We start from the raw sequence: 255,091 nt of genomic DNA on the forward strand, positions 1-255,091 counted from the left end.
ACGAGCGGAAAGTGAAGAAAAGAGCAAGGAGACGTACTACTCTAGGTAATAATACCCTTTTAACTGTACAGGAAGGTCAGGATCGTCTTCAGCAGCTGGAACCACAAGTTGAGGGGGGGGTTCAAGAACAGGTTTATCTACCTTCCCAGCGTGCTCCTCCACGCTGCAGTGGCTGCAGGACTATAGGACATACTATTAGAGGCTGTATTAATAAGTAGCTTTATAAATATGATAGATATTAAAGGAAATATTTAGATTTAAGAGTGTTATTAGCTGAAAAGTTTTAAAGAGTGGTGAAAAGGCGCGGTTCGCCCGTAAGCGCGGTTCGCCCGTGGATTACGTTATCTAAGATAACTAGCTTACTAATAGATGACTAAGCGAGGTCGAATCCCTAGGGGCAGGCGGTACCGGAGGGCAGTATGCTCCGACATATGCATATAGTCATGTGATATGGCTTCCGACAGTTATAACCATCGCTTGCATAGAGATTGATAAGGCAACTGTCGGTCGCGTACGACCGCAAGTCGTATGTGAGACTTGCCTGTCTAGGATATCGGAACTACGACTTCTGTTCACTGAGGCTGATGCAGAATTTTTCTGCTATTTCCACGGTTCAGAAAGTTATGTCTCTCCTAGTTGCTGTATCAGGCTAGATTGCTTATTATTATATGTGTATTTAGACTGCGGCAACATCCGCGATATATCCAAATCCGCATATCTAAATCCGCATATCCGCGGATATGGATGTAATATGATATCCAAATATCCGCAACGATACGATATGGATAGTATATAAGGGCGCTTATTACCTGTATATAGTTTTGCTCTCCATGTCTTATTCTTCGGAGCAACTAACATAGGCAGATTATCAACCAAGCTATGTTGCATTTCCAAACTACTCTTGTCTTCTTCTCTTGATCTCAGAATACCTTAAGACCTTTCGAGGACCTTAAGGACTCCCTGGCCTTATCTGACAGGTGAGTGCAGGTGAGATGGGTGATATTTGGTGAGAAGCAAGATTTTACGCTAGTCCACTGCTACCCTATGACTTTGCCAAGTTTAACAGGGCTTTTCTCACTTTCATTCAACACTTTTCACCTATACATGAGATACCTTTACCTTTATTTATTTATATATTTTTAACTACATTGCCCACGTGGTTAAATGGCCCTACCTAAAGAAGCTGAGACCAACATGTCCCATCATCCCGTCAGCAATTTTCCTCGACTCTGCCGATTAGTTATTCAGTTGGCTCGAATTTGCTTCTCCCAATGGGTGTTTTCGGTTTTTTTTTTTTTTTTTTTTTTTTTTTTTTTTTTTTTTTGCATGTTCTTGGCGCGGGTGGTTCTTCAGCGGCGGAAGAGACCGAGGGTTCCGGATAGTCAAATTGAGATGGCGGAGATTGATGATGCGAAGGATCAGTGAAACACTCCGTCGCTACTCGGTATAATTGCAATTTTCAAGTTACCTATATCAGACAGGTATACCACAGTTAGGAAGACTATATGAAGACTATAACAGAGAAAGATCAGCATGCCTTCAAAGTAACAGTCAACCCCAACCGCCCCCGCCCAAGCTTGCAGGATATATTCCCTTGAATGGGTATAAAAATCTATATCTAAGACATGATCCTAAAGATGGGGTACTCATCTCCCTCCTCCACCGGCACAATATTGAATGAAACATACGAGTCAATATTCTCCGGCTCCAGCGCCACCATCGCCAGCGCGGCATTCTTTTGTCTCGTGCTTACGCGGAAGCTACCCTTCGGTAGGCGAAGCTCGCGCTCACTGCTCTCCGCCGTCGCCGTCACGCGAAACACGCCCTCGTAGTAGGAGGCGTCGATCTCGACGGATGTGATAGTCAGCGCCTCGACGGCCCCCTCAAACGACTTATCCAGCGTTTCGACTTCACAGCCAGCGACTCGAAGGCGCTCGGCGAGGTCAGCCCAGGCCACGGGGATCAGATAGGCCTCCGGACGGGAGCGCGTGAGATTAGCGAAGGAGGGGGTCGTGGATGCGAAGCGGACGGACGGGTGGACGACACTACCATTCTCCCTGTCGACCATCGTGAAGGGACGAATTTCCATATCACTGTAGTCCGTGACGACGATATCGTCGGCCGATTCGATGAACTCCTCAATGCCGTCCTCGACGGTCTTGAAAACCTTCTCGGCATTATCGGCAGCAGTCTGAACAATACTACCCAGCATGGTGAGACCGGCGGCAGTGCGACGCTGGAACTCTTGATCGGCAATCCCAATGCCGCGCATCTCCAGAAGGAAGACGATAGCTTGAGTCAGGCCCATCGCATTGCGACCAATCTTGGCGTCCGTGCCCGCCTCGGCGAAGTCGGCGACGATTGAGGAATTAGATACAGAAGAGCCGGTCACGTATGGCTCGGCGCGGAGGCCAGCGGCTTTCATATCGTCGGCAATGTTCTTGGCGAAGAGCTCCTCGGAGAGCTTGCGGATCCCCTCGTTGATATTGAGGTTCTTGGCCGCCGAGAACAGTCCGTCCGAACCGTGGACATACTTACCCCCGCCATAGGGCGTATAGGCAGAGTACTCGTGCATATCGACAATAACATGCGGGTTGAAAGTGTTCATGAGCTGTTTGATATTACGCGTCTGCTGGCGAGCAAGCTTGATATGGTCGCGGTTAGGGTCGAGGTTGGTCGCGAGAGTGCGCTGGAAGTAGAAAACGCCGTCGGGGTTATACCGCGGTAGAACGACGAGCTCCAGTTTGTCGAGAATTGAGGCAGCCCACTCGGGGTCGTCGTCGAATTTGCCCAGGAGGGCTTGTGTGGCCTCGTCGCCGGCGGGCTCATTGCCATGCACAGCGCCCTGTATCCACACGCGCACCTTACATGACGAGTCGCCGCGGCGGATGGAACTGCTGTGACTGGCGGAGAGGTGGATGTAGGGGAACGAGCGGTGCTCTTCCGAGGTGAAGTTGGCGGTGCCATAGGTCATGTAATCGTTGCGTCCGGCTAGTTGCTCGAGGAATGTCTCTAATCATGTCTCAGTCAGTCTCAATTACCCAGTGCACATCCTCAATGCTAGACCCACCCACATCGCCTTGAGAAGACGGTCCCTGAGTGCCATTGGTGAATCCAGGAAGTCGGACATCGGGTGTCAAGAAAGCTGGAGACAGGAGCTGAATACCGTCGACGTTCTCGAAAGCACCGGCAACGGTTTCAGAGTCCCTCATGACAGGAACATGGTTGTATCCATACGTATCAGCGCTCGCCATAGAGGCAAGTCCGAGAAAGAGACTTGTGGAGGTAATTGCTCCCATCTTGACGTGAATAGGAACCATTTCTGCGGACCCTTTTCATGCAAGACAGGCAGGGATGTAGGAGAAGAGAGAGGACAAGATTCACAGCAGATCTTCCCTCCCTTTTGTACTCCTGCCCGCCTACCGTTACATTGGAGTTCCAGTCACTCTCCAAATTTACTTTACATTTCCTTCCGCTCCCCCTCATCTTATTTCTTGGCCTCCCCGCTGCGTTTCTACTTAAAGTAAGTACCTGGATTGCGCCAGCCACTCATATCCATACAATCGGCTTATCTCCTCCCAGCCAAGCTTCGAGCTCCCCACTTACTATAGCACAACGTAGCTGTCCGACCACCATAGCAAATGCATTGCACTCCAATCTTGGCCTTTCCCATCGCGTTGACGAACAATCGAATGGTGCTATGTTCAGAGACTACTCCCTCATTCGGTAAATGCTCACAATTGCACCGATCAGGAGTTGAAAAGGGAAAGCTTTCGGCCTCGCCTTAGAGAGCTGTGCAGGGTTAGTGGTTACTACTAGTAACCAGGAGGCGACATTATATGCCTGGAACAGCTCATTATGTGTAGGTTGATGGTAGATGTCATATTTCAGTGCAGAACTTCTGTCTATCGACAACTTGATCGCTTCACTCGTTCAATCGTATCAACACAGACAACCCAGCTCGGAGTAAACACACTCGAGCATCCTGGCCTTGATACCGGTTTCATAACCAGGGCCCCCAAGGACCCGGACAGTAAGCGTGCCATCAGCACCAGGAATCGCAGAAAACTCCAAGAAGTCCGCCGCGACGGGAATCTCCCACATCTCCTTACTTCTCAGTGCGCCAACCGCGCTCGGGATATCAAGCCTGGGCTGCTCATCTACATTCTGGTATTGGATCCAACAGCCAAAGCGCTTCATGTCGCGAGCCCAGTCAGTGCAATGCGCCACGATGTCGTGAAGTCCAACCGTCTCATGCGCCAAGCTCTCCGCCTGCTGCCGCTGAAGGGTTGCCAGACGCTCTGTTCTGGTTTGGTCGGCAGTGAATTGAGCACGTACCGGTACGCGATTGAGACATGGACCAACAGCGTCTCGTAGAGCGCCAGGAACCCCAGCGCGGCCGGACACAACGCGGCCCAAGACAACGTCCAGGGAGCCAGTCATCTGACTAAGGGCAGATGCACAAGCCAAGGTGAACAGGGTAGCATGTGTGATGCCAAGGGGGGCGGTAGGCATCGGAATCGTGCGTACATGCACAGTAGGGGGCCCATCCTGAAGCGCCCCGGCCTACGTGCCTGGTATCCGAGTGATGGAGGAACCCCGAAGAGTCCCCTGCCAGTAGGGGTAACTGTTTTCCTTGGAGTGCTGAATGTGGCCGAGATACCGGCTGAAGCTTCCGGTGTTCCGTCTGGGAGCGTCGTTGTAAATCTCGGACAAGATCTCGAGAGTTTTGCGAAAGCTGATCGCGTCGTAGACGGCATGGGACATGCTAAAGACGAGACTTACTTGTGCATCATGACGGCGAATGATCTTAAAATGCACCAGAGGTGCATTCAGGGACGCAGGTGACTTGACGCCGTCGTCCACGAGCTGATGGAATGCCTTCTCAATGCATTCGACGCCGTCAACTATATCGATTGTGGGTTCTCACGCCTCAAAAATGACTTGCAAGTACGAATCAGAAAAGTCAACAAAGGCAGTGCGATAGATCTCGCAGTGCGCAACTAGTTGGTCGCAGCTCCAGGCGAGGCGTTTCTCATCCACCTCGGAAAAGTCAATGTAACTGTAGAACCAGGACCGTCGAGGCTCGCAAATGTTGTCCCGGAGGTAGGCCGCTTGCAGGGCTGTTTTGCAGCTACTGTCCCAAAGATTTCGTGGATTGTTTCGCGCGATTCCTCTAGAATGATGTCGTTCCAACTCCAAACCCGCTGTTGATCCCTCAAGCTGCTTGTATCAAGGAGCGCAAGTGGCCTCAGGACCTCTGGGGACGAAATCTGTCTCATGACGTTCTCGAATCGAACCATGAGCCGGGAGAAGTGGGTTAGAGGCATGACAGCAGAGTCAAAACTGGCCTGAAGACGAATGCTGTTCGGTTCAAGCACGAATTCGAGACAGATAGCGTAGAGTTTGAAAGGATCTAGGTCACTCGCCATTGCCACAGCGGCTGATTCGAACAGTTGATCCTTCACATCTTGCGGGCCTCCACGCTGAATGACCATATGAGACCCGAACTGGCAGCCGTGACCACAATCTTCGCTGAGACGCCGAATCTGTTGGATGTCAATTTGTTCGAATGGCATCATCTCGGCTGCTTGCAATTGCACTTGCTGAAGCAGGTCATCAACTGTCTTGGTGCGGTCGGTCGCCACTCTCAATGGCACAGTGGCCATGGTAGGTCCAGTCATCTTCTCTATGCCATGTACATCTGCTTGTCTACCAGACACGGTTGCGCCGAATGATGCATCTGAAGAGTTTGTGATAGTCGATAGGAGTATTGCCCATGCGGCCCTAATCCTGGTTGATGTCGTGCAATCTCCGTCGGGGGAAATGTCCTTGATTTCAAGCTCTAAGTGCTCATCGCATTTTGGCTTGTAGGTCTTTGAAGGACGGGGAAATTCTGTGCACTGAAGGTAGCAAATTGAGCCCTCCAGAAGTTTTCAGCCTCCACCTGGCTGCGACAGTCGATGTATTTTATAAAAGCCTGGAAGGGAGGAGCATCGGAAATGGCTCCTGACTCGTAGCTCTCGGAAAGGGCGTTGAATATAAGTGGCATAGACCATCCGTCATAAAGGGCGTGATGGATATTCCATGAGAAGCAAGTCTCGGAGATCTCATACAAGAGGAGAGGCGTTCCAAGGCCAAATCGTGCCTCCGATACAGCGTACTCGATTTCCTGGGACCCATACCCAGAGCGGAAAACAACCTGGACAAGGCCTTGCTTACCCATATCGACGATTCTGGTCCGTAGGATAGGGTGAGCTTGGATCACCCTCTGCCATGCGGAACGAAGACGGCACGGATCAATATCCTTTTTGAGTACCCATGTCTCTATAAAAACATTGCTTCCGGAGCGTCTAACAGTCTCAGCTAGAAGCCCAGCCTGTAATGGCGTATAAGGGGAATATGTCCTCGATAGCTACGGGGTTCCAAGCTACAGAAACGTGCAGCTTGTTCTATAGCTTTGTCTTGTGCGAGTTTCCCCTCGACCAGCGAGAAAGGCTCCCGCGAGGAGTCAGTAGCCTCCAGGGATAGTTGTTCCAATTCAATGAGTCTCGCAAGAGCCCTGAGCTTGGGGCTGCTGGAAAATATCAGTGAAGATAAGACCGAAGCCTCGTGTTCGCAGCGCCCCGACAAGCCGCATTGCTCCTAATGAATCACCTCCAACTCGGAGAAAGCTATCCTCGGCTGATATGGCTTCTGGACCAATGCCCGAAATCTCGGCCAACAGCTCCTGCAGGAGCCTTTCGGAGGCACTGGTCGGAGCTCGATGGCAAGACATATGAAGTACGTCAAATGCAATCAGCTGCTCTAACGTCTTCTCCGCGTAGGTCTCGCGAAGACACATGCGGTGTATCTTTCCGGTAGTAGTCACAAGGAACTCGTCAATCGAGATGTAGGCCATCGGAATCATATACTCGGGGATCAGGTTTGCGAGCCGCTCATTTATGCCAGCAAGCTTGTGCCACAATTCGTCTCTGTCCGCTTTCAAGAATGCGACCAGAATTGCATTGTCACTTTTCTGGGGTTTGAACACTTCCGCCACGACTTGAGTGCGAAGATCGCCCCCCGGGAGGGCTTTCTGAATGTAGTACTCGACTTCTCCGAGCTCCGTGCGCTGCCCACGGATCTTAACTTGTGAGTCCCTGCGGCCGACAAAAAAACCAAGCCTCCGCTGGGCTCGTACCGAACTAGATCTCCAGTCCGGTAAACCTGCATGGCTGGCAACTAGGCTGCGTCCACCTTGGCCTTGTCACGAACGAAGCCGCGCTCCGTGCCTCATCTGCGATATACCCACGAGCCACCTGCGGCCCTTCAAGCCGAAGCTCGCCAACAGAGCCTACTGGCGCAAGGAGATCGCTGCCATCAGTCCTCACCACCCACGTGTTAAGCCCTAATCCCACGCCAATGGTGTTAGGGGCCATGCCCCGTACAACGCGAACAAGGCTGGCCTTTACGGTACACTCCTGTGGGCCATAGCTGTTCATCACCTTCTTCTTATCAATCCAATTCCCAAAGTCCTCTTCGGACCAAGGCTCTCCGCTCATAATGACATGCTCCAAGTCAGGGAGCTTCTCGGGGTCGAGATGGCGTAGGACGGAAGGAGTCGCATCGAGCAAAGTAGCCTTACTCTCCCGAAGAGAGTCCTCGAGCGTATTTCGTCTTTGATACTCCGAGGAAATACACAGACAGCCGCCTGAGGTAAGTTGGAACAGGTTGGACCAGCCAACGTCGAACGCGTAGGAGGCAAAGTCGAAGACTCTCTGACCGGGTCTGAAGCTATGAGATGATTGTTGGTGCCGGATAGCGGATGCAAAGCACGAATGCGTGACCAAAAGCACCTTTCGGTTTTTCGGTGCTGCCTGAAGAAAAGGACACGTAGACGATGTTCGAAGGCTGAACTGCGTTTTGTAGAGAAATGGCTGCCTCGAAGTCTGGTAAGGCGTCTACAGATGCCTGATCCACAACAAGGTGTTTGACCCCTTCGAAATGGGTGGCGTGGTGTGCATTATCTCTCAAGACAAGAATAACATTCGCGTCCACTTGGCTAATCATGCTGCGAACTCGCTCGATCGGCTGTGTGCTGTCGATCATCACACCTGCGCCGCCAGCCTTCATCACCGCTACGACGGAGACTGGCATCCACATGGGCTTTCCGAAGTAGAGAGGCACAATGACATCCGGTCTGATGCCAATTTCGACCAACTGGTAGGCCAAACGATATGGTAGCTGATCAAGCTGGCGGTATGTAAGATCTCCGCCCCAGGCGGATATAGCAGGGGAGTCTGGTCGTTCCCGAGCTCTTTGAGGAGTCATCTCGTGAACTAGAGCTTGGACACTTTCATCACTCGCTTGATCCCAAGCGGAGATTGTTCTGCGTCCTTCTCTACTAACGACATCAATGACCGTCGGTGCTGAGGTTTAGTTGACTATTGAAGTATGCATCATATAATTAGCCAGAGAGGGCTGCGGCGCCAGATGGCCCGTAACTGTTCTGCGTTGAGCCGAGAAAATCGATGGCACTTCGCAAAGCATCTTGAATATCTTGGGCATTCTCCAAGCTTACGAAATCCGTGCGATACTGGATGCTCACTTCAGTGTCGGCATTGTTGATGGTGGCAGCCAAGACGATATCATACTATTTCAATCAGACACCGATGGTCTTCTCGGGATATCTGGTGAACAAAAACCTACCTCATGACGGTCCTCCTCTAGTAATTCGACAAGCTGCATACCCCCATCAACTACAGTGGACCTGCGGCGGGCTTCTCGCACAGTTATGTTTGTGTTGAACAACTGCTTGGTGGATGTCTCGTGTTGAAGGTCTGCGAGGGAGACGTGCTGGTTCTCGAGATGCTCGATGTGGTAACTGTTGATGTTTTCCATTGTCGTAGGCAGCGGCTGGCCTAGATCAACTCGTGCAACAAGCATATTGATTAATGGTCCAACAATTTCCCCGATGCCGTCAATCGGATAGTCACGGCCAGACGAAATATAGCCAAAGTAGACCTGTCGCTTCCCGGTGAAATACGCGAGAACAAGCGACCAGGTCATATGGAGAAATGCGGAACGAGTCAGTCCCTTTCCTCGACACATTTCGGCAATCGGAGCTGTCGCAGCAGCCGGGAGGATGACCCATGCGTACTGCGCATTGTACTCGGATGTTGAATGCTTTAATGGCATATCGCCCGGCATGAGGCAAGGCTCGACGTTCGCGAGGTATCCTTTCCAGTAGCGCATTCGGTCCGAAGCTAATGTGCGTTGGAGGTGCTCAACATAGTCTCGGAACGGTGTGCGCAATGTCGTAACCTGTCTGATGTACGCCTGCTCAAGATCCCGTACTATGACGGGCAGGGACAGGGCATCCATAAGCGCATGCGTTATATCAAGCCGACATGCAACTTCACCTTTGTCATCCTTACATATTGTGAAGAAGCATTCAGGTTGCGAAGGCAAACCTTTAATGCTCGGCATCTGCTGTAAACTGTCGACAGCAGTTTCGAATTTGGAAGCATGATGAACATAGGCCTTGTTATGTTGGTTTAGCACGACCTGTATTAAATCGACCGGTCTCGGGATTGATGGCAAAAACCGTGGAGAAAACTGGATGCATACGTGCCACTGTCTCCCAGGCTGCTGCGAGGCGGGAGGTACTTACTGAGGGTGCCACTCACCAGAGAGATGGGCTCTGCCAGGGCAGTCGCTTGCGGCAATACAATCATAATGACAGATGAGCGTCCTCTGGTCTTGCTATCTGGTACAATGGAGACTTTTCTGCCAAATGCTTAGTGCGAAGAGCACTTGCTATATAGAATTCGCCCAAAAGCGGTTACTGGCGCCATCCGCCACCCCGTCTCTCCCGACAAAAATATTGGCCCTACTTTGGTTTGACGCGACTCTTCCATGGCGGCTTCTTCCGTTGCACCAGACCTGCTCCGTAGCCACTTGCCTCGTATGCATCTGTGTGCGGCCAAACGAAAGGGCCCAGTATCCGGCACGATATCCACCAGAACGAAGAGATCCTAGACGTTGGGGGTACCCATCATCCTTGAAACACGCCAGCTTCCTCGGTTTTTAACTGTCAACATCGATTGGCCAGAAATATGGAGACTGGGGCATCTCCAAAGTCACCAGCAAGCGGTAGTTCAGCCAGTTATCGCTCTGGTTCGGGGCAGCGTGCTGGTTCCTCGAGCATCCAGGGACTTACTCCGGCGTAAGCTGAGGAGTATAACACGATGGTGTACGTACAGCGGACTAGCACGAGAGACACTGCGGACCGAGCTCTGTCCAGTACACGCTAAGAGGTCCACATAGGACGGTAGCAATGGGCTGGAAGGGTCTTGAAGCTCTCGTGCTTGCGCGAAAGGATGACCTGTCAGGGCCCTGACGGGCCGCGCCGCACCGCTTTGGGGGCATCTTTCCGCTGACTAGATGTATGGGTCCGGACAGCTCCAATGAAATATCGTGATACCTAGCGGCGTTGGCCGCGTAGCTGGAGAGACAGCCGATGCACTAGATCTGAGACAATCATATGCCAAGTGTCTAGGTACAGAAGCTTGGCCTAATCTACCTACTCCGAATATAACTCCAGAATCTTTCGGGGACTAAAGTCTGACCGACAGTCCTTGTGAGCCTAGGGCGATGTGCGTAGTATGGCATGGCGTCGCTACCATGGAAAGATGTCATACTGAAGGCCATGTCTCTAGGCTTCTAGTTTTTCCTCCGGTCCCCTCCAGCTTTCTCTCCCTCTATCCTTCTGATCCGGCAAAATCAAACTGATCAAGACCGTCATGACATCCAGCCAGCACTCTAGTGGCATCACTAACACACTGCCGCCGACAATGGCCGTCGAGGCCACCCCGCAGGCGTCACAAAGGAAGCAAGCCCGGTGACTCAAGATATGGAAGTCACCGATCCCTCGCTGCCGCAGAACTGGACAAAGACGCGGAAATGGCTTATTCTGATTGTTCTGTCCTTGATGTCCCTGATGGTGTACGTTCCTGCGTCCTGTACCTGGAAGAGCAAGTGATATTGATGTCAAGCTCCCAGGAACATGTCGCTGGTCATCTGCTCTCCAGCCAGCTCTGCAATTGCCCAAGAGTTCAACAATTACGACGACTTTCTGTCGGTGTTCTTCATTACCGTGCCCAACCTCGGGGAAATCATCGCTCCTCTCTATATTGGACCGCTTTCCGAGCATCTGGGGCGCATGTCCGTCTGCCATTTCTTCAACCTCTCGTTCCTCATCTTCACCATGATTGCCGGCTTCAGTAACAGCTCCGCCATGGTCATCATGGCCGCCGTCCTGAAGGAATCCTACGTGCCCGTCATCCGCCGAAAGGTAGTCGGGAAGACGAGCTCGGACCAGGAAGCAGTCAGACCGTGGCAAAGGTACCTTCAAGGGTGGAGCATGGCAACGGTCAAGGCGCTGGTCCTCCTCGCGGTACGCCCCTTTGTCATACTGAGCCAATCCCAAATCGCCGTGCTGATGGGATTGTACCTGGCCCTCCTCTTTGCCTACATTTCCCTTCTCGCGGCGACGCTGGCCACCGTCTTCCAAGACGCCTACGGCTTCTCGGAGAGCCAGCAGGGCCTGATCTACATCGCCATGAGTAAGTCATGTCCCTCTCAAGTGTTCCACTCCAATTGGCCACCGTCTGACCTCCCAGCGATCGGCACCCTGAGTGGTGCACTCATGTGCCGATTCACGCTCGACTACTTCCTGTTTCGCGGGCTCTCCTTCAAACAGCCGGACCATGGAGCCCCACAGCGCCCTGAAAACCGGCTGATTCCCATCCTTCCGGCGATGATTGCCTTTCCCGTCGGCCTCTTCCTGTACGGGTGGTGCTGGAGAAGCAGTTGCATTGGATCGTACCGGCTCTCGCAACCTTGCTGTGTGGATTCTCCCTCTCCAGTAGTACCACCCCGATCATGGACTACCTCGTGGACATCTTTGGTGACCGTGGGGTACGGCTGGGGCAACTCCCTGCTGGGGTTTGTGCTGCTGGTTGCGTTGCCCGCGCCGTTCCTGGCGATTGTTCAGCCGCGGCGGATGCGGGCGCTGACGGCTGTTATAGAGAGCTGATTTACAGCAACACAGTATCTTTGATAGTTGTCAGTCGTGGTATACAACCGCTAGAATATCTACAATACTTACCGAACAGGGTCCATACATTCTGTGTCACCCAGGAGAATATTAGGGACAAAATGTAGCCTCCAGAGTGGGATTCTGAGCGATCCATTTTCAGCAGCAAATCGCAAAAGAGGAACACCCTTGAGACATGAGAGGTACTTGGTCTTGATGACGTGGCCTGAGCCCTGTGAATTTGACGCGTCTACTGGTGAAACTACAGGGGAATGTAATTGATCTCTCTCTCACTGGACGTTGGTGGCGGGCAATACTAATGCTACTCCATCCGACTCTCCTCCGTCCATCGCACTGCCAAATGAGACTGCATTCTTCCACAGGGATCTAGCCTCGACCGTGCGTGGTGGAGCAGCGCCGGGCATCCCCGAAACGCCTCAAATCGCTAGGGGCATCCCTACAGTGCCCTAATGGCGCCACGAGTGAAGGCTTTATTCTCAGCAAGGCAAATGGCGGGTTCTCCCGCCATCCCTGATCTACTCAGAGTACGCTATCTAGGCGTCCGTCCAATAATGTTGCGCCATCGTGGCCTACTTTCACAACAATATTGCCAGCACACGGCTACTGTCAGAGACTTTCTATTGACCAAATGGTCCAGAGATCAAGTGCATACGGAGAAGGCCTGCACAGCAGTGGCCACGTGATCCTCCTTTGTTGACAACCAGAGGAGATGACTCCAGTGGAGGATCAGTGGTTCTAACTTGCTAACACACATTCAGCACCTTGTTTGACGCCTTTTAACAGTGATCTCCACCAACTATTGACTGGAGGATTAACATGTTAAGTTAGATAAGGCTTTATATGTTCCGAAAGAAAAAGGAGTCTTAAAGCTACAAGGACTCCTAAATAAACTTTAAATAAGAGATTAAGCCTTTGCCCAAGAAAATCTCGATCATTGGTAAGCCAAAACAGCACAGTAGCCCTTACTTGCCCTGAAGTCGGCGAAACATTCATTTATCATCATCATTAACCCTCGCGGCTCCTTGTCGACCAGGAGCCAGCAATATCATGACCTCGATGGAGGGTGTCGGTATCGACAACGCCTCCGAATCCACCCCACTCCTTTCCAATCATGCTCAGAACGGGCGCGTTTCGTCCAGGCTGCAGCGGCGCGTCACGCTCCTCCTCTGCGTCTTTGCGTTCACAATGATGCTGGGTAACAACTTACAGCCCCCAGCGCTGACGCAAGTCACGGAGAACGCGATCTGCGATGACTACGACGCGACACACTCCTCTCCGGCCGGGGTTGCCGCGTCGACGACGGATCCGTGCAAGGCGCACGCGGTGCAGAAAGAGCTGGCGCAGGTGCGCGGCTACCAGCAGCTGGTGCCTGTCTTTGCCGCGCTGGTGTGCACGGTGCCGTACGGCCTCCTGGCAGAGCGCATCGGGCGCAAGCGCGTGCTCGTCCTGAGCGGCGCGGGCGTCTGCGCCGCGCTGGGCTGGGTGCTGGCGGTGTGTTTCTGGCGCTTCGCGAGCGTGCGCAGATCTTCCTGTTCCTCCATGCGGCCGACGTGCTCGCCGGCTTCTGCGGGCCCGCCATCAGCGCCGCGTTGATGGAGAAGGGACACACCTGGACGGTGCTGCTGCTGGCTGCGGCCGCGCTCTTTGCGGGCACCTTCCTGCTGACGCCGTTCATCCCCGAAACCCTAGGCTTGAGGGCCGACGGCGGTCCCTCGTTCGGTCCAGCAGCAGATCCCGCAACCCCGATCGCATCGCCACTGCATCCATCCTCCGAACCCGCCAAAACCACCTCCCCCTTCTGGGGCCGCATCTCCCGCGCGGGTGGACGCCCTGGGCGCGCGACCGCCGGTACGCCATCCTGTCTGTTGCCCTGACCGCCTCCGGACTGATGGTGGTCGCGGCGGCGCCGGGGCTGGCGGTCGAGGCTGCCGGGCTGCTGCTGGTGGCGTGTGGGAGCTGCACGACGGGGCTGTTGATGAGCTTGCTCGGTGGCGCCGTGCAGCCGCGCCAGGTGAGTACCGTGTATAGCGCCGCGCTCATGTTGAGCATTGTGGTCTCGAGCGTAGCAGGCCCGGTGGCGAACACACTGCTGGTGGAGGGTCTTGTGCTCGGTTGGATGTGGATGGGGCTACCGTTTGCTGTAGCGGCGGTGGTGATGGCAGGGGTGACGGTTGCAAGTGTGGCTATCAGCGCGGAGAAGCCTGAGAATTTTGAGGATGGTGAGGATGAGTGATGCTTTGAGATCGAGAGGTGTGGGTTCCACTCATGATTGCGTATACGCTGTTTCTACGAACTAGAACGTCTTGGTACTTTGTACGCTGACTTTGTGAACCTCTGTATGTATGATTGGTCTCGGGTCTTGCTTGGGCGAGTCGTGTATTCTTCACAATGCCTTCTATCCGGGGCCAGAGCTGATTTGTCGGCTCAATAGGCCTGTAAATATGCAATGTACTACACGCCTATTTAGCTTAGTAATAGAATATATTCTAAGTAGGTGATTTTTTGAAACCTTCTCAAGTCTAAACCACTTACTCTAGTATTTTTATAGTAATATGCCTTTAGGGGCCGCCATATCCGGAAAGGGCTTCGCCCGACCCCTCGCCGCTATATAGGCCACGACCTCCCGCCCTCCGTAACGGTATCGTTCTGTCTCCTCTTTTTAATCATACACCGTCTCTTGCTGGGCCCCCCCAGCGACACAGGCCTCGCTGCGGCATTTTGGGATGATAGCGCGCCCACTCGTTGGGGCGGGATTTTCCAGTTTAACTTGGGTGTTCTTGTCTTCTTTGTTGACTAGTCGGTGCTGCCTTGAATCCATTTGCACGGTTTCTAACTTGTCGGCAGGGTAGAATCTCCAAACACTCCAGCATCCTTCGCCAACCAAACACACCCGAAGCGGTCCATTCTGGTGGCCATTATCCGCCTATTCTGGTGCCTCTGGAATTGCTGTTGAGTGGCGCTCCCCGAGGATTGCGATCACCTTCTGTTACGTTCGGCCGGACTCGCCGGGACCATGACACCTTGTCTATTGTTAGGAGGGTTAACTCGGCCATTGTTTTCGTCGGCTAGTTATTCCTCCGGCGTCTCGGCGGAACCATGATATGATTGGTTTTGACTCAGGTAGACTCGACTTCAAACTGGGAGGCAGTGCGGTTTCCAAGTACCATGGGAACTATTGCCTGCAATCTGAGTGACGGGTTCTGTGCTTTGACTTTTTTAGGTGGCTCAGAGGCACTGGAATCTTCAAACACTATCCCTATGTAGTGAAAACCGCGGAAAGACCTCTTCGCTCGAGTGGATTATCATCGGGGTATTGGTTCAGGATCACCCACATACGGCCTTGTTGATTTAGCTTGCCCGGCTGAGTGTTTTGGATTTTGAAGGTCGAGCGCCGGTTTCCGGCAAAGCTCTTGCTATAGGACGATGCATCTTAACAACCTGGATTCAAGTGGAGCATCCTATCCGTGTGATGATTCTATATAACCTGGATGTGATCACACGTACAGGAATCATACTTTGGAATGCGGGGTGGAGCTGACTGGGTATTGCCTAATTAGGCGATATTTGGCTTCGTCAGGCAAACGCAACTGCTGGTCCCTTCCCACGCAGTCCTTTTCGGTGCTTTTCCGGCCCTAGTCAATTCAAAAAACCGCTGCGACTGCTAAAACTAGGCCTATGGTTACAACAACTCCGACAGACATTCCAATCAACACCTACCTAGGAAGGGGTGATTAGGCCTGGAGGGCTTGATAACACAGCCGCATTACGCTTCCCTCTCACCCCTCACCTTCCCTGTTGGTTACCAAAATGCCCCACAATGAGCTAACTAAGGTGACGCCGAATCAAGAAAGATGGCGTGGTCCAAATCCAATTTGCGTAGAGGAGTGTGCCCGGATGCTGTAGTCCGGTGGTTCTCAAATCCTGCTATATAAAGAGGGGGACATCCAAAAAAAAAGGCACCCATTGTCACGAGCAGCTGCTCACGTGCCAACAACTCAGGCATCTACGGCCGCGGACCTTACTTCTATTCTCAAGCCTCACCTCTGCCTAATTGGGCAATGGAACTGAATCCCGCGGAGGCTTCCTCCGCCAGAACTGGCTTCCACGGAGGTCCCTTTCGGCTCGACACCGAATCACCACCTATATAACTCATCGCGAAACCCCCCGGTCTTCAGCGATTCATTCCTGTATTCCTGTACTACCTGCAAATGAATACTGGTCTCCTATTGGCCTAATCAGAGTCTCTATTGACCTGGCGTCTTACTCAGTAATCGCTAGAACCTCAGGCAATGACGGTGTCTTACACATAAGCTGCGCTGTTTGTGTATTTTTCTGGAGATGTTTATTAGCTTATGGTATATGACTGCTTCTAGATTATGTGTGAATAGTCCTTGAAGGATATAATATAAATAATCACTACCTGTACAGAGGTGTTTAGACTGATTATTTATATTTTTTCCGTTATCAGCGTTGAAAGAAAAAAAAAAAAAAAAAAAAAAAAAAAAAACAAAAAAAAAAAAAAAAAAAAAAAAAAAGAAAAAAAAAAAAAAAAAAAAAAAAAAGAGTGCTCTCTTCTCCTAGCACCTTTCTACGACCTCTACCTCCGTAAAAAGCTCTAGGTAATTCAGCAGCCTCTCTGGCGAACCCTGACAAAACCTATCCTCCAGAAACCCCTCAATCACACCTCGGACAACTTCCAACGCCCTCTCCCCACTCAAAGAACCAATCATACCCTTTACCGCAGGCACCTGTCTCCCATCCAAGCCCAAAAGATCCAGTAAAGACGGCAAATCCGAAAACGCATAATGCTCCGCCTTTTCCAGCTCCAGCTCCACCACCCCGCCACGTCCCCAACTATTGATAAACTCTACCCACGAAGGATCCGTGACATGCGTCTTATTCTCATGACCGAAGAGCAAGAAAGGCCTTTCATCATCCCCAGGTCCCTGGCGGACTACAGGCCCATACATTGACCCGTCGAGATTAATCCCCGCACGGAACCGAGAATCCTGCCGCATCGCTTCGGCTGCTGCGGCACCACCGAGTGAGTGGCCGAGTACAGCGACATCCGCAGTCCTCCTTACCCGAACACCCATAGCGCCTAGGCGCAGCTGGTCGAGTACAAAGCTCATGTCGCGCGCACGAGTGTCAACATCCAGTGGAACAAGGTCATCTGTGATATTTGCGGCGGTCACGACGGTTCTGTCCGGGAACTCGAGGAACTCCGTATCATAGGGATGATCGATGGAGATGACGATATATCCCGTGCTTGCCAGGGATTGCGCGAGGATGGCGTAGAAGAGGCGGGTTGTGCCAAGGCCGGGGGAGAAGATAATTATAGGGAACTTGCTGGGCTGGGTCCTTGAATCTGGGCCTGGGGGATCTGGGCAGGTTTGCAGCTGCAGTGAGGTTAATGCGCCGTCGGGGATGGTGAGGCCGTATGTGGTGAAGAGATCCGTGTAGAATTTTGCTGTTGCGGCGGGAATGTAGGGCCTTGGTTTAAGGGGGGTGGAGCAGATTGTTGGGGTGAAGATTGTGGTTAGGACTGCGCGGTATTCTTGGTTAGGGGAGAAGGGATCGGTTCGGCTGGTGTCGACTAGTTTTGTGGTTTTGCGGTAGACGTCGTAGGGGCCTAGAGGTTTAGGGAAGAGGATCGAAGAGACTGATGCTGCCATAAAAGACAGAAGGTAGGGGAGTTTGAGCATGGTGGTTCTTCGATAGACTCCGTATTCTGGAAGAATAGGCGGTCGCGAGGCTTAATGGTAAGGGCAACCAGTGGCAACCATGGCTTTATATACGCATCCAGAACAGTGGCTGGATAGCGGGGAAGGATCCAAGGTCCACGGGTTAGATTTAGTATTACTCGAAATAGAACTTATCAGGCGGAGGATGAATTCTGAATCTCTTGGTAGGGACTTGCAGATTGTCTGCGCTGACGGGTCTAACCCCAAAATGGAAATTGCGTTCTATTGTATCCTAATACGGTCTAGCGCCAGCATAGGAGGCTGACAGGTTGACCTCTTTTAAGTTGAGTGTCTTTGCGATTGACATCCACCTCCAGTTCGCACGAAAATATCCGTTTCGGGTACGAACCAGGTAGCAATGTCTCCAACAAGAGCCGTCGGACCCCTGGATAAACGGAGGAAGGTGAAGCGGTGCCTCGCCTGTGCTCATCGGCGCATCAAGGTGTGTTAGTCCCAATAATTCTTGAGAAATCCTCCCAAGAAGTACTGCTGCTAAAAGCTTTAGTGTGAAGGAGGCAGTCCATGCGTATACTGTACCCGAAAGAAGACGGCATGTGTTCAGCAACAGCAGACCAATAAAAATGTTGTATTTGTCCAACAGAGCCGCCTGCCCGGGAAGCCAGACACCGGAATTTGTCTGACGAATGTTGTCAAGAGGGATCAGGACACCTGCTTTCTTGATGCATTTGTTGACTTTATTCAACAGAATGCGTTTACTATGGGGTTTCCATTCATAATCTCGGACCTGCTCCCTCTAATCTCGACGTCCCCAGTCTTGCATCAGGCAGTGATGGCGGTTGGTGCGCTGCACGCAAATCGGAATAATGTTGAGCGTGCATCCATTAAGGAAAAAGTGGCTGCCATGAGATCCTACCATATGTCTATGGTGGTGTTGCAGGAGTGTTTAGGGGACAAGAACGTGGTGCAAAGAGATGACGTGCTTTGGGCCACCTTTTTCTTAGGGCTTTTCGAGGTATGGGAGCTGCGAGATATTATCCCTGTTCTCATATAGGCCCATTAATTTGATTGCAGCTACTATCGGATCATTCCGGCGAGGGTTGGGTGAAGCATATGCTCTACGGAACATCGAAGATGCTACAACTCGTTGGACCAAGCGGCTGCAAGTCATCGCTTCGCCGGGTATTTTATGATTTGTTTCGTGTTCTCGAAGCCAATCGGTCATTGTTGTATAACGAAGAGACTATCCTTTCCCAACAATGCTGGCTTCAATTACATGTATGCAGTGGCTCTGACATTACTACGCGCTGGGAGCCTATGGAGGAGATCACTATCCTAATGATCCAGACATCGGCCTTCAGCTTGCGGTAAGCTTCCTTGAAATTTCCAAAATAATCTTTTCGTTGTTAACATTAGGGTTAGAGCCCGTTTTCTTGTTGAAAGCGTTCCTGAACTAGACCGCTACACGGACGCTTCAATAACTATCCTTGCAACAGAGGGACTCGAGATCCAAGCAACAATATACAATTGGCACACAGAGGCGCTGCTACATCTATCGCAAGGCTGTTTCGATGGATACATTGATCTATCTCTGCTATACTACCACGCTCTGCTTATCTTTCTCTCGGGAAACTTTGACTACTTTCCCTACTGGAACAACATTCCAGCGCCAGTACTTTGCCCTATGGACGTTTCCGATCATCTCGGTGCAATCCTAGAACTGGCGGAGCAAATACTGTCCCAGTGCAAGATACCGGGGGTGATGCTGTTCTTCCCGCTTACAGTTGCAGGGTCCCGGGCTCGAGATCCCGCCCAACGGTCTCAAATAGTCTCTTTGCTGGACCGCGTGTTTCGCACGGGGTTTGTGGTTGCCAACAGGGTGAAGATTGGAATACTAGATCGCTGGGTTAAGAGAGATGAAGTGTTGCTTCCTGACCCGTTGGTGGACACCATTGCAGTCGAGGCCGAGATGGTATACAATTGAAACCGCTCTTAGAACTTCAGTCCAAATCTCAATGCTCATCAGTAAAGACAGGTACCGTCCTTCGGACTAAAGCCCGGCAGTCTGGAAACCTCCCAACTCCGCGGCGCCGAGCCTCTAAAACGCCATTCCACGAGCAGACTTGTGAATCTAGCGGTAATCTGAGTATATTTGTGTGGCTGTTGAATGTGTCTCTTTTATCTTAGTTTAGGATCGAATATCGTAACTTGGTGGTTGCTGAAGGTGTGGTCGTAGCACCTTGGAACGAGCATCTGCAGGAGCTAATTATTTTATGATTATCCAAATAAAGAAGCAATAAGGAAAAGACCCTTTAGAGCAATATTAAAGTTGCCAAAATGCCCCCTCGAGTACGCCCAGCTTGAAGAGGCGTTATGAGAGCGGTCTTGGTAGCCAAGACGAGGTGACTTTGAGTGAAGTAGTCAGGCGCTTCGACGAGGCGGCGAGAAGCTGACCCCTGCATGAGCCGATTATTTCGTTATCACACAGGCCGAACATTGATTCATTGGTGGACATCGATCTGCCTCTCAGAGAAACGAAGATGTGTTGGAAGGCTGAACTCTGAAGCACTAGCGCCTTCAGCGCGGCGCTGGTTTCATATTACGAATCTCTACTGAATAACATATGACGCCCCACTTCAGCGCTTCAGCACCCGTCAGACAGGCCTTCAGCATCAGAAGGCCTACAATCAAGTCTCGGGGATAAGATGAATGAGGAGCTGACCTCAGCATGAGCCGCCGAACCTCTTAGTATCTCAATCGTAAGCTCTCGGGCCATGGTGGGCTGCAAGCGTCGGGCTCAATGGCCAGAGAACCTCCAAAACAAGCCAGATTGGAGAAAAGTCTTCCACGTATGATGCCCGATCTGGTTCGGAATCTGGCTCGGAATCTGGCTGATCACCGCCAAACAGCCCAGAGGAGGGTTGCCACAGACGCGACAAGCTGCCGGGTCACCACAAGGTCCCTTCCAAAACTCATCAGGACGGTGAAACTACCATCGTCAATCGCGGCACGAATGCACTCATCGACCGCGGCTTTGCGGAGTTGGCCATCGTAGAAACGCGCATTCTGGTTGGGGTTCCCGTGCGTATCCGTCGGCGACAATCTGCGCCTCAGCAAGGTGATCATGGCTCACAGACACCATATCCGTATTTCTCCATTTACTTCGCTCGTAGACCTGGAATGTGGTCGTGACCCGCCGCTGGGGCTCTTCCATCTCCTGGTAATCCGTTCCCCTCCACCGGATGTGGAGAGTCAAACAGGAGATCCCTCCTCCTCCTGTGGGAGTTTGACGCGCTATTCTTTCTGCCTTGTCTTTTGCTGACTTTCGTGTTTTTACACTGTCGAGACCGGACAACATTTAAGAACGACGAAGCGCAACTTCTCTAGTACTGTAGCTCAGCGATAGAGAGTTCACGTCAGAGGAGAATCCAGACTTTTCCCTCATCCTCCTCCCATAGTAGCCAGCGCAGTTCCGATCAACGGAGTTGTACCACTGTTCGAGGCTCCTGCCACAGCTTGGCTGGCAAACCAAGTCTGTCAAGGTATCATTGTCGAGTGAGCCATGGTACCCAAGTCCCGTCATGGATCTCATAGCAGGATCGCATTTGATCCGCTCTGTGAGCGACGTCACACATGCGGTTGGAAGATCGAGATTTTCCAAGCTCGAGGTGCTGTATATGGGAAAACCAGGAAAGTCTCGCTCTCCCGCAGTACCCTCTGCGCAATGCGCCTGGGGGGAGTTGCCCAAGTGTGACGATGGTTCCTGCTGCAGTGGGACGACATTGGTTGCCAACTCCAGTACCGGCAGTGGCGCTGACTACTGCCGTTATCGAGGCGCGTGGATGGACTGGAAGGGCAATTATGTCACCTACCAAGAAAGGGTATACTGCTGTGACCAAGAAGACAACACAAAGTGGGACGACTGTGAGTGAGAGGACAGCTATGGGGATCTGCTGTACGTCGAGGAGGGCCAGGACCTGGAGAACTACTGTTGGAGTAACTGCCCCGACTCGTCTGTCCGGGTAGCCATGGAGACAAGGAACGACTGTGATGCAGCGGATGGCGGCCGGGTCCAATGCTGCAAGCCAAAGTACATCACCGTCACCAAGAGGCCTGAACAGTACAACGATGAGGAGAAACGCCTAGACCACGCGCTAAAGGAGTTCATGGAGGATCCAACTTGTGGGATCACCGATCAGCTGCTCCCAAAGCGCAGCCTGTGGGGTGACGATTATGCACCCAGTAATGTTTCCTTTGATTAGCCAGCTCTCCTCCCCCATACCCATCCGACGGACCTCTCGTACTAACGTACACTGAAGATCTGGTTGAGGGCTCGCCCCCCTCACTGATTCGCCGCGCCGACTCAGGATGTGGTGTTCTTGATAGCGTATCGATTGATTTTCACGGTCCCAGTGGCCTTCGAAGAGCTAGAGGCCCCTACTCCGTCGCAGATGATGCTGATGTGGAATCTGCGCGTTCTTGTCGAATTCCGAAATCTTACCCCCGTGAACCTTTACAGGAACTTTCTGAATTGGGCAGGGGGGGGGGGGGGGGTTGTTGAAGGATTTATTGGGTTTGCGAATTTCTATCGCCAGTTTATACCAGATTTCTCGTCCCTTACACGACCGCTGGTTGAGCTCACAAAGAAAGACGTGCCATTTCAATAGACAAAGGAATGCCAACAGAGCTTCGTACGTTTAAAGGAATGCTTTATGACAGAGCCTGTCCTAGCTCCTTTTAACCCAGAACGGGAGACAGTAGTCGAGACCGACTCATCGGGCTATACAACTGGGGGAACACTATCCCAGTATGATTCTGAAGGGAAGCTCCACCCCTGTGCCTATTTCTCTAAACGCCATTCCCCTGCAGAGAGCAACTACGAAATCTACAATAGAGAATTACTAGCCGTCGTACGATGCCTGGAGGCTTGGGATGCTGAACTACGCTCAGTGCCTAAGTTTGAAGTGATTACCGACCACAAGAATCTCACCCTGTCTATGTGCACTCACCCTAATCTCACCCGGCTGGTTAGTAGTATGGTGTTTAAGTAACAGCTGTTGTATGTTTCTGCTGCGAGTATATCTGTTGTGCTTTTATTTTATTGTGTGGGTTACCTGGAATGAACTTGACTTCGGACGAGAAGAGTTGGTCCGAGCCGTGGGTGCGTTAGGGGCTTTTGAGACAGAAGCGGGGTTTATTTTAAGAGGGGACTGTACGTTCGTGGACTTCAATTTCCTGCGCGACAGACAGCCAACGTTCGGAAGTGAGATAGTTGAGCTGCAAGAGAGCTGGGCATGCGGTTCGAAGACGGTTAAAGTGACGTCGAAGAATACGAGTCATGATCTTGTAGGGCAAGCAAGGTCAGGCTAATATACGTGACCAGACCTGTACATTGTCAGTATCCTTGATGCACAACTGCAGAGCCCCTAATGCTATCGCACGGTGGGATAGCGTATAGATTTAATGTATTATGAATCATGGCCATGGTTCTATGCAATACTTGTCTATGCAACATATCTAGAACTCAGCCAGAAACTGTAACCAGCTGACCAGGAGAAAACAAAGCGAACAAGGCAAAAGCCACCTTTAGGTCGTATATCAACAGCAAGTATCCGACAAAACCGCATACTCCATAAACTCGTCATCCGCCAACAACATTTTCAACTCCTCTGCATGCGTCCCAAGGACAAGCTCAACACCACCGTCAGCTTTAAGCGGAAAGACGACGAGGAACCGGAACCGTCCATTCCCGCGCTCCAGCTGTGGGCGCAACGACTCAGGCACGCCACCATTGCCGAACAGTTGTTCCCCGAACCGGATCTCGTCGAACGGGAAGAGCATCATATTTGAGATCATGGCGTGCATGTGCTCAAGCCCCATATTTGCCGTGGAGAAGCGGCTGTGGTCAGGGAGAGATTGCAGGATTGTGAATGCGTCGTGGACGAGGCGCGGCGTGATGCGCGAGGCCGAGTGGTGCAGGAATTGGGCGACATCAGCGAGGCTTGTCTTTGGTGAGAGGAGAGTGGATAGGTTCATGGTGCAGCGGCTCATGATGAGCATGCTGCCCATGTAGGATTCTGGTAGGAGGGAGGAAAAGTAGGGGCGGCCGTCTGTGGGAAGTTCGAGGATGGAGAGCTCGTCAGGAGGGAAAGTCTGTTTGCGGATTTCCGAGGCGACGCGGTGGCGGGCGCGGATGGCAGCGCGCCAGAAGAGAGCTTGCACGATGTCGCTGGTGGAGGATTTCGTTTCGTTGGGTGAATTAGGGCTGGAGGCGAGAACATCTTCATGGAGCTGGGAGAGCTTCGCTGGGCTAATGGTGAACAGAGTCGTTCTTAGCGGTCTTTTAGCCTTGGGGAGAGGCCATGTGGAGTGGAGAGGGAAGATAGGTCGAGGGGGGAGACCGGTTTCTTTTGTAGTGGTAGGATGGTCGGATGTTGTGGCTGGAGTCGGTGATGGACTGCTGTGAGTCTCGTCGTCAGGCGGGAAGAAGGGCAGGAAGCCCCATGTACCGGGATCAATCTCATTAAGCGGTCGACTCCAGCCTTCCTGCTCGTGGATGATCTCTGGAAGGCTGTGGTTGAAGCTCTCGGGGTCATACCAACTGCATGTCGCCGACTCATCACCCTGCAAGTATCTGCAGTTCTCCGCCCACGCCTTGAGAGCGACCATTGCCCCAAGGCCATCGAGACAGCAATGGTTCAGGTCCACCGCGAGAATGCAGCCACCAGAGACAAAGTTGGCCTGCCCTACTACGATCTCAGCGGGGAACGCTGGGAAAGGATCATCTCGCAGGGCAAGACTATCCTTGAAGGCGGAGGGGGGGAAGCTCGCTTCGCGCAACTCTTGGAATGAAGGTAGCACACGCGAAAGATCTTTGTAGACGAGGCGATTGTGAGCGGAGGCAGCCTTAGACAGAGGGGGAATCGTGACGCAGAGATCCCCGGTGGTGTAGCCGATCATCTGCTCCGAGCAGTGCATCATCTTGCCGCTGAGGGCTGGAATTAGATCAAATGTCCGGTTCAGACCCTCTTGCAGATTGGCAAATGCCTGCTGGAACGTAATGCCTTCACCTAGTGGGATATAGAGCATCAATCCCATCCCATGATTGGGGTTGACGTAGTCGAAGGCGTTCAAGGTGAATGATGTGCGAGCCTGATGCTGGGCAATCATTCGCTTCATTCTCGCTACCTCATCGTTAACAGGCTCGTTGGAAGATACGGCTGCGTTAGCCTTCTCTCTTTCCCCTGCCAAAACAGCGATCGTTGAGCTAAGCTTTGCGATAGTCGGATTTGCGTAGACGTGGCGTGGCCCGATGCAACCGCCCAGTCCCGTTGCTACGCGGATTGCCTTGACAGCTGCAAATACGCCAAGCGAGTCCAGTCCAAGGCTGAACAGATCCGCATCAGGAGCGAGCTGCTGGGGATCAGAAACAGAGGTAGCCAGTATCCTGCGGACGTGGTGCTGGATGTTTTTCGTGGAACCGACGTCGATTAGGGCTATGCTCTCATCGATGGAATCGTCATTGCGGGAGCTATAGAATCGCTCAATATAATCGGCGTAGAGCTTCAACGTAGCAGGTCGCTTTACAGTGCCCTTGTCCGTGCGGAAAAACGGCTTATCGGGCTGTGCAAAGGTGACAAAGTCTTTTAGCAGCTGATTTTTGTGTCGAGACATGGAGTTGGCCTGTTTGATTGTTTCCCAAATGCTGTCAAGAAGCTCTTCAGTCTTGGGCAACGACGAGTCTTTTAGCTCAATGAGCAATCCGGCCTGTGGCTTGCCAGTTCCAAAGACAAGGCATCCTGCGATGGCGGGATGGGTGGTGATGAATGCCTCGGTCTCTAGGGGCGATATCTTGTATCCGTTAGATAGCACCACGAGATCATCACTTCTCCCCTTGAAGGCCCAAAAGTTAGGCTTCGTCGGATGCCTCATGTACAGGTCCTTGAAGTTGATCTCCTCTTTCTCCGGGAAAGTATGGAAGATCCCCTGGAAAAGGGGCCAGTGCTCGGTTCGACGCACCCAGTGTTCATAGGTGTCCGCCTCAACCTCTTTAAATTCAAACCCAGAGTACGGGTGGAAGCAGAACCAGAACCAGTCTTCTCTAGGGACCACAAGGTTACCAATGAAAAGGCCTTCCGTTGTACCAGTCAAGTTCAGCACTCTGATGACCTCATTCACCTTGCCAGCACTGACTGGGCTGACAGGGCCACCAGATGCACAGATGAATTTCGACGATCTGAGCTTGGATAGCACCTCGGGCGTCTCTCCCAATTCATCAACTAGAGACGGTACCATGCTCCAGATATCAATTCGGGCGTTCCCCGCAAGAGCTTCCACGAGGTGTATACTAGGAAGGATCCCTGCCGGTCCTAGGAAGCAGTGTAAATCAAAGAGAGCTGGCATCAGAATATCCATAATAATACCGGCGCCCTATTGCATGCAGTCAGCAACTCCATCTGCCTCCCAAGAAATAGGACAAACGTACATGGCTCATTGGGAAAGAGGAGTAGATCTTGTCGCCTGGCTTCCAGTCATTTGTCCAGGGGAGCAAACCGCTGTCACCGTCGACAGGCGGCAAGAGGCGCACCGCATCCATGGTACCAATCAGTCCATGGGACCAGGGAATGGGTTTTGGTACGCCCGTCGTTCCAGATGTATGTAGGAAGCAGAATGGGTCATTGGCTGCGTCGCTGAAGGTCTTTGTATACGGAAAGGCCTTGGTGGACTCGACATCGAGAAGATCGTCGAGTGGAGGAAGCTGTAGCAGACTCATGGGCCGTTTCTGCAGGACCTCCTTGACCAGGGCAACTGGTTGCGTGTCGCACGCGTTGACCCAGATATTACATCTCGTTGCCTCGAGTACTGCGAGTGCACCTTGCGTGTTGTTTTTCGGCGATAGGAACAAGGCCTGGGAAGCAAAGTTGTAAGTAGGTTGAGGACCACAGATAGGGCAGACGCTCTTACCGCGTAACCAGCCTTGACACATGCATAGGTTAGGAGAACGTGTCGAAGGTCATCTGGCCAACACATAGTCAGTAAGAGCCTACCAGTTCATGTCCGAAAAGACCGGAGGGCTCGGTAGGCTTACGGGGTCCAATGTAGCCCACAGGCTGGACTGAATCAGGCTTGCCAACTTGGTTGTGAAGCCACCAGGTGGTCTTATCGACAGCCTTAGTGAATTGGCGAGCTGAGATGTGCCTGAACTCGAGTGTGTTGTCGGCCAATAATGTCGTCAATGAGAAAACAATACGCCCAGGGTCGGCAATAGCCAAGCTGTCCATAATCTGAGGGATAAGCCTCCTGCCGTATGGTACTGAATCAGGGTCAGAGGCGGGTTCCGGCAATGAAGCACTGCTCAGGCTGCCCCCCGGATTAATACCCAGCCCCTTCAATGCCGGACTGGTGCGTGGCTGTGAATCTGGCGTAGTTCCAATGCTGCCGTCCTCGCTCGGACTGGGCGAGAAAACAGAGGGCCTGCCGGGTGACGGCACCCCCAAGGATGAACTGCTTGGGGTAAGAGCTCTTTCGACATACTCCCTCGCATTGATGGCTTTAGCTTGCCGGAGGTAACTCGCCGTTATCTCGCTCACGCCGGAGGCATCCTCGTCTCGAGACTTCTCCCTGAAATACGAGGGTCGGCCATCCGTGTACACAAGCTCCATCCTGCCGTCCTTGCTGAATTCTCCCATGGGAGCGCTGATCCATCTTCTATTCGCCAGCTGAGCGACGCTGCAGTGCCAGGGAGTGGTGAATCCGGTCTCGGAGTCTAGCAGTGAAATTGACACTTTCTGACCGCTCATGGATTCGTGAATCGAAAGCCGCAAATGATTAGGGAAAGCATTTTTGATCGCCGCTGCAAAGGCCTGTCCAAGACACATTCATCGTCAGAGAATGCAACATACAACGACTCAGTACTTGATTCACTTACATAGCCTCTGGTCAGCATCTGCTTAGCAAGATACTTGCAATCGCGCTTATAGCTATGGGAGGATCTATCTCGTCCTCGGGGAAAGATGTATTTCAAATCAGACTCCAGGAACCTCTTGTAGCCAAGGTAGGTTAACTTGGTATCCGCATTCGAGCTGATCTCCCAGTCGATGTCCAGGTCCGGCTTTCCATACTTATTCAAGAGCAAGCGGCGGAACTCGGTGCAATTGGCAACATACACAATCTCGCTCAGTTTCTCTGGCAGAGGGAGGTCCAGCAGGTCTCTGATTCTGGAGAAGGCAATACATGTGAACTTCTTCTCAATGGCCATCTTGCGTAGTGCCTCTCCATACGCCCAAGTATCCTGATCCGATATACACAGCAAGTCTGGCCGAGTCTATTAGCACATGTATAGCAAATGGTACCGCGTGTTTTGCTCACGGACCATTGTATGTAATGCCATCTGAGATGATGGTGACTTGCGCGCCGGGCGAGTATACTTCCCGAACACGCATACACATGGCGTTTAGACGACCCAGTGCCAACTCTTCAGCCTTATCGGGCAGGCTACCGAGAACCTTATAGACTTTGTTGGCCGACTTGAACGGGAATGCAGGGAGACAGGCCTCGATCCGCATCCCTGCAGCAACGAAGCGGTCAATCACAGGTAGGGCGTTCGCCGCAATTGTCTCCAGCCGGTCTCCAGCATTATCAAATTTGCCGAGTGCATATTCGGTCAAGATCTCAAGGACCAGACGGGAAACTTGCCTGATAGCCTGGTGGTTCTGGATTGGGCTCCCCTGGGCGGGGCAGTTGACGGCATGCAGAGCTGTCTCGTGAGACATGCTGTCCGGCGAGTTCATTGTAATGTGGATGTTGTATGCAATGATAATTAAATCTTCGTCAATATGGAACGAGAAGCTTCTCTTTTTAATTTGACTCCCTCTATATTCCAAGGTGGTCAGAAATGAGACAAGGAAGTTTGGTTATATCAGAAGTGTATTCGGGTCACCAGGGTATACGCACAGTGGGATTATGAGCAGATTTGAGTGACCTTTATTCCCCTTCAGCCGTTGGGCCACGTGGAGTGGTGGGAGGCCGAGGCTGAGAGTCCAGGAATAGATCAGTCGAGCTGAGTGTGATTGAGAGCTGACCTGTCCGAAACAGAAAAAAAAACCTATATATATTGCTTCCTGAAACTAACGACGCTGTCCAGAGAGCTAATCTCTAGGGTATAATCTGACTACGGCCATGGACACTGCATCTCAGCTCGAGCTGTTGCGGCCATTAGGTAGGGCTCTTCCATTCTCCGTGCACGCTCTCTAATGCTTCCTCCAAGGCAAACTCGAGCAAATTGCGGCATCTTGCCATCATCTCGGATTCTTCAACAATGTCGGTCTCTCAGCGAGCTACAAGCTGCTGACAGCCTCGCCTTGGAAGGTATCCAATCTGCGTGGCCTGATATATGCTGCGGTAGGAGACGTGGCCCGTCAGCACCGGATATTATTCGCCATACCTGTCAATGAAGACACTCCAAGTCCCGAATTTGCCTTGCTGCCGTCAATCGACCTCAACAAAACCATCCTTTTTCTGGAACGATCTAAGCCCCTGGCGGTTGCTAGCGGGGAGGATGCTGAACTTGATGCAACCCTCCAGGACCAGCACAACATCGACTTCAAATCTGACTACGGTACAAGGCCGTCCTGGCGCCTGATCATCCTTCAGAGCCCTGAGGTAGAGACCGAATTTACAGCCTCATTCATTTATCACCATGCCATTGGCGATGGCATGGCTGGCCTGGCGTTCCACAACGCCTTCCGCGTGGCCCTGGACGCCGCATCTTCCTCTTCCACTCCCCCCAATCAGGCTAAGACAACTACCATCATGCCGGATGAAACGATCCAGCTTCTCCCGTCTCTAGAGGAATTGCATGAACTTCCGATCAATCCGAGTCCACCCCAACCCCCTCCAGTGAAATTGAATGGATGGACGGGAAACCCCATCCGGCTGCCTTGCAAGTCCGGCTGGGCGTCCCTCTACCTCTCGCCAAGCACGTCTAGAAGGTTTGTCCAAGAGTGCAAGGAAAAGGGCCAATCGGTCACGTCGGCCCTGTCCTCAGTCATTGCTGCGGTCTTGTTCAGAAACCTTGCACCCACCGTGGAGAGCCTCACCTGCATCGTTCCCGTTAACCTACGCCCATGGCTTAACCTCCCTCCTAATGCCATCGGGACTTATTTTGACGCCACAACCGTACACTTCACACGGCCTGATGGTTACATCGGCCAAGACATTCTCTCGGCTGATGAGATTTGGGCTGGAGCCTCGCAAGCCTCGAAAGCGATAAACGACTACCTCTCCAACGTCTCGCCTACTGGTCAGCCTTACACATCCGTTGCGCACTTCAAATCTATCCCTGATATCGGCGCTGCCTTTACCTCGCTGCTGGGAAACCCTCGCGATGCCGCCTTTGAAGTGACAAATGTGGGCGTTGTCCGGTCTGCCACTATATCCAAGTCCGGGGAGGGTGCCTCTGGTTGGCAGGTTGATAGAGTGCTGCTCAGCCGGAGTGCTGCAGTCTCTGGAGCCGCGATTACCGTCAGCGTCGCAACCGGCGGGCCTGACTCTGAGTCTGGGGTCATGGCGCTTGGGTTCAGCTGGCAAGAGGGCGTGGTTGACGATTCCTTCGCCGACGGTGTTCGAATGGGGGTCAAGAAATTCTTTGATATCTATGGATAGCAGTCTAGAAGCAATCTACTCCAGTCTCCGAAGTAAGCATGCCAAGCCACACTAGATATATATTAGTACCCTCGTGGGCTGATAAGACGCCATTAGCCCTATATTAGTGCCGAATATTGACTCAAAAGGCCGCACCGGCGCACTTGGTGGCCCTAAAAGTCATGGCAGTTGGCCTGAAAAGGCGCCTGCATTTCAACGTCGAAATGTCTCGTACCTTCATTCCACAATAATCCTGTAGGAAGAAACGAAATGTACGCGTTTCCCTATTCTGAAGCTGCACGACTGGACTCTCGGATCAGAACTCCAAGGCCAGCCATTGATCCGGCGCTCGCACCGGTTCTCGATTCTTGTCAGCTCCCCGAAGACTTGGACCTCAACTTCATGCGCGGCATCGCGTCCGGTGGAGACAACGATAATCATGATACCTCCGCGTTTGTTTGCAATGCCGACACCGTCCTCCGCAGCGCATTACACCTGAAGCACTCGGAATATTCTATCTCTGGGCCCGATGGCAACCATATTACCCTGTCTGTCTTTACACCCAAAAATCCGCACTGCGCCTCACTGCCAGCCCTATATCACATTCATGGAGGCGGGATGGTCGCCGGGGACCGATTCAGCGGCGTCAGCGAGCTCTTGGCTGTCATCGGCGATGAGATCCAATGCGTCTTCGTCTCAGTGGAGTATCGCCTAGCACCGGAGACTCGTGCGCCTGGTGCCGCCGGGGACTGCTACGCCGGACTCGTTTGGATGTCCGAGCATGCAGCTGCGCTCGGTATTGACCCAGCAGGGATTACTGTCTATGGCGTCTCGGGCGGCGCAGCATTGGCGGCAGCAACGTGTCTGACGGCGCGAGACAGGGGGATCCCTGCAATTCCGATCCGCGCCCAGATGTTAGTCTCGCCCATGCTGGACGATCGGTGTGAGAGCGTTTCAGACAAACAGTTTGAATATGGGAGTCCGTGGTGTGGGGTGTCGAATCGCATGGCTTGGGATCTTGTCCTGGGTCCTGATCGGGGCTCCGATAGGGTGACGCCCTCTCAGGCTCCGGCGCGCGCTGAGGATCTATCTAGGCTGCCGCCGACTTATATTGATGCGGCTGAGTGTGAGGTCTTTCGCGATCCGGCTGTGCTCTTCGCGATGAACATGTGGCGCTGTGGTTCCACGTGTGAATTGCATGTTTGGCCCGGGGCGTTTCATCTGTTTGACGGGATCGATGACCCTCTTGTGCCGTTGATTCATGCCGCGGTTGTCGCAAAGCAGAATTGGCTTCGGAGGATGATGATGCCTGTGGGTAAGCAGGATCCTTAGACCTTGGCAGTCAGCAGGAGAGCGAGTTTGAGCACATTCTTCTTATTCTGACTCAATCTGACTGTGTGGAGAAGACATGGCTCGGCGCTTATGTACATACATACCTGATAATGCAACGCCCGTTAGCTCATCGAGAGTGAGGCAGCGGAAACAAAAAGAAGCTGGCTATGAAAGACAGAGGACCCGGTGACATGCGCGATATGCTCTTTCTCTCCTAGCAGACCATGGGGCTCCTAGCAAGCACCCCCTCTCCCCATCCCTCGTATACTCCTCTGAATGACGACGAAGACTGTCATCACCACCAGCATGCCGACAATAATGTCGACCCGGAACGCGGTGTTGTGTCTACCATTGCCTTGCTCTCCCCTTATCTCATGATGTGGCTCATTCACCTAGTCGAGGGCCTCCTCTCCGCCGCTGGGGGCATCCTGGCGCCCTATGTCTCCTCTGCCTTTGCCCTCCATTCACTGACACCCACCGTCGGCATCATGAGCAGTGCCGTGGGCGGCGTCACCAATCTCACGTTGGCCAAAATCCTAGATGCGGTTGGTCGCCCTCACGGCTTCCTCTTCTGCATTCTGCTGGCCACCCTTGGACTGGTCATGATGACTGCGTGCAACAGCATCCAGGCCTACGCATCTGCCCAGGTCTTGCAGACAGTCGGCAACAATGGCATTCTGTATACCCTCACCGTCCTTGTTGCTGAAAGCTCCTCGCTACGTAATCGCGGTCTGATCCAAGCCTTGGTGAGCTCGCCAAATCTATTCACATTCTTTTTAGCAGGTCCAGTAACCGCAGCCTTCCTCAATGGCCCTGGCTGGCGTTGGCTGTTTGGTCTCTTTACCGTCTTGGTTCCTTGCGTTACCGCCCCCCTGTTCGCTCTCATGTTAAACAACCACCGCAAAGCCCAGAAATCGGGCTTCGTCTCGAGCAACCTTGACGACGACGACGACGAGGATGACGACGGTGAGCCTCGCCCCAGCGCCACGCGGCCCATCCTCGACTACATCCGTCAGTTCGATGCGGTGGGCCTCATTCTGCTCTCTGCTGGCGTTGCCCTGTTCCTCCTCCCATTCAACTTATACGCCTCTCAGGGCTGGTCTTCAATCCCCGTCTCCGGAATGCTGGTCATGGGGATAGCTCTCCTCACGAGCTTTGCCATCTGGGAAAAGCAATACGCACATACCATGTTCCTACCATACTCGCTCCTCTTCGATCGTACTGCCCTAGGCGCCTGCATCCTATCCGCAGTCCTCTTTACCAGCTTCTGGTCCTGGAACAGCTTTTTCAGCTCGTACCTCCAAGTCGTCCATGACTTATCTGTTAAGAGTGCCAGCTATATCGTACAATTATACACGGTGTGTTCGGTGTTCGGCTCCATCGCTGTCGGCGCCCTCATCCACTACACTGGGCGCTTCAAGCCAGTCTGTCTCTACGCCGGGATCCCCGTGTCCTTTTTCGGTTCTGCCTTGATGCTGTACCACTGTCATAGACAGAGCAGTATCAGCGGCAGTGCGAGCGGCAGTAGTCATGCGCTGCTCCCCATCATCGCAGCTCAAATCCTCATCTCGCTCGCCGCCGGCGCCATCATGGTAGCAGATGAAGTCGCCATGCTCGCCGCCATTGCCATAGCCACACCATCACAATGCTTATCCGCATCCGCACCCCAGCACGGAACCGGCATCGCCATCTCCTTTGCTGTCCTCGGTGTCTTCGGCAACGTCGGCACGGCAGTCGGATTGACGATTGCCTCTGCACTCTGGCAGCGCATCTTCCCTACGAGCCTGGCGGTGTATCTCCGTGACGGTAGTAACGGCGGCGGTAGTCATGGTGTAGATGTGGATCTCGATGCGATTTACGGCAATATCTCAATGCAGCTTTCGTTTCCCGTGGGGTCCGCCATACGGACAGCAATTGCAAGGGCGTATGGCGATGCGCTGTGTTGGATGCTAGCTGTTGGGACGGGACTCTGGGTTGTAGGGTTCCTAGCGGCTTTTTGGTGTGAAGATGTTGATATTACTAGCTTGAAGACAGAGGAAGGGGAGTGATGGTGTATCACCTCGTACTCACTCTATACACCGGCCATATACATAGATGAATAGACGAAATCTGGCCACCACCGCAGTGAGAACTATGAACAGATGTTTTCCGAGTCAACTACTACTGGACTATGAATTCTCAATCAAAGAAAGCGGCAATTGCCAAGTATAAAAAGACGCTAAACGCAGCAATAATGAAACTCCTGGTCCAGGCTAGAGTGGGATTGAGCTAATTATGATTGGTACATGTATATGCAGTGGCTCCATGCTTGCTCCCAATCGACATCTGAGCCCATCGTGGTGTTGCACTGACTGTCTTTAATATAAACCAATCTTCGTCTCAGTAATTGGTTTTCTTTCGGATGCCTGTCACAATCTTCTTCGGTTGTTTTCTTCTTCTTCCTGTCTGTTGAAATCCACGCCATGGATAGCAAAATCGAACCCTCAGCAATGCTGCAGCCAGATTATCACGACAGAGAAGGCAAGGATGCCAAAGAGGCCGGGGTCCGTGAAGTGTGTGATCGCTCCAACTCAACCCAGGATGAGGCGACTCAGACCGGTGTCAAAGAGGTCGAGGCGATTGCCACCGTCTGGAACAAACCCGCTCGCTTTGTCGCCTATATCTTGATCTGGATTGTCTATTTCGCGATGCTCATGCAGCAGAACGCCTCGGCTTCGTTGATTCCTTATGTCACGTCGGCCTTTATGTTGCATTCTCTCACACCTACCGTCACGATCCTCAGCAGCGTCATTGGAGGAGTCTGTAACTTGACTATTGCAAAGATACTTGATATCTTTGGACGACCTCACGGCTATGCCCTATCCCTTCTTATCGCTACTATCGGCCTTATTATGATGGCAGCAACGGATAGCGTGGAAATGTACGCTGCTGCCCAGGTGTTCTGGACGGTTGGGAACAACGCCCTTTTATATACTGTGGGCATCTTCATTGCAGACACAACAGCCCTGCAGAATCGTGCCCTCATGACGGCATTGGCGTCCTCTCCCACGATTGCGACGATCTGGCTGGGTGGTCCGATCTCAGAAGCCTTCCTTGACGGGCCTGGCTGGGAATGGTGCTACGGATTTTTCTGTATCGCCATCCCGATCCTGTGTCTCCCCTTATTTGGATTGTTAGTTTGGAACTCCCACAAGGCCAAGAAAGATGGTGTCTTTGTCGTTGAGAGGAGCTCCAGGACGCCGCTGCAGTCGTTCCTGCACCACTGCCGCGAGTTTGATGCAATCGGCCTCTTACTGCTGACAGCTGGTCTTGCGCTCTTCCTTCTACCATTCAACCTTTATACTTTACAAGCTGATGGCTGGCGATCACCGCTGATTACCTGTCTGCTTGTTTTTGGAGTGGTCCTGATCACCCTTTTCGCTATATGGGAGAGGTTCTTCGCGCCTGTTACCTTCATGCCCTTTTCACTCCTGGTCGACCGTAACATAGTCGGCGCATGCCTGCTAGGCGCCGTCCTCTTCATCAGCTACTACTGCTGGTTCTCCATGTTCACCTCCTACCTCCAGGTAGTCAACAACCTAAGCGTGACCAAGGCCAGCTATGTGTCCAACACCTACAGCGTCGGAGGCAGTGTAGCTGGGATCTGCGGCGGGCTGGTCATTCGGTATACAGGTCGCTACAAGGCCATGACGCTCTACTTCGCCATCCCGATCTACGTCCTCTTCATGGGCCTCCTAATCCACTTCCGAACGCCCGACAAGGACATCGGATATATGATCATGTGCCTCGTCTTCCTCTCTATTGCCGGCGGAATCCTCACCATCACGCCCCAAATCGCCGCCATGTCCTCCGCCACCCATCAGCATATTGCAGCTGTGGTGGCTGTCCTGTCCATGTTCTCCAGCATCGGGGGTGCAATCGGGGCTACCGTTGCCGGTGTCATCTGGCAGGATATCTTCCCGTCCAGGCTTGCCGAGTACCTCCCGGTAGAGGAGCAGGCCAACTTCCTGAACATTTATGGCGCAATTGATGTTCAAATTAGTTATCCTGTTGGGAGCCCCGCCCGGATCGCTATCCAGCATGCTTACGCCGACGCGCAAGAGATGATGTTAACGGCTGGCACGGCGATTTGGGCGCTTGGATTCGTTGGCGTTGCGATGTGGAAGAATACCGATGTTCGGACCTTGAATCAGGTTAGGGGCAATGTTATTTAGATAGACCTATCTATGTAATACAAGCGGTGGTTCTCTACGGTCTCCCCTTCTTGACAGAATATATTTTCTGCCATGTCCTCATTGCCGAGTCTTCGGTCTCTAGACTTATAGGTCGTTGAACAGTAACTCTTCTCCAATCTGTTTTTCAACCGCCTGCCTTTGGAATCGTCCAGATCTAGTCCTCGATATTGAATATTTCTTTTAGAGCCCGATTCAGCAGCTCTAGATGATGAGAGAGCATTTCGAGTAACTGAGCAACAACATCGACTGATGGCCTAGACTTCCGAGCAAACCAATAATGTCCGGTGTCCTGGAGGAAGAGCCAAGTTCCCAGCCTCCTCATGGACGCCCCAATCATGTGCAGACGATGATGATGATGATGATGGTCTCATTTACCCTGACCCCTCGCCAAAGCGATATGCAGGCTACCACAACTATATATCCGAGTATGTACATGTAAAGTCTTCCACTTCCTGAAAACGAACTTAGAGCCTCGTCAAGGCCTGTCGTGGCCTGATTGCCGCTCCCGTTGTTAGGCTGCCCCCGTGGCACACGGCTGCGAAACCGTTGTGACGCCTCGGCGAAGTCCAGCACGGCGATAACCGTCTTGGATCGCGAGACGGTGTCTGGATTACCTTTCTCACCTTCGTTTGAGCCTCCCAGCAGACTCGACACGCTATTAAACGCGTCCCCGGCCTGTCTTCTTAGTTCCCTGCGCTGCTCTCGTAGCTTTGGGCAGTCCACCAGCATGTGGACGACTGTCTCCCGCGCGCCGCACGCGCACTGATCATCGTCGCGGAAGCCAAAATCTTATTGCAAAGGTGGATAACCAGTTATGGCCCGTGCGGAACTGCGTGAGTTGGTATGCTCGATTCCTGGGCAAGTTTCCGTATAGTTTTCTGGTACGCTTTGCAGGCAGAATGCTGTCAATCTTATATAGATAGTCGCCTTTGGTGCTAGACCGCCACTCTTGTTCCCACTGAGCATGGATTGTGCCGCGAATAAACGCCATCCCCCTTGTCAGTAGTGGCCGGAAGATATGGGTTCTACCCGGGCACGCGGCGGCTTTGGCTAACCGGTCCGCTGTATCATTGCCAGGGCTTTCACAATGTCCTGGTATCCACTGGAGACGGAGCGTGACATTCTTTGCTTGTACCTTGGTAACTACTCAAAAGACCGCGTGGATGATTCATTGTCCTGATTGATTTTTCGCGTCCTGGATTGCTTGCAGGGCTAATTTACTATCACACAGGATTATTGCAGTTGCTGGTCTTCTGCCTATTATTACTTGAGCGCTGGTAGGACATCTTGAATACTAAACCAATAGCGTGAAAAATGCCTATAAGCTCCGCAACGTGGACTGACCAGCGGTCCATTGGTCCCATCTGTACTTGTCGGGATTCGACAATCTCTTAGTTGTCATCAAGCACGACGGCAGCGGCCCCCCGGTGGCCCTCGCGTCCGGAGGCATTAGAGTAAACAACAATGTTAAGACATGAGCCGCGCGGTCTCTGCCTTTTCCACAGCTGCTTCACAATCTGGCTCAATGTCAATACCTGCGGAGGCCTCGGTTCACCATGGTGGCAGCGGTCGTGGATCAATCATTTCCAGTTTGTTCAGTCGGTCTAAGTTTATGGTCTTCAGCGTTTCGGCCAGTGGGAAGCGCGCGTATAACCTAACATTGTCTCCCCGTTTCTTGGCTTGAAACAATGTATTCCAGATTGGATGATCGCGAGGTAGCGTGTGTGTAGTCTGGCAAGACGGAGGTGAGTGGGAAGCACATAGGCCTCTACTTCCAGTGTTGTGGTCGCTACCGTCGTGAATGCAGATAGAATGCGGATCAGTGAGGTCCTCTGTACAGTATTCAGGTGTCGCAGGTGCGTCTTGTCCCTTGGCAGGTCATGCTAGACTGTCGATACGTAGTCCACGACGGGTATGACACACGCTTGATAGAGTTATCGCATCTGCTCTGGGCGCAGATATCGTAGTCTGCGTAGGGCGATGGTTGTTTTGGTTGCGCGTTTGATAACCTGTTGCACCTGTTCCTTCAACCGTAGTTTTCGATCAAACAGAACCCCCAGCAGTTTCGCCGTGGGCGACGATAGGACTGCCGTACCATTGAGGACTACCTGTCCCTCCAGGGGTTCTCTTTTCTTTCGGGTAAAGTAGATGGGCTCGGTTTTCTCGGCTGCGAAGCAGGACCCAGTCCGCCGCGCCCACGCCTTAATTCGAGGGATATTCTCGGACTGTATCCTGGCTATGTTATCCTCGGCGGAGCGGCCTACTCGCCATCGAAAGTAATTGTCAATGAAGGCCGATGCTCCAACCGTGGATGTTAACAGGCTGGTCAACTAGGTCCGCGATGAAGAATGCAAACAAAATAGAGGAGAGTAACCCTTGTACTAGCCCTGCGTTTGTTAATGCTTCCACCCTTGTACGGAAGTCGTCGAATCCAATGCTAGCCTGACGGTTACTCATAAAACTCGCGATCCGCGGTATAAGGCATGGTTGAATAGCCTACACGGGCTTTTATGGATTAAGGGGAATCCTGGTACTGGTAAATCTGTTCTCATGAAATTTGCTGTCCAGTCAATTGCCGACAGAGGTACGGGAGAGCTTGTTGTGTCCTTCTTTATGCACGGTCAAGGGACAAATTTGCAGAGAACACCACTAGGGCTCTTTAGAGCATTATTGAACGGCTTGCTTGCCTCCTTTCCGGACTACCTTTCACAGCTCGCAGAGTTATTTGGGGACCGGGAGAAGCGATTTGGCTCCTACGAGGAGGGTAGATGGGCCTGGGCAGAAGAGGAACTCCGGGGGCTTATGTCGAAACTCCTAACCAGGGGAACGAAGAGCCGACCTGTCGTCCTTATTATTGACGCACTTGATGAATGCGGCAAAGATTCTGCCAGAACCTTGTTGACTTACTTCAAAACTCTTACGGAAGAAGTCAAGCGCAGTGGAGGTCAGGTAAAAATATGTATTTCTTCCAGACACTACCCAATCCTTGGTCATCTTACGATCTCCTCCATTCATGTGGAAGCGCAAAATGCCCAGGACATTCGATTGGTTGTTCAAGATTTACTGAACGAAGTTGGGCCAGCGGAAGATCGAACCCATTTTGAACATGAAATTTTGTTGAAAGCTCAAGGAGGCTTTCAATGGGCAGTCCTTGTTTGTAACATGGTTGCTGAAGAGAACATGACTGGCACCAACAGGGAATACTTACACAAAAAGATTGCAACTCTCCCAGAAGCCCTTGATGGGCTGTACACCAATATTCTACGCCATGTGCGTGAAAGTGAGAAACAGCAGATGGTCAAGTTGTTCCAATGGGTTCTATTTGCTGAGCGACCCTTGTCCGCCCACGAACTTCGGGATGCACTCTCTATTGATAAAGACATGGATTCTGGGACACAGCTCAGAAGCCACAGCAGTTACTGCGCCTTTGGATGTTGCCAGGGAGAACCCGGGCGTTGAGCGAAGGTCTTCTTTATCAGTATGTCCCGGGCGTATTATGGCGTCGCAGGAGTCCTTCAGGTCCGCGACGGCTTGACGGGCGAAGATCAAAAAGCGCGAGGAGCAGTGGCTCAGATTGAACGATGAAAGATCGAACGGGAGGTCCTCCCAGTACTGATCCTCGTGCAGATATAGCACCATCGGCCGCATGCGGCTGGCCTTCAGGGCAGGCCACTGATCTCGGACCACGGTCGAGACCCCTAGGATTAGATGTAGCCAGTCTACATGAAGTCTGTAAGCCGTGCGAGAGGGCTGTTGGTCTTGATCTGAGACCGTAGGCGACGGATACGGATACGGATTCAGCTGAGGAATATTGGTGTGAGGCATACGCGAATGCGACGAGTAACGAACCGGCATAACAGCCTCGGCATCCGAGTCGGACATCCTGCCCACCTCTTTCCTGAATTCGCGCAGTCCGCGCTGATGATGACCCTTGCTCATGAGCAGATCGACCGCACCCAAGGCAGCGTCGCCGTCTGGATTCCCGGGCCCTGGCACCTACCCTGGTCCTGGCCCTGGCCGGCATCACTGCGTGGTCAATGGATGCCGCCCAGGGCAAGGAGCAAGTGCATGGGGCAACAGTGCCTTGCGGCGAGCTGGGGAATGACGCTCTGCCAGACCATGCTGCACTTTAGATTCCAAGCCATTTCTTGGGCCGTGTGCGGGTGGAAAAACTGCATGGAGAGGAGGTCGTCCATGTTCATTAAGTGGTCATTTTCGGTTTCATTTACTGGAGTGGCAATACCAATATTATATCCCGCAGAGCGGGGCGGATACATCTCCAGTGGTCTTAAGAGGGTCATGGGCATGGGCACTTCTACTAGAGCTGGAGTCGAACCCTTGATTCCGAGTCCGAGGAGACCGAACCACACTTTAAGGTTCATCCAGGTTACTTTGAACTAGCCTAGGGCTGTAAGTATGCACGGGTCATTATAACAAACTGTGCCAATGAATGGATGGCCTCACTCCACCAGACCTCTGACGGCAGCAATGGCGATAATATCGCCTTTCCCTGTCCTGAGATGGTACCCTCCATTCTCATGATAAAGGCCTCCTTCCGAGTTCGCCCTAGCCGGATCGTTGAGGGTTTATCTATTGTGCATGATGATGACATTGCGCGGGCCAGGTGACATATCGGGTGAGATTTGGAGTTTTGGCCATGGTTGATACAGTTTTCATTGGAAGTGGAGTATACAATCGGCATTGGAGTGATGAGTTTCTGCCTAGGGTTGTCCAGCTCTTGCGATCCCAATTGCTTCATCAGCGAAGTACGGGTTTGAGCCCTATATAGAAAATAGTCTACCCGAGGACAAGCGCAACGAAGGTCAAAGAGCTACATCTTCATCCACCATCCACCATTCAGCTTCCCTCGCCTGCTCAGCTTTGAGGCAAAGATAAGCACTGCACCGAGTACAAATCTAACACCCATAAACCCCTACTGTCCATCCGTAGAGCTGCCCTGGTGTCTACACGACTATACACGAAAACAGCACGGTGTCCGCTAATAGAAAGGTCGGCATCGTCGTATTGACAGGTCCTACGGTGTCGGCGATGTGGTTGGGATCATGCGGCCTACTAGACCTACACCGTTGAAGATCAGGAACATATTCAGCAAGTTAATATAGGATAGGTGAGACATGATTGCATCCTGGATGTAAGAGGCTAGGTACTAAACCGTGAAGAAAATGGTCTGGAATACCTTCGCTAAACTTAATCACTGGAACTAATTGTAAGATGCGGCATACAGGAACATGCCGGCTGTGAACAAGGCATACTCTGGCTATTTGACGAAAATACATTCTACACGCCTGCCCGCCCTCCGTGGCAACTGTGGTTTCATGGAGACATAACCTCTGTCGACCGCAGAGAACACGAGTCTCCTGATCTGCAGGATACGCTTGAACCGTGGAAAAGTGAACCCGGTAGAAAGGGTCCATGGTGCCTACCATCTCCTCATCTTGCAGATATCTTGCCTGTCCTCAATGGAAGCCGGAAAGATAGCTGCTCTTTCGTCCACTTGAAGTCTCCCTCGAACAGCGTGTCGGCCTTGAATGTGGCGTAGAGGCCAGCCCCTGCATATCTCCAGCTAGACGACATTAGCGGTTGTTATTACCCATTGGGCGCAGCTGCTTCCTCCCCTGCCCCTCGCATCATATTGTCCAAGAAGGCCAAGTCCATGTCCTGGAATGACTCGTCCTCGCCGCCAGCCATGCCAGGGTATTCGAACAGTTGCATGGGATCGTCGGAGAGGACCTCGGAGACCAGGGGCTTGAAGAGGCCGTGGACGTTGTTACTCGGCACTGGGTCTGCCGCAGCAGCGACCGGTTGTGTTTGGGTTGGTGCTTCGCGTCCGGAGGGGTGTGCTGCGGCGGCTGAGACGATCTCCCCGGCGGCTTGGATGAGACCAAAGTATGGGATATAGATGTGTTTGTCATCCTCCGTTCTGGTATCCGGATTCTGCACGCGAACGGCCTGGGCGCTGTGCAGATCTCCGTCGGCAGCCTTGGCCTCGATATCGAGGAGGCGGCGCAAGAGGCGCGCACTCCGTGCACTGAGCGGGTCGGCATTGAGCCGGTCGAGCTCCTCCATGTGCTCCTGCGCCTGTTCAATCATAGCCCGGTCGCCCAGCGCTTGGGCGGCCAGGAAATGGTCGACCTGCGGGGCACGATACCGCTCGAGATGGGCGAGGAGCAGGGTCATGGCGGCCATCAGGGCCGTGAAATCGATAGTGCGGCAGCTGAAGGCGACTCGGTTCCAGCGACGCAGCATGATGAAGCGGGAGAGGATCTCGCGCGAGGCGTTGACACAGGTGATCTGGGAGTAGGAGTAATCGTGTTTTCGCTCGTCCGAGTGGCGTAGCAGGTAGGGCAGATGGAGCTGGTTGAGCAGGTTGTAATGGCAGAGCTGCGCGGACAAGCGTCGCATCTCCCAGAACGAGACATCATTTTTCTGCTCCCCGTTGAGGTTCGGGATCAGCCACCATCGGCTGGGCAGTCCACGCGTCACTCGATGCAGCTCCCGATCAAGCTCCTGGGTTAGGGCGTAGTCGGCGCATCTCGGGTCGGCATGATTGCGCTCCAGGAGACGCGACATGATGACACAATGCTGGCGCTCCAGGCGACCGGCAGGGGAATCCTGATCCAGCATGGCGTCGGAGCACATGGTCCGATCGAGACTGCCTTCAGGCATGCCGAGCAGGAGACACATCTGGCGATCGTAGAAGACGATGCGGAACCACATAAAGTGCGGATAGGCCTTGGTGTCCGGGTGGAGGACCTGGTACTGCAGGCGCGCGCCCGACTGGTGAAAGCCCATGGACTGCGCGATGGCCATGGCGCGGCGGGCAGTCATCCAGCTGCGGCGCAGATGTCCGCAGTTGGCCTCGTATAGGCTCTGGATCATGATGCACTCCAGAAATTCAACGCTGCCCACGAACTGGTCGCGCGTGGTCACCAGACGGATGGCCGTCTCGGCCAGTCGGTCACGCAGCACGGCCGCGGGCTCGGAGAGACCGCGGATTTCGTCATGGAGATTGGGATGCAGGTGCTGCAGGAAGCTGGCCAGATGCAACATGTGTCGGGCAATCAACACGGGATGAACGCTGGGGCCCACGATGGATGGTAGGAGGCTGTGCGCGCGCAGGCCATCACGATCGAGAATGCTGTATGGGGTAGTCAAAATCTCGTGAAAGGGGATGGAATGGTGACTGCTGGCTGTGGCGATGCGGGCGATATCTTGCGGGGGAGGCAAAGCGCTATACAGGGCGTGCGATATGTCTTCAGTAGACTGATGTATGGCCGTCTCCGCGACGTAGCTATAGTTCTCCTTCCAAGATGGATGAGAACGAGCATGAGGATGTTGATCAATACTGGAAGCCGGCGTCGAGAGGACCTGCTCGAGTCGCGCCTCCACCTGGCGCAGACGATCGCGCAGCCGGCGATTGCTGTCGATGGGAGCAGACACTTGCTCGGGAAACTCCTGGCTCACACACTGCGTCCATCGTCGGTGGCAGCCAACGCAGACGGCATCATCGGGACGCTCAAAGACGCATTTCATCTTGCGGCGCTTGCATTCCCAACAGCTGCGGGTGCCCCGGCGCACCTTCGTGCGCTTGAGGGGCGGTGCTTCAGAGTGCGCATCATTTAGGGGTGCTCTGCGATCCATGGAGATGCGGTTCGTTGAATGGGGGTGTGTTGAATGGGGATATGGCAGAGGGACGGGGGTCTCCCTATCAGCCTTTGTTAAGGACCGTTTCGACCTCCGCAGCGCGGCGGGGGTTGGTATTTGTAATTGGCTGATTCCGGGAAGATCCGGGCGATCTAAGTAGTACTCAAGACTACTTGGCTAGATTACCATTCCAAAAGCCCTAAGACCAGGGCAGCTCCGCCGCGTTTCCTCCGCCGCACCGGCGGTCGAAGTCGAACAACATCAGCACATTATGAGTCTGCTCGTTCCCTGAAAGACTGTCAGCGCACATATATACTGCCCGATTGCACTCGGTCTGCCCGCCACCCATTCATTCCGATTGTACTGTGAGACACCCACCATCACCATGTCGGCTTTCACGCCTGAGACCAAGAACGACACAGACCATGGCGACGAGCTGCCATCCTCCATCTCCTCTGCCAGTGGACCTGACAGAGAGCAGGGAGACGACGACGGAAACCTGGCCTACGCGACGCCCCTGCGCCTGTTCATGATCATGTGCACGTTGGGTCTCAGCACCCTGATCGCCGCCTTGGACCTGGTCAGTCTCCTAATATTCATAACGCCAGGCATATAAGAATGCATACTAACCGTGAGTCACAGGGTATCGTTGCTACCGCGATTCCCCAGATCACTAGCGATTTCCACGCTCTGGACCATATCGGGTGGTACAGCGGGGCCTGTTTCCTGCTCGTCGGCACGACCTCCGCTCCCTGGGGCAAGATGTACAAGTACTTCTCGGCCACCTACACCTACATGACGGCGCTGGCTCTGTACTTGGTGGGCAGTGTCGTTGCGGCTGCCGCTCCCAACAGCATTGCTCTGATCATTGGGCGAGCCCTGCAGGGCTGGGGCTGTGCCGGCACTCTTGGAGGCTCCGTGTTGATCATCAACTTCACGGCTGAGCCCAAGATCCGTCCGCTGCTCATCGGTTTGTGGATGGGAATCTTCATGATTGCCACTACCATTGGGCCCCTCATTGGCGGCGTGTTCACCAGCGAGGTCAACTGGCGCTGGTGTTTCTGGGTCAACCTCCCCGTCGGCGGCACCGCCATTGTCCTGCAGTTCCTCTTCCTGAGCATGCCCAAGCACGTCAAACCCACCCCGGCAACCTGGACGGAGATCCTCCGCCATCTCGACCTCCCCGGCTGGACTCTGCTGTTGACCTCGGTCATCTGCTTCCTCTTGGCCATGGAGTGGGGTGGACTGGCGAAAGCATGGAGCGACGGCGCTGTCATCGCCACCTTGACTCTGTGGTTGGCCTTGTCCATTGTCTTTGTCGTCGTCGAGTGGTTCCAGGGCGACTACGCCATCATGCCGCTGCGCATGCTGAAGGCGCGCACCTCCTGGTCGCATCTCCTATACGCGTGGATGTAAGTACAACACCTTAAAGAGGGCCGTCCACTGGCTGAACTCTCGCAGTGCCAATCTAGGCAACTTCCAAATCCTCTTCTACCTCCCCATCTACTTCCAGTCCGTGCATGGCTCGTCCGCCATTATGAGCGGCGTCTACAGTCTACCCTTCATGGCCTTCTACACCTTCGGCGCCATCGTCAGTGGCATTCTCGTCGGTAAAACCCGCCTGCTGCAGCCCATTGAACTTGTCAGCGGGTTGGTCGTCGTGCTCGGCGCCGCCCTGATCTACTGCATCGACATAGGCACTTCAAAGGCCTGGTGGATTGGCGCCCAGATCCCGTTTGGGCTGGGAATTGGCCTGGGAAACCAGGTGCCCATAACGGCATTGCAAGGCTTCGCCACACCGGAAACCGTGGCTGCCACCATGGGGGTGGCCTTTAGTGAGTTGGACAGAGTCCTTTGAAAGCAGTTCTTGCCAATAACTAACACGTCATATCTCAGTGGCCCAATCCATCAGCGGCGCGTATTTCGTCTCAGCCGGCAACTCTATCTTCAACAACTACCTGACGAAGACTCTATCCGTCACTGCTCCGCATCTCAGTACCTCTGAGATCTTGTACATTGGTGTGGCGGAGCTGAAGAATGTCTTCCACGGGGAAGAGCTGGCCTTGATTCGACAGGCATATATGGTAGGTATTAAGGATGTCTTTGCCTTTGCTCTGGCCGGAGCTTGCCTTACTGTCGTTCTGGCCTTGATCGTTCCCTTCAAAAGGCTGCCAGATCATGAGACCAAGAAGGCGGAGGATAAGGAGGCGGCTGGCAAGGCCTCTTGAATGAGGTAGGTAGAAGCTGAGAGTAACGTGAGACAGTGCCATGGACAAGGCCAGAAGGATTACTACGGAGTAGACAAAGAGTTATTAGTTTCAGTTAGGCCGAGGTCGGTTGTAATTGGTGGGGATAGGAGATTCGTTGCATGCTGCTTTATTTGTTGACTTCATGTTCTTGCTTTTCTACGACGCGCTGCATACCACATGTCAAGCTAGATCAAGTATGAACTTGAATTGGATCTTAAGTATCCCCGGCTACACCCCCTCTACTACCCTTAGTATGGTTGGTATCTGTTAAGGCGAGAGGGGGGGTCATGTAATCAGCTTCGAACAACAGATCAATTCATCCTTCACCAATTGCCTACCTTTATCAATAACTACACTATCATTGAATATTCCTGCACACTACAAAATGCCACAAGCTCAAGACGGATCCATGAAGGGTATTGCCGACATTTTTCCCACAGCCTGGCATGCACTTGACTGCTCGGGGTTCGAGCAAGTAGATACAGTTGCAGTCTTTGGGGCCGATCCAACATGCCTGCTATGTACCTACACAGCACTCCTACGTGGAGCAACTACGGTCTTCTCAATTGACCATGTTCCTTCTCGACTCGAGAAAGCAGCCTCGATAGGCGCGATCCCTATTGATTTCACCAAGGATGATCCCGTAGAGCAGATTCTCAAACACGAGCCGCGTGGTTTCCGCCGATGCTGCGACTGCGTTTGGTTCGAGTGCGTGAAGGACAAGCTCGAGCCGGAAGCGAACATAGTCTTGGACAACTGTATCAAGCCCACGGAGCCAACAGGCGGGATTGGCCTCACGGGTGTATAGCCTCCATCCACAGGTCCCACTCCAGGAGAGCCTCTAGTCTCGGAGAAGAATGGAGTATTCCCCGTGCTGATGGGGCTTTTCTGGGGGAAGGGCCTTTCAATGCAAGGAGGCGTGACCGAGCACAAGGGCTTCAGCCTATGCTGCAGAGGCTGATTGAGAGCGGCAAGGCAAAGCCAGGCGTCATTACTGGAAAGGTTCTGCATGGTCTCGAGGAGGTACCCGGCGCGTATGCAAGATTCGCCAGTCACAAAGTTGGGAACCCCTTATCCAGTTTAATTCTGAATACAATCGCATGGAGTGAGGTGAGTCTATATATGGGACTCTGCGTGCAAGGATTGGAAACCCAGTTTGGGTACCGCCAACTTTGTAAACCAGGGTCAGAAAGATGCAAAGCCCCTTCTATTCCATTTTTATGCTATCGTTAGCTAGCCGTTAGCAGAATCGACAAGAGTCCGTCATGGATGTCATGAAGTATACCAACTGAACATAGCGAGACCTTATAGAGCCAGAAAGCTGAGTCCTCGCGTCTAGTCAGGTGGAACTGGAACTTCCAGCCAAGTGAAGAGACTAAATGCCTCGGTTGCGGGTGTTCCTCCGATGTTTCTGGACTCGACAGTTCGGTCTGATTGCAGTGGGCTCGGAGTCGAGCCCTAACATCATGCATGGCTCCGTCCCGCTTGGACACTGCTCAGGGATGCTGTGAGGGTCTCCGCCTATTCGGCCAGAAGCTTGGCGAACAGCTGCTATTGCTTGTTCTCACTCCGCAGTATTAATATTCAATGACAGGTGTGCCCGTCTCCGTTGTAGGTCAGGTTGAGATATTCTAACGCGGTTTAGTTTGGTGAAGAGGGATGTCGGGGTAAGTATAATCTGGTCGATGCTGCAGGTATAGAATGTCCGGGTCAGTTGGGTTACGGGTTGCACACACTCGATTCTATTTCTTTCGGTTCTTGGTGATCGTCGGCCATACTCGGTGTCTTCAATATACAACGATCGAATGACGTCGCGGAGCTGCTAGAGTCGAACAAACGAGCATCTGACCGTTAAGTGCATTAAGATCCTCTATAATCTAGCCCTACATCTCAAACAACCTGCTCCAGGATCTCCAAAACCTGCGCCTTCTCTTTCAACGACACCGGATTAGACACACACCACCGATCCTTGAGCGAGTTCTCCGCCAATCCATCCAGTTTATCTCGCCCAATACCAAGGTCACCCAGGGACCGCGGCATACCGAGCTCTCGGAACAGAGCGTCCAGTACATCGCCCAGATCAACGCTTTCCTTGTTCAGACCGCGCGACTCGGCCACCTTGTCGACTATGGGCAGTTTGAGGAGGAAGTCGCGGAGTTGTCTTTGACGCTCGTTGTTGGCGTTGTGTTTGGCGTTGTACTTGCATACGGCTGGTAGGAGGATACAGCTTGTCTCGCCGTGGCCGACGCCGAGAGGGCCGAGCTGTTGTCTCATCAGGATTGTCATCGATGTTGAGGTGGATGAGAGCATACCTGATGTCCAATGCCATGGCTAGCACCTAGCTGAACCCTCCCACTTGTGCAAGCTGCCATGGCATCGACGGATCCGAGTTGGCACGTCAAGCGAGCATCAAGGTCCTCGCCCTTCTGATCATGACGGCATCTTACAAGTCCCGGGACAAGGTTCCCTAACGCCTTGAGCGCCAACTGATCTGAATCGTCCGTCGTTCCTTTGATCGCGCAGTACGTCTCGACGCAGTGGTCAACGGCGCGCACACCGGTGCTCAGCCAGACGGATTCCGGCGTTGTGAATGCGACGAGCTGGGGATCAAGGACGACCAGTTGTGGTCCGCGGAGGGGCGCTTGAAACGAGTGTTTGCGGTGGGTGTTGTCGTTGGTGGCTCCGGCGAAGTTGGAGTATTCTCCGGCTGAGAGAGTTGTGGGAATGGATACAATGGGGACGGCCGAGGGGCGAGGGTTGGAAGCGGAGGGAGGTTCTTGGTTCGGGCCCATACAGAGGGTTTCGAGGTCTTCGAAGGTTTTGGCGTCGTTCGCGAGCGCCTGCCCTGTTAGTACTTCTGAAATAACGGTACGAAGGATGAGCGCATACAAATGAAATCACTTTCGCCCCGTCCGTCAAGGTCCCTCCGCCGAGGGTGAGAATGAGATCTGCTTCGCAGGCTCTCGCATCGGCTGTGATCTCAAGGACTTCTGACCAGAGAGTATGACTCTTCATGCCAATCCGTCGACCGACAATTGATACTTTAACTCTCTCCAGTGTCTGCGCGATTCGGTCCAGGGCATCTGTGTTCTTGGCCAGCGACCCGGAACAAATGATGTAGACGCGCTGGGCGTTGAAGGTGTCGACCACATGGCGGGAGACGGCTTCGGGGAAGGGAATACCGTAGGAGAGGAGAGGACGGGGACGGTCGACAAAGGCAGGGCGGAATGTCTCCATGGTTGAGGTGATGGTGAAGTCGGTTGGTGAAGCTTAATGTGAAGAATCATAATGAGATGGTGACTTCATCTTAAGTATGCAGGATGTGGAGATGTGGGGCTAGGCTGGTGGAGAGTCTGAGAGTTTCTTTTTTTTTAAAGGACTCAACAGCAAATAGGTATCGTACGGATGAAGTTGTATGTGTTGGGCCCTGGGCAGGGTGTATAGAAGGCTCGCGAGCAGATTGTTGCTGTCGTGGTGCTGTGGTGTTGTGATTGTCGTCCAGAATGCGGGGAAGAGGGATGAAGCTATCCGGGAGTCCGTATACCCCGGACGGCTCCTAGACTGTTGTGTCTATCACATCGCAATAAGGACAAAGGAGGACTTCAAGAGAAGTCCCGAATATGAAGAGCCTAATTGGCATGGATGAATATACCGTTTGGTCACAGCAGCACTCAACTCCAAGAAGAAAGCCGAGAAAGACACCGCGAGAGTAAATATTTACCCGCCCGTCACCTGACCCCGCATCGCATCACTGACAACAATTCCTCCTTCTCCTCCTCCTATCCTCTTCTACACACTCAATGAACCTGAAAGCCTCCCTCTGGCCCTTCCAAATCATCAGACCCTTCACCGCAACCCACACCGCCAAAATGCGCCTCCCCTACGCCCCCTCCTCACCACCCACCGAACCCTCCGACGCCAACACAACCGAAATCTATGCGCGCATCGCCGCCCGCCGGCGCCCCCGCCCCCTCATCCCCCTGGACCTAACCCTCCTACACTCCCCACCCGTCGCAGACGGCTGGAACAGCTTTCTCGGGGCGATCCGCACCCAGACCGTCATCGACCAGGGCCTCCTCGAGCTCGCCGTCTCCCGCGTCGCAGTGATAACGGATGCCGTGTATGAGTGGAATGCGCATGCGCCGCTGGCGCTGAAGGGGGGGATCAAGGCTGAGGAATTACACGCCATCCGGACGGTACTCTCGACGGCGGCAGGTGATGTTGATAAAGCTGCTGCTATTGCGGAGCTTGAAGAGAGTGTCCTTACGAGTCGGCAGCGGGCGATTGTGCGGTATGCGGATGAGATGACGGTGAGCGTAAAGGTGCGGGATGAGACGTTTGCACAGTTGCAGCGGGAGGGGTTTTCGGATCGGGAGATTGTCGAGTTGACTACGGGGATTGCGTGCTATAATTGTGTGAGTCGGGTGTTGGTTGCGCTGGATGTCGGGGAGAATAATGCGCGGGAGATGAAGAGCGTTGAGGAGTTGGTGGAGGGTTTGAAGTGAGGTTATTCTTGTTCAATTCATGTATATATGCAATGAAGTAATGTGTCCAAAATGGTAGACTTTCCAACAATGAGAGTCAACTACTGCAGCGTAATGGACTTTGCCTTTGGAGCCCCGCCACATTCATACGTCGCCAGCAACGTCCGGTCATCCAATGTAAAGATCCCCGGCCAATGGCTCATATGGGGACAGATAACCGACGGCCGCGTCCACTGAATGTGGCCGTTGTTCACCGGGCTCCCAAAAACAACCTTGATAGACGCATTCTTGGTCCACTGCACCTGGGGATGGTCCTCATCGCACATAAAGATAACGGCCAGCGACCCATCCCCGAAGGACGCAATCTGCGGCGAGCCCGCATTATGTCCACGCGGTGGGACATAGACCCGATGCCGATTTCCCCACGTATAACCGTCGTCATACGAGATGAGCGCCTCCAGGTCAAAGGTCCCAAACGTAGTCGTCTCAAACACCATGACCAGCGCCTCCCGCCCATTATCATACGTCTTCGCGATCCCATTCATCCCATCCCTGAACGGGTCCTTCTCCCCCTCCAAACACTGAGGCGCGCTCCACGTCGCCCCTCCATCCATCGATCGCACAAGCATCGTACACTGATTATTATGCGCAAACTCTTGCGAATACGTCAACATAACCTCCCCCCTCAACCCCAGCCGCATAAACGGCTCCCAAATCCCCAAGGGCGGCCTCTTCTCCGCCGCCTGCGACAGGAACCGCCACGACCTCCCTCCATCTTCAGACCGACAGACAGTAATTCGGAAATGCGTGGGGCCGTGCGGACCCAGATCGTGGTTGCGGAATGCCGCGAGGACCACGTTCGGCGCCACCTCGAGCAGGTACATGTTGTCGACGTCGCCGGTGCCGCGGCTCACCTCGGCAAAGTCCTCGAAGCGGAACCCGCCATCTGTGCTGCGTCCGATGCGCAGGATCCGCGTGTCGCCGTCGCGGCGCGTGAATGCGGAGAGGATCGTGCCGTCGGAGAGCTTCGCGAGGCGCGGGTATGTTCCGCGCGGGTGGGAGGAGAGGAGCCGTTCGTCGTCGTTGATGACGCGGGAGCCGTGGAGGGGGGCACCATCGGATGGTGCGTGGTGGCCCCGACCGTGACCGTGACTGTGACCTCTAGGGTCCTCGATGCCGAGCTTTCCTAGGATTTTCTGGCCGAGGTGTGAAGGCATGGTGATGGGATGTCCAATTGACGATAGTTGAAGGGGGATAAGGTAGAGTATGTAGTGAGGAAGGATTTAGGACTGTTGCTGCCTATTGCTTTGTCCCTGGGGCTGGACCGCCATGATGTCATTGCGGCTATCTTCAGTGTCCATGTGGAGGCTGCGGCCCAGGAAACGTAAGAGAGGTACGTGGACGTTTTGGGTTGTCGTTGTTGTCATCATGAGAGAAGTAGGAGACGCCACAAATGAGCCTAGTAGTGCCATGAGTGGTGGTACTAGGGTGGTCAGAGTACTTGTTGCTTATCGGGCATGGGACCTCGACAACGCTGGCGGACACTGCCCCACACAACATGATACCCCGTATAATAGAAAGAATGGTAATGATTATCTAGTCTTCCGTTCAAGAAGATTATTGTAGTCTAGGAAGCCGTAAGGACTGCGAGTTGTGAACTGCGAAAGTTGTCACCATTATGATTCATGGTGGTGGTAGTGGAGTACCGATATATATTTCTGGCCGAGACTCCCCAGCCGTGCTTTTGTGAAGCAGTATGATACACAACGCCGGCTTTCTGTATTCCAACCAAATTCAAACGCCAAAATAGTAATACATAACAAGCCGACAATCACTTCGTCATCCAATTGCCCACCGTCTCCCCAAACCAGCTGACAAGCTTCTCCCGTCTCTTTTCCTTCCCCTCGTCATGAGTCTGAATGACTGATGAGTACCCCTGCACAAAGGCTTTCTGATCCTCCAACCGTTGGTAGTATGACCGGACTTCCAACTCTCGCTCGTGGGGACTGAGACTTTCTAAGGGCTTCGACGGAGTGAAGCCTTCTGGGATGGGCTCTCCACCGGGAATCACCAATTTCGCTGCCCCGACGGTCACCGGCTCAGTGGGCTTCGCTTGCGGGTTGAAGAGGGAAGTAAGAGGCGGTGGTTCCAGACCAGCCTCTTTGGCTTCCTCAACCCGCTTCTCGTAGTCGATCATCTCATGGTAAAGTTTATCGGCGTGGACTTGAATTCGTTCCTCCCTCTCGTCATCCCATTGCGTTGCAGATGCGTATCCTAGTGCCTGCAGGAATTTCTGCGAAAGTTAGCAAACAGAGTAACGAAAGAGCTCATCGGGCGAGGATAATTCACAGTCTGAGTGCCATAACAGCGAGTGAAAACTCTGCTTTTGTCTTGACAGGCTGTAAGCCGTTCCGTCTTCGTAGGATTCTTCAAGCACAAGTGGTATGTCTCATTCTCTATCGAACAGTTCTCCATTGCTGCGCGTTTCACCATAGTCTTGCGCTGTTTGGCGTGTGCATTGAGTGACGGTATCGCTTTCGAATCGGGCCCAGCCTCGTCGGCCTCAGGAGGCTTGTAGGTTTTCCATAAGTCGGCGTAACGACCGTCGGGGTATAGAGATGCGGAGGGAACGGCGTGCGGAGGAGGCGAGGCGGAGGGTGCGGACGAGGCGTGATTCGACGGCAACGGTTGCTGTTCTACTGTGGAAGCGCTTTGCGAACCTGGGACGTATTTCTTTGGCGCTTCATTCTCGAGGTATGCGCGGAGACCGGGGTCAAGCTTCTTGACGGGGTCCTCGTCTTTTGATCCCCAGAACCAGCCCATTGGTGCAGTCGGAGGCGAGAACGCGATTGATAGTGCGATGTGAGCGAGACGATGCTGATTGCAGTTGGCAGCGAGTGTCCGAGTATCGTTGATAGCTTGAGCTGGGGTTGATTGAACAAAAGATCCGATGTGCTGCGGAAGTGGCGCCAAACCCGATTGGGATGGCTCCGCGTGTCTGAAGTGACGAAGTAAACGCTGCTCCTCCTCCACCACAACACCCGCCGTCCATCCCTGCTCTCTTTCTTTCGCGTCCGATTGACGCGTCGCTGGACGATGGCTTCCAGTATGTGCTTTCCCCATGCTCTCAAGCCGATGCTCGTCGATACTAACCGTGTGCTCGACAGATCGAGTAGAGCGGCTGCAGATGCGGCAGCGCGGAGCAGGGTATGCGCTTGCCTTGTCCAGGATTGATGGGAGCTGACTTTACGACTGACATTTAGGACGCGCAAGATCAAGGAAGTCGACTTCGGTTTCTCACTAGGCTTCGGTCCGTCGGCCGAAGAATCATCTCAGCCGGCATCTCAGCCCGCGTCGCAGCCCACCAACAATGAGCTCCAACAAGCACCAGTGTCCCAGCCCCTTTCGCTCGAACCCCCTGCTCCTGTGCCCAAACCTACGACTACCGAACCACCTCAGACACAACCCAGCCTGTCTCCTATCCGGTCCAATGCCAATGCCGTTGCGCTGAATCAGTCCGTCCAGCGGACTCCGGGAAGCGCGCGCAACAAGCTTCCGCCGCGTCCCTCCACCTTCGACATACCCGCAGAAGATGAGCCAGAGCTGGAAAGAAGCAGCAAGCGAAGGAGAATTGGTGGGTTTGATGGATTGACTACAGGCCTCGTGCTAATAATATCAGGACCTCCTGGGGATATTTCACCATTGATTGACGCGCAATCCGAACCTCATGCAACCGGCGCCTCACAGAATGGTACTGTTGAGGAGCAAATAACACCGCTACAACGTGAAGGCAAAGCGATACCTATTCGAACCTCTTCGTCGAACCAAGTACCGACACCAGACCAAGAACCTCCAACTGGACCTCCCGCTGAACCTCCCGCTAAACCTCCCTCAATCCCTATCAATGAAACAAACAATAGCACGGTTGAAGCTCCTGAAGCGGTCGAAAGCCTGGAAACGGGGCCCACCGATCAATCTGCCGTGCAGCTTCCACGCGCGAACGGTACGGCACCAGCCTCAGACACAACCGCTGGCAAGGGCAAAGGGAGAAGGAAGGGCCGACCATCTCCCTCACAGAGTGACCGCTCGAACGAGGGGTCCAACGAGCCAGTTGAGGCTCAGCCCACGGAAACCGCACAACCTCCAGATTCTATCGAAGCCCCGCACGAGCCAAAGTCTGTTGAGCCTGAGCTTACGGAAACTCGAGAGAAACGATCACGAGGCCGGACTCCGGCGTCAGTACCGCCTTCCGACAAGCCACTTCCGACTGATCAAGCACGAACCGATAAAGCTGGCTCTGAACCTGTATCTGGTGCTACGTCAGGCAAAGGCGTTCGTGGACGAAAGAAGAAGGATTCAAAGCTTCCCGAAGTCATCGCAACGAGGGAGCAAATCTCGGAGTCAAACGCGGAATTGGTGGAAGCAGATGTTGCATCGGATGACATTGCGGCCCATGAGGACTCAAACCTGTCTCAAGAACAACCAAGCGATATAGACAAAGGCAAGAAACGCACAGGGAGACACAAGAAACAAGCCAGTAGGTCTCCGGAAGACTCAGAAGAGCCTGATCTTGGTAAGCGGAAGAAGCAGCGCGATGAACAGGTGGAAGCAAATGCGGAGCAGGGTCAGGTAGAAACGGATGGCCCTCGCACTGCCAAAAGGAGGAAGCAGCGCGCCGAACGGGAACCAAGTCCCAGGCCGGACGAGCAAGCTGTACTGGAACCGGAACTTGAGCGACGACGCGCCGGGAGGAAACGTGGTGAAGAACCAGAACCAATGCTGCAAGATCAGCATCAGCCGGAAACAGAAACGCAAACGTCTCGCGCCGGTAGGAGAAAACTGGGTGAACAACAACAGACCACAGAGCTAAAGGAGCAATTCGAGCTTCGGCCTAATGTCGAAGAAACCCGCACCAAAAGAGGACAGAAGCGACGAGAACGGCCACCGTCTGCAAAGCAAGACGAACAACCGGAGCAACACGAGCCTCAGCCAGATGTCGAAGAAGTCCGCACCAAGAGAGGGAGGAAGCGACGGGAGGAACAGCCACCGACAGCAGAGCGGGACGAGCAACCGGAGCAACTGGAGCAACTGGAACAACCGAGGCAACGAGAGCCTCATCCAGAGGTCGGAGAAGCCCGCACCAAGAGAGGGAGAAAGCGACGAGAGGAACGGCCACCAACTCCAGAGCAGGATAAGAAACCAGAGCGAGAAGCAGAGACAGAACTGGAACTTCAACCAGAATCTCAACCCGAGCGTGAACGGGCCAAGACCACCGAGCGCGGCCAAGGCAAGCGTTCAACAACACAAGCCGACGAAACTGCACAAGACGACACTGCAGAAAGCCAGCCTCGACCTGCGAAGCGAAAGCGGCAACCACGAGGGGAGACCGTACCGATCACGGTCCATCGACTTGCCAACGCTGCTTCTCTTGGCGGCGAGCTTCAACAATCCGACAGCGAAGATGAAGACGAGTCACCAGAAGAGATATCCAGCAAGCAAACAACCAAACTGCCCAGCCGCGGTGGCGTCAACGCAGCAGACGTACTGGCACAGATTTGCCGCGAGACTCTCGAGAAGACATTAACGACATTAAAGAACGGCATTGCCAACGAGGCCAACACGGCACGACGCGCCGAATGGACACTCCGCAGGAAAGCCGTCGAGGCTTTTGGCTCGGAGCTAGAAGGGCGCCTATTCGACCTGAGCGAGATCTTAGATAGCAACTTTATGCTCAGCCACAAGGTAAAAAAGGCGAAGCGCAACATGATGGATCTACGGACGCGACTGGACCGCGTGCGCAAAGAGCGCGAGGCCGTAGCCTTGAAGATGGATGCTGTACGGAGGGAGCACGCGAAGGAGGAGCAAGCCGGAATGGTCAGTCTTATACCATATTATATTATTGAAACTAAACTAACAAACCAGGCCCGCTCCACGATCAACCACTCCCTGCACAACCTCGATCTTGCCCTCGAACGCGGCCAGGGCCGCGCATCAGAAGACGAACGACTCACAGCCGGTCTGGAGTTTCGTCTTCGCAATGCCGCACGGAATGTCAGCTCAATGGCATCGGGTGCTCAGGGTGGTCTTTTGGACCAGATCAAGGCCTTCAATGCACAGCTCGAGCGGCAATTGAAGGAGTGACGTGCAAGTTCGCTGCTGGGCCCTGGACTATCACGGACACTATTACTGTCAGGATAGATGCAATACGAGAACAGCCAACCCCTCGCTCGTCGTCGGAGTATAAGTTGTACAGGCTAGTTGTCTGGCTGTTGATACCCAATTGTTGTGGCACAACTACTCCCGTATTTCCGCATTTCCGCACTGTCGAGATTTTTTGCCTCAGGCTCGCCACCGGAGACTTTCCCATTGTTCATCCGAGGCCTGGCCGACCTCTCGCGACCAAAACCCCGACTGAGATTTCGGCACTGGTGGGCCTGACTGAGTAATTGTCTTCACGGCTCGATCTTGCTAAGCACGCGTTGCCGTTGCCGTTGGCAATGGAAGGTTCTGTAGATTCATGTGGTACGGCCACGGGTCGGTCTACTGTAGTATAAAAACATCACGCTCCCAACAATCTTGAATTGAATTGAATCCAGTCTACACCACAGTCCAATTCATATTTTACTACCTACCTACCTACCTACCTACCTACCTTTCTACAAGCCACCTCCCTATCTTCAAAATGGCCACGACTTCAAAACTCTTCACCCCACTGAAAGTCGGCTCCCTGACCCTCTCCCACCGCATAACCCTCCCCCCCATGACGCGCTTCCGCGTCGAAGCAGGCCACATCCCGCAGGAGATGGTGGCCGAGTACTACGCGCAGCGCGCCAGCGAACCCGGCACATTGCTTATAACCGAAGCAATCCTCATCTCGACCCGACCAGGTGTGTACGAGCACGTCCCCGGGATTTGGAACGAGGACCAGATTAAGCGGTGGAGGACTGTTACGGATGCGGTTCATGCGAAGGGGTCGTACATCTTTGCGCAGCTTTGGGCTTTGGGTCGAGTCGCGGATCCGGCTGCTACGAAGGCCGACGCGGGCCCAGACGCACAGGTTATCTCATCAAGCGCTGTGCCCTTTGGCGAGGGCGGCGTCGTCCCCAAAGAAATGACCGAAGACGACATCCAAGCCGTCATCGCTGACTACGCAACCGCCGCGAAAAACGCCATAGCCGCAGGCTTCGACGGCGTCGAGATCCACGGCGCAAACGGGTACCTCGTCGACCAATTCATCCAGCGCGCCGTGAACAAACGCACAGATGCCTGGGGCGGGAGCGTCGAGAACCGCGCGCGGTTCCCGCTCTCGGTGATAAAGGCCGTCGTCGACGCTATTGGCGCCGAGCGCACGGCGATCAGGTATAGCCCCTGGGGTCTCTTCCAGGGGATGGGTGTTGATCCGGCCGACGAACTAATCGAGCAATTCGGGTACGTTGCGCGCAAGACGGCGGAGTTTGGGCTTGCGTTTGTGCATCTTGTTGAGGCGCGGATTGCGGGGAATACGGAGACCGAGGAGACGGGGGGTAAGGATCTGGGGTTCTTCTTCGAGGCGTATGGGAAGGCCAGTCCGATTATGGTTGCGGGCGGGTATGTAGGCGAGACCGCGCGGGAGGCAGCGGACGAGCAATATAAGGGGTACGATGTGCTTGTTGCAATTGGGAGGCCATGGATTGCGAATCCGGATTTGCCGTTCCGGGTAAAGAGGGGCATTCCGTTGAGGCCGTATGAGAGGGAGCACTTTTATACCGTGCGCAGTCCCGTGGGGTATATTGATTATGAGTTTAGTGAGGAGTTTAAGGCTGCAGCAGCAGCGGCTTGAGCTTAATTGGCTTGATTGAGCTTCGTGTTTTGCATAGCGTGTTGTATTTGGTTTGATATATTGGTAATAATCCACTTCTTGCCTTCAACATGTTGCCGCGTTGTGCTGTCTCAATTGCAAGAGGGCCTCATTGCTTGCTGCAACAGGCCTGACTTCGTACTTGAACGAGTCCCGTCGGTGATTTAGGTCTCATGCGAGACGGTGCGGTGCATCATTGCCTCGAGACTGCGCATGTTGACTCCCAGCTATGGAGCGCCTACAGACTCTTGAGTAACGTAACCTTCTTAGATGCTTACCTTCTTTCCAACGTAGGCGCAAGCGTCTTGCAAGATGCAGCTGTTGCAGGATCTTAGCTAGCCGTTGAATGACTATGTAGACAATGAAAGCGCAATATGGCGGACGACAGAAAACAAGCCTGATTTGAGCTCATCGCGTTGTTGTTCAGTATACTTCATAGTGCGGTAGCGTCCAGGCTTCAGGCGCTTTACACTAACACCCAAGGACGGAGAGCTGTGTTGCTAGATTCGGCCGTCGTTCAGCTACAGAGACGCGAATTCGCCTAGGAGAAGCATGTCTGCTACCGGACCGAGCTCTGAACGGCCTGTGAGGTGCAGCGACGATGCGTTGGTACGTACGGAGCCTAGATGCAGCAGATCGGTCATCTTGTAGGCAGGTACCCCGCATCGCCGGCAAATGCGGTAAACAGTCCGAGTAAAATAATGTACCATGTAGTCAATATCACTGACCATTCCCAACAACCGGTGGCGGTGAGCGAATTCTTGACGAAAGTCGTCCCCGGACTGAAGATCGCCACATGAGCTCCCCGCCGCAAGAGCGCGTGGAGGTGAGGATCAGAGGTGAACATCGTCATGATCGTCGGAGATACTGAGTTAGACTCGGGTTAGCTGCATAGCTGCAGTCGCGCGGATCATATGATGCAGATGCAGAGAGCTGTGAGCTCCTCAACAACTTTTTACTTTGACGGAACCCCCGCAGCTTGACATCGTATAATGGCGCCTCGCTAATCGACAAGGTTGGGCCTAGCGAAGACAAAGTTGGAGGCGGCAGTCGGGCGTGGTTTCCTTGATGCCGAGACCGATGTGGGTTCCCAAGGCTCTTGGACATCAATAGACGCAGGCAATAATTGTGCTTTCTGCACGTTGCGAATGTAAGCCTGCTAACAATGGCTTGGTTGAAGGCCGAAATAATTGGCCTATCGCGACATTTCTGCTTGTTCGAACTTGGCAGCCGCCCTTGAGCATGAGTAAAACTCGGGTGTCCGCTCCGCCGAACCGATGCAGAGCCGCGAGTCTTCCATACGGCAGTCTGGGAGATTGCACGTACCACACGCTCGGGCGGGTGCAATTTCCCCAGAGCCCGCATTCCAAGAACCAGGTTCGTCACGGCGGAGGTTCCTGGCCTCTGGGATTATGAAGGAGCTCTGACTTGTTGGAAGTAGAAGCGCGTTTGTGCGGACTCGATGAATTGCGTCTCGGCAGTGGGGCTGCAGCCTTCGGTACTGGTCTAGTCCGGGGGTCCCGGTTGGCCCGGATGGATGGATGGCGAAGCGAAGGCGTTAATGCACGTTGCAATGACGTCTTTCCATGGTTGATGAAGAAAATCCTGCTCACAGAGTAGGAATCGTCAGGTCGGTGCCAAATGTACCAGCAATCGGGTGCTCTTCTTGAGGTGCAAAGGTGACAACGAACAATTAGCTCCGAGTCGACTGTCGATCCCCCCCCCCACCCCGTGACCTTCAAGGCGCAAAACCTGGAAGTGCATCCTAGCACTTCGTAGACTATCTGCTGATAGCACTGGACAAATGCTCAGACGAGGGCAAAGCTCCTGCTGTTCTCGGTCACGTCGAGGATGCACGGCGTACTTCCGAGTCGCCTAGCTCGCCGTTGCTCTTGGCCAAAGGTTAAAAGTACCATAGCTGTGTCCAATCATCCGTTGGTACAGAGTCAGCTCTTCGCTGTTGTTGTTTTATTGTTATTCGCTGGCGGTGACGCTGCAGTCCTACTCCAGAGTTGTAGATCACCGACAGCGAGAAACTCATCACTTCAAGTCGTCATGATCGCCTGGAGGCTGATCCTGGATGGAGCTCTCTCCACAATCGTGGTTGCCCACTTCTTCCCCATACCGATGACTCGGATCCAAAGCAGACAGTACGAGATGCTGTTGCGGGTCTGAGGCGCGCGCAAGTCCACGTGGAGTATACCGAGCCGGGGGAAAGGAAGACTCTGTATACGGACAGCCGACAACCGAAAATAATTCGTTTGCCCAGACAATACATTGGGGCCAGCTCGGTTTGGAATCCGGAGGGACGAATATCGGCGTGCCATTCTGACAAACTCACAGATTGATAACCTCAATTGGTAAGCATGCCGGGACTCCGAGCCGTCTCAGCGCCTGGCGCCATGAGGAAGAGTGAGACAACCCATGCCGAGAGGCATAGTGTGCCACAAGTCGATCGACAGGGTATAGCCCGTAGTCAGCTGCTGATGAGGTTGATTGAGAGCTTGAGAGACAGACGGTGCGAACGGGCTCGGTCCTGGCTGTAACAGTTCACCAGTCGGTCGACACTCAGCAATCGTAGTTTCGCACTGAGACCAAGTCCATGAGAAACGTAGGGGCCATGCCGGATATCAGTCCCGCTTCGTTGCAAACACGGCGACGCCTTTGAGACAAGCATTCCGCCCAGGAGTTGGGATATTAATAACCCGAGAGGCAACCGATGGCTGCAGTGACACGGTGAGGCCGGCCCAGCTACAGACAATTCCCACCAATGAGATGGTAGAAAAGCGAGAAGAAGCCAGCCCAGGCCCTAGATTAGTCTCGATAATCAAAACACGATAGCTTGCAGCAGGGTGAAGTCAGCCAAGGGAGAGCTTCAGTTGACACAACTTGGCACAAGCGTATGACTATCGAGACCACTGCAGTCTGCGAGAACTCGAGGGAGGGGGGAGGGTGGCTTTTTTCTCGATTCGAAGCGGAAGATACCGCTCAACAAAGACCAGGAGGTCGTCGACTCGTTGTCAATGCGCGTACTGTTTCAGCTTGAGAAGGAGCTGGACGGTGTCTTTCAGGCAAGGCCCGTCCCCGGTCGTGCTGAAGTCGTCGTTTCACAAAACAATAGTCGACTCAAAGTCGTACACAAGTGCAAGGGGCAGCGGCCCAGTAGTATTAAATAGTGTGAGAGGACTGACAGGGGTCAAGATAGATTACTCTTCTGCATACTGTCGCCATGCTGCTAATTCGAAGAAATCGTGGCGAGATGTCTTTTGTACAGCGCCGGTCGGTGACCGAGTCGCTCGCAGTATCTACTCACGACGACTAAATCTGGACTCCTGTCAAGCTGTCACGGTTTCATGCTAATCGAGATAGCCAGGCTTAGCCTACAATAGAGTGAGACAGCGACAGCGGAAAGATTGTGGAAAGCCCTTGCAAGGTGAAACCGTAATCTTATTTTGCGGCAAACTGGCGTTTGATCGACCAGGATGAGATTGCCTGCGCCATGGGCCGCCAGGGAACCAGAACCAGATTTACAGACTGGAAGCGAAATTTTTATCTTGAGCGCAAAGCACTGGCCGCGGATACGAGGGCAGCGCTCCGGTCGGCGACTAATTTCTGCAACCGGGGGCGATGGCCGATGGAGCCTCGCTGCGGCTGGATTCTGGAAAGTGGGCAGCGGGTTCATTCAAGTCTCACGCTCGAGCACCGTCGCGCAGAAATCAAATTGTGGTGGGCGATCTCTCGGGAGAATGGACGCGCAAGACAGCTCTGATCGAGCGGGAGACGGCAGTATCCATCTGCCGAGGTGATAGCGCGCGAGAAAAACCCTCAACTGCCATTCATCTCAAGCTTTTCAGTTAGCAGCGACTAGCGAAAAGTAGACCGAGGCAGAAAGAGGACCCACGTAGGTACCATTGGTGTTGAGCCCACCAACAGTTTGCTTCCCAAATTAGCCGAATCTCCGGCCGCCCGTGTCATCAGAAATTGGCTACTTGTTGTTCCAGAGAGCTGCTCATAGATTGTAGTGCAGGTATTCCCGTTCCCAACAAAGACTCGGCTCGGAGAGGGTCCAGCATCAGCATCTGCAGTTGAGCACAAGGGATGCAGGACAGCTGGTGGATCGGCGGTGCGGAGAGCTGTGTTGACCGCGAAGTCGATCGTAGACTCAAGTGGTGACGGCACTGACGGGTCACGGGAAGCTGACTAAACAGATCCGGCTCCCATTGTCTCTTGAAAGTTGAGTGAGACTCGATCATGAGACTGGACATTATAGCTACTTGAATATACTCTGTATATTATGGTACGTAATAAAATAAGCCTGTTGCCCAGAAAAAGGATCCCTATCCAGGCACAATAAGTGCAGTGCATGGCGGTCGAAGGCGTAGCTAGTTGGCATTGGCAGTCGTATGTATTACGGTTCTGGAACGCTGCCCCACTTACAAGGCCAGTCCAAGAGCCAACCATAAATCCTGCCAGGGAATCCCAGCGCTTGTTATTGGCCAAGCCCCGGATATCCCCCACCGAGCTTGCTCCGCTTTTATTTCCGGGGTTCGCGCATTTCGTCACACTCGGTAATTTTGGGACTGTTCCTTTAGTCCTCACTCTGGTATACCACCAAGAGACCAGACCAATGCACTCAACCAGACCTGCCGCTTCCAGTAACCGGTAAGCTAGCATTGGCCCCAGCTCACCCTCAGGGTCGCAGTGCTTCCCTTCATCCTTGGTCCAACTCCCAAATCCCCAGCTGCATTCTCCGCACTCTGCGTCTTGGGGTTGCCCACGGTTCCGGGGAGTTCCCTCTCTGCGCAGCTACTTATATCTCCCCGCTGCTGCTCTTGTGCAACTCTTCTGTCACAGCAATTGAGTTGAGTCACTCACCCGCTGTCTACCAGAGTCCCTGCCGAGTCTACTGCTCTAGCACCGTCTATCGATCGCAAGGTTCAGCTAAACGAGCCCGCGCTCCTTTTGTGGATAGAACCAGGCCCATCGCAACGCACATCATCTCGCTCGCAGACCCTCGCCTCCACTCCGCGCAGCCACTGGGGAAGTCAATCTGACTGCTGCAATATCCGCACTTTTTTTCCACCGGGGAAATCAAATCAACACAAAACGGAAGGCGAGCTAGCTGATCAACTAACGGTGCTTCCTCCCTGTTTCGGTAAGTTGCTTGCCAGTCTGCGTTCGTCCGGCCTGTCCATCGCATACTTATTCCTCCTCCTCCCTGTTCTTGCTCCTCACCTTCTCCTCCCCATCTCCCTTGATCATTTTTTCTCCTCTCCAGATCATCTAGGCGACCAGTTCCCTTGCTTGATCCACCTCAGCTGTGCTGTGCGCAACTTTTTTTCCCCCTTACCTTAATTCTTGCTTGAGGCGAGCCTCATACCTTTCCCCATAGCCAGCTAGCTGGTCTTACCCCAACAACTAAATATCCGAACCAAACAAAAAAAAATTTAAAAACCTCAAAACTGATATCATCTCTCGAAGTTCGATCGCATCAACTTCTCAACCAACAACCTCATCATGTCTGCCGAACAGAACCACGGTCTTGAGAAGGACGTCGGCGGTGCCCCTGCTGCCCCGGCTCCTGCTGCTCCTGCTGCTCCTGCGGGCCCCAATGGCACCTCTGCTATGTCTGTCGAGGAGCAACAGTCGCGCTTCGGTTACGGACCTCTGTCGCACGTCAACACCAAGGAGGCTGTTCTCCGCCCCTTCGGTGGTGAGTTCCAGCCCGGTCTGTACAAGTCGGTCGAGTCGCGCAAGATCGCCAACCCAGCTCCTCTGGGCCTGAGCGCTTTCGCCCTCACCACTTTCGTCCTAAGTGCTATCAACATGGGGGCGCGTGATATCACCGAGCCCAACATTGTCATCGCCCTCGCTTTCGGTTACGGTGGTCTGGTTCAGCTGCTTGCTGGCATGTGGTAAGTGATGTCGTTCGCGCCGTTCGCGCCGCTTCAATGCTAATCATGACGTAGGGAAATGGCTGTCGGAAACACTTTCGGTGCCACTGCTCTGTCTTCTTATGGTGGTTTCTGGATTTCCTTCGCGATTGTTCTCACTCCTGGTGGCTTCAACATCGAAAACGCCCTCTCGGAAAATGGTCAGGATGAGACCATGTTCTATAACTCCTTTGGTCTGTTCCTCATGGTAAGCTTCCTCTCCGCTAGCCTTCCGGAACGTCGGCGCTGACAACATTCCCAGGGTTGGTTCATCTTCACCACCATCATGCTCTTCTGCACCCTGAGATCCACCGTGGCCTTCTTCCTGCTGTTCCTCTTCCTCGACCTGGCCTTCCTGATGCTCGGTGTCGGTTACATTCAGCGTAACGACCAGAACAAGCCCAACCCTCCCGTCATCAAGGCCGGTGGTATGTTCGGTCTCTTGGCCGCGTTTGCTGCTTGGTACAACGCCCTCGCCGGTATTGCCGATAGCAGCAACAGCTTCTTTGTCATCCCGGTCGCCCACTTCCCCTGGTCGCCTACCGGCCGCGCCCGTCGCGAGAAGACGGAGCGCGAGACTGTCTAGACTCCTTCACCATCCCAAGCGAATGAACCGAATAGCGCAGAGGCTTATTCGTGCGTGGGAGGAACAGTCGAACAACAAGTATATGCAGATTCACGGTACACTCTGCAATAATATCTCCAGATACCCAATGTGTGTGTAAGACCATCGTTGTCTTTGGAGAGCCTCGACGTTTTGGAATAATGCGTATCGACCGATTCGGATTCGGGGCTCGGCAGCGAGGTATATGGTCTTGCGATATATGTTAACGTTTTTCCTTTTTGTGGTTTCCTATCGCGGTGCCTTAATTATTTTGATTAGTCTAGTTCAGTTATAATGTGATGTGATGATTCAAGAATTCAAACCTGGTGTAGTCTTCTGGTCGCAACGAATAACCCTTCCTGACGTAGGCAGGTAGCGAGCGTCGATGGCGTAGAGTCTTCCGATCCAAGCCCTTGACAATGTTCATCCATCCCAATCGCTCATCCAAGACAGTGACCTCGCATCGAGTTCCAACAGCCCAAGCCACGTCGTCCATCTACCCATGAAGAACAGCCATTGTAGCCCTGGTCCTGGGAAAAGCCAGGTCGAGTTGGTAGCAGCGCTAGACCAGTCGGTCGGTCACTGATAGTCGGTCTTAAGAGTCGTTCATGGAGTCAAGTGAGGTGACGTGACGTGAAGTATGAACTCCTGCAGAGGGGAAGCGAAGTTAAGTGAAGTGTAACCGTTGTCTGGAGGTTAACACTGTCCGCGAGTCCCTGGGACCAGGGTATGTTGATATATATACTGAATGCCTTGGTATATCAGTATATACTAGGTAGAAGCAGGTAAGCACCAGCGCAAAGATGAGTTCAAAAGTCCAAAGTCAGAGTGAGAGTGAGAAGTCACGCAAAAGACGGACAACCGCCTGAGAAACACTAGACACTAACTGCCGGACCCTGGGTCCTGCAGGAGAGCAAGCTCTCGTTTATATGAAATTTAAAACGGCCCAAGAGTGGGGATACGTCGGCGGAAACTCGGGGCTTCATTTCTTGCTTGCTGTGGACGGGACGGTACGGGCGGGGGAAACTCGGGCGGCGGAAGCTCGGATGCATGGAAGGGATGGGCCGTCTGTCATTTTTACTAGACTAGGTTCACGGTGGATCTTTTATTGACTATACTAGAACTGTCTACTCTGTATCGTTGTAGCACATACGTAGACGGGAGTGGGCTCATACATGAATATTAAGCGGGTGTTCGGCGTGTAGAGTGGACAGAAGAATCTTCAGACGAAACACGTCTCTGGGCTGCCAGACTACAAGATCTGGATGAATTTGTTTTACTTGAGTATACTCTGTTCAGTATCTATAGACTTGGCCTGACGGGGTGGAGCGAGTCTGACAGCGACTGATGCCTTCCTCCGTGAAATCTCCGAGGCATTGAGACTTGGAAGCTGCAGGGTCTTTCTTGGCTGGAGGCTGGCTCGATGACGAGTTGGTAGGCATAGACCAATTATTGATTGAGTGATATTCCGGAGTCTGGACTAAATTCTGGGCTTGACCCATCCTACGCGTTCTACATAACTACCAAGTACGAACCGATACTACTCTGTATGAAGATGTCATTGCAGCTGGTATTGATTCATCACGGCATGGCTCATCTATGCACCATGCCTCATTAATTAGTTACATATCTGTATAGTAAGGTAAAATATTGAGTCGAAGTAACTATATATGCACATAATCATCAAGTACTGTTTATACAATGCTGCGCCGGCGCGGTGTGGAGCTCCTCCCACAGCGCCCTCAGCGGGGCCAGATAGCACCTGTCGACGTAAAAGTAGCCGAACAGGATGGCGCGGAGCTGCTGCCACGACTGGACGTTTTGCAGGCGGGTTACGGAGGCGAGCTCGTTGACGAAGAAGGAACGCTGGCTTGGAATGTGTGTGCTGCAGGCGCCGACGAAGAGGAGCCAGATGAGCAGGTCGCGGCAGAGGTGGTAGCAACCGGCGCGGATGGTGGATTCGAGGGCGACTTGTAGGGCGATGATGGGTTTGGGGAAGACGGGGGCGATCTGCGGGTAGAAGTCCCAGATGGCAGTGTTGTGGAAGAGGAGGCAGGCGAGGCGGACGCAGCCCTCGATTGTTGCGTCGCCTTTGACTTCGCCTGAGGAGGTGTAGCGGTCGCTGTGGAGGGTGTATTCGACGTAGAGTACTTCGGTGTTGTAGTAGCACTCGGTCTCTTCGTCGAATTCTTGCTCCTGCGGGCCGTTCTTGATCCAGTCTGCGTACCAGACAAGCTCGACCAGGTCGTAGATGATTTTGGACATGACGTCCCCGAAGACGCCGGGTATTTGAATTAAGGAAGTCAGGCCAGAGGCGGTCGATTCCAGCTCTTTGGAGGGTGGTGTGATGGTGAGGTTCTTTGGGCGGGCGTAGCGAACGAAGGGGAAGATCGGTTTGGTCAAGGACATGCACGCAACACGAATGTCGGTCCTGTTTCGTCAGTATGTTTCGCAAAAAAGGAGCAGGAAACTAACCATGAAATCTGGAATCGAACATCGTCAGCAACATCTGCAAAACTGATCCTCATCCCAACCATCTGCCTCAGCCCTGCCAGGTGGATCTTGAGGTAGTCTGGATCGCCAGTTGCAATCTGCCAATGTCAGCAACAGCCGCGTGAATTGTCCGAGAATCGTACCTCGACCGTCAACAAGACAGACACCGCTGCAATCAGCTCATCGCTAGCTGCCTTGATAGGATCTGACAGACCCTCGTTGACCAGCCGAATGGTCTCACCGCGGTGGTGGAATGTATCAAGAAGTAGCGCGCTCGATCCTTTCTTCTCATCCGTCAATGGAAACTCGCCGGACTCGAGTGCGGAGTTCGTTGCGGCGACGCAGATACAAGCGTGAAGCGAGGCGGGATCGTGTGAGACGAGAGAAGCCCAGTGTGCTTCTAGCTTAGCACCGTAGCGACGTTGTAACGGATATGCGAGTCGCGTTAATTTGCATAAGACTGGGAGTGTTAGCATGTGTTCGGAGATCATTGCAGTCTCAGATTGCAGCTTACAGTGTTGCAGATGCTGGTACATGCGCTCCGAAAGCGGAGTATGCATCGTGTTGAAAGGGTCACTCGTTCCTTGACCGACATATGTGTATGGTGTTGCATCTTGGACAACGCTGAGTGCCTGATTCTCAGTCTTGACCCCATAGTTATCAATAGGCTCTTCCGAGACCATAGGATACTCGTCGCCGATATCGGCATCCCCCGTATCAGGTCCTTCATTGATGGCCGGATGCTCAGGCGACGGCGACTTCGAAGTGGACGAGGAAGATGAAGGAGACGGTTTCGCGGGGCTTGACGTTCTTCGAGATGTCTTCCGCGAAGTCTGACCTGCCGACGCGGCGGTCGAGGCAGCAGTCGCCGAGCTGGAAGCGGTGGTTTCCACAGGCTGAAAGGCGAGGTGCTTCCAGGTCTTGCTCTTATACCGCTTGTCCGTCTCGAGTCTTTTCTTGCGGTTATGCTCGGACATAACATGGGAACGGATGAGCTTCAGCGTCTCCTCTCGAGTCCCTTCAGCGACCGACTGCGGGTCGTTATGGACCCAGAACAGGGTCGAGCGGCCTTGCGATGCATTGCCCTGTTTCCGAGGCTTGCGGACCTTCGTCACGGATGTCTTTCCTGAGACTTGACGGGTCGAGTCACTAGCAATTGGTTGCGGTACAACATTGGGCTCTTCAAGGGCCTCGGAGACCATGGAAGAGGAAGGGGGAGCATGGGCGGACACTGGCTGCGGCGTGACGGATGGAGGGGAGACTGAGGAAGGCGGCGGCGGGTGGTGATGGTGAGGTTGAGGATGAGAATGGTGGTGATGGTAGTGACTGTTAATGTTATTGTCGTGAGTCCATTGAGCTGGCCGCGTCACAACAGGGAGAATAGGGAGCGAATGTTGAGGGTGGTGAGGGTGATGAGAGAGGTGACTGTGAGCGTGGTCGGCGACCGTCGGATGAGCCGTGGAGGGAGGAAGGGAGTTCTTGGCGTCCATCGCACAGGCACAGGCGCAGGCGCAGGTCTCGCAAATCGCAGTTCACAGATCTCGCGGTCGATCTTCATGGGCACTCATTATTTTCCTGGAAGGGCAAGATGGCGAGGACAAGGCGAGCGGAGAACTAAGGGTAGAGACGAGGAGGCAGCGGGAGGAAAAGCTGAATGGTCAGCGCACTGCCCCTATCAGGAAAAGCCCATCTCTTGCGACACTTGGGGCGGCGAGGCAACACTCTGAGCGTGGCAGTGGGCACGGTGACTGGAGGGACGAGGGAGCTGGGAGGATGAAAGAAAATGAGAGCAATATGGAGGAGAGACGATGGTCTAGTGCAGCAGCTCGGCAGCCTGAGGCTGAGCGGAGAGCATTGAGCCGTCGTGCAGAATGATAAGAATATCAGCTCTGAATCTTGCTCTTCTCGCTTTCTCTCGCCTTCTCTCGCTCTCATTCTCCTCTTCTTCACCCTCGATTCCCTCCGAGGCCCCCAGTGGCAGCCAATCAGGGCGTCCACCGCGCGGTTCTGGATCTCGGATGCTGCGGCTGCCGGCGTCCGGGTGGAGTCGCTGCCCAGACGGTTAAACGATACGGTATATGGATAAACACTTCCATGAGAATAATGATGAGTTGGATAGGCTCATTGTCTACTAATCAATAATGCATTGTCGTTGTTATTACTACATGGCGCCCGCGCTGCGAGCCGTATGCAACTCAAGGGTAACATAACAATAGCAGAAGGTTAGGAATGAATGAAACTAGAGATAACAACGCATGTAAGAATAACAAGCCCGGATCGTCATGAGAATCCCGGCCGCGGGAACACGGAGATCGTATCCAACTGCTCCAATCCGCCCATCGTGCCATGCTGGCCGTTGGTAGTCTGCCACCCCGGTCCGGGTTGCTGAACGAACGTGCTCTGTCGGAATGGATTTGTACTCCCTGTCGGTGTGGGGCGCAGAGGTGCGGCGGCTGGCTGCAGCCCCTGCGACTGCTGCGGCGGTACAGAAGAGCTCCGCGCGAATGGGTTTGTTCCTGTTCGCTGCGGTTGGAGAGCTGCTGGTTGCTGAGGCTGAGGTTGTTGGAATGCCTGCGGAAACGGGTCGGGTGCGCCAGGGGTTAATGACGGGTTCGCTGTCGATAATCGCTTCGCGAATGGGTTCGTGCTCTGGCGATTCATGGGAGATGCAGGCGCCGGCCCCCCGGTTGGCGTGCTCATCAGCATTGATTGCCTGAAGGGGTTGGTTGTCTGGGGTTGGAGGGTGTTTGGCGGCTGCTGCTGCTGTTGAGGGAATGCAGCGATATTGTTCTGCGGGATTGGGGGGAGCTGAGACTGGAACCCTTGCGTCTGTGACTGCGGTGTGTAACCGCCGAATCCGGCACCAGTCGGTGCAGATTGAAGGGGAACTGGCACTTGCTGTTGGCCAAGCTGAGTGTTATTCTGCGGAGCGAACGGTCCTCCAAAAGGCGCTGTCGGCTGATTGAATCCTGTGGGTTGAGGTTGGCCAAACCCGGTGGGCTGAGGTTGCTGCTGGAATCCTGTCTGTTGCGGGAAGAATGCGGCTTGTTGTCCGGGGAAGCCAGTCTGTTGAAACTGCATGGCTTGTTGCGATTGTTGCTGCGCTTGAGCTGGCTGGCTCGGCTCAATGCTGTCAAAGAAGTCGATGAGATTAGATGAGGGTGGCGCCGCCTTGGGTTGCGGACTCGGCGCCGTCTTTGGTCGAGCGGGTGTAGGGTTCGGGTTGCTGGCAGGCTTATCACCTGTTGTGGAGGTTGCTGCGAATGCACTTTTATTTGGATCTTTGCCTTGTCGGGCGAGATATTCTCTGCGGCGCTGGTTGAAATCCGGGTCGTTCAGGTCATCTTCGAGAAGACGCGTCAGATCCGTGGAGGCGTGTTTCAGCTTGGGTATTTCGAGTCTCGTGGCCGATTGAAAGTGCCGAGCAACTCCCAAGAACTTGACAACCTCCTCAGTTTGCGCGGCGAATGTTTTGTAAATATCCAATGCGCGTTCACTATCGGGGCGTGACATTTCAAAGTAGTGTTCTAGTAGCGGTTAGCTGTAGTTTATATGGGGAACACAATGCGATGCTCGCCTAAGACGTTGATTGTGCCCTCGTTCATGACCGAGTAAAGAGTCAAGAGGTCCAGAGTAAGCAGACGGAAGGCCGTCAGAGTGATTTCGTTCTCGACTTCATCTGTCAGGAGCTGATACTGGTCAGTCGCAGCCTAATGGCAGTTCCTTGGCACTCACGTCACATCGTAGCAGCTCCTTGATCTGTTTCTGAACGACTTCAGTTTCTCGCAACAACCCCTTTTCGACTGTGAGCCGCTTCATCCGGCCTTGTCCGCTTCGTACATAGTCGGTCTTGGTCTGCTCGAATGCTTTTGCGCGGGCGAGGAGGTAGTGGGAGTATCGTCGGATATTACGACCTTGCGGTTGAACTGTCCCGCCGAGTAATTAGTACGGTAACTTCAATGTCTCTCAGCCAGCTCACCCTCAGACAGCCCATGAACAGCAATTTTTCTCGGGTTCTCCGCCATGTATTGCAGCGTGGCGTCCAGCTGGCCCTCCCTTATCATGAAGTGAATCACAATAAGAGCTTTGAAAGCAATTGTCCATGTTGTGTCGCGTACTCGAAGGTGCAATGTTCGAAAGATCTCTGCCACCCCGGCTTCGCCCGTATGTGTCGCGACTAGGATGTGTTCGATGTATTTGGACTTGGGGGCCGCAAGCTACAGTGAGAACGAAGCATCAGCATTGTGCAAGGGAAGTCGCGGCCGCAGGTTATGACGCGACTGACCTTGACCTTGGTGGCCCCTTTGACCGACTTCTCGAAGTTTTGAGCCATTCTCCTGACCGACCGGGTTCACCGTGTCCTTGCGATAATACCAGGAGTGACGGAGTGCGCGGGGTCGACTGTTGTCCCGGGCTCGAGGGAACAGTTGTGGGGATGAATGAGAGTCTCGAAAATGACTACCGTAGATTGTGAATTGTTTGGTCCACGGGAGTCCGAATGAGCGTCATGATGGTTTAGGCCATCTCGAGAAGCGTGTCTCAGGAGAGGAGGGAACGAATCGGGAGTAGGCGAAGTTGAATCGGTCCAGCCGAGAGTCGAGTATGGTCAGGGTGAACTATTAGCAGGCCTGTCCGGAACGCAGGGCAGTGGAATTGGCGAAGCTCACGGCGGAGGAGGTTGTGGGGGAGAAGAGGAGAGCAAGCGGACATGATCACCGAATCGATGCCGCCTTCTTTCGGGCCCGGAGCTTGCTTGGCTGCCTAAGCTGCTTTGGTCAACCGCCTTATCCAAAAGCTCTACAGATTACTGACAAGATACACAAGCAAATGCTGAACAGCTCGAAATGATGAGTTTCAGTTCTCATAGTCGATTCAGGTCCATGGCCGCCTTGAAAGAAGTTGGTCTGTCTCTTCCAGTCAGAATAGGCCATAGCGTACAGCAGATGTATATATTTAACTGGACCGAGCTTCGGAAGCCCTCACTTCTCATCTATCTCTATCAACAACCGACACGACTACGTCTACATCGTCATTGATCTCGATGCCGTTAAAGGATTGTCATTGAGAAATTGCAGCTCTGATTCTTTCCAATCCCTTTGCTTACTTGGTTCACATATCAAATGCTGTCGATGACCATCATGACCCAACATGGGACAAAAATAGAGAGAAGCCATCGTTCGCCACCTCTGGTTCGGGATAAGAGCAAACGAGCTCGATTAAATAATAACCCTCAGCTCTCAGGGCCATGGCCATGGCCTGCTCAGCGCTGGCTGAGCACTTGTGTTGCTCGCTCGACCAGCCTGCTACTCGTTCTATTTCAATCTCATACGAAAGAACACATCTTGCTCCCAGCAGCATACTTTTCAGTGCAGACTTGTTGCTGCGACCATGTCTCCGCTTGGCGACTCCTCTCTCGACCTGCTCGAGAAGTCACCACGGATACGATGGTCCAAAGAGATGAGAATCATCGTCTGTTGCTTGAAAAAGTACTTTGAGGAGAACCAAGACTTCTTTCAAGCTATTTTCAACAAGCAGTTCGAGAAGGAGCTTGCCGAGTGTGGGTTTAAAGGTGGTTGTCATGTCAAGTGGCCAGCTCTTCACTCCCAATGGACTTGGATGAAAAGCCGCAAAGATCGTATTTGGACGGATGTACACCTAACGCCAAATTCCGACCCTGGACGGCAGCAACCTTTCATTGAGATGATTGAAGAGACTGCGGCTTCTCTTGATTTGCGGCTTGCTAGGAAGGACCAAAACACTGGGAACTCATCAGGCTCTACCTATCAAACCCCGGTGTCCTTCCACCGGTCAGAAGTGGTAAGGCATGCAAACACCTCGAATAGATGGTTAACTAAGCGATGTAGGCGTTGTCGTCCCCAAAGACACCATTGCGGAACCACCTTGAACCACCACAACAGCCGTTGGCTGCACCGCGGGATGAGACTTTCGAATTGGAACAGACGCCCTCAAAAGCCTCCCTCTGCACTGCGGGAGGCAAGACCTGTTTCTGGTGTTACACGGAGGGGCTCAACAAAGTGAGTACTGAACCCTGATGACGCATGGTGACTGAATTACCTGGCTGACGAAACCAGAAACCAGAAGACACGCCCTCCTTGTTGCACCGTTGGTATAATGTCGATTCTCAGGGTGTGAACTCCAAGGCGATGTTTGTGGCCGGATTTTTCACGGACGCGTTCCAGAGCTACTTCGAACCCGACACGATTACCGAAGAGGAGTTCCGTCGCGCTTTCGAGAACCATATTCGTCCAATCCGCCCAGAAACCATTCCTCCTCCATCTCCATTCATATCGACATTCCAGTCAGCCCTTGCGCCAGTACATAGAAGCTTACAGAAGCAGGAAGGAGCCTCTGTAGCAATTATCGAAACGGCGAAACTCAAGTCGAGGGTCTATTCCGCAATGGAATTCGTTCGGAAACACAAGCTCAAGGTTACTCGTACCTACAATGGCGCGGGCGAATGGCTGGTCTGGGGCTATATTAACAGCGAGGCCTTGGTCTGTACATTCAAAGTCACAGATCTTCAGCGAATCGCGAGAGAGAATCCCGATATCGGCCGATTCCTACAACTTGACACTATTGCCGCGGATAAGCAAAACAGGTGGCGTCTAAAACGAACCATGGCGGAGGCCGCAGTGCCTCTGGATAAAAGAGCAGGCGTAACTGTTGGCAAGCTTCTATCCTTACTTCGACTTCCAGAAAGATACTGCAGAGAGGTCAGCGAGGGAATGGCTTACTCCTGGAGGGTGAAAACAAGACAGCTGCCATGAGGAGAATTCTTCGATGGTGTTGACCTTGGCTATAGAGGTGAACCGGTCATGGGCCCGCTGACACCTGGGCCCTCACCTCTCCACGGCGTTGACCTGGACGTTGACTCTGACAATTCAGACACCTATTCACTCAGCAATACGTCAGACAATGAGAATGATGGTATCGACCACCAAGCAATTGACAACGTTGCTGCTGATGAAGACGATGATGTATCACCCATGAACGACGCCATTTTGAATGACACCCCAACACCTGCTCCCCGTAACCGGAGACATCTCAGATCTCCTATCCACATTGAAGCACTGGAGACACAGCATGCCAACACCAATCGTTCGATTGTCATCTCCGATAGCTCGGACGAAGATATGGACGATGTTGCTGAAGAAACCGATCGTTTCGGCGAGGACATGCTTGCTGGAGAGCAGATGAATCCGGCCCAAGAGCATATGCCGCGTGACACATTCGCTGATGAAAGAGCGCGCGCAAGGGCTGCACTTCGTCAGTCTTATTGCCGCCCACCGTATCGGGGAACTGTATTTGAGTTTGCTTGATTTGAGACGGATGAAGATGGTACCCAAGGTGCAAAGCGGGTACCGTTGAAGATTGATTGTATCGGCAGAGTTTCGTTTGTGTTGGATGGATTGTTCTGCGTGGTCTGACGCTCGAGTGCTCATACCTAGGTAATGTGCTATGCCGATTTTCGTTCGCCACTGCAAGGCCGTGTTCTGGCTGGCGAATCGATCTGTTGAGGATTGTAAGGCGAAGAGTGCTTGCGTCCTGATCGCATTGTTCTGGGGAACTTTCATTTTGTGATAATTCTATCATGGCGTTGTCATTGTGATCATGGGCGTGGACATATCGTCGAGCGTGTCAGGACCCAGTTGATCAGAGTTGCAGTCTCAAGGTTACAAAATCTACGTTTCAATTCGATAAGAGAAGAAAAGAACGCAACCCAGTCGTCAAAAATCCCATTCCCAAGCCGAACAATCAAGCAAACGATTTGATCCCGTATGGCAGCTCTAAACAAGGACAGAATGGAAGAGAAGAACAGATCGAATTTTTTTCATTGGATATATCCTTCGCATGGGTACCGGGACATGTATGAAGTCGTGAAACAATCCCAACCCATAAAGCTGTTTCGCTCGAATCCTTTCGCGCCGCTGCCCCAGATTTTCACTCAACCTTCCATCTCGTCCTCGTGACACGCTTAGAACTTGGAGAAAGCCTTGACGGCCTTGCCGGTGCGGGGGAGGACACGGAGGACGTTGAAGCGGACCTGTGAGAAAAAAAAGTACAAATTAGATCAACTTCGTAAGAAAAGAAATGATGTAGATCGAAAGGGCCGTTTGAACGGAATATGCAGGGAATGCTGTGCACATACAGTCTTGGAGAGAGGACGGCACTGGCCGACGGTAACCCAGTCACCCTCCTCAACACGGAAAGCGGGAGAGACGTGGGCAGCGAGGTTCTTGTGGCGCTTCTCGTAACGGTTGTACTTGGGAACGTAGTGGAGGTATTCACGGCGGATGACGATGGTACGGTGCATCTTGGTGGAGACAACACGGCCGGTGAGGATACGGCCACGGATGGAGACGAGACCGGTGAAGGGGCACTTCTTGTCTGGAGTTCATGTCAGTAAAGAAACAAGATGTAGACCTGGCGATGCGATGGACGAGCCTGATGCTCTTCCCCCGGAGTCTTTTGAGTTTGAGAATTGAAGATTGACGAATTCGTCGACTGCGTCGGAAAACCACATTCAAGCACATGTTCCTCGCCATCGGCCAAAAAGTGTCGTCTCTAGACAGAACCGCAGTGGCTTATCCTCAAAATCCGCGCACATTCTCGTCTCAAGACTCCAGGAAGAAAACCAAGCTCCGCCCGCAAAATCGCAATCGTAAAGTCGAGGAAAATTCATGACAGGTCGTGCGTACCGATGTAGCTGCCCTCAATGGCGGTCTTGGGGGTACGGAAACCAAGACCGACGTCCTTGTACCATCGTCGAGCCTGGCCAACCTTCTTGCTCTTCGCCTTGGTCTTGGAGTTGAGGAAGATGTGAGGCTGCTTCTGGAACGCACGCTCCGACTGGACGGTCAACTCGGTCGCCATTTTTGCGAGATTGCAGTCCGACGAGGAAACAAGGTCGAGCTGGGTGGGATATTCGTCGCGAAGGGGGGTTGTCGGATTATTCGGTTGTCGACGTCGGACTTTGAGGAAGACAAATTTAGCGATGGTGGATATTACTGTGGGAGTTGTGCGGTGGCTGCGCTAGTCCGCTTCGGGAACCCTGCGGAATCGGCTAGGGCTGTTATGTAAGCCGCTATTTGTTTACATCGAGAGTCACATGACCTCCCGCCGGGGTGACGCGCTTCAGGGACTATGGAGTACGACGGTGTTCAAGGTCATTATTGCTGCAATTCAATACTCCTTGGTCTTCGATAATCCCCTGCCCTTCTGGGCACCCACCGCGGACGAAATACACGACACTCGTCTACGAGTGCCACCATCCCCATGGCGTCCAGAGCCGACTCCGCGGGGTCGCTCCGTCCGCGATCGCGCCGCTCTATTGCGCATGTATCCCGATCACGGTTGACTTCACAAGGGGATAAGGAAAATGAGACAACGGAGATCAGTGCGGCTCGTCCGCTGGCTGGCCGTCAATCAATGGCAGGGAAAGAGAAGAAGTCTCGTAGCAAAAGCTTGGGTCCTGGAGGTTTGGATGCGCTCCAAAACACAAACGGAAACCGACGCAAGGTAATTACCTCTCTGCCGGAAACCGTTTCTACGTCCCTGAGGCTAATCTTTTTCATCTGCGCAGTCTGCTGCAGTCATCCCGCTCAAGTCGATCCTCAAACCGACAGCTCCTGTTTCCCCCGTACGAAACATTCCTACCTTCGAAGAAACGCGCCGCAAGACACCAGCTCGCGGAGCAAGTGTACAAGAGAGCAGTAACAATTCAGGACAAGAAGGTCTCTTGATCGACTTTGACACTCCCGCCCAAAAATCCGCGAATAAACCCCACGACCAAACCAACCCTTTCGACACCTTCAACACTTCGAACCTCCGTGATGAAATGGCCGCCGCGCGAGAGCAGGAAGAGCGAGAGAGACGCGAGAGGGAAAGAAAAGCGGCATTTGAACATCGAGAGGCCCGGCGGAAGTCAATGGGTATGCCAATTACCTCATCTGAGCTCTTGCTGCATCGTACTGACTGTTTCAAGCCAATCGCCGGGTATCCTTTGCTCCCGAGGCGACATTGCATACTTGGAATGTGGTCGAGATACCAGACGACTCAACATCATCATCTGCCTCTAATTCTACCCGACGTGCGTCAACGTTAACGAACAGTCACAACCAGCAGCCCGCGCCTGCACCGCAACACAGCGAGCCTTCAAGTTCTCCAGAAAAGGATGCGGAATTCGACGACATTGCATTCTCGCCAGTACATTACCCGGACCTTGAGCAGTATAAGAACCGATCCGCTGGTGGTGGTTACGATAAGATTGGGTCCTCTCAGGAGATGTCCTCGAGTCCTTTCAGTGGAAGCGAACAAAGCGAGGATACTGGTATGCATTCTGTGGCCAGGGATGACGATGACAACGATGATGGTTCGTCTGACTCAGGCTTTGATGGAGAAAGCACCGCTATGAGCTTGGACAACATGTCGGTCCACTCCGGGGTGACCGCACAAACAGATGGGACCGAATCCACCACCGGCACTAGCCGTCTGAACGACGCCTTGCGGCAAGCAGCCCGAGAGGCCGGAACTAGAAGCTTTGACGACGAGGATGATGAGGAAGTCTCAATGGAAATCGCTGACCAGGAAATCACCGGCGCCTTCCGGCCTTGGATTGCGAAGGGACAGAGACAAAGTTTCGACTGGGAGGACATCAGCGCACGGCATGACCAGGAAAACGTTGATCCTTCCAAGCAATCAACTTCCGCTGTCTCACAAACGGCAAGCGACGATGGCAATGAGGATCTGAGCATGGAAGTGACGAATGCCATCGGTGGCATCATTTCCAACAACCGTCAAAGCCTAGGCCGTCGCAAGTCAAGCGGGCAGGAAACCAACTATGATGAACAGACCATGGAGTTCACCAACGTCGTGGGAGGTATTGCCCAGTCGGTTTCGCCCGCGAAGTCTACAGGTGCCGACAGCGAAGCAGACAACGAGGAGATGACAATGGAATTCACATCGGTAGTTGGTGGTGTTCTGAACAGAGCCACCGCCCCTCGAATAACTGACGAGGTCAATGAAATGCCAGGCCAAGACCCAGATCATTCCGCGTGGGACAATCAAGAAGACGACATGGATGACGGAGCTGACATGGAGATTACAGGAGCAGTTGGCGGCATACTTCCAGCTGCCCAAGGAGAAACTGAATCTGTGGATGGGGACCAGACTGCGGGGATGGATTTTACTGCTCCCATGGGCAAGATCTTGACGCCAGAACGCGCGAGTCCAGACAAGGCGGACTCGCAGCTGGGAAGCTCTCCTTTCCAGGAGCAAGTGCAAGCATCGCCAGCCAAGTCGCCAGCAAATTCACCAACCAAGTCACCGGTGTCATTCCACGTCGCGGCTGTCGCCTCGGAAAGTGGCAGCCCCAGCCTGGCCAATGTCCGGTCCAGACCCACGAGGCAGAGCCTGAGCCGTACAACCCCTTCGACGCCAACATCGATGACGCCTCAAGAATCGCCGGTTAAGAAGCCCTTGGCTCTTCCGACGCAACTGACCCAAGCGGATCGACCGTCTACTCCGGGACAGACGCCGCCGTCTAGGAGCGAGGAGGCTCGCAATGCGTCACCCCAGAAACTCTTTCAGAATGAGGTTCATGTGTCCAACAGCCGGCGCAAGTCTCCAGGTCGCAGGAGTCTTTTTGGCCAAAACGCGGCCGGAGAGTCTGCCCCTCTGTTTGTCCTGCGGCCTCCGGGTGCGAGGCGTTCTTCTGGTCTTGGTATTGACCGGGAAGGACTCGGGTCTCCGAAAGTTGCGGCCATGCTTGACAAGCGACGGTCCATTGGGGAAGAGGCCGGCAATTTCGTTCCGCAGGAGAAGAGATCACAGGGCGTGCGTTTTGAAGATCCCTTGAAACTTCAAGAAGAAGTTGATCGAGAGCGCGAAGAAGAGGAGAGCCGAGAGGACGGACATATTCAACCTTCTCTTGAGCCCCCTGCAAGTCTGCGCGATATGATCTCAAGTCTTACGCCGAAGAAGGATAAGATTCGTGGCCGCAAGAGTCTTCACGTCGGTGCTGCACGGGGGATCCTCGGCAAACGCCCAGCAGAGCTTGACTTGGATGATGAAGACGCTGAGGCCACTCCGAAGCGGCTCAGACGTCCTGAGGATGCAAGTCCTGTTAAGAACGTGCGGCTTCCGCCTCCTCCGACCAAAGAGGAAACAGTCGGGCGTGCAGCTCGCTCTCCGGCTCGCAAGACGGTCGAGGCTTCTCCGTTAAAAGTTAGCACAACTCCCACCCATGAGCCAAGGGGTGTTTCAGTTTTGCAAAATGAATCTGCTCAGTCATCTACTTCACCTGAGGCCGAGATGATGGGCACTGAAGATGGCGCAGAAGAGGTCACTGAGCCAGAATTCGAGCCCATCCAACTGCAAGACTTCCTGAATATGACCAACATTCACTTCATGGAACTTACGACCACTAAGCGACGACATACTACCGCACCGGACAGCGTTACCAAACGGACAGCGAGACTGTCCCTTGAAGGCGACGGCAAATCAAGTGCTTCCAAGTTTGATGACTGCGTGGCTGCCGGTTTCTGTACCGTCCCGATGTTGGAATTATATCAGCATGTGAGTAGCAAACCTTTCGAAGCGCGTCCTCTACTAACATTTTCTAGTCTTGCCGAGAGTTGAAGTCCTATATTTCAGAAGGCCGCCAGATCATTCGATCCATCGAGACCGAAACATATTCCGACAATCCGCCTCTCTTCCGAGAGTACGTGACCGCAGCGCCTGACATCCGTCTATTGATGGACAACCAGTTCCGAAATGTCAAGACACATACTAGACTTCTGAGCAAAGCTACGTGGTACGAATGGCGCATGAAGCTTCTTGAGGGTCTGAAGGAAGGGTTAGATCGACACATGGAGGAAATGAAAGGCGATGACGATGTTCTGTCAAAACATGAGAAACTTCTCAATGACGCCGTACCCGCGCTTGCCACGAAGCATTCCTCTCTCGAGCAGGAAGCTACGAACCTCCAGCACTTGGCGGATGAACTCGAGAACTGCGACCAGGATGAACTGTGGAATGCACGAGGCAAGCTCTCGGACATTGAAGAGGAGATTGTCTCCCAGAAGAAGATGCTGGAAGAGTTGCAGACCGCGGTGCAGGAAAAGACAGACACCATAGAGACGGGAGCGGAGCTCAAGGCGGAGTATACGGCTCAAATTCAGGAAGCGGAACGGGTCAAGGAAGAGTGCCGTGGATGGAGCGCCAAGGAGATTCGCGAGCTGAAGGGTATGTTTGCTGCCACTGAGGACGACGAACCTATCGCTGACTTTATATAGACTCCGTTCATCGCATTGAGCAACAGACTGGATGGTCGATTAGCTCGGCATCTTCCTCGGAATCGGAGGCAGGTCCCGTGGTGACGATGTCTTATCGCCGTCAACTGCAACTCAAGTTTCATCCCCGGTTGTTCCGCATCGGCAGCAACAAGGATTCAATGCCTACATCAAAGGCGAATACTTCGATCGAAGTCAGCTACAGTCCTGAAAGCGAGACGAGATCGACCCAACATGCCCGTCCGCTGTCATCCATCGCGTTGCTCATCCTCAAGTCCCTGCAAGCCCACGTGACCGCAATCAACCAATCAAGTGTCTCGCCCAAGCAGCTTCTACGCTTCGTATCGGAGGCCTGGGATCTTGCTTCGAAGGTGGAGGAGGAAGCTCGCATGCTCGGCTTCCACGGCGTGACTAACACCCGACTCACAGAAGTCGAAGGTAAGCCCTCTCTTCGAGCAAGGTGCACTCTACTTGGGACCCTCCCTTCCGCGGACTCTGCCTCACCGAGCAAGAGCCGAGTTGACATCGACTTTGCCGTAACAACACGCATCCTCGAGAAGAAACACGAGCCTGAGCTCGGCACCCTCGACATCCAAACAGAGGTCCTAGCAAGCAAAGTCTACGGCTTCGGAACGGACAACGAAACCGGACTATCTGAGAAAGAAATGCGGAGTATCCTGAACAAGGAATTGAAGGGGCATAACAAGACTGGCGTCAAACTGGGCAGTGGGGTCTGGAGTAGGGCGGTGCAGATGCTTTCTGGGAGAGTCTTTTAGCATAGCGACTGCTTTTCTCACTTGATCATTTGTCTTATGGCTTCATCATTATGGTTCTGCTTTGATATTCAGCGGGCGTTTGGGGGTTATTGCAGGCTTTTACAATTACTTCCTTTACTCTAACGGCCATACTTTATGTCTTTTACTTCGCATTATCAGGCATGCAAATACAACCGTATACCATACCACAGTTCTTACTTCCCACTCAACTCAACTCAACACAGTCCTATACCCTACAGTAACTCAATGATTCATAACTGGTGGCATTCAACTAAATTTGATTCAGTTTCCAGCACGCACGACGATGTTGACATTGTCTCGCCTCATCTCATCTCAAATGCTGTGCTCTCTTCTCAGTGAGTGACGACATTGCCAACAGGATAAGTGCTAGGTAGCACTTTCTAGGCAGGTAGGCAGGTATGTATCCGGTCTGCCGATGTTAGCTATGCTTAGCATGGGCATAGGGGAAGAGATGAGGACGCATAAGACGGACAGTTGGAACATGATTGCTTTCCTGGATGGGTCAAAGACACGCCAGCTACGTGGAGCTGGCACGACCTATATGTATCGCCCCGGCACCAGTGGTAAGTTCCGGACAGAATGTAAGCATTAGGTGCTGCATCGGGGCTGACTATTACCTACTTACTACAACAAGAGGACAAGGCCGGCGTAAGCGGTACTGCAGTGCTCTGTGATAAAGGTATAGGAGTACATCGAGTGATGAGATATGGGATGAACCAATGAAATCAATAGCTGTAGAAGCATGTTTACAAACAAGTCAAAGCTTATTCTGGTTAGCCAGAACATCAATGTCTGTCCCGCGCAATACAGCATTATCCTAGTATAAGTACAACAGTCAGCCGAGAAGTACATATGATACCATAGCAGCAGCTGGAGAATGGATCGAAACCCACAAGCAAAGAACCCGGCATCAAAGCGGCCCCAAAGCGCATGAACCCCGCGCCAGCTCCGCACCAAAACGTCGACGAGGTGCCGGTCGTAATCTCACGGACCACCTTCCTGCTATACACCATCAAGTCCTCGCGCGGATTTCCATCGCCCCTCTGGGCACGGGTCGCCATTGTCTGTTCGATGGGCCTGTAGAGGGAGCCCTGCAGAATCTGGAAGTCGGTGAAGTACGTCTGCCCCATTGTTTTGACGGCGCCGGGGACGATGGAGAGAACGCGCACGTGGAAGCGGGTGAGTTCGAGACGGAGCGTTTCGGCGATGATCTCGAGGGTGCGCTTGGAGGCGACGTAGGTGCCTGACATGAATGGCATTAACATTCGTTCATCCATCTGCAGGAACGGAACGGCAGTAAGCGCCATACGTACCCATGTACGCAACATTGAGGTGTCCCGCTATCGACGTGATGAAGGTGACAGTGCCGCGAGCACGGATGACTAACGGAGTAAAGGCCTGCGTCACGGCAATAGGGCCCCAGACGTTAGTCTCGTATAGCTTCTTGGTGGTCTCCAAGTCTTCATCAAGGATTGGCATGAAGTGGTTACGGGCCTCGTTGACAGGGTAGTCGAGCTTGCCGCCGGTATGCTCTGTAACAGCCTCAACGGCTGCAGTGTTATGACCCTTATTGTAGACGGCTAGAGATAGCAGAGTAACATTGGGAAGATCACGGAGCTTGGCCATTTTTTTTTGCGGATAGCGAGCGGCTGCAAAGACGTGGTAGTCTTGCCGCTGGAAGGTCAGGGCTAGGCCGGAGCCGATGCCGTCGTCGCTGCAGCCCGTGATGAGCACTGTCTTTCTGGACGCCATTTCGGATTCTAAGTAGATTGAGGTGACTGGGGGACTGTAAATTGCGGCAAGAATCAGACCAGGAGGTGAAATGGATGGCGGTTCAAATCCTTTGTTTGCATGGTCACTATCTGCTTAAGCTGCTCACCTACTAGAACAAGAAGCGCAATAGTCTTGCCCTAGCGCCCGTAGGTTTTTGCTCGGTGGGCATCTCAATTTACCTCACTATGAGTGTTTATCAGCTTGCTGCCTTGCATTGTTGCGATATGTACCGTGCGCCTGTCAGGCCTACAGGACTCCGTGGTCTTTGTGGGATGCACGTGGGATAGGGTTAGCTCAGTCTTTCTCACGAGCCACGGTTCGGTCTACATTTACCTCCTCGTAGCTCACGTGGCTCTCAGGTATTCTGTTGGAACAAAGGACCGACACTGAACGAAAATAGAGAGAGAGAGAGAGAGAAACGTTAAGACCGGGGACGGCTGTTGGCAGATTTGACAGGGGAGGCAGCACTGGGCTGGAGGATACGCGATGTGCTCGGTGAGCAGGCAAAATAATCCCGGCGCTCTTATTCCAAATTCCTCTGTTCGCTTCTTGTCGGATGTTTTATATGCAGGCTGGATTTGGGTCCAGACGTAGGAGCAAAGCTGCGAAATTGGGAGTAAAATAAAAGACCAGAGACCGGTACATGTCTGTTGGATCGTTATCTTCAGGATCCAGATTGCCCAAGCGGGTCTTGGTTCGTTCGGTGACGGAAGGTCTTCGCGGGATATCGTATGCAGGGCGCGTCGTGTGGATGTGAGTCTGGATGTGGATGTCTGTTCCTCGGTCCAACGTCGCTGTCGTAGCGCTCTTTCAAGCATCGATCGCGGAGCAATGTATGTCGTTGAGTAAGGGGAGATAGAATAGTTGTAATTGTAGACGTAGTCGGGGATGACGGGCAGAGTTGGACCCAATGAGTTGGTTCCGTTCTTATTCTTGAAGGTTACGATTTAGCTGTTCGTACGCACTACTAGTCATTATAGCAATTCCTGTCAGTATCGATTATTAACAATGATACGAACCAAAGGGGACAATATCATAGCGCTAGGGTAGATAGTGGAGTTGAAGTACTCACTTTGCACTCGAACTTGAACTTGGACTTGGGTAAGCCTGCCAGGTTTTCGTGAGTATATTGGATGTGTCTCCGTTTCACGAGGGAACGAAAGCCATTTTGGGAGCTCAGCATTGGCTAGCTCGAGGCCGACTTGAGATTGACGACAACCAACTGTCAGTATGATAGGCAAGTATCGGAGGACCTGATGTATAGTCCCGGTGTCTGGGGCGCTGCCCTGCTGAAATGTGTTATCCGTGCATTTCGACGGCCTTTTGATGGTGTTTCTAGGCCATCTCCCTATCCACAGCCAAGGAATGGGAATTGAATACTGCTAAAAGCAATCTCAGACACCGATATACAGTCTCGCTATACGTCGATAGCCAGATAACCTGGACCAATCCCACTTCTTGTCCTTTCTCATCTTGTCTTGTCGCAAGAACCTCACACTTCAAGAACCAAAAGCTAGCTCAAAGGTATATTTTCCGTGCTTTGTAAAACCACGTCTAAGTAGGATGTTGTCTAGCATACGTTGGATATCGGACGTTGTTCGGGTATGTACGGCACGCGAGGACGTGGGTTCGAGCCGAGTCGAGTCGTAGCCAACCTAGAGATATGATTCAAATATCAGCAAACAAACTCTTAGGTGAACAATGACTTATTTGAGTGGACTTTGCCCTCTTGAAATCGACAGGACTACGCCACGATGGGCTCACATAACAGCGCATAGGCAGATAAGAGCTCCGAAGTAGCATAACAAGACCGTCGATGTAAAGAAAGAGAAATGAGGTGGCAGGCCACTCACTCATGCAGACGCGAGTCCCTCTTTCATCGACTGTAGACTTGAATGCTCTCCACGCGATAAGAGGGGGACAGAGAGAGGGAGAAGCGCGTCGGTGTCGAGTTTCAAAAGCAGTACTCTGTGCTGGGCATGAGAAGCTGAGAAAGCTAGAGGGTGACGAGAGCGCGTTGTGTTGCAAACGAGGTCGAGGCAATCTGTAGGCACGAATGTTCGCAGCGAAGAGTGAGTCTTGATTGAGAGAGATTGGGTGAGAGTAGGTAGGAGGTGTCTGCAGTGGCCCGATTCTGAAGATAGCAGGGACGGGACTGAGATGGGTTGTCCTGCCATCTCTTCTACAAACTAATCAGTTACTCGGCTCTACAGTCAGTCCCATCCAAATCAGCCCTCCATCCAGCCCACTCAGTCCAGCGACGGCACAATCCGACACCCTCACTCAACTCATGCACGGATACCCTCGCTCAGGACCACCGCATCACGATCAGAATCACGAAAGATCTCCATGACTCCATCGGGGCCCTGTATTATGTGATTCGGCGAGGCACATGCGAGACATGCATACATATCTGGCACTCTACTAGTGTACTCTGGCGGTCATTGATATCGATATTTCTCATTGTTAGTCTGGATGGCGCAATGGGATCCAGTCTTGGCGACATCGAACTCGGTGGTTCTGGCACGGGCACGGCACTGTCAGAGGGCAGTAGTGCACCTGGATGAGTCGAGTTGCACATATGACAGCCTTGGGGTAGCATGATAACGCTCCTTTAAGGTGAGGTGAGCTGATGCTACTGGGCCTTAGGTAGTCCGCTGACCGGTAGATAGATATACTGTAAGCGTCAGATCGAATGAGTCTGTAGATTGCTGCTAGCCAGACCAAAGCAAGACAACCCCAACCGAATACTCCGAAGTAGAAGCAGAGGCATAACGAGCTATATACCACATAATGAGAGAGTGGGATGGTCCGACCCTGACCATGCCCCCCATACATTCCCAGCCTCCCCCAGCTCGTAGTTGCCAAGATGACTCGAGACCAACGAAACAAACCCAGCCCAGTACATGAACAAAAGAATGAATCAATATAAAACAGCAATCGCAGCAATCAGAGAAGAGAGCATAAAACAGAAAGGTCAATGTCAATGTCATTACATCGTCAGATTCTTCCATCCTGATCCTCAGATGGATGATGGCTCGTCGAGCCCACTATAATGAGGGGTATCAAGTATCAGATAATGATTGATGATCCCAAATAACAGACAGATAGATAGATATCGCCGCAGTGCCCAGAAGTACTCAGAGAAGAATGTCGCAGGAATCAAACAACAAAAGCAGCAAAATAGAGCAAGAACTTCATTTTAGCGCTTAGTTGTCTGTGCCGACGCCCTTCTTTTTTGGCTGAATATGTTTTTGCCCGCTGCCGGCCACGGTGGTATTTTTGTGGCTCAGTGCTTCTGTAGGAGGCGGAGGCATCCGACTGGAGTTGGCTTCGTGCTTCTCGGTCAAGAGGTTCTTGAGCCATCGGTTCTCCATCTCGAGCTGCGCGACGCGGGCTTCAAGGGTGGCGTTCTTCTCGGTCGTTTCACGGACGGTGCGTTCGAGGACTTGTTCGCGCTGTTTCTTCTTCATGCGAAATCGGGCGCTGGCTGCGGTGTTGCGGCGTCGTCGGTCCTCTTCTGCTGCTCGGCGGGAGTGCTCTTCCTGGCCGAGGGCGGTAGCAATGTGGTCGCCGGAGATCTGGGTGCTGTATTTGTTGTTGCCGATTTGGCCGTTAGGAGGCGAAATCGAGGACGATACATCCGAGGGCGTCATGGCCCCTGGTGCATGGCCAATCTCATCAGGACCATATGAGATTGGAGGGTAGAGAGGATAGGCTGAATGTGAGAGCATGTGGTCGGGTACCGAGTAGTTGATGGTCTTGTCGCCGGCTGTTCAGGAGAGAATAAGTAACCGAATCAACGGGAGGGAGACGAATCCAGAGGCAAATGGGATAAGAAAGAGATAAGGCACAAGAAAAGAACAATCGTTATCATAAGGGATAATCAAGAAAGGGACATGAAGGGCATGCAACCCCAGGAAGATGAGCATGAGCCAGGGTATGGAAGCTTGGTGAGGGTCCGGCACTGACAGGCTGCCGACGATGTCATCTGTGTGAGCGATTGCGTGCTCACATCGTCTTGACCAAAGTGGGATTGGGGAACAGAACATAAAAGGGAACAATTAGACGGCGAAAATATAAGAGGAAAAAGAAAACAAGTAACCCAGTCAGTGCAAATAAAAAGGCAGCAGTGGTTGGCTCTGGCAGGGGCTTGGGGGATTTAACCACGTCTCCAACCAAGTGACCCAGACACAAGCCCAAGGTCACGATGGCCGGATCGGGGCCCCAGAGGGTGCAGCACAGGAACCGCGAGCACAGAGCTGCTTCCCCAGAAAAGCAGAGGAACGCCCAGCTCGGGGAGAGGACAGATGCAACGCGAGAAGCAGTAGCTCTTGCACCATCGGACGTTGGATGAGCAAAGCATGCAAGGGAAACGAACCAGGCAGCACCAAAATGGCGCAAAGAGTGCAATTTGCGGCGTCATTCGAGCTCAGACTCACCATGATACGGGTATCCTCGCACATCGATCGGGCTATGGTCATCGTCGAGGCTCTCGTACGAACTGACGGACAGGCCGCCCATGCCCTCTGTTGGGTCGTAGGCCATGTTTAGGTTGGGGACGTGGGCAGCTAGGCCAGCAGCGTCCGCGTCAAAGGAGTATTGGCGACTTTTAGCAATGGCCGGGTCGTGTCGAGAGAGGAGAAAGTTGAAATTTTCCAGTTTGGCCAAGCTCGAGGCCGTCTGATGAGCGATTTGTTCATCTGACATATTGCCTGCAGCTGCTTTTTGAACAAAGCTCTGTCCAACTCTCCGCTTTTTTGTTTATCGCGGCGCCCGAGAAATCTGATTGGAATAATTGATCTGATTTACCAGGAAGTAGATAGTAATCCAATAATTCAAGGACCAGAGTGGCTAGGCAGAGGCGCCAGTGGCAGTCTTGGAAGACGGGGAATCGATGGTGACAGAAGCACGCAAATGTCGCCAGCCGATCAGCTGGGGTAGGGGCGAAGAATCCTTGACCAGTCGAAGGAGAATAACAAAACTTTGCCCGCAGTCGACAGAACTTGGACGATTTGGCTCCAAGATAACTGTTTCTGTGAAGCTGAAGTTGCACACCCGCATACCGCGGAATACTAGCAGCAGCCACGTACGCACAAGCCGAGAGGCGGACGAAGACCGAGCCTGGACCACCAACACAGTCAACGTGGAAAATAAAATAATCAAGTGTTTATTGACCGGTGAAGAGTCGAGGGGCGGCCCTTGGACGGTGGCAGTCGGACACAGCAGGCGCGATCGTCTCACGGCAGGTGCTAGTTGATGATCTGATATGATGGAGAAATGTCGTGATCGGTCGCTGTGATTCGTCGGAGCTGGCAGCAGCAAAACCAGGGCAGGTTTAGTACAGAGCAGCGTTAGAGGGGGAAATTGGCAGAAAGTCGGGAAGAGAAGTTTGGATCTGGGAGTCTAATATTTGGTCCGAGTTCAGGAGTCAAGTAGAGATAGATATGCTGATAGTCGTGATAAACATCATTAGAGACAAGATGGGAGTGGAAGTGCAGTCGACAGGGGGGTGTGGCTGCCGTAAATACAGTACCGCCCGCCATACATTAATTACCCCGGACTTAACATTTCATTACGAGGTTAGAGTGGGCTGTTTAGGAAACATTTGTATCAACTCTGTATTATCCCAACGGCCAGGGTAACAATACCGAATAGCACTCCTTCCCGTTTCAACTGCGAACAAATCACAGCGGCCCAGACGCGCGTTAAGCTGCAGTGGAATCCAACACGGCTCGTTTTCTTTTCTAAGCTTCGTCTCCCCGCCTCAAACTGCTGCCCTCGGAGAAAGAGTTGATTCAAGCTGCTGCTTATATTTCCCGTACTTTTGTCACTGGCAGCCTTCCGCGCCGGATCTCGATCTGAGGTGCCGCCATGGCCCTGGCGAATGAAGCATTCGCCTGTCAGCAAAGTTCAGCCTTTCGAGGCTACGAAGTCGAAGTTGAACCCGAGTCATGACTATCCGAGGTCTATCAGTTGGAGTTAGGAGAGCCAGAGCTCTTCCCCAGATCAGAGTCTCTTGCATGGGCCATTTGTCCATCAGGTATTATTGATAGACGCTCTGCCTTCGATCTCCGGTCGATTCCGTTCTCCAGATGCTCGACCGACGATGATTGTCCGAGTCTGCGTCTGTTTTTTTCGCTGCCCGTACCCACTCACACTTTCCGCTCCTCCATATCCAATGCATGGCTGTGGTCGATATTGTCAACTCCATCCCAGAACCCGAAGCTTGGAACTGCTTCGCATCTTCTCCACTCCCTCGATGTTGTCATGTTCCAGGATAAGGCGTGAGAGTCCGAAACTGCTCGGATGCGTGAGACCAGATGCGAAACGAATGTCCTCCGTATAGTACTCAGAAGTAGCCTCACTCATACGCACTCGGAAACGAATCGCTGCTGTTCTGGCCGTTGAAATTCGTCTTGCACTGTTGATTCTAGTTTCCTTTGCCGGACTGACGTGGGGAGGTCAATTTTATTCTTCAATGAAAGCGTAGAAATAATAGCAATATATTTCCGCGACGACGGCGGAGTGGTGGCCGGCGTTCCAGGCTTACCGTCAGCCGAGTGATCAGAGGACAGAGACTCATAATCGATAACTCAGACGCAGCTATATAAAGTGGCGCGGGGATCCTGAGGCGGATTCAAAATGCCCGAGCCAACGTGGCTAAGGTCCCACGAGTGCTGTGGGTAACCGAAGCAAGGGACCCCTTTCACGAGATTGTCCTTTTACTAAATACGGACGGTTTCTTCAGGACATCTTCAGGTTCCAGCCAGCATCTCCATGCCCTGAAGCTTCGAACGAACTGGACAATGCGCCCAGCCGATATGTTTGGAGCTCAAAACCGGCATCGGTGATACTTGATAGAGCTATGCAGCACTGGTAGTGTCTAGTGAGTCGTGACCGCTACCTTGGGGATTCCCCGCACACAGGCAAATGCTCCTCACTCCTCGTCTTGTCTGAAGCTGGAGTAAGATCGTTGGCCAAGGCTCAAGCGGTCTGTCACTGGGACAGTGTCTGTTCCACTGTTCTCCAGGATGGGTAGATACGGCCTGCTGATCGAACTGGCAACTGGCGTATATCGTGCTCCGCCATACTCTGGTCATATACCGACTTCACCTTTAGATACAAGCAATAAACACAGAGTATTGCTGACTCGGGAGATAAACTGAAATCAAGCTAACGGAAACGTTACTGCCGACTTCCGAACTCGAGTCTGCGGAGGCCATGACTAAGCGCCTCTTCCGCCACAGCCTTCCTTCCGTGGCTCTGCTCACTCTCTCTGTCAAAGTCTCGTTAAGCGTCGAGTCTGCCTTGTCGCGCTATTCTTCCATCTGGTGGCTGCTTTTTACGTCTGCAGCGCTAGAAAACCCTGAAGTTCCGTGGTGCAGCGGCTCGCCGGTCTCAGCTATAATCTCGCGCCGTCACCGACAATAGCCCATCGGACTCCATCCATCTCACCGATTCCTGGAGGAGCCAGTCTCGGCCCGGTTGGACGCCTTCAATTCGGTTTCATATTGCATCACATTTCGCATCAGGCGCGATTGGCTAATTCTATCTCCGCATTTTACTGCTTCAACGTTCCCCACGGGCCAAGCGCAGCCCGAGTCCACTTATGGTACCATCAGTCTTTTTTCGGTTTCAGGTGGAGTTATGCAACACTCGGTGCCGGGTGCGAGAGTGATGCCTGCCTGGAGAATGCGGGATACCAAGTCTCACATACGCGAGAATCCAACGACTGGCATTGGCCATGTTTCTAGATCGCGTCAACGTAAACCACTGGTAAGCGGCCTCCTCGTCTGTTCTGCAGAGGCGGCATAGTAAACTTGTTTCATTAGGCTTGCGAGGCGTGCCATCAGAGGAAGACCAAGTGCGAATATGGCCGTTCTAGCGATACTTGCATCCGATGTATGCGCCGTAATCTGAACTGCAAGACCTTGTCGGGGAAGGGGACGAGGGACAGCCAAAAGAGGTATGGTCCTTGAAATGGCCTTTGCTGCTTTCCATTCGAAAATTTCACTTGCTGAATTTACCTAGGTCTCGTTATGTGAAGTCTCTAGAGGAGCGCCTGAGAAAGACCGAGTCATTACTCAGAGCCGCTGGGATCTCGGTTGAACCCGCAGATCTGGACACCAGCGGAACCTCTGACGAGGCTGAAGACGACAGTACCGCGGAGGATGATCATGATGTCTCAGGTTGTCGTCCGGGCCCCGGCCGGCGAAGCACAAACCCCCCTAGTGCTTCCGACGGAAGAGATTCCCCTATGCGGAGAGACTCCAAGCAATCATTCTGTTTCAACGATCCATCTGCTCTTTTCGAGTGCAAACGTTCGACAACGCAGAAGAGCAGTGAACCACCGACATACAAAGCGGAGAAAGAGAACTCGTTGTATATTGGTATGCCTGCCGCGAGCTTTTGCCATCCTTTCGAGGTTGCTGACCTTTCCTAGGACGGTCCACGCCTCTTTCAATACTGACCCGGGAAGGAGTGGAATGGATCAAGAGCAGATCCGGAGAAGAGAACTCCCTCAATACCTTATTATCGAACTCCAAATTTGATAGCCCTTGGGCACATTGGCGACCAGATGTGTTCTACGACGTGTTCTCGTCGCAGGTCTTTAAGCCGCTGCCGCCGAGGGCGGAGGTGTTTTCTCTCCTGCGAGACTTTTTCCAAACCGTGAACTTCATCTTCCCTCTCTATCATGAGGAAACTTTCATGCAGCTGGTCGAATGGCAGTACACTCAGCAGACGTGCGACGATGCTGCTCGGTGGGCTAGCATCAATGTCATCATCGCCCTCGCCTACGAATACCGATTCTCAAACAGCCAAAAATCCGACAAGGACAGAGAAAAGGCGTGGCTTTATTACAAGAACGCTCTTTCAGTCTTCCCGGAACTGGTACTGCGACGAACCGACCTGCTAAGTGTGCAAGCCCTCCTAGGCATGGCCATCTTTCTCCGGGGAAATTCTGGCTCCCAGTCAACAGTCCCTATTATCACCGCAGCTATTCGAGCGTCTCACCGTATGGGGCTCCATCGCGAGATTCCAAGGCCACACCTCTCCCTGGTCGAACAGCAGCAGAGAAGAAACGTATTCTGGATTGCATACGTTCTTGATCAAAGGTAAAGCCCTCTGCCATTGTTGAAAGCACGTTCTGACGTTGCGTAGTATCTCTATCCGTCTAGGAACTGCGCCAACGCAGCATTTTGATGACTTTGACGTTGAGATCCCTTCCGACGAAACCGTCCATGGACTTATGATGGCCGACAACAAGGCATTCTTCCCGCAAGTCTGCCGCATTGCAGTGATCAGAAGTCGGATATATCGTCACTTTTACTCGGCTAGGGCTCTAGAGAACAAGTCCACAGCTGACATCTGCGAAATGGTCCACAATCTACATGCGGAACTCCAGGAGTGGAAGAAAACTAGTCAGTTCGAGACTTTGATCAAGCAGAGAGGAACCGACGAAGATTATCTCGCAGGCTTTGCCTCTGCCGGTTTATTCCTGATGTACTACAACTCGCTCATCATGATTCACCGCCTCCCGTTGATGCTCAATTTCGTCTATCAGTCGCGCGCAGACAGTATACCGGAGATTGAGCTGAGATTGATGTTGAAGCAATCAACGTCGTCAGCGGCAGTTTGCGTCCAGGCGGCGAGGGATACCCTGAAGCTGGTGAATAATTTGCCGTGGGGAGATATTGCATGGATATGGTGAGATTTGACAAACATACCAGCTCAGTCCGACTACTAACAGAACACACTCAGGTCTTTGTTATACTACGTCTTCTTGGCCGTAATGACCCTCTTTGCCTACATCCTCCGCAACAGTCATCAACCGACCGCTAAAGATGACCTGCAGTCGCTCAACATGGCTGCGACGTTCTTCGCCACCCTTGAACCAGCCGATGGACCATGCAACTATGCGCGCTGGATGACTCGCATGAGCACATCGTTTGAGCGCATCGCCCGCGCCGTCTTTGAACGAGACCAAAAGGCATTGAGCGTGAGACCAGCGACGGTCTCGAAAAGCAAACACTCAAAGCCCCGCGGTGCTCAGGCACCTCCGCCACATTCTCACTCGCATTCCGAACCCACATCTACATCTACCTCTCCACCCACGTCAACAAGCATCAACATTCCTAATCTCGAGGGCTTACCCCCAATAAACTCATCCGGCTACGTCGTCCCCGAAAGTCCCAGCGCCAGTTCAACTCCAGCTCAAACAAGCCCCAACGAGCTCGATCACAAAAACACCTCTCATCAAAGTACTCACGCTATCAAACCGGAACACCGCCACTCAACATCGAATTCCAAAAATATTCAATACCAGCAACCTCTTTCCTACGCAGCTACAACGATGCCCACTCCGACAGACCCAACCGCGAACCCAAACATAGACCTCTCTTTCCCCCTCCCCGCCCTTGAAGAAGGCGGTCCCTTCGCCTTTTCCTTCCCGCAGCCGGAGCTCTGGCAGATTCCGCTGACAGCAGACTGGGAGTTTGGTCTTGGGAGCCAATTTCTGAGTAATATGCTCGGACATCCGGGGAACATGGATCCCAACCTCAACGTCAATCCTCATGTCAACAGCAATGGCATGGGCACTCCCAGCACTGGTGCAGGAGTAGGAGCTGGGCCCGGTCCCAGCCACGACCACAATCAGACCCAGAGCTATGTCTTTCACGGCGGCGGCGGCAGTGGCGGCGGCACTGCTTTTGACGGAAGCGCAATGCCTGCTTGTACTGTGCCTGCGCCAATGACAGCCGTACCCATCTCCCATCCTTCAGTACAGACGTCCAACCCGAACCACCCTATGACCGGCACAAGCTCTGTAGGATTCGGCTACGGAGGCGGAGTCCCGGGCAATCCTACTGCTCATGCGGTCCACAGCGCGGTGCCATCTCCCCGTCCGCCTAATATGTGGATGGGTGGGGGCTGCGGGGGGAGTGCTTATTAACGTTGGCAGTGCCTTCCTTCAGCATCTGTGCTCTCATATCATACATATCATGTCGTCACGTCAAAGCTTAGCCTATGAATATACCAATAACATACCATACATACTCTGTAAATACAAGGAAGTATAGGCGCCGTACTCATTCAACTCAACGTACTTCGTAATGCGCGTAACTTACCCGAGTATTCTGTAGGCACTAATGCAGTATCAATTGACCTGGCACTGACCCGACCCTTCGCCATGAGATCTGGAGTCCCCCCCCTTCTAGATAGATAGTTATCAGAATCAAAGTCGGAGTCAAATTCGAAGCCGCAGGCCCAAACTATGTAGATTAAGTAAATAATAAGACACAAGACTAAATCGTTAGCAGTATCCGCCGCCAAGAGCAGGTTCAAGCAGCAGACATAGAGCGCCATCATCTGCAGCAATGCCCACCAGCAGGCCAAGGATCAAGTATAGTAGACAGACGGGTCAGAAGCCGTCACTGTCACCATCAGCATCGCACAATGACACCTCAACGACAACAACCCCTTACAGCCAAAACTTTGAACAGAACCTAATCGACCACTAGATCTACCTGCCTCTATACCAAGACCAGGACACCAGCGACGACGAAAATGAACCCCAATAACATCGACGAAATCAGAAGACGACTAGCAGCGCCCCGACGCTCCCTAGACCCAACAACCTTCCCCAAAGCTGAATACCGCTAGTTCAGAAAGGCACAATGGGCCGCTAAAAAGGAGGCAGACGTTACAGCCCCCGTGTCCCCCTTCATTGAGGGGAACTCTACCCGGCAACAATATGTCAGTCGCGACACCCGCTTCACAAACTTCAGCTCCCTAACGGACGGGGCCATCTCCCAGGCAAAGCCAGATATTACCTATGGCGCGCGTCCAGAGCAGCTAGACCGCGAGATCCGCAACCAGCTTGACGAGCACATTGTCCCCTCTGCAGACGACAGTCTCCCGGTAGCACCAATCTTCAGCGAGCAGTCAATTTCAGCGCTAAATACCCCTGACATCATTAGCTGGAGCTGTTCATTAGTCTCGTCTTCCTTTTTACTGCCTTGCTGGTTCTTTTCCACAATCGCCTTTAGCGTTTTTCCTCGTCGAGCATCGGTTTCGATTATCTTGCGAATCTTGGCTTCAATGCTTGCAGCCGGGGTCCATCCCTTCGGACGTTTTGATGTCGCGCCCAGATACCAGCAGTCAACATAGAGATGTTTCCTGCCACATACACAATAGGGCTTTGTGTTCGGCCGTTCTTTGTTCTTGCTGGTTGAACTGGATGTGTTCGATGTATTTGATACATGGCCGTTGAAGGTCGCAAATGCCAAGTTGGACGTGGTCGTTTTGAAGCCTTCGATGTTAGCTAGGTATGTGCGGTATCGACCTAGTAGCTTGTCGAAGTTCTCGTTCTCGAATGAGGGATCGTTCATTGCTTTTGCCTGCCTGTCTGCAAAGGAATATGATACTGATGATATGGCTGCTAGAAACTGGCGTTTAACATGTTGGTCGTTTCTTTCGGGGAGATTATGACGCTTGATAGCAAGGTAAGCGTTGTCGAAGTCGTTGAGCCATGTGGATATCCTCTCTTGTTGTATGGTGCGTGATCTAACATTGTTGTAGTTCTTTAGCGCTTTTAGAGACGCTTCTTGCGTGCTTGGAGCGTATTGCTGCTTCAGTTCCTTGAGCATCTCATGCGTTTCTTTGTCGGCGATTAGTTCTCTGATCTGCAGAGCCACTGAGCTGCGGATAGCTTCATTCGTCGAGCGTATCGCCTTGCGGGTGTCCTTCCACTCTTGCAGATTCATTTGATAGTATCGGTAAGCGTTCTCTGAAGCTTCCGATAGGTTTGGGATACTCGGCTTTGCTGGAGGCTTAGGTCGAGTGTCGTCGTCAGCGTCGGGATTGAAATATTCCCATACGCCTCGTTCGTTTGCGTGGTCTTTGATGACCTGATACCATTCACGCCAGTCGTCCCGTGAGCTGAGGACCGCTATCACCTTCGTGGCGCTTCCGGTGTCGAATTCGGATGTCATTTCGTCGTCAGTATATTCAGATTCGACGTATGTGTCGATTGTTGTTTCGCAATCGGTAACCTCGCCGGGAGTTCGCTGGCAACCCGAGGTTAGAATTGTACACTTCCTAGCTCGTCTGTGTAGCCTAGTGAGGGCCGTGAATAGTTTCAGAATGACAAAAGAGGTAAGATATCCCTATTCAAGCCCTTAAGAGCGACTCCGGGCTCATAACTATGAGCTACGGAGGTGACTAATGGGGTAGAACCCGGGTCGGGTGACCAAGGTGACTATGGGATGGATTGAATTGAAGGTGATGATCTTCTAACTACAGTCCGTATAACGATTTAAATAGGTGGCCAGAGGCCTCATTAGATCCTGCATAGGATGTGATGTATCCAATATCCTCCATCGCTTCGTCACTAGTGTATGCAGAAACCGAACTAGGCGCTGTACTATCGGCTTGGCTGAGTAGTCTCAAATATGAGACCGTCACCGCTGACAGACGTCTTATACATCATTGATATACGCTCAGCTGATAAGATACGATTTATATTCCTTGTTTCTCCCTGAAGACGCAGACTCCCATGCCGAACAACCCATTGCCCCCTGCATGTCACTGCAGCAAGGTTAAATATGACTCTTCAAGAACGACAATCTTCAAATTGGTCAAGAGTGACACAGTGCGAGAATTTGTGACTGGGGACAAACCTCAGCCGAGCAAAGATCCTCTGTCTCTCCGATATCCTTGAACTTTTCCTTCAACGTTGGCAGAATGACATCCAAGCCAAAGCCCACATTTTCTTCAGCCCGTATCGTATTCGTACCATTTTCCCAACTGGCGCTTTCCTCCGGTCGTGTTCGTGCAGATGGCTCGACTTGTCGATCCGCATGGCCAATCAACCAACCTCGTCCCACAATATCCCCGCGTTTCGCACCGCGGGGGTTTGCCGTTTACGAGGGTCAATAGGTATTAGAACAGCCTCGCTCCCGCACTTTACCGAGCGCCGCCGAGTGGGTTGAAGGATCTTTCAACAAGCGCACATTTCCTGCCGTGGATGAATATGGGATCTCTTGCATTTGCCCAGATTAGGAGAGCGGGACTGGCCCGTATACGCTGCAGGATTAAGCGTACCCCGAGAATCCCACGAACTCTTGTTTCAAAGGAGCGGAGAAGCGTCTATTGGTATTACCTGCGGTCTATCTACCACCGACCACACGCCCAAGCCATTACCGCATGTGTATACCCTGCATATTGTCATGGAACAACGACATGGTAGGTAGTCGGATGTAACATAATGTAGACCGAGTTCAGAACAAGTACTCGAGGCAAAAGCATGATTGGCCGCATCGTCTATACTAGAATACATTCCCATAGGTGCCTTGGATTTCAACTAGGAAAAACATGACATTTCCTTGGGTAGCATGGGCCCTTCCCAGATTCATTCATTCATTTCCCCACACTTCTCGCGTCAGTATCCACCGAAAGTAGAAACCTGGGGTAGTTGTTGTCGCTCAGCCTGGAGGGCTCCGCCAAAAAAGGTTATGCTAGCTACGCGGCACAGAATATAAGTTGAGGGCGCCTCTTTATCGTCAGACGTCAAGGAACTTCCAGCTTAGCCCATCTTTATTGCATCATGAGGCGACTCTTGCTCGCGGCCTTGACCTTGACCGCACCTCGGCTATCCTTCGCGAAATTGAGGGACCCAGGCACATTCTCCAATCCGGCTGCTAACGTTCGCCCACGCTTCCGATACTGGCTGCCGGATGGAAGCGTCGATGGAGATGTCGTTGCCTTGGATGTTGCCTCTGTAGCCGAAGTTGGGGGCGGTGGGATGGAGTTTCTTCCGTTCTTCGAGTACGGCGGCATGCTCAATCCCAACCCACCGGTGAATCGGTCTACCTACGGTTTTGGAACACCTCCGTTCGTAGACCTTTTCAAGACCGCTTTGGAAGCCCACTCACAGCATGGGCTTGTCATGGACTTTTCACTGGGGCCCAACCAAGTGCAAGGGGTTCCTGCAGAGCCCGACAATGAGGGATTGCAGTGGGATTTGGTAGGTTTCAGCCAAGCATTACATGTATCTAGAACTCTTTTTAGACAGCACTGAATGGTGACCCTTAGATTCCTTTTACCATGGAGATACCCACGACCGGAGAGTTCAAGGGCGAGATTCCTGGTTGGGGAACAGGCGATCTCATCTCGTTCGTTACAGCGCGAGTGAAATCGAACCGCACAGTATCATACGAAGTACCCTTCTACACCGGCCAGCCCCTGATAATCTCATATGATGAGTTTGCGCTGGATCACCGATCGCTGGCTCAGCGCACCAGCCAGGTGGATCAATCTGGTCATGTTCGGTTATCGCTCCCAAAGGCTTCCGAGGGTTCGCACTACAGGATGTTTGCCTTTTACGAAGGACTAGCTGGGTACAAAAACCTTCGATTTCCTTCCGACAGCCACGCCACCATCTTCGATAACGGTTCTTATGCGGTGGACCACTTCGACGCAAAGGGTGCTCATGTGGTCGCTCAGTTCTGGAACAAGTATATCTTAACTGAGGACGTAACGAGTCTACTTGGCGAGGTTGGTAACTACGGTAAGATGGCCAGTCCACTGTCACTTCTCATCATAACATGCTGATCATCATCCAAAGCATGGGAAGATAGCCTCGAAATGGAATTCAACATAACTTGGTCACGGTCACTTCCCCAGAGATTCCGAAAGCTTTATGGATACGATATCGAGCTGTATCTCCCACTCATTACGTTTCGGCAGAACACTATAGTTCCCCAGCAGTACACCCCAGGCTCGTTCAGAAGTTACCTTGACACTGAGGACGAGGGCGTTGGATATATCAATGACTTCCGTGGGGCACTCGTGGACGGATATAAAGAGTACCTCGCTAATCTGCGCAATTGGGCACATACGCTTGGAGCTGAATTATCTGTCCAGCCTGCTTACGGTTCTGTCATGGATGCACTAGCAGTTGTCCCGTCAGTGGATGCTCCTGAATGCGAGAGCCTATCCTTCATTGATAATGTTGATGTCTATCGCGCATTTTCAGGCCCCGCGCGCCTTTCTGGCAAGCGCATCATTTCCAACGAGATGGGAGCTGTTAGCGGCGCGGCCTATAATTATCATTTCTCTGTCTTGATTAAATCTGTTAATCGTGCTTTTCTAGGGGGCATCAACCAGATGGTTCTCCATGGGCAGGCATATTCCGGGCCATATCCGAATACCACCTGGCCTGGGCATACGGCGTTTCGATATCTTTTCTCAGAACTGTTTTCGCCGAAATTGCCATCGTGAGGTAAGGGGATGAGGGAGATAATGGACTATATCAGCAGAGTACAGTACCTTCTGCAAACCAGTGTGGCCAAGGCGGATGTAGTGATGTACCATAAGGAATCGGCGACCTCGATCAAGACCATTTATCAAGGGACGGATTTGGCTGATGAAGGTGAGATTAAGTCTATCCATATATGATTCCCCCCCAAAAAAGAAAGAAAGAATCCCAGCACTAATTTGCTCTTGTGTGGAATAAAGGATGGTCATGGAATTATATTTCGTCGGATAACCTCTTCCTGAAACAAGCCAAGGTACAGAAGAGAGTCCTTGCGCATGACGGCCCAGCCTGGAAGGCGTTTATCGTCGACGCTGCTCAGAACCTGACTCTGGATGCTCTTGAAGCATTCGATCACTTCTCACGAAATGGGCTGCCAGTAATCTTCAGTGGTGGATTACCAGGGTATTATCCCTCGGAGGACGGGGGTGACCGCACAAAATTCGAACGGAAACTTGCACGGCTGCTTACCGGTAAATCCAAAAACATCCATATGGTCGCGCATGGGGAGGTCACGAAAAAGCTGAGAACCCTCGGCCTCCGCCCCCAGGTCGAGGTTGACACCAACGGGACGTGCTACACGGCTTGGAACGAAGCAGACGGACGCAGCTACGCGGTGATATTTTCCGACTCAGTCAAGTCCACCGGTACTATTACTGTTCAGAGTACCAAGACGCCTTATTTACTGAACCCCTGGACTGGGGAAATCACCCCAGTACTAGTTTACCAACGCACAGAGACTACCACCACTATTCCGATAGATCTAGGTGTGAACCAGGCTCTCTATTTTGCATTTGAGAACGCACCCAGCAAGAGCGCAGCCGTTCCTAGTTATTCCGTCCAGGAGGTACCCTCTTATGTTCTCGGCTACGCATATATCCCGCCGCGCGGCATTGCTCTACACGTTGCACGGTCAGATGAGCCATCGTATGCGGTACTCAGCACTGGGAAAAGGGTGTTGCTAGAAACTGCATCTGTGCCACCCGCATTTCTACTATCCCGCTGGAATCTGACTGCAGAACATTGGGAAGCTCCCGAAGATCTCTACAATAGTGAGGCGACAGTCAAATACAACACCACACACCAGCTGGATGGTCCAACTTCCTGGAGCGACATTCCACAACTCACCAATGCTTCAGGGGTGGGCTATTACAACACAAACTTTCAGTGGCCATCGGATGTTGCTTGTCGTCCGCAGGAATGCCTAGGAGGGTACTTGAAGTTCTCTCATGTTATTGACACGCTTACTGTGACTGTAAATGGCCACTTGGTTCCCCAGCTCGATATCACAAACGCGGCTGCAGATATCAGCGACTATCTGCATCCAGGAGAGAACACAATTACAGTAACAGTTCCCACTACGCTCTGGAATTATATCCGGACAATCCTGGACGATTTACTCACAGCAGGAGCATCAGGGCGAGTTCTGGGAGACACTCCGGCGCGCAGCGAGGCTGGTATGATTGGAACAGTCACTATTGTGCCATATAAGCGTTTATTTGTATAGGCTACGCCGGGATAGTAGACACCGTGCTTCAATGTTCAGGACTTTATATTTCACAGTGCGCAGCACAAGCGAATATTCATGATTGGGTTTTATTGCTTTTATCTCTTTTTGTAGTTTGTTTTTCCTTTTTCTTTTTTCAACAGTTTACACCTCAAATCAAAGAAAGAATAAAAGGAGTCCGGACACTGGCTCCTGTAAGCGGATCAAGGAGCTCATCAATTTTCTGAGTAGATGTTTCTTCACTGCTGACCATACGACGAGTCTCGGAGTTGTTCAGAAAGTAGCCGCCTGTTGAATCAAATGAAGTGTGGCACGAAGAAAGGCGAGATTAATCACGGAATATCTTGATAAAAAGTGGGTATAATTTGAGGAAGATTACAACCATCTTCTACAAGCGAGATAGCAGACAACAAAAATTTAAAGATAGAATGTGAGGACCTGTGAATTTGATGCTGAAAATTAACCACTATTCTGCATTTCCACCTGTGCCTCTTAGTGTAAAAAAAGTTGTTGTTTTTGCTTCCCATCACATACTTCACACCACTATCCTGCACCTGCCAGGCACTGTTAGTCACCTTGCTGAGGTGCGGCGTAGTCTCTTATTCTGTACTTCATAGTGTCAGCGATGTGCTCCGCTGGGTGAACCAGCTTATATCCACTTCCGAGCTTGTTTCCAGAGTAACAGATGCCTTCACCCACTGTTGTAAGATCTGTCGGCCTGACCTTGTTGAGTGATCCGCAGGATGCGGATGCTGAGTGAGTCTCGGCCTCTTGAACCACGGTCAGATTGCCCCGTGCGCTACTGACCCACGCTGCTCGCAGCATCGTCTTCGTCCATGGCCTCCAAGGGCATCCCCGTAATACTTGGACCTTCTACCCAGACTCGTCGTCTACGCCAGATTCCATAACGCCACCTGGAGCCACCAAGAAGACCAAGTCCAGAGGACTGAGCCGACTCGTTGGCCGTGCTCGCAGGCAACAGGAGCCTGACACCAAAGCCGCAGGCTCAGACACAGGGGAGGATATAGATAAGGCGGCGCTGGCAAGCAGTGTATTCTGGCCCGAGGACCTGCTCAAGGAGGACTTTCCTAAAGCCAGGATAATGACCTTTGGCTATAACACAACCATTCAGCAAGGCTACCGCCCCGTTAACCAGGGAAACATTTTCTCTCATGCAAGGAATCTGTTATATGAATTAGAGGCGAAGAGGAGGAAAGTACCAGGTCGTACTTTGATCTTCTTGGAGGAATCCTGGTGAAAGAGGCCCTTCGGCGATCTGAGCATGACCCTGATGGAGATATCCGGAGGCTCTACGCCTCGACTACAGGGATTTTCTTCTCTGGAACTCCTCATCGAGGGAGTCGCGACTGGGCCTCCTTAGGAGAAGGTGTTGCTCACATTGCAAGCCGCCTTCTAGGGATGGATGTTAATTCTGAGGTCATCCATGCATTATTGCCTACTGGGCCCGAGCTCGAGCTCTGTCGGGAGTCGTTCACTGTCCAGTGGGAGCAGCGCCGAACGACTCTTACTGTTCGGACTTTTCAGGAGTCCAAGGGGATTTCTGGCATCCGGTGGGGAGGCCTCAATCTACTTGTGCGTGTCATAACCACCGTCTATTTTATCTCCAGATATTGACCCAAGATAAGATTGTTCCGCCCGACTCTTTGACTCTTGATCATCCCAGCCAGCGTGCGAGAACCCTAGACGGAGATCATAGGACAATCGTAAAGTTCAGTGGGAGGAGTGGCAAAGGGTACGAGATGGTTAAGGATGACCTTGAGGAGCTCATGACAAGGAATATAGACGTGGACGGCATTCAGATCTTTGGTACGCATTCAAGTCTCCCAGTAGATAGCAAACTTCTTAACCTATACTAGAAGAAATCCCAATTCAGGATAGGCGCCACTGTCTCCAAATCTTGCGGATGTCATATTACGAACAGTTCAAGGACCGGAACCCTGAGAGACTTGACAAGTCTTGCGAGTGGTTCTTAAACCATAATAACTTGCACGAGTGGACTAAAAGCATCTCGTCAACCCTTCTTTGGGTCTCGGCGGACCCAGGTTGTGGTAAATCCGCCCTAGTAAAGTATCTGGTTGACCAAGAAAAAGCCTTGGAAGCCACCGACTCTCGCGCTGTTAGCTACTTCTTCTTCAAGGATGACAACGAAGAGCAGACCAGCGCTACTACGGCGTTGGCCGCTCTTCTACACCAGCTCTTCGAGCAAAGAGAGTCACTTATCCAGCATGCAATGAAGGACTACAGAGCTGAGGGCAATAAACTACCACAGCTGTTTCAGAAGATGTGGAATATTCTACTCAAGGCCGCGGCTGACCCCAAGGCTGGTGAAATCATCTGCATTCTGGACGGACTCGACGAATGTGCAGAAAAGGAGCGTTACCAGGTTATTGACGTACTCAGTGCGGTCTACAAACGAGCAATTTCCGACAAGAGCAGCGCTCGTCTCAAATTCCTTATTACCAGTCGACCCTATATCGACATCGAACGACGCTTCGAAGATCTCATTCGAAACTTCCCAACGATTCGACTTGCCGGGGAAGAGGAATCTGAAGCCATCAGCCGCGAGATAGACACGGTCATCCAATGGAAGGTGTCAAAACTGGCCCTGGAATTGAAACTCAATACCACAGAGCAAACCACTCTCGAGACCGAGCTTCTGTCCATGCCGCACCGTACGTACCTACTAACAGTGTTTTCTCCTGTATGTTCCCTTTAGGTAGGGCGTAGGTTATTCTGCCTATTTCTGCGGTTCCACTCTTCAATAAGAAGACAAGAAAAAGCGCCTCGTAGTCTAAAAGAACTGTTTTTGATTATGGGAAAGATAAGCTCAGTCTCTTAGGAAGGAAAAGCCGAAAGAGATTACTGTTGATAGTCCTGAGAGAAATAGCACGTGATTAAGTAGCGGCACGGGGGATGAAGAGTTAGAAGAGCAAGGATGGTTCTTATATACTGGGAGGAGCCTCGGGGCGGTGATAATAATACAGCATACCGGGCAGCTATCCCTTGAATAGCAAAACTAACCGGAGACGGGAATTCACAGATCCTCGCTTTACATTCCTCAATTCACCAAATCCACAAACATAGCACGCCTCAAAGAGACTGCTTTATGCTCATCAGCATCATCCTTCCAGAGTTGCGCCAAGGTACCCTGTGATCCAGAGCTAGTTCAGAAGAACTTGACTAAGAACGGCCTAGACCTGATCGTTCAGGCTTCAATGGCAACATCCCCAACCACTGCAGGCATGTCCTTCTTCGTGAGATCCATCTCGACAGCAAATCTACTATGAGGCTTCCACTTCGCAGAGGTACGGGGAGTTGACTCCTCCATCATCTTGTCAACCTGCTCGAGGGTAAGACCCTTCGTCTCAGGGACTAAGAAATAAGTATAAACAAAGGCGCAGGCACATAAGGAGCCCCATATGAAGAAAACCCTAGATTTAAGGTTGCCTTTATCTGTATCCACCATATAGGGGGTGATGACGGCTATAATCTAGATATGAAGTTAGGAATAAACGCAAAACCGATCACGAAGGAGCTCCTTAAACGTACGCAATTCCATAGCCAATTAGACGCAGTGGACAGGGCCACGCCGCGAGAACGAATAGGGAGTGGGTAGATTTCACCAATAACGACCCAAGCACCTGGACCCCAAGTGGACGCGAAGAAGACTGGAGTAACAATTAGTCCGCGTCGAATCAGTAGTATGCGGGAACCCACAGATATATATGCATATAAACGAGATCTGAGCGCTGACAGTCTTGCTATTATTGCCATCGACTGTTCCAGCAATAGCCACAATGAACTGGCATATGACCATGCCCAGGGCTCCCCAGAGAAGAAGAGAACGACGCCCAAGCTTTTCCATGGTGTAAAACGAGATGGGAGTGGAAAAGACATTGACAATGGTAGTAATCATGCTTATAAGGAAAGGATCATCAATGGTTCCGAGCTGTTTAGTCCAAGTAAGTTAGAGAACTTTTACTGAAAAGTGTGAAGGACACATACATTCTGGAAGAAGGTGGTACCAAAATAGAAGACAAAATTGACACCAGTCCATCTGTGATTATGTCAGTAAACCAGTGCGGCCTGCCCACCGGCAAATCTTTAGAAGAAAACAACATACTGTTGCATCATCTGGAGAGAGGTGCCCAAGATCGTGCGACGAAGGTTGCTGTTAGGAACCCAAAGGCTACCACGGAAGCAGTTGAACCAGGTCTGAAAATACCCGCCCTGAGGAATAAGTTGCATCTCGTACTCATTGTTAGCCACAATTTCTGCCAGTTCTTCTTCGATATACTGTGAATCATGTGGCTGGCCCCGGATGCGAGCAAGAACCTGAGTGGCTGTTGTAAGATCACCTTTTCGAACAAAATACCGAGGAGATTCGGGGAGAAAGTATAAGCCAACTGCTAGAATAATAGCCCAAAGCAACTGAAGGGCAATAGGGATGCGGTAGGAGCCAGAGTTAGTATAATTCTCCGTGCCATAGTTCACGCACGAAGCCAACATCAAACCAATAGTAATACAGAACTGGTACCCGGAAACGACTGCACCACGAACTCTACGGGGCGCTATTTCGGACATGTAGAGGATAATGATAGCGGAGACAAAACCAACACCAAATCCTGCTACTAATCGTCCAACTACAAGCATTGGCACGGTAGTAGAGGCAGTCTGGAGGGCAACACCGATTGAAAAAATTCCACAGCCACAGATAATAGTGGTGCGGCGGCCATACCAATCAGCAATGTCCCCCGCAATAAGAGCGCCAAAGAATGTCCCAGCCGATAGAATAGAGACAATCAGAGATTTATCTGAAGAGGATATGGCAAAGTCCGTTTCGTTGACGAGGTCGGCTTTGACCTGCGTTTCCAGAAGTTAGTCAAGTGTAAAAGAGGGACTCTATTTGTAGACCTTTCCGGTAAACTCATGGATAAAGTAATCCATTCCCAGGACACCATTGATATATCCAGAGTCGTATCCAAAAAAGATGCCGCCGAAAGCCGCAAAAGCGCACATGAGGTACGTCTTCCATGTGATCGGGGCCTCAATGCGCCCACCTGCGACAGTGTCATCGGCCATGGTGACTGACTGTGAGAAGGTGGATATCCTGGTAAAATAAACGGGAGGCACAGGGGAAGATGCCAATGGAAGAACTCGAGGTCTATGGCCTGATGGGAAAGGAAAAATGCGGAGAATGGATCATACAGAAGACGCAAGTCGGCCAATTTATTCCGCTGAACTCACAGGTAAGGCAGACCACGGGGGAATACATTCTGCACGTCTGTCACATGGCAGAGACCGGTTGAGGAGGGCACTGGCCTTGGGATACCTACCGGCGTTCTTCCTATCACCAGTTGGGGAATGGATACGAGCACGGATCCTACCAAAACTGTCTGTGCGGTTCCTACAGCCACACGAGGTCGTAGCTGAGGTTCACTCCAAACACACCAGGGAGAAGAAAAGCCAGCAACCGAACTGTCAATTTCAGAATCCTTTATATCGAACCAAGCGGGGAAGTTGCCTCCGCGTGAACGGCGGGTGAGCAGCTGCTGAGCTTGTGGCCTATCGCAACCAGACGGAAGTCGAATTTCCTGCCCGACAAGGTCTGGCCCCAACTGTCGTAATGTTTAGGCCCATGGCTGATTGGCTTGCTTGCGATGCAGGCTGTGTACTAGTGTGCCGCCAGCAATTTCATTTCCAAGTGACCACCCGTCTCACCCCTAACTCATGAGGAGCAATGTGGCAAAATCAACGACTCTTGTTAGTCGAGAGAAGAGCGCAACAACTGCGCACCTGAAACACGGTCTATGAAGGTACACGGTTTTTCAAAGCACCGAATTAATCCAGAAATGTTTTCTTGGTTTCCTTTTGCTGTGCGAGGGAATGAAAATAATTGTGGTCTTTAAGTTATCTGGGCCTTTGGAGTAATCTTAGTGAAGATTACCCCGCGGCCCTAACCCGCTAGTGGCCGGGGATACCTGGTGTTCCATTTATAAACCGCCTGCAGAAGCGTGCGGAAAACCAGCGAGCTACTGAGAGCCTCCAGAGAACATCATGCTTGCCAGGCTTGTTACCGTGCTTCCTCTTTTGACCTCCGTTATGGCCTCACCGTCATTCTCCGATGATGGGAGCTTTTGGAAACCCCTCCGAGTTGGCACGGGTACGTTTCCGCTATTGGCTCCCGGACGCAGGCGTGGGTTCGCAAACAGTGGTGAGTGATATTCAAGCTGCAGGAGCTCTTGGGGCCGGCGGAGTGGAATTTTTACCATTTTATAACTATGGAGGAGAGCAGGGTGCTATGCCAGATGGAGCAGATTGGTCTCGTTATGGATTTGGCACGCCTGCGTATCAGGATATGTTCAGGCGTGCGCTTGAGGTTCATGCCGAGAGCGGGCTTGTAATGGACTTTACGTTGCCGGGCCAAATCAGGGACAAGGTGTTCCAGCCGAGTGGGATGACGAGGGCCTACAGCGGGACCTGGTATGTGACAGTTACCTTTTGGTGAGCGCTTGCTAATAACAACCAGGTCCCTTTCACGCACGAGGTTAATGCGGATGGTTCCTTTGAGGGGGTGATTCCTGGATGGGGTACTGGGGAGCTCATTGCCCTAACTTCTGCACTGGTGCTGTCTGAAGAGCCGCGCCAGATGACAATCCACCAAATCTCCTCCCAGTGAATATCACCTGGACTGAGTATCTCCTAGCCCACGACTCCTTAAAAGATCACACACCCAGAGTGCCACGATCAGACGGGAAGACCAGGCTTGCGTTACCAGAGACTCCGAAAAATTTCTCAGAGGTACAGAATCTTCGCCTTTTACCAGAAGCTTTCGCACAACACGAACCTGCATTTCCATACGGATCAGAATAAACCTATCTTTGACAACGGCTCGTATGTTGTCGACCACCACAGTGCCCGAGGTGCGGAAACTTTATTTAATAAAATCCTGGGAAGCATATATGCTTGATGATGATGAGATTATGGCTCTGCTAAGGCAGGTGGGAGGCTCAGGTAGGCTTTCTGGATTAGCAACCCCATACTAGATCTGTTTTGGACTAATTTTCGCCACAGCCTGGGAAGACAGTGTGGAACTGATTTCAAACATTACCTGGACGCCATCTCTCCCAGTACGGTTTGCGAAGAAACACGGATACACCATGAAACCGATGATGCCATTGTTAGCATTCCGGCAAACTACCACGTTTACACAGGTTTCCTTTGTTGCGCCCTTTCACTGTCTGCTTGATGCACCAGACAAAGACACCGCTTATCTTAACGACTACCATTTTGTCCTTAATGACGGTTATAATGACTTTATAGCCGCGGTCCGAAACTGGCTGCATACCCGAGTGGGTGTGAAATATCCAAACCAACCCGCTTACGGTTTTCCCCAAGATATGACGACTTCAATCGCTCCCGTGGACGTGCCAGAGTACGAGTCTTGGGCGTATGGTGATAAGATTGATGCATACCGGCAATTTATTGGGACGGCTCACCTTTCTGCGAAGAGGATCATCAGCAATGAGCTCGGTGCTCAGATATCCAGGGCATACATAATGACAATCCAGGAACTCCTTGGAATAGTACACCGTGCCATTATTGGTGGAACTAACCAGATCATCCCCATGGGCAGCCTTACTCAGGTAACTGGTATGGCACGAGTTGGCCTGGGTACACACCCTTCATGTACATGTACTCAGATATGTACTCACCAAAGCAACCGGCCTGGGAGCATGGGTTGTCTGAGGTTCTCCATTACATATCTCGACTGCAATTTATCCAACGTCATGGCATACCACGCACAGACGTCGCTGTATATAATGCGGCGTCCGTTACAAATATGAGCTTTCCCCGCATCTACGAAGGGACAGATTTAGAAGAGCACGGCGTGTTATATATTCTGTACCTTGACAACTAAAACATTTGACAGATTCTAGGGTGGACATACTCGTACATCTCCTGCTACAGCCTTGAACTTCCACAGGCAAGGGTCCGCAAGGGAATTTTTGGCGGCTAAACAAAGCATTCATCATTGAAAAGAACCAAAACCTTACATGTGAGGTTGTTGCCAAAGTCTATCATTATGGGAGGAAAGGTTTGCCTATTCTTCTTGTGGGCGGGCTTCCAGGACGGTGGCAATCCCACAATTCCTGTAGCAATCGGGAATATCAGGAACCCTTGTCGCAGCTCATAAGGCACAAGAATGTACACATGGTTGCGAATGGTCAAGCCGCGGCTAAGCTGTCGCGCCTAGAACTTCGCGCCAATGTTAACATTCAGGTTCCTGGGACTGTACATTCGACATGGCGCGAGGACGGGAACAATGATGTCGCGTACAGCTTTCTATTGAACAGAAACAATGAGTCCGTTACAGGCTCCGCGATCTTCCAGCATACTGGTGTACCATATATGCTGGACCCATGGACGGGCAAGAAATCTCCAGCCCTCCACTACACCAGTGATACGCATTCAACAAGCATACCCATCAACCTCAAGCCTGGCCAAACTGTTCTCTTTGCCTTCGCGGGGGAGTCTCGTCATGACTCAGATCTACCTTCGTGTCATGTCGCTTCCTTGACCTCGAAGGTCCTTGATATCACCTGGACTGGACAAATCGTCACTGACAGTCAGCATTCCAGCATCTACCTCATGGATCCCTGGCACATTGTCTAATGCTAGGAAAATCAGACTCCGCGGCAACAATCAGACGACGGCGGTTGAACTCTCTAAGTGGAGCTTGACGGCTGAGTATTGGCAAAGCCCATTGAACGTATACAGTGCCTCCACGATCGCGAAGAAGCACAATACAACACATATCCTCGATTCACCCACGTCTTGGCTGAAAATCAAAGGACTTGAAAGCGCAAGTGGTGTGGGATACTACACCACCACATTTGGGTATAACCTCTCGCCAAGGACCTGATTGTATATTCAAGTATCCCAAATCACTCACACTCTTCGCATCTATATAAATGGCCGACACATTGACCCATTAGACCATCAGAACCCGATGCGGGATATAACGCCATACTTACGCAAGGGAGAAAATGAAGTGCGCGCTGTTGTTCCCACCATAATGTGGAATTATATCCAGTCAATCAAGAACGAAATTAGGAACTCTGGGATTATACCGGACGGGATTCGATTCCTGCAGGCCGCAACAAAGCTGTTCCCAGCGCTGGGCCAAGGGCTAATCGGGAATGTGAGCTTGGTTCCATTCACGAAGGTTACGGTCAACTGCTGAAGCGTGGACTGCCTCTGTTGCTACCACATGGGAAGACGCGTAACCAAGCTATATGCGAGGCGATTCCTCGAGATGAAGAAGATTTTTTTCTCTAGTATGAATTTCGTTGCACGGCGGACCCTAGCCTAGGCCTTTTAGAGTCTATACAGCTATCGAATTGACTCTACTGGTATGCCATGATCTTTTGTGATCAGCCTGACCGAAGATTCAATTCAATTCAAGTTCATACCTGATATAGCTGGAAATGTGATCTGGCTATGCAGGCGCTTCATCAAGTTTGAAGCAAGAAAGAACTTGGGTCCACTAACGCCGTTATTGAATACATCGAAAAGCACATACAAAGGGAAACAAATAGATAAAGTAACGTGTTCTTAAATAGGAAAACACCGATCAACAACTAGCCGCACTTCCAGAACACTCATAACAACTGCGCTGCTCCCTCCGCCTCGCGCCGTCATTCTGGTTGTTTCGCCAGGTTGACTTCGTGGCCCCCAGGCTGGTACGGTACCGCGTGGGCGTGCATCACGGCCTCCTAAACATCATTCTTAGCACCTAGTCCTGGCCCGTTTAGGCCTATTAATAACTCGCCTAGCAAGCAGGGGTCCCTGAAAGCCCCTCCCCCGCTGGCTTCTTGTTCCGTGGTTACACTGCATAGCCGTGTAGCGGACCGCCATGGGCCCCAGAAAAGCCAAATGTCACGGCTTCCCGGGGGAGGGTTGGTCCATCACCTGGTTGATTGGTTGGTCAATATTCGTTTCATCGAGCCAGTTGGCTCATGTCTTCATTTCCCATACAAACTGCCCCCCTTCCAGAATGACAATTCCAACTCAAAACGTTCGCGCGTCAAATATCCGCCTGGCTGGGGTCGGTGGGTATATAAAGCGGCGGCCAGGGTCGCCTCAACAATGGGATAGTTGCCAGCATACCTCAGGGATCCTAGGTACGGAATATTATCTGGATAAAGGGGCAAACCTTTTTCTAAGTAAGTAGTTTGTATACTACCTAACCCATTATTTGTTCTAATTATTTAGATAATCTGAAACTTTAAGATACGATTATTGATTTATTTTTTTTATTTCCTTATATAAAGAGTTTAAGTTCAAAGTATCAGTCCTTAGCTAATCTGGAGCCTGTCAGGGCCATTTAATAATCTGTTAATAAGCTGTTATTTTTTTTTTCAGGGGACGATATGTTTGTACTAAACTATACCGTGCCGTACGTACAAAAAGGGTTTGTTGAGGTCACATGATGACCGAGTAACAACTGAAAGAGGTGCCTCGTACTAGGAGCCCATGACGAGTTCGATTAGAATACTTTTGAGATAGAGACTTTGGCTATTTCTATACAGTAAAAAGCGAGCACCAGGTGGGTTCGGGCGTCAGGCGATCAACCACGGGTATAGTACTAATAGCTGAATCGTTCAGATTCCCGCCTTTTTAGATGAGGAGCGACAATGCAAACCAATACCTGACGATCCCGCCGTTCAAACATGGTGGACATTGTTTTTCTTTTTAGCCCCGAAGTAATGTCTGGTTTTTGCTTTTCTGAATGAGTGGTGGATATGCTATGATTTCTCCCAAAGCGTGCACGTCAACTACAGTGCCGTCCTCACCAAACATGAATGTTCCCCTTTTCCTGTAAGTCCCTTGAACTAAACCCGACATTCACAGTATATGCCCCCTTTGGCACTCTCCAGTCCTGGGCCTCGGTGTCCCAATAACTCAAGTCCCGCCGGGTCAGATCAAAAGAAACCCTTCTCTCCTGCCCTGGTTCAAGATAGACCTTCTCAAACCCGCGAAGTACCTTCAACGGGGTCCCGGCTGGGACGTTCTCTTTCGGCTGCGCTAGGTAAAGCTGCGGAACTGCAGCACCCGCAAGATCCCCTGTGTTCTTCACTGTCGCACTAACGGTGAACAGGATCTCCCAGAGATGGGGGTTCCCACCAGGGCTCTTTCCCCGGGCTTTAGGCGGGAACGGGCCGATTCCTTTCACCCGAGACTGGATTTTCAAGCCTCCCCGGAAACCAAAGGTAGTATAGCTCAGCCCGAAGCCAAACTCATATAGCGGCTCGAGCTCACTCGCATCAAAATGCCGATAATCAATCAGCAGCCCCTCGGTGAAATCTGACTGCCAGGCCTCGGAGTTGGTTGCCTGCGTTGGATTTGTAATGTTGAACACACTGGTGTTATAATCCGTCTCGTTTCGCGCAATTGTGTAAGGGAGATGCCCGGAGGGGTTGACGTCTCCGAAGAGGACATCCACGATTGCATTGCCGGCCTCTTGACCGGGGTAATGTGCAGCCAGGATGGCGGCGACATTTGCGTTCTCAGCCCATGGCATGGTGTTAATGCCCGCCGAGTGCGTGATCACGATAGTCTTGTTACTGGGGCAGTAGGAGGCCACCGAGTTTACAACAGCTGTGGAGTTCCAATCCCCCTCAAAGCTCGCGCGATCAAAGGTTTCACCGGCGTAAGTCTTGAGGAAGACGAGACAGACATCAGGGTAGGGGTAGATGCCGCTAAAGTCCCCATTTGCGACTATATTGTTGTCCGTGACGTATTGAAGTCGAAACTCGTTGGACTGTGCTGCGCGCGCTTGGAGAGCCTCGAGCGGCGAGACAATGTAGCTGAATCGGCCGGAGCCCGCGCCGCCGCCCATGGCTTGCACGCCCATTTCAACCCCATTATGCGGGTTATATGCCTCGCCATTGGGGGCTGCAAACCCACGCGAGAGAACCCCGGCGTCGTTGCCAAAGACAGCAATCACACGGGGAGACTTGAGCGGAAGGGTACGATCGGTGTTCTTCAAGAGTACCGTCCCAGCTGCACCGTGCTTGCGAATCAAGGCGCCATGGTCGGCTCGCACGTCCCGCGCCGGTGGGATGGGAATATTCAAAGGAAGACCGATGCTAGCAGGCGTAAGCCCAACCGCTGCTAACGAGACAAATATGTACGAAGGGTCAATGGTGGGGAAACTTTTATCCTGGCCAAGGTAAAAGAAGGGCGTCAGCACGCGACGGACCATATCATCTAGTCGGTCTGTCGTGACCTGACTGGATCGCACTGCATATGTAAGGTTCTGTCCAAAGTACGAGCTTTCAGTGTCATGCTGGTTCATAGGGCCGGGCATAGTCATGTCCAACCCTGCATTTGCAGCCTTTACACCAGAGTGTGTTGCAAACCAGTCAGAAACGACATAGCCCTGGAAGCCAAGCTCGTCTTTGAGTATATCATTTAGAATCTTGTCATGCTCGCAGGCATAAACCCCGTTCAGTCGGTTATAAGAGCACATTATGGACATTGTCCCTGCGCGAACGGCATCAGCAAAGGGCCAGATGTAGAGTTCGTGAAGAGTGCGGTCATCGATATTGGATGAGATGGCATCAACGTGCTTCCCATTTATGAAGCTGTCAGTTCGTTGGGTCTCCTGCTCATTGCCGATATAGTGCTTTGTACAAGCTTGGACACCGGCATCCTGGATGCCACGGACAGTAGCGCTCGTAGCTATACCCGCCAGATAAGGATCAACCGAGAAGCTCTCCCAATTTCGGCCTCCGAGAGGGATGCGACCGAGAGGGCCAGTGGCAGGTCTGCGGTCTGTAAGCCCAACCAGCCGAACCGGGGGGTTCCCTTCTGGCCCAGATATACGTACCCCAGATGAACGTGCGCCCCCTTACCCCGAAATTCCTCCCCCATTGCTCGCCCGCGCTCGTACATCATCTCTCGATCCCAGCTTGCTCCGACAGAGAGCCCAGTAGAGAAGACGCTTGCTAAATCCGCGCTTCGGATGCCAGCTGGGCCATCTTGGAGGCAAAGACCTGGGAAATCCACCCGTGGGATAGCCTCGATGATGCCACCGCAAGTAACATTTGTGATCTTACCCGTCAGTACGGCGGCTTTTTCGGCAGGTGTCAGTTGAGAAATGAGGGCATCGGCCTTCTGGGCTGCTTTGAGCCATAGCGCTTGGTCTATCCCTTGTTCTGTTTATGCGTTAATCGGCACCGGCTCTCAGTGAGATGATGGGGGGTGGATATTTTGTTTCACTGACCTGTGAAGGAAAGCTTGTTGGCTTCACTTGACTGGAACAAGGAAAGTACAAGGCCAGCAATCCCTGTCCACCGCATCTCAGCGACTAGCTTGCTCCGGAGATTGAAGGTTTTGATATGTCAGTGAGTATGTTTCTTCGAGAGGGCGCTCGTGGCTCTTTATGGTTCCCTGAGAAGCATTCAATTATTCAATTAATCACTTCTTGCGAGCCGAAGGTTGGGGATTCTGTTGGCAGAAAGAACGACCTCGCCTTCCACTACTCCGAACACCGACGACGACACGTTCAGGCTCATCCTGCTGTAGAAGCGGACTTGACCTTTGGTGTCTTGACCTCAAAAGAACGAAGTCTTCCCCGCAGCTGTGGCACGGGCACGTTCAGCTCGCGGTATGAGGCAGCAATAAGCGGCTGCGCTAATAGCTAGTTTCTTGCAGGAGATTCCTTGTTCTGGATATTTATACGAATACGAAACGCTAATTCGTAGACTGAGTGTTGAGGAAAATATGGGGTCCTTGTTGCATCGAGGTGATTCCGTTACTTTCGGGGATCTTTTTGGGTCTATCCACGCTTGGAAATCTAAATAGACCTGGTATCCTCGCATGATCAAGCAATTGCATTCCACTAATCAAGTATTTACAGCCCCTTGGGGTAGCTACTTGGCTGGAGACGCTTTCCAAAGTACTGAAATGACGCATTAACCCGATACTGCAATTTCCACATGTGCATATGCACAGCGAAGAAAAGATCCCGTAATAGGGCACCAGCGACTCTGCCTCTTTTGGATAACTACTGCTTCAAGTTCCGTTGTGCAAACTGAATAAAGTCAAGGAGAATCCTCTAGTAGCACCGCTCCAGCGTAGTGTTCTCGAACCCCCGCATACCGAATCCGTCGTCAGACTGGGCCCGCTCCCAGTCACTGGCGAAGGGCCAATCAATGACACCGTTTACGTCGACCCTACCCCGGTGGTTCGACCTCAGGACTTCGCTCAGAAGCCCAAAATAGAAGGTCGACTGTGACAGGCCACACTGGATCTGAGTTGGGCGTCATATCTGCCTCGTCCGAAGGGTAGAAATCGAGTTTCGGTTATGACCGTTTTCATGCTTCGGCTTGAAATCCGGCAAAGGATTTGAGGATGGTGCGGAAGTAACCATTGCCGTTGCTTATGGCACCTGGCGCCCAACCTACGCGGAATGGCGTTGCTGGGCGCAGTGGGGGAATGCAGGGTCGGGGGCTATCCCTTCTGCATTAATCGTAGTCTGTTGTATCCGAAGACGTGATGTAAATGACGGCGTAGAGATCCGGGGCAATAGGAGCGATTGCTGCGCGGGGCTTGCCTCTGTTCTGCGGGTGTGTGAATGGAAGCCTTGTCTCGCAGGGTAGATAGAACCTCACATGACAGGTTGGCACCGGTAGACATCCAATTGTATATACGCTGAGCACAAGGGCCAGCCCGCAATTTGTCAGTGTCACGTCGTTTGTATGAAACTGATCAAGTTGTCCCCAATGATAGATTCCCTCTTGATTAACAGGCGAGCCTGGCACGGCAAATAGCAGAATGCGGGTCCATGATATGTGAATGCGTACCTTTTTACTCCAGCGGCAGCGAGCCTAGTGCAAAGCTTGCTCGGCCATTTTCTTCTGTCCACATCTTACTCACATCCCTCCGCAGCGTTATTCGAGTAGTTTGCCATCAGCATCACGCTTGACCTACGTTATACAACAGACTCGAAACCGTCCAGCGAGGGACCGTATCCTTCTTGCGAGTCTTCATGTTTGCTTCTGAAAATCTTGGTCGTATCCAGCAAGAAAACGAGAATCGCTAGCTAATGAGAATATCCATGACAAGGTCACAAAAGCCTGGGGGAGCAACCCGCATCACTAGACTCTCCCGACCGTGACACCAGCGAAGCACAACCCGGGTCAATGGAGACCGAGACTGGGTGATAGGCATTGTGCAAGCGAGGAATTTGCGGGGAAGACTTGGTACTGATCACCCCATTCATCTGGGTGCCTCTGTGAGAGAATAAGTTCAAGTCTAGGGTTGTACTTCCAAACGGTTGTGGGAAAAGCCATGCGCATGGTTGTCTTTCTGGGGTCTGTTCAGTGACTCTTTCCACATTGGAGCTGAGCCCACTAAGTTGGAGCGACCAAGTATTAAGAATCGGCCGCATGCGTGCCATGCGTGCCTGGCTATAGTCTCCAACGTCATTGCCACTTTCTGCTCGGGGAAAGAACTGAAATCACGCCTTCTAATAAGCTAGAAACATGGCGACCATGCCAAGTATCACGGCCATTTCAACGGCCCATCCTCTGGTGAAAAGACAGACAGGCAGGCTCTTTGCTGATATACTCTCTAGGAATCTGCCTCTGCGCGGATCTTGGTATAAGATTGCATTTAATGACGCGCAGTACAACACTAATGTATTCAAAGTCACTAGTCTCAACGCTACAGACTGCTTGGCCTGAACCTTCAGAATGGCTTGATCCCTCACCGGACCAAGAACTAAGTTTGCGTTTAATAACTTCCTCTCCGTCGCGTATATGTTGCTCCCTTTACCAACGGCGGCTTGCTGTAACCGCTCTCCAAAACTGCGTCAGCGCTAAGCTTTAACGCTCCCAAACTCAGTGTACCGGGCTCCTGAGACCAAACACTCAGAGCGAGAGTGTTCGTCCCGTTATAGTCTAGTATACCTTCCGGAACTGGGTAGCGAGACTGGGGGCCAATATGGTTGACTGGATATAAAAATTCAGCTGAATGACACCCAAGAGGCGGCGGAAAGGGTATCAAGGGTTGACCTACTATACTTTCCAAATTGCCAGCCATTCACATAGATCTGAGCACGGAACTTGGCCGGTGCAGATTCGTTTCCTTGCACTGTCTCGCTAAACACCAAGCTGATTGGAATGTCGTAGCCCTGGGGGATATCAAGGTTAAAGGTAGTGACATAAAATCCCACCCCAGGACCTTTAATTTCCTCAAAGGGCGACCTTTGCTCCCATTCCGTGGTCGGTGCATTAGGGAGATGATATCCCTGTCGCTCTGCGTAGAGTGCACCTTCGTTCAGCGGCCCCCGACTGTGGTCCCAGTACTTTTCCCCACCGAGGTTTCCAGTCAGCTTCCAGGTAACAGAGGACTTATCGCGACCCTTCAGTTCATAGTCAAGGATACCTCGGGGATCCTTCATGGTCTGGATATTGGCAGGGAAGTTGAGGTCAAGGCCCATATGGTCAATCAGCATTGTCAGTGTATATTTCACGCCAGAGTCAAGATCTGTCGGGAATTCAAGCGTCTGATTGTGGAACATATCCGTCGCACTGCCTTCCCAGGAGCCTAAATATACATCATCAAGCCAGACTGAAGTTCCATAGGCATAGCCACCTTCTGTGAGCAGGTAAATTGCTGACTCGTCTCCAGTAGCTATAAACGTGCCGCGGTATATGAGAGACCCCGCGTTGTAGCCATAGTCACTTGCGTAGAGGGAGGTGGGCGTCGAGAGGTTTCGAGGATTGTTGGATGTTCTGAGGTTGCACCAGGTCCATCTCCGATCATCATATGACGGCTTGATTTCAGGAAGGGAATCGATATACCGCCAGTCTTGTAACTCTGGAAGGAATATGTCCGGAGGCTCATAGTGAACCCTAGCGGCCAACCGCCCGTCCCTGCGAACCGTCGGCAATCGCTTTCCGTTGACAGCGAGGGAGGAAACTGGCTTCGAACTCGAGATCACCTCCACATCCGTGGTCGTATTGAAATCTCCCGTGAGGTACAGAGTCCTGTCGCGAGCTTCTGCAGTTCGGAGAAGATAGCCGGCCTTGACGATCACATAGTCCTTTACCCCGAATGGGGCGAGATAGCGGTCCCCCGCACGACCTGAGTCTGGCAAATCCAACACCCAGTGTTTGTACGCCTCGTTGCGCCATAGCAACGAGACTTGCATCCCATTCCTAAACTTGACGATCCGTTCCAAAGGCTCAACCTGCCACTTGACAACAATCGCACCTCCCACTTTCTTGACCACAACGCCATTGCTTTGTGCGTTCAGCGGCATACCCACATGCGCAGGGACGGCAAATTCATGGTCCTCCCCTTCACCACCATACAAGAGAAGCACTGTTTTGTCCCTAGTCCTCTGCCAGCTGAAGATTTCTGCCGTGGAGTAGAGGAGAGATAACCCGCCGACGTCGTAATCCGTGACGTGGAACTTCGAGTCCCGACCGCTGAGGGTAAGCGACCCCCCAAGCTGGGGAATATTGAGCTTCCCGATGCTGGTCTGCACCTGTAGCTTGTATGGAGTTGACTCCAAAGAAGTAAGGTCACTGTGGCGGACAATGTAGAACTCTGTAGACGGGGTCGAGAGCCTCGTAGTTAGGATATCGTTTGTGTCCGTGTACACCCCAAATGTGCCATTGTCTGGCTCAGAGGTCATATACAGGGGTGATGCACGCAGAAAGCTTGATTGTAGCTTGATCTCGCTGTACTTTTCCCGGTGTACACCGCGGTTTTCCGAAATGGCGGCCCCGATATCGTAGGATGTGTACCCCCCAGGATGGCCCAGGTTGCCCCAGTTTGTTCCGCCAAACATCTGCGGCGTCACTTGCGCGATTCCCTACACAAGGGGAAAGGGATAGTACTCACCATGTACAGATTCTGGAAGGTGATTCGCAGCCCATAATTCAGTTTGTACATGATGCGTACAAACTCGGCGTTAATGAAGGCTGCGGATCTCTCAACCCCTCCTCCGCCCCTAGAGCGCATCAGGTCAGAGCACCGCTGCTAATCGAGCCGGTGGATTTACTACATACCACGGATCGGGTACTCCCCCTTGGAACTCGGAGATCGACATGGGTGTATCCGGACTGATGCGCATGTGGATGGTGTAATTGTACTGTAACAATGGATTCACCATCTCTGACCAGTCCGTCGGATCGTCCGCTGTAGACTGTCAAACTGATGTCAAAGAATAGATTCGTCGTAGGGAGCTTTTCTTACGAGAGCCGTCCCACCTTGCAGGGTAGTTATCGAAGCTGTAAATGTCGCCCGCGCCCACTCCGGACCCCGGTGCAAAGTTTCCAAACGGCAGTGCATCGTTGATGACAAATGGAACCACAATCCCAGCTCTGCGATACTACTCTTGCACATAGGCCATGTACCCCTTTTGCAGGCAGTTGCTGTTGAGGTTGGCGAAACTCATGTTATTCACTTGCGTGTAACCTTGGGACTGCATGCAGAGTGTGTATTCATTTTCCGGCTGGAAGAGAATCACGGGGCCACCATTTACGATCTGTGCCTTTGCAATGATACGGCCAACGGTCAGGAGGTACGGCGTAATGGCAGCAAGGTAGTCTGGATCTTCTGTCCTTAACCGTCCGCGAAGGCGTGCCAACCACCCTGGGAACCCGCCGCCAGAAACCTCAGAGTTGATATAGGGCCCTGGTCGAGCAATCAAGTAAATTCCGGCCTCCTTTGCGGCGTCGAAGAACTGATCCAGAGCGAAGACCCCATCCTTGCGCATGCGTATATGGCCCCGTTCGCCCTCCAGAAGGGCCCAGTCTAGATAGAAAGAAACCACACCGTATCCAATGGCGCGGATCTTCTGAAAGACATCCAGCCAGAGCCCAGGTGATGGCAGGCGGAATGGGTGGAACTCACCGGAGAGCAATAGTATGCGCTCCCCGTGGACAAGAACCGAGTAGCCATCCCACGTCACAATATCCTGTAGGGCAACACCCCTGGTGTCGTGGGAGATCGCATGGCCTCCAACTAGCGCAGAGCTGGGCCAGGGATACTGGAAACTAAAGAGCAGTAAGATGAAACGAAAGAGTAGCATTGTGCTCAGTGTACCCCATAAAAAAAAGGTACACTATCGCATTCCAGGAATGTCGAGCATAGGGTTATCCCTCACTCTTTTATAGGTCAATCCCTATCATCCGCGGTAGGTACATAGCATAGGCAGGAGGCGAGCCGGTTGTGCAAGGCGCTCATAGAAAGACTAAAGCCAATAAGACGATTATCCTCCCACATCTCGGGCAATGGTTGCATACTCTCTTCACCATCTTACCGTAGATGGAGCTTCACACGAATACGAACCGCGCATTCCCTCCTATTTCTCCGCATTTCCCCAAAATGATCCCCCGCAGGAGCAACGAAAGTGACCCCCGCAAAAACAGCGCAGCATCCTAGTCAACCCACTGACGTGATACAGTTCCTTGCAACGGGCGTGCGTTCTCCACGGTTCTTTGCGAAAGACGGGCGCACACGTCAGACTCCTTCAACGACGTCAGCCCCGAATCACAAGCGCATAGCAATCGCGACAGGTGCCAGGAAACGATGGATGCCTATTCAATAATGTTGCTATTGCAGACGAACTGACTATCCCGGCAATTCAAGCTCTCCCACCTTTGGTCACCTTCATCCGTCTAGGTTTTTGAGTAACCATCTCATTTTGATTGTCTGTCCAGACAACATCATTTTCTGCGACCCAACTGCACCGGTGTTGGAAGGTAGCCAATCTCCGGCAGATTACAGCAAAGGAGCCCGTCACAAGCCTAATGGGTGTGATGCTTGTTCCTGTTCAGCAGTGGTGGGACCCATGAGTAACTGTGGGTTGAGGTGGAGTGATACCCCGGGTTGGCCCATCTAGTTAGTATATAGATTGGCTTCATCGTGGCTGGTCTGGGCTTTGCAGTCAACGTCGATCTTGTTCAGAAGGGAGTTGTCCTCTACCTATCGCATAAGTATTTGATTGCACCGCTTGAAATAGTTCCTAGGCTCACTCGAGTCAAAGCAATGTTAGCACCTTTTGTTCAAATAGGCCTCCGTACGTTGGCCGGTAATGATTGATTTGCGTCAGCCCCCGTCGGCCGGTCGGTAATGGTTCCTGCAAATCACCCCAAGTTCCTTATCATTCCTCTCATACACAGAATGTCTCGCGACACTTTTTGAGATCGCAAATTCTACCAAGTCCTCAACCTATCTTCCATAACATGGTTTCTCATTTACCATGGCAAACGTTTGTGGAGGACAAGCAATAGTAATCCATAGTACCCTGTATGGTTCTGAACCCAACCCAGCATTTCCCCATGTCTGACAATACTCTCAGCCAGCGCACGGCTGGTACTCCAGTTCGGAAAGTTTCATGCCTTGGTGAAGGTATCCTCGTGCTTTCTTCCGTATGTGATCTCGCACTCCGTCGGCTGCGAAGACTAGACGGGAAATTCAGCGCGTGGGCCATGAGGGCGTTTGGACAACTCACCCATCACAAAACGTCTTGCCTTGCTTGCCCTGGATGTTAGGCAGCCTCTCTATCTGGTCGCCAGACGCCTCAAGGGATACAATATTTTGATAATCTGGTTGCCCCTGGTAAAGACAGACCCGATCATGATTAGCGAAAGGAAAGCGGTTCGGCTCGAGGCCATTCCTGACGTAGATCGAGATATGGAGAATCTAAGAACCATGGTTGTGGTCAGATCAGGTGGAGTGTTCCGGCATAGAACTTGGTATAAATATAGCTATTATCAATAATGTCGTCTTTCAGGAGGTTATTCAGCAGGACCAGGGCTGTGGCTATCTCGCTAACGGACTCTACCTCCCACACCAGTACGGAGTCGGCGAACCTGGGAGGTGCAGGTATTATAACCATAGATTATTTTCTTGTGGTATGGAATCGCCGCCGCGATCCCATGGCCCCTAAGACGCTTTCATTATGAGTGATATCTTCAATCATTCCATGAGGGCCGGTAAACAAGGCTACGAATGAAATCGAGTTTTTTCTCGCCGTGGGAGCGTAGCGAACAAGGTCAGCTGACAAGCCATGGCATGGTTGGAGGAGGAGCACTATAATGTCCTGCCTATTACTAGACCATGATGCCACTGTAAAGGGGTATATTTGCATCCATGACGTTAGACTGACTGATAGTATCCAGAGGTTGATATACTGACCAGCTTCCACATCCAGAGCCGAGGCAGAAGAACACGGATATGGGCGGCTGCTATTACAGGACGCTCTTCCTTAGTGATTTTGGCGCTAAAGAAACAACAGCTATAGGAAATCCACGGCTGGTAAACAGCCCGTTTCGATAGAAGAGGGCCATTGTCTGTAAGAATAAGGTCAATCCAAACATCCCCAGCGCAAACAAGGGATAGATTCTCGAGGACCGGCTCCGGTTTGAAAGATGTCGCCAGATTCCATAGACAAAGAGCGCTGTGAGGATTTGATATCTTCGAAAAGGAATCTTATACGAGTATTGTCGAACCAATAGAACAGAAAGCCGAAACAGGACACCCAGTGAGCAGGCACCCTGCAACCTGTTAGATAAGCACCTGGCGTCGTTGATATTGCATACGACGAGAAAAAAGAGGTTTTCCATCAAATGGGGAGGGAGGCTAAATTGCTTGCCCTGGACCTCAATAACAATGTGAAATGATATTAGGGCAACAGTCATCCAGCCAACGGTACAGTGAATCCGGCGACAAGTGCGCCATGTAATGCCTACTAGATCAGCTAGATAGGTTAGGTGGATGACTGATAGAAGGAAACTCAGTTTGACTAGGGCCAGTTCTTCTGCCTGGCGGCCAGCACCAGTTCGAGATCTCATCTTAAGAAAGATCAGAACGATAGTAGCAGCAGCATAAGATATGTGAAGGACACTGATTCAGGTCCATGGGCCCCAGAGCTGATGTCTATCAACAATAAAAGAGAGAGTTAGGTATCGAGAAACTGGAATAGAAGGAAACTTTGAGCAGTTTGCGAGATAGAGGAGAGTCCGCGTTAAGAAAAGAATAGTAAAAATACCGCCAGCGGTAATGGCATAAATTGCTGTCACATCCATACTTTGTTTGACCTCAAGGCAGGCCGCCAAGTAAAGCGAGGGATGGATAGACAGGAGACACAGTGTGAAATGCCGTGAGTCCTTTATAGTATAACTTACCACGAGATAGCCTTGCTGCTGTACAGCATCTGAGGGAGGGTGCAGCCTGCAGGCCAAAAAGACCATAAATCAACGCCCAAGGCCAAATGTCTGAAAGACTCTAGTATCCCTAATATCAAGACTTCTGAGTAGTTTATCTGACAAGAAAAGGGAGTAATATGCAAGAAATATTCATGGGTACAAAAAGCATTACTCCAAGAGCGCTTGAGCAAAAGCGCAACAGAGACTCAGACAGAGGGGAGGTCTGTTTAAAAAAGTAGCAGAGTTTAGCCTAAAGTATAAATCGGATATCATTGTGGCTATTCAAATCCAGAAATCTGGTCATATATGTTTGAATCATCCACAGAGACACGATTGCTGAGTATACTGTCGAACTTAGTATGGCCTATTAGGGTATTTCATCTTATCGAGCTTACCATTATTAGGCAAGATACTATTCACCTCCCATCCAGGAGGTACTGGAGGATATCATCCCCCATATTAGAAATGGTTCATCCTTAGAACCCACAGGCGAACCCCCGTCAACTGGCGATAGAGGATGCAACATATAGCCTGGGATAAACATTATCCCTTTAATTCAGATTAGAGTTATTTGTCCTGTAGAGATAGGGTAAGAGGATTAAACCAATCTATCTCATTTAGATCCTTACTCTGCCGGGAACGTATGACAATATTCTGTGAGCTACTGCTGCATTTTGAACGAGCCACCCTTTAGCCGTGAGGCTTCTCGGATGGCGCTAGTTCTAATATAGTAAGACAGGAGAATAATAATGCCTTGTCCCTTTCCTTCAATAATATCATCAAATTTTTCTTCGCTTATTCCGCGAACTCGAATCTCATAAGAGATTTGATATTCTGTTTTCAAGAAACATACTGAGTTTCCTTACTTGGAAAGAAAAAGGTGCTGTATTGAGTGTGAGCCAAGTTCTGTGGGATATGCAGAACGACGGAGAGTTTGAGAAGTAAGCAGAAGTCTGAGCCGGTGGGCAGTGAAGCTGGAGACAAGCTCAGGGTGATCAAGGTGAGCAGAACCAGAGGCCATATTGTTGACAAAGTGAAATTGTTGTGTAGGAATACTGATTTGCCAAGGGCAACGCATCATCTCTCCGAAGCGCGGCTCCCGAGATGTCCACCATTATTGGGGAGCACGCGAGGCTTCAGTCCTGTCGACGTCATGGGTCCTTCCGAGGCACATCGAGCTCGAAGTTTCATAGCTTCTAGTTGGTTCGAATTCCCAGCAGCGCAGCACTGTCTCTCAGGCTCTCTGGCCCAATAGCGGAGTAGGGCGTGGTCGCTCAGACCTCTTGTTGCCTCAGGCGACGATCCAAGCAAGTTTGGACTTCCAGGACTCCAGTCCTTTAATCTACCCCGCCTGGCTCTATCGCATGGCATGTCATTGCGCGCAGGCGGAAGAGCTAGCGGGTACTTGGTTTCTGCGTCTGCTCATTAGTTTGGATTGATCGGCGGCAGTGTCGTCTATATTCATAAATACGTGGCACCTCTCGACCAAGATAACACATCACCTTCCAGCAAGTCGCCCACTCATAGAAGGATATATGCCAGAAGCCAACACGATTGGACCTATACCGCGAGTCATCATTTGGTTCATGTTTGCAGCCGCAGCCGTTCATGGCTGATAAAGCACCTTTCTCCACGCAAGACACGTTGCGATGAGGCGGCCAAGAGCGGTCACTTGCACCCTTGTTATACCACACGAAGCTGGTCGCATACTCCCGAACCAGAGAAGGCCCGCATCATGCATATGCATAAGCGCTGTGCCGCAGAGGAGACAAGCGCGACGATGCAGTATGCAGCATTGGGAAGGCTTGTAGCCTTGATTGAATGAGGGGAAAGGGTGGATAATCATGGGATTTTGGAGCCTCACGATGAGATTCCTGGTGGATAACTGATAAATTCGAGGGCTCGCTTCCGCTCAAACTGTGTTGACGATCACCGCTCATACTCTCTTAATTTCTTCTTTACCATCAATCAAGTGTCTGAAAAGCCTTATCGTGTCCTTGCTCACCTCGCCTGCCAATTATGCCAGCCGCGTCAGTCATGCTTCCTGGGGCCCAGCATTCCCCTTCGGCCCAAAGCCAGAGGCCAGCCGCCCAGCATCCACCCAGTAGTCAGGCATTGGTAGACCTCCTGCAGCTACTGGGCTCGATTCCATCAAGTTCCAATTATCAGGCTGCAGAAGAAATCTTTAACGAGATGGCCAGTCTTCGGAATCAACTACAATCCAAGGAGACAGAACTGGAACAAGTCAAAATGGCAAAGGAGATTGCTATAAACGAAATGTTCAAGGTAAACGAGGCGCAGACTGCAAAGCAAAAAGAGACTGCATCGGAGATAGAGTCTCTCAAGAAATCAGTTCAGCAGGGAAAGGACGCTATTTCCCAAAAGGAGCGAGAAATCCGCGACTCCGAGGGCCGATTCAAAAAAGTTCAGGCGACCCATACCCAATTGGAGTCAGACTTGAAGACAGCCCAACGTGATATTGATGGCCTACAACGCAAGGTGAAAGAAAAAGATGTCCTTATTGACAGGATAAAGGCCTCCCATTCTGATAACCAGAAACGCTTAAAGGCAGTGGAGGAAGGGGCTAAAGAGATGGAGAAGGAAAAGTCTGCTTTAGCCGAATCGTTGCAGGCAACAAAAGCCCGCCTGGACAAGATCGAGGGATATGCAATCCAGCATTCCGATTGTGATGAAGATTCCATGTGAGTTATATCCAACTCAACAAGATCTCCCATGTACTAACTCTGCATAGGATCGATGCCTTTATTGAACTGTGGCAATATGCCACCACCGAGATCTACGTGCACTTGAATAAAGACCTCTCTGAGGTGGTTCTGCAGGTGCGTACTCCCAATTCAGAAAGCTATTTCCTTCTTCCATGCTCATGCTCCCCGTCGTCTCTAGAATCGTTCAATCTGGGACGCATTCAAACGGAAGAGCAACTTTGCTGTCGAGCACCATGTCCCACTTCCGAATTCCAACTCGCCGGCAGCGAAGCAAATGCGGCTAGCTGTATTACTAGCTATTCTGGCAAGGGAGATTGATAAACAGATTTTCCAGCCCACCTACATCGTACCCGAAGACGCGGGAATTCGAGACACCCTCGCCGGACTCGCAGCCTCTGACAATGAGAAAGAATCATTCTGCCGGTCTATACTTCTTTTGATTGACCCAGAAACAGAGAAAGTTGTTCTTCAGTCAAGGATCCAAGCGATTGTTAGGAATGTTTCTCAATATCTATATGATATGCTCCCTGAAGACCAGTTCACCGAACTCCGCGCAAGTATCGGGAAAATAGCAGAAAGGGCTGCTAATGTTTGGCACCCCATCCAGCGGTCCCTGGAAAGATACGAACCGGACTTTGAGCCTTTTAAATGGGGAGACGACCAATGGAGTCTACTACGTTTCCCCGAGGGAAGCTCCGCAGAAAGCGAAACTAGCCCGGACATGTTGGATGACTGTCTACTTACCGTGTTCCCGCGCATTGCAGTGGTGGAGAAAGGTCATCGTTTCCCGCTCACTGATGTTGTGCAATTGAGAAAATCGCAGCCGCAGTGTTTGGCTGCAGGAAGAGAGCTGACCAACGTACCGACCAGCCCCGTTACTGGTCGGGTTGCATCAAATCGGTCTCGGAGGAAATCAAACGCTCCAGGCGATGCTGACCATGTGAACGGCACCCTGCCGATGAAAAAAAAGTCTCAAGGCCCTTAGTGAGGCGGATAAAGGATTTTGCTAGGATGGCAACTGCGCTTTTGTAATAGTCTTGCGGCGACACATGTTTTATATTGGAGGTTTGCTGGGATAAATTGACTCTGGATGATATCTGGTCTGGGTATTGTATCAGACCTTATTCTCTTGTATTCAAGTAGAAAAGATATGGCCATATTCTGCGTATGCGATTGTAAAGCTTGCAGTTAAGTTCATGCATCAAGAGCCCAATCAGTATAGCAAGATCTCCAGAAGAACATACAGAGGTGGCATATCAAATCTATCGACCTGTCACCGTCTATACCTCTTAATGGCATAGCCCTCAACTATCTCCAGCGCGATGGGTTTCAGGTCCAGCACTGAAGACGTTTCTCTAAAGAGAAACTTTCACTCTGCAAGGCGAGGTACGGATGATTTGTTCATGTTAGGACTGACCCCAGCCTAGAACAGCCGCAAATGACAGGGTTACCCGCTTCACTGACGATTACGTGTCTCTAGTATAGCAAGATGGAAAGACAGACGTATTTGATTGTGCCTGGCAGCCTCCTTCGGCTAGATTCACTAAGGTAGTTTGTTCGTGATCGAAGTATAAATATCGCGGCTACTACCGCGTTTTTCTGGATCTTGCTCACTTTCCAATTCGAGAATCTGAGCCCAAGAACGCGGAAATTCTGACAATGCGAACAAATATCAACCTCAAATACTTCATTTCTTGTATTATCTATAACCCCCCCCCCCAGCTCCCGCGGTAAGCCTGTAAACATCAGCCAGGTAGATAGCTTGAAATTGACTCTATACGCAGATGAGCGTTCGAGAGCCAATCGAAATCACCAACTCCTGTCACTAGTCCCCAGTGTCTCCTGGTACACCCAAGGAAACCTGGGATTGCATGAGTCCAGACTGCGAGGACTCGGTTGCATATCGGCCTAAATAGGATAACTGAGATATCAAATGGCTACTTGCCCGTGGGGAAGGAGGGAAACGAAGTTGGGAGGAGGTTGAGAAGTGTTTCGTTCAACTGTAGTGGGCAGCATCCAAAACTAGTCAATGGGCTTTTTAAGCACCCTGAAATCTTTCGATGATCGATTTGCCCGAATCTAATCCCCAGCACCGAAAAGGCCGCCATCCCACCACTGATGCTCCGGAGACGTTCTTGATAGATCTGATAAACACGAATTTTATAGCGCCGCAGCTAGCACTGCTGCTGCGAAAAGGTGTCAGTACGGAGTAGAGGCGAGATTGGTTTGATTTTTTTTTGGGAATCCCAGCCCCTACGCTTGATTTGGCACACCAGCGCCGGAAGCTAGGAGTGTTGCGATACTTGACTACTAGAGAGGCAGTTCAAAGGGCAAGAGCACTCGCATAAAATCACGTGCAGTAGCCATCCTAGGCAATTTATCAAGCCCAGCTCCGCAATTTCCTTTAGCCAACCAACGTCTCTATCAACACAGCTTTCCAGAACCGATACTCCACCTGACATGGAAGTTGTACAAAAGAACGAGGCCTTTAATAGGATTGATGGCAAAATGAGATTTTCTTATGTCCAGGTTTTTGTTTTGCAGGATGGCATTTTATATACTGGGAAATGGATGAATCGATTGGATTTGCCGAAGACGCTGGAGGATCTTCAGGAAGTCCAGCAAATACCAACCGAGGACAGAGGCCCAGAGACGAGTACTGCTTGGTCAGCTGTCTATGTGAAAACACCAAGTCTCCTCGCGTATATCAATGGAAATCTTGAAAAGCAAATCGCTCGCGAAGTTGAAACATGCGAAATCCTTCGCAAGCATCCCCATCCGAATATTGCGACCTATTATGGCTATAATGAGACTCATGGTCGAGTCTCCGGGTTGTGCTTCAAGCGATACACGTCCACGCTACTTGAGACAGCCAATCCTCAACGTCTGGGCAAGGTTGCTTTTCTTTCAAGTGCTCGCGAACTAGTGAGAGAGAATATGATAAGTGGTCTAGAAGGGATTTTGGCTGCTATCAAGCATCTCCACTCGCTTGGGCTTGTCCATAACGACATAAACCCTGCAAACATCATGGCTGACAGAGACGGTACGCTTATTCTCATTGATTTTGATAGCTGTCGTTATATCGGAGAGTCCTTGCGCAATACCGAAACGAAAAGAACCCACCACTGGCACGACCCTTCTGTCGATATCTCGCTAGAGAAAAACGACTTGGACGCTTTCCAGGATCTACAAATATGGCTGGCTGGATCGGCGGATGAGGGCTTTCTTTTTGAATGACGCGCTAGTTGGTAAAGCGCCGACACCGAGTGATTCTTTTTCTTATACTTGACCAATACGTTTGCTCTTCTAAGTTGGGACTGCTCAAACTAGTCTATACCATTGTCTCACTATCGCCACCGTGAGAGGCTGTTAATTCCTTTCCGACGGACCTAACAAAGAAAATAATAGTATAAATAAAGAAGAAAGATGATCGAGAAATTTCCAAGGGTGCAATGGGTGATGTACATTACGGGGGAAATAGCTATGATTAGAAAGAAATTCGTCGGCCTAATCCATCTGCCATTTCAAGATGTCTTCTCTCCACTTCCCCAGATATTGCGCGTTATTGAACGAACCCCATGGCTTCAGTTGTTTTTCTACATGATCTTTTGTTTTGTAGTTTCCATTATTTTAGAGGAAGGGACTTTGTAGCACTGGCGGAAGATCTAGATTAAGCTTGAACCACTGATTATTCCTATACTTAAGTACAGTAGAATCCAAAGGCTCAAGCGCACGTTATTATCTCCGGAAAATGTTCATGAAAGTCCGACGTTTTGTCCCTCTGACAGATTTTGTATCTAAATTAATTGGATGAGGAGACTAAGCGTGCACAGGTAGCGTAGGACGATCATGGCGGGTGTCGTGTGCTGTTTCCCACTCCTTAAGAGTGTTGGAGGAAGATATGGTGTCCGGATGGCCCGAGCCTAAGACTTTGTTGCGGAGCTCTACACATCTGCCCATCAGAGCTAAGGCGGCCGGGATATTTCCGAGTGACTCCCAAGTAAAAGCAAGGTTGCCCATGCTGGTCAGAGTAGAGGGATGCTCTGGCCCTAGCACCTGTTTCCGGGTCTCCATTACCTGCACCTCTAGCTCTTCTGCTTCATTATACCTCCCATCGCTGTACAAGCAGCTCCCCACATTCTCTATACAGTCAATATACTGCTCTTGTTGTTCGCGAACCTCGCGCTCACTTAACAAGGACAGGGCATGTGGTAAATATTCCCTCCAAAGCTGTCGGTTCGTATGGTTATTATTCGGAAAGATCTCGCTCAATCGATCTGCTGCTTTGCTTATGTAGGCTGGAAATTGTCCCTCATTCCTTATCCAGTTTCGTGTTGCCAGATGTACCAAGCGATGAAGGGTAATAAATCGATTCCCAGGTTGGACGGTAATAAAAGAGTAGGCGCTCAGAAGCCCAAGAGCATCAGTCATTTTCACTCTCGATCCTGACCGTGGAAGCAAGGTTTGTGGGATATTGCGTGGATTGAAACAAGCCATGAATGATAGATATTCAGCAGCAAGTTGGTCCTGCTTCTGACCCTGATAGAAAGAAATAAGCCATGTCTTGGCTACAAGATTCTGTATATCCTTGTAGCGCCTATCATCACCAAAATCCTTGCTAAGTAGCTCCACAACATCTGACTCCTGCTCCTTTAGAAGCATCAAGTAATCAGACACTGTTATACCTTTCTTGTTGATATATGCTGTAGCCTGGCTGATAGCCAATGGAAGAAAAGTAAGCTGCTCCAGCAGAGCAATCGCTGCAGGAGAATCATCAAGTAGGTCCTTGCGAACCAGAGCCTGCTCTAGAAACTCCACGCCAGTTTTTTTATCGAGCGCCCCGATATGTATCACGCAAGAGGATACTAAATCCACCGCTAACTCTCGATTGCGGCTGGTAAAGATGATATGGCCTTGGTCGTTAAAAGGGAGGAAGTCCTTTAATGGCAGAGTGTTGTTGCTTCCTTTGGTCCACATTTCTATATCATCTGCATTGTCGAAGATCAGAAGCCATTTGCCTTCTTTGTGGCTGAAGTAAGCCTTGATATCCTCTTTCACATTTGCTGGTTTCACATCCGGAATCCCTACCATTTGTGCAATAGCCATATAGGCCTGCTCAACAGCTTCATGACTATTGCACGGGATCCAAAAGATTGAACATGTAGCATCTCTGTCTCGCATGCGGTATGCTAACTCCAGAGCTACTTGTGTCTTTCCAACCCCTCCTAGCCCAGTAATGGCGAGCTTGTTGTCTCCGCCAGGCATCAGAATTAATTCCTCCAATTTGTGAATTTCGTCCTGACGGCCCACAAAACATGGATTCCTCCCAAAGGGGATCATCAAGTGACGGTTTTTACGCGCATCTGTTAAATATAATAAGATATTTGTTATAGATTAACTTCTGCTGTTAGGGACTCACTGACCTTCATGCTTTGTTGGTTTCCAGTACTCCAAGAAAGCTTTCGCCGCGGATGCTCCAGTCGCTGCAGCATACGCTTGCCACGACTTGCTCTTGTGACTATCGGCATAGTCACAGACGCCCTTGACAATAATACACGGAATATTATCCCATACCCCTGCCCCCTCCATCTCAAAGCCAACAACCCTCTCTTTTCTGACAATTTCATCACGATACTGTCCAGACTTCATGACCGTGTCGGCAGAAGCAACTGGCCCGATATATATAGAGGTCTGGATGGCTTCTTCCGAGAACTCTCGACATCGGATTTGTTGGCCTTTGTCACAATTAAGTTCGTCGCAATCCTTCCCTAACGCGTCCTCACAAATTTGATCAGGCGAGTCGGTTCCGAAACAGGAGCACCTAGCCGAAGAAGCATAATGGGAGTGCTTATGAAGATAGGAGGCCTTAAAAAGCATATCATTGAGCCTTGGATGATACCACTTGGTCCCTGTTTGTTGAAGGGTATAAAGATATTGCTGCGCCTGATTCTGAAGTTCACTGCGGGCATTCTCCGCACGAAGGCCATTTAAAAGTGTCCGAATCTCTCGACCTGGCCTGCCTAGCGTGTCCTTGAGGCCAGTCTTTCGTTGAAACCCACCAGGGTATTGCCTGCCGAAGTCATATTCAATCACTGAATCACTAATAATCACATCGCCAAGGAATATCTCTTCGTAGTTCGGCGGCGGTGGGGCACCTCCGCAGATACCAACAACCAGAGCAAGCTCGATACCCGTGTAGCTAAATTGCAGGCTGGAGGCAACACTTGCTGCACTTCCTTTACCCATTCCTGGCATGTAGCATAGCACTACATTGTGCCTGCCAATCCGTCCATTTATATATGCATTTGTGTCGCCTCGGTGTTTGCCATAGTATTTTCCCAGCCGGTCATAACATTTATCAAAAAGGGCTTCGACAGCTTCCGCCTCGAGAGGAAGGGCGCAGATAATCGCGATCGTAAAATCGTTGCGGCTTTTCGGTCGCATTTTAGCTTAGAGTAGCACAGGTTATCGGAGAATGTGAACAGAGCTATATAGAGGTTTGTTGTGTCAAAGTCTTAATAACAACGCCAGAAGACGGGGGGGTAAGCAAAGCTGAAGTCGTTGGAGAGCTGAGGCGGCCTTTTATATCCACAGCCTCGTGCTTGTCTCGCCAACCAAAGGGGAGTAATAGCCGCCCAAGAAGGAGCAGCCCGGAGGCTTTTATTACATCGTTTTCTTAATCAGCCAGTAAGATATAACTTTATAGGCTTTTTCAAAAGGCATGATCGAGTGAGTAGGAAATCCCTATGGCCAAATTCGAGTCAGACTGGCGTGGAGAACGGCTCGTCCCTTCCCGCCGGGATTCGCATAGTGAGTCAGCAAGTCCCCACCATTTGTCGTGTTTGCACAAAAGCCTCTAACACTCCCCGCTGTTGAGCTACATTAGACTAAGCAGTCACGTACTATAAGGAAATCTTACGCAACGGTTGGGCCAGGCTGAGATTGTTGGAAATTACAGAAAAAGTGTCCTCGCTTGCCAAGCGAATTTATTTACTAACCGTATGAGTACTAGTACAATTTAGTTGAGGGTTTGGGAATTAACTAGGAGAGTTTCAGGTGGGCAGGGCGGTTGTGCAAGGCACTGTACCTAGATACGGATGTCACACTCGTATGTGGATTGATTTCCAGACGCACATTATAGTTGAATGCGTTCCAGCTCAGGCCGGGCTGAGTACTGCGTACGTGAATATTAATCAATGGACAGGTAGATAATGATACCGTAAGATACTTCTTTTTTTTTTTTTTTCCTTGTTTATTTTTTCTCGGAAACACTAATAACTGGAATTCAATTCCGTCGTTTGGGCAGTATGATATGGACATAAAGGACATACATGGTGTTGGTGGGGTTAGTCTTCTACCGATGGGATGGTTCGCTGTTTGGGTTTGATATTATAGTGCTTAATCATTTCATTGTTATTTGTTAAGTAAATTGTCAACCAAATTCAAAGAGCACTCCCACGCCGGGTATCCGGGCCCCTCTGTATTGCGCCGAGTGGACACCAAGGTATCGCATCGCAGCCCGCTACCATAGAAAACGAACCATATCGAGTTAGTCTGCAAGTTGGTGATTATTTCAGGTTATGAGAAAGAAGGAAGGACACAGAAAGAGGTATATAATAAGCATTATCGGAATTCATGGGTAAGTAAATAAGTGGAGTAGTAGGTAAAAGAGTAGTCCAAGAACGGAGAGTCCGAGGACGAAGAAGAAAAGAAAGGTAAACCATCAACATCAAGGTCGATCCAAGATCCTAAGGGATCGAACGGGTAAAGGACAAGGCAACTCGTACAGAATTATGTAAGGAATCCAAGAGCACCAAAGGGATTAACCAATGTATCGTATACCGGTAACTTGACACTCAGTCTGATTAGAATTACGTGGGTAGTTTGGTTGTTTAGACGGGGACGGGCTCGCGCTCTTCTTCACGGCCTCGGACGTCGCCGAGATCGCTGGCGGCCTCCGCGTCGTCATCTTCGTGGTGGTAGCTAGGATGCTGGTCGGCGGCTACCCATGAGTCGCGGTCACCCCGCAGGGGCTGGTCCTGAGTGGACAGGTCGACGCCGTTCTCACGATTCTTGAGGACGTTCTCGCGGTGGCGCTGAGAAAGCGTACGAGAACGCTGAGAAAGGCCGGACTTGACGGAAGCCTTCGATGTGACCCAGTTGGCGAGAGCATCCTCGCAGTCCTGGATGATCGCCTTGCTGGCGTCGTAACCGTCGTAAGCCTGGCGGGTCTCACCGGGGGTGACGGGAGTGTCGTCGATGAGGTCGAGCAGGTGTTTACCGTAGCCAGCAATGATGGCAACCTTCTCGCAGTGTTCCCGAAGGGCATCGAATTGATACTGGAACGCGGCCTTGAGCTTCTCACGGGTGATGTTTGAGAGTTGCGCTTCAGCGACGAGAGATTCGGCTTCGGCACGGACAAGTTCCTGCTCGAGGACGACGATGCGGGGGGAGTTGGGGTCCTTGTACTTGAGCTTGGCGATTTCGTCGGTAATCTTTTGCTTGCCTACAAACAGTCAGTGTCATTCACAGCCCGAGGCCAGCGGTTGATAACATACGGTCACGGCTGGGCTGGACGGAAGCCTCGATGTTGCGGATGCTCTTGATGGTAACACGGTACTGGTCGTAGCGGTCGACGTAGAGATCCTCTAATTCTCCGACCTCGTAGAGCAAGACACCCAGCTTATCCGTGATATCTGAAACATCCTCGTCGCAGTTCTCACCCCAGATGGAGAGTTGTTGCTAGTACAATTAGCGTTCGCCTGACCGACCCGGATCGCGGGAACATACCGCAGTTTCCATGCGCTCCTTGGAAACCAACTCCATACTGCGCATAACGTTCTTCTCCATCTTCACAAGCTGGGAGAGCTTGCGCGCAAGGTCGGGCCCAAAAGCGCCGGCGGCATTCTTACGGAAGGCATGTCCTGAACAAATTGTTAGCACACTGTCCTCTAATACTGCATATAATCCTGGCAAGAGAAACTCACCAATGCCACCTCTCCCCATCCATCTGTTCGTCTTCGTGGAGGATAATGGAGGTGGAGGGTTCTCGATTTGGGAGGCAGTCGGCAGGCGCGACTGGCGCATAGAGTATGTGCGATGCATTGTGAATCGACCGGAATAAATCAAAGCTCGACAGCTAAGAGGATCGACGAGGGAAGGATAGAGGAATGCGAAAGCGGACGAAGGAGGAAAAAAAGGAGGGGTTGGAGCTGTGGGATCGGATTGGAGGAAAGGAGTTCCTTGAGTGAGCCGATTTGCGCAGAAGTGACGTGGGAGGAACCGTCGGGTATCAGGAGGTCACGGCGGATGTGGCGGAAAAGGGTATATAGCCGCAACCGGGAGGGTATGCGAGATTGCTGAGAAACAGACGAAGCAATTGAGTAGATGACGCTCAGGGAAAAAGCAGAGACTTGGAGAAGGGCAGGTGAAGATGGAGAAGAGAAAGCAGAACAAGGGAAGAGGGAGCGGTGACGTCGAGACTCAAGGAGGGGCTAGGCTCGATTCGGAAGTCACGGGCTCAGTAAGGAATCGCTGAGATGAGGCTGTGCAGCAAGAGGGAGATCGATGTAAGACGGCGATTGGCAAGATGGAGCCGATGCAGGCTGTGAGTGGTGGAGCGGGCAATTGGGTTCCGATGGAGGAACCGCAGCGATCGCATAGGGGACGACAGCTTTTATGCACCAGGAATGCGCGACTGCAACATTGAGGCTAGGATGCAATCTCCGATACGTCATAGGGCCCGCTCGATGATATCATAGATCGTGCCCAGTAAAAGGGGTTCGCCAACTAGAACAGTGATCAGCACAGGTGAGATCATCCCAAGATCAGGGAACAAGTCGATCTCTTTGACAATTCTGACCTTGCTGGGGAGGAGATATTGTCTACAGTATGAGGAGTAATTGTCGCAAGGCGAACAGTGTTGAAACCATGATGGGATATATCTGTATGGGTTATGTATGGAATGTGAAACGGTCAAGAAATCACAAATCTCAAAATCCAAATCCAAGAATCTGGACCTGAATATCAAGACTAAGCTTATTTAGAATGCAATCTATCTCGCATCCATAGCGGGCGATCGATCCGCAGTTCGTCCATCCAGATCGCACACTCACACTTGGCTTCATGTAACCGTGACGAATGGTGGGCCAATAGCAGGTACTCCAACAGGTATAATATTACATAAATTTTATATATCTCTATATCTTTGCTGCCTTGCGACCTCTTCTCCTTTTGGTCGTCGTATCGTCACCATTCATGCCCTCGCCGTTGTCTGCCGCCGCTCCCCGCTTGGCACCCTTGCCCTTCCGACGGGACCGAGGAGCCTGGTCCTGAGGGGTGTCTATCTCGCCACCGGCATCTTCTGCACTTTGACCAGAGCCGGCTTCAGCTTCTCGCCGTAAACGACCAAAAGCTTTCTCCATTCTACTCTGGCCGCCGGATCGGACGCGTGGGGCGAATGCACCCGCGCCTTGAGGGCCGCTGAAGAAGCTCGTAATGTTGCTCTGGGTTCCCTCTTGTTCTCGTTGGTTGATATCCCGAATAACGGGCACAAGAACTTCATCGGTACGTTCCTGAGACCAGCCGATGGTCGCCATCAAGAAGGTTCGCAGTCCATGTAGATCAGGCACGCCCCATTGGAAAGCCGACGGATCCCTGTCCGCTTCTGGCTCAAGGTAAGCCGTATCGACTCGAGTATCGGGGAATGTAGGCGGCAAGAATATCTTTGTCGCCTGCTTCTTGAACTTCTTGTAAAACGCCGAATGGTCGCTGCTCGACATATCGACTCCTGTCTGAACCTGAGTCCACCAGTCGCGGAATTCTTCAAGAGCGCCGAACTCAGTCAGGATCTCCAAGGCTGTTACAGGCCCAATGCCGGGAATGCCCTCGGTATAGTCGCTTCCGAGCAGATGTGCGAAGCTGATCAACTTCCTTCGATGGAGAGCATACTCCTTCTCCAGGTCCGTAGTCAGGTAGCACTCGACGTACTTGCTCTGGTTGAACATATTCTTGTAAACACGGGTTCCACCGAAAAGGAAGATATCGCTGTCATCTGTAATAATGCCGTCCACAAGCCCCAAGGAGACCAGCTCCGCGCATTGGGCCTCCGCCTCCATGGGTGCGGTGATGTACGGTAGTCCAAACAGACTCAACAGCTGCTGGCATTCCGTGATCATGATTTGGGTGACCTCATCTGCATCCCTGCGATCTTTCTTCTGCTGTGATCGTAGCTGCTTGAGTTCTTGCTCATAGTCAAACGCTTCATTCTGTGATGTTGAGTTGAGAGTTGCCGCAAACCGAACGTGCTCCTCACCCTCAGCCGCAAGCTGCCTCATGAGCTCTTCGTCTTCTGGATCTGAAAAGCCTTCATCGTCGATGTTAATTGGTTGATTGAGCTCGAGTTGACTGTGCAGAGCCTGATTGGAAGGGATGTCAGGTTGCATCGTAACGTCTTCAAAGTCTGGTGAAGGGGATTTCTCCGCCTTCTCAGTGTCTATAGCATCCACAAGTTTTGCTGTTTGCATTGGGACATCCTCGAACTCGGGCGAAGGAGACCGCTCAGCTTTTTCAGTGTCGGAAACAGTGGCAAATTTTTGTGGCTGTACGCTCACATCTCCAAACGCTGGTGAATGAGAGCGCTTAGCCTTCTCATCGTCAGTTGCTTCCCATTCGTATGTATCCGGTTCGCCTTCGACAGAGTCCGATGCTTGAGTATCAGCCAATCGAGTCTCCGCAGGTTGGGGATGTTCTTCGCCTTCCGCGGCTGCGGTGCGAGCCGAGGTGGCTTCAGCAACGGGTTCACGCGGCGATTCTGGGTCGAGATCAATAACCTTGTTCTCAGGAGATTGGTCGACGTCTATGACACTGGGCGATCGGTGCTCTCGCAAGAACATATGATCCGGCGTCATAACTGTGTCGCGATAATTCTCCAAAGCCTCGTTGTCAGGCTGATCAGCAATGAATTCAGCATTTTGTTGCTGTCCAGAGAACCACGGCGGTAGGGGTACGTTCTCCTTGACTTTCGTGGAAGGCTCCCTTTCAAACCCACCTGCGTTGGGATCGACTTCTTGCGGTGGCTTTCTCGTGTTCAGAGGCTTCTTGGGCTTGAGCGTTTCAAATGGCAGTGGGCCCTCGAAAGAATGAGTTGCGGCAGGTTTAGGTTGCTTGCTCCGCTTCGACTGTGCCAGAGCCGCTGCGAAATCCAGGTCGTCGTCACTCTCAACAGATTCATTTGCTGCTTGATTCAGAGGTGGCGGGGATGCGATTCGGTTGACTGGTATTTCTGGCATGTCCTTATCATGGTCCTTGTGATCCTTCGGTTGTAAAGACATTTCGATCGCTTTCTGAAGGTCTTCATCATCGCTTGCTGTTGCGCCCTCAAAAACATCATCAACGGCACGATTCCGGTGCAGAAGATCTTGGTTGTGGTCTTGGACAAAGAGAGAATCGGGTTCTGGATCTTGCTCTTCGACGGGTCGTTGCTGTCTTAGCGAGTCGTCAAGCACACCTGGCTGGAGGAATGGAAGCCTCGGAAGACGATTGAGACCCTCGATAGGCACGTCCTCAAAGCCTCCCTCGTCGTCCGAGGCTTCCTCCACCTCCGGCTCGATTTCGTGGTGGAAGTATCGGTCAACATCGATTGGCTTCTCCTCCTGACCTTCCTTATTACCCACAACACCCAGCACCCAGCCGCCCTCGACGGAGTTATCCTTGACAAGCACGTATTCCTTACCACGTTCTCCAGCAATCCGCTGGCCGGAGTCGTAGAATGCCTCATCACCGTTCATACCGTTGATGTTCATGAGACGCTGCGTGAGATCGTTCCTTTCCTTCACACGCTCAATTTGAAACTTGGAAAATGCCATGCGATCGGGAAACATAGTATCAAGCTGTTCCTTGGAGTATCCCATACGTAGGCGACTTCTAAGTCTCGCGGCATTCAGGATATTGTAGCGATCGGTAGCGGGAAGACTAAGGAAGAATGGACTATCGAAATCAATCTTGGAAAAATCATAGAGGTTGATGTCTTCGCCCTGGTGAAACTGTCGCGCGTATTCTTCCAACTCTTCCTGCGACATGATGCGCGGGTCGTTAGGAGCACCCATTTCCTGAAGTGAAACCTGCATATCGGGTAGATGATAAGCGTCTTTCCTCCTGAACGTCCGACCCTGCTGCTTCTGTTTCTCCGTCATGAACGTTTCCTCGACATAAACCGGATTGTCTGGAACTGCCTCCTCGTCCTCCTGGTGCGACCGGCTCTTGCGCTTGGCCACCTCTTGCTCGGCAGTTCGTTGCAGCTGCACTGCAAGCAACTTACTCGCCGTTTGTACCGCATCTTCCCTGCGACCTTCGCGTCTTTTCTTTCGATTCGCAATAGTCTGTCGCTTCAAGATCGGGGCGCCACCGTCGAAGACGAAGACGGGTTTGATTCCGAAATAGAGGAGCTTGCATATCCGGCGAAAGAATCCGACAATGTGTGAGTTCCGAAGAGCGTTTCCTTCCTTGTCGCGGACGGCTTTCAAAAACTGGTAAATCCAGATGGACGCATCGACCGCTAATCGTTTCCGGTTGAGGGTCTCGAGCTTCACGGGTCGGGCGCAGGGTTGGACGATTGTCCAGAGTCCTTGGACACCCATGGCGGCCTAGAGGCAGAGAAGGAGTGTGCGGAAGGATCAGAAGACATGCCAAAGCATCGAGTCCGAGGCAGCAGTTGATTGCAATGACGTGCTGTAGCCTCGAACAGGCAGAGTGACTCCCCGCCGCCACCGAACACGAGAGCGCGCTGTCACGTGGCAGCTACCGATAAGAGATTACCTAATCCTTATCGTGAGATTTGATCTTTTGTATGCGGGGGGATCGTCGACTTTTTGCTGCGCGATTGACTCTTGGAGGCGAGTCCATGTGGCTCCTTGGTATTAGAGATGCTTTCTACGCTCGAGGTTGGTTATCTACTGTTGCCAAATCTGCCCCGTTCTGCGCTAACCGATACCAGCATATTGATGCTTACCTCCCAGTCACCGCGCTCAAGATACTTGATCTTGGAGGGGCGAAGCTCGTTCTTGTGGGCCAAGGAACATTTGCGCGTCTGATTGAGGAACCAAGCGGAAAAGTGCTGAGCTTTGTAAGAGCCTTCAAGAGAAATCACGTTCACGGTTACGCTGTCCTCCGAAATGAGCAAGAGGCGGGAACCCACAATGTCCGGCTTGTAGTCTGGGGAGGTGAATCATTGAGACTGATTGACTTGAACCTCTCAACAACGGGCTCAAGCGAAGAGTATGTCGTGTCACTGTCTATTGCTAGTGCTGAATATGCGGCTCCGGATTGGATTCTGGCAGGATGTTCGCAGACAGATGGCAGTGCTGCGTATCTGGTGACGGCACACAACGCCGTCTTGGGCATGTCCGTGGTGGAAGATGCTTCGTCAAGGTATGACCAGACGTTGCACCTACGGCAACTTGCTGTGAGCGTCAAGTCTGTTTTATACTCGGCTCAAATCGTCCCAGTTACTCCTTCAAATCTCCTAGTCGCCGCTGGAACGGTCTTCGGCGAGATCATTGTCTGGTCATGCTTCATTCGCGGCAACCAAGGCTCTGCCGCTGACGCAGTGGGCTCGATACACCACTTTTTCACCGGCCACGAAGGGTCTATATTCGACGTCGAGATTTCCTCTGAGATCCCTAATCTTCATGGTGACCGTTCAGGAAGGTTATTGGCTAGTTGCAGCGACGATCGGACGGTCCGAGTCTGGGATATATCAGACTGCGAGCATGCCTCCCCAGACGAACCTTCGGCTTATTCAACAGATGGGTTTGAATTGAGATCCACTGGATTCGGGCACGCGGAGGACGAAGAACTGAACTCGGAGTCATGCGTCGCTACCGCATTTGGCCATGGAGCTCGGATCTGGGGCGTTGACTTCGTCGCTGAACGGTCTGACGTGCACAAAATTAGCCTGATTTCTCGCGGGGAAGATGTACATTGCTTGCTGTGGGAACTCAGCTGGCAGCCATCGGAGAAGCCCGAATTCAAACTCACCAACACATGTACTCTCCGTCCCCACAATGGCAAGCATATTTGGTCTCTCGCGATGTACACTACTGGCGCGGAAACGGAAGTCTACACCGGAGGAAACGACGGAGCTGTCAGGACGTTTAAGCTCGTTCAGGAGGATGGGCAGTTAGTTTGCCCTAACTGGACCACCCGCATCCCAGTCACACCAGGCTCAGAGGACACCAAGGGTGCTAAATCCGCAATGAGGGCATTTGGATTTGTCTCCCCAGAGTGCTTCATTGCAATCACTACAATTGGCGAGGTTCAATTAGGACGTGTTGAATCTGCGAATTCTGTTGACCGACACATCGCAAGCGAAACATTGTTCGTCGAGGAGGACCTCGGCTCCTACTGCGCGTTTGCAGGCTTGCCATCTCAAGGCGTTGCCCTCATCGGAAACAAGCAAGGGGTTATTCGGCTCTTTAACTACGAAGCGAAGTCACTGACTGGCATTATATCAGTTGGACAACGCCCAGTTGCTCTACACATCTATGACTATCACTCTGATGCATCATCAACGGTCATAACATTTCTCACAACATATATGAACCCTGAAATCACGGAACTGTTCCACATCAATCTCACACCCAACGCAGAGCCTCGCGTGGAAAAGGCGACGGTGCATGTTCCGGCAGGCTTCGACGTTGCATCCACCTCACTAATCCATAACGATGAGTATATAGCCATTGGAACGCGATATGGCTCGCTTGCCGTGTACAGAAAAGAAACAACCGGCGATCTCCGGCCGCTACTCAAGGTCTTTAGAGTTCATAGCAAAGAAGGTCTGACCAGAATTATTCCATTCACATCGCTCTCCCCCGCAGCAGCGCCATCGCCGTACTTCCTGACCTGTGGCCGGGATGGGACCTACCGCGTCAATGTCCTGGAAATAACCGAAAGCGCCGAAGAGCCCGTTTCCTTACGCACCCTGCACACTCCCACGACGCTAGGGTTCCACATTGAGGGCGCGTACATCGACAGATCCTCTCAAGAGCTCATGCTCTACGGCTTCGGAGGCATGAGCTTTGTCGTCTGGAACGAGTCTACTCAATCTGAGGTGGCAAAGGTACACTGCGGCGGTGCACACCGACGCTGGGCATTCCAACCGAGCAGTGAAAGACCAGAAGAGGGTCTCCTTCTCTGGTCCCGGAGTGGGCTCAATGCTTCTCATATCAGCACACGCCTGACAAGGTCAATACGAGCTGGAGTACATGGAAGGGAGACCAGGGCACTAGGGACGTATCAACAGTCTAACGGAAAACCCCTAATCGTCACCGGATCCGAGGACACAACGCTGCGTATTTTCACGCCGGGATCGCCGTCAAGGACAGGTCCATGGGGCGCACTGGAGTGTATCCGCGTCCTTACAGCGCATGACTCCGCACCACAGCATATCGCCTGGTCGAAGGACGGGAGGTTTTTGTTTACGAGTAGCGCGATGGAGGATTTCTTCCTCTGGAAGATTAGCTCGATTCCAGTCTTTGGTCTGTCTGCGGCTTTACAGGGGTGGTGTCCAAAGAGCCACCCCAAGTCGGAACTCCGAGTGACATGTTTCGACCTGTTGGAGGTGGAGGACGGGCAGGCTGAAGCTAGCTTTCTGCTCTGTCTGGTATACTCCAACTCTACGATCAAGGTAAGCCAGCCGGCTTTAAAGAATGAACTTCGGCTAATCGAACTCAGGTCTTCCACGTCTCATGCGCCAACGAAGACAGCCACTTCACCCTCCTAGCAAGCGGCACATACACAAGCAACTGCCTAACGCAAGTGCGCTTTCTCCAGAGCACATCCTCGCTGTGCCTAATCACCACCTCAACCGACGGCCACTTCACACTTTGGGACATCACAACCGTCCTAGAAAATTACTACAACCTCACCCCGACATTATCCCTAAAAGAACCACTCACAACCTCCCTCCAAGAAGAAACCATCGCCTGCGAAACCAGACACCCCATCCACTCAAACAGCATCAAAACTATCGACTTGGTCCGTGTTTCAGATACAACTACACTTATCCTCTCCGGCGGCGACGACAACGCCGTCACAATCTCACTCCTTCATGCCGAACTCGATCTTCAAGACACCGAGCCCCGCGCGTCAACAATCACAATACCAGACGCACACACGGCATCCGTCAACGCCGTCAAGGCAATCGAGCAGTCCATCACTATCAGCGACGGAAAGGCGCAGTTTACCTTTGCGTCATCGGGGAATGACCACCGCGTTAAGATGTGGCGGGTGGAGGTTGACATGAGCAGTGGCGCGAGACCGACACTTGAGAATTTGGAGGTGCAAAATGTGCTGGACCGGTATAGTCCCGTAGCGGATATCTCGTGTCTGGATATTGTAAGGGATGAGGGGCAGACGAAGTTGCTTGTTTGTGGGGTTGGGATGGAGTTGTTCACGGTTGGGCTTTAGTAGGTAGAGAGGTTTAGACTTGTATATAGAATAGAGGTCACGTATTCGATGTTACACGTTTGGAAATTGTCAGATGGTTGCGTTCTCCATGTACGTCGTCCGTGGCCAAAATGGTTAGACTCTCCCGGCGTTTCATTCCAGGAGTTTCCTCAGTTGTCCCCCCCCCCCTTCCCCCCCACGACATCTTCACAACCCCCTCGCGTCGCTGTCCGTGGTCGGAACTTGGAACTCACGGTCATTAATATATTCACTAAACTTCTCCGCTGATCAGCAGGTGCTACCGCCGTGGCGAATGAGGCATCAAACCGGGGCACCGTCTCTGAGTTGACAGCACGCCACCTCCTACATCGAAACCTCCATAACGATGCCGGACTACAATTCCGGAAAGGGAAGGTTCATTGACCATTCGATTGACTTTATCGGTAGTTCAAGAGAGTGGACTGGAATATTTTGGCTCGAGAGGATGCCATCTCCCTTACGGTACAATAGGGCTAGGGTTAAGTAGCTAGTTCGTACCCAGGTACCTGCATTGCTTAACCGATGAAGGAGCACTAAATGCCTTGAACTCAGGGCCACTTCTTCAGACTAATGCAAGCCGGACGGTACCTGAAAAAATGCGGAGGTCGATCAACTACCGAAGTTGGCACGGCTGTACATACAGAGTGAATGTTTCATGTACCTACGTTTCATCTCTCGTGCTCGCGGTCCGAGTTGCCGCCATTGGCCATCTTCCTTTGCTTTGCCCTGACATCTTCCTAGCTTGTCAATTGGCTGTTATGCAATACGGGGAAGGTGGAAGGTGGCAAGCAAACTGCCGATCGACACCCCCCTCCACAGAGTCCGTTCTGAATCGGGACTGGAATTGCCAGGAAGCATCCATATAATACTGTCCACACCAGGTTCAATAAGGTGGCTTCCATGTCCATGTTCGATCCCCAGTCTTCAGTATACCAATTCGGTTCCTGCTGCTGATTTGACCATGAAGAACGCCCTCCTTCTAGCCCTAGCGGCCAGCACCGCCCTGGCAGCCCCCCAGCTCAAAAAGCGCGCTACCTTCCAATGTCAGTACCATTTACCCTTTCATTAAAAATATGCCAGCTGACCCAAGAAGACTTCGGCACCAACCAAGCCGGCGCTGAATTTGGCGAGGATACGCTTCCTGGTGAATGGGTATTTACCTAACCATATCCTACCTCAACTAGCTACCTAGACCGGTTCAAAGTCGTACTGATAACATCGAACTAGGGCAAGGAGTATATCTTCCCCGACCCATCAAGCATCTCCACCCTCATCGCGGATGGCTTCAACACGTTCCGGATCCAGTTCAAGATGGAGCGTCTGACGCCCGAGATCACGGGGGCGTTTGACGAGGGGTATTTGGCGAATTTGACGGAGGTATTTTCTCCCAAAACAGATCTACCTTGATACTCGTTGACAGATATTTTCCCTTCCAGACCGTCAATTATGTCACGGATGCAGGCGCATTTGCTATTCTGGACCCGCATAACTATGGTCGATTGTACTTATGCGCCCTTCTTCCATTCTACGTACGCATAGAGTGAAATGTACTGACGGAGAATAGCAACAACGAAATCATCTCCACCCCCTCCGACTTCCAAACGTGGTGGACAAACGTCGCAGAGCAATTCGTCGACAACGCCAACGTTATTTTCGACACGAGTACGCTCCCTTTCCGATTTCGTTTCCAACCAACTTGTCAAAAGCTAACGAGAGATGGATAGACAACGAATACCACACAATGGACCAAACCCTAGTCCTAAACCTAAACCAAGCAGCCATCGACGGAATCCGGTCCACAGGCGCAACCCAACCAATCTTCGTCGAAGGCAACTCCTGGTCCGGCGCCTGGACGTGGGTCGACGTAAACGACAACCTCAAGGCCCTCACCGACCCACTTGATAACATCGTCTACGAAATGCACCAGTACCTTGACTCCGATGGATCGGGGACATCTGTGTCCTGTGTTTCTGAGAGCATTGGGTCTGAACGCGTGGCGAGTGCCACGCAGTGGCTGAAGGATAATGGGAAGGTAGGCATACTTGGGGAATTCGCCGGAGGGAACAACAATGTCTGCCAGGCTGCTGTGACGGGATTGCTTGATGCGTTGAGCGCGGATAGTGAGGTTTGGCTAGGGGCGTTGTGGTGGGCTGCTGGGCCTTGGTGGGCGAATTATATGTATAGTATTGAGCCGCCGAGTGGGGTTGCGTATGGGGCTTACTTGGGGACGTTGCAGGGGTATTTGGGGTAAGGGTTGTTCTCGCCTTACGGTGACAAGCGCGACTTTTCTTTACCTAGTTCGGTTTAAAGTTGTGTATCACGATGTCGAGTATCGGTAGTCTTGTGCAGATGGAAGGGAATAAAAGGCTAGTTGCTGAAGAATGGTCACCAACCCTATTGCCCCATGCAAAATAGAGATTGAGATGGGGAGACAGAATGTCCATATGCATATACTTTGCCCAGCTCGTGAGTAAAATTGGAATTGGAATTGTAATCGAGCAAATTGAACTCAAGTAATGCCCGTCGGATGCAATCGCCGCTCTTTCTATATTGTCCCGTCAGGTATTAATAGTTCTGCTTGTATAATTATCATCAGTATAATACATACGTGGAGTTCAGGTAGCTGCCTCTTAGTTGAATCCTCTTGTACATAATGTACCTCATGCATGATGTAAGACATGGAGAAAACTGAAAGGGAAAGAAGAGGATGGATTGGAAATGGAGAAAGGTGAGACAACAAGAATGATTGAAACATATTATATTATATTATGTTGCGAAAAGCGAGATAATTGATTAGGCATAGTTATATACTTCCCCGTCCCCTGTTTGGGCTTGACGGTACGCCCATGGACGTAATCTTTGCTGGGAAGGTAGAATATCTATGTACGGAATACACCAAACAACCAGACCGCGTCCCAGCCCAGATATTCAAACAAAACCCCAACAACTAACAAGGCAAAATCGTCTCAAATCCAATAATATAAACCGAAGCCGGCACATTCGTAGTAAGCTCACACTTAAAGCCCGTAGTGACACCCGTAGCCGGAAAATTAAAAGAACCCTATACCCAGCGGCCCTGATTCTGTGCGATACTGATCGACATGCTCGAGGCAACCGATATAAACACGGCACTGCAAAATAGGTTGCGTATTTCCGCCTGTGGTGAGGTGGTTGAACCGCACATTGTAGATGCGGCCAGGGACAGTGGGGATTATTTGGGAGATCGATAGATGTTTGACCCGCTCGTGGGCACCCATAGGTTCAATGCGTAGGGGGTATTCAGGCCTTGCACTAACTCAATCTCAGTGCTAGTCTCGATTGTCCAGTCCGTAATGGTAGTCGTCGTAAAGCGAGTGATCAGACTGGCAAGCGAGTCCGTGAAGAAGCTGGTCAGCGAGCTGGTGGAGGTCACCAGAACCTGCTCAGTAAGGAAACTGGTCGACACATCGGTGACGGTCGCGGTGTAGGAACTAGTGAGCGTAACAAGCCCGGTGTCTGCTGCATGGCTGGTGATGGTGGTAGTGGTGGGCTCCTTGAATTCGGTCGAGATGGTTGTGCCGCTGTATTCATCGCGAACGGTCTCGGCAGTTTCGAGTGTCACAGGGACAGGCTCTACCGTTTTCGTCTGGGTGATTGTTTGCAATAGAGTATCCAGCAAGTGACAGCAAAAAGGAACTGCGTCCTATTCTCCACGCAGCAGGGTAAAGATAGGGTCTTGAGGGCGACAAGCGCCTGGCTTGCGAGGGCTGGGCAGTGCCACCGCGCTGGCAATTAGGGCTACCAGTCCAACAGTCCACCGCATTGTAACGAGTGAATGAAGAGGGAAGGAAGACAGCTGAGCAAAAAGGTATCGTGAGACTGTGAGTTCCTTATGAAGAGGAAAACACGCGAGTCAGGACAACAACTCCACCGCGGCACTAGCGAAGTTGGAGCAGGGTGCAAGAATGGCCGACAGGGCCTGGACTTCGTCCGCCACTGCAGCCAGATCTAGATCGTCGCTTAAGTCTGCCGAATCTTGCAGAAAGCTTGGCTCGTCGAGATACGAGGGTCCAAGCACGCTACCCAGCAGGGGAAGACAAAGAACACACCCGGAGAACCCTGAGTAAACCCTCCCTCAGCAACCGAACAGAAATACCAAAACGTTGGGACATCTCGAAAACTATGATTCTATTTAATCTAACGTCAGCCTACGAACTACCCATTATGACACGAAGACTACTCCATACTCCAGCCACAATATTTGCATATCCTGATCATGAGCAACCAAAGCAGCCCAGCCCTACGAGACAAGAGCGAAAGTGCGTCAAAAGCAACATTGGCAGTCCCTTCAGCTACACCGTGCCGTGCCGTGAGCAGGAAGTGGAACGTAAAAATGCAAGTCCATGGGGGTGAAAATGCCATCGCAGAGCTATGTGGACTGAGCTGGAGCTCATAGAGCCAGAGCAGACTCAAGCAAGTTGTGCCTCTTCATGCACCCTGACCCGGCCGCCTTGACCTTACTGCGCTTCGATCGACTCAGCTTCCAGATCGATCAAACCGATTGAGCTTGGCCGCCGCGCGCGGATCCATCTCCATCCCCATCCCCATCTCCGTCTTTCGACTCGCCGCAAACCTTCTCTGGTCTGGCTTGGTACGGTAGGCCTGATCGCAAACCCTGCGCCCAAGGCGACGGGAGGAGGAGGAGGAGGAGGAGGAGGAGAGACTCGATAGTTGTCGCATCGCAGGATTCGCATGGTTCGTATCCCCTGTAGCCTGTAGCTCGTGGCCCGTAGTTGGAGGTAGAAGTAGATACTCGCTAACAAGAGTAAGGAAGGAACCTAGTCCGAGACCTCGTGGCAGGACGACGCCGGGACCAGGTTGCGGCGTCTTAGCTGAAAGGTCCTTGGTAGGTCGTGGATGGTGGGTGGTGCGGTTCGCTCTGTATCCGTATTCGCATCCTCATCCTCATACAGGCGAACAATGCTCATATAGAGCGTGAAGAAGGCTGCAGGTGTTGATGCGGAGATGGGCTCGGGCCTCGGATTTTGAGCTTTGAGCTTTGTGCAAATTGGTATCAGAGGTACGCTTCGAAATGCGGTTATTCGCATGTAGGCGTCAACGTAGGCGCCCCTGGGGGATTCGAATCGCGTCAAGTCGAATATCGAATATCAAATATCAATGGTAACCAGATCTCGACCGAGGCGCCAAAGCACTTATCGAAGCGCCCTGACTCTGCCTTGATTTATTGCGTGACGAAGTGCGGTGCTGTGCCCTCAATCCCAAGGTCCCAACAACGGCGCACTCTCATCCAGACCCTCAATCTCAGCCTCGTACTCCTGTTCCCGCTGCCGCTCGGCCTCTATATGACTCTGATACTGGCGCCATCGCGCATACCACTCCGCATATTCATCCGGACTCCGGCTCTGTCCTGCCGCATCGCGACCGTCGTTGTCGCGGTCCAAGTTGTTGCCGGCATCAGTATCAACAACAAGAACCATCTTGCGCACCCCATGAACGTCAAGAACATGCTGAATGATACTTCCATACCGAGTCGTCGAGCGGCGGGGGAGATGCGGTCGGGTTGGCTGTTCTTCACCTCCACTTGAAGTCGAGGGTGGCGGAAGCGAGTGAGCAGCAGTGGCAGCAGCGCTCATGCCAGCCTCAAGATCAGCCATTTTATGGTTGATTCCTGTGTCGCCGATGCCGTATTCGTATTCATTTTCGTAGTATTGTTTCCTTGGGGAGAGGAAGGAGAAGAGCGGGATGGATTTTTCGCAGAGCTGGTTTTGTCAGTATTGTGCGATAATTCAGAGTTAGAGAGAAAGTACCTGCGAGACCAGCCCCAGCGCAAAAGTCACAAAGACCAAGCCACCGAGCATGAGGATGATGGCGCCATCGGAGTCGGGGACGTGGAAGTGTCCGGGATGAGTGGAGTTGGCCATCCTGAGGCTCAGTATGGAGTATGGAGTACGGAGTACGGAGTACTTTGTAGGTGTATAGATCTGATCTACAGAGTATAAGAAATTCCTTGGAAGCAAAAAAACAAGGAACTGGAAGAAGGAGGGAGGTTAGACTTCGCGTCTCCAGGAATCCTTCTGACCTTCTCGCACTTTCGCTGAACTTTTTTTTTCCTCTTTCACCTTCTCTTTTTTTTTTCTCTCTCGTTTCGCCTCTAGCCTGCCTCTAGCCTGCCTTAGCTGCTATAGTAGGCGCACTATAGGCCAACCCGGCATATCCCGGGCCGAAGCGGGGCCACGTACACGCACGCACTGATGTTTCAGCCCTTGAATTGTCCAGTTCGCACTAGAGTCAACGCTGTGTCTGCCGTAGATTCCAGCCAGAAGCCCAAGGAGGATTCCCGATGCCACTGGGGACGCGGACGGCATTCCGTACCCACAGTCCGCAGCCCGCAGCCGGTCTCCAGATCCCGAGCCAAAGCTTCTCGGAATGATGGGAGAATGTCACTGGCCGTTGGGCAGCGTATTAGCGGGGTCTGCGGACTCTCTCCGAGCCGCCAATATAGGACTGAAGCCTGGACTAGACTGCACTGCACTGGAAACGTGTCGAGCTCCCCGGCCGGCCGAATCAAGGCTCTTGGCCAATTCTCTCCGGAGTACACTCTGGAGGAGACTAGAGAAGTTAGACCCCTGTAGGTATTCTGGTATGTCCCTGTGGGGCGCCGAGTCAGCAATGCCTGTCAGAATGGTCAAACGGCGATTGGAGCTGTGTCAGAGCAGTAGCCCGGAGTAGTCTCTTGTCGGAATTTCCGACATTGCTTTCCAGATCGTCAGCGAGTCCTTGAAGGAACAAGGAGAAACGTTCGTCCATACTTTGAGCCTACCACGGGTTGTCTGTACGGTCCCTTGGTCCAGCCGGTCACTCGCTGCTTCCATTTGCCAATTTCATTATTTTCCGATGCAGTCGATGACTCGACATCCAAGTGGAGCAAAAAGCTTCGCTCGAAGGATCTTGGCGCGATCTGATTCCTTCCATGTCTCTCAAGTCTAGTCTATATCAATGCCCTAGTCTACTGCCCTAAGTGGCTTACGCCGTCTGGCATAGAGTAGTTAACATTTTAATTACCTGGACTAGTTATCTAAGCGGCCTTGAGCTAGGCCGACAGCAGCAACTGGTCCAGTGCTGCATTACTGTATTTAATTATTGGTGATAACAGCCCGCTCCGTGCCTTTTAAGTGCCACCACCCCCCCCCTCCCGGAGCTTTCTTCTTTTCTTCCACTACACCACCACCGCTACTCATCGCTCACTTTTGCTCTACTCTGCTCTACACAATGGCCCTCGCATTCCTCCTCGCCGCCGCAACAGGCGACAACACCGCCATCGAAGCCTCATACACGTCCAATCCATCCATTCTATCCGCTACAAACCCCGACGGCCGCAACGCCCTGCACCTCGCCACCTTCCACTTCCACCGCGACACCGTCCGCCTTCTCCTATCTTTCTCATCCAACAACAACAAAAACCTGTCCTCTCAAAAAGACAAGTACGGTCAAACATCCCTGCACATCGCAGCACAAGGCTCAAGTCCAGAAATCGTCGACTTGCTATTAAAAAGCGACGACGACACAGCCTGTTCTGCCCGCGACAATGACGGCAAAACGGCCATTTTCTACGCTTACCAGAATCCGTGCCTCGATGTACTCGCCCACTTTTTGAGTTCTGCGAATACGTGTGGCAGTGGCTGTGCGCTTACGCCGGAGGTTGTGCTGCGCTCTCCTTCTGGCTCTGGCTGTGGCTCTGGTTCAGGCGCGACTGATTATTTTGGAAGCGCGGTTTCGACTCCGTTTGGGTGTGGGCGTCCGGCGGCGACGGCGTCGGCGTCAAAGTGTTGTGTGAAGACGCAGTCTTGATGTCGCTCCGTACCTTGGTCTGCCAGCAGTCCTTATTGGACAAAACCACGACACCCCCATCCAAGATCAAGAATTGGACGCTCCTGAGAGCCGAACTAGTCGAGTCAACTGGAAAACTGCTCTGCCCTCGTCGCCTGGAAAGCATGCGACAGCGCAGTGCATCAAAGCCGCTGGTCAGTCCACCATGACAGCGCAAGGCCTGAATTGGGGCATTGACCAGGTCGAAAGACGAGTACTACACTGCGCCAATTTAGTTGGCGAACAAACTCGGTGGAAACCGAAGCGAAGCGATATCTTCTTGTTTATTAATTTAGATAGAACCGGCGCACTGGAGTTGATAGAGCTATATACCTCAGGGCTAGTTTTCTTCTGTATGTATCCATATCATTCCTCAATTTATATGGTACGCTAAATTGACCAACTATCCTCTCCTAATCTATAGAGCCTGCGCGTAAATCCAGCTGCTGGCACCAGTACCCTTGCCTATAAGGTTGCTACCTACCAAGAATCGGAAGCTTGATCAAGCTGACAAAACGAACTACGACTGGATATGCCGCCTGCATGTCCATGTTGATTTCATATGACGGCAGCCTTCCTCTGCCGTACCGCACCTATACCATCACTTCTCTAAATACAGACGATTGGATGGAGGCTGCTGCCATGCAGCTAGACGTACCCTCAACAACTAGAATGAAGGGTGTCATCACTTGGGTCTTGTGGAGCTGCAAGGCCTTACGCAGTACTCAAGTCTGACAGAGGTAACCGACATTTTCAAGGAGCCCCCAGGCAATAACCAGCGCTAGATTGCTAGTACGCAGGCATCTCAGATCGGAGATGTTCGGCCCAAGCGAGAACGTTCGCGATCTGGCATATCTTGATCTGTGGTGACCTGGGAGATCAACAATGAACCTTCCAAGCGCTTGGAGAATGACTTCCTTTCGAGAAGGGGAACTGGGAGGGTAGACAGTCCGGACAGGGCCTGTTTAACAAGAGCCTCCTTCTCCGGCGAGATGGCCATCGCGGCGAGGCTGAGTAGGTCATTTTCAAGTCGACTTGCATTGTCTTGAGGTTCTTACGCAGCTTGCCCTGTAACTGCAACAATTCACCGAATGCCTTTCGCAATCGCAGACTCCTCAAGCAAGACTAGAGCCCAGATCTCACCTGTCCGCTCAACTTGCGTGCCTCCATAAAAACTCAGTGCTATAGCGCATCCAGTCCTTGTTGGAGACATTGCCGACTAGCTCGAAAACAGATACGCCGATTGAAACGATTCTGGTCGGGTCGGGATCTGACGGGCGGTTCCAACGCAAGGTCCGCTATAAAAACCTGTTGGTCATCTTCGATAGACTTGTGGCAGACCTTGTGAATCTGCTGCAGTTGAGCCTCAGCTAGGCCGCCATTGTGTGAAAAGTCGAAATGCAGTTTTCCTCCGGCGCAACGAGCGAGCCTTTGTGATGGACGCTCCGCCAAGGGCATCTCGCAATGCGAGGTTGAGGACGTGGGTAGCTGTATGATTCATGCGATGGGCTGGCGTCGTAGCTTATCGTATTCAGAAATCACCGTCTCACCAATATTTAGGGCATTGTATTTCAGATACCCAGTGTGTAGCAGTACGACTGCACATTTCGGACATCTACCTCCGCGACACCATCCACGATCAAGCGTCCGGTGCCATCCACTTGGCCGCCTGATCCTGCGTAGAAATTTGTCTTATCTAGAATGACGCCGAACTGCGCACCGTCTGGCATCTCGGATGTGCTTTGCACGAAGGTCTTTCCGTGGTATAGAGCATTGATGGTTGAATTGATGGGGCCCTTGGAATTATTTGGCTACATCGTCTGTCTTTTGCACGCCGGCCATCCTTTTCAGGGCAGCTATATCATGGACGTCGAGCGCGACAATATCTGAACTACTCTTCTTATCGCGCTTGCTGGCCTTCCGAGTCTTCTCTTGGGCGGCGGCGACTTCGTTCCCATTGACATGGAGACTCTCCTCCTCGGCCATAAGCTTGGTCAAGTCAACAGGGAACCCGTATGTGTCGTACAGTCGCCAAGTATATTCTCCGGAAAGGCTATTTGTATTGCCTTGACGGCACTTTTGCACGTACTTGCCAAATACAGCTTCGCCACGGTCCAACGTTAAGGCAAAATGCCTGTTCCTCTTCGTCGAGGATCTCCTTGACGACTTTTCCTTCTCGCGCACTTCAGAGGAGATGTCTCCTAGCTGATCAGCAGCTGTCGGTACGATCCTATGAGCAGAACGTGCCAAACTTTGCACCAAAGTACTTCTTGGCGTATCGTACACCTCGCCGTAGGATCCTTCGCACCACATAGCCGCGACCTATCTTATCCGGGACAGCACCGTCTGAGATGGCGACGGTACATGTGCGGACATGAGTAGGCAGTGTCAACACCATCATCATCATCCTCAGCTCCGGACCTCCTAGAATACGACCGAGATCCAGCGTTTTCCTGGATCTTCTCAAACAGGCGCGAGAACAGGTCCGTGTTATAGTTAGACGTCTTGTTCTGCAAAATAGAGATTCAAGACAAACAAATAACGACCGCGGCGCAGACACAGCTTCTCCTTGGTGTTTGAAAGTTCAGCATAATCAGGGCGCCCACAGGCAAGACCTAGAACCACAATTTGCGCCATGGAATGATCCAGCCTCAAGCCGCCTAGGAACTGCCGAGTTGTCGGAAGTCAAGTGCCTAGCTCGGTCACTTCGGGCTTGTTACCACGGACCTGACCCCCTCATCACCCCCTTTCCCGCTAGACGTATGCATTGGGACGGTATGCCGGCCTTCCCACTGGAATACCAGTGCTCTCGATTCCTTCGTCATAGTGTTTCACGAGGTTCCCATACATAAAGTGTCCGGTATGCTTGTCCCACTCCTCCGGGAACGTTTTATCATTATGCAGTGAATCAGACCACTCCCTCTGCCCAGCTATGTGTATCTACTAATGCCCTCTGGCTGAAACTCAGTAAATCCATGTTGCACGTTGGCCGACCTGTTGACCAGCATGCATGTCGTCAATTTTTCGACTCGAATGGCCGCGGAGTTTGCCGCATCGCTTGCTGCATGTCGCAGATCCTCGATACGATAGTCGATCCATAAGGAACTGTACCGAATAATTGACTGATCTGGATCGATTCGAGCTAGGGTATCCGCTTTTGGCAATCTCTTTCTAATCTAAAGCCTTTTCTTCTCATTCTCAGTATAAATACACAAGCTGCGCACGAACTGGTTTCGGTGCACATAATTTCCTACCGAGCAAAAGCTACGGGTGCCACCGGACCTGAAAGACCATTACTGCTCCTGTTCGAGTAAGTGGGCAGTGCCGCGGGCGCCCTGAAGTCGCGCAACCTGAATAATCAACCTGAATAAGCAGTGAGGACCGAGCAAGGTGAACCTGTGGGGTAAGTGGGTGAGCGTCGAGCGACTGGGTGATCAAGGTGACTAGACAAAGCGCAATCTATCCCTCGCGCTGGGACCAGTTCCAGGATCTGCAAAGAATATGTACCCAATGGCGCGTGCTGGCGGCGAGGGAGGATTACACGATCATGGAAGAGACACCTCACCCTGTGCCTGGACTGCAAGCTGTCTGGAATTATACTCTCTAAGCGCCCATCCATATTTCCTGCAGTTGCCCCAAATCATGCATTGAAGTGCCAATTGACGAGACCCAGAAAATGAACTCGAGGCCTAAGTCAGCTGGCGGCGAGTGGCGATGTGGCTTCGCATCGAGAGCACTTCGCATCGAGGCTATATCTACTTCGCATCGAGACCATAGACGATCCCCACGGAGCCGAATTCCGCCTGGGGGGTGCCATGTCGTCATGATTGGCGTCTCTTAGGGTTCGGGCTACTTGCTTAAAAAAATAAAAAGCCAATGGTATATGCAGCTGATCAACCAAGCTTTGCGGGGTTGAGAAGATGTGACCTGGGCATAAGCTTGGGCATTGCTTAGGGCATGTCGGATGACGTCCGGTCCTCCAGCTCCGTGTATAATTCTCTCCAACCAAGAGGGAGACTCTATTTAGCGACCAGCAAGGCTTGGACTCGGAGTCGTGGGTAGTTCTTGTGAAGAGTACCAGTTGTACCACACCTGGGCAGCATAGCCTGAGTAGACCTTGGACGGACCTGGGGATTGCCACAGTGGGTAAAAATCCGCCTCCATGGGGAACCATAGAGTCAAATTGAGGAGAACCCCGTGGAGATCGGCAATGTATAGATCAAGAATTTACGTAGACCCCCAGCATGGCTTCTAAGCTTTCCGAATAACCCTACTCTGGAGATAAATACCCCTTCCCCCTTCCCCCAACCACAACCACAACCACAACCACCATGCTGAACAAAATAATCGTCAATCCTTACAACCTCTGGGTAGTCATCTTTGCCGCAGTCGGCACAATCAGCACAGCCTACGGGCTCGCAATCATCGGCTCAACAGTCGGGGAACCAAACCTCTACACATACTTCAATCTCGCTCCCCAAGGCGCCCCCGGGTACGACCATACCACGCGGATAATTGCCGCGCTGAATGGTGTTAATTCAGCGGGTGCGGTTGCGGGTTGTATGTACCATGTCTGGAGCGCGGAGAGGTTTGGGCGTAAGCTCACGATGATTGTGGGGTGTTCGGTGCTGGTTGTTGGGGGTGCGCTTTGTGCGGGGAGTGTTCATATTGCTATGTTTATTGTTGGGAGGGGGGTTGCCGGTGTTGTAGGTTTTTCTTCCACTCTTATGGATGATGCGAGGAGAGGATCTAACAATAAGAACCTAGGGATCTGGCGTGCTGGCGTGTGTTGGTGTGTACTCTACCCAGATTTCCCGAAATAATGGCGAAAGCACTCTCTAACGAATGGCTTGTATAGTACCCATGTACCAAGCCGAAGTCTCAACCCCCGAAACCCGCGGTGCGATGGTCTCCGTCACAGGAGTACGTTCATCCAATCCCCCTCCTCCCCTCTCAGAATTAACAATGTTGTTACAGATCGCCTACTCAATAGGCTACTCCCTAGCCGGCTGGCTCGGCTACGCCTGCTCCTTCATGTCAGGCAATAGCCCGCACGCCCAATTCTCCTGGCGCTTCCCACTAGCATTCCAATGCGTCTTCCCACTCATCTTCCTACTCGGTCAAAAATTCGTCCCGCGCTCACCCCGCTGGCTCCTCTCGCAAGGCCGCAAAAAAGAAGCCTTCGACATCGTCTGCGCCCTGCACAAGACAAAGGGAGACCCGAACAATATCCGCGCGAGGGAAGAGTTCTACCTTATCCAGAAGCAGTTCGAGATTGACTCGAGCTTGCCGAATAAGTGGGTTGATTTGTTCAAGACGGCCCCGAATAGGAAGAGGGCGATGGTTGGGGCCATGCTTATGTTTGGGAATCAGCTGTTGGGGGTGTATGTTATTGCGAATTATGGAGTGCTTATTTATGGGCAGTTGGGGCAGGGGAGCTCTATTTCGTTGTTGCTTAATGCTTGTTGGAATACGTTTACTATGTGAGTCTCCAGTACCTACCTACCTGTAGTACACCAGTGAGGCCCGTTGCTAATGGTCTGCAGGTTCGGCAACTCTTGGACAGCCTTCTACGTCGACCGCTTCGGGCGACGCACCCTCCTCCTCATCGGCGCGATAGGTACACTCGTCTCGTGCATTTTCCTCTGTGCCTTGAGTGCAGAGTATCTAGGGTCAACCAACCAAGCGGGTCTAAAAGCCGCGGTGTTTTTCTGCTTCTTCTATATCTTCTGGTGGTGTTTCTTCATGGACGCCACTCAGTATGTGTACGTCTCCATAACCTCCTGCTCTTAACTCCCTTCGTTTGCTAGAGACATATCTGACAAGGGTTATTTGGATTGTCCAGTTACGTCGCCGAAATCTTCCCCAACCATCTCCGCTCGGTGGGGGTAGCATTCAGTCTCTCCTCATTCTACGTCGCGAGCGAAATAACGCTCTGCGTCGCTCCAATCGCCATGGACGAGATCGGGTGGAAATTCTACCTCGTCCTGATCTGCCCGAGCGCGATATTCATCGTCCTTTTGTACCTTTACCTCCCTGAGACGAAGGGCCGAACGCTCGAGGAAATCGGCGCTCTGTTTGGCGATACGAATATCGCGAATACGTGGTATGGGTTGACAGAGGAGAAGAAGAATGAGATTTGGGAGCAGGCAATGAGGGAGGAGAAGGAGGGGGGGGGGAAGGATGCGAAGGGGAGTGGGGATGCCCAGAGTGAGAATGTTGAGGATGTTGCTGCTGAGAGGGGGCAGTGAGTCAGTTGGAGGGCATTATGGTGATGATCCATCCGGGCGTCAGCACAGGCCTTTGGATTCCTCTTTTGGATTCGACCAAGGGCGACTGTTACAATTGATGCGAGGACGATTTGCATAAATGGCTAGAGGTGTAGAGACCTGCCCGCAAACGCCTAGATACCAAGAATAAGATACAAACTCTCGGGCTCGCTTTAATAAAACCAGTATGTATCTCCGTCGGAGCATGATCCTGTCTTGGATCCAGAGGGGTTTGACGCAGATTGCAGATAAAAAAAGAGACACCTATGATCACTGATGGAGTAGGCGGAATCGACAGTCAGGCCAGGCCGTAGTACACACATCGTTGACTCTGGCCTGGAAAGGTCTGCACTAGCAAGGTGCTCTGTAAGCAGGCCAGTCTGTAGCCGTTAACCGCAGGCCTATGACGCGGGATGCAGTTGAGAGAATGTGCATGTAATCCGTGCTTCGTTCGCTGTACAAACCCATCCACCGAGAGTCGGCGGTCTACTCTAACGCCGGAGAACAAAATTGAGCTCTCCCACCGAACAGTCGACGATGGGCCCTAGGCCAAAGGGCATGGGAAAATACGGCTAGGTACCTCCTTCTCATGCAGCCCGAATAGACCGTGTGCGTTATGCCGCTAGCCTAGCCTGCATGGATAATTAAAACATGCCCATTTTTCTTCAGAATAGCGCACAGCAATTGTCGAAATCTTGGGATAGAGGTCCATGCTTAGCTGGATATGTTTGGTCTGCTATGGTCCACAGCGAGTGTTGAACCTGCATGCATTGGGTTATGATGATCGAGAACGCAATATCACATTTTGATAGCAAATAGGTCTGGGTTCTGCATCCTGTATCAGTGGCAACCATGGACAAAAGAAAAAGGAGAAGAAGGAAAAACCACCACCACCACCACCACCACCACCACCACCACCACGATCATAACTGCATCCAGCTGAGGTCTGATACCAGATGAATTAGGTGAATCAAAATCAATGAACCAATGAATCACTAATGATCAGCACCAACAATACAAGACCTAAACTGATCATCAAAGACCGGCTCACACAGAACCCTATCGTCCCAAAGCCCCATATGCCCAATTTTGACATGTCCCTTCCAATTCCCGCTATGGCCAAGGCCCAAACAAGTAGTCCCACAAATCTTTCCACCGCTAACAGCGCGGATATAATGGTGGACTGCACTCGCCGGTGGCTAATTGTGGACTTTGTCCTCATTCACTCGGAGTATCCTATCAGATGTTTGATGCTTTGGCATTTTTGGCTGGATAGAGCCCGACACCGACTCGTCGACAATCACGGCCTGGGATGGCACAAGGGCCCCAAAAGGCTACTAGTTCGGAGGATGGTATATTTGGTCATTTGGTGCTTTTTGGCCTCTGAGACGTTCCGTGTTCTGTTCTCCGGGTCTACGTGGTGTGGCCTTGGAGTCTGGTGGATCTTTTATAGGGACTCCTATGCATGGTTACTGGGGCGGGGAGGAAGCGGCGAAAAAAAGCACAGTCGATGGGTTTGGGCAACTGGTACCTCTTCTCCTGGTGGGCGCGCTGTTGGTGCAGGCTGTTCAGAGATATGCGGTAGGTGTGAACTCGCAAAATATCATGCGACTTGCTGACAAGCACAGAGCAATCACGAGAGATTCAACGAGGAGAAGTGGAGAATCGAGGTCTGTCATTACTGATACTGACAGGAATGGACGGTTGACAAAGGACCTCACGAAGCAAGAACCGCGTCATCGTGATTCAATGATGATTTATGAAATGTAGTAGATACCCCAGCCAATTTATGAGCAAGAGTCGCTCCCAGCAACAAACGTCCCATCCGAATTCTCACACCCACACTCGCCCGTATTCGGATCCTTGATACAATCCGTTCCATACCCACTATCTTGACCATCGCTGCTCCAGTAGAAAATCCAGTAATCCGAGTCCTCCTCGAGCTGATCACTCGTGGGAGCCTCACACGTGTAAGCACTGCAGGTACCGTAGGGAGCGCCGTTGTTCTCGTCGTACTGGTGGTCGACCTGGAAGACGGCGAAGGTCTGGGTTTCTGAGGTGCGGGTGTTGTGCGAGCATTCGGCTGCTTGGATTGCGGTGGAGACTTTGGCGCCTGGGAATTGAGATTAGGAAAGGGTGGAAAGGGAGGTATAGTGGGTAGGTGGACGACTCACTTTCGCAGTTCAGGCTGCTGGGCTTGTAGCCTTTTGTGTTTGAGGAGGCTGGGTCAAGGGTAGCCGTTACAAGGGCTGGGGCTAGAGCAGCGAGGAAGGTGATGAAATGCATCTTCAGGTTGTAAAAAGAAATTTGTAAGGCTTGAACTTAGTGGATAATGTCAAAGTCCTGCTTTGTGTAATGAAGCTCTGTTTTCGACGGGTGATCTCCAGCTTATATAGCCACCCGAGCAGCCACCTGCCTTGAGGCCACCTCGGTCTCGACCAGGAAGAAAGAGTCTAGACTTGAGATCAAAACAACCTCCCTACTCAACCTGCGACTAGGAGATGCCAAAACGTGTGATGTCAGGGGCTTCTGCGGGCTGGTCCCACTTTTGGCGTTGTAGACACGTTTCAGGCCAAAGCTTGAAACATCGTCATGTCGAGAGTCAAGACAAGGTTTGCGAACCATCTAAGGAATCTATCAATCATCACGACAAATTGAGTTGATGTTTAAGTTGGGTCTTGTATACAACGGCTGATAGTATCAGGACTAAAGGGATTGCGTAGGTACAGTCGACCAACAACCCTAACGACAAACCCCAATGCTCAAACATTTCGGTTTGACCGAACACGGAGCGTTGCACCCCTTGCAATTCCAAATGCAGGTGGGCTCTGCTGTCACAGCTTTTGGGTCTGTATCAAGAATAGGGGTGAGATTGAGAATTTTGATATATAGGTATGCTCTTTAATGCACCTGCACTTGCATAAACTCTGACCAGAGTGCTCCCATGCCCGCACGCCAGAGCGTCAAGATAATAAATGACGAGAAAGAACATTGAATGATTGATAGCAAGGTAAGGCATACTATAACAGCTGGGACTTGTATATCAGAAAGTCACAAGGACTGCTCAAAGTTCTTGGTTGTTCTACACTCCCGCGAGCAAACATCTCCTACAACTGGACCAAGAGGCTTGCATATGATAGGACCAGACGCCAGATGTCTTACCTGATATACCTAAGTATTTAGTTGAGACTGATTGTCATGATGGCAGGTAGCATTTGGTGTTTCTTAAAGCAGAATACAGACACCTCGCTCCTTCCTCAACATCACTAATAGCCTAATGAGGTGTGCAGATACTATTGGCAGGAGCATGTGTCTTTACTGATGCCTTGTTGTTCAATATCCTATTGATTCCCTGAATCAAGTCCTTCACATCCTCGTCCAGCGCCTGCACCACCCTCTTGATCACAGACTAAGTCCTCATTTCGCACACGGAGCCAACCACCGGTCCAGTACACCTAGTAAGTATTCCTGACCCTTTAACCTCCAACATCATCACCCACAGCCGTCCAATATCTCCCCTGAATCCGATCCAGAGAAAAGCAGAACGGATTTTCGTGGCGCGGAGTTGAGTCAATCTCAAACCTTAGAGTTCTGCCCCAGTTGTTACTCGCCGTCTTCCCTTCACCCTTTACCCTTCGACTTACAACTTCCATTCTACACGGCAACGATGTCTCCATCAATTCATGTCTCACTCGCTTATTCTTCTACCCATCTCTTGACATCCAACCGTGCAATAAGCACCATGGATGCAATGACAAAGGAATAGTCCCATGCTACCATCCGCTCTGCCGTAACAACCAGGAGCAACCGCTACTCAAGCTCCTTGAACCTCAGCATACGATGGAAAGCCGACGATACCGGCGCGGCCAGTGATGCCGCACACTTTCAGTGGCTCCTTCGATCCCTTCGACTGCCCCAATCGAAGGAGCTAGTTCTCGGGCCCCAAAGCGTGGCGCCAGGACTAAAGGCTGAGTGAAAAGCCTGTAATACCATTCTGGCCGCTGCCGAGGCGTCAGGAAGATATGCTGGTTATAATTCACTATGCGCGCGTCGTGGTGCCAGGTCTGAAAGGCAGGCTCCAGTCCGTGGATAATAGATCTCCTAATGCCATGGCATTCAAAGCCCAGTACCACCCACTTCTTTGGCCAAGCCACGGTTGACTGCATCCCGGAGACACTGACCAACCTGGATATCCTATTCAACCTTGACTCCTGCTACAGAGTTGCCGTATGTTGGGTGGCCGATCCAGCACCCCGGATTGTTGAGGTTATTGCTGCTACAGACCACGAGAGTGTCACATGAAATTTGACCAACGAGATATTACGACGAAAGCGCGCAGGACACCAATACCTCGGGACTGCGGGCGTGGTGGAATCGGTTCGGAGCCGCGAAGTTGCTCCAAAAGCGCCCACTCACATCTCGACAATGGGCACAGATTCGATTGTCTACCCTTCGACGGCCCTCTGATGAATGGCAACCCCAGCCAGATACACTCAGCGCACCACGCCCTGTTCCGCGCTCAGTTATCTGACAGCTTGGCCCGCGAGGAGCAAGAAAGCTTCATCGAGTGGCTTCGGAATCCGCCCCCCAGCGTGACCATGGGCCTAGAGGGTATCTGGCCGACCGTGTCCCAGTGCATCCTACTAAACGGTGCCTGGAAAACTTGGTCGAGGGAGGCAAACATGAAAGGGTATTTGCTGGTCGCCGAGCCTACCGGACCCCGGACGGATGGTGACAAGCAGCTACTTCTAGGCCCCGAGTGCTTGTAAGTCGAGGAAAAAAGCTCAGGGAGACTTTGCTTGTTTTTTGAGATTTGTTCCTGGGACATCTTTAGCTCTCCAAGGATAGACCGTGTACGAGTGTCTCAAATGAGCCCGTTAAAGGTCGACAAGGATTACCTGAGAATTCTCGGGTTCCCAACGACCTTCCTGTAATGGGGGGGAGAGGGATTGCGTTTGTGTTCACTTGGGTTGTGACTGCCGGATTCTATGCGCAGTGCAATGTCCTCCACTTGCGAAGATCCAAGTTGGGCCACCGCCATAGATCATAGACACAGACTCGACCTCACATTTGCCAAGCGACATCCTACCCCTGGCCACTTGACCTGACTGATGTGGGAGGCCACGGTACTGGTTGCTAATTAGACTGTTGCGGCGCCTAGTTAACCTGAGCTTTGATAGCTGACACAAGTCCGAAGAGGGGGTCACAAGCCTGCCTCTATGCTACGCATATGTATATTCACGGAATCATCCTTACCAATGAACGCGTGGGCATGGGGTGCAAGGTGAAATAGCTAATGGCGTCGAAGATAGTTGTACGTGGTACTGTAGATGCGGAAACGGGCTTAGCCTGTTATAAAAGGGACGTGCAGGCGCTGGGGAAGGAATTAATGGAAGACACAATTGAGGGAATCTTCAGAGAACTGCTTCTTTCAGTACTATTTGCCCACTTTGTTAGGCCATTAATGCTGTTAAGGGAGGAGCGAGGGTCTTTGTATTCTCCTTTATACGGCCAAACTTCTGCCGTTATTTTTGCCATCGCGACGGTGACCAATCTAACCTTGCTAGCTGAGTTGGAGACTCAAGGCTAGGTATATAAATACAGAACGGTGACCAGAAATCCTCAAGCGCAGCCTTGCAGCGCCAACAACTATAATACGAGCCAGCCGAATACTTTCCATATCTGGGGCAGCTTCTAATTGCCGCTGCGCACTCAGGCACCGCTTCGAACTTGAAGCGACCAGTGTCTATATATGACTCGCTAATCGCGCCACTATTTGATGATCGTTCTGGCGTCTGGGAGGCATACCGAGTACTCTGATACTCCGAGGTGTTTTTCCACCTTAACTTTGGTACCCTTGCGGCTGAGGATGACTCGGATACTCGGTCCCTAATAGGGGCTACGTCTAAACAGTTCTTCAAAGTCACCCGTGCTTTGGGCTTGGATTGACGATCGAGCTTCTTACTTTCGCGCCAAGTAGCCATTTGTGTGTTTGCATCGTGGAGGGCCTAGCAAAGTCTGAAGAGTGAAAACTCGTCCCGAGTCAAACTATTGACCTTGGCTTCTGTTATGGGGACATTACTACTGACAGGTAAGATCCCTGCGAACCGCAAAATGATCGCTGGGTCCTCTGCAGGTACCAGGCACTCATGGTCGCCGGCCACGTGGGCTCAGCGCATCCTGGTCTAGATGACGGTGAACTCCTCGTATCATGCTATCGGCGCTGCCCCGAAGGATGGCCCGCGAACAGCGACAGGAATGGATTCAGTAACGGGATCGCTGGTGCCAACGCGAAGACCACGCTTTGGGGGCCCAAGGAAACCGCCCCTCAGACGTTTTGCACTAACAGAGGACGGACTTAGGGTAGCACTGCCGAACTGCCTTGTTGAGCTTTCTGTGATGATGATCGGCGTGTCGCAAGAAACTAAAGAGACTAATCTCGAAGGTTCGCTCTAGAAGCCTAGAAGCGTCGGCTAATGCGAACTTGTGCACGGCTTCTCCAACTCTTTGTCACATTGTGCGCCTGTTAGGGCGACTAAATAGCGGAATGGCGAACTTGCTTTGGTTGCCTTCAGAGGGTTGAGATCATAAGCATTATAGGGTCCCGATCGAGAAGCCCTTTACAGAGTACTCAGGACATCGTATTCAAGACCTGTCAAACCCAGTCCCCCACGCTAGATAACGTCCAGCTCCATTCAAGTCATGTCCCCAGCCAACGGGCCGTCACGGTCCACTTTCCCACCCGCGAGACTCCGTAGCGAACAATCGACGTCGAGTTGCTCGGGAACCGTCCGCGGACCCATCCAGTGCCCCAGTCGCGCTGTGCCCGAAGGATGATGCTCGCTGCGTTTAATTAGAAATCCGATTGTCCAGTTTGTCTGTCGTACAGCGAAGCTTCATGCGAGTCAGCATTCCAAATACTGCGCGGCAAGCGTGGCAAGCTGCAAGTACTCCTTGCATGGCTTTCTGGCGAAGCGTCTCTTCAGTGTTCAGGCTCATGGAAAGTGCTGCATAGCTCTTCCCCTTGGAACCAGAAATCAAAGTCCCTCTATCTCTCTGCCCAGTCTTGGGATTCTCCCCGCGCCGCAGCAAAAGCAGCCGATACGAGTGGACTCAGTGGAGCGCATTCCGGACCATCCTGGCATCTCCACTGCCCTCCAGCCTCAGAGGGTCGGACCACTGCACCTAGATACGCTGACGGAGTATGCTCACAGACTACAAAAGCAAATAGGTTTAAGCTCGGCACAGCTTGAAAATCTTCCCCTCAACCATCATCATCCTCGGTCCCCTCCCTACTACTATCACCGTCACCATGTTGGGCCCTAACACCGGTCTCAACATCATCACGGGCCTCCTGGCCGTTGCCGGCGAGAATGGGGACGCCTCATGTCGCGCTTTGCCAGGTGACGCCTGCTGGCCTTCTCGCGGCGTCTGGTCGGCATTCAACCAGTCCATCGATGGTCGATTGGTTGCGACCGTGCCGTTGGGGAAGCCCTGCCACGGCGATGCCTACGACGCCGAAGTATGCGATACTCTCCGGACAGAGTGGACGGTCCCGGACATCCAGTATGCTTACCACCTTCTTCCAAAAGATGCGACTGACAGTAGTCCAGCTACGAAAGCACCTCCTCTATCATGGCCCCCTTCTTCGCCAACGGCTCCTGCGACCCCTTCCACTCCGTCGAGAAACCCTGCACGCTGGACAACTACATCGTCTACGCTGTCAACGTGAGCAAGCCCGCGCACATCTCCAAGGCGATTCAGTTCGCGACGGAGTACAACATCCGCACCGTCATCCGCAATACGGGCCACGATTACAACGGCAAGTCGACCGGTGCCGGCGCCCTCGGTATCTGGACGCATAACCTCAAGGACATTGAGATCAAGGACTGGTCAGACAAGCGGTATACTGGGAAGGCGATCAAGCTGGGCTCCGGTGTCCAGGGTGGGGAGGCGTATGAAGCAGCTGATGCGCAGGGTCTGCAGGTTGTTGGTGGTGAATGCCCGACTGTTGGTATTGCTGGTGGTTACAGCCAGGGAGCAGGCCATTCGGCGTTATCCTCTACATATGGCCTTGGAGCGGACCAGGTCCTCGAATGGGAGGTCATCGACGGACAGGGCAACTTCATCACTGCCACCCGCGACAACGAGTACTCGGATCTCTACTGGGCGCTGAGCGGCGGCGGCGGTGGTACATACGGAGTCGTCTGGTCGATGACCTCCAAGGCGCACAAGGGCACGCCAGTCTCAGGCTTCAACCTGACCTTCACAAACAAAGGCATATCCCAAGACACCTTTTACGACGCCGTCACCCTCTACCACGAGACGCTCCCATCCATCGTCGACGCCGGCGCCATGAGCGTCTGGTACTTCACCAACACCAGCTTCTCCATCTCTCCGCTAACAGGCCCTAACATCCCCGTCGCGAAACTCAAAGCCCTCGTCAAGCCCTTCACCGACGGCCTCACAAATCTCGGCATAAAGTACACCTCCCATGCCGAGCAATTCCCAACCTACCTCTCCCAATTCAGCACCATGCAAGGCGAGATCGGTGTGGGGACAGCCCAGTACGGCGGGTACCTGATCCCGCGCTCTGTCGTCCTCGAGAACAACGAAGCCCTCACGTCCGCATACCGCCACATCACCTCCGACGGTGCAACATTCATCGGGGTCGGGCTGAACGTCTCAAAGGCCCTCGTCGGTGACGTGCACAACTCCATCCTCCCCGCCTGGCGCGAAACCCTAATCGACACGACCCTCACCACGCCCTGGGAGTGGGACGCCGACGAGGCCATGCTCGCGCAGCAGCGCAAGATGACAGAGGATTATATCCCGCGGCTACAGGCGCTTGCGCCGGAATCGGGGGCTTACATGAATGAGGCGGATTTCCGGCAGCCGAATTTCCAGGAGGTGTTTTATGGGAAGAATTATGAGGCTCTGAGGGCTGTTAAGGCCAAGTACGATCCCAATGATGTGTTTTATGCCTGGCAGGCTGTTGGGAGTGATGAGTGGGTTGTTGATGGGGAGGGGAGGTTGTGTCGGGCGTGAGCCCTATCCTGAGGACTGAGGAGTAGGTAGCTACTGCTAGCTTCCCTGGCCCCCTGCATGGTTCATATTCATTATAATCCTGTATATGTATTTCATTCTACTAGGTAGTACTTTGTACATAGTTTACTTGGTTACCGGCGAGTCCAACTCCGCGAGATACACTTTGGCTAGAAGACAAGAGAGTCCAACGAACAAGACGGAGTCCAGCCGGCAAACTCAATCGGGAGAATAAACTCCATGATGTTTCATAAGTCATGAATGAGATAGTGACAATAATAATACCAATGATCCAAACTTTCCTGATCCTTCCTTCCACGTTGCAATCTGCAATTTCCCACGACGCCCCTTCCTTAGTGGCGCTGAGAGGCGCCAGGGGTGCCGCTTAAGAAATTTAAGAATAAGAGGACAATGACATAGATAGTGCTCTGCAAAAAGGTAGAGTGCTACTCCTCTGCGATAAACACGACTCATGCACAGGCATCGTGGCAACCGGCTGAATCCTTCTGTACGCAAAGAGTGAGCCTGTAACTCTATTCAGCCCCCAACGCCATATGCAGAATATGCGGGATATTCCTGACTTGTGCGTCACCGTCACCGTCACCGTCACCGGTTGATCTTGCTCTTGATGTGTTTATTCTGGGGGCTGAAAATCAAGTTCACGTTCATATCAAACTTACTCACGAAATATTGGCCTTCTCCTCACTCACGCCGTCATCATGGATTTCCCTGCTTCATGACTCGGTCTTACTTGTCATGCGAATTCGCCCCGTTCAGGCGGCCCACAGTCGGTTCGGTTGCCCCCAGCCCGACTGCGACCCACTTGAAGAAGAGACCAGAAGAGACCCTGTGGGTATGCATTGCCTTGCTCGGGCTGACTATTAGGGTTCTTAGGTTGATCTGTGGATAGGGTGCAGGGGTCTCCTGCTTGCACTTGCACCTGCAGTAGTTTAAGGACCTGCTGGGATTTGAACGTGCAGGGTAGTAAGATGGTAAATGGTTGAGAAGGGCCATCTTAGCACCTCCTGCTGCTTCGTATGTTGTAGACTATTAGGGTATGGGATATACGGTTAATGTCAAGGGCCTGCCTATACAAAATATCTGTTCCTGCTCGGGCTGGGAGGATCCATCCTCGGGGGTTCCTGAGAGTTTCTATTAGTTGACAGTAGCGGAGTCTCGCTGCAACCTTACGAAAGCATGGCAGTTCAGAATTTAGAATATGAAACCGATTCAAATAGAATTGGCTCGGCCATCGCGGTGTCAGTTCAAACTTTCAGGGCATCTAGCCTGCGCGTTAGATTGTTTCACGGACTCGGGATGCAGATGCATAAACCACCGCCACAGGGCAACAATCATCACAGGAACGTTGTTGAACAGACTGACAGTTGAATCTGAGCATTGACCACTGCTCCCTGGCCCTGTTTTTGTCCTTTTCCTGCAAGCGGAGTCGCCGTGGCCGTGGCCGTTCGTGTCTGCAGCCCCCATTGATCGCCCGGGTCCTTGTCAATAGCTTTTCAATCCTGGATTCATTTCTTCAATTGTATTGCTTGAATTTCTGCATCTGACTCTGAATCTGACTCCGACACTGCGGCTTGCAGCTTGCAATCTGCAGTCAGTCTGCAGTCGTCGTTCATTCCTCCTTTTCTTTTTCTTTCTTTTCTTCTTCTGCCCCCCTCCTTCCCCTCGTCCGCTCTCTCATTCTCAAATCTCCCCTCTTTACCTTACCTACCTCAACATCCACCTCACATCACCTCGCCCGCCCTTACAAGCCCTCTCTCATTCCTTCCTATTTCAATGGAGCCATGGGCTGGGTCTACAACCTCACAACTCCAGACCCAAATGACCACATATCGCGCGTCATCACGCTCTGCATCACCTTCCCGAGCGTGGCGCTGCTCTTCGTCGCAGCGCGCTTCCATGTCCGGATCTGGGTGAAGAAGAATGTCTGGGTCGATGATTATGCGGCGTTGTTTAGTGCCATTCTGGCCATGGCGTATGCGGGGTTGGCTGTTGCGCGTGGGTTGCGTTTTCTTTTATATTTTTTGAGATTGGAGGGGGAATGGACATGCTAACGGACATCAAAATTGCAGAGACACGATGGGGGTTAGGTATTTCTTCTGAGTACTTCCCGGAGGAGAATGATGTGCCGTTTGCGAAGGTAGGTTGGAACTCATTGCACTTTCGGACAACGACCACGTTCAATTAACATGACTGGCTAGATGCAATACGCCGGCGGACCAGTCTACACACTCGCCCTGCTCGGCTTCAAAATCTCTCTGCTAGCATCATACCTCCGCATCGGCGGATTCGTGCACTCGTATCGAATGGTCATCCTCGTTGCGATTGTCGCTTGCACCTGTAACCAGCTTATCTTTACGATTGTGCTTTCTTGTGGGTGTAGACCGGTACGTCACTTACCCTTACCCCTTACACGACTTACACAATCGATATATGAGAAAAATGTATGATAAGGCTGCTAACGGGTTAACGGCGATACAGATCGCCCGACAATGGGACCCGTCGATACCAGGGACGTGCATCAACACCGTTGCGTCGTACTACGGGCTCGCGATAACAAGTCTGGTCTTTGATGTGGTTATCATTGCGCTTCCGTTGCCGATTCTGGCGAAGTTGCAGTTGAAGTTGAGGCAGAAGGTGAGTCGACCTCCCATCTTTATCACGGACGGTTCTTGGACCCGGACATGGAGACAGACGAGCTAACAGAAATATTGCATATAGATTCTCCTCGGTGTTCTCTTCGGCCTCGGTTTCTTCGTGACGATAATCCAGATCATCCGCATGCTCACAGTCAAAAATCTCCAGACGTACGCGAACAGCGAGGCGATTATCATTTGGTCGGTGGCGGAGATTAGTCTTGGGGTATGCCCTCCCCCTTCTTTTATTTCAAATCGATACTGATATAGGTCCAATTGAAGGTAATAATATCCTGCGTCCCAACCTATGGGCCGTACTTCCGCTCCTTCAAGATGAACATCTCAGGCTACCGCCGGCGGCGCACACAAGGGACCGGCGCATCGCGATCCTACGGCCAAACATACGGTCTTTTGTCTCGGAATATGCACTCCAATATCAAGGGGACCCGCAGCAATTATAGTCAGACAAAGACGCACAGCACGGTATACGATAAGAGCGAGCCGACGACAGTCACAGGGATCGCGGTGAGCAGGAATCGGGGCGGCGATAATGATTCCGAGGAGAGTATCCTTGCGGATTTGGCGAGGGATAGTGAGGATCGAACTGGTGAGAGTAGAGGGAGGGCCCAGACGCCTGTGGAGAGGATGGGGATTGGTAAGGGGATCCATATTGCGACGGAGGTTAGGGTTGAGAGGGGGCCGAGGAAGTGATTGATTCGGTTTGAGCTTTGAGGGTTACGTTGGTGCGGTCTTTTCTTTTGATTCGGGACTTGGACATGTGCTAGGATTTGGATTTGGACGGTTTCTGCTCTCTTTTCTCGGCTTTTTTTTTTGGTTCATGCAGTACATGATGCCACGCTATGTTTGGATGCGATGCGACACATACCCATGTTTTACCAGTCTTTGACATCCTCGTTTCTAATTTGATCTCTTATTATTTCCTCTTACAATTCCATCTATATGCTACACAGAAGTCCCCATCATTTCAAGTCCGAAATATCGTGCTCACGCTCGGGTCCAGGTTGAGGTCAGCGGTCTACTACTACTGTATACTAGTGCAATTAGCCACAGTAATGGACTAAATGAACGATAGTCATCCCTCGTTCTCACTCTCTTTTCTATCACTCAACAGCATAACTTAGACTTAGGATGGTATAAGGCTCTAGTAGGCAAGAGATAATAAGACTGAGTCTTGGAAGTGAGGTTGGGAGTTTAGCTTCCAATTCTCATGAGCAGTTCTCCGACGAGACTTTTTTCTGCAGATATATAGAATTGTCGAGGGTGATATCATGCACGAAATACGTAAAGAAAAAAGATAAGAAACTTGGCCATGGCTCATTGATAACTACAAAATCACGTGCATATGTGGAGGAGAGAGCAGATCTCGACTAATGGAAATCATTTCTGGTCGAGGAGTAATAGACTGTGGAATTGATTTCAGCTGCGTTGATGCCATATGTCCAGAAGATCAGGTTAGGGCAGGCTGTGGTCTACGCTGCAGGCGAGGTCCGAGTATCAGCGACACCGGATTGACTTTATGTGATGTGATTGGCCAATTTCATATCAGATCAAACTGCTCCAAACTCCACGGGGCTTAAACGAATGGATAAAATCGACAACTCATCGACATCAATCGACCTCGGGACCTTTTACAACTTCCCAATCTCAGCATGGCCTAGAGACGGTCTTCCGACGGGTCCAGGAAAGGACGATGGACAACCCCGTCGCCGCAAACGTCCTCGGCACATTGGGCGCCGTGCTCTGGTCGCTGCAGGTAAGACCACTCCTCCCCTTCTATATCTTCCAACTAACATGCTTACAGCTCCTCCCCCAAATCTGGAAAAACTGGCGCCGCCACGACACAAAGTCTCTATCAACCACATTCTTCCTCCTCTGGGCGATCGCCGGCGTCCCACTAGGCGTGTACAACATCGCCGACGACTTCAACGTCGCGCTCCAAGTGCAGCCCAACATCCTTATCTTCCTCAGCCTCCTCACATGGAGCCAATGTAAATACTACGGTGCAAAGTGGACCTTGCCTCACGTCACCCTTTTCGCGATCCTCATCGGCGCGATCCTGGCCGGGATCGAAGCGGGTCTTGTTTTCGCGATTCGCATTGCGCAGGATAGAGGGCAAAATTGGCCTTCAACGCTCATGGCTATTCTCGCGGCTGTGCTTCTTGCCGGTGGTGTGCTTAGGCACTATGTTGATATGTTCCGGACGAGGTCAGATGCCGGGTTGAGTTTGAAGTTTGCGGTGCTGGATGCGAGTGGGGATGTGGTTTCTTTGTTGAGCGTGGGGTTTCAGGCCAGTGTTGATGTTTTGGGGTTTGTGGTTTACGGGTCCGAGTTGGTTATTTGGATTGGGCTTGTGGTTGTTGTGCTTTATTTTCGGGTTCGGGGGGTGAGGGAGGGGAGGGAGGAGGGTGGTGAGGAGGGCGTGGTATGATATCATGATCTTTAGAAATGTCCTGATAGATCAAGAACAAAGTGTTATTAAATCAACCAAGAGTATACTTGCCCTCAGAATGACTAGGCGTGTCAAGTGTAAAGGCTGTGTGTGGCATGTTCATTTAAACTAGCTATATGTTGACTTCTTTCAAAAGTGACTTGTCAGATTGGAACGGCTATGTTGCTAGGTAATGTAGGAAAGAATCGGCTCAGTCTGATGGCAATCACCACGCACAACTAATAGTTTCATAGGCGACGTGGTCAGATGACAAGGATACCCATAACTTGTCTGGTGTTCTGAGAACATATATTATTGAACGGAGATACGTCTCAGCAAAAGCACCTCAAGATATCAAAGCGGACCTTAGTCTGCAGGAGACGCAATATAGTTGTCTTGGTGATCTCTCATTCATTCATACCCTTACAGTGCCGCGGCGAAGGCGCAAAGGTGAAGAGCACAGTACTGAAGAGAGTGAGAGAATGATTCTGTCGCAACTGGCAAATTTTGAGATCACTCTACCTGTTAACTTTCCAATTGGAAGAGTAAATATTGATTAATGCCTTGTTCATCTCGCTGAGCTGTCAAACAAAGTATCTATGTCATGCTTTCGTGGGAAGAAAGAGAAAAAGAAGGAGGACCGGTATCACTATAATTTTGGTGAAGGCGAATATACAACACCACTAGCATAAAATCTCACCTATTATATCAGGCTATGGATTTTTTGATTCATTTATCCGCTGAAGCGAGAGAAGGGTAGGGAAGGGTGGAAACTCAACCAGGGCTGGCATAGCCATTACCGAAATCTACTGCTGGACCTCCCCAACCCCACCCTCACCCTCAAGCGATTCTCTCAACCAAGCTGCCCAAGCCCCAAAACCCGGAGAATCTCTAATCCCCCCATTAGAGCTCTCGCAAAACTCCAAGAGCGCCTCGTGCCGTTCTGCGTCTGTCCCCCTTGTACTAGAAAGCACTTTGGCCAGATCAACAGGACATAGGTACGGCGGCTGCCTCATATCCTCTGCTAGCAAGGCGCTGCCTTGTATGAGGCAGGCGTAGTATGCGCAGTGGCCGATGCCGAATCAATGCCCTAATTCGTGGGTTGTTGTGCGGAGGGTGCGGAAGAGGATGAGGGTTTGATTGTGCTGGTGATGGTTTGGTTTGGGCTTGGCGTTGTATAAGGTTGTGAATGCGGTGATGGCGGCGTGGAGTGGTGCGTTGGTCTTGGACGAGGCGTTATTAATATGTTTAGTGTTTGGGTTTGGTGCTGGCGTGATTCGACGCTTCTTGCTGTGGCGGTTGCTGTGGCTTCCATGTTCTTCGCAGGTACTCTCAATAAGATCTTGACAGTGGGAAGCGGGCCAGGCGTGGTCTTGATCAATACCATGCACGCTATCAAGGAGAGGATTATACCGAGCTGTCAAGACAACAGCAACGCGACGACCTCCATATGCACGACCGCAAACGAATAAATCATTGTCGGTCTCGAAGAGATCATGGTCGATAAGTAAGCATAGGGCATACGCATCGCTAGGCAGCATGGCCGTCGCAGCATCGAGAAGATCCGTAATATTCAGCTGATAGGGGTACAGTTTATCCGGTGACGGACGGGCACGAATCTGAACACACTGCTTTGGCGTGTTAACCCAATTTTCGATCGGTCGTCTGTCCATGGTGTGAAACCACCGCGCGGAAATTGTAGCTCTTTGGCGGGTAGCCCGACGCTGCGTCCTTCCAAGAGATGCATGTCGTTGGCTGGAGGGCTAGCGCCTTGGCACTGAGTCCTGGTGAAGGCTTCTCAATGAGGATCATGATGAGAGTATCATTTTAAGTCAGCCCTTGGAAGTCGGTAGGTTCGTCTCTCCGTGTGTACTCACTGTGTAGAGTACACGCCCCAGCACTCCATACATGAAGCATACTGACGAGCTGGCTCATCAAGCAGCACCCATCCGGCGGCCTTTGGCCCGAGAGGAGGTCAAGAGCCCTGGTGACAATCCACCAGAACACAGACGAAGCCCAGCTTTTTGCCTTTTTCTGATTGTTAGTGAACCTTTGATGCTGTCACTCGAGGATATGGAGCCTTGGAGACTCTGGTGGCCTTGAGCGCATTAGACCGAACATAGCCTAGTTCATACGATATCTTATCGCAATCTTATCGAACCTTATCTTATCGCGTAACGATGACGTCTTAACAACATGCTCAAGCGCCAGCTGAAATCAACACTCAATTATACCACCCACCTACCTATCTATCCTCTCTCACAAATCCATATCCCTCATACCCCCAATCTTCATATCTCACAATGTCCTCAGAAACCACCCAATACCGCCTAAAAGTCACCGCAGGCCCATCCTACGACCCCTCAACACACGTCCAAGTCCCCGTAAACGCAGACAAAACACTACGTATTTCAAACGAGCACGCGGATACAAATCTTGCTGTTCGGATTCAGAACTACACTGGTATACCTCATCCCACCTTTACCAAGATATGTACATGTGCGTGACTAATTTGTGAATAGGCTACCCCCCCACCTCCCCCCGCACGAACCCCTACTTCACCCACCCCTCCCACAGCAAAGACCAATACAGTATCTCCTTCGCCATCCTCTTCAAACAGCTCAGTGGTATAAACGGCAACGACATCGTCTTCGGCAACGACTTCGACAATCCCATCCGCGACAGACTCCCGCCGGGGTTCAATGCCGCGCTGAAACTCGCCCAGTGGACGATTGATCCTGCGCTCGATGGGGATGCGTATGCTGATAAGCCGTATCTTTATAGTCCTGCACTTGCGACGTGGAATCGGTTCAGGGTTGGGAGTTTGAAGAAGGGAGATCAGGGGGACTTGCCGGATGTGCATGACTTGGTTGTTGAGGAGGGGGAGGACGAAGATGGTGATGGCTTAAGAGAGATCCATGGTATCACAAACACAATCGACGGACGCCGTTCGCACTTCCAAAGCGAAGAGAATAGAAAAGCCTGGACGTTTGAAAAGGGTCGGGTATACTATGCGGATTTTGGGAATCAGTATTTGGATTTTAACGAATTCACCCTCCGCCTCCCCGGCTTCAATATCAACGCGCTGCAGTATATTGACGAGAAGACGCATTCCTTGCGGTATGTGTTGAAGAATCGGGCTAGTGGGGAGGTTTATCTTGTTGTTGTGTTCACGTTGGTTCATGCGACGGAGCAGGATAATGACCAGGGTCAAGATAAGGTGAAGAGTAATAGTAAGAGGTTTGAGTGGGAGGAGCCGTCTGCTGGGGATGTCGAGTAGGTGTGTTTTGTGGCTTGGAGGTATACTGGGTTTATATTATGATGAGGTTGTGTTGTTGGTTGAGGATATAGATCTACTAGTGACTGTACATGCGAGATTCAATATATAATGCCCGACTCTATCCAATATCCCAAGTAAGCTGGCGCCATCCCCCAGAACTAGTGAATATACTATACACCCCAAATCTCAGCCTTCATCCCAACATTCCCCTCGTGGGTAATAACATCGACCTCACTCTTCCCCCCCTCACCCTCCGTCAAATTGATATGATACTCATCCCCGGCATACAGCGGACTCGTCGCCCGATAAACAACCCGCTCAGGCAAGAACCTATCCAGATCTTTCTCCCCGCCCCCCTGTAAGTCCCTCCAGAGATCCAGTATCGAGATCAGATTCAACGGGCCGTGCACGACGATATCTCTGTGACCCTCTACGTCGCGCGCCCAGGGCAGCGAGTAGTGGATTTTATGCGGGTTGAAGGTGAGTGCTGAAAAGCGGAAGAGCGTGACGGGAGTTTGGGTTAGGGTGCGGGTGTGTGTTTTGCCGTCGCTGGAGGTGGTTGTTTTTGAGGTGGATGGGCTAGGGGAGGGAGGGTTTGCGGGGGGCAGGTTCTGCGTTTTTGTAGACGACGTGGATGGTGGTGGGAGGGCTTTGCGGAAGACCCAGTTCCTATATCATAATCAGCCAAGTCACCATAAGACCGACGAGCAAGTATATTGAGAGTGAAGCATACCTTCGATCAACAACCGCAACGCCCCCCTCATTCGCAAACTCCTTCTCAACACCCACAACAACCATCTCCTCCCCCGTCTTCCTCACAACCTTCGCCTCAGCACTAAGCACTCTCGTCGTCTCCGTTACCTTCTGCCCAACCCTAAGCGGATTAACCTTCCCTCCTTTCCCCGACCGTGGCCACGACACCTCCCCGCCCGCCCACATGCGCCGCGTAAACGGGTGCGCGGGGTTATAGCTCATGTCCGTCCCGTCGGCGCCGAGTTCGCTCTCTAGGAACGCGGGTGTGAAGTAGATGAGGTGGTATCCAGCCGGGAGGGGCGTTCCGTCTTGTACTTCTGCGTCTGGGGTAAGCGCATTCTTATTCGGTGTTGCTGTGCTTGATGATGTGCTGGAGAGGTGCGGGGAGGTAGGGAAGAGCGAGGGGCGGTTTAGTGTCAATGATAAGAGGCGGAGTTGGTTTGCGTCGAGGGTCTGTGTGCGTGTTTGAGGGCCGAGTGATTGGAAGCGCGAGAGGAAGGCGGTTGCGATTGTTGATGCGGAGGCGGAGTCGGAGGCTGATGAGGAGAAGCGGAGGTGGGTGAAGGTAAATCGACGCGGGGTGGAGAGGAGATGGCGGGAGGTGCTCTTTACTGCTGGTGTTGCGAGGAGCATTGTGACCGCAAACGAGGTTTTGCTAGGTCTCCGGTTCGTTGTGAGGTGCTGCGATGTTTAAGGATGGAAATGGGGTGAAGAGAGTCGTGGAGTTCGTTGATACCTCGGATATTCGCTTCTGAGACCGGAGTTGAGCATAAAGGCATCTTCCGAGACAGTCGGCCTTTTAGCACCTTACATCAGCGTAATGTCGCTTTCAATCAATGAATTCTTTAAGTATATGTTTCGCCAAAAATAATTGAGCAATCGTGGATAAACAAGGACAGATCACGGCCACACAGGTATAGACAGGCAAGCGACATCGGAAAACAGCAACTAAATATATAGATACGTGCTACAGCTTCACCTGCCCGGCCTGGAGCTTATCCCAATCCCTCAGTTCGAATGGAAGGTAAGTGTCACCCTGAAGCCAGAACAGCTTGTCTGTGGGCCCGACCTTACCAGGATCAACACCCTGGGTCCGCAACACATGCTTCTGCTGCTTGTTGTTTCCTGTGGCCTGCATCTCAGGCGTGACGCGCAGGAAGAGCGGGGCGGCGAAACGTGGCAAGTTGCGCAGGGCATGCGCTGCAACACTCTTAAGGGTTTCCGGCGAAGGCTCAAGGAGGACCGACTGGTCGGCTGCAGTGAGTTGCTTGCGGAACACGATCGCAGCGCAGCCTGCACGGCCATCGTGATTAGGCAATGTTACACCGTATACGTTGGCTTCGTGCACCTCTGCGTGTCCTCCCAGTACCTCTGACACTTCACTAGTTGAGACGTTCTCACTCTTCCACCGGAAAGTATCGCCTAGACGATCGGAAAAGTACCAGCGGCCTTCTTTATCCCATCGGATCATATCACCGGTGCGGAAGTAAGCGTCGCCCTTGCGCAGGACGTCGCGGACAATCTTGCTTTCCGTCGCTTTTGAGTTGCCATGGTATCCTTGGAAGGTTTCTGCCGGGTCAGCGGGATCGATGGCGTACAGGAGCTCGCCCGGTTCACCCCGTGGCACGGCCTTGCAGAACCCGGTTTGTGGATCGCGCCATGGCTCCTGCGATTCCTGGTCCACTTCAACAATGGTCAGGCCCCGGCCGAGAAGCCATCCGCTGAACAGGCCGTTACGTCCAATCGCCCCCGCGCTGAAGTCGTTTGCTGAAAAGTTCCACGCACCTCCGGGGCCTTCAGTCGAAGCGTAGAATTCGGCCACTGTTCCCACGTTGAACCGCTCTTTGAAGCGGTTCCAGACATCCGGCCTCAGCCCGTTCCCGTACACTAACCGAACATTGTGTTTCTTGTCCAGATCTTCCCCGGTCACTGGATCAATCTCTGGAGGTGCGCCGAGCAGGTACCTTAGGGTCTCACCGACGTACTGAATGACGGTAGCGTCATTCTGGCGGGCCTCCTTCATGAAGTTTCTGGCGGAGAATTTGCGGCCGACGATTAGCGTAGATCCAGTCGTCAAGGTAGCTACAAACGCTAGGATGGCAGCAGACGAATGGTAGAGGGGCATGCACTGGACCTGTCAGCTTTCTCCTATACGTTTGGGTCGAATTGACGTACAGTAAAAACGCGATCTTGCTTGGTCAATTCAATAAAAGTGGCAACAAAGATACTTCCAGCCCAGGACTTTCGCCAGCTCATGATAGCCGGCTTTGGCAGCCCAGTGGTCCCTGACGTATATATCAAAGTGGCCATATCCCGGAGATCAACACCTGCCCTTTCTTTGTCGTCTGCCCGAATCGCCTCTGTCTGAAAGATCTGTGCTTCGATTTCCGGCGTATGGAAGATAACCTCGATATGTCCACCCTTCTCCCTAAAGTCAGGAGACGCAAACGCAGCCATCTCGTCCGGACCAAAGTTGTGGCGCACATCCTCATCAACGATCAGCAGCCGAGCAGTCGAAGTGCGAACGGAATGCGTCAACGGCTTCCCTGTCAAGTTATAGTTGATAAAGGCAGGCACGGCGCCAATACTCCAAAGACCGAGCCAGATGAAGACGAAAGTCGAGGAGTTCATCATGTCCAAGGCGACAATCTCGCGGGGCTTGATGCCATGCACCTTCTTGAACCAGGTGCCGTATCGCAACGCCAGCACATACGTTTCATGGAAAGTCCAGCTGCGGCCATTGTAGACGATGAAGGGGCGGTCTTTCGAAGAGGCGTCGAGCGCATGGTGTTCGAAGGTATTGAACAAGTTCAAGTTGTCGCGACGCTGAGCAAGACGGAATTTGATGATGGATTTGAAGAGGCCGTGGAAGATTTTCTTATCGTAGAAGAGAGAGTACTTCGCGTTGAGGTAGGCGAGGGTCGTCGCGAGCGCGGGGCCGGCGAGGGTGAGAGGTATATCTAGGAGGCTTAGCGACCAAATCACGAGAGGCGCGTAGAGATAAATACATACCTAACGTTAACGGAACAGGCATTCTGATAAGTGTTCTCAGAGATCAGAGGTATCTACAGAGTATAGGCGCCGTCGACTTTAGAGAAGTCGAGTGGCGAGAAAGGGATAACCAGTAGTTAAACGGGTGATCAGGCCGAGGCCGAGGCCGAGAAGGAGCGGTTATGGAACAAAGGAATGGAACCAAGACAAGAAAAAATCATCGCAACCAACCAAAGAATACAATTGGGTGAGCATAGCTGGGCGGAGGTGTCAAAGCGAGGATCAGAAGTAGTTTGCACAGCGCATTTACTGCATGAAGAAGCAGAAAAAGTTACCTCGGTTCAAGTCACCGGCTCGTCGGATACGGCATTCAGTGTGGAATCATTGGCGATGCCACCAATCAGAGTCTGCAGAATCATGAACCAGAGCGCTGGATTGTCTGGAGTTTGTGGGGCTCAGCTGATCGTCAGGCCGAGCGGAGTTTCCATTGTTGCAGAAAAACGAAGGGTCGTGTTTTATGCAATTATGCGAAGTGTACAGTCATATATTTCCACCACAACCACAACAACACCAAGCCAAGTATATACAGAGAACATGGTCCGAACATTTAAATCTATGTCTGCGCTTTCTTTTTGACCACGGGTACATCTTCATATCCTTCTTCCAGAAACTCCGTCAACGCTGCCAACCCTTCCTCCAGCACTTGCGTCTCACATGCATAACCGATCCGCACATAACCATGAAACTCCTCTCCGTCGCCAAAACACAAGCTTCCAGGGACAAGCATCACCCCGGTCCGCTCCAATAGAATCTCACAAAAGGCGACATCGTTTACCGGCTTGCCCATCTTATTGAACCGCACGAATGCCGTTGTTCCGGCTCGTGGTTTTACCCAGTCGCACGCCCATCGATGGGATTCGATGAACTTCTCCAGAATTGCGCAATTAGTCCTCGCGAGCTCGATATTCCGCTTCAGTAACGCATGGATGGTGTGTGGAGCCAGAGCATAGCTTGCAACGGCATCGTCTAGCTGCGAGACCGAAATGGTGGTATAATCGCGGGCCGAGGCGCAAGCTTCAACGACGGAACGATCGCGGGACGCGATCCATCCGACGCGGATGCCTGCCAAGCTGTATGCCTTGGACAATGACCCCGTTGCAATGACCCGTTCATAGCCAAGCGACAGGGCAGATGAAGGGAATTCGGGTTCCATAGGGCTGATGCCGTGGAAGAGGGGACGGTAGACTTCATCACAGAAGATGTAAACGGATGATTCACGAGCAATCTCCACTATCTCGTCCAATGTTGCTTGCGGAATGACAGTGCCAGTGGGATTCTGCGGGTTGCTAAATTAAGGCGAGCAGTTAGAGCTGAACTGTATTCGCATGGTGTGAGGTTATACTTCAGGATAATAAGCTTGGTATTCGGCCGGATCAGACCTTTCAGCTCCTCGAGGTCTAGCCTCCATCCATCTGTCTCCTTCGACTTCCATAGGCTTACATCGGCCCCAAGCGACGCTGGGACCGAGTACAGCTGCTGATAGGTGGGGTATTGGCAGACAACATGATCCCCAGGACCTACCAACGTATACAATAAGAGGAAGTTCGCTTGAATCGCACCGGCAGTGATCAGAACGTTATCATGAGGTAACGGACTGGGTGTCCTCACGGAGTACAGATTGGCCAATGTCGTCCGTAGTCGTTCAGAGCCGCGAATCTTACCGTAGGTGAGCTTGCGGTTGAGAACGTCGTCTAGCGGATGGGCTGACGGGTCCTCGGACAGCTCTTGGAGGTCTTTGATGGACACCGAGGCGCTACAGGTCTCTGCCACGTTGTACTTGGCGGTGGTTTCGTACTTGTCCATCCACTGGTGGGTTTAGTTTCGGGCACAATATATCCAATTATGCGGGGTGAGCAACGCATACTTGTTCCACAGCAAAATCCTTGACTTGGACCATGGTTGCGATAAGATTTTCAAGAGATTCTGTCGAGCACAGACACCTTGGTCAGCATCCAAACTCTTCGACAGGAACACTTTCTTTTATAGGTGGACATTTGAACCGTATCACGTGGGGCCGGATGTTGCCGTGTTGAGCTTCATCATTGTTGAGCTTCACATCACTCCGCTGGGCTCAGCGGGGTGACCAGGAGAAGGTTGCATTATACATGCATGGAAGAGGATCCGACGATATACTAATCGGGTGAATGAGAAACCTTCAGTAGATCCTAGCAGTGGTTTGACAAATGATGCCCCAGGCTGCAAGGCTGTCCACCTAATAGTGCCAACCTCTCCATCTCCGCCCGCGTCATCGCCCCATTCACCCCAACGACCCGTCTCTCGCCCCGTGCACCTTCGTGCCCTTGCTGTCCTCGTTTCATCGAATCATTCCTTTGATGCTGTTGATTGCTCTCTGTTTCCATCACTATCTGTTTACCGTGATTTCTCGTTAGGAGAGGTGGCTTGTTCCGTACCTGGCGATCCGCGCCTTACTCCGCATCTCGTCAGCCGCCGGGTGACCTTCACTGGCCGAACCTGCGTGTTCCAGCAGCATGCGGTTGAAGCTGTCATCACAACTGCTTTTGGCACTTGGCTTGTCACTATCAAAGTTGCTTGTCCTCGCTCAAGGAAACACCTCCGCCACTGACCTTGATTCGCTGCTCTTCTCGGCTCTCGACGACCGTCCGGGCGACTGTCCGCCGTGTTTCAACTGCCAGCTCGACGCCTTCCAATGTACGCAATTCGCCTCCTGCGATAAATACTCTGGAAAATGTCTATGCCCCCCGGGCTTTGGTGGCGAAGACTGCTCCCAACCAGTCTGCGGTTCCCTTCCAGACTCCCAGCGCCCACCTCGAAAAGACAAATACTGTTCCTGTAAGGATGGCTGGGGAGGAATCAACTGCAATGTCTGTCAGACCGACGATGTGTGCAATGCGATGATGCCGACCGGCGAAGATGGTGTCTGCTATAAACAAGGTGTGACCGTGAAGGAGAACTTCCAGATGTGTGATGTGACAAACCGGAAGATTTTGGATCAACTGAAGGAGCGGAAACCTCAAGTGACCTTCTCTTGTGCCGCCGATGACAAGACCTGCAACTTCCAGTTTTGGGTTGACCAGGTGGAGTCGTTCTACTGCGGGCTGGATACATGTGACTGGAACCTGGAAACTGACTACAACCACAACAAGACTCAGTACAGGTGCGAAAACATCCAATGCAAATGTATCCCCGGTCGTATGCTTTGCGGTGAAGAAGGTTCCATCGATATCGGGGACTTCCTCAAAGAGTCAATCAAGGGTCCAGCCAGTTTCTCGACGCTATCTACTGTCGGTGGCAGCGACGAGGATGGCAGCACGTTCAAAGAACCGGCAATGGATGATTTGATCAAGAGCGTTTTTGGTGACCAGAGTATCACGCTTCAGTGTTCCTCGGGCGAATGTGTTCACAAGACGGAAGTTCCCGGATACCAGCGTCCTGTCAAGAAGATCAACACTCCACTTATCGCCGGTGTCATTGCAGGCTGTGCCCTATTCGTGGTTGCAGTTATACTAGGCCTTTGGTACTCTTCTCGCCGCTCACGCTACGGCCCCATCAATCTCCCTCTTTCTGATGATTCCGACGATGAAGCGGCTAAACTCCTCGCGGAGCACCGCCCTGCTGCACTTTACTGGGACAATGTTTCCTACTTTGTGAACGGACGAGAGATTCTCTCAGGTATCCAAGGTGCCGCACAGCCAGGGCAAATCAGTGCGATCATGGGTGCTTCGGGCGCTGGCAAGACCACTTTCCTCGACCTTTTAGCAAGGAAGAACAAGCGTGGTATTGTCCAGGGCGATTTCTACGTCAATGGGGAAAAGGTGGACGACTCGGACTTCAAGAGCATGATTGGTTTTGTAGACCAAGAAGACACTATGCTTTCCACCTTGACCGTACACGAGACGATTTTGACAAGTGCTTTACTGCGTCTACCCCGAGACATGAGCCGAGCCGCCAAAGAGCAGAAAGTCATTGAGGTTGAAAAGCAATTAGGGATATATCACATCAAGGATCAGTTGATTGGTTCTGAGGAAGGTTCAGGCCGCGGTATCTCTGGTGGCGAGAAGCGCCGAGTTGGAATCGCCTGCGAATTGGTCACTAGTCCTAGCATCCTCTTTTTGGATGAACCTACTAGTGGACTGGACGCTTTCAACGCCTTCAACGTGTAAGTGACCTGTTCTCGGAATTGCGAGGCGCATTCGTGTCGGTGTATTAACGAAAGCAGGGTCGAATGCTTGGTGACGCTAGCCAAAACGTACAACCGCACAGTTATCTTTACCATTCATCAACCTCGGTCCAACATTGTGGCTCTCTTCGATAGACTCATCCTCTTAGCCAATGGCAAGACGGTTTATTCTGGTCCATTCTCGACATGCCAGCAGTACTTTGACGATGCCGGATACTCTTGCCCGCCGGGATTCAACATTGCTGACTATTTAGTCGACCTCACCATGCACGCTGGCAACACTACACAGTTCCACAGCGATGAGGAAGAAAGTCCCCTACTCACAGTCCCCTCTGATCCACCAAAGACCGCTTCGAGCAGCCTTAGAGCGGTCAAGTCAGTTGCAAGCGCGTCGAATGCGAGCATAGAAGAAAGCTCTGGGAACACCCTCGAGTCTGGCAGACGGCCAAAGGGCAAGCGACGAACATCTCTGAAACAACGACAGGATCGCCAACTTTACTCTCGAAGAAAAGACGTCGATGCAGCACCCACGCCTCGCACTGACGAGGAAGATGTAGGAGAGGCGGCCCTGGAAGATAACAACCAGCAGTGGCTGCGGCTGTCCCGTCAACATCGCCAGGCGCCACCTCAGATTCTCGATGACCCAGACAATCTGCCCCCTGCCGCTCCAGGCCAGACGGATTTGGATTTGATGGTTGCCCACTATGCGGCATCTGATGTTGCACAGTCGGTGCGTAACGAAATCACCTCAGCAATCCAGCGTGCGAGTGCCCCCAATGGATCTATCAATTCCAACATCTCTTCTGCCACTCATCTCCCTAAGAGCTACGCTAGGGTAGGTTTGATGCGCCAGTTCATCATCCTGTCTCAGAGAACATGGAGAAACCTTCACCGCAACCCGATGCTGATGCTCACGCATTATGCGATCGCCATCCTGCTTGCCGTTCTGTGTGGCTTCCTCTTCTACGGTCTCACAGATGACATCAAGGGATTTCAAAATCGACTTGGACTCTTCTTCTTCGTGCTAGCATTGTTTGGTTTCAGCACATTGACCAGTTTGACTGTGTTCTCGACCGAGCGTCTTCTATTCGTGCGGGAACGTGCCAACGGCTACTATCATCCTGTCACCTACTATGCGGCCAAGGTTGTTTTCGACATCGTTCCCCTCCGACTGATTCCACCGATCATCATGGGTGTGATTGTTTATCCGATGACTGGTCTGATCCCGGCATGGCCTGTGTTCTTCAAGTTTATTCTGGTCTTGGTTCTTTTCAACCTGGCCGCTGCTACCATCTGTTTGTTTATCGGCATTGTCTTCCGCGATGGCGGTGTGGCCAATCTGATTGGTAGTTTGGTTATGCTCTTCAGTCTGTTGTTTGCCGGACTGTTGCTCAACCACGACGCGATACCGCCATCGGCATTGTGGTTGCAATATGTAAGTTCTTCCTACCTTTTCTTATCCATTCATATACTGACTTTCACATCAGCTGTCAATCTTTCACTACGGTTTTGAAGCATTAATTGTCAACGAAGTAACGTTCTTGACGCTGATCGACCACAAGTATGGACTCGATATTGAAGTCCCTGGCGCTTCTATTCTCAGTGCATTTGGATTCGACACTCTGGCATTCTGGAAGGACGTGATCGGGCTGGGTATTTTCTCTGGGGCCTTTATCCTAATTGCATACATAGCGATGCATTTCCTGCTGGTCGAGAAGCGGTAATGGTCTGCGACGAGCGGCGTGATTCCGCAGCTGACATACACTCGGCGCCGGAGCTGAAAGTGAATATGAAAGATGTTCGACGTACACTGTTGCAATAGCAAATTGGAACTCTGTATATAGACTGGGAATGACATTTCAGAATGATAGTTGTGCTGTAGTGGAAGACGCCAGATGCGGATGGAAGCACGTGTTCCCCGCATCATGAGCTTTTGCCTTACGACACCAGTAAGTAACCTGCCACCTTACATCACCTCGAACTCTCAACTACACTCGGTTACAGCCTCACCTACGAGCGTTGCTCCAACACTTGAACTGCCTAAACAAAAGAAATCCTGAACTACGACTTCTTTGAATCTTCCAGACCAGCCCTCGACTAGCTCCCCGCTCACCGCCCAAATTTCTCCGCCGAAACCCACACCAACATCTCCAGCCCGAATCCCTCCTCCAGCCTCGACCTCCTCTCCTCGTCCTGCTCCATATCCACCTCACCCCTCACCCTACCTTCCTCTGCGCTCGGTCATTCTTTCACCTCTTTGATCCTTCCGTCGCACCCATCACCCCGCTTTCTGACCCTCCCTGCCCAAAATGTCCGGCGAAGCATGGCTCTACCTACTGGCGGTGTTGATAAACGCCGTCAACCTGTTCCTGCAGGTCTTTTTCACTATCATGTACAGCGATCTCGAGTGGTACGCTCCCTTTCCATTTTTCAATAATTCGGCCGTCGTCTTGGGAAGCAGCCGGAGCTTGTTTGCGAGTGTTAGCAATTTGAGTGTTCCTCCGCTAATCTGTGCGTCGCAGTGACTACATCAACCCTATCGACCTCTGCAACCGTCTCAACGCCTACATCATTCCCGAAGCCGGTGTCCACGCTTTCCTGACCTTCCTCTTCGTCATCAATGGCTACTGGCTCGCGATTGTCCTGAACCTGCCCCTGTTGGCATTCAATGCCAAGAAGTGCGTTCTTCTATCTCTATGTCCGAACCCTGCGCGCACAGATAGCTAACGAAGTCTCTTTTTAACTCTGCAGGATCTACGACAACCAGCACCTCCTTGATGCGACCGAGATCTTCCGCAAGCTCAACGTGCACAAGAAGGTTCGATTGCACCACTTTACGTCATAGGCTTGCGTGGGATGGAGACTAACTTTCGGGCTCTAGGAATCCTTCATCAAGCTCGGTTTCCACCTCTTGATGTTCTTCTTCTACCTCTACAGCATGATCGTTGCACTCATCCGCGACGAGTCTAACTAGATTCGCGACGAGACTGAGACCGGTATGCGCTACGGCCGGCCGCGGTGACGCCGAGATCCACGTTATCGGAATGTGGAGCGGCGACCTGCTCCGAGGTGTCAAGTGTTCTCCGAGAAGCTTGATAAACCTTGGATGAACGAATTCGCGCTCGCTCCCCAAGAATACAGAGTCATGGTTATCGTGGAGCCGGTTGGAATCGCGGCCGGAGTAGAGAAGTAACATTATGGATGGCATGACTACGAATTATTGGAGGGTACTATTGGTGCAAGCGAAAGCGAACGAGGCGATGAGTCTTGACGGCCTAGGTTTACCTTAAGGTTAATGAGGGCTCATGAAGACGTGTCACTATTATTATTGTGTTTTTGACTTTTCTTTTTTTTTGGAGCTGTTGTTACTCGTGATGAATACCTAAGCCTCCATTTCAACCTGATGTTGCTTGTTTCTATCTTGATGTTTTCGAAGAATGGCTGTATATACCTCCAGTGGTGTTGCGGTAAGCGTTCGATACCCATTAGGGACCACAATAACTTCTAGTGCTTTTATTTCCTTCATCCTCAACAGTCAGTAAACAAAGGTTCTCCTCAAGGCTGAGTTGTGTATATTGGGTCATGGTGGCTTTCTGCGCTGTTGGCGGTAGCGGCACCCGTAAAACTTCAAGACGTCAAGAACCCAACCGGCGTTCCTCCGTCAACCATCTCCCCTTCAACCATCTACGAAAATGGCCTCATTACTCGGAGTTGGCTACGACTCAAGCGACGATGACACCCCAACCGTCCCAGCAACGACAACATCCAAGATCGTCGTCGCCCCGGAGGTGAACACAGAGGTTTGGTCCCTGCCCATCCCCAAGCACAAAGTCCACCAGCCTAACAAACCCACAGGACCAAGCACACATGCAGATGATGCTCGCCAATACGTCCTCGAAAGCACTAACCTACAACGCGACATACGATGACCTCTCACGACCTTCACAGGGGCCCGCCAACCCCTTCAAATCATCCGAGGCAGGAAACGGCCTCAAGCGCAAAAACGTGCCGACGGGGTACGCTGAGGCCGCGGCAGTCAGCGAGGCCACGTTCACCGCGCAGCATCGCACGTTCCAGAGTCTTGGGTATACGCGCAATCCTACTCTCACGGGCCAATTCGTCGGGAATCTCGAACACGCGGCGCAGTTTGGTGGGCGGGACGTCGTGCAGATGAAACCTTCCAAGGAGGCGTCTGCGTCGCTGCGCGCGAAGCGCCAGAAAAAGGGCGACTCGAGTATCGTCGAGGGGCCCGGCGCGTATCTAGGCCCCTGGGCGAAATACCAAGACGACGACCAAATCTACGACGAGCAACTTGCCAGCGACGAGGAATACGTGGAGGTGGACGAGGACGAAGCGGAAGTCAAAGAACAAGTGGGATCAGCACCCATGCCAGCAATGAGCAAAGAAGCAACAGACTACCAGGACGACTCGACGCAGGTCGAAACAACCGAGTTCCACGGCTCCGAACTGCACGATTACCTAGGCCGCACGTACATGCACGTCCCTCAAGACCTAGACATCGACCTCCGCAAACCCCCCGGCAGCGTGAAGAACTACGTCCCCAAGAAACTCATCCACACGTGGAAGAGCCACACCAAGGCGATCACCTCGCTCCGCTTCTTCCCTTCCTCGGGTCATCTATTACTGTCATCTTCCGCCGACGGCAAGGCCAAGATCTGGGACGTGTACCACAGCCGCGAACTCCTGCGTACATTCTCAGGCCACAACAAATCAATAACAGACACGGACTTTAACCCCGATGGAACCCGCTTCCTAACAGCCTCCTACGACCGCACCATGAAACTCTGGGATACCGAGACGGGAAAATGCATCTCCCGCTTTTCCACTGGCAAAACACCACACGTCCTCCGCTTCAATCCCTCCCCAGACCACTCCCACGAATTCATAGCCGGCATGTCCGACAAGAAAATCGTGCAATTCGATACCCGCTCCGGCGGATTAACCCAGGAATACGACCACCACCTCGCCCCCGTAAACACACTCACCTTTGTCGACAACAACCGGCGCTTCATCTCCACAAGCGACGACAAGTCGCTTAGAGCCTGGGAATACGGCATCCCCGTCCCGATCAAATTTATCGCGGAACCGTACATGTTCGCTTTGACTCGCTCAGCACCCCACCCGAACGGGAAATACGTCGCCTTCCAAAGCGGCGATAACCAGGTCGTCGTGTACGGCGCGACGGACAAATTCCGGCAGAATCGGAAGAAGAGCTTCAGGGGTCATAATAATGCGGGTTACGCTATTGACCTTTCTATCTCGCCCGATGGGCAGTTTTTGGCGAGCGGTGATAGTGCCGGGTATGTGTGCTTTTGGGATTGGAAGACGGGGAAAATGTATCATAAGTTTTTGGCGGGGGGGAAGGAGGGCGGGGCAACGACTTGTCTTGCTTGGCATCCGCAGGAAACGAGTAAGTTTGTTACGGGGGGGTTGGATGGGGTTGTGAGGTATTGGGATTAGATGGGTTTTGTTGGTTTCTGTTATGGTGTAGTGGATAGTGTATTTCAGTATAATCTATACCACGTCGAAAAGGGTTTCATAGATGCGAGATCGTGAGTGGGCATAAACAGTTCAACTGTATAATCGTATCATTATTTTTTTGTCCTGCCTGCTTCAAGCCATGAACTGATATCTATATTACATCGTAAAGTAGCCCATGACCCATGCCTTATCCATCCACACGCATCATTTTTCCCACGACTAGAATATAAGACAACAACCATCAATGAACCCCTAGAAAAGAATTCACCACTAAAAACTAGCCATCTCAATCCAACTCGCCACAAACGCCAACCTCCGTCCCCGATCAGCCGCCATGCGTCTCGAAAACTCCTCAAAGTTCAATTTCGCGCCTGTCCCGCCTCGCTCTTTCGCTTCGGCTTCAATGCGGTTAAGGTACGCCCAGCGACTGAGCGTTGCTGCCGACGGAGGGGTCGTGGGATGCTGACGGGTTGGTTTGAGGAGAGGGGAGGAGTTGGGGGATGGGGATTGCGGTGCGGGGAGAGGTTGGATTGGGGATGGGGCGCGCTTGGGAGCTGTGGCTTCTGCTTCTGGGGAAGGGGGGAGGGAGGGGGGTGCTGGGAAGGTGGATGTTAGGGTGTTGGGGTGGAGGAGGATTGAGGAGGGGAGGGTTGAGAGGATGGGGTTTATGGTGTCGGGGTCTTCGTTTGGACGGTGGTGGGGGAGGGTAGGGTCTCTGTCAGACTCCAGGTCAAGGTCAGGGGTTGCCTCTTCCATGGCTGGGAGTGTGAGAGGGTGAGGTGTTGGTGAGAGGACGAGGTTGTCTTGCGGTTCTATGATGGCATGGGAACCGGACGGTTCATCGGTTTCTTCTGGATTGAAGAGATGCGTGGGTTGGACACTATCGTTGTCTGCTGCGCCGTCGCCATCGTCAACTGGCAGCGTCGCCTCAGTCTCGCGGGAAGGTTGTGCAAATATAGGGCCATCTTCGCCGGACTCAATCGCAGACTCCCCGACAGAATATCCCGCGCTCTCTAGGAGCTCGTCCAGTGGTCGTTGCCGGTACCGAGTGATGTCTGGAGACTCATCAGGGTCACCATTAGATTGCATGTCCTCGGCTTTTGCGTTTCCAGCCTCCAATTGCTCAGCTAGTTCAATCTCGCGAGCCCAGTACTTGCGTTCGGCGCGACTTCGGTAGCATTCCATGAGCAGATCCTCCTTTGGTTTGAACATGATGTCGAGGATTTCATTGAACCCTTGCTGGGTGACCTGGTACAAGATCTCCTTGCCGACATCTCTCTCGACCTCAGGCACCTCAAACCCACCCCACCGCTCCCCAACCAAGATGCTCCGCGAGGACGTTGACGGGTTGGACCTCATATCTTCGTATTCGTCGTCATCGTCAGTCAGGTCATCTTGGAAACGCACCTTGGACGACGACCGCGAGCGGGGCGAAGGCGGCTGGAACTCGTAGCCTGGCTCTGGAACTTCGACTTCTTCGTCCTCGTCCGCATCGGAGTCTGTCTGATAACCATCAGGAGCAGTTCCGCCGTCCTCTTCATCTGTGTAGAAAGCCCTTCGTCGCCATCGCTCATCGATACCCTGTCGGCGAGTTGAATCGACGCGCCTCTGGTCGCTATCACACATTCGGTTATACAAGGCTGTTCCGATGCGAGCTCTGTCATCCGGATCTGTGACATCCTGAAGAGGTACGTATGATCCCAATGCACTCACGATATCTTCCTCCTGGATGTGTTCCGGTGGCGGCCAACGATCACTCGCGGCAGACGAACCGTCCGACACACCGTCATCTTCCGCATCTTCGTCCTCGTGGTGCCTAGCACTTCCTCTCCTCTGGCTACCAGATGCTTCTGCCGCACTAGAGCCAGCGGCACCTTCGCGCACCGTTACAGGAATAAGAGGCTGTGTTCGCCCGAACTGGCGCCGAACAGCAGCTTCGCCAACGACAGAGTGTCGGTCTCCTGTATCAGCGCCATCGGTACGAAGCACACCCTCGTTGTCCACGATCTCCATATCCCCTTCCTGGTTGACGCGTTTACCTTCACCTGTTCTAGAGGGCTCTCCAGACGGAATGCTTCCAGGAAAGGCAGAACTGATAGGCTGGCTTCCGAGTACGACATCACGGGCGCCGCCTTCAAGAAAGTCATCTTCCATACCGGCAACCATATCTCGGGTAAGCTCTCTGCTGAGGGTGTAGTAGGCCCGGAAAACGCGCAGGAAATCCTTTCGCTCCACATAGCCGTCCCCATCGATATCGTATCCGCGGAAGACGCGACGTAGTCTCTCATCGTTGCTCTTGTTATTCAAGCTCGCAAGTCCCTTTAAGAACTCTTCGAACCCGATAAGCCCATCATTGTTGGTGTCATAGAATGCAAACATGCGATCATAAATCAAGCTCGGAGGCGGCGGGCGGACGGATGTGTTGGGGACAAAGCAGCGATCGAATGTCTTGCGATCAATGGCCATGTACAGTTTGTTCGGATCCTCCGACCATTCACGGTTTGCAAAACATCTGAACTGATCCCAGAGAGCTTCGAGCTCCGTTCCCTCAAAGCTGGTTTCCTTCATTAAGCGTTTCGCCAATGAGCGCGGGAGAGTTCGGGGGAGCATCGAAGGTTTTCCGGGGTACCATACGGGCTGCGACTGTCGAGAGTTGCCTAAGAAGGGAGCCGGTATTCTGACCTTGTAGAACAAATGGGTCTTGATATGCACTTGCATCGCCTCACATGTCTCACAAAGATCGTAGTCAATGCAATTAGCGCACCTGTAACGGATTCCTTGAATGGGCATAGCCCCGCAGCTATTGCAGGTGACGCCTCGATGAATGTACCCATCCTTCCTCGCTTGGTCCTCCGCGATATGATAGAGGAGGTTGAGTAGGTTCTGGCCTTCACGCGCCTGCATAGAGTCGTTGTTTTCACCCCTCCACGAAAATACACTCTGGTCATCGACAACAGTTTCGCCACCATCCATAACTTGCACCTGCTGCGATTCGTCCGGAAAGGTTGAAGTCGATAACGTGACTCTTTCACCATTCTGCCGTCGACGTCGGAGCTCCTCTCCGTAGTTGCTGTCCGCATTGAAGCGCGCCACTGTCCGCTCGATTCCAGACCGAGAAATGCCACGTCGCTGCAGCTGTTCCATCAAGTATTCCCACTCCTCTCTACCTTCTGCCACAACGTGTGTCGGCGGGAAGTCCAAAGCGAAGAACGACTCCAAGAATGTATCCTCCATCATCTCGCGCATCCGTTCGGCATGGGCCTCAGGAACACCGACCTCATCCATGAGCTGATCGCGCGTCGCAAGTAGCGACGGGAGCAACCCACTCTCAACCCGCCGTCCATCTTCAGTTTCTATCCGAAAAGTCCCATATACTCCGTTCTGGCGTTCCAGTTGTTCTAGGTGGGCGATGGCTCGAAACGAAGGCGTTTCGTGGGGACCAGCTTCGTTGGGCTCGTTTCGTCTCTGACGACGAACGGCTTTCCGGCGACGAAGAGAGGATTGCGACGAGGGTGGCGGGAAAAGGTGGTTTTTGATGTATACGAGCGCATACGCCGCGGCGACTCCGGAGAGCAGGTAAAACAGAGGCCGATAGCGAGCGAAGGCAAGTCTTGCTTGCGAGTCTGACATGACGGGAATCGGGGCGACAACTAGCGAATGCAAAGCGTCATCATCTGTGATCGTAGAAATGTCGTCTCTAAGCAACGAAAAGAAACAAATCGCTGAGAAACACGAATGGTTGAAAAGTAGAAAGGTGTTTGTGGTGGAGAGACCGCCGCGGAAGGCGGAATGGATCTTGTGATCGGCGCCTTCCGAGTGCCAATGTACCTACTCATTAGTATGACAATCTTCAATAACTCACTCTAGCTTTTATTTGCTCACGCTATATATCATGACGCTAATGCTTATACTGTCTACTATCTCATCACTATACACAATTTTATCTGATCCACCGCCAATTCAAATATATTCAGCGAGACAAGCTCCGCTCACGAATGAACAAGCTGCTGACGAAAGCGAAGAAGACAACGCCAATGAGGAAAGCAAAACCTTTATTGATCGCCCACCCATAGCAGTCGCGAACTGTCCTTGCGACAACAGGGTCAAGCGTCTTGATGAAATCCAGGCTCTGCCGGACTCCATCGACGATCTTGTCAATGTCCTTGCTGTCGCGTAAGGCGTCTGCCAAACGGTCTCTCAGACCTTGCTGAACGACGGTGGAAGATAATGCGAGGCCGATGACGGATCCTAGGGATCGGAAGAGATACGAGCAGGCGGTCACAACAGCTTGGTCTTCTGGCGTTGCGTTTGAAACTGGTACGTCGCGTATTAGCAAGGAGCGACGGAGGCGCGGACAGGTTAACTCACTCAGGCTGATCAATGTCGTCGTGACACCAATACCGTTGCCAAACGCACAAGCGATCGTTCCCAAGATCATGGGTACCAGGCTGTTCGTGATAATCCCAGAGAAGAGGAAGATCACGGTCAGTCCCAGGGTAAGCAAGGCATAACCGATCACGGTCAGCCAAAAGTACTTTCCAGTCCACTTCATCATAAACCCAGCAAACAGCGATCCAGAGACACCGAAGAAGATGCAGGGTATAAGCCGCAGTGCAGCTCCCGTAGCGGAAACGCCGTCCATAGCCTGGAAATACAGCGGAAGGTAGAAGAGACCAGATAGCCAGCCACCAAAGCTGAAGAAATTGCATCCGTATGCAGCGAAAAAGCCGCGATCGAAGATGATATGTCCAGGAGCGAACGGTTCTGCCGCGTAATATATTTCAACCACGACGAACAACACGAAGAGGATGGCCGAAACACTCAGCGAGACGATTGTTAATGGCATTGTCCAAGAGACATTACTACCTCGGTCGAATCCGACGAGGAATCCGAGAACTGCACCAATAAGAACAATGGCTCCGGGGAAGTCGATTCGGCGAAGCTTCGCTTTCCAGTGGCTGTCCTCCGGAGCAGGTAGGTCTAGCACAATGGAGACAGCAATGAAAGCGATAACGCACAGCGGGAACTGAGCGATGAAGGCCCTACACGAGTCAGATAATGCCCTACAATGAACATGATTAGAAGAAGTCATACCACCTCCAACCGATATAGTCCGCCAGAACGCCACCTGTTGGCGAAGGTTAGAAGGGTCAAAAACCGACAAGAGTTTCAGGTGGCTCACCCAAAGGCGCACCAATGCCCGACCCAGTTGCGTATATGATGTTAATAACACCCTGCCAGACACCTCTATCACGCAGTGGAATGATATCGCTCAACAGGATGCTGACCACCGTGGTCATGCCCCCGCCACCAATACCTTGAAACACCTGAACCCTGTCAGCATTAAAATATGAAAAGAGAAAACCCCAAAAATTCATACACGAGCAGCAATAAGCTGATGAATATTCTGCGCAAGACCACAAAACAAACATCCAATCCCAAACACAGCATACGCAAACAAAAGACACGATTTCCTCCCAAAGATATCACTCAACTTGCCATAGAGCGGCTGGAATGAGGTCAACGTGAGAAAGTAAGAAGTGGCAATCCAACTCGTCAAGTTCAATGCCTCCAAATCAGAGCCAATCTTGCCATAGCTGGCTACGATAATGGTCTGGTCTGCTGCAGATAGAAAGATCTAGAGGCGAATCAGCAAAAAAAGGAGCGTATATGATGGAAGGAGACAGGCCATACACCAAGTGAAACCGCAGGAATGATGTATCTGAGGTTCACTCCATCCTGCGAGCCATGCTTGCTGGTGTCTGTTCCCTGCTCTGCCAATGCTGGGTCCTGGTGAGTGCCAGCCTCGGCCGTGGCGGCGTAAGAAGCATTGCCGTTGCCGTTGCCGTTGCTTTGCGAGCCCAGCAACGGCGACGTCTCGGTATGCGGTTGTCCTGGGGGCATACTGTGATGAGCTCAATTGCCCAACGATTGCAACTACCGAAAGCAAGAGTTGAGAGATGACAAATGACTCCAAGTTCTCCAAACGATTTCACCACTCTTCTGCTGCAAGATGCAATAGTGAGCTCACGTGATGATAGCCTCCGCCGCCCCTGGATAAGCGTGGACGGTGATTGGCCTATCCGGCTACGCGGCAGCGGGGTCGCTTCAACGGAGTTATTCCGGCGGAGATAAGAGACTGTCGGGTCCTGACTATACGCTATGAATTGGTGCTATCTAATGCTAATCCACTGCTATAACCCAGGTATCTATATACAGTGTTTATCCAGGTCAGTTAGTCTCTCATCAGCTATAGCAGTGGAGTCATGCAAAGTCATTATAATCGTCGATCGTCCCAATAGAACCACCCCAAAATCATGCATCAGTCTTCGTTCAACTAGCTTCTTCCGTACCCGGCATGGGAATAGGGCCGCCAGGTGAGTCGGGCAGACGCGCGGTCAGAACCTCGACTCCGTCTTCTGTCACCAAAAGAGTATGTTCGAACTGAGCGGAGAGCGAACCGTCCGCCGTCGTGCTGGTCCAGTCGTCGGGCCAGAGGCGATCGCGGTGTGTGCCGATGTTGATCATAGGTTCGATCGTAAAACACATTCCGGGCTTCGCAGTCCCTACTGCTTTGTTCTTGGCATAATGAGGAACATTGGGCGCGCAGTGGAACAGCTGGTTGATACCGTGGCCACAGTAAGTCTTGACCACACTGCAGTTCCGGCTCTTGGCGTGCTTCTCAATCACATTGCCAGGGTCTCGGAAGAGCATGCCCGGTTTGACAAGCTCAATGGACTTGTCCAAACACTCTCTGGCCGTCTCTACAACCCGCACAGCATCTGCATTTGACCGAGCCTTCTCTCCGACGTAGTATGTCTCGTTGATATCTCCATGGAATCCTTCGTGGTACAAGGTAACGTCGATGTTGATAATGTCGCCATCCTCCAGCGGCCGCTGATCGGGAATGCCATGGCAAATTGTCTCGTTGATCGATGTGCAGACCGACTTCGGGAAGTGAACATAGTTGAGAGGTGACGGGTAGGACTATAGACATCGATCAGTACAGAGGCCCTTTCATCGCGCAACAACCCATCAACACTTACGTTACGCTCGACACACGCCTTGTGGACAACTTCATCGATGTAGTCAGTTGTGACACCGGGCTTCAGCTCGCGCGCAGCAATGTCTAGGACCTCCCGCGCAAGTCGGCATACTTTGCGCATGCCCTCCTGCTCCGCCTTATTCAAGATGGTGATGTTGTGTCGGCCAACAAACTTCTGTTCTGAGCGGGGAATGCCATCGTATGCGTAGTCGGGATGAGGGATAGACTTGGGGACGGTCCTCTTTGGGGAAAGCGGATAGACAGGTCTCAGGGAACCGGTGAAGCCGAAGGAAGGGAAAGGGTTGAAATTTCCGGTTACTGGGTCTGGTTCAGAAACTACCTTCGGAGGGAAAAGGTTGGTGAGGAAATTACTCTTCTTGTGCAAGACTTTGTGGTCGCTCTACAGAGACGAGGTTAGCATGCATAAATCCAGGAGTATGCGCGCGGTAAGCGTGATCTTGAGCGCCTACCCAGCTCCGTTTAAAACAGTCCTGTGAGCAGAAGAAGCTATCCAGGCCCATCTTCAGACAAGTCGGGCACTGAAGCGAACCAGCATCCTTGGAACATTCGGTGCCGTAGCATTTTCGAGGCGCGACTGCTGTTGCCATATTTGCGGTATTTGCGCAATTCGTAAAGAAGCCTTTTGTGCGTTATGCAGAGTAGAGAAATGGCTTCAAGTCATGCAACGGCGGGGAGGACGAGACTTCCATCGTCGCCGCCAGAAAAATCGGGGCGAGCATCAAAAGCGGCTAGCCGTAACGGGGATAGCGCGTTACCGCTCATCGCCGACCAGGAACGGATTAGCGCGCAATTACCCCACGTGATTGGCCTTGGCAGGGAGTGGGCGCTAGTCCCAGAATGGATACAAAATTCCCCGATGCCGCACGTCTCGTGACACAGCGCCACGAGCAGTCGTCAACTCCAGCGAACCACAGACGCCGCACTCTGCATTCTGCATGCCAATCTATAGATCGACGTGTGACACTGTTAACCGGTGCTAAATTGTTCTGTCGCACTCTGGTGACCGATTCGCTGCTGTGCCGTCACGATGGCATCGCCCGCCAAGCAAAAAGTGGTGATTGTCGGCGCCGGTCCGGTGGGGTGTCTGGCTGCTCTCTATGCGGCGCAGAGAGGCGACGACGTGGAGTTGTATGAGCTACGAGGAGGTCAGTCTACTACTCAAGACTCATATGCATCTGAATTATGGGCATTTACATTATGTTTTTGATTTCACCAAACCCTATGCATCCGAGCAATGTACATATCTTGCACGGACCACTCCACCTGCCTCCCAATGCGCTGTCGTATCGGACTGAATAATGCTTACCATAGACGTTGAATTCAGATCTGAGAGTTCCTGGCACTGTCCCTCTCAACTTTACCAAGTCAATCAACCTATCTTTGTCCCACCGAGGGATCACAGCCATAGAAGGCTCGAACCGAGGGGACGTCATCAAGAAGATTCTCCGCGAAGTGGTCCCGCTATATGGGCGTATGATCCATGGCAGAGACAATGGCAAACTATGGGAGGCACCGCAAGCATACGATGTCCACGGCAGGGTAGTCAATCCTACCACATCAATTCAAACAAGTCATCACTAACGCAATCCTAGAACAACCACTCCGCAGACAGAGGGATGCTGAACAACGTGTTCCTCGATGAGCTGGAGAAAATGCCCAACATCAAACTCTTCTTCAACCACAAACTAACAGGCGCCGACTTCCAAGCAAACAAAGCCTGGTTCGAGCGCCGAACTCCCGGAGAAGTCCCCCTACCGGGCTCATCCGGCCGCGTCCCCGAAATTGAAGTCTCCTTCGACTTCCTCATCGGCGCCGACGGCGCCCACTCAGCAACAAGATACCACATGATGAAGTTCACCCGGGTCGACTACCAACAGGAATACATCGACACGCTGTGGTGCGAGTTCCGCATCCCCCCCTCGCCAGCACCAAAAACGGACTTCCTCATCTCCCCAGACCACCTGCACATCTGGCCCGGCAAAGAATTCATGTTCATTGCCCTCCCCAGCGTCGACAAATCATTCACATGCACTCTCTTCGCGCCGGCAATCCACTACACTTACCTCGAGCGGTCCAAGCCATCGGAACTCATCCGCTTCTTCGACGAGCATTTCCCCGGCGTCTGTCCCCATCTCATCTCGGAAACGGACCTCGTGTCCCAATTCACGGAAAACCCGCACCTCCCTCTCATCAGCATCAAGTGCGCTCCGCACCACTACAGCTCATCCGTCGTTATTGTTGGCGACGCCGCGCACGCCGTCCTCCCGTTTTACGGACAGGGTCTGAACGCGGGTCTAGAGGACATTGCCGTCCTCTTCGACTGCCTTGACAAAGCTGGCGTTTACAGCACATCCACATCATCATCAACATCTGAATCCCGAGCCGCAGCGCGCGCATCCGCATTCATAACCTACACCCGCACACGCACCCCCGACGCCCACGCAATAAACGATCTGTCTCGCCAAAACTACGTCGAGATGCGCTGGGACGTTAAGCAGCCGCTCTACAAGCTCCGCAAGGCGATCGAGGAAGCGCTGTACCATTACCTTCCTTCGCTTGGGTGGCAGACGCAGTATACCCGTGTGAGCTTTAGTACTCAGCGGTATTCGGAGATTGTTGGGGTTAATGCGTGGCAGGGACGGGTGTTGGGGGGGGTTTTTGGGACCACGCTTTTTGCGGTGGTGGTTGGGGTGGGGTTTTTTGTGAGGCAGCAGCGTGTTTCGGTGCTTAGAGGGTTTTGGGAAGGCTTTAGGGTCGTTCTATAGGGTGTTAGAGGATAGAGTTGATCCCGCTTAGTTGTTGTTATGATTTCTATAGCGTCAAATTTAGAGAAGATCAAAACGAAGACAAAGACGGGGGCACGAAGAAAAAGTGATTTAGATCATTTGATTGGCGCATTATTATACTTATATCGCATTCCATTGACGGACGAATATCTATTACGGCTACATAGGTACTTCAGTTGGAGTCCCTCTGCTCTACTATGCTCTCCTCTACGAAGCTCACCTATATCTTGCATGCCATCCACGACCACGAGCACAGCGCATAAGACAGCCGCGAGCCGGGAGTTCCGGGGCCTCTGAGTTTGGGGATTGGTTGCGACTGCAAATAACCGTCCACGTATGTCCGAAATAGACCGTGGACAGTTCTAGGTACCTAGGTAGTTTGGCAGGCTGCAAGATGAACAACGATCTCATGATCTGTGCGTTTGCGTCTTAGATCGAGGAAACAGAACAAAAGACACTAAGGTGTTAGTCCTAGGAGCCAGCGCTCTGCCTCTAAATCCTCATTGGTGGTAGATAGGATTATAGGAGGCCTAGCATAGGTACCGTGCAGTATTGGCAAAGTGTGACTGTGTGGCATGTCTCCAGCTGGTTGGTTTCCAGGCAATCAGAGATGCCGAGTCAGTTTTCAGCTCTACCTGTACCTAGGTAGTGACCTCTTCTCAGCGGGCAATCCTCATTACATGGGCTGTATATGCACTGTTAGTGACCGAGGGATTGGTAGAGAGTGGATCGATCCATTCAAACAGCCAGGGCCCTTACAGTTGGCAAGACAAGACAGGACAGGACAGGACAAGACGACGAGATACCAAAAGCAACAGCAATCAAGCGCAGAAAACAAGAACAACGAAAAAGTAAACAGTTGAAAGATATTAAGCAGTTCCATAAGCATTAACCATATAAGTAAGGAAACACATTAGACTCGTAACAACATCATAAGGACTGACTCGAGGGAGGACATCCCCGCGCTTCAATCCAACCTTGGTCTCGTACAGTACGCAAAGATGTATCCCAGCTTATCTCAAGCCAGTCGTAAAGTATCGTAAACACATCAACAAGCGCATCAAAGGAATCGAGAGGGCTAACCACGTAACGGACATTCGCAGAAGTTATCTAGCGATGGCAAAAACAACGGAACCGAAGAGGGCAGAGAGGCTGGTACAGAAGGCGCAGCGTGGAGTGCTGATTATGACAATACCGACGCAAGCCTGTTAGCGAGAAGATGTTCAAATACAGTAGCCGGAGAACTAAGCAGGAAGCTTGTGAAGGCTCAGGTAGAGCCTCCGATACTGTCCAAGTTCAGGAGGGTTCCCTGATCTGAGGTCCAAGGAAGAACGTCCGGGAAATCATTTTCCAGCCAACGGGGGGAAGGCGGATAACCAAATACATATTTCTCATAGGCATCATCATGACCCGTGGGTAACTTCCTCCGGGAAAGTGGGTTCCTGGGATAAGTCTGGAGTTGTGTGTCCGTCCAAGGAGAAATGGGGGTGTATGAAGGCCTGGGTCATAACAGAATCATGGAGAATATTGGCCATATGGGAGAGGAACCATAGGCCTCATAGTGGAATCATCGAGCATCATAAAGCCACGTCTAGTCAAGGGGTGGCAAACTTGACTCGGCGATTACGCCGTTCCTGGATGCGTTTCTCGGTGTCAGTGTAGAGACGGTCAAGGTACTCCACTGCACTGGCATCCTTGAGGATCTTAGCCACTTGGGTCCCGGCGGAGATGAGCTGGAGGACATTCCGGTCATCCTTGATTGGCCGCGACTGGTGCTTGGCAGCATGTCTCATTTCAAGAGAATTCTCCAGCACCGTGACTAGTTGCTTGATCTGGCCATTGTAGAGTACTCTGGCGGGTATACGGCGCTTTGTCGCTAGCCTTCTGAGAAGGTACACCCACTCAGTCCACTCACGGTCCGATGGGACCCTCACCTGTCTCTTGTCTGGCTCAAGCGGGATAGGGAATCGGTACTTTGCAACGAAATCAAACGCGCATTGCGACAGCCGGTCATTTACCGAGGCCAAGATTCGATCTTGCTCTGATACATCAAGATTAGTAGGAAGATGGGGCAAATCCCTCCCTTGGGCCGCAACCAACTGCGGCGACGGCGGGTCTAAGAATTGATGGGGCCCATCGAACTCGTCGCGGTTCGAGGGACGGCGCTGCGAGTGATGCCGAACGGTTCCCTTGTACTTGTCTGAAGTACGGCGACCTTTTCTCTCGATGAGATATTCTGCATTCTCCGGGGGCTTGGCGTATTCATAGTCCCGTCTGAGAGCGTCAACCGGAAGGCGAGCAGGGTGGTTCGGCTCTCGATATAACGGAGTTGAGTGGGGCAATGGACCCCTTGGAGAAAGACCGATAGCCCCGGGGGGAGAGTGCGGAGATACCGGAATGGTGCCATGAGAGAGGCCATAGTCGTACTCTGGGGAGAAAAGCTTTGATTGCCTTGACGATGCTATTTGTGTGCTGATGGGGCCAGGTTCAAGCATCGGGGTAGGTGAGTATGGTTTCGTGCTAGAAAGAGAGTTCAGCCTTTCCCCAGCAACTGAATCGTCATGAAAAACAAACGGACGAAGTACCTTTGCTGATAGATCACCGGGGGCTCACTGGAAGTTCCATATATTGGCGGCTGGCGTGGAAACATTGCACTGCCCAAGGTAAGTCTCCCATAAGATAAAAGCCCGAAGGACCAAGAACAACGCAGCGGCGGTTGGGGCAGGAAGGATGACTGTTTAAGCTAACCTCTGACGAGACCACGAATCTGAGTCGGCGGAACTCAGCGAGTGCGTATAGGAGCTACCACTGCCTGTGCTTGTACCAGAGAAGTACGACGACATTGCTGACACTGGTGGGTGAAGAACGAGGGGCATATGTTGAAAGTACATAGAGAAGGCCGCGAGAAGAAAAGTAAAGACAGATCAGTGGAAAGAGAAAGAATTAAATAAAACCCGGGACTCGTCTGCTCTGTTGCAAGGCGTCTTGGCTGTATTGTGTGTATCAGACAGAAGAGAAGAGTTCATTAAAATTGCACGGCTGTGAGACATGTAAAACTCAGGGCACGGGTGAAATATCGTCGGGGCGGCAGATAAGCTCTTCCTTTCTCGGGCCCACGTAGGGAGAGCAAAGCGCTGTTACTCGTAGACATTATGACCAGGATACCCGGTCAGAGTTGAAAAGCATTTCCATTCGTGCGAGGGATACGCCGGGCATCAAAGGCGCCTGGACTATGGAGTCGTACACGGTGGACAGCGGAGTCGAGGGTCAATCTCCACAGGCCCTTGGGTTGACATTTGACAGGGTGGGAACAATAGATTGAGCTGGAGCGGCGGTCACGATAAGATGGCGATGGCGATCGAGCAATCATCTCAATAGCCAAAGCACCAGGTAGATCTCCGAGGCTAGACTCCTTGCCGTCTCCATAATCTATATCCATCAGGTGGATAACTACGGTGGCCATTGAGCGCGTTTTTTGCTGGGCGAGCCTGAGGATGACTCGAGATATGCCCCCACAAAAAGAACGTGGCCAACTTTGGTAAGCTGATCCTGTCCCAAAAAGAGACAGAAGCGCACAGCAAATGAGGAGAAAAGCAAGGGTCGAGGGTCAAGATATGGACGGTTAGGGTTTTGGGCAGCAATGACAGACGTTGGCAGGGCGCATGCACCCGCTAGGCACGACAGCGACCTCCCATCAAGAAAAAGTCTTGGCCCCATAAGAATTATTCTGTTCGGTTCGAATCACAGACCTGGATATTTTATTCGATCTGGATTAGTTTCACCCCGAATTTTGACGATGTCCACCACTCTGGGCGGCCGAAGATGATTGACGAAGTTGGAGGTCATTGGGTAGCGCCAAAGTGACAGTTGGGAATCTTCATGGAGTCAACGAATCATATGCAGTCACTGACCCGAAGTAAGACTGAGTTTTGCAGCTCGTCTCTATTTCCAATTTCTCTGGGATCCGATGGCCTGGTCTTGTGTGACTTCCAAGGGCCCAAAAGTAGAAATCGTCTTGTGGTGATTCGACTACGTTGTGCAGTTTGAACGTCCACGAGGTCTGGTTACAGGGGAAAATCTTAGCCAGATTTTCAATTTTGACTTATTGCCATCCAACTGTTGCCAATTTACTCAATAACCCCCAAACACGGGGGTGGGACTGCCGTGCAAGCGCATTGTTGGACACCAGAACGACGAGTCGTGAGAACGCCGGTTGAACCCTCAAGGAGTCAAGGCTCAAATATTCGCGAGCCCGGAACTGACAGCCGCCTAATGTTGGGAGATGAAGTGTGGAGATCATGGGTTCCTCGTCGCTTGCTAGGATACCGGCCCTTCTGGAGAGTTGGGCAGACATATGACTGCATGTGTTGTTGCCCAAACCAACCGCCGACTTGCTGACGAGGTGTCTCCCTCGCATGCCCTTTTAGTCACATCAGGAGGGAAATCGGTTCAGCGCAAAAACGGGAACGGAGGGGAAATTACCCAATTATTGACCTTGCTGCTTCCCCCTCCCTGGTGGAAAGATTGGTCCTGGCACAACCGATGCCGTCTCATCACTTTGAAACACTGAGTTCGATTATACTGCCTGTAGCACAGGGACCGTTCCATAATGATATCAATCAAGGGAGACAGGAGAAGGGCAAATGGCAATTTCGACGCAAAGGGCGTCGACATGAGAAAGTCATACTGCCCAATGCTGGATAGCTATGCCTGCTATACTAGCTGTGATATGTTTTTGCAAGCAGTCGGCCTCGATGCCAGCGAACCAGCATCTGAACTGGCTCATGGGCCTCATCTGAGCGATTGGACCAAGAATCCTATTGATGCTGCAGTGTTACCTGGCTTTGGTCAAGACAGTGGATTGTATGTCAGTTGCTGTTGTTCAATATCAGCGCGTATAGGTGATGATAGGCGGGCCGGCACAGTATAATCTGCAGATGTAAAAAGATCGAGAACTACTCGTTCTTTTGCTTGAAATGCGACGGTAAATCAACCCCTATGCGGCGTGCATAGTCCTTGAAATCCTGTCAACGAAGCTCAAAGGATACCAACGGGCAGAGCAATTTTCTCAACATAAACGTACCTCACAGCTCAGACGAATCCCTTTTTCGATACCAACACGGGCTTCGTACCCCAAAATTCGCTTAGCTTTTTCTCCATTCGCATACCGGACAGCGCATGCGTCTTTCACACTACCGCGGCTGAGAGTTGTGGTCCTGCCGAGGGCCCAGGTCAATGCTTCAGAGACCATCCCAGCAAAGCACGCCAGCCGTTCGGGTATGTGGAGCTCGAATGGCGGAGTATGGCCAAAATGGGCCCATATTGCCAGGCAAAAGTCCCTGAAAGTAATGGGCTCATTGTTCTGAATGAAGAATGCTTCCCCGGCGGCAGTCCTCAAGGATGTCAGGTTTTCTGCAGCTAAGACATGGGCGTCTGCGATATTGGTGACATAGGTGACGTCCCATAGGTTGAACCCATCGCCCATGACAAACGGCGTTTCCCCTTTTGCGATGCATGCATGAATTGCGGGGACTAACTGATAGTCGCCAGGCCCGCAAAGGACGGAAGGCCGGAGGGCGCAGGTAGGCATCGCATCGTTCGAGTGTTGGAGGACCAAAGCCTCAGCGGCAGCCTAACGGTTGGCCGGTAGCACCATCAGTAACCTAAAAAGGTACGCTACGAATAGGAAGACGACAAATATCAGGGGCTCCAAACCTTAGATTCCCCATATATGAGAGATGTACCGGGCGTGGGCCAGCGCTCATCGATATTCGGGTAATGCATATCCAGATAATCGGTTACGACACAACAGGTACTTGTGTAGACGAAGGCTTTCGATCCACTTTCCTTTGCTGCCGCAAGCATGTTTCTGGTTCCGTCGACATTGATGCGCCATACATGCTTCTCAAGTCTTCTCCCAAAGCGTTCAGCAAGGACTGGAACAACGCCGGCGGTATGGATTACCACATCGGGCCTCGTCTGCTGGAGCGCTTTTGCCACTTCGTCGGCGTTGGTAATGTCAGCCTGAATGAAGGAGGCGCTTTCTGGGACGACATGCGTTGGGCCTGGAGGATTCAAGTCGAGGATGGTGATGGCACACTCTGGGTGTCTCTCCGCAAATGCACTTGCCGTGGCTGCACCAACAAAGCCACTTCCGCCAGAGATGACGACGCTCTTGATCGACACTGTATTTCCAGCCATGGCAGCAGCTTCGCAACAGTAGTATGCAGGCTAGGTAGTCGGAGATTTTGTGTCTGTCGGTGTGTGGACTAGCGCGTTGATCAAAAAACCATATCGTCCGCTCCGGCCGGGCCAGCCCCTGGCTATACTGCCTGTGGAGATTCGGTGGTCTCCGTTGCTCTGACGTAAAAGGCTGAGATTCGTCGAGACGCGCAGCAGTAAGAATCACTTTGAAGAAGAGAGTTGGGACATGGAGAAAACCAACTGTTGTTGTTCAAGTGCGGAGATGCTGGAGGAAAGAAGGGAGGAGACGGAAAGCGAAGAAGCGCCTTCCGAGGTTTGTCTCGTGCAACACAATCACACAACTGAGGAACGCTAGGCCAGACTCTCACAATTGAAACTCCAATGGTACTTTCGCGAGCAAAATTCAGAGTCAGAAGTGGAAAATAGTACATGAATTTACTAGGTTAATATACACAGTGATTATCCCAACAGTCGCAAACAGGAAGAAAATGAGAAGCTGCGACTGACCAAACTCCGGATATAATGCAAGCTCATCGGACACCACCCTCGGAATATACATCCAGCGACCTTCTATCCTTTTCAACAAATCATTATAGCGCGCGACAAAGTACAAGACCCCCGATTTTCTTCTCGACACACTCTCGCGCTTCTTTGATGCCTTGATCCGTCGAGAGGTAAAGGCTCTCACCAGGCGATCGGATTCCCTCCACGTAGTCGCTTCTCTGACCTCGGATGACTTCGCGCAGGCCGGCAGTGTCGATGGTAATGCGTCTCGTGGGCTTGCTGACCATGGTAATCTTCGAGAGAACCGGTTGACTTTGCCAGTATTTCAACCCCAGCCAGAGCCGTCTTGTGGCGACGTTGCTTTGTGTTAACTCTTCCGCATCGTAACTGCCGTTGCTTGCAATCGGAATGCCGAGCAGGTTGTGCATAGCAGGAGCTTCAGGACCGCCGCGAACTACGGACGAGATGAAACCGTCTTTCTGAAGGGCGAGGCATAGCTTTAGGTGGAGATTGGAGTTGGGAATCGAGGTGAAGCCGAGGCGAGCCTTGGTGGCATTGTTCAGATGCGAACAGACGTGAGCTAGGTTGACAAGGGACATTTTGAGTTGATGCTGGCGCAATTGACCAGCTGTGTCCTGTAATCGAACAAGCAGGCGATCAGCTGGGAGTTCCGCACAGGATAAATAATTGGGTAATTACCTGTGAGAAGATGTAAGACGACGACACGGAGTTTCCAATATACCCAGAAGCCCAGCTGAGGATCTCGACCGCAATTGACGTTGAATCGTCGACCTGCGGAGTTGCGGGCAGTCCGACGAAAATTTCGGAGAAACAAAAGGACGGCGCCGATACTGCCTGAAATCCAAGGCCAACAAGGCCACACCACCATACTACTAAGGTAAGGCCACAAGGCAACAACCACCGTCGAATCATCGCCAACATCTAAGCGCCCTCATTGCCGCCGTCACTCTGCATGCTGCATTGCACGACCCAGTAGAGGCTTGGTAAGTGGCTTTGCTATAAAACATTTTGCTGCCTGTTCTCCGTCTCCCGCTACCTCTGCATTTCCATATAACCTCCCTTGTGCCGCCGTCTACTTGCAAACAAACAATTACTAACCGCTGACCATGCCTCCGCTACCAGGCGAGGAGCGAGTGTTGACGATGTGAGCTCCAACTACCCCGCAGATATCTATAACGTGCTGACTGAGACACGCAGCTTCGCCGATATCCATTATTACTTCACGACGCCCGTCCCAAAGCCGCATCTTCATCGGTTCGATAAGGGCTCTTATCTATATCTATACCACAATGCCGTTCAGCAGAAGACCAGGATTGAGATAGCGAACAATCCCGGAACCCCTGATCAGGATGCTTTCAATGGAGGTAAACACCCCGCATTCAAACTACAGCTCTGGGAAAAGCTAAGTCCATTAGCACTTGGGAATGTCTTCATACGCCATTCGACCAGCTTCCCAACCAGATGCACAATAACAGTCGACGGACAAGCACAAACACAAGGAGGACTCGCCTTCCCCCCGCCACCAGGTAGCGCAAACCCGTACGAATGGCAACTGCCCACCAATGACTCCAACGGCGCGCATCCAATCCAGCGCCTTCACACTCTAGATCTATACTTCTGGGCCCAGGGCGACGCGGACCAGTTCCTGGATCTGGCCGAACAATATCTGTCTCACGCTCAGATAGATACCGACCGACACCCTTCTCAACCTCCCGAAACCAACGCAACAAGCACGATTGTCCAACAGCTGGAGAATGTAGCCATCACTGACCCCGCGTACCAGAATGGCCAAACGCGGAACTCCCATACAGAGACCTCAGTCGTAAGCCCTGCGCCCGTCGGACTGCCCCCGCCACCTCCAGTGAGCGCTCCAACTGCATCGCAATCGCACCAATACACGGCTTCTACGGCTTCCGCTAGCCCTCTATCCGTCGAGCAGAAGCGAGACTCCGCCCAGTTCACGCCACTGCCATATAACCCCGCTGCACCCGCCGCGCCGGAACCCATCAAGCACCGCGAGAAAACCCCGCCGCCACCAGATGCCGCAGATGGAAATGGCCTCGCTGCAGCCGTAGCGGCAGATAACGGCGTCCCATACACAGACCCTACCCAGGTCTCTGGTGCGGGCTACGCCGCTCCTCCCCCTCCACCCGGACAGGCCCAGGTCCAGGCCCCGGCAGGACTCTACGCCATCCCGGGGGGATACGCCTCTCCACCCCCAAGCGCGGGACTTCCCCGTCCAGGTTCCTTCCCACCACAATCACAAGCACAAGCACAAGCACCCATTCAAAGCCCACCCGCCAGCGTCTCCTCGTATTTACCTCAGAGTCAAGCATCCGTGCAGAGTCCGCCCGCGGCTCCATCTTACCCACCCACTTACCTCCCGCAACAACTCTATGGTCAACCCCAGCAGCAGCAGCAGCAGCAGCCGCAGCCGCAGATCCCACAACCCCAGCAACAACCAAGCTTCTACGGCACCCAAGTCCCCTCGATAGGCGGGTACTCAACCTACTCATACGATCAAACCTCTCAACAACAACAGCAAAACCCGTACCAAATCCAACAACCCCAACAACAAATCCACCACCAATCCACCCCCAGCCTCACCGGCCCGTCATCCGCATCGGAATACTCAATCCACAACACAATGTACCGCCCGACAGAAGCAGAAGCCGGCTCGCACCTGCAAGACCACGCCAAACTGGCGATGCAGAATCCCGGACAAAGTGGGCGGCCGCGGAAATTAGAGGATTCAGCTTCACGGGTGGAGAGTAGTGTTAATCGGTTTTTGAAGAAGTTGGAGAAGAAACTTTGATTTTTTTTCTTTATCCTGTTTTTGTTGGGTTCTGGTTATGCTGGGGGTGGTTGGTTTTCGAGGTTGAGTATGATGGCGAAGGCCTATCTAGCTGTTAACAAGGGGGATGAATGGCGGGTGTTAAGCAGACCGCGGCCGAGAAGGGAGGAGTTATGTATGCACTGCAAGTACCCTTGAGTAGTTATTTTGTTCTGAGAGGGATATTCATTTTTTGTTGTACGACATGATGTCTCCTCATATTCTTGAATACTTCTTTGCTTTTCTTTTAAATCCAGTCCCTCTATACATGGGTTGCGGCCAACGGCGAGAGTAGGCGTGGATGTACGGTACTGGTGGATTCGAGGCTAGGGCATCATGACAAATCACCTAGGGATGTGATTGAGGGATCCAGATATTTACACTACGGTCGGTGTCATCGAATTCAACAAATACGTTAATTCAGAGCCTCCAAATACATTGAAGCAAACCGCCAAAGTACCTAAATCTATGCTACCAGAGAAGAGAAGTATAAACAGTAATTTGAGCAATGAAGTCCACCCGAAGCGAAGCCGAAAGGAGTAGATATACCCTCCCTCACGTGGACTCGTACTCAGGTGCCAGCTACATTGGGGCCCCGTACCGGAAGTCGAGACCAGTGAACAATATGGACGGAGTAGATAAGAAGAGAAGAAGGTGCAATCACAAGAAGATAGTCAAACAGCAGAACAGGATAGCTTCAACAGAAGTGAGAAGAAGTGAGGAGAGGAACAACCAAGATACTCCGAGATCCAGACAGATTGATGCAAGAGTAAGATGCAGGAAAAACGCTAAATCATCCAAGGATTTCCAACACCGCTAAATGAACGCGCAACCAGGCGAGCGTCGACGTCGAATCGTGGTGAGCTGCGTGGTGGCATAAGGTTTCCCGAAACAGTACATGAATGAGGAGAAGATGAGCAAAGCGGGCACGCACCGAAAGTTGCTCCAGCTCCGAAAAATGGAGAAGGGTATAAGTATGGCACAAGAATTGAAATGTAATCAGATGTGAAATGTTGCATGAAGGTGGAAGAAAGATGACGAGGTCCAGCTAGGATTTGTTCTAATTGAGCGACCAGTTTTGGAGATCGATATCGATTTCGTCCGGCTTGTTTTCTGGCTCGACGGGGGCTGCAGTGGTCGCATTGGACTCCTTGTCTTCAGAAGCAACAGCCACCTCAGGCTTGGTGGGCTCAGCTGATTGAGAAATGTCAATCCCATTGGCGGTTGCTGGTTCGACAGTCTTTTCCACGATCTCTGCAGCTGGAGCAAGAGTCTTCTCTTCGGGAACCCCAGGAATTGGCTCTGCAGGAGCTGGGGTAGGCTCAACGGTGGTCTCAGCGGCAGCCTCTACCGGAGTCAACTCCGCCTCAGTCTCAGGTTTGCTCGCAGCAGGCTCGACCACGGGCTCAGCAACAGCTTCCACCTGCGGCTCGGGGGTGGCCTCAGTTGGCTTTTCAGCCTCAGCAGCAGGCTCCGGTGACTGGGTTTTAGATTCGACTGGAGGTTCCAGAATAGCTCCCTCAGTCTTCTGCACCGATTCAGCTTCCTGATTCTCTTCGGGCTGTCTCGCAGATTCGCCGGCAAGCTTCTCGACCTTGGGGGAAGGCTTCTTAGCCACCACCTTCTCCTTTGTGGATGCAGCCGAACGAGCGTTCAGTGTTGATGGGACTTTTCTCGGGGCGCGGGCGGCCGTAGATCGAGGAGGACTCTTCATTTCCAATTTCTCGTGTGCCTTGGAAGCTGAGCTCGCGGTAGGGCGCATCATTCTAGCCAAGAATCCCTCGTCCACTGGTCGGGAGGCGGTGCTGGTTCGGGAACTTGGGCGGTCGCTCGCTGAGTTCGCTGAAGGAGGGGAGCGCGAAGTCTGTTTGCGGACACTGGAGGCGGTAGGAGTGACTGTTCGCTGGCGAGTAGTGCTCTTCAAGGTTGAGGGCTTGCGTGACAGACCCGAAGTCATTCCAGTGGTGCTCGATTTAGCTGCCGATGTGGAGTTCTGAGTACGAGCTGGCCTAGCTGTTGATGATGATCGAACATCGCTAGAACGAGGTGTCGGCTTTGTGTTTTCGCGGGCGGGAGTAGAGGCACGAGAGGCCCTTGCCAATGGTTTTGTCGCAGTCGCAAGTGAAGTTCGACTTGGTTTGTGGACAGGGACCTTCGCCGAGTCACTCTTCGCAGTCGTAGCAGTTGTAGACGGCCGTGAGACGCGCGTCGTCCTAGCGCTCTTCTCATTTTCGGGCTTGGAGTTTGATGTGGTACGCGTGTGTGCCGAGGTTCTGGCAGTCGGAGATTTTGAGGCAGGCTTGTTGGTTGGGGCCGTCTTTCCGACATGTACATCTGATGGCCTCTTCGTGACCGTTTTCATCGGCTTCGCGGTTGACGAAACGGGTGCGACGGCAGGCGATTCGGGTGCCGGCTGGTTCTCCTTGTTTGCAAAGGTTGTTTCCTGGGCCTTGTCTTTCCCTTTGACCTCAGCGGTCTCGGCAATAGGCTCTTTCTTCTCGGTTTCGGTCACTTTCTGCGGGCTCCCGATTCCATTCGTCGGCTGAGCGGAAGAGCCATTTTCCTTGACGCTACCATCGAGATCGTCGGAGCTGAAGCTTTTGACTCTGGTCGGTGTAGGGGGGCCATCGTTGCTGTTGGGGCTGATGCGCCGTAGACCAAGAGCGGGACCTCCCGGAGATCCTCCCTCGACAGCGACGAAGCTTGCGCGCACTTTCGACAGGTTATCCGAGCCGGCGGGAGATCGATCGCGTGGGGGAGGAGACGATGTGTTCTGCTGAGTGTTTTCGAACCTTGCGAGAAGACTCTTCACGCCTGGGTGGGCACCTTTGTCGGCCATGATGATGCAATAGGGTGGTTCGCGACGCGGAGGAAGTCAATGACGACCTGGCCTAGGCTGGCCGGAGCTTGACGAGAGAGATGGCTATAGCTAATGGCGCGGTATTCGGTAATTGTCGATGACTGTGAAGAGTGGTAGGAGGTGGAATCGCGCAGTGTCGCGAAAGCTAGGACACGTTGGTCTGATGGAGGCGAAGCGGGGGCGCAACGAGATATAAGCAGTAGCAAGAGTAAACAAACAAAGCCAGGAACAGACGGAGTAATTTAATAGTGAGATTGGGCAACCAGATGCAGGTGTCCAGACGCAGCAAACATGACAAAGACTCTAGAATAACCATGGAATGAACAAAGTCAATCAACGAGATGAAGAGGAGAATAGGAGAGACGCTGACACACTAGCACTTGGTGTTACACGCCTGAGGCAGAAATTCAGGGGGCGGATCCGCGGCTTCATCTCTGTTTCACTCCGACCAGACTGGGCCTCCTGTGCCTCCTGTGTCTCCTCTGTCTCCAATAATCTCGGCACTTTACCCAGTTATGTCGCTTCATAAGCTAGTCCGTCGCCACTATTGCTTGCAAACTCACTTGTTTGGAGTGCCTTATGACCACTTGTCAACTTGCTTTTTTCCTTCCAATCTCAGCGCCATTTATAAAGGGGTCTATGAAATCACCCCTTGAAGCTTGCGCCCCTTGAGATAGAATCATTAGCGACTGCGCTGGACGCTGCCAGACCCTTGCCTGTTTTACGGCTGGTTTTACGGCGGCCGAGCTAACCTACTTTGTTGGCAACTCACCCAGATGGCGTGCAGCTTGCTTTCGAACAAGTAGTCAAACCATGCAACCGCCTGCAAGTGTTGCTTCCAGAGTGGTCTCGAATCTATTCCAAGAGCTCGAAATGCCGGAGACAGCCGGCTGTAAAAGTAGTGACAGTTCCGGCTAGGATTAGCCTCCAATGCACCGACAGTGAGTAACCACAATGTCAGGTCCGGGTTGATCGCGGGATTTGCGGCTCGTTCCACAGCATCCATTGATCCGCATAACCGCTGCAAATGTACGTCGGTGACCACAGGACTGATGCCTGATGTTCGTCGGAACTCAGCAAGATACAGCAATACCGCGGATCGGACACCGGAGGATATAGGCGAGGAGTCCGAGTTGTGAAGTTCCAACAGAAATTGGTCAGTGAGCGGGTGAATTATCTCGTCTATTTCCACCGGATTGCGCCAGACGGACTCACCCAATGTGGTCGTCCGCCGGCACAGTTGCGCATTGAATCCGCCGTAAAGTTTGAACGCCGGAGCCGAGGGATAGAGACAGGCCGACGGCCTCCAAGCAATGAGGTAAGGGTTCAATATGTGCGGGAAAATACTGGGAATCTTCTGTTTTCTAAGGCGGTTCAATGCCGGAAGGATATCGAAAGCGTAGCAACCGATCGATTCGACCCTGTACGAATCGCATGTCAGTGGGTTGTTCTTGTCGATAGGCGTCGATAACAAACCACTGAATTAAGTTTATAACGCCCCCGTCCAGCTCACTCGGTGAGAGCCGTGACTCCTTGATGAGCATGGAAACAGCCGTCATGTGCAGCCCCCACATCAGTTGATCCCCTTGAAGTTGAGAGTAGCACACTAAGGCAGCGATTGCGCTCAATGTGCCGTAACATAGGTTTATCACTTGTTGCCTGACTATTCAGGTAGTCACAGACTCCAGCGAGAGCTTTGGCATGGCTCGTGAGTATGAACTGGTGCAAGTTGCTCTCTGGTCGATCATGGACGATATGAGTTGCATATGTGGCAAGCATCTGATCAAATGCAGCGGGGTTGGTCATGCACAATAGATACCAGCGGTTCCGATAAACACGAAATTGGCTTGACGTAGCATTTGAGAACACTGAGGGCATAATTAGCGTAAGTTTTGAATGGGATGATGCAAAGGCAACAACGTACTATGCTGAACCATCCACCCTGTTTCCGTATCAAGAATGATAGGATAGGGCATCAATGATGGGATGGACGGCGGTGATTGCCCTGCAAATAGTGACTGGTGCCTGGAGCGCATATCGCCGAAGCTCTGTCGCTGGTGTCACGCGACATCTCAGGAGCATGGACATGTAAGGGACATTCTTTCCGTGGCACCGTGCGACGAGCGTAGCCAATGTCGCGCATAGCCCGCTGTCGCATCTGCGATCGTTGCACGTTGGTAGGGCGCTGGTGGGTAGGAGAGGTCGTAATAAAAAACCCATTCATTGGTTTGAGATGCAGATGCCATGATACTCGCGCTGCATTCCGTGATGAATCGAGTGGTGGTAGGATGGACCGAAGTAAGAAGCTGGAGACAAGAGTTATGAGAGATGAGGAATCCAAACAGATTCGTTCATCTCTCTGTTTGCACTCAAAATGAGCTTCATACAGACTTCTGAGGTAATGAGCAGAGATTCATTTGGTTCAACCCGAAATCAACTTGATAAGAAGTAGAATTGAGAAGCCAGTCGGACGTGGTCTTGAGATATATCTTTCTGTGGCACCAGTGTTCCCCGCACTTTCTCAAAGCGCCATCTAACAAAGCCATAGCCCAATCACCACTACCACTCTCTACCCAACTTTAAACCTCTCCTATTTTCTCAACCGAAACCATTAGAGTATTATGCCCTCGGTCCAAATAACATACACCAAAGCGATACCGAACGCAAGCGACAACGACCCTACAGAAGTCCACAACGCAGACCGACCCAAGCAACAGATATCCTCCACCGTGACCCACTTGCGCTTCTACAGTTCCAGCAATACCTAAGCCTATTGTGATCGAATAATTGACGACGGCGTTGACAAGCGATGCCGACGCTCCCTGATCTTTCACCGGAATTGCGTCGCTGAGGATAGTCGCTGACGCTGGGAACGAGATATCCATCCTGTTGACAGCCAAGTCAGTTTCGTCTAATACGATATTGATGACAGACGTACCCCCCTGCCATTATGACGAAAGACCAAGAAGTGTTTATCCAGTATGATTGCTCAACCGGTGCCGTGCTCATCAAGAGACATCCGACAAGAAACGAACCGCAAGCAATGACCATCAGCCAGCCACTGGACATGGCCGACATCAGATATGGGGTCGCTAGGGCAGCGATTACACCTGAAATGGCTCCTGGAGCGAATTGTGCCGCTGATTCTAAAGGAGATACGCCACGGAATTGTTGGATAAATTGGAGAAGGTAATAGAATCAGCCACCGAAGCTGCTCTAGCCGAGCTCTGTCGTCACAAGGACTGCTAAAACACGCCGTTTGAAGATAGACACGTCTAGAACTGGATCTAGCGCACGCTTCTTTTGGAGGACGAAAAGACCGCGTACGAGGAAGCCCACGATCAGAACGACGCACACGTAGGGCGTGGACCAACCGTCAATCGGTGCTTGATTCCAGGCAATGCTGAGCGAAAGCAGCCCTGTAACCCTAGGAAAGAGCCAATGTAGTCAAAAGACTTCGCGGTATATTGTCGGCTGCGATGAGAGTCCGACGGAACTACCCAAAGCGCAATGAGAGCCAGAACGAAACATCCGACGCCATACAACCACATCACCCAAGGCCACCGAATCCACTCCGCACGAGCCGCTCCAACAGCGCCAGCAGTAGAGCACCCCAGATGTGCTGCCATAGCAAACGCCGAAAAGACCATGTTCTTAATTTTGCCGGGAGGATATGTTCTTCCCGCAATTGCCAGCACATTCGGGAGCAGAAAGGCTGGGCCAATCCCTTGCAGAGATCGAACGATATCAAAGGATATGGGAGAATGTGTGAAGGCACTGCAGCCTCCGATAATAGTCCATACACCGGACCACGCCCATCCGAGAACGAAGATACGCTTTGAACCATGGAGGTCGCCCAGCTTTCCGGCTACCAGAATGAAGGTTCCCACAGTCATGCTATAGCCGCTGACATGCCAGGTCAACCTGTTAGCCTCATTTTGACCCTGGCCAAGGTTTGTCCGACGATGTGCAAAGGAATGAGGATATATCCAAAGGCGCTTTGGACGAGTAATTGCGTGGAGCATAAGACCGTAACGAAAATCCATTCTCTGACTCCCTTTGGCGGCGACTGACGGTACAAGCGACTGTCATCCAGGTCATGCTGCATTTCCAGAGACATCTCACCTTCGACAATCCAGCAAGAGTATGTCAAGCTCGAAGTACGTCTTGGACGAAGAGGCTGCGAAGATGTTGATCCAAAATGACTGCGGACACCAGAAAAATCCATCCCTTAAAACAGCTGCACGCTAACAGTGGTGCACGAAGCCAGATTATCCAGACAACCGATGATGCTCGAGTCGGACCATGAGCCCCAGACCGTATAGATGGCCCTCCCCCCTCAACAAAGGAAAGATCGGCTCAGCAAAAAGTGGAGCACAAGGTACCTTATGCAGTTTAGCGCGAGGTTAGAGCTCCAGACCAAGGACCTTATCGGGCTTAGTGCAGTCGACGTTGAGCTCTATGACAGCTTTCACGTCAAGCCCAGCTGAACAATCAACCTAGATACGAGGACATGGGATGATGCTATCGCAAACTCAAACTACGATATGCGTTATTCCAGCCGAGCATAGTCACGTTGTCGAAGGATGCCTCGAGCCAGTGCGTGCATCTGGTGTCCGATGTTCGCTCTTTAAACCCAGACGAAGACAAGGATATGATCAGGGCCCTGAAGTGTACGGCCGTTTAGATATTTGGCCAGAATATTACGCGAAGACCACAAACTGAGCCATGATATCATCGTCAAGCTCTAAAGATGAAGCCATGGCAATCCACAAGCTCAACTACTGCCGGTCCGGCGATATCGCGGATAAAGGTAATTCCAGCCACCATACAAAACAATTCCCTCCGATTGCGGACATTTTTCTCGTCAAGCAGGAAACCCAGGTTACTCGCAATGGCTGCCGCTCGGACTCTTCGCATAGGTCAGTTTATCTTTCCTTTGCTGTACAGCATGGCCTCTGGACAATTGCTCACTGACGGCTTGTGTAGGTCTCATCCCCGGTGACGGTATCGGACGGGAGGTCATCCCGGTAAGTCGCATTGGCGAGCATGTCACCAAGTCGAGGATACTAATTGATCGATAATTCTAGGCCGGTAGACGGATCCTTGAGTCGCTTCCCTCGTCTCTAAACCTCAAGTTCAACTTTGTCGACCTCGACGCTGGCTACGACTGCTTCAAGCGGACCGGCAGCGCTCTGCCCGACAAGACCGTCGAGATCCTCAAGAAAGAGTGTGACGGTGCTCTGTTTGGAGCCGTCAGGCGAGTCAAGAAAAACCAGCCAAAAAAAGAGCCAGTCACTAATATTTAATGATAGCTCCCCCTCCACCAAGGTCGCCGGCTACTCCTCCCCCATCGTCGCCCTCCGCAAGAAGCTCGACCTCTTCGCCAATGTCCGCCCCGTCAAGACAACCGTCGGCGCCAGCGGCGGCAACCCCATTGACCTCGTCATCGTCCGCGAAAACACCGAAGACCTCTACGTGAAGGAAGAATCCACTGAGGAGACCCCCAACGGCAAGGTCGCCCGCGCCATCAAGCAGATCTCCGAGCGCGCCTCGTCCCGCATCTCCACCATCGCCGGTGAAATCGCCCTCCGCCGCCAGAAGATCCGCGACACGAACCCCGCCACCGCAACCCGCTCCAAGCCCATGGTCACCATTACGCACAAGTCCAACGTCCTCTCCCAGACTGACGGCCTCTTCCGCGAGACTGCCCGCGCCGCCCTCGCCGCGTCCAAGTTCTCTTCCTCCGTCGAAGTCGAGGAGCAGATCGTTGACTCGATGGTGTACAAGCTCTTCCGCCAGCCCGAATACTACGACGTCATTGTCGCGCCGAACCTCTACGGCGACATTCTCTCCGACGGCGCCGCCGCCCTCGTGGGCTCTCTCGGTCTCGTTCCGAGCGCTAACGTCGGTGATAACTTCGCCATCGGTGAGCCCTGCCACGGTTCCGCCCCTGACATCGAGGGTAAGAACATTGCCAACCCTATCGCTACGCTGCGCAGCACCGCTGTCATGCTTGAGTTTTTGGGTGAGGAGGCCGCCGCCGCTAAGATCTATGCTGCTGTTGATGGAAACCTTGATGAGGGCAAGTACCTCTCTCCTGACATGGGTGGCAAGGCTACTACCACTGAGGTTCTGGATGATGTCCTCAAGAGGCTGTAAGTATTGTAAGTGTAGATTTGGCACAGACATCAGATCTAGTAGATGATAAAAGTGGAGTTTGCAACAACCTATAGCATGTTCGTTTGGTTATCTCTGCAGACAGCAGTTCTAAGATTTGGAATATATTCGTGATACCTGAACTTCGCTATCTCTGTGAGTTGCCAGGCCAGCGGGCCGGGGCCCAAAGTCTTCGGAAAAAGCGATGAGCGTTCAGCGTCCTTCCGACCCATCTCCGAGAGGAGGCTCAACCAGAGCGTCTCAACATACTGAAGGCGCCGTAAGTAAGTAGGCACCAGCTTGCTCAAGAACCATCAAGAATTCAAGGTCTTATAGTCTACAGACGGCACGCTATTCTCCATGCATCGGACCGAATCAGGATTTCACTATAATGTAACATCTATATCTAAATCATCGATACCCAGCACCATCAACATACCCCATCTGCTGATAAGCAACACGATGACCCTGATAACCCGGCTGGATCCCAATTCCATACCCCGGCACCTGACCCGCATGAAGATTAGGATCTGATTCTGGCGACTCAGACCTCGCGCTCTCCTTTACTTCCGCCCTGGGCGTAACAACGCCGAGAACAGTATACATAAACACGACGACAAACTCCTCGATCGTCGCCATTCCAAGCCTCACACCAACATCACCATAGATAACCGAGAAGCGCCTATCAGACCCAAAAGCCGAAATCATACTATACACCACCCGCACAGCCATGAATGGCAGCGCGAGGAAAACAGCGAGGTATATGCGTTTCTGGGATCCGCCGATGACGCCCCGTCTGAGATCGCGTAGTGTAATCCCCCACAGGAAGACGAGGGCGATGTATATAATGAGGAATAGGACAACCGCGCCGCGCGTTTTGGCCCTCCCGTCGCTTTGGTCTGAGGCGTCGGAAGAGGCTGTGTCTAGCCCGCCGGAGATTGCGAGCGCGAGGGCGATTATTGCGGGGATGTGCAGGAGTTGGATTGTTCTGCTGCGGCGGGAGGTGGTGGTTGCTTTTTTGTTGTAGATGCGGATTCTGTGCGAAAATTAGGACTGTCTACCTTGTAGGTAAGAATAGTACGTACAGCCTCCCAATCAACCCATTCGAAGCACCGACGCTCTCTATAACCTGGCGGTTTTTCACACTAGGTACTCGACTCGTCGTTTCATCAAAGCTGCCCATGTCATGCTTATGTTAAACAAGCCACATACGAGGGCAGTTAAGTAGGGTCAGACATACACCCTCTTCAAAAACCCCAAACTGGCCAGCAGCAACGGACTGAGCCCAATAGACTTCAGTATAACAGCCCACTCCAGCAACGCCATATCACCCGGATTCTTATCGCTCAGGATTTGTAGTATGGCACCCGCGATTCGGAGCGCGCAGAATATAGACAGGAAGATCCAGCCGAGTTGCTTGTGAATGCCGTGGCGGAAGAGGATGAAGATGTTGGCTAGGGCTGTTGGGATGTACACGATCAGTTCGGCGATTGCGACGCCGGATTCTGTTATTGCGGTCATGGGGATGAAGGGAAGAGAGGAAAGGTAGAGTTGTAGAGAAAGATAGTTGGTTTGGGGTCGGATGATAGGTAGGTAGGTAGTGGCAGGATAGTACTCGGTACTGGATAGGAGAACGATAACTGAGAACTTCTGACCTACAGATGAAGCCCCCAAGCAATATTTATACATCTCCATTCCCACCCAAGAACTAGCCTAAGCTTTCTCGCATTGCTTAGTGCCTCAAGCCCAGCCCAGTCCAGCTCCGAATAGCTTACCCTTTCCGGCATGCGTGTAGTAGTAGTTGTAGTGGTCCCGGTGGAGCAGCCTGCACAGCCTGCACAGCGCTCGCCTTCAGCCTTCAGCCCTGAAGCTTAGCGCACACTAGGAGCTCGGGTTGACAGCTGACAGCCTTGACAGGTGCTACTATTAGCGCTTATGAAGTTGGAATTGGCCTTATGCCGTTAGGGCATGAACAGTTGGAGATGGGTCTCACTCTCGATGTTATCGGCGATGTCGCTGCGGCTGGACTTGACATCAACTAACGGCGACTGCAGAACATAACCCCCCTCAAAAACTAAATAACACAGATATGCTCGCTGCGCTCGCAAAAAGAAAAACATACAACAGCTGGGATTCGCATGTGGTCACCCACCATACTACTAACCAGCCGGCGTGTGGCTTAAGTACGGCTGAGCGGACGGGAAGCCCTGTTTTCCACACCCTGTGGTCGTATGTACCAGAGAAGACTGATTGGAGATACACATAGATAATTATTGTCCAGAGAGCTTGCCTCAAAACACCTATTCCCTCAACAGAACCCCCCAAACCTCCGCCTCCCCTCGGGATCCAAACCACGCCCGATCCCTCCCCCACGCTCTGGTGATAAGATCCCTCCCAACGCGAACCACCTCTCTAACCTGTTCTTGATTCCCCCAATCCGGAATCGTACTCCCCCAGAAAACCAAATGCGTGCCGACGTGGATGAGGATCCGGAAAGCCATATCTTCAGTGATATCCTGGTACCCTTCTACAAACCCCTGGATTATCCAGAGGCCTGCGTCGATGTCCCTGAAGTGCTTGAGCATGTATAGCTCTGCGATCATTTGTGCGAGGTCGAGAGACCGAGGGGCGACTTGGGACATTTCCCAGTCTGTTATTAGCAATGGGGTTGTTGGTAATGGCTGTGAGAGGGATGTTGTTGGGATTAGGACACTGTCGGTTGACTGTTGGTTAGCAAGGTTGGCTGGAATAGATTGGATAGGATACTTGATTTAAGGACGAGGGCTGGAACATACTTCCCAGACCAAAAATCACCATGGATCGGCCTGATCGCGCTACCCTCAAGCTCTGATTCTTCAAGCTCAGACGCCGCAAGGTCTCTAACCTTCTCAAAAACCTCCCGACTCCCCTCAAGAAGATCCGGGTACGCCTCAATCCTACTAAGCAACCCATCATAGTTAATTGAGAACTTCAAATCCCGCATGACCTTCCACTCGCCAAACTGCGTCGCTACATCTATCTGCTTGGGATCTGCAATCCAAAAATGGAACGAGCGCAGCCAGGCACCGAGGGTGCGGCCTATCGACAGGCTCCAATCTTTCGAAATCCGGTCCGATACACCAGGCGAGCGCAGGAACGTCTTTAGGTCTACGGCGGAGGGGAGGTCTTCCATGACCTGGGTGTATGTTTCTGGGCTGAAATGGTAGATATTTGGTGTCTTCACGGTAATTTGGTACTTCTGCCCGCTGCCGGGGGACTCGTTGGTTGTCGTCACGCTTTGCATAGAGTCTAGAGCCCGGAGGGCGGATTCTTCGACTAGCTGGCTACCCATCAGTTCAGTTCCTTCTCTCAGCTTACTCAATAGAATGTCTCACGCATCGCTTCGCACTCAGCTTAAAGCCCGCATTTGAAGCGAGATAGTCTTCTGCATGTTTAACGATCACGGTTGTCGTGCCATCTGGGAGGGGTTGGGAGAGGACACCGCGGTAGACGAAGTTGGCTGTTCCTCCGCTTAATTGGGTGAGGGAGGTGCAGGCATAGAGAGTGCCGGAAAGCTCCTTCTCAACAGCGTCTCTGACTTTGCTTTCGACCATGATGGTGCTGATTGATAGCAATATTCGTATGATCAAACGTTGAAGCGACAAGGGACTCGTGAGTCTTGCTCGTATATACTCTTGGGGCGGGGTCCATTTTGGGGTTAGCGTTGAGGGCATCGTGATGACGTCAGCAATATGTAGACAGCAAAACAAAACAACCCCAACATACCACCCTCTATTCGCATAGCCCTGTAATGCAGTCTACATATCTGAAGTATATTTGGCTAGGCGAGACGAGACCATGGTCCTCTGAGTGAGCACAGGTTCAGATCTCCTCGTCAGGGATAAGATACTCTTCGCCATCTTTCCAGCTTCAGCTGAAGAAGCACTGGGCTTTATTACGAGCTTCATGGGACAGCTAGGGGCTATTGGAAACTGGCGAGAGCGTTAGTCACAGTTATCCGCCGTACCTTCCCTGCAATGACTCCGGCCGCTCTAGGAAGGTGTCGTGCACATGTACATGGCAAGGCAGGCGCGAGACCTCCACCTCCATCGTACCTGCTGTTGAAATAAACAGTCTGACGCCATATACTACACCACCCATGAAGCCGACGCTGGAGACGGTGGGACTCTGTAGCTCACTCTAAAAGGCTGGCAGTGTAGCCTAACTATCAAGGATGAAGAGGACAGTGCTGTATAGAGATCTACTCGGCACGAGCAAAACCTTCAAAGAAAGAAACAATATCACTTTTTCGCAACATACATGCATGAAATTGTAGATAGGTGCTAACCATCCAAGACTCTACCGAGCGTATGATATGGTGAATATCCATCAACTGAATCCCAAGCGCCTAGCCAAGCATCTAGATACTCTATGGTACTGTGTCGATACATCTATCCAGTAAAACTGTCAATATTCCATTCGCTTGGTTTGGTATCCACATCAAAAAGAGATATCCTGTCTCATATCCATGTTGCTCATTCCCACATAACCCGTGCGCAACGGTGATAAGTGGGATTGCAGCAGAAGAATACGCTTAGACTGTAATCAATGTGGTAGACATGATGCGGAAGACAGGCTTCGTACTCGTGGTAATCTTCTATCCAGCATTCAGGCCTGTGCATGTAGACTTCCCAAAGGAGGTTGGCGAGAGTGGGAAGTTGGGTTCGGAATTTGCCAAAGAGGGCGGTGACGTTGTAGCGATTGAGTTCTCGATCGCGCTGTGGCTCGTTAGTGATAATGGCTATGGTTCCCAGAGGATGAAGGCAGAGGGGGAGAAAGAGGTATCATACCTGTCTGTAAAAATCGCGGAACTGAGGACTCTAGATCCGCTCATGACGTTACCAGTCTGGGTAGTCAAGAGCCAGCACCAGTTGTAATAAGCTCGCCAGTTGAAGTACGGGCCGTGTATGTCCAAAACGTCCAACATCTCGACTGTCCCATGTTTGCAAGTCCAGCCATAGCCGAACAACTTAATGCTTTCATCCGTGGTCAGCCTCTTCCGCATGCCTATGTTCATGATCAGTTCAACGACCTCTCTTCTATCCATGAAGATCGCAGTCAGCAAAGCACGCAGCCCAACCATGGCCAGATCGTTGAAGCTCCAAAGCAAGCACCACATGGCATTTGACCAGTCACTCATGATGGCATAGTCGTGTGCGTAGTAGCCATTTGGCAGGAGCCTCATCGGATCTGCTCTTCCGTGCCCGTGAGGTAAATGAGCACTTTCAAGCCGTAGTCGTCAATAGCGCGCTTCAGGCGCTCAGCGAGGCTCTCATGCTGATGGTGAGGGGTGGTCCCCCAAACAGCGTCGGAGTCAATCATGATATCCTGCGGATTGACGGTACCATCGTTGGGGATAGTCTCGATGGCGTCGGTCATGGAATCGTCGATTTGAGTGATGTCCGTGTAGGAGATCTCAAAATTAGTGCCCAGTGACGATGGACTTTAACACAGCCAGGCACAGGTAAAGGAGGAAAACAATCAAGGAAGTACCTGATCAAGACTAACTGGCAGGTTTGTCAATGTAAGAGAGTGAGCTGGCTTGAGATATCAGAGGATGAACCGCTCGAGCTCCCGACGTTCTCAGCTAGATGAAACCAACACAGCTTCACGATGCTGAGGTTTATCCAAGACTGATGGGTTCTTCAAGAACATCTTCAAGAGAATGATGATGCTGCTGAAAGGTAATCAATAGGGTTGTAGAGGCAGACAAGATGGTGAAGGGAAGCCCTAAGAGACAGAAGTTGACACTTGCATGAGTTGAAAGATACAAGAAAGAGGATGGGATAAAGAGGGGTCTTTCATGGTGCTTACTGAGTCGCTTGAGAGGATCTCTTGTGTTTTGCCGACTAAGCAGTCGTGAGTGGGTTGATTAGTCGTGATAATGCAATGAATAGCATCAGGACTTCCCTCTCATGCATCCACTCCAGTCAATGTTGTAGACCCTGTTCAACCAGAGTTGAATCGCAACTGCTTGAAATTCTCGGATTATGAGGGCGTGTGGTCATATACTACTATGAGATTTCCAACGGGCGCCTCCATATAATGGTTTACAGACACAGCTTCCGCTGGGATGGCACCATGGTTTCTCCCAGTGCGAACATAGGTAGGTAGACAATTTAAGCACAGAACTTGGAGTCCGCTTCCTGGACGATTAAGGCGAGCGTATGGCGGATGGCTTGAAGAAGAGAGACTTGTATAGTTTTCTCCAGGCTAAGGGACGGTAGTCATCCTTGCTGTCATGGTGCACCCCAATTGCCCCTTCCATTCCCCTACGCCATTCATTTCCATTGTGCATGGAAAGAAGAGCAAATCGAGGAGGCCATTAGATCGTATGATACTAGGCAGCGGTGCAAAGGGGATATGTAACTATATAACTGTGTCTGGGCTGGTCGTTTTGCTCATATATTGCGCTCATGAATTGGCTGGGCCCGAGGTAAACACTTTAGGGTTGGCAAACGCTCACTGACCACCTGGATGCAACAACTCATCTCAGGGAATTTTTCAGCGCCCAGATGAAGGACTTGAGGGGTATCAAGCAAGAAATGGACGAATAAGGTACTGGGAAGCAGAGCATCGTGGGGTCAATGAGGGGGCAGAAGAAGAGGGGTCACAGTCTCAGAGGGATGCTGAGTATCTGGTGACAAATGCCGCAAGAGGACTCCCCAAGGTAAACAACAGTTTTAGAGTCGGTTGCAAGACCGACGTTAAACTTCAAGAGTTGAAACAGGGCTTGGGTTTCCTCAAGAGGTGCAGGAATTGACATTGTTGACCGCAAATCCGAGCCCACATTCAGACGGGCAACCCCCCCAAGCCGGGACCCCCAGAACCTCCTCAACCTCAACCTCCACCCCTCCACCCCCCGACTTTTCTGCTCCTTCCTTCAACCTCTCCCTCTTTCGCGATACCTCCCGGCAGGCTCAAAATCCAGCCGCAGGGCTCTATCTCTAACCGTCTAGTCCTTCCTTTCTTCTAGTGAGCACGAGCGTTGCCCTCCGCATGGGCCCCAGGGGTTCCCTTTTCAGCTGCAGTCCAAAGAAACTTCTTATCCCTCAATTGACCCTTGACCGAACCCTCCATACCACCTTTCCTCGCTCGACAGCTCTTCCAATTCCTCGTTCCGTCTCAAGCCTCTCCTCTCCAAGTCGGACGGCCGCCGATTTTTTGTCCCCACAATTCCAACGCGACGTCATGAACGAGACCACTCCCTCCCCGACCCCTGGCCCTGCCACGAAACCGTCAAAATCGCCTCCTGCCACGGCAGGCACAAAGCGCAAGCGCGGCGCCGCTGGAAAATATTATGCTGTCAAGGCAGGGTATCAGCCGGGGATCTACTACGAATGGAAGGATTGCTTGGCCCAGGTGACGGGCTTCAGAGGCGCTGTTTGTAAGTGGATCAAAATTGGAATTACTGCGGAAAGTTGTCGTTCGGTCAATTAACATAAATATTTCCTCAGTCCAAGGGTTCCCGACGATCGAAGAAGCGAACGCATTTCTGACCGGTGCTAAAGCTCCGTCGTCGCGGGGCGCGTCGCCGCTAGACGCGGAGCCGACACGATTTTACGCGATCCAACGAGGACACAAACCCGGAGTGTACACAAACTGGGCTCACGCTCAGGAGCAGATAAAGGGGTTCCAGAAACCACGATACAAGAAGTTTTCTACAAGAGAAGAGGCAGAGGAATTTGTGAAGCTCGGAGGAGCGCCTGTCCAATTTGCGGGCGCTCCGGGATTGACGAGGGAAGCCCCGAAGGACAAGGAAGGCGTCACTTTCGAACCCGGTGAAGGTCCTTTACCTCCGGGTGCTGAAGATGGGTTTGATCCGAATGTCCTCCTGGACCCGAAGACCGGCAAGATTGTCTACAAGACGGACGAGCAAAAAGCTGCCACCAAGACCCAACCGAAAGGGCCACCGGGCATGCTACGTATATACACCGATGGCAGCTCCTTAAAAAATGGCAAGACTGGCGCAAACGCCGGCGTTGGAGTATACTTTGGGCCCGGCGACACAAGGTTTGTCTACCTACGGTACTTTCTGTGTCTTGAAGCACTGTACTGACGTTTCTTTCCCAGCAGAAATGTCTCTGAACCTCTGAAGGGGAATCGCCAAACGAATCAAAGGGCGGAGCTCACTGCCATTCTGCGCGCGCTCGAAATCGCTCCCCGGCATCGAGACGTGACCGTCGTCACGGACAGTCAGTATGCGATCAATTGCGTTACCGTGTGGTTCCAGAAGTGGCGGGCCAACAACTGGATGACATCGGACAAGAAACCGGTAGAGAACAAGGATTTGGTGGAACCTATCTTGAGCAAGATCGAGGAACGTACGGAGCTCCGGGTGAAGACTCTGTTCGAATGGGTCAAGGGACATGCGACGGACCCTGGAAACCAGGCGGCCGACCGTCTCGCGGTGAATGGAGCGCAGCAGGGGGTGTTGGGAGGTGTATGACACAGCTAGTAGCTTAGATACCGATTTCCATATGCAGTTACATTCCCTCATTTAATGTTTATCACAGGCGGGTCAACCTGATGTGAATGAGCAGACAAAACATCATTAAAATATTACGCTAGCGCATGGTCGATTGAATGTAGATCTCTACTCTATTATCACTCGGCTGGGTCCATGGCCACTAATTGGGCAAATCGAGACAAGCTCGTCAAGCTCGTCAAGCTTCGGGATCCAGACTAGACTTTTCCTCGCATCCCCGCGCTCTTCCAATTCTCCATCCAACACCATTCATCGCTCATCGCCCGTCTTATCGCTGGCTGTAATTTAGTCTTCATCGCGTATTACGCTCGAGATATCAGATGAGACAAAGTTTGATCTTCGGCCTTCTCAATTCCTGGAACCTTACTATGTTTGAATAACACGCAGTGTCACTCCAACTTTATGTGAGTGAAACAAGCCTTGAAGCTCTTCTTCGACTAATCTCTTCCAGTCCTGTACATATTTCGCGGGGCACCTGGCATTGCAACTTGCAGCATGCCGACCTTATCGCTAATCAACTTCAACATTGTCTGTGCGACATTGGGAGGTTTTATCTCCGTCTTCGGTCTGGTCTCGTACCTGTTCAAAGAGAGATTCTACCTGTCTGAAGCCTGTACGTACATCCTCTGACCTAAAAGCGTATACTAACAAGTCAGTGATATCGCTTCTCGCTGGCGTCGCGTTCTCTCCGCACGCCGCAAACTTCATCCGCCCGCTCGACTATGCGCTCGACACGATCGAAAATCTTGACCAGATCACTCTATGTTTCACCAGACTAGTTCTCGGCGTGCAGCTTGTCCTTGCGGGCGTCCAGCTCCCAAAGCGCTACCTGCAGATCGAATGGAAGAGCCTATCGCTGCTCCTCGGGCCCGGAATGGCCGCCATGTGGATGTGCAGCGCGCTCGTGATCTGGGCGCTCGTGCCTAACTTTTCGTTCCTCCATGCGCTTGCTGTCGGGGCTTGTGTTACGCCGACTGACCCGGTGCTGTCGAACTCGATTGTCAAGGGCAAGTTCGCCGATAAGAATGTTCCCCAGCCGTTGCAGCGGATTATCATTGCTGAGTCGGGTGCAAATGATGGACTCGGGTATCCGTTTCTGTTCTTTGCCATTTACCTTATCCAGTATACTGGCATGGGTGGAGACGGCGCGGGGAAAGCTATGGGGTTGTGGTTTTATGAGACCTGGGCGTATACGATCCTGCTGAGCGTTGGGTACGGGGTTACTGTTGGTTGGTTATCCAGAGAAATGCTCCATTGGGCGGAGGAGAAGCACTATGTAGACCGGGAAAGTTTTTTGGTCTTTGCCATTGCTCTTGCAGTACGTCAACTTCAACCGATATCAAGAATGAGACTGACCTTGCAGCTTTTCATCGTCGGAACATGCGGATTGATTGGAACAGACGACCTCCTCGCTTGCTTCGTTGCAGGCAACGTCTTTACCCAAGAGTAAACCCCCACCCACCCCAACTCGTCCCATCAGGGGGCAACACCCGCTAACACCAAATATCAGCGACTGGTTCCGCCTCGAAACAATGGACGACTCCCTCCAACCAACAATCGACATGCTCCTCAACCTCGCAGTCTTCATGTGGTTCGGCGCCGTCTGTCCCTGGTCCCTCTTCCTACACAACAACATCATCCCCCTCTACCGCCTCGTGCCGTTGGGAATCCTAATCCTGCTCGTCCGCCGCATGCCCATCATCTTCGCACTGCACAAATACATCGACCAGATCGAGAACCTCTTCCAGACTTCCTTCGTCGGCTTCTTCGGGCCGATTGGCGTCGGCGCGATCTTTTATATGTCTGTGAGTCGGGAATATCTGGCTAAGATTACGGTTGATGGAGTGGTTCGTGAAGATGCAAAGCAGGTTTCGGATGCTATTGAGGTTATTGTTTGGTTTTTGGTCATTTGCAGTATTGTCGTCCACGGTCTCTCCATCCCCCTCTCAAAAGCCGGCTACCACCTCCCACGCACCATCTCCGCCGCTATAAGCACAAGCATAAGCACAGCCTCAACAGCCGACGATCCCATCCCGCTAGCCGATAACCGCATGACGCACAGTACGGCCAATGAACCGCATGATCTTAGCGGTATCAGTGCCGGTGCCGCCGACGGGAGAATATCTAAGATGTCGATCCTATCGAAGATGAGTCGTCGCGCAAAGAAATTTGAGTCGCAGAGCCCGTCGCCGTCGCCGTCGCGTTCGCCTGCTGCGGCTGCTGCAAGGCATGCTCATGTTTATTCGCAGGCATATTCGCATTCGCCATCACACTTGCAGTCGCGCTCGGGTTCGCAAACGCCCCAGCCGCAGCCGCAACCCGTCGCATTCCAAATCGGCCGCAGCGTCATTCGGCCCTCGACGCCTTCGAATGAGAGGATTGGGGAGCGTAGTGGGGAGGAGCCTGCGCGGCCTGTGAATCTTGTTTTTAAAACGGGGGAGAGTAGTCCTGCTTGAGTGTTATAATTTCTACTACGTGCCACCTGTCAGCGCTGCCTGACGGTAAGCTATCAATTTGTAGTGGACAGTGAGGGCAGTCCTGTTGTGGGCTTGTGTTTTCAGCGGTTGAGCGGAGCTTCTCTGGAGCAATGTGCTGTTTGGCGCTGTGAGAGTTGAGGCTTTGGTTTGGGCTTGGGCTTAGGCCGGTTAATGTACTAGTTGAAAGGTGGAAAGGGTCATGGGCGAAGGTGAGTTAAAGGGGGTTGAGGCGAACGATGTAGAGTAGGGCAAGGGGGAAACCTATGATCATGTACGGAACGCTGTGGTGGAGGATGATACACATAGAAATAGAATCAAAGCGAAAAGAGTTGAGTAACTAAAGTCCAGATGCATAACTGAGGTATCATTGAAAGCTCAATATCAACGTTGCTATGATGCCATCCATCTTGATCTCCCTTTCATCTCTCGTCACCACATGCGTATCGGTAGGTTAGGTAGGTAGGTCAGGCAGTAGGTATCAAAGAACAAACAACCCCATCTCCATCTCCATCTCCATCGAACGAACAAAACGAAACCAAATTTCAGTCTCTCCTTCCCAGCCATTCATCCATTCATCCATCCACGTATTCAATGTTTGTCGGATAAAGCCAGAGCTGCGGGCAAACGTAGGTACTTGGCAGGCTAGTTTACGACCAGCCACCACCACCGTAACCACCGCTGTAACCGCCACCGCCGCCAGAGGGACGGGCGTTAGCCTGGTTGACGCGGATTTTTCTTCCGTCCAGTCTAAGCCGGCGCGATATCATTAGCTTCATAGACCCTGAGTATAGACAGAAAAGAACTACTGTCTCAAACGCTCATCGTTGTGAGAGCAAAGAGCAAAAAAGGAAAGAAAGAATACGCACTCCTGCTCATTCAGCGCATTAATCGCAGCATCCGCGGCCTCAGTGGAATCAAAGGTGACGAAGCCGAAGCCACGGCTGCGGCCGGTCTCGCGGTCTTTCAGGACGATCTGGCTTGTGTTAGTTGTCGATGGGTACAATACCAGAAGGCTGGTTAATCATCAGGGTAGGGTAGGTAAGTAGGACATACAGCATCAGTGACGACACCGAACTCGGAGAAGACGTTGCGGAGGGAGTCGTCGGTGGTGCTCCAGGAGAGATTTCTGGTTTGTTAGTTTGGTGTTAGGAAATCAGGAAATGGATGGTGGGTGGATTGTGCTGTTTATTTGATGGAGAGAGTTGATGCGTAGAGAGTTATAAAAGAAGACATACCCAACAAAGAGTTTAGTCGACATGATGACTTCAGGAGGTGCCAGAGATGAGGATTACCGTGTCGAGTAAAATTCAGATTGGATGAGGAGAGACGAGGGGGGATGCAGAATGCAGAAGCGAAGAGCTCTGGGCCGCGGGGTAAGTTAGACTCAACAGAGGCAGGCACGTGGGAGGTTGACCAGCCAGACACCAGAATAAAATCAATTTCAATCGGATTTGTCAGCCAGATCTTTGCTCATGCGGTCCTCGTTTACTGACAGAAGGTTGACAGTGACGGACTCCGCAACGGGATTAACCCTCTTCTGTTTTATGTACACAACTGCGTATGCAGCGTCCTGCAGCAGAATCAGCTTTATGCAGTGCAAAGTAACACATGTTTGCATTGTGAGGTTTATTCGTCTACGAGCATGTTCTTCATGTTACAACATACTGAACTACTGATATCATGGTATCTGATATCAAGTCACCTCTTGGCAACCACCATCATCATGCATGAAAACAACAGATGCTTCTATACTTGAACTAGAAAATCCGACCACTTAGTCAAGACTGGAAATACAAAGCCTATTCTCGTTCGAGTGAAGCAGTACACCTACTAATGGAGCAATCTAATATCAACTTCTACCAAAACCCTAGCCACCTCAGCGTTGCTTTCCCCGCCGCGAAGATGACGCGGTTCACGGGCTGCGACGTTCACACTATTTTAGTTGAGATGAATCAGCCTCTGCTAAGGCATCGCACCTTTTTTTCAGTATATCATTTCCATTCGAAATTCTTTTTCGTCTAGGCCATTTAGGGCTCGGCCCTGCGAACCTAACCGCCTGCCTCTGTCTCAGTGTCTGGATTTGAGAAGTTTCCGATATGGGCCAGGACCCTACAATTAACGAAAGCTAATCTGCTCTGGTCAATGTACTTACAAGCAAGCGACAGACAGTGGTCATATTTGTTCTTAAGATTAAGAGGTAATTCTCTCAATAACCCCACCTTGCTACAACTTCCCGGGGGGTCCCCAGTTATTCCTAGCTGTATATGATACGCACCCAAGCTCTCTAGAACAGTCTCCAGATTCAAGTTCGTTGGCTTCAGAAGATAGGTTGGAAGGAACTTCAAAAGGCAAGGCATGACGATGACACGACAGGCGTGTTACAGACGAATGCCCGGGACGCTTTATTTCAATTCCGCTTAAGATGTACTATCTCAGAGCATTTCTCAGTCTACACGGCGCCCTTAGCTCTTGATCCAATTGGTCTCAGCACATGGGGCTAGCCCCGGCTCTCGAGTGGTATATGAGGTGTCTGTGGTATGCGTACATTATTACTTAGTTACACTTCCATTGGAACATCATTCTGCTTTCCTTACTGAGTTAAATCAGCATGGAGGCTGTGGTTTTAAAGGGAGCCCAGCATAGCCATAACCAGGCTCTGAGGAGCATCTTGGTGGGAACGCGAGGGGAGGACGAGGTTAGAACCAAGATACAACGTTTACGATTACTACGTAGTTCACCGTTACGATTTTACAAGACCCATTATAGAAATCTTACCACAAGGGCTATAGCGGACCATTCCCGCCAGTTCATCCACTGCGGAAGAGTCTGAGGTCTTCGCATTGGAAAGAGCATTATTACTATGGGTTGGGTGCCTTCTAGAAGCAAAGCAGTTGTTAGGACTGGACAGGGGCGTCGACTTCAATCCCAGCTCTGAGACTAAGATAGTCAATTGCATAGTAAGACTTTACCCTAGCTTGTTGCGAGCCATGAAGGTGTGCATGCCATACGCATATGGAGCCTATCATGTATATATACTCTGTTTTACCCATCCGACCTCGGCAGTTAAGAAAAAAATTGTATCAGCGAGACTGGCGGCACCTTTTGAGATAGGAAACATAATGTCTGACAGCTAATGGAGGTTTGAAGCTTCAAGGCAGCGAATGAGAGAAGACAGGCAGAGGGAGTGAGACAGAGAGAAGTGTAGCAGTGCAGGAGAGATGTCAGTACGGACTAGAGTGCCATAGCTTATACTAGCATCCTTGTAGCATCGAATTAATCTCAACCTTTTAGAGCAAAAAAAAAAAGGTGTTAAATGCCCCCAGGCGGGATTGAACCGCCGACCTTTGCATGAACTCAAATATCTAACCGTAAATTACGGTAGAATTACAAGTGCAACGCTACTACCACTGAGCTATAAGGGCTTGTTTTTGACTGAAATTTTAAATTAAATAAAAGGACGCCGCGCAGAATTTTCTTCTCGGCTTCACTTTTCAAACCCTGGTCAAAATCGCTGCGAGTATGAAAGGGAGAGGTCTCAAAAAAAGCTATAGATTACAAAGTTCCCAAGAAGGCCGCCTAAACATCTAATTTTGCACATATATACTTTGATCTTGTCCGTAAGGGCCTTGAGCAACAGCTAAAAGAGGTAGGAATTACTGGAGCTCAAGGGATTGCTGTTGGGACTTTGCAGTCTGCTGCCGAGTAGTAAACCAAGCGTCTGGAGTCCACTAGAGTTAATAATCAAAAGATTGCTGTTAGGACCTATTTCTGGGCTAGAAATCTACCGCTTCAAGTTAGAAGTAAATATGGAAACATTTTGAGTGTAACACCCATGTTTCTCGCATGGGTCTGACATGAAGCTCGTTACTCCAAGTTTTCTCCATGAACTAAACCAACGGGATGCCGTGGGTGGCCTTACCGGTTCCCGCATATGGGGCTCTGTACGGGCACCTGGCCGGGCCAGAGTAGATTGGCCGTCTAAGCTTACTCTTCCCGGAGGGATATGGAAAATATATAAAGTATGTGCCTACTGGATTTCGGCCCCTCGGGACTCCGAGGACCGTTGCGCCGGGTCTTGCTTGTCTTGCTAAGAGGGCACAAGTATAATTTTTGTTGGACAGATCGAGTGTCTGGACGAGAAGGCGACATTGGTAGATTAGGTTCCTTAAGTAGTGTTGCTGGGGTGGCAAAACTATATATACGTTACGGCTGAGAAGATCCCCATCGAAAGAAGGCTCCGTTATGGTACACAGGCGCTCCTGCCAATGTCATATAACTACGCAACTGCCCCGGTCTTGTTCAGGAGGTCGATCCAACACTCTGCAATTTGATCTGCTTAAATTTCATGTCTTCTTCACTAACTCCAGCAAAGGTCTCCCCTCTCAGTCTTTACTCTCGCCATACAGAAGGTTATGTAGTTTCAGCTTCGATCTCCAGATTTGTCTTGTCCAAAAATATCCAGATGTATTGTATGCTCTCTTGGCAAGCCAAGACAAGACAAAAATGGTGGTGTAGCGGGATGCCGTGCGGTGCCCGGCAGTCGGTGGCCTAAGAGTAAGTTGCCGGATCCCGCTAGGCCTTCGAGGCCCTGTAACGGAAATATTCACAGTGCAGATCGGCTGCCTAAGTTTATCCTCGAGAAATACTTAATCTATTGGATCTCGCTCCTCTGGGCTCCAAGGACCGTTGTGTCGGGTCGGGTCTTGGTTAATGCTCGTCATCGATTTAGACCTAGAGTGTCTTATGTCAGATCCATATCCTTGCGAGAAACACGTTACATGTACCATGTGCCATGCTACATGTTACCATGCGGCATCCCATCATTAAGATTCCCAATCCTTGTTGGGCGAGACATATGGGTGGATCTACATAAGTCCGCAAAGTTATCAAGGATCGAAGGGGCTTCATTGGCTCGGTTTCTTTTCTGCCCTGGACTATACTCTATAGAAGAGTAGGCATGGCTGGGGCTGTGCGGCTGTGTCAGTGTCAGTGTCAGATTCCGGGGACTCGGTTGAGGTATGATCGGCCCGGTACCTGGTACCTCAACTATAGAGGTCTGTCATTCCATTGGAGAGTATTTATTTATTCAGTCCAGGGCCTTAAGATTTTATGCATAACCCTTTTGAACCAACATTACGTATCCTTGAACTGGGCCTCTTGTTGGCTCGCTTGTAGATATGGCTGTGCCTGAGCCTGAGTCGAGGTCTAGATTTGAGACACGGATACTCCATGTAGGTAAATTCTCTTGCTGCGTCATGTGGAGATTTTTAGCAGGATTGTTCGGAATTACGTTATAGTCTTGAGTGAGGCTCAAACAAAGTAGGTCCTGTGGTTCGCTCGCATGAATACGGCTGGGTCTGGGTTAAGTAGATCGTTGAGACACAGGTACCTAAGTATAGACAGCCATTGCTACAGTGTGAAGTGTGATTATTGACACCTCTCGGCATTCCAGTCTCAGATGAGCCTTCACTAGAATTGATTCAGTTGCGATGTAGCCACACTTTCGCAACGATTAATAACAATGGCATTGTTACGATGCAGGATGCGAAGTACGAGGACACCCCCCCACCCCATCTTTCTCTTCCTCTTCCTTCGCGCTGTTCTGTAGGCGCCCTGCTCTGGGCGTCCTGTCTCTGTCTCTCCTGAACTTCAAGAATAGAGCACAACAGAGCGGATTATTCATTCTATTATTCTAGCAGTATAAAGCCGACAGGATCATGGCGTTCCTGAACATGTATCTCCTCTACGTCCCCGGTACACTAGTACTTGGTATACTCCGTCGAGCAATCATGCATTCAACGACTCTCAATATGTTTTCTTCCTTGCTTAAATTTGTGCGTATTGCGTCCCATAGGCATTCATTGCCCATGTCTTCTCTTATCTCCCCATTCAGCCCGTCTATACCAGTCTCTAATCTAACCTATCCATGTCCACAACAGAAAAACCCACCGGAAGACGAAGACCAACCACCTCCCCAAACCCAAACCCAAACCCCAGACCACTCAATCGCCCTAACCCTCATAAAATCCGCAACGCCAACCTCCCCCGTCTTCTTCTCACTGCGCCACCTCATCGAAACAGACGGCGCAGGAACCTGGCCGCCCCATGCCGTCCATGGCGACGGCAACGGCGACAGCGATGCCTGGCCCCTACCGCTCCGTGCATACCACGAGATCTACCTGCAAGCCGCGCCGTCCTTGTCATTTCCACCGGGGGATGTCTCTCTTGATGACCAAGTTAGTATTTCCCGCGTCAGGGCGTTCAGGGAGAGGGTTAAGAGGGCGCTGGGTGAGCGGGTTGATTTAGATGCTGTGAGGGAGATCCTCCAGCTCTCCGCAACGGAGACAGATACCGAGAACCCTAACAGGTTACCCCTGTCCCCAGCAGCATACAACGGCTTCACCGCATGCATCTCAAACCTTCGACACGCATACAGATGGGGCGTTATCCCCGTCGTACGAGTCGCACAGGAGGAGAAGATCATTGATTTCCCTGAGGAGTTAGACGTTCCCTGGGCGTTTATAGCGCGGCGGTTTGAGGTGAGTTCGATGGGCGGGAACGTCATGACGAATTACTTTTGTAATTTTGATAAGGATGGAAGTATGGTTTATCGGTTTAATGTCAACCCCGCTTTGGCTGTGGCTCGTGACGGTGATGATGATGATGGTGATGGTAGTGACGAGATTGCAAGGGCGGAGTATAATTTTGCGCGGATGTTTGTTGGGATTGAGCGGTTGGTGAGTTTACCTACGTCTAAATACCCCTTTACACCTGGCTAGCACGACGCCGTTGAAGTCTATCTAACAGGGTTTAATTGAATCCCAAACAGGCCCTCCCAATCTACACCGAAATGGCCCACGCAACAACCCACTTCGCCAACGGCAACAAACCCGCCTGTCTTTCCTCCCTGCGCCGCATAAGCACGCTCTTCCCGGCCCCCCTAAGAATCTTCTATCAAACCCTCGTGGATAGGCACATCTCACCAAAAGTCTGGATGCATTACGTGCAGGGTCCAACGGGTTGGGGCGCCGGCGAGATGATTAATGGTGAATATGTTGAGTATGACGGGCTCTCGGGCAGCCATATACCATTCTTCCGAATCGCGGATGCGTTTTTGGGGATTGAGGCTTATTTTGATGAGGGGAGGATGGGGAGGTATGTTCCTGTTAACCAGAGGAAACTCACTGAGAGGATTAGGGAGTGTAATCTGAGGGAGAGGGCGAAGATGGATGGGGATGAAGAGATTGGTAATGAGATGGAGCGGTTGGTGAGGCAGTTGAGGGTAGGTTCCCTGTCTTGGTGCCATTGTTGCTGGATATTTATATTCAAGTCATGAGCTAATCTTCAACCCGATGTCTTGGGAAGACCTTCCGAGCCGCGCACCGCGGTCGCATTCATAAGTATCTGAGTGCACCTGCGCCAGAGCGATTGATTATGACGGCTGGGAAATCAGTCCTGGAGAGTGAGGAGATTCCGGAGATTGAGACGGCTATTAAGCACTTGGATGGGATACTGGCGAAGAGGATTAAGGAGACGGCGTAGTATGATCACTGGCTCTTGGCGTCTGTTGCTGTATGTTGCTGTATTATGTTAGAGTATAGATAGTTTCTCTGAAGTTGCTTTTCATGATTCAAGATCGCCGGCCGCTCTTTGTTCGAGAGAGCAGTTAGGGCAATCTGAACTATGAGTTTCGGCCTCAGGGATCAGGCAGACATAGTCGCATTGCTGCCATGGCGCTCTAACACGTGATGCGACCTCCACAATAAGCAGTAACTGTAAGGCTGAGGACCAGGATCCATGGGTAAGCCAGCTCAGCCGCAGGGGAAATTCTCTCCCTTGCTGGAGTTGACAAGCTCACACTGCCACAACCGCTTCGTCATGAACCATGGCATCGAACTCGGAATTAGATTGCCTTCGCTCTCGACAAAACTGGAATGCTGGTGCCTCCAGTCCGGAGTCCGAAGAATCTGCTGTGACAGTCGCAGAACGACACTGTCAACGGGAGGCCCACGGGACGGGAGATTACGAGTCTGAGTCGTGGACTGATTCTTGGTCTGGTCTGGCTGGATCAGGGACTGCATTCTGGGTGGAGACTGGAGAGGAGACTGGAGTACAGATGCCAAGCTCTGAATGGTGAAGCCTAACACAGCCTTACTGGACTTCTCTTCACTTCAGTGCTTGTTGCTACTCACTGAATGTAACCACGAACCCAAGCGAGGGGCGTAGCTAGAAACACTTATATTCATCTCAGACAAAATAGAATTGAAATCTGACTGCTAGAGTGTAATATGGTTGTGTTGGCCAAGTTTGAAGGAAAAGTGCCGACGTCAGTGACGCGTGGTTTTGCCAGAAGGGGACTAGCGGGTGAAGATCAGCCACTTTTATTTGTTTTGGAGTGCAAGAATTAAAATAGAAAAGAGGCGAAGTCGGTCTGACTGCGCCTCTGCTTTCCAGCTGCAGCTCCAGCCTCCTGCCATTAAATATCCAACCTCTTCCTGCCTTGTCTTACCTTCCATCAACAACCCTTCAACGCCTTCTCCATCTCCATCGCCTCCTTACTTCGACACACATCGCCATCATGGGAAAAGCGGGTCGCTTCGTTTGCATCTTCACGCCATACGTCCTCACCATCGCCGCCTTAATATGTCTCATCATCGTCGGGCTAGGCTCCACAGATAACGGCACCGACTCTATCAGGGACCTGTACTTCTTCAGGGTACGCCCACCATCCACAATCAACTAGATCGCAAGCTAATTTCCTAGGCCGATTTACGAGATCTAAATGCATCAGCACCGGTACAGGATTCAGTTTCCGACGTTCTCAACGACTTGAACGTCTCTGTTGACGACGGTGACATCGGCGCCGCTCTCGACGAAGTCCAAAAGTACTTCAATATCCCCGACTTCTACAACATCGGTCTCTTCGGCTACTGCCAGGGCAACGTCACCTCCAATGACAACTACAAGGTCCAGAACTGCTCTCACCCGGAAGCCCAGTTCTGGTTCAACCCGATTGAGATTTGGAACTTGCAGAGACTTGGCCTGGAGAATGCTCTGCCCGACGATCTGCAGGACGCGCTGAACGTCTACAAGAACGTCTCTAAATGGATGTCCATTGCCTACATCATCGCCTTTGCCGCGACTGCCCTTGAGCTCCTGCTTGGTATCACCGCCATTTTCAGCCGCTGGGGCTCCTGCGTCACGACCCTCATCGCTATCGCCGCCTTCCTCTTCACTGCTGCCGCCTCGGCCACTTCGACTGCCATGTTCGCCGTCATCGCCGGCGTCTTCAACGACAAGGTCAAGCCGTACGGTATCGAGGGAGGCATGGGACGCAACATCTACGCTGCTACCTGGATCGCGACAGCCTTTTCGCTCGCCGCTGCTCTCTTCTGGGCCATCAGCTCGTGCTGCTGCTCCGGCCGCTCGCCGTACAACCACCGCCACGGCCGCAACCGCGGCGGCATCACCGCCGAGAAGGCTCCCTACACCTACGAGCCTGTCGGCGACTACCCCTCCCCCCAGCCCCCCTTCCACGGTGGCGCTCCTGCATACCAGGCTCCCAACCGGACAACCTCCTACGAGCCCTACCGCCACGTTTAAACAAACCAACAATTTCAAACCACAAAAAAAAAGAAAAAAAAAAAGAACTCTCGGCTGGAATCCTCTTCGCTCTGGAGAGTGACGATATCATGCAAGCTGCATTGATTTGATTTAATATGGATATGTCTTGGCCGCATTGGTTATATAGCAGCAACCATTGTTGCGGCTATTTTCTGGTCTTTATTACCTTACCTACTCTATTGGCATTGGTTTTGCTTTGCATGGGTGGACAATTGGATGATAGATCTAGCTCTTACTATTAGTTACGATAACGATACCCTCCTTTACCTCAACTCTGAGAATGAATCACATTGATCTTCATATAATCTTTAATTCTTGATGTATTTGCCTTTATTTTGGGAATTATGTAATGTCAAAGGCGGCGACCATATAATGGCATCTTCAGATACCGCAGCGCAGTGTAGTGCGAATGCGACCCCAACCCCAAAACGACCCCGGACTCCACGCTGCCATCCATAAGTAAGCAAATCGCAGAACAAGAACCTAACGAAAAGAAACAACCCGGTACAACGCAGAACGAAGTGTCAGGCAGAGCTAGGCTAAACATAGGAATAGAAATAACTCTATCTAGGAAGCCGGAGCCGTAGCTGGCCAGCTCGTCCTGCCCTTAGGTAACCGTGATGTTTTAGAACATCCGTATATCGATTCGATGGATAGAAATAAGAGAAGAGAAGAAAGATACCACCTTCGGAGCCTTAACGTAGCCTGTACTGATATGCAACGAATGGGTATCCTCCCTGACGCAGCTCCATAAGATCCCTATCTCATCTCATCTCATCTCATTTCTTTTCCCTCTCCCTCCCCCGCGAAACAGGCCTAGGCCTAGCCAAAGGCTCAACCCGTCGAATCTCCCTCGTCTTCCCATCAACAATCCTAATTCCACCCCGCCGATTCCTAACACTCAGGACGTCCAGATCCGCAGCGGCCCATTGTTTGAAGGGGGTGTTAGGGGATTCAGACCATGTTGGTTTTGAGGTTGAGTTGGGTTTTGAAAGGAGGGGAAAGGTAATGTGGCGGAGGGAGGAAAACCAGTTTTCGTTTTCTTGTTCTTCGGATTCTTCGGATTCTTCTGCAGAGGTTGTTTCTTGGGCTTCGGGTTCGACTTCGACTTCGGATTTGGAATCAGGTTTGGGTTTCTGGATGTTTGGTTCGACTGTCTTAGAAGCTTGATCTTGATCCTGGTCTGCGGATGAGGTTGGCTTTGTAGATGGAGACGGAAACTTGGGCGGTGCGGTGGTGGGGATGATTTGTTGAGGTTGGGCGGACGGTTCCTTGTTCTCATTTTCCTCTTTCTCTTCCTCTTCTCCGCTGGACTCGGACTCAGATTCAGATTCAAATTCGGATTCGGTCTCGGATCCGGATTCATCTTCAGAAGCGGAATCAGATTCGAAGGTGGATTCAGCTTCGACTGCAGCTGTGACGGGCACTTTCCCTGCGTCAGCGGTTGAATTCGAAGGTCGATGTTCGGAAGGTCTATTGGCAGGGTGTGTGACAATCGGGTGGGGCAAGTTTTGCGATTCTTCTTCCGGTCCCTCATCGGACTCCGTTTCATATTCAGATCCAGACTCAGACTCAGATTCAGATTCATGAGCTGCAGCGGACCTTGGAATTCTGTTCGAGTCTGCGTCGGGTTTCCGAGACATCGGTTCCGCAGGGGCGTTACTCGGTTCCTTAACGGGCTCAGGTTCATCATCCTCGTCGCCGAGTTCAACACTGGCCGTTTCGTGGATCGTGTCGTCGACACCAACATCTTCCATTTCTTCATCTTCATCGCTGGGCATCCAGTTGGTGTGAATACTGGACGTATGCTCACCCTGATCGGAGTCCATATCTTCGTCATTGCCCCCCCGTGCAGCTGCGCGAGCCGGCTCGCTGTCTGGAATGCTGTACTGCGACGAGGCATCATTCCAGTCAGCTTGACATTGCTTATCCTGAGATGGGTCTTCCGTTGCAGCGAAAGAATGCGTGTGCAGTTTCGACAGCTGGTCCCTAAGGCTCGCTGTGAAGGATATATTTGCGTCGGCCATCTCAGGCGCGTCTTTGGGTTCTTCTGGGTCGACGGTGACGACCTGCGCCGCGCAGGCACTTATACCCTCAGCGTAGAGACCGCGTTTCTTGTAACTGGGCTTTGAGAAAGAATATGAGAAGTACTGCTCGTATTCTAATGGGTGAGTGTCATGCTGGATGCATTCCGCGATATAGCGAGGGTAATCTTCGATATGTTTGATGACAAAGTCGTCCCATAGGAATGATCTCTGCAGGCTCCCACCTTCACGAAACGCCTGTAATCTGGAACATAGCTTCGCGAAGTGCTCAAAGTTACCAGTATATGCTGGATAGGCGTCGCGGAACTTCCCATATTGCGTTAAAGCTTCAATGGACTGTGCTGAATTGATAATGCGACTCAGTCCGGGAGCAATGATCCTGTCGTCGGGGTTTTCTGATTCAAATGCAGTTGGCGTGCGGTCAACCTTGATTCGTTTGGTGGGTGAACCGCGTTCACTGTCTCCGACTTCAGATGCAAAGCGCTTCAGTGGAGAGGCGCGGTCAGCGTTTAGGGGAGAATTCCGCGCAGACTTCTGTACGGTTGGGCTCTCTTGGTCGCCAATTGACAGCATGGACGATGGAGGTAAGTCGCGGTAGGAGGAAACAGCCTTTGGAGATTGCGAGTGATATGTAGGAGCAGCTTTGCTCGCCTCGACAACCTTTGGCTCGGAAGACGTGAAGAGCGAATTTGAGTTTGACCAGGGAGTTGGCTGCGTTTGCGGGGCTTCGCTGTCTAATGGCGTACCCATGACATGGATGTTGTCCAGACTACCCGGAGCTGTTGCTGGTATAAATTTCGAGCTCTCCTGGGACGTCTCTCCTTTCGAGTCTCCTTCATTGCTGGGATAAGTGTTGAGAATGCGTGATTGAGAGGAGGATATATCTGGCGCGGATTGGATCTCCGCATTCGCTAGGTAAGCGTTCTGGTTTATCAACGCAGGACGCGATTTGCTGAGAATCGCTGGGGTTTCCACCACCTGAACCTTCCGTCTTGCAGCTTCGGGAAGAGACGCTGCTGAACTTGGGATTCCATCAGCTTGACTCGATTCTTGCTGAGTACTTCCATACAACGGTTGGGGAACTACAATCTCCATTTCTGAATTAGAGCTGCTGCCGTCACTTCCACCCATGCTAGACTCAGGGCTGCCGTCATCGCTTTGATGCGCGTCGTCGTCGCGAGGCTCATATGCAGCCATGGAATCAACATTTGCCTCGTTGGCAGTTTCCGGCGCTTCAAGCGTGTCTGTTGTCGAGCCTTGTTCTCGAGACGGTGGAAAAGCTTCCTGAGCGTCTGCTTGAACCGGTTCTGTGACGTTTGTTTGACCATCTTGGAGGACAGTGGCATCCTCCTGCGCCTTCTGGTGCAGCGCCGTTGCTTCTGCTTGGACATTTATGGCCAACGGGGTTTTCTCCTTAGCGTTGCGCTTTTCAACGTCTGTGGCCTGCGTATGCTCATCTGGATCGCTGGGGCTGATCCTCTGCGGCTTACGAGGAAGTACAGGGTCTCTTTTCGGAGTATCCCCGGGTAGCGGATCTCGGGGTAGGAGTACACCGCGGCTGGGCGTCCGGTCGGGTGATGTGCTCCACTCTGTGCCGATTTCCTCTTCTTCATATTCGTGGTCAGAGGTGCTTTCCCTGGTAGGCGTACTAGGTTCGGCGAAGTGAGCATCTTCCACAGGTGTCGACTTATCGTCCGCCCGCGTCTCGTGCCATCGCAAAACAAGTTGGTTCCATTCTTCCAGCAGCGCCGGTGGCACATGCCCAGAGACTGTTGGTTGTCCAACAGGTGGCGGATACCATGGCGGATCCGTATCTAGGAGCTCCAGTTGATCCTTTGGCACCGTGACGTCGACGCTCCGTATCTCGGTCATACCTTCCCAAGGGTCAACAACAGTTGCATTCACGTTCTTGTCAGCATCAACGCTCCGAACGGTAACATGTTGAGAAGCTTCGAGCTGGTCATTGAGTTGCTTCTCGGGTGTATTTGGAGAGTCAGACCTCTCAACAACATCCTCCGCCGGCGGCTGCATTGATAGTGTAGTCGAAACAGCCTCTATGTGCGAGAGCTTAGGCGTCGGTCGGTTTTCATTGGCCTGGGGTGTTAACGGCCGAGAGACGACATTCTCGTCAAGCATCCTCTCTACATGTTCAGTTGCCGGTTCTGTCGCTGGCCATTCACGTAATCTGAGATTTCCATTGCCACTCGTAGATATATGACTTGTGCTGCGGTTTCTTACTTCGGTGGTAGGTATTGGCTCTAAAGACCGTGCCTTCGCGGAGTCCTTTCGACCCGACTGCCGCACATCAGGAGCTTGCGGCTTGGAGAGGAGTTCCAACAACTGATTCTTAGCGGCGGCATCATACTTCGAATCAGGACTAAGAGATCTCGTAGGCGAACGGGGAGATATTTGCGATACCAGCTGAAGCTGCGTGGCTTGAATTGCATGATTATCAACCACTTGAGTTGCAGGTATATCGCCGTGCGCGTTCCCGTTGCGTTCCTCGCTGTCTGTTGTATTGGACGCTTTCTGGTTTGGAGGATCTCGGTTCTTGATGGACGATAACACCCTTCTAATCAGCTTAGCCAGGGTAGGCTTCTTGGAGACAGATTTCCCCGCCGGCGGCCCTTTGACTCTGCCTCGCTCCCATGCAATATTGAATCGCTTGACATAGAGATGAACCTTGGGCTTCCCGGTAGAGTATTCGTACACCAGCTCAAAATCGTCCAAATGAATCGAGTATCCTCGACAGCTATCTCTGTTAAGTGGTTTGTTAGGAAAGTTGCTCTTATAGTCCTGCAACGATTGGCGAGATAGGCGTGCTTCGATTTGCGTATCCAGATCGGTCACATTCGCAGTGGGGACGGCTTGCTCGGACCACTACAGGAGATGTTGTCAGCCAGGTAACTGCGCTGAGAATCAGATCGCCTACCGAATTTATCTGGGCATCTTGCGGGGTGGACGTGGAAAATCGAATATTGCTGCCATCATCTTCCCAGTTTAACCCGGGATCTGGCCGCCCAGTCTCGTAGCTCAACAGGCAGTGTTCAATGAAGGATGAGAGCCAAATGTTCGATGAACTCATTGTAGGGCCGGTCAGAACTACGTTCTGGAAGCATTTGAGGCCGTATGCGACATTTTATTTCGTCCGAACCAATTAAGGTATGCGCATTGAGGTCAACTCCGCATTGGGGAGATTATCGCGAGCGATGGGATCGGCGCGACAGTGAAGTATTGCGACCGGGAACTGTTGTAAAATGACGGAGATGTTCATACAAGTCGGTCGAGGCCTGCTCTTCATCCCTCAAGCCCGATAATCTCTGGTTTCAGTGACTGAAATGGATGGTCTCGGGTCGACGCGATTGTCGCGTTTTCTCAGCCACAGTTCCTGTCACGAGGATCTCACCAGCCACAGGAGCGATTCAGCCACACCCCACGTCATTGATTAGGCACCTGAAGGCTGAGGCTGCAGCGATAACCCGATCCAGAAGCAACACTCTGCGCGCACTCGATCAACCGACTCGATCATCTTCACCCTCCCACGAAACAGGGCTGTGCCGTCTACTCCTTCGTCTACCGACTGTACTCGAGAAATGCAAAATTACCTCCTGCATGGCTGTTCGCTACAAAGAACCTCTACAAAGCACGGAACGCTCTAGCGTCTCCGCAACAGAATAGCCTCGATGCTCGCCACCGCTTCTTCGAACTAAGCTAGGTGATCGTACTTAGTGGCCTCCGCAGGTCTACTTTCTTTTCTCCGGTCGTGGTTTGACCATTCACCTGTGTCCCTCAAAACACCGAGATGGCTCCTCAGCAGTCACAAGGGACAACCAGTCCGTCAGCGTCCTCCATCTTCCTCCCGCTTGGTCGACGAGATTCGCGCGCGTCACTATCAACACAGGCGGAGCGCGACAGTTTAAACGCCGCGCTTGACCAAATACATACAGCAGCATACCAGTCCGATGCCCTCACTGTGTTCAACGAGTTTGCTAGCCCGCCCGCCCCCGCATCGGCGGTGGATGACAAGAGCATGGCCGATGAGATTCAGGGCGGCCTGAGTGGGTTATATAGTAGGTTACGGACTTCAGTTGGCGGGATGAGGGACATGGTGAGCGGGGTAGGCAGGTCAGCGGAGGATACGAAACGCCCCCCGTCGGAACGGTTGACGACGAAACGCACTTCAGACGCTGTGCCCGTCGAGACCCAACAATATTACGGCTCACCTTTGCCGTCAACACTTAATTCTCCGATCTCAGCGAGCCGTCCGTCTATTCACGAAGAACCTATGGCATCCGGACAAGTGAAATCTTCAAAGGTCTCTTCGAAAGCTGGGAGCATATCCTCCAAGGCCTCCGCAGCTCCGTCAGCCACTGCAAAACCACATAACGTTTCCCTACCGAACCCTGGCAATTCTGGAGCTGTAGATCCAGCTGTTACCGAAGTCCACGTCAGTGCCGTTAAAGAGAACGCTCTTGCCATGAGTGATCCGTCTATCAATCAGTCTCCGCACGATCCGCAAATACAGGAGTTGAGCGGTACGGATAACGAGGATTACCCGCGGACCACGTCTCTGAGCTCCTCAGGCTGGAGTCTACAAAGAACGCACTCTCCGGTTCTTCATGCGAAAGTTTTCAACAATCCCCGTGAAGGCGTAGCAGATGTTGGCTGTGCTACCGGTGGGAGTCAAGTACGGGGAAGCTCGCGGAGACCTGACGCACGAACGGGCCGTGAGGCGGACACAGGCGTTCCCTCAGCTCGAAGGCCAAAGCGGTCTATTGACGGAGTACAAGACGGTGCTCTTCCTCATGACCGAACGAGATCCAATTCTTCAATGTCACTGCAGCCTGATACTTCTGCCACTGCCCCAGCATCCGGAGCAAATAGCGTCAATCAATTTACTAGTGGAGAGGATAGCAACTACGCGGAAGGCTGTACACCTTCTACAATAGCCACGTCCATGTCGTTTATGGATGGAGAAGGCCAGTCAAGAGAATCACTCAAGCCCCGTACCCAGAATGACATCAAGGAGGAGGCACGTTCGACCCGCCCTGGTCGTTTGCCCGGCTATCCAACCTCACAGGTCTCTTCGGTTAGCACCGCTATGGGCTCCCCAACTATCATAACTCCACTTAACACCACTTTCGAAAGGGTGCCCTCTCGAAATGCACAAGGCCGTCGTCCAAATGTCGGCGACGGCGTCGTAACGCAGCTCAGAAGTAGGCTACTTAGTAAGGATTTCTGGATGCGCGATGAAAATGCAAAAGACTGCTTCCACTGCGGCGAGCCTTTCTCGACGTTTCGGCGCAAACATCATTGCCGCACCTGTGGCCAAATCTTTGATTCAAAGTGTACCCTCCTGATCCCGGGTGAAAAGTTCGGCCAACCGGGGTCGATACGTGTCTGCAAGCCTTGCGAGCATATGATCAATGGACATGACGATGATTCATCTGAATTCTCAGACAGCGAGCAAAGTCCTATCGTGGTCAATCCTCGCATCTCCGAGCTCAGCGCCGGAAACAATTCCCGAGTCGGCGCGGACGATGATGATGCAGCATCAATCATGTCACAATCCATCGACAACTTAACGAAAACGCCGACGATGGCGATTCCAGCGACCAGGCGTGCAGGCGAAGGTCATAATCGCCGCTCGGCCGTTCTTGAGATCAGCCCGGATAGACCTTTGGCTAGGCCGACTTCCTCAAGGTCGTTGAAGTCGACCCTGAGTGGGCGAATGGGCCATAAACGCCATCACTCACGTCAGCAAGTTATCCGGAATTTCAAGCCTTATCATGACGACCGAGCGCCCTTTCAGCGACGTCATGGAGATGACTCGCCCTTTGAAACGCGTCTGCCCGCATTCCACAAGGACAACATTATCGATCCTGATCTCGCACAGTATCTTTCCGACGATGCATCGAGTGGTGACGAGCAGCCGAGTATATTGGCAGCGGTATCTGAGGGCCCGAAAGCCGCTGGTGGAGAGCATGAACGCACTATGTTGGGCGGCCTTTTCGCCTCTATGAAAAAGGGACGGTCGACTTTTGGCGATCGAAATGCTCCAGGCTTTGTTCATCCTGGCCGTGAAGTGGATGACAGTAGTATGAGCAGCCTCAAACCCCGGTCATCTCGACGTCGCAACCTTAGTGTCGCAAGCAGCATTCATCGCCACTCACCCAGGGCTTCGAAAGAAGGCATCTTCAACCCATATGACCCCCACAGCTCTGGCCATGCTTTACCCACAAATGTTATAACTAGTGGATTCAAAATGACCAGGAGTTCGTCGATGAGAGGATCAGGAGCTCCGCCAGTGGAGATGGGCAAGGCCAGCTTGCAGCATGTTCGCAAACTGCTGCGACAGCTCTTAGATGATTCTTCTGTGCCCCATCCGCAAAGCTGGGAGACAGCGCTCCTTCCAATCTTGCTCAAGGCGGCCGATGAAGTGGACCCGGAGGTTCAAAGCGGCGATGATATGGATATTCGTCACTATATCAAATTAAAGAAGATCCCTGGTGGACGCCCCGGTGACACCTCCTATGTCTCGGGCTTGGTTTTCAGCAAAAACGTCGCTCTCAAAAGCATGCCTCGCAGCATTGTCCAACCAAAAATCCTCATTATCGCTTTTGCCCTGGAGTATGCTCGCCATCAGCAACAGTTCATGAGCCTGGAACATGTCATTCGGCAGGAACGGGAATTCCTCGAAAACCTAGTCAGCCGAATTTCAGCTTTACGGCCGAATTTGCTGCTGGTGGAAAAGAACGTGTCTGGGTTAGCATTGGAATTACTAGACCGCGCCGGCATTGCAACCGTGTACAACGTCAAATCCTCCGTCCTCGAGGCTGTTTCTCGATGCACGCAAACGCGTATCATCACTTCGATGGATAAGCTTGTTACAACGCCGGTGACTAGCGAATGCGGCAGTTTTGATGTGAAAACTTACGTCTACAAAGGCCAACGCAAGACATACATTTACATCTCAGGTTGCCACAAAGAGCTAGGATGCACGATTGTCCTACGAGGGGGCAATGGCGAGGCTCTTGCAAAAGTCAAACGGATCACCGAGTTCATGGCTTATGTTGTTTATAACCTCAGGCTGGAGACCTGCGTTATGAGGGACGAGTTTGCCCAGCTACCAACATCACCCACGACTGAGAAGAAGCTAGACGAGACAGCACACCAACGGCCACGCTCCTCATTAGCAATGATGCACGAAAGCTCTACCGCTCAGTCTGTCAACCTTGATGAAAACACATCCAGTCAGGAGCAGAATGATGCAACGGATGTGCCCGACGATGTCCCTATGCCGACATACTATGAGGATATTGTTCGAGATCACGAAACGAAACTTCTCTCCGCGTCACCGTTCGTAAAATTCGAGCCTCCTCATTTGCTGATGCGCGCCAGAACGATGGAACGGAGGTTGGCTTACCTGAAACGCCTGCGTGACCAAAGCCTCCACGATGATCAGTCGGCTGACGAGAAGACTAAAAACCTAAAGTTCAGCCTTATAACTCCAGAAATGGTTCACGAGGCGCCCAAGGATGCATCACCGAAAGTCAAAGAAGTTTTGCAAGCCGTCCACGACGCTGAGTACGACCGGGCTTTGCACCACTATGAGACGCAAAAACGCCTGTGGGTATCCTACATATCTGGCACCGTCGGTCTCTTTGACCCATACGCGCATCAAAACATTGTCATTCTGTTCAGCCTTGTCTGCACTACAACGTCGATACCATGCTCCGGACCGGATCTTCTTGCTTTGGAGTTCTACAACGAACATGGAGACGATGCCCTGTTTGAGCCCGACTGTACGCTGGGTCAATATGTTGAAGATATCTGCCTCAATGCAAATGCTATCTGCACGGCCAATGGTTGTGAGAAGCGAATGTATGAGCATCATCGGCAGTATGTGCACGGTGAAGCGCAGATTAGCATTTTCACTCAGCCTTATCCTTCTAAGCTCCGGGGCTACCACGATACGATCCTGATGTGGAGCTGCTGTAAGATCTGCGGCAATGAAACCCAGGTTTTCCCAATGTCCGACAGCACCTGGAAATATTCGTTCGGAAAATATCTGGAGCTCTCCTTCTGGAGCAAGAATTTGCATGCTCGTGCAGGTGTTTGTCCCCATGACTTGCAACGTGACCATCTACGTTACTTTGGCTTCAAGGATATCGCCATTCGTATCCAGTACGACGCTATAAACCTGCTCGAAATTATTGTCCCAAGAACAAGAGTGACCTGGAAAGTCGACAAAGACTTGAATCTCAAAAATGATGTTTATCAACGGAATGAGCAGCGTATTACCAAGTTTATGCTCTCTGTCAAAGCGCGGCTCAAGGCGATCAACGTTGAAAGTGTTATCCCAGATCTCATGGAAGACTGCAAAAAAGAGATTGAGCACTTGACCAAGAAAGTCAACGAGGATCACCCTTTGCTGATCAAGCAATTGCAGGAGAGGTACATGAATTCTCGGTATTGGGAGGTCATTCCGTTGAACAAAGTCATGAGGTCCGTCCAGGAGAAGGTTGTGGAATGGGATACTTCGTTTGCCGAGATTGAGAAGAATTTCTTCCCATCAGAGAAGGACATTAGACGACTGGCCACCCTACAGCTGAAAAAGATCTTCTTGGACAGAGACGCTTCGGTTACGTCTCTTTCCTCGACTGATGAGCAGCCGACGACTCCGACCGACCCTGAAGCTGAACGAAGTCAGACACCTGACGGTGCCCGGATAGTCCGCCGCATGACTCTTTCACCAGAAAAGACTCAGGATGTATTGGCCTCTGTTGTCGAAGAACACTCGGGAGAGAAGAAAAGAGTCGTGTTACCCGAAGAACAAGCCGTCGAAGAAATGCGCTCAGCCGCGCCGCCTCCTACTCCGGGGGCGAGGTCACCAGCATCACAAGAATCTTTCCCAGAAGCCGAAGGTGAAAAGGAGACGCAAAACGTCGAACCGTCGATGTCCTCAGATCAAGCCGATGTAGCTCCGCCGTCAAGTATCGGCGATCATACAGAGACTGCGCCCGACGATAACCAAGGAACCGCCCCAGACGACGCAGATGTTGACCAGGCAAAGGCTACTGAGGAGCCAGACAGAAAGAGCGACGAAGCTGAGCGACCAACTCCTAGCTCACCTTCGACGCCTCAACCCAGCTTCTCGTCTATCCCGAGACCATCTGAAGGCTCCTTCCGCCGCAGCGGGAACGGCAAATCCTCTTCTCCGCCTCTACTACGAGCACGATCGCAACCAATCCAGTCTCTCAAGGAGATTGGAGACACGCTCAAAGGAACCAGAATCGGCTCAGGTAAACTGCAACGATCCGGTGGCACGGTGAGCCCCCCGCTAGACTTCAAAACGAAGAACGCGGATAAAAAACTGTCGGAACGATTCGGCCTCAACGCATTCCGGAATGGACGACTCACACCGGGTCAGTCGTTGATACCTCGGTCAATACCAGCGAAGAAAAACCGTGTCTCGTCTTTGGCCAAGCACTTTGAACAGTTGAGTCGTGAATTCGAAAAAGAGCGGCAACGTGAGCGAGATCAGCGAGCCGCCAAAGGTACTCACTCTCGGGCATACCCGATTGCGTCTTCAAAACCGATTGTCGAAGTGTACAAAAACGTTCGTGAGGCAGTTGAAGAGCGCGAGCCTTCTGCTGAAGGTGACGATCTTCTCTCCTCAATCCCGCGACTTCCCACAGATGATTCGGTCAGGGGCAGCCAGGACTCCGCAAGGCTTTCCACAAGTGAGGAACACAACAAACAACCCCCAGCATCCGAACCAACCGCTCCTAGAGCTGAACCAGAACAGTCTCAGGCTACGGACCAAATGTCGGAGGCTGAGGCTGAAGAAGGGCACAGTGATGAGGAACGCACCTCCACAGATGGCCACCGTGTCACAGACCCGAGCGACGAGCTAGCCAAGATGTCACCAGAGGATGAGTCCATGGATCTCAAAGAACTACCGAAGCATGAAAGAAGTACTCTCTTGAAGCTGCTCACAAACTTCTGGTCTGAGCGGTCAGCCAGTGGATGGGCCCCCCTTGATTATCCCCTTACGATGTCTGACCACGTCTTTGCCGACTGCGACATAATCGTGCGCGAGGACGAGCCGAGCTCATTGATAGCGTTTGCCTTGGACTCTGGTGACTATAAAGACAAACTGGCCAGCATACAGAGACGTCATGAGGAAGCCGGCGAAGATCCACCTGATCTCGAAAGCGGAGTGGCCGGAATGAATGAAGCTCGGCTCGAGCATGCTCTTCTGCGAGAAACTGGCACCCATCTCAAGTATCAATTCCAGGAAGGTCAAGCGAAAATGATGTGCAAGGTGTTCTACGCTGAACAATTCGACGCGATGCGGACAAAGTGCGGAATAGCAGATCGGATCGTGGAATCATTGTCTCGATGTGCCAAATGGGATTCCAAAGGAGGCAAGACAAATTCGCTGTTCCTGAAAACTGCCGATGACCGGTTTATCCTCAAGTCATTGTCGCCCATCGAGACGCAAGCATTCCTGAAGTTTGCTCCGGCCTATTTCCAGATTATGTCTGAAGCTCTGTTCCATGAGCTTCCATCTGCCATTGCGAAGATGTTTGGTTTTTACCAGGTGGTCATAAAAAATCCTGCAACCAACACTGAATTCAACTGGTACCTTTTGTTGATGGAGAACCTCTTTTACGATCGAGTGCCGACAAGGATCTTCGATCTGAAGGGTTCTATGAGAAACCGCAAGGTACAGAGCACGGGTGAGCGCAACGAGGTCCTTTTGGACGAAAACATGGTAGATTTCATCTACGAGACGCCTCTGTTCACTCGAGAACACTCCAAGAAGCTCCTGCGCCAGAGCGTATGGAACGACACCCTGTTTTTGGCCCGTCAAGGCGTGATGGACTACTCACTCATGATCGCCATCGATGAGAGCCGCTCTGAGCTTGTGGTTGGCGTCATCGACTGTATCCGCACATACACCTGGGACAAGAAACTCGAGTCCTGGATCAAGGATCGCGGATTCGCTGGTGGAGGCAAGAATCGACCTACCGTTACCAGTCCCAAAGAATACAAGAGTCGGTTCAGGGAGGCCATGGCTCGATATGTGCTTGAAGCGCCAAGGTCAGTATTTTCTCCGAGTTATGTCTCAAGGCTTAAACTAACTTTATCAGTTGCTGGCACCAATTCCAGTCAGCGCAAATGCAACGCTATGCGCCGATTGATATCCAAGGGCACTTGGACCAGCGGCCTTCCCTGACGGACGGTGATATCGAGGGGGCTGTCGAGCACAGCTTCTAGCCAGAAGACTGTTGCTCATGTACGAATTATGAGATTGAAGAGTTATGATCTTGATATGATGAACATGACATGCATGAATCATGATACGACGAGACACGAGACAAGGACTGGTTCCCTACATACCATACCATACATATGTACAACCAGCCTTTCTCACCTTTACCTCCTGCTATACTTAACAACAAGAACACTCAATAACACATAGTATTACCTTCTCAGGTTTCACATCCACTATAGTAGTTGAAAAGTCCTTAAGGTATTCGGTGAATCTCCGCTCCACCGAATATATTCCGAGCCATCGGCGGAACTCGGGACGCAGCACGAGCCCGGGCTGATGATTTGCCGAGCGTACGAAGCTCCTACGGAGTACCGAGGGAGGATTTTCTTTTCGTAGCTGTTTCGAATGTTTCTTACTTTTTTCTTCTTCAACCTCTCTAGCAGACTGGGTTTGTCGCTGACCTGGTGGCTTGCTTGTTGTGCTGTGGAAGGGAAGGGTCGCGCCTTCCGAATATGGCTTCTGCTGCCGCGGCTCGGGTGTGGTTTGAGGGAATGCTTCTTTCCCCGCAGCTTTCTTTCTCTCTTTTTAATTCTCTTGCTCAAACTCCCTGGGATCCTTCCAGGGTTGCTCGCGGCTCCAAAGTCTCTGTCTTGAGAACCGGAGCTCCTACTGTGCCCTTCACACAAAATGGCGCATCAACTACCGGTCTAAAGGCGCAGCTCACGGCACAGCCATACCTGAGAATGACACACAGCCTACGGCAACGGCTACAGCTACAGCTATACGAGCAACAGAGGGTTGACTGAAAGATCATTATTCTAGCTTTTATACTCATATCGCGCATCATGAGAACTAACGATGTTTGCTAACTAACGCCAAGTCAGGTATTCGAAATTACAGCTATGGTTGCCCCTGTACGGGGGTAAATGCGATTTCTTTCTTTGAGTTTGAGTTTGAGCCACCCCCGCTCGGCGCCGTGACGGCCAGGTACAGGAAATGGAAGTGTCGGAAGTGCCCGCGGGTTGAGGGCACGAATACAATACCAGGGTGTGCGATGGACAGCCTACAGACGCCTGTCTACTTTTCAAGCGCTGTCGTGCCGCTATGCTTCCGTCGAGGAAGGCAATGCTTTCGGACGAATTTACTCAGACAGACCGAGGTTCTCCTCAGCAGGGACCACACGGACGGTGTTGGTGTGGCCCATACCGCCGCGCCAGCCCTGGACACAGACGATGTTGTCGCCCTTGTTGATAATGCCGAGCTTGAGACCGTGCGAGATACCCCACTTGAGACGACGGTCGACATCCTCCTGCCAGATCTTGACATTGAAGTCGGGCTTCTGCTCGGGGAAGTAGAACGGCCAGACGCCGCGGTACAGGTGGGAATACTACGACAAGTTAGTCGACATTTGAAGGAACGAGTGTTACCGGACTTACCCGCGAGGCAACGGGGTTGCGAGAAACCATGATGATGGGGCAGACGGGGCGGTACTTGGAGATCATGCGAGCGGTTTTACCACTTTTATCGTTAGCGACAATCGCGATTATCGAAAGGGAGACCATAACAGTGGATGACATACCTGGTGGTGAGGACGACGATAGCGCCGGCGTTGAGCTCAAGACTGGCGCTGACGGCAGCCATGGCAATCGACTCGACAGTGTCGGTGGGGCGAGGAGCGAGGTTACGGAGCTCATCGAAGACGTTAAAGTGAGGAATGGCCACCTCGGCGAGAAGACAGGTCTCGGACATCATGGTCACAGCCTCGCAAGGGTAGTTACCCTTGGCAGTCTCACCTGAAAGCATGACACAGTCGGCACCGTCGAGGACGGCGTTGGCAACGTCGGAGACCTCAGCACGAGTGGGACGGGGGTTATATGTCATGGACTCGAGCATCTGAGTGGCGCAAATGACGGGCTTTCCCTTGATGTTACACTTGGCAATCATCATCTTCTGGGCGATGAAGACCTTGGGGGCAGGAATCTCGATACCAAGGTCACCACGGGCGACCATGACACCGTCGGTCTCTTCAAGGATCTCGTCGAAGTTGTTGACACCCTGCTGGTTCTCAATCTTGGCGATGATCTGGATCTCCTTGCCCTCCTCACCGAGCACCTCACGGATGTGACGGATGTCGCTGCCGCGACGGATAAATGAGGCGAAAACCATGTCGACCTTGTTCTTGACACCGAACTTGAGATCGCTGATGTCCTTCTCGGACAGAGCGGGGAGGTCTACGTCGGTACCGGGGAGGTTGACACCCTTGCGGGAAGAGATGTTACCGTTGTTAAGGCAGCGGCAGCGCAGGGTCTTGTCGTCTACGACCTCGAGGACCTCAAATGAGAGGATACCGTCATCGACATAGATGAGCTTGCCAGCGGAGATCACCTTGGTGATGTTCTTGTAGTCGAGATACATGTTCTGGTCGTCTGAGGCGGTGGCATATTGTTCGTCGGTGGTGATGTTGAGCTCGTGGCCAGCCTTGATGGGAATGTCCTTGTCGCCAACGGTGTTACCGGTACGGATCTCAGGTCCTTTCTAAATTCCAGTCAGATTTGCAACGCAGCGGTCTGGGTGGCAGTCGGAACCCACGGTATCGAGAGCAATGGCGACGGGGCGTCCGGTCTGCTGCTTCTCGGCTTCCCGAGCGTGGTCGATGACGGATTGGTGGTACTAGACGGGTTAGATTCGATCGCGACCGCGAAAATCACTGGGAAAGAAGTACCTCATATGAGCCGTGGGAGAAGTTCATGCGGACAACGTTGAGACCAGCTATTGAGATTATCAGCGTCAAGCACGGCGGAATTTAATGACGGGCTGCCGTACCTCTGCGGAGGGCGTTGATCTTCTCCACGGAGTTAGTTTTGGGACCTAGGGCGAGCGCGGATCAGTCCAGGCCAATTCATTACTCTTAGATATCGCAGAATAGAACATACCGATGGTACAGATGATGGAGGTGCGGCGGAAGTTCTTTGCGGGCACCATTTCGGTGTTCAGCTTGGAGTGCCACTCCAGCTTCATCCGGTTGCTCAGATGGTCAAGGGAAGAGCTTGCGGCCATTTTGAAAGCTGTCCCTACTGTGAGGATTGAATAGGGTGTGGAAAGAAGATAGAAAGGTAGGGGATGTTGGGGGAGAGAAGGGGGTAAGAGAGGAGGAGGAGCGGGCGATAAGAAAAAAGTGAGAGGGGATCGTCGAGGTTGGATTGGAGTGCCCGGTGAGAGGTTGAGAGAGTGGGAGGGGTTGTGCCCGCCTGCGAAAATACTGTTGGCCGCCCTCGCTGCCCGTGTCCGGTTCCCCGTGGGCCAATTCCATTATTCATGCTTTCGCTCTACAATGATAATGATATTTAATTGCAAATACATATTATCAGGTATGCCGACCTATATGCGGCTTCGCTCCTCTGTCTCTATCTTCATTGCTATTCCGCCTGACGTCAAGGCACCCCGGGCAAGTATCAGAAGACCACCCAAGCATTGGCATGCCTCATCTTTGACGATCTATACTCTGTGAACTGGTTTCTATTCATATTGTCCCCAGCAATGATCCTTCCTGCACTGAGTCCAGCACTGCAACCTAGAGGCAGATCCCACCCACAGCCCTGGAGCCAAGATCGATAGCTCAACCAGAGCTCGCGCACCCTGCCATGCCCTGTACGCTGGAGCCTGTTGGAGAGCATTCCAGCGCGCACTCCCGCAGTCTCCGAGCCTGATTGGTTGCGCTACAATTCCTGTATCGCCCTCCGATCACTCGGTCACTTTCCGCTGAGCGCCGGAGTAATCTGGACTTGAAAAAGATGCCGCCGCCGTCTCTAACCGGACAACCAGTCTCCGAGCCTAGGCTGTTCTAGGTTTAGTGTGTACCTGATACCCAGCCTCACATCCCAGTGATCGAGTCTCCAGCCACACTACCAGCCACCGCTCTATCGGCCCAAAATCATGTGAAGCCCAAGCACCACGTGAGCTGTCACAATGCTGACCGCCTCTCATCTCCCGCGGAGCAGCTGCAACTTGGACTAGATACGAATTAACAGTCACGACTCACAACTACTCTCCATACTCGTCTCACCGAGAACTGAGCTAGATCTACTCTGCAAAACGAACCCTCTTATTGCTTCTTCTGTGGAGATCCTGATTTCATTCCTGTCGATATGGTGGTGCGTTGCGTCTTCTCCGGCTCGAGCCAAGCCAGTGCCTGGCAGCGGCAGCAGCGGTGG

The 255,091-nt window shown here is 51.9% G+C and overlaps 93 protein-coding genes and 1 non-coding gene across 94 annotated transcripts; 46 read left to right on the forward strand and 48 right to left on the reverse strand.

Moving 5' to 3' along the window:
* Positions 1-1,618: 1,618 nt before the first annotated feature.
* On the reverse strand, positions 1,619-3,328 carry BDV17DRAFT_299644 (M14 family metallopeptidase; the record flags this gene model as incomplete). The annotated part of the gene is made up of 2 exons (XM_073763917.1): positions 3,071-3,328; positions 1,619-3,012 (listed from the first exon to the last, which is right to left on the reverse strand). The coding sequence occupies exons 1-2, from the start codon at positions 3,318-3,320 to the stop codon at positions 1,619-1,621; spliced, it is 1,644 nt and encodes a 547-aa protein (XP_073613379.1). The 5' UTR covers positions 3,321-3,328.
* A 614-nt stretch (positions 3,329-3,942) lies between these two features.
* On the reverse strand, positions 3,943-5,669 carry BDV17DRAFT_293343 (uncharacterized protein; the record flags this gene model as incomplete). The annotated part of the gene is made up of 3 exons (XM_073762582.1): positions 3,943-4,447; positions 4,571-4,907; positions 5,072-5,669. The coding sequence occupies 3 exons, from the start codon at positions 5,667-5,669 to the stop codon at positions 3,943-3,945; spliced, it is 1,440 nt and encodes a 479-aa protein (XP_073613380.1).
* A 176-nt stretch (positions 5,670-5,845) lies between these two features.
* Positions 5,846-6,226, reverse strand: BDV17DRAFT_293344 (uncharacterized protein; the record flags this gene model as incomplete). The annotated part of the gene is made up of 1 exon (XM_073762583.1): positions 5,846-6,226. One exon carries the CDS (start codon positions 6,224-6,226, stop codon positions 5,846-5,848), a length of 381 nt encoding a protein of 126 aa, XP_073613381.1.
* A 315-nt stretch (positions 6,227-6,541) lies between these two features.
* BDV17DRAFT_293345 (uncharacterized protein) lies at positions 6,542-8,313 on the reverse strand (the record flags this gene model as incomplete). The annotated part of the gene is made up of 3 exons (XM_073762584.1): positions 6,542-7,187; positions 7,258-7,760; positions 7,819-8,313. 3 exons carry the CDS (start codon positions 8,311-8,313, stop codon positions 6,542-6,544), a joined length of 1,644 nt encoding a protein of 547 aa, XP_073613382.1.
* Positions 8,314-8,449: 136 nt separating this feature from the next.
* Positions 8,450-9,366, reverse strand: BDV17DRAFT_293346 (uncharacterized protein; the record flags this gene model as incomplete). Its single annotated transcript, XM_073762585.1, has 2 exons — positions 8,450-8,635; positions 8,692-9,366. 2 exons carry the CDS (start codon positions 9,364-9,366, stop codon positions 8,450-8,452), a joined length of 861 nt encoding a protein of 286 aa, XP_073613383.1.
* Positions 9,367-13,150: 3,784 nt separating this feature from the next.
* BDV17DRAFT_293348 (uncharacterized protein) lies at positions 13,151-14,336 on the forward strand (the record flags this gene model as incomplete). Its single annotated transcript, XM_073762586.1, has 2 exons — positions 13,151-13,618; positions 13,686-14,336. 2 exons carry the CDS (start codon positions 13,151-13,153, stop codon positions 14,334-14,336), a joined length of 1,119 nt encoding a protein of 372 aa, XP_073613384.1.
* Positions 14,337-16,680: 2,344 nt separating this feature from the next.
* BDV17DRAFT_293349 (PAF acetylhydrolase family protein) lies at positions 16,681-17,808 on the reverse strand (the record flags this gene model as incomplete). The annotated part of the gene is made up of 1 exon (XM_073762587.1): positions 16,681-17,808. One exon carries the CDS (start codon positions 17,806-17,808, stop codon positions 16,681-16,683), a length of 1,128 nt encoding a protein of 375 aa, XP_073613385.1.
* A 350-nt stretch (positions 17,809-18,158) lies between these two features.
* BDV17DRAFT_269042 (uncharacterized protein) lies at positions 18,159-19,950 on the forward strand. The gene is made up of 4 exons (XM_073758532.1): positions 18,159-18,289; positions 18,360-18,820; positions 18,880-19,172; positions 19,228-19,950. Exons 2-4 carry the CDS (start codon positions 18,566-18,568, stop codon positions 19,787-19,789), a joined length of 1,110 nt encoding a protein of 369 aa, XP_073613386.1. The 5' UTR covers positions 18,159-18,289; positions 18,360-18,565; the 3' UTR covers positions 19,790-19,950.
* Positions 19,951-21,386: 1,436 nt separating this feature from the next.
* Positions 21,387-22,067, forward strand: BDV17DRAFT_293351 (uncharacterized protein; the record flags this gene model as incomplete). Its single annotated transcript, XM_073762588.1, has 2 exons — positions 21,387-21,729; positions 21,862-22,067. 2 exons carry the CDS (start codon positions 21,387-21,389, stop codon positions 22,065-22,067), a joined length of 549 nt encoding a protein of 182 aa, XP_073613387.1.
* A 1,336-nt stretch (positions 22,068-23,403) lies between these two features.
* On the reverse strand, positions 23,404-28,577 carry BDV17DRAFT_293352 (transferase family protein; the record flags this gene model as incomplete). Its single annotated transcript, XM_073762589.1, has 6 exons — positions 23,404-26,235; positions 26,291-26,713; positions 26,770-26,822; positions 26,894-27,668; positions 27,734-28,119; positions 28,178-28,577. The coding sequence occupies 6 exons, from the start codon at positions 28,575-28,577 to the stop codon at positions 23,404-23,406; spliced, it is 4,869 nt and encodes a 1,622-aa protein (XP_073613388.1).
* A 406-nt stretch (positions 28,578-28,983) lies between these two features.
* BDV17DRAFT_293353 (putative alcochol-O-acetyl transferase crmB) lies at positions 28,984-30,468 on the forward strand (the record flags this gene model as incomplete). Its single annotated transcript, XM_073762590.1, has 2 exons — positions 28,984-29,023; positions 29,072-30,468. 2 exons carry the CDS (start codon positions 28,984-28,986, stop codon positions 30,466-30,468), a joined length of 1,437 nt encoding a protein of 478 aa, XP_073613389.1.
* Positions 30,469-30,649: 181 nt separating this feature from the next.
* On the forward strand, positions 30,650-32,123 carry BDV17DRAFT_150916 (lipase). The gene has a single exon (XM_073754476.1). It carries the CDS (start codon positions 30,718-30,720, stop codon positions 31,777-31,779), a length of 1,062 nt encoding a protein of 353 aa, XP_073613390.1. The 5' UTR covers positions 30,650-30,717; the 3' UTR covers positions 31,780-32,123.
* BDV17DRAFT_293355 (major facilitator superfamily domain-containing protein) lies at positions 32,004-33,827 on the forward strand (the record flags this gene model as incomplete). Its single annotated transcript, XM_073762591.1, has 1 exon — positions 32,004-33,827. One exon carries the CDS (start codon positions 32,004-32,006, stop codon positions 33,825-33,827), a length of 1,824 nt encoding a protein of 607 aa, XP_073613391.1.
* A 414-nt stretch (positions 33,828-34,241) lies between these two features.
* On the forward strand, positions 34,242-35,993 carry BDV17DRAFT_293356 (major facilitator superfamily-domain-containing protein; the record flags this gene model as incomplete). The annotated part of the gene is made up of 1 exon (XM_073762592.1): positions 34,242-35,993. One exon carries the CDS (start codon positions 34,242-34,244, stop codon positions 35,991-35,993), a length of 1,752 nt encoding a protein of 583 aa, XP_073613392.1.
* Positions 35,994-39,332: 3,339 nt separating this feature from the next.
* BDV17DRAFT_293357 (uncharacterized protein) lies at positions 39,333-39,896 on the reverse strand (the record flags this gene model as incomplete). The annotated part of the gene is made up of 1 exon (XM_073762593.1): positions 39,333-39,896. The coding sequence occupies one exon, from the start codon at positions 39,894-39,896 to the stop codon at positions 39,333-39,335; it is 564 nt and encodes a 187-aa protein (XP_073613393.1).
* A 1,505-nt stretch (positions 39,897-41,401) lies between these two features.
* Positions 41,402-43,686, reverse strand: BDV17DRAFT_299656 (uncharacterized protein). Its single transcript, XM_073763918.1, has one exon. The coding sequence runs from the start codon at positions 43,674-43,676 to the stop codon at positions 41,622-41,624; it is 2,055 nt and encodes a 684-aa protein (XP_073613394.1). The 5' UTR covers positions 43,677-43,686; the 3' UTR covers positions 41,402-41,621.
* A 378-nt stretch (positions 43,687-44,064) lies between these two features.
* Positions 44,065-45,953, forward strand: BDV17DRAFT_299659 (MDR family MFS transporter; the record flags this gene model as incomplete). Its single annotated transcript, XM_073763919.1, has 4 exons — positions 44,065-44,259; positions 44,322-45,091; positions 45,141-45,514; positions 45,576-45,953. The coding sequence occupies 4 exons, from the start codon at positions 44,065-44,067 to the stop codon at positions 45,905-45,907; spliced, it is 1,671 nt and encodes a 556-aa protein (XP_073613395.1). The 3' UTR covers positions 45,908-45,953.
* Positions 45,954-46,313: 360 nt separating this feature from the next.
* On the forward strand, positions 46,314-46,736 carry BDV17DRAFT_293360 (uncharacterized protein; the record flags this gene model as incomplete). Its single annotated transcript, XM_073762594.1, has 1 exon — positions 46,314-46,736. One exon carries the CDS (start codon positions 46,314-46,316, stop codon positions 46,734-46,736), a length of 423 nt encoding a protein of 140 aa, XP_073613396.1.
* Positions 46,737-47,741: 1,005 nt separating this feature from the next.
* On the reverse strand, positions 47,742-49,370 carry BDV17DRAFT_269054 (iron-containing alcohol dehydrogenase). The gene is made up of 3 exons (XM_073758533.1): positions 48,818-49,370; positions 48,241-48,768; positions 47,742-48,190 (listed from the first exon to the last, which is right to left on the reverse strand). The coding sequence occupies exons 1-3, from the start codon at positions 49,163-49,165 to the stop codon at positions 47,819-47,821; spliced, it is 1,248 nt and encodes a 415-aa protein (XP_073613397.1). The 5' UTR covers positions 49,166-49,370; the 3' UTR covers positions 47,742-47,818.
* A 365-nt stretch (positions 49,371-49,735) lies between these two features.
* BDV17DRAFT_150946 (carboxymuconolactone decarboxylase family protein) lies at positions 49,736-50,473 on the forward strand. The gene has a single exon (XM_073754478.1). The coding sequence runs from the start codon at positions 49,798-49,800 to the stop codon at positions 50,431-50,433; it is 636 nt and encodes a 211-aa protein (XP_073613398.1). The 5' UTR covers positions 49,736-49,797; the 3' UTR covers positions 50,434-50,473.
* BDV17DRAFT_150945 (sialidase family protein) lies at positions 50,474-51,957 on the reverse strand. Its single transcript, XM_073754477.1, has one exon. The coding sequence runs from the start codon at positions 51,627-51,629 to the stop codon at positions 50,514-50,516; it is 1,116 nt and encodes a 371-aa protein (XP_073613399.1). The 5' UTR covers positions 51,630-51,957; the 3' UTR covers positions 50,474-50,513.
* Positions 51,958-52,072: 115 nt separating this feature from the next.
* BDV17DRAFT_269057 (uncharacterized protein) lies at positions 52,073-53,316 on the reverse strand. The gene is made up of 2 exons (XM_073758534.1): positions 52,762-53,316; positions 52,073-52,705 (listed from the first exon to the last, which is right to left on the reverse strand). Exons 1-2 carry the CDS (start codon positions 53,233-53,235, stop codon positions 52,244-52,246), a joined length of 936 nt encoding a protein of 311 aa, XP_073613400.1. The 5' UTR covers positions 53,236-53,316; the 3' UTR covers positions 52,073-52,243.
* Positions 53,317-53,387: 71 nt separating this feature from the next.
* On the forward strand, positions 53,388-56,902 carry BDV17DRAFT_269059 (uncharacterized protein). The gene is made up of 5 exons (XM_073758535.1): positions 53,388-53,518; positions 53,580-53,619; positions 53,676-54,046; positions 54,092-56,286; positions 56,335-56,902. The coding sequence occupies exons 1-5, from the start codon at positions 53,509-53,511 to the stop codon at positions 56,551-56,553; spliced, it is 2,835 nt and encodes a 944-aa protein (XP_073613401.1). The 5' UTR covers positions 53,388-53,508; the 3' UTR covers positions 56,554-56,902.
* A 95-nt stretch (positions 56,903-56,997) lies between these two features.
* Positions 56,998-58,327, forward strand: BDV17DRAFT_150954 (alkene reductase). Its single transcript, XM_073754479.1, has one exon. The coding sequence runs from the start codon at positions 57,095-57,097 to the stop codon at positions 58,229-58,231; it is 1,137 nt and encodes a 378-aa protein (XP_073613402.1). The 5' UTR covers positions 56,998-57,094; the 3' UTR covers positions 58,232-58,327.
* Positions 58,328-58,798: 471 nt separating this feature from the next.
* BDV17DRAFT_150995 (uncharacterized protein) lies at positions 58,799-59,958 on the reverse strand. The gene is made up of 3 exons (XM_073754481.1): positions 59,941-59,958; positions 58,957-59,854; positions 58,799-58,871 (listed from the first exon to the last, which is right to left on the reverse strand). The coding sequence occupies exon 2, from the start codon at positions 59,612-59,614 to the stop codon at positions 59,099-59,101; it is 516 nt and encodes a 171-aa protein (XP_073613403.1). The 5' UTR covers positions 59,615-59,854; positions 59,941-59,958; the 3' UTR covers positions 58,799-58,871; positions 58,957-59,098.
* Positions 59,959-63,608: 3,650 nt separating this feature from the next.
* Positions 63,609-65,109, forward strand: BDV17DRAFT_150962 (acetate uptake transporter family protein). The gene is made up of 3 exons (XM_073754480.1): positions 63,609-64,164; positions 64,219-64,390; positions 64,445-65,109. The coding sequence occupies exons 1-3, from the start codon at positions 63,767-63,769 to the stop codon at positions 64,766-64,768; spliced, it is 894 nt and encodes a 297-aa protein (XP_073613404.1). The 5' UTR covers positions 63,609-63,766; the 3' UTR covers positions 64,769-65,109.
* A 1,221-nt stretch (positions 65,110-66,330) lies between these two features.
* On the reverse strand, positions 66,331-69,156 carry BDV17DRAFT_269070 (uncharacterized protein). Its single transcript, XM_073758536.1, has 3 exons — positions 67,423-69,156; positions 67,262-67,377; positions 66,331-67,217 (listed from the first exon to the last, which is right to left on the reverse strand). Exons 1-3 carry the CDS (start codon positions 68,767-68,769, stop codon positions 66,470-66,472), a joined length of 2,211 nt encoding a protein of 736 aa, XP_073613405.1. The 5' UTR covers positions 68,770-69,156; the 3' UTR covers positions 66,331-66,469.
* Positions 69,157-69,208: 52 nt separating this feature from the next.
* Positions 69,209-71,974, reverse strand: BDV17DRAFT_269073 (ENTH domain protein). The gene is made up of 5 exons (XM_073758537.1): positions 71,565-71,974; positions 71,259-71,496; positions 71,015-71,205; positions 70,857-70,968; positions 69,209-70,806 (listed from the first exon to the last, which is right to left on the reverse strand). Exons 1-5 carry the CDS (start codon positions 71,610-71,612, stop codon positions 69,560-69,562), a joined length of 1,836 nt encoding a protein of 611 aa, XP_073613406.1. The 5' UTR covers positions 71,613-71,974; the 3' UTR covers positions 69,209-69,559.
* Positions 71,975-72,491: 517 nt separating this feature from the next.
* On the forward strand, positions 72,492-74,174 carry BDV17DRAFT_151072 (uncharacterized protein). The gene is made up of 3 exons (XM_073754484.1): positions 72,492-73,096; positions 73,144-73,314; positions 73,372-74,174. Exons 1-3 carry the CDS (start codon positions 72,668-72,670, stop codon positions 74,065-74,067), a joined length of 1,296 nt encoding a protein of 431 aa, XP_073613407.1. The 5' UTR covers positions 72,492-72,667; the 3' UTR covers positions 74,068-74,174.
* On the reverse strand, positions 74,173-75,177 carry BDV17DRAFT_151057 (uncharacterized protein). The gene has a single exon (XM_073754483.1). The coding sequence runs from the start codon at positions 74,872-74,874 to the stop codon at positions 74,281-74,283; it is 594 nt and encodes a 197-aa protein (XP_073613408.1). The 5' UTR covers positions 74,875-75,177; the 3' UTR covers positions 74,173-74,280.
* BDV17DRAFT_151052 (40S ribosomal protein uS17) lies at positions 75,075-76,267 on the reverse strand. Its single transcript, XM_073754482.1, has 3 exons — positions 76,000-76,267; positions 75,450-75,688; positions 75,075-75,344 (listed from the first exon to the last, which is right to left on the reverse strand). The coding sequence occupies exons 1-3, from the start codon at positions 76,172-76,174 to the stop codon at positions 75,276-75,278; spliced, it is 483 nt and encodes a 160-aa protein (XP_073613409.1). The 5' UTR covers positions 76,175-76,267; the 3' UTR covers positions 75,075-75,275.
* Positions 76,268-76,288: 21 nt separating this feature from the next.
* On the forward strand, positions 76,289-81,556 carry BDV17DRAFT_269083 (kinetochore-microtubule binding complex subunit SPC105). Its single transcript, XM_073758538.1, has 5 exons — positions 76,289-76,819; positions 76,884-77,232; positions 77,286-79,876; positions 79,924-80,545; positions 80,596-81,556. Exons 1-5 carry the CDS (start codon positions 76,577-76,579, stop codon positions 81,366-81,368), a joined length of 4,578 nt encoding a protein of 1,525 aa, XP_073613410.1. The 5' UTR covers positions 76,289-76,576; the 3' UTR covers positions 81,369-81,556.
* Positions 81,557-82,146: 590 nt separating this feature from the next.
* Positions 82,147-83,141, reverse strand: BDV17DRAFT_283174 (uncharacterized protein; the record flags this gene model as incomplete). The annotated part of the gene is made up of 3 exons (XM_073760313.1): positions 82,147-82,206; positions 82,283-82,632; positions 82,703-83,141. The coding sequence occupies 3 exons, from the start codon at positions 83,139-83,141 to the stop codon at positions 82,147-82,149; spliced, it is 849 nt and encodes a 282-aa protein (XP_073613411.1).
* A 2,724-nt stretch (positions 83,142-85,865) lies between these two features.
* BDV17DRAFT_269084 (bZIP transcription factor) lies at positions 85,866-88,565 on the reverse strand. The gene is made up of 2 exons (XM_073758539.1): positions 87,605-88,565; positions 85,866-86,934 (listed from the first exon to the last, which is right to left on the reverse strand). The coding sequence occupies exons 1-2, from the start codon at positions 87,870-87,872 to the stop codon at positions 86,372-86,374; spliced, it is 831 nt and encodes a 276-aa protein (XP_073613412.1). The 5' UTR covers positions 87,873-88,565; the 3' UTR covers positions 85,866-86,371.
* A 48-nt stretch (positions 88,566-88,613) lies between these two features.
* BDV17DRAFT_269086 (uncharacterized protein) lies at positions 88,614-90,291 on the forward strand. Its single transcript, XM_073758540.1, has one exon. The coding sequence runs from the start codon at positions 89,272-89,274 to the stop codon at positions 89,509-89,511; it is 240 nt and encodes a 79-aa protein (XP_073613413.1). The 5' UTR covers positions 88,614-89,271; the 3' UTR covers positions 89,512-90,291.
* Positions 90,292-90,449: 158 nt separating this feature from the next.
* Positions 90,450-94,341, forward strand: BDV17DRAFT_269088 (transcription factor domain-containing protein). The gene is made up of 6 exons (XM_073758541.1): positions 90,450-90,941; positions 90,998-91,131; positions 91,197-91,555; positions 91,609-92,281; positions 92,328-92,873; positions 92,928-94,341. The coding sequence occupies exons 1-6, from the start codon at positions 90,813-90,815 to the stop codon at positions 94,114-94,116; spliced, it is 3,030 nt and encodes a 1,009-aa protein (XP_073613414.1). The 5' UTR covers positions 90,450-90,812; the 3' UTR covers positions 94,117-94,341.
* A 3,429-nt stretch (positions 94,342-97,770) lies between these two features.
* On the forward strand, positions 97,771-100,987 carry BDV17DRAFT_299664 (uncharacterized protein; the record flags this gene model as incomplete). Its single annotated transcript, XM_073763920.1, has 5 exons — positions 97,771-98,190; positions 98,259-98,733; positions 98,791-99,442; positions 99,482-99,597; positions 99,684-100,987. The coding sequence occupies 5 exons, from the start codon at positions 97,771-97,773 to the stop codon at positions 100,985-100,987; spliced, it is 2,967 nt and encodes a 988-aa protein (XP_073613415.1).
* Positions 100,988-103,135: 2,148 nt separating this feature from the next.
* Positions 103,136-103,897, forward strand: BDV17DRAFT_151158 (uncharacterized protein). The gene has a single exon (XM_073754485.1). The coding sequence runs from the start codon at positions 103,239-103,241 to the stop codon at positions 103,722-103,724; it is 486 nt and encodes a 161-aa protein (XP_073613416.1). The 5' UTR covers positions 103,136-103,238; the 3' UTR covers positions 103,725-103,897.
* A 31-nt stretch (positions 103,898-103,928) lies between these two features.
* On the reverse strand, positions 103,929-106,482 carry BDV17DRAFT_269096 (sugar porter family MFS transporter). The gene is made up of 6 exons (XM_073758542.1): positions 105,923-106,482; positions 105,132-105,871; positions 105,014-105,065; positions 104,726-104,957; positions 104,558-104,676; positions 103,929-104,498 (listed from the first exon to the last, which is right to left on the reverse strand). Exons 1-6 carry the CDS (start codon positions 106,088-106,090, stop codon positions 104,214-104,216), a joined length of 1,596 nt encoding a protein of 531 aa, XP_073613417.1. The 5' UTR covers positions 106,091-106,482; the 3' UTR covers positions 103,929-104,213.
* A 583-nt stretch (positions 106,483-107,065) lies between these two features.
* Positions 107,066-107,586, forward strand: BDV17DRAFT_293381 (uncharacterized protein; the record flags this gene model as incomplete). The annotated part of the gene is made up of 3 exons (XM_073762595.1): positions 107,066-107,171; positions 107,245-107,491; positions 107,538-107,586. 3 exons carry the CDS (start codon positions 107,066-107,068, stop codon positions 107,584-107,586), a joined length of 402 nt encoding a protein of 133 aa, XP_073613418.1.
* Positions 107,587-107,745: 159 nt separating this feature from the next.
* Positions 107,746-109,039, forward strand: BDV17DRAFT_151197 (uncharacterized protein). The gene is made up of 2 exons (XM_073754487.1): positions 107,746-108,022; positions 108,083-109,039. The coding sequence occupies exons 1-2, from the start codon at positions 107,905-107,907 to the stop codon at positions 108,853-108,855; spliced, it is 891 nt and encodes a 296-aa protein (XP_073613419.1). The 5' UTR covers positions 107,746-107,904; the 3' UTR covers positions 108,856-109,039.
* On the forward strand, positions 109,040-109,853 carry BDV17DRAFT_151192 (uncharacterized protein). Its single transcript, XM_073754486.1, has one exon. The coding sequence runs from the start codon at positions 109,223-109,225 to the stop codon at positions 109,682-109,684; it is 462 nt and encodes a 153-aa protein (XP_073613420.1). The 5' UTR covers positions 109,040-109,222; the 3' UTR covers positions 109,685-109,853.
* A 1,992-nt stretch (positions 109,854-111,845) lies between these two features.
* Positions 111,846-114,378, reverse strand: BDV17DRAFT_299665 (beta-glucosidase; the record flags this gene model as incomplete). The annotated part of the gene is made up of 4 exons (XM_073763921.1): positions 111,846-111,849; positions 111,913-113,844; positions 113,907-114,150; positions 114,303-114,378. The coding sequence occupies 4 exons, from the start codon at positions 114,376-114,378 to the stop codon at positions 111,846-111,848; spliced, it is 2,256 nt and encodes a 751-aa protein (XP_073613421.1).
* Positions 114,379-116,815: 2,437 nt separating this feature from the next.
* BDV17DRAFT_299666 (glycoside hydrolase family 35 protein) lies at positions 116,816-120,128 on the reverse strand (the record flags this gene model as incomplete). The annotated part of the gene is made up of 7 exons (XM_073763922.1): positions 116,816-117,033; positions 117,101-118,907; positions 118,997-119,045; positions 119,104-119,233; positions 119,291-119,418; positions 119,452-120,014; positions 120,063-120,128. The coding sequence occupies 7 exons, from the start codon at positions 120,126-120,128 to the stop codon at positions 116,816-116,818; spliced, it is 2,961 nt and encodes a 986-aa protein (XP_073613422.1).
* Positions 120,129-121,396: 1,268 nt separating this feature from the next.
* On the reverse strand, positions 121,397-123,129 carry BDV17DRAFT_283182 (uncharacterized protein; the record flags this gene model as incomplete). The annotated part of the gene is made up of 9 exons (XM_073760314.1): positions 121,397-121,503; positions 121,561-121,744; positions 121,894-121,987; positions 122,044-122,170; positions 122,207-122,234; positions 122,273-122,308; positions 122,338-122,598; positions 122,644-122,947; positions 123,035-123,129. 9 exons carry the CDS (start codon positions 123,127-123,129, stop codon positions 121,397-121,399), a joined length of 1,236 nt encoding a protein of 411 aa, XP_073613423.1.
* Positions 123,130-125,499: 2,370 nt separating this feature from the next.
* Positions 125,500-126,960, forward strand: BDV17DRAFT_293384 (uncharacterized protein; the record flags this gene model as incomplete). The annotated part of the gene is made up of 3 exons (XM_073762596.1): positions 125,500-125,951; positions 126,002-126,089; positions 126,154-126,960. 3 exons carry the CDS (start codon positions 125,500-125,502, stop codon positions 126,958-126,960), a joined length of 1,347 nt encoding a protein of 448 aa, XP_073613424.1.
* A 1,475-nt stretch (positions 126,961-128,435) lies between these two features.
* On the forward strand, positions 128,436-129,212 carry BDV17DRAFT_283184 (putative Rho-associated protein kinase; the record flags this gene model as incomplete). Its single annotated transcript, XM_073760315.1, has 1 exon — positions 128,436-129,212. One exon carries the CDS (start codon positions 128,436-128,438, stop codon positions 129,210-129,212), a length of 777 nt encoding a protein of 258 aa, XP_073613425.1.
* A 199-nt stretch (positions 129,213-129,411) lies between these two features.
* On the forward strand, positions 129,412-129,634 carry BDV17DRAFT_269105 (uncharacterized protein). The gene has a single exon (XM_073758543.1). It carries the CDS (start codon positions 129,435-129,437, stop codon positions 129,624-129,626), a length of 192 nt encoding a protein of 63 aa, XP_073613426.1. The 5' UTR covers positions 129,412-129,434; the 3' UTR covers positions 129,627-129,634.
* A 22-nt stretch (positions 129,635-129,656) lies between these two features.
* On the reverse strand, positions 129,657-132,693 carry BDV17DRAFT_269106 (putative kinesin light chain). The gene is made up of 2 exons (XM_073758544.1): positions 131,399-132,693; positions 129,657-131,338 (listed from the first exon to the last, which is right to left on the reverse strand). The coding sequence occupies exons 1-2, from the start codon at positions 132,417-132,419 to the stop codon at positions 129,795-129,797; spliced, it is 2,565 nt and encodes an 854-aa protein (XP_073613427.1). The 5' UTR covers positions 132,420-132,693; the 3' UTR covers positions 129,657-129,794.
* Positions 132,694-133,786: 1,093 nt separating this feature from the next.
* Positions 133,787-135,283, reverse strand: BDV17DRAFT_151255 (Eisosome component PIL1/LSP1 family protein). Its single transcript, XM_073754489.1, has 4 exons — positions 134,963-135,283; positions 134,766-134,899; positions 134,534-134,717; positions 133,787-134,481 (listed from the first exon to the last, which is right to left on the reverse strand). Exons 1-4 carry the CDS (start codon positions 135,078-135,080, stop codon positions 133,868-133,870), a joined length of 1,050 nt encoding a protein of 349 aa, XP_073613428.1. The 5' UTR covers positions 135,081-135,283; the 3' UTR covers positions 133,787-133,867.
* A 660-nt stretch (positions 135,284-135,943) lies between these two features.
* Positions 135,944-139,749, reverse strand: BDV17DRAFT_151242 (ssDNA endodeoxyribonuclease RAD2). Its single transcript, XM_073754488.1, has one exon. It carries the CDS (start codon positions 139,610-139,612, stop codon positions 136,175-136,177), a length of 3,438 nt encoding a protein of 1,145 aa, XP_073613429.1. The 5' UTR covers positions 139,613-139,749; the 3' UTR covers positions 135,944-136,174.
* A 90-nt stretch (positions 139,750-139,839) lies between these two features.
* BDV17DRAFT_269109 (tRNA (34-2'-O)-methyltransferase regulator RTT10) lies at positions 139,840-143,581 on the forward strand. The gene is made up of 3 exons (XM_073758545.1): positions 139,840-139,915; positions 139,969-142,659; positions 142,707-143,581. Exons 1-3 carry the CDS (start codon positions 139,898-139,900, stop codon positions 143,439-143,441), a joined length of 3,444 nt encoding a protein of 1,147 aa, XP_073613430.1. The 5' UTR covers positions 139,840-139,897; the 3' UTR covers positions 143,442-143,581.
* An 839-nt stretch (positions 143,582-144,420) lies between these two features.
* On the forward strand, positions 144,421-145,710 carry BDV17DRAFT_299675 (glycoside hydrolase family 5 protein; the record flags this gene model as incomplete). The annotated part of the gene is made up of 6 exons (XM_073763923.1): positions 144,421-144,502; positions 144,553-144,611; positions 144,687-144,836; positions 144,896-144,960; positions 145,024-145,121; positions 145,184-145,710. The coding sequence occupies 6 exons, from the start codon at positions 144,421-144,423 to the stop codon at positions 145,708-145,710; spliced, it is 981 nt and encodes a 326-aa protein (XP_073613431.1).
* A 2,918-nt stretch (positions 145,711-148,628) lies between these two features.
* Positions 148,629-149,512, reverse strand: BDV17DRAFT_151310 (uncharacterized protein). Its single transcript, XM_073754490.1, has 2 exons — positions 149,267-149,512; positions 148,629-149,218 (listed from the first exon to the last, which is right to left on the reverse strand). The coding sequence occupies exons 1-2, from the start codon at positions 149,378-149,380 to the stop codon at positions 148,712-148,714; spliced, it is 621 nt and encodes a 206-aa protein (XP_073613432.1). The 5' UTR covers positions 149,381-149,512; the 3' UTR covers positions 148,629-148,711.
* A 901-nt stretch (positions 149,513-150,413) lies between these two features.
* On the forward strand, positions 150,414-151,552 carry BDV17DRAFT_151324 (ankyrin repeat domain-containing protein). Its single transcript, XM_073754492.1, has one exon. The coding sequence runs from the start codon at positions 150,729-150,731 to the stop codon at positions 151,305-151,307; it is 579 nt and encodes a 192-aa protein (XP_073613433.1). The 5' UTR covers positions 150,414-150,728; the 3' UTR covers positions 151,308-151,552.
* An 864-nt stretch (positions 151,553-152,416) lies between these two features.
* On the reverse strand, positions 152,417-152,956 carry BDV17DRAFT_151320 (uncharacterized protein). The gene has a single exon (XM_073754491.1). It carries the CDS (start codon positions 152,781-152,783, stop codon positions 152,508-152,510), a length of 276 nt encoding a protein of 91 aa, XP_073613434.1. The 5' UTR covers positions 152,784-152,956; the 3' UTR covers positions 152,417-152,507.
* On the reverse strand, positions 152,897-153,962 carry BDV17DRAFT_293393 (tRNA synthetases class II (A)-domain-containing protein; the record flags this gene model as incomplete). The annotated part of the gene is made up of 4 exons (XM_073762597.1): positions 152,897-153,079; positions 153,141-153,526; positions 153,585-153,778; positions 153,862-153,962. 4 exons carry the CDS (start codon positions 153,960-153,962, stop codon positions 152,897-152,899), a joined length of 864 nt encoding a protein of 287 aa, XP_073613435.1.
* Positions 153,963-155,656: 1,694 nt separating this feature from the next.
* Positions 155,657-157,576, forward strand: BDV17DRAFT_293394 (general substrate transporter; the record flags this gene model as incomplete). The annotated part of the gene is made up of 6 exons (XM_073762598.1): positions 155,657-156,031; positions 156,093-156,117; positions 156,184-156,248; positions 156,303-156,808; positions 156,872-157,090; positions 157,171-157,576. The coding sequence occupies 6 exons, from the start codon at positions 155,657-155,659 to the stop codon at positions 157,574-157,576; spliced, it is 1,596 nt and encodes a 531-aa protein (XP_073613436.1).
* A 1,805-nt stretch (positions 157,577-159,381) lies between these two features.
* On the reverse strand, positions 159,382-159,880 carry BDV17DRAFT_293395 (uncharacterized protein; the record flags this gene model as incomplete). Its single annotated transcript, XM_073762599.1, has 2 exons — positions 159,382-159,707; positions 159,769-159,880. 2 exons carry the CDS (start codon positions 159,878-159,880, stop codon positions 159,382-159,384), a joined length of 438 nt encoding a protein of 145 aa, XP_073613437.1.
* A 2,180-nt stretch (positions 159,881-162,060) lies between these two features.
* On the forward strand, positions 162,061-162,528 carry BDV17DRAFT_293396 (uncharacterized protein; the record flags this gene model as incomplete). The annotated part of the gene is made up of 2 exons (XM_073762600.1): positions 162,061-162,359; positions 162,429-162,528. 2 exons carry the CDS (start codon positions 162,061-162,063, stop codon positions 162,526-162,528), a joined length of 399 nt encoding a protein of 132 aa, XP_073613438.1.
* Positions 162,529-164,906: 2,378 nt separating this feature from the next.
* BDV17DRAFT_299680 (FAD-dependent oxidoreductase) lies at positions 164,907-166,642 on the forward strand (the record flags this gene model as incomplete). Its single annotated transcript, XM_073763924.1, has 2 exons — positions 164,907-165,160; positions 165,208-166,642. 2 exons carry the CDS (start codon positions 164,907-164,909, stop codon positions 166,640-166,642), a joined length of 1,689 nt encoding a protein of 562 aa, XP_073613439.1.
* A 1,799-nt stretch (positions 166,643-168,441) lies between these two features.
* Positions 168,442-170,004, forward strand: BDV17DRAFT_299681 (putative integral membrane protein (Pth11); the record flags this gene model as incomplete). Its single annotated transcript, XM_073763925.1, has 6 exons — positions 168,442-168,655; positions 168,730-168,797; positions 168,859-169,044; positions 169,139-169,294; positions 169,379-169,519; positions 169,576-170,004. The coding sequence occupies 6 exons, from the start codon at positions 168,442-168,444 to the stop codon at positions 170,002-170,004; spliced, it is 1,194 nt and encodes a 397-aa protein (XP_073613440.1).
* A 1,000-nt stretch (positions 170,005-171,004) lies between these two features.
* Positions 171,005-171,742, forward strand: BDV17DRAFT_293399 (PQ-loop repeat-containing protein; the record flags this gene model as incomplete). The annotated part of the gene is made up of 2 exons (XM_073762601.1): positions 171,005-171,067; positions 171,116-171,742. The coding sequence occupies 2 exons, from the start codon at positions 171,005-171,007 to the stop codon at positions 171,740-171,742; spliced, it is 690 nt and encodes a 229-aa protein (XP_073613441.1).
* Positions 171,743-172,280: 538 nt separating this feature from the next.
* Positions 172,281-173,706, reverse strand: BDV17DRAFT_269122 (uncharacterized protein). Its single transcript, XM_073758546.1, has one exon. The coding sequence runs from the start codon at positions 173,413-173,415 to the stop codon at positions 172,825-172,827; it is 591 nt and encodes a 196-aa protein (XP_073613442.1). The 5' UTR covers positions 173,416-173,706; the 3' UTR covers positions 172,281-172,824.
* A 296-nt stretch (positions 173,707-174,002) lies between these two features.
* On the forward strand, positions 174,003-175,154 carry BDV17DRAFT_151381 (DUF1769 domain-containing protein). The gene is made up of 2 exons (XM_073754493.1): positions 174,003-174,205; positions 174,265-175,154. Exons 1-2 carry the CDS (start codon positions 174,046-174,048, stop codon positions 175,020-175,022), a joined length of 918 nt encoding a protein of 305 aa, XP_073613443.1. The 5' UTR covers positions 174,003-174,045; the 3' UTR covers positions 175,023-175,154.
* Positions 175,155-175,192: 38 nt separating this feature from the next.
* BDV17DRAFT_299682 (hydroxyacyl-thioester dehydratase HTD2) lies at positions 175,193-176,575 on the reverse strand (the record flags this gene model as incomplete). The annotated part of the gene is made up of 2 exons (XM_073763926.1): positions 175,756-176,575; positions 175,193-175,691 (listed from the first exon to the last, which is right to left on the reverse strand). Exons 1-2 carry the CDS (start codon positions 176,406-176,408, stop codon positions 175,193-175,195), a joined length of 1,152 nt encoding a protein of 383 aa, XP_073613444.1. The 5' UTR covers positions 176,409-176,575.
* Positions 176,576-176,742: 167 nt separating this feature from the next.
* On the reverse strand, positions 176,743-180,723 carry BDV17DRAFT_283196 (putative long-chain fatty acid transporter; the record flags this gene model as incomplete). Its single annotated transcript, XM_073760316.1, has 6 exons — positions 176,743-177,903; positions 177,951-178,735; positions 178,784-178,787; positions 179,404-180,112; positions 180,169-180,632; positions 180,691-180,723. The coding sequence occupies 6 exons, from the start codon at positions 180,721-180,723 to the stop codon at positions 176,743-176,745; spliced, it is 3,156 nt and encodes a 1,051-aa protein (XP_073613445.1).
* A 592-nt stretch (positions 180,724-181,315) lies between these two features.
* Positions 181,316-184,709, forward strand: BDV17DRAFT_283197 (putative ATP-dependent permease ADP1; the record flags this gene model as incomplete). The annotated part of the gene is made up of 3 exons (XM_073760317.1): positions 181,316-182,964; positions 183,025-184,420; positions 184,473-184,709. The coding sequence occupies 3 exons, from the start codon at positions 181,316-181,318 to the stop codon at positions 184,707-184,709; spliced, it is 3,282 nt and encodes a 1,093-aa protein (XP_073613446.1).
* Positions 184,710-185,294: 585 nt separating this feature from the next.
* Positions 185,295-185,959, forward strand: BDV17DRAFT_283198 (cornichon family protein; the record flags this gene model as incomplete). Its single annotated transcript, XM_073760318.1, has 4 exons — positions 185,295-185,395; positions 185,508-185,663; positions 185,737-185,803; positions 185,867-185,959. 4 exons carry the CDS (start codon positions 185,295-185,297, stop codon positions 185,957-185,959), a joined length of 417 nt encoding a protein of 138 aa, XP_073613447.1.
* A 718-nt stretch (positions 185,960-186,677) lies between these two features.
* Positions 186,678-188,466, forward strand: BDV17DRAFT_293407 (WD40 repeat domain-containing protein; the record flags this gene model as incomplete). The annotated part of the gene is made up of 2 exons (XM_073762602.1): positions 186,678-186,785; positions 186,841-188,466. 2 exons carry the CDS (start codon positions 186,678-186,680, stop codon positions 188,464-188,466), a joined length of 1,734 nt encoding a protein of 577 aa, XP_073613448.1.
* A 141-nt stretch (positions 188,467-188,607) lies between these two features.
* BDV17DRAFT_269140 (EF hand domain protein) lies at positions 188,608-192,247 on the reverse strand. The gene has a single exon (XM_073758547.1). It carries the CDS (start codon positions 192,115-192,117, stop codon positions 188,758-188,760), a length of 3,360 nt encoding a protein of 1,119 aa, XP_073613449.1. The 5' UTR covers positions 192,118-192,247; the 3' UTR covers positions 188,608-188,757.
* Positions 192,248-192,252: 5 nt separating this feature from the next.
* BDV17DRAFT_269153 (putative MFS multidrug transporter) lies at positions 192,253-194,447 on the reverse strand. The gene is made up of 6 exons (XM_073758548.1): positions 194,182-194,447; positions 193,868-194,125; positions 193,670-193,814; positions 193,582-193,615; positions 192,856-193,529; positions 192,253-192,801 (listed from the first exon to the last, which is right to left on the reverse strand). The coding sequence occupies exons 1-6, from the start codon at positions 194,389-194,391 to the stop codon at positions 192,458-192,460; spliced, it is 1,665 nt and encodes a 554-aa protein (XP_073613450.1). The 5' UTR covers positions 194,392-194,447; the 3' UTR covers positions 192,253-192,457.
* Positions 194,448-194,605: 158 nt separating this feature from the next.
* BDV17DRAFT_151577 (methionine aminopeptidase MAP1) lies at positions 194,606-196,210 on the reverse strand. The gene is made up of 3 exons (XM_073754494.1): positions 196,003-196,210; positions 195,534-195,932; positions 194,606-195,474 (listed from the first exon to the last, which is right to left on the reverse strand). Exons 1-3 carry the CDS (start codon positions 196,138-196,140, stop codon positions 194,821-194,823), a joined length of 1,191 nt encoding a protein of 396 aa, XP_073613451.1. The 5' UTR covers positions 196,141-196,210; the 3' UTR covers positions 194,606-194,820.
* Positions 196,211-196,580: 370 nt separating this feature from the next.
* bna4 (kynurenine 3-monooxygenase) lies at positions 196,581-198,318 on the forward strand (the record flags this gene model as incomplete). The annotated part of the gene is made up of 3 exons (XM_073762603.1): positions 196,581-196,698; positions 196,878-197,092; positions 197,146-198,318. 3 exons carry the CDS (start codon positions 196,581-196,583, stop codon positions 198,316-198,318), a joined length of 1,506 nt encoding a protein of 501 aa, XP_073613452.1.
* Positions 198,319-199,581: 1,263 nt separating this feature from the next.
* On the reverse strand, positions 199,582-201,248 carry BDV17DRAFT_151632 (uncharacterized protein). The gene is made up of 2 exons (XM_073754496.1): positions 200,925-201,248; positions 199,582-200,859 (listed from the first exon to the last, which is right to left on the reverse strand). The coding sequence occupies exons 1-2, from the start codon at positions 200,987-200,989 to the stop codon at positions 199,935-199,937; spliced, it is 990 nt and encodes a 329-aa protein (XP_073613453.1). The 5' UTR covers positions 200,990-201,248; the 3' UTR covers positions 199,582-199,934.
* Positions 201,249-203,153: 1,905 nt separating this feature from the next.
* Positions 203,154-204,948, reverse strand: BDV17DRAFT_151609 (uncharacterized protein). Its single transcript, XM_073754495.1, has 3 exons — positions 204,055-204,948; positions 203,423-203,971; positions 203,154-203,354 (listed from the first exon to the last, which is right to left on the reverse strand). The coding sequence occupies exons 1-3, from the start codon at positions 204,538-204,540 to the stop codon at positions 203,295-203,297; spliced, it is 1,095 nt and encodes a 364-aa protein (XP_073613454.1). The 5' UTR covers positions 204,541-204,948; the 3' UTR covers positions 203,154-203,294.
* Positions 204,949-204,952: 4 nt separating this feature from the next.
* Positions 204,953-205,886, reverse strand: BDV17DRAFT_269172 (mitochondrial 37S ribosomal protein uS8m). The gene is made up of 2 exons (XM_073758549.1): positions 205,749-205,886; positions 204,953-205,684 (listed from the first exon to the last, which is right to left on the reverse strand). Exon 2 carries the CDS (start codon positions 205,644-205,646, stop codon positions 205,134-205,136), a length of 513 nt encoding a protein of 170 aa, XP_073613455.1. The 5' UTR covers positions 205,647-205,684; positions 205,749-205,886; the 3' UTR covers positions 204,953-205,133.
* A 163-nt stretch (positions 205,887-206,049) lies between these two features.
* Positions 206,050-208,333, forward strand: BDV17DRAFT_269173 (uncharacterized protein). Its single transcript, XM_073758550.1, has 3 exons — positions 206,050-206,212; positions 206,266-206,432; positions 206,484-208,333. Exons 1-3 carry the CDS (start codon positions 206,175-206,177, stop codon positions 207,881-207,883), a joined length of 1,605 nt encoding a protein of 534 aa, XP_073613456.1. The 5' UTR covers positions 206,050-206,174; the 3' UTR covers positions 207,884-208,333.
* A 3,059-nt stretch (positions 208,334-211,392) lies between these two features.
* On the reverse strand, positions 211,393-212,496 carry BDV17DRAFT_151686 (uncharacterized protein). The gene is made up of 2 exons (XM_073754497.1): positions 212,238-212,496; positions 211,393-212,182 (listed from the first exon to the last, which is right to left on the reverse strand). Exons 1-2 carry the CDS (start codon positions 212,333-212,335, stop codon positions 211,495-211,497), a joined length of 786 nt encoding a protein of 261 aa, XP_073613457.1. The 5' UTR covers positions 212,336-212,496; the 3' UTR covers positions 211,393-211,494.
* Positions 212,497-213,194: 698 nt separating this feature from the next.
* On the reverse strand, positions 213,195-215,370 carry BDV17DRAFT_283206 (major facilitator superfamily domain-containing protein; the record flags this gene model as incomplete). The annotated part of the gene is made up of 7 exons (XM_073760319.1): positions 213,195-213,254; positions 213,407-213,647; positions 213,700-213,907; positions 214,016-214,188; positions 214,218-214,705; positions 214,768-214,886; positions 215,337-215,370. The coding sequence occupies 7 exons, from the start codon at positions 215,368-215,370 to the stop codon at positions 213,195-213,197; spliced, it is 1,323 nt and encodes a 440-aa protein (XP_073613458.1).
* Positions 215,371-215,655: 285 nt separating this feature from the next.
* lysB (homoisocitrate dehydrogenase lysB) lies at positions 215,656-216,923 on the forward strand (the record flags this gene model as incomplete). The annotated part of the gene is made up of 4 exons (XM_073760320.1): positions 215,656-215,683; positions 215,751-215,791; positions 215,852-216,021; positions 216,077-216,923. The coding sequence occupies 4 exons, from the start codon at positions 215,656-215,658 to the stop codon at positions 216,921-216,923; spliced, it is 1,086 nt and encodes a 361-aa protein (XP_073613459.1).
* A 408-nt stretch (positions 216,924-217,331) lies between these two features.
* Positions 217,332-218,441, reverse strand: BDV17DRAFT_293417 (uncharacterized protein; the record flags this gene model as incomplete). Its single annotated transcript, XM_073762604.1, has 3 exons — positions 217,332-217,956; positions 218,006-218,095; positions 218,161-218,441. 3 exons carry the CDS (start codon positions 218,439-218,441, stop codon positions 217,332-217,334), a joined length of 996 nt encoding a protein of 331 aa, XP_073613460.1.
* Positions 218,442-218,908: 467 nt separating this feature from the next.
* BDV17DRAFT_269181 (uncharacterized protein) lies at positions 218,909-220,540 on the reverse strand. The gene is made up of 3 exons (XM_073758551.1): positions 220,295-220,540; positions 219,716-220,239; positions 218,909-219,632 (listed from the first exon to the last, which is right to left on the reverse strand). Exons 1-3 carry the CDS (start codon positions 220,511-220,513, stop codon positions 219,221-219,223), a joined length of 1,155 nt encoding a protein of 384 aa, XP_073613461.1. The 5' UTR covers positions 220,514-220,540; the 3' UTR covers positions 218,909-219,220.
* Positions 220,541-221,556: 1,016 nt separating this feature from the next.
* On the reverse strand, positions 221,557-222,099 carry BDV17DRAFT_293419 (uncharacterized protein; the record flags this gene model as incomplete). The annotated part of the gene is made up of 2 exons (XM_073762605.1): positions 221,557-221,677; positions 221,750-222,099. The coding sequence occupies 2 exons, from the start codon at positions 222,097-222,099 to the stop codon at positions 221,557-221,559; spliced, it is 471 nt and encodes a 156-aa protein (XP_073613462.1).
* A 1,421-nt stretch (positions 222,100-223,520) lies between these two features.
* Positions 223,521-225,054, forward strand: BDV17DRAFT_269183 (RNA-DNA hybrid ribonuclease). The gene is made up of 2 exons (XM_073758552.1): positions 223,521-224,346; positions 224,417-225,054. Exons 1-2 carry the CDS (start codon positions 223,959-223,961, stop codon positions 225,016-225,018), a joined length of 990 nt encoding a protein of 329 aa, XP_073613463.1. The 5' UTR covers positions 223,521-223,958; the 3' UTR covers positions 225,019-225,054.
* A 742-nt stretch (positions 225,055-225,796) lies between these two features.
* On the forward strand, positions 225,797-228,227 carry BDV17DRAFT_151816 (putative Na/H antiporter). The gene is made up of 5 exons (XM_073754499.1): positions 225,797-225,851; positions 225,899-226,060; positions 226,104-226,765; positions 226,811-226,893; positions 226,958-228,227. The coding sequence occupies exons 2-5, from the start codon at positions 225,943-225,945 to the stop codon at positions 227,901-227,903; spliced, it is 1,809 nt and encodes a 602-aa protein (XP_073613464.1). The 5' UTR covers positions 225,797-225,851; positions 225,899-225,942; the 3' UTR covers positions 227,904-228,227.
* Positions 228,228-228,571: 344 nt separating this feature from the next.
* BDV17DRAFT_293423 (RNA recognition motif domain-containing protein) lies at positions 228,572-229,182 on the reverse strand (the record flags this gene model as incomplete). Its single annotated transcript, XM_073762606.1, has 4 exons — positions 228,572-228,671; positions 228,791-228,897; positions 228,978-229,050; positions 229,160-229,182. 4 exons carry the CDS (start codon positions 229,180-229,182, stop codon positions 228,572-228,574), a joined length of 303 nt encoding a protein of 100 aa, XP_073613465.1.
* BDV17DRAFT_269191 (uncharacterized protein) lies at positions 229,160-229,769 on the forward strand. Its single transcript, XM_073758553.1, has 2 exons — positions 229,160-229,297; positions 229,431-229,769. The coding sequence occupies exons 1-2, from the start codon at positions 229,261-229,263 to the stop codon at positions 229,598-229,600; spliced, it is 207 nt and encodes a 68-aa protein (XP_073613466.1). The 5' UTR covers positions 229,160-229,260; the 3' UTR covers positions 229,601-229,769.
* Positions 229,770-231,238: 1,469 nt separating this feature from the next.
* BDV17DRAFT_t112 lies at positions 231,239-231,346 on the reverse strand. Its single transcript has one exon. It is a non-coding gene; the product is annotated as a tRNA-Thr (tRNA).
* Positions 231,347-233,791: 2,445 nt separating this feature from the next.
* Positions 233,792-235,466, forward strand: BDV17DRAFT_293424 (uncharacterized protein; the record flags this gene model as incomplete). The annotated part of the gene is made up of 3 exons (XM_073762607.1): positions 233,792-234,661; positions 234,754-235,206; positions 235,290-235,466. The coding sequence occupies 3 exons, from the start codon at positions 233,792-233,794 to the stop codon at positions 235,464-235,466; spliced, it is 1,500 nt and encodes a 499-aa protein (XP_073613467.1).
* Positions 235,467-236,391: 925 nt separating this feature from the next.
* Positions 236,392-237,848, forward strand: BDV17DRAFT_269196 (SUR7/PalI family protein). Its single transcript, XM_073758554.1, has 2 exons — positions 236,392-236,640; positions 236,688-237,848. The coding sequence occupies exons 1-2, from the start codon at positions 236,503-236,505 to the stop codon at positions 237,525-237,527; spliced, it is 978 nt and encodes a 325-aa protein (XP_073613468.1). The 5' UTR covers positions 236,392-236,502; the 3' UTR covers positions 237,528-237,848.
* Positions 237,849-238,211: 363 nt separating this feature from the next.
* BDV17DRAFT_151870 (uncharacterized protein) lies at positions 238,212-242,806 on the reverse strand. The gene is made up of 2 exons (XM_073754500.1): positions 242,526-242,806; positions 238,212-242,473 (listed from the first exon to the last, which is right to left on the reverse strand). The coding sequence occupies exons 1-2, from the start codon at positions 242,676-242,678 to the stop codon at positions 238,328-238,330; spliced, it is 4,299 nt and encodes a 1,432-aa protein (XP_073613469.1). The 5' UTR covers positions 242,679-242,806; the 3' UTR covers positions 238,212-238,327.
* Positions 242,807-243,082: 276 nt separating this feature from the next.
* Positions 243,083-250,998, forward strand: BDV17DRAFT_151876 (1-phosphatidylinositol-3-phosphate 5-kinase FAB1). The gene is made up of 2 exons (XM_073754501.1): positions 243,083-250,705; positions 250,756-250,998. Exons 1-2 carry the CDS (start codon positions 243,396-243,398, stop codon positions 250,880-250,882), a joined length of 7,437 nt encoding a protein of 2,478 aa, XP_073613470.1. The 5' UTR covers positions 243,083-243,395; the 3' UTR covers positions 250,883-250,998.
* An 855-nt stretch (positions 250,999-251,853) lies between these two features.
* On the reverse strand, positions 251,854-254,120 carry BDV17DRAFT_151928 (pyruvate kinase CDC19). The gene is made up of 7 exons (XM_073754502.1): positions 253,814-254,120; positions 253,704-253,748; positions 253,603-253,649; positions 253,470-253,550; positions 252,460-253,415; positions 252,317-252,398; positions 251,854-252,267 (listed from the first exon to the last, which is right to left on the reverse strand). Exons 1-7 carry the CDS (start codon positions 253,935-253,937, stop codon positions 252,022-252,024), a joined length of 1,581 nt encoding a protein of 526 aa, XP_073613471.1. The 5' UTR covers positions 253,938-254,120; the 3' UTR covers positions 251,854-252,021.
* Positions 254,121-255,091: the final 971 nt, after the last annotated feature.

Source organism: Aspergillus undulatus, assembly GCF_047715775.1.
Source record: "Aspergillus undulatus strain CBS 261.88 unplaced genomic scaffold BDV17scaffold_41, whole genome shotgun sequence".
In the NCBI taxonomy this organism is placed as follows: domain Eukaryota; kingdom Fungi; phylum Ascomycota; class Eurotiomycetes; order Eurotiales; family Aspergillaceae; genus Aspergillus; species Aspergillus undulatus.

Bases quoted from the DNA above. Each gene is read 5' to 3' on its own strand.
- BDV17DRAFT_269042 (XM_073758532.1), top strand. From the start codon at position 18,566: ATGGGGTTTCCATTCATAATCTCGGACCTGCTCCCTCTAATCTCGACG. The intron at 18,821-18,879 runs GTATGGGAGCTG...ATTTGATTGCAG, and splicing joins TTTTCTTAGGGCTTTTCGAG to CTACTATCGGATCATTCCGG. The intron at 19,173-19,227 runs GTAAGCTTCCTT...CATTAGGGTTAG, and splicing joins ACATCGGCCTTCAGCTTGCG to AGCCCGTTTTCTTGTTGAAA.
- BDV17DRAFT_150916 (XM_073754476.1), top strand. From the start codon at position 30,718: ATGTACGCGTTTCCCTATTCTGAAGCTGCACGACTGGACTCTCGGATC.
- BDV17DRAFT_299656 (XM_073763918.1), bottom strand. From the start codon at position 43,676: ATGGATCGCAGAGCACCCCTAAATGATGCGCACTCTGAAGCACCGCCC.
- BDV17DRAFT_269054 (XM_073758533.1), bottom strand. From the start codon at position 49,165: ATGGAGACATTCCGCCCTGCCTTTGTCGACCGTCCCCGTCCTCTCCTC. The intron at 48,769-48,817 runs GTATGCGCTCAT...CTAACAGGGCAG, and splicing joins GGGCGAAAGTGATTTCATTT to GCGCTCGCGAACGACGCCAA. The intron at 48,191-48,240 runs GTATGCTCTCAT...ATGAGACAACAG, and splicing joins GCCATGGCATTGGACATCAG to CTCGGCCCTCTCGGCGTCGG.
- BDV17DRAFT_150946 (XM_073754478.1), top strand. From the start codon at position 49,798: ATGCGCCTCCCCTACGCCCCCTCCTCACCACCCACCGAACCCTCCGAC.
- BDV17DRAFT_150945 (XM_073754477.1), bottom strand. From the start codon at position 51,629: ATGCCTTCACACCTCGGCCAGAAAATCCTAGGAAAGCTCGGCATCGAG.
- BDV17DRAFT_269057 (XM_073758534.1), bottom strand. From the start codon at position 53,235: ATGGGCTGGTTCTGGGGATCAAAAGACGAGGACCCCGTCAAGAAGCTT. The intron at 52,706-52,761 runs GTGAATTATCCT...TAACTTTCGCAG, and splicing joins GCTGTTATGGCACTCAGACT to AAATTCCTGCAGGCACTAGG.
- BDV17DRAFT_269059 (XM_073758535.1), top strand. The intron at 53,620-53,675 runs GTATGCGCTTGC...ACTGACATTTAG, and splicing joins ATGCGGCAGCGCGGAGCAGG to GACGCGCAAGATCAAGGAAG. The intron at 56,287-56,334 runs GTCAGTCTTATA...CTAACAAACCAG, and splicing joins AGGAGGAGCAAGCCGGAATG to GCCCGCTCCACGATCAACCA.
- BDV17DRAFT_150954 (XM_073754479.1), top strand. From the start codon at position 57,095: ATGGCCACGACTTCAAAACTCTTCACCCCACTGAAAGTCGGCTCCCTG.
- BDV17DRAFT_150995 (XM_073754481.1), bottom strand. From the start codon at position 59,614: ATGCGGGCTCTGGGGAAATTGCACCCGCCCGAGCGTGTGGTACGTGCA.
- BDV17DRAFT_150962 (XM_073754480.1), top strand. From the start codon at position 63,767: ATGTCTGCCGAACAGAACCACGGTCTTGAGAAGGACGTCGGCGGTGCC. The intron at 64,165-64,218 runs GTAAGTGATGTC...ATCATGACGTAG, and splicing joins CAGCTGCTTGCTGGCATGTG to GGAAATGGCTGTCGGAAACA. The intron at 64,391-64,444 runs GTAAGCTTCCTC...CAACATTCCCAG, and splicing joins CCTTTGGTCTGTTCCTCATG to GGTTGGTTCATCTTCACCAC.
- BDV17DRAFT_269070 (XM_073758536.1), bottom strand. From the start codon at position 68,769: ATGGACGCCAAGAACTCCCTTCCTCCCTCCACGGCTCATCCGACGGTC. The intron at 67,378-67,422 runs GTACGATTCTCG...TGACATTGGCAG, and splicing joins CTGTCTTGTTGACGGTCGAG to ATTGCAACTGGCGATCCAGA. The intron at 67,218-67,261 runs GTTAGTTTCCTG...CTGACGAAACAG, and splicing joins GTTCGATTCCAGATTTCATG to GACCGACATTCGTGTTGCGT.
- BDV17DRAFT_269073 (XM_073758537.1), bottom strand. From the start codon at position 71,612: ATGGCTCAAAACTTCGAGAAGTCGGTCAAAGGGGCCACCAAGGTCAAG. The intron at 71,497-71,564 runs GTCAGTCGCGTC...TTCTCACTGTAG, and splicing joins AAGGGGCCACCAAGGTCAAG to CTTGCGGCCCCCAAGTCCAA. The intron at 70,969-71,014 runs GTGAGTGCCAAG...GACCAGTATCAG, and splicing joins AGGAGCTGCTACGATGTGAC to CTCCTGACAGATGAAGTCGA.
- BDV17DRAFT_151072 (XM_073754484.1), top strand. From the start codon at position 72,668: ATGTCTCCGCTTGGCGACTCCTCTCTCGACCTGCTCGAGAAGTCACCA. The intron at 73,097-73,143 runs GTAAGGCATGCA...TAAGCGATGTAG, and splicing joins CCTTCCACCGGTCAGAAGTG to GCGTTGTCGTCCCCAAAGAC. The intron at 73,315-73,371 runs GTGAGTACTGAA...TGACGAAACCAG, and splicing joins ACACGGAGGGGCTCAACAAA to AAACCAGAAGACACGCCCTC.
- BDV17DRAFT_151057 (XM_073754483.1), bottom strand. From the start codon at position 74,874: ATGAAAGTTCCCCAGAACAATGCGATCAGGACGCAAGCACTCTTCGCC.
- BDV17DRAFT_151052 (XM_073754482.1), bottom strand. From the start codon at position 76,174: ATGGCGACCGAGTTGACCGTCCAGTCGGAGCGTGCGTTCCAGAAGCAG. The intron at 75,689-75,999 runs GTACGCACGACC...CATGAACTCCAG, and splicing joins CATTGAGGGCAGCTACATCG to ACAAGAAGTGCCCCTTCACC. The intron at 75,345-75,449 runs GTATGTGCACAG...TTTTTCTCACAG, and splicing joins GCCGTCCTCTCTCCAAGACT to GTCCGCTTCAACGTCCTCCG.
- BDV17DRAFT_269083 (XM_073758538.1), top strand. From the start codon at position 76,577: ATGGCGTCCAGAGCCGACTCCGCGGGGTCGCTCCGTCCGCGATCGCGC. The intron at 76,820-76,883 runs GTAATTACCTCT...TCATCTGCGCAG, and splicing joins CAAACGGAAACCGACGCAAG to TCTGCTGCAGTCATCCCGCT. The intron at 79,877-79,923 runs GTGAGTAGCAAA...AACATTTTCTAG, and splicing joins TGTTGGAATTATATCAGCAT to TCTTGCCGAGAGTTGAAGTC.
- BDV17DRAFT_269084 (XM_073758539.1), bottom strand. From the start codon at position 87,872: ATGTCAGATGAACAAATCGCTCATCAGACGGCCTCGAGCTTGGCCAAA. The intron at 86,935-87,604 runs GTGAGTCTGAGC...TCTCCTGAACAG, and splicing joins GCGAGGATACCCGTATCATG to CCGGCGACAAGACCATCAAC.
- BDV17DRAFT_269086 (XM_073758540.1), top strand. From the start codon at position 89,272: ATGATTGTCCGAGTCTGCGTCTGTTTTTTTCGCTGCCCGTACCCACTC.
- BDV17DRAFT_269088 (XM_073758541.1), top strand. From the start codon at position 90,813: ATGCAACACTCGGTGCCGGGTGCGAGAGTGATGCCTGCCTGGAGAATG. The intron at 90,942-90,997 runs GTAAGCGGCCTC...TTGTTTCATTAG, and splicing joins CGCGTCAACGTAAACCACTG to GCTTGCGAGGCGTGCCATCA. The intron at 92,874-92,927 runs GTGAGATTTGAC...GAACACACTCAG, and splicing joins GGAGATATTGCATGGATATG to GTCTTTGTTATACTACGTCT.
- BDV17DRAFT_151158 (XM_073754485.1), top strand. From the start codon at position 103,239: ATGAAGGACTACAGAGCTGAGGGCAATAAACTACCACAGCTGTTTCAG.
- BDV17DRAFT_269096 (XM_073758542.1), bottom strand. From the start codon at position 106,090: ATGGCCGATGACACTGTCGCAGGTGGGCGCATTGAGGCCCCGATCACA. The intron at 105,872-105,922 runs GTCTACAAATAG...CTGGAAACGCAG, and splicing joins TCCATGAGTTTACCGGAAAG to GTCAAAGCCGACCTCGTCAA. The intron at 105,066-105,131 runs GTATGTTGTTTT...ACATAATCACAG, and splicing joins TCTCTCCAGATGATGCAACA to ATGGACTGGTGTCAATTTTG.
- BDV17DRAFT_151197 (XM_073754487.1), top strand. From the start codon at position 107,905: ATGTTGTCGACCACCACAGTGCCCGAGGTGCGGAAACTTTATTTAATA. The intron at 108,023-108,082 runs GTAGGCTTTCTG...TTTTCGCCACAG, and splicing joins AAGGCAGGTGGGAGGCTCAG to CCTGGGAAGACAGTGTGGAA.
- BDV17DRAFT_151192 (XM_073754486.1), top strand. From the start codon at position 109,223: ATGGTTGCGAATGGTCAAGCCGCGGCTAAGCTGTCGCGCCTAGAACTT.
- BDV17DRAFT_269105 (XM_073758543.1), top strand. From the start codon at position 129,435: ATGTACATTACGGGGGAAATAGCTATGATTAGAAAGAAATTCGTCGGC.
- BDV17DRAFT_269106 (XM_073758544.1), bottom strand. From the start codon at position 132,419: ATGCGACCGAAAAGCCGCAACGATTTTACGATCGCGATTATCTGCGCC. The intron at 131,339-131,398 runs GTCAGTGAGTCC...TATATTTAACAG, and splicing joins GAAACCAACAAAGCATGAAG to ATGCGCGTAAAAACCGTCAC.
- BDV17DRAFT_151255 (XM_073754489.1), bottom strand. From the start codon at position 135,080: ATGCATCGCACATACTCTATGCGCCAGTCGCGCCTGCCGACTGCCTCC. The intron at 134,718-134,765 runs GTATGTTCCCGC...TAATTGTACTAG, and splicing joins AGGAGCGCATGGAAACTGCG to CAACAACTCTCCATCTGGGG. The intron at 134,482-134,533 runs GTATGTTATCAA...GACTGTTTGTAG, and splicing joins CGTCCAGCCCAGCCGTGACC to GCAAGCAAAAGATTACCGAC.
- BDV17DRAFT_151242 (XM_073754488.1), bottom strand. From the start codon at position 139,612: ATGGGTGTCCAAGGACTCTGGACAATCGTCCAACCCTGCGCCCGACCC.
- BDV17DRAFT_269109 (XM_073758545.1), top strand. The intron at 142,660-142,706 runs GTAAGCCAGCCG...AATCGAACTCAG, and splicing joins ACTCCAACTCTACGATCAAG to GTCTTCCACGTCTCATGCGC.
- BDV17DRAFT_151310 (XM_073754490.1), bottom strand. From the start codon at position 149,380: ATGGCCAACTCCACTCATCCCGGACACTTCCACGTCCCCGACTCCGAT. The intron at 149,219-149,266 runs GTACTTTCTCTC...TGACAAAACCAG, and splicing joins CGCTGGGGCTGGTCTCGCAG to CTCTGCGAAAAATCCATCCC.
- BDV17DRAFT_151324 (XM_073754492.1), top strand. From the start codon at position 150,729: ATGGCCCTCGCATTCCTCCTCGCCGCCGCAACAGGCGACAACACCGCC.
- BDV17DRAFT_151320 (XM_073754491.1), bottom strand. From the start codon at position 152,783: ATGCCCTTGGCGGAGCGTCCATCACAAAGGCTCGCTCGTTGCGCCGGA.
- BDV17DRAFT_269122 (XM_073758546.1), bottom strand. From the start codon at position 173,415: ATGGACAGACGACCGATCGAAAATTGGGTTAACACGCCAAAGCAGTGT.
- BDV17DRAFT_151381 (XM_073754493.1), top strand. From the start codon at position 174,046: ATGTCCTCAGAAACCACCCAATACCGCCTAAAAGTCACCGCAGGCCCA. The intron at 174,206-174,264 runs GTATACCTCATC...ATTTGTGAATAG, and splicing joins TCGGATTCAGAACTACACTG to GCTACCCCCCCACCTCCCCC.
- BDV17DRAFT_269140 (XM_073758547.1), bottom strand. From the start codon at position 192,117: ATGTCAGACTCGCAAGCAAGACTTGCCTTCGCTCGCTATCGGCCTCTG.
- BDV17DRAFT_269153 (XM_073758548.1), bottom strand. From the start codon at position 194,391: ATGCCCCCAGGACAACCGCATACCGAGACGTCGCCGTTGCTGGGCTCG. The intron at 194,126-194,181 runs GTATGGCCTGTC...ATTCGCCTCTAG, and splicing joins TTCCTGCGGTTTCACTTGGT to ATCTTTCTATCTGCAGCAGA. The intron at 193,530-193,581 runs GTATGACTTCTT...TGACTCGTGTAG, and splicing joins GACTATATCGGTTGGAGGTG to GGCCTTCATCGCTCAGTTCC.
- BDV17DRAFT_151577 (XM_073754494.1), bottom strand. From the start codon at position 196,140: ATGGCAACAGCAGTCGCGCCTCGAAAATGCTACGGCACCGAATGTTCC. The intron at 195,933-196,002 runs GTAGGCGCTCAA...TCGTCTCTGTAG, and splicing joins ACTGTTTTAAACGGAGCTGG to AGCGACCACAAAGTCTTGCA. The intron at 195,475-195,533 runs GTAAGTGTTGAT...CGATGTCTATAG, and splicing joins AGGCGTGTGTCGAGCGTAAC to TCCTACCCGTCACCTCTCAA.
- BDV17DRAFT_151632 (XM_073754496.1), bottom strand. From the start codon at position 200,989: ATGTTTCCACGCCAGCCGCCAATATATGGAACTTCCAGTGAGCCCCCG. The intron at 200,860-200,924 runs GTACTTCGTCCG...CTCTCTTTCTAG, and splicing joins CCGGTGATCTATCAGCAAAG to CACGAAACCATACTCACCTA.
- BDV17DRAFT_151609 (XM_073754495.1), bottom strand. From the start codon at position 204,540: ATGGCTGGAAATACAGTGTCGATCAAGAGCGTCGTCATCTCTGGCGGA. The intron at 203,972-204,054 runs GTTTGGAGCCCC...GCCAACCGTTAG, and splicing joins TCATATATGGGGAATCTAAG to GCTGCCGCTGAGGCTTTGGT. The intron at 203,355-203,422 runs GTACGTTTATGT...CAGGATTTCAAG, and splicing joins GGATTCGTCTGAGCTGTGAG to GACTATGCACGCCGCATAGG.
- BDV17DRAFT_269172 (XM_073758549.1), bottom strand. From the start codon at position 205,646: ATGTCCCTTGTCAACCTAGCTCACGTCTGTTCGCATCTGAACAATGCC.
- BDV17DRAFT_269173 (XM_073758550.1), top strand. From the start codon at position 206,175: ATGCCTCCGCTACCAGGCGAGGAGCGAGTGTTGACGAT. The intron at 206,213-206,265 runs GTGAGCTCCAAC...TGAGACACGCAG, and splicing joins GAGGAGCGAGTGTTGACGAT to CTTCGCCGATATCCATTATT. The intron at 206,433-206,483 runs GTAAACACCCCG...TAAGTCCATTAG, and splicing joins TCAGGATGCTTTCAATGGAG to CACTTGGGAATGTCTTCATA.
- BDV17DRAFT_151686 (XM_073754497.1), bottom strand. From the start codon at position 212,335: ATGTGGGGGCTGCACATGACGGCTGTTTCCATGCTCATCAAGGAGTCA. The intron at 212,183-212,237 runs GTTTGTTATCGA...CGATTCGTACAG, and splicing joins GTTATAAACTTAATTCAGTG to GGTCGAATCGATCGGTTGCT.
- BDV17DRAFT_269181 (XM_073758551.1), bottom strand. From the start codon at position 220,513: ATGGTCGAAAGCAAAGTCAGAGACGCTGTTGAGAAGGAGCTTTCCGGC. The intron at 220,240-220,294 runs GTGAGACATTCT...ATGGGTAGCCAG, and splicing joins AGCTGAGTGCGAAGCGATGC to CTAGTCGAAGAATCCGCCCT. The intron at 219,633-219,715 runs GTATGTTCCAGC...GTCAACCGACAG, and splicing joins GGTGATTTTTGGTCTGGGAA to TGTCCTAATCCCAACAACAT.
- BDV17DRAFT_269183 (XM_073758552.1), top strand. From the start codon at position 223,959: ATGGGCCCCAGGGGTTCCCTTTTCAGCTGCAGTCCAAAGAAACTTCTT. The intron at 224,347-224,416 runs GTAAGTGGATCA...ATATTTCCTCAG, and splicing joins GGGCTTCAGAGGCGCTGTTT to TCCAAGGGTTCCCGACGATC.
- BDV17DRAFT_151816 (XM_073754499.1), top strand. From the start codon at position 225,943: ATGCCGACCTTATCGCTAATCAACTTCAACATTGTCTGTGCGACATTG. The intron at 226,766-226,810 runs GTACGTCAACTT...CTGACCTTGCAG, and splicing joins TCTTTGCCATTGCTCTTGCA to CTTTTCATCGTCGGAACATG. The intron at 226,894-226,957 runs GTAAACCCCCAC...ACCAAATATCAG, and splicing joins GGCAACGTCTTTACCCAAGA to CGACTGGTTCCGCCTCGAAA.
- BDV17DRAFT_269191 (XM_073758553.1), top strand. From the start codon at position 229,261: ATGCAGAATGCAGAAGCGAAGAGCTCTGGGCCGCGGG. The intron at 229,298-229,430 runs GTAAGTTAGACT...GAAGGTTGACAG, and splicing joins GAAGAGCTCTGGGCCGCGGG to TGACGGACTCCGCAACGGGA.
- BDV17DRAFT_269196 (XM_073758554.1), top strand. From the start codon at position 236,503: ATGGGAAAAGCGGGTCGCTTCGTTTGCATCTTCACGCCATACGTCCTC. The intron at 236,641-236,687 runs GTACGCCCACCA...CTAATTTCCTAG, and splicing joins GGGACCTGTACTTCTTCAGG to GCCGATTTACGAGATCTAAA.
- BDV17DRAFT_151870 (XM_073754500.1), bottom strand. From the start codon at position 242,678: ATGAGTTCATCGAACATTTGGCTCTCATCCTTCATTGAACACTGCCTG. The intron at 242,474-242,525 runs GTAGGCGATCTG...CATCTCCTGTAG, and splicing joins AAGATGCCCAGATAAATTCG to TGGTCCGAGCAAGCCGTCCC.
- BDV17DRAFT_151876 (XM_073754501.1), top strand. From the start codon at position 243,396: ATGGCTCCTCAGCAGTCACAAGGGACAACCAGTCCGTCAGCGTCCTCC. The intron at 250,706-250,755 runs GTCAGTATTTTC...TAACTTTATCAG, and splicing joins TATGTGCTTGAAGCGCCAAG to TTGCTGGCACCAATTCCAGT.
- BDV17DRAFT_151928 (XM_073754502.1), bottom strand. From the start codon at position 253,937: ATGGCCGCAAGCTCTTCCCTTGACCATCTGAGCAACCGGATGAAGCTG. The intron at 253,416-253,469 runs GTGGGTTCCGAC...ACTGGAATTTAG, and splicing joins TCGCCATTGCTCTCGATACC to AAAGGACCTGAGATCCGTAC. The intron at 252,399-252,459 runs GTATGTCATCCA...TAACGATAAAAG, and splicing joins ATCGTCGTCCTCACCACCAG to TGGTAAAACCGCTCGCATGA.